Source organism: Daphnia pulex, chromosome 2, assembly GCF_021134715.1.
Source record: "Daphnia pulex isolate KAP4 chromosome 2, ASM2113471v1".
NCBI classification, from domain to species: Eukaryota; Metazoa; Arthropoda; class Branchiopoda; order Diplostraca; family Daphniidae; genus Daphnia; species Daphnia pulex.
This window is the reverse complement of record NC_060018.1, coordinates 1,793,921-2,009,688: the sequence shown is the minus strand read 5'-3', so window position 1 is coordinate 2,009,688 and position 215,768 is coordinate 1,793,921. Positions and strand designations below refer to the sequence as shown.

General features: G+C 42.4%; 15 protein-coding genes and 6 long non-coding RNA genes across 40 annotated transcripts; 11 read left to right on the top strand and 10 right to left on the bottom strand.

Annotated features, from left to right (window-relative positions):
- Nucleotides 1-1,153: 1,153 nt before the first annotated feature.
- On the bottom strand, nt 1,154-4,182 carry LOC124201888 (achaete-scute homolog 1-like). The gene is made up of 2 exons (XM_046598147.1): nt 3,020-4,182; nt 1,154-2,229 (listed from the first exon to the last, which is right to left on the bottom strand). Exon 1 carries the CDS (start codon nt 3,890-3,892, stop codon nt 3,029-3,031), a length of 864 nt encoding a protein of 287 aa, XP_046454103.1. The 5' UTR covers nt 3,893-4,182; the 3' UTR covers nt 1,154-2,229; nt 3,020-3,028.
- Nucleotides 4,183-18,130: 13,948 nt separating this feature from the next.
- Nucleotides 18,131-18,940, top strand: LOC124201881. Its single transcript, XR_006877736.1, has 3 exons — nt 18,131-18,299; nt 18,473-18,581; nt 18,772-18,940. It is a non-coding gene; the product is annotated as an uncharacterized LOC124201881 (long non-coding RNA).
- A 14,525-nt stretch (nt 18,941-33,465) lies between these two features.
- Nucleotides 33,466-36,412, bottom strand: LOC124201877. Its single transcript, XR_006877734.1, has 3 exons — nt 35,754-36,412; nt 33,734-33,909; nt 33,466-33,669 (listed from the first exon to the last, which is right to left on the bottom strand). It is a non-coding gene; the product is annotated as an uncharacterized LOC124201877 (long non-coding RNA).
- Nucleotides 36,413-37,075: 663 nt separating this feature from the next.
- On the top strand, nt 37,076-41,262 carry LOC124201803. Its single transcript, XM_046598046.1, has 4 exons — nt 37,076-37,636; nt 38,550-38,771; nt 38,850-39,394; nt 39,519-41,262. Exons 1-4 carry the CDS (start codon nt 37,214-37,216, stop codon nt 39,883-39,885), a joined length of 1,557 nt encoding a protein of 518 aa, XP_046454002.1. The 5' UTR covers nt 37,076-37,213; the 3' UTR covers nt 39,886-41,262.
- A 93-nt stretch (nt 41,263-41,355) lies between these two features.
- Nucleotides 41,356-45,954, bottom strand: LOC124201793 (proton channel OtopLc-like). Of its 2 annotated transcripts, XR_006877692.1 has the most exons (14): nt 45,614-45,954; nt 45,297-45,381; nt 44,913-45,195; nt 44,720-44,764; nt 44,557-44,620; nt 44,216-44,456; nt 43,958-44,043; nt 43,766-43,858; nt 43,438-43,642; nt 42,996-43,151; nt 42,565-42,824; nt 42,183-42,415; nt 41,878-42,073; nt 41,394-41,796 (listed from the first exon to the last, which is right to left on the bottom strand). XR_006877692.1 is itself a non-coding variant. In XM_046598034.1 (13 exons), the coding sequence occupies exons 1-13, from the start codon at nt 45,731-45,733 to the stop codon at nt 42,070-42,072; spliced, it is 1,875 nt and encodes a 624-aa protein (XP_046453990.1). In that variant the 5' UTR covers nt 45,734-45,954; the 3' UTR covers nt 41,356-42,069. The 2 variants fall into 2 exon arrangements, 1 of the variants encoding a protein (XP_046453990.1); XM_046598034.1 differs by having other exon boundaries at nt 41,356-42,073.
- Nucleotides 45,955-47,919: 1,965 nt separating this feature from the next.
- On the top strand, nt 47,920-50,030 carry LOC124201813 (histone PARylation factor 1-like). 5 transcript variants are annotated; one of them, XM_046598059.1, is made up of 8 exons: nt 47,920-48,183; nt 48,242-48,515; nt 48,579-48,721; nt 48,793-48,941; nt 49,025-49,263; nt 49,335-49,588; nt 49,648-49,713; nt 49,859-50,030. In XM_046598059.1, the coding sequence occupies exons 1-7, from the start codon at nt 47,995-47,997 to the stop codon at nt 49,696-49,698; spliced, it is 1,299 nt and encodes a 432-aa protein (XP_046454015.1). In that variant the 5' UTR covers nt 47,920-47,994; the 3' UTR covers nt 49,699-49,713; nt 49,859-50,030. The 5 variants fall into 5 exon arrangements, with proteins under 5 accessions (XP_046454015.1, XP_046454034.1, XP_046454030.1 ...); XM_046598078.1 differs by having other exon boundaries at nt 47,921-48,183; nt 49,648-49,708; XM_046598074.1 differs by having other exon boundaries at nt 47,921-48,183; nt 49,648-49,708; nt 49,809-50,030.
- On the bottom strand, nt 49,772-50,193 carry LOC124201871. Its single transcript, XR_006877729.1, has 2 exons — nt 50,150-50,193; nt 49,772-49,992 (listed from the first exon to the last, which is right to left on the bottom strand). It is a non-coding gene; the product is annotated as an uncharacterized LOC124201871 (long non-coding RNA).
- A 932-nt stretch (nt 50,194-51,125) lies between these two features.
- On the top strand, nt 51,126-56,829 carry LOC124201785. Its single transcript, XM_046598021.1, has 9 exons — nt 51,126-51,337; nt 51,400-51,560; nt 51,793-51,999; nt 52,123-52,180; nt 52,235-52,341; nt 52,410-52,639; nt 52,699-52,873; nt 52,989-56,082; nt 56,152-56,829. Exons 3-9 carry the CDS (start codon nt 51,842-51,844, stop codon nt 56,578-56,580), a joined length of 4,251 nt encoding a protein of 1,416 aa, XP_046453977.1. The 5' UTR covers nt 51,126-51,337; nt 51,400-51,560; nt 51,793-51,841; the 3' UTR covers nt 56,581-56,829.
- An 18-nt stretch (nt 56,830-56,847) lies between these two features.
- Nucleotides 56,848-59,835, bottom strand: LOC124201841 (tyrosine-protein kinase CSK-like). 2 transcript variants are annotated; one of them, XR_006877725.1, is made up of 9 exons: nt 59,429-59,835; nt 59,129-59,348; nt 58,896-59,030; nt 58,691-58,827; nt 58,461-58,628; nt 58,203-58,398; nt 57,746-57,832; nt 57,395-57,673; nt 56,848-57,331 (listed from the first exon to the last, which is right to left on the bottom strand). XR_006877725.1 is itself a non-coding variant. In XM_046598091.1 (8 exons), exons 1-8 carry the CDS (start codon nt 59,482-59,484, stop codon nt 57,491-57,493), a joined length of 1,182 nt encoding a protein of 393 aa, XP_046454047.1. In that variant the 5' UTR covers nt 59,485-59,835; the 3' UTR covers nt 56,848-57,490. The 2 variants fall into 2 exon arrangements, 1 of the variants encoding a protein (XP_046454047.1); XM_046598091.1 differs by having other exon boundaries at nt 56,848-57,673.
- Nucleotides 59,836-60,074: 239 nt separating this feature from the next.
- Nucleotides 60,075-60,821, bottom strand: LOC124201861 (thioredoxin-like protein 4A). The gene is made up of 3 exons (XM_046598117.1): nt 60,612-60,821; nt 60,418-60,554; nt 60,075-60,353 (listed from the first exon to the last, which is right to left on the bottom strand). The coding sequence occupies exons 1-3, from the start codon at nt 60,687-60,689 to the stop codon at nt 60,140-60,142; spliced, it is 429 nt and encodes a 142-aa protein (XP_046454073.1). The 5' UTR covers nt 60,690-60,821; the 3' UTR covers nt 60,075-60,139.
- Nucleotides 60,822-61,031: 210 nt separating this feature from the next.
- Nucleotides 61,032-62,702, top strand: LOC124201852 (polyprenol reductase-like). The gene is made up of 6 exons (XM_046598106.1): nt 61,032-61,444; nt 61,515-61,663; nt 61,730-61,924; nt 61,997-62,119; nt 62,177-62,343; nt 62,423-62,702. The coding sequence occupies exons 1-6, from the start codon at nt 61,257-61,259 to the stop codon at nt 62,513-62,515; spliced, it is 915 nt and encodes a 304-aa protein (XP_046454062.1). The 5' UTR covers nt 61,032-61,256; the 3' UTR covers nt 62,516-62,702.
- Nucleotides 62,703-63,551: 849 nt separating this feature from the next.
- Nucleotides 63,552-64,934, top strand: LOC124201781. Its single transcript, XR_006877680.1, has 4 exons — nt 63,552-63,606; nt 63,669-63,772; nt 63,837-64,057; nt 64,872-64,934. It is a non-coding gene; the product is annotated as an uncharacterized LOC124201781 (long non-coding RNA).
- Nucleotides 64,935-65,531: 597 nt separating this feature from the next.
- Nucleotides 65,532-73,119, bottom strand: LOC124201759. Of its 8 annotated transcripts, none has more exons than XR_006877659.1 (19): nt 73,034-73,119; nt 72,760-72,908; nt 72,623-72,692; nt 72,371-72,528; nt 72,062-72,139; nt 71,864-71,973; nt 71,669-71,790; nt 71,094-71,358; nt 70,493-71,027; nt 70,341-70,430; nt 69,235-69,385; nt 68,880-69,166; nt 68,621-68,784; nt 68,070-68,519; nt 67,842-67,991; nt 67,390-67,635; nt 67,189-67,325; nt 66,830-67,019; nt 65,532-66,732 (listed from the first exon to the last, which is right to left on the bottom strand). It is a non-coding gene; the product is annotated as an uncharacterized LOC124201759 (long non-coding RNA). The 8 variants fall into 8 exon arrangements; XR_006877658.1 differs by having other exon boundaries at nt 68,880-68,952; nt 69,024-69,166; nt 72,760-73,076; XR_006877675.1 differs by having other exon boundaries at nt 68,880-68,952; nt 69,024-69,166; nt 69,270-69,385; nt 72,760-73,076.
- A 216-nt stretch (nt 73,120-73,335) lies between these two features.
- LOC124201756 (store-operated calcium entry-associated regulatory factor-like) lies at nt 73,336-74,828 on the top strand. Of its 2 annotated transcripts, none has more exons than XM_046597964.1 (5): nt 73,336-73,524; nt 73,599-73,732; nt 73,799-73,935; nt 74,013-74,168; nt 74,229-74,828. In XM_046597964.1, the coding sequence occupies exons 2-5, from the start codon at nt 73,657-73,659 to the stop codon at nt 74,622-74,624; spliced, it is 765 nt and encodes a 254-aa protein (XP_046453920.1). In that variant the 5' UTR covers nt 73,336-73,524; nt 73,599-73,656; the 3' UTR covers nt 74,625-74,828. The 2 variants fall into 2 exon arrangements, with proteins under 2 accessions (XP_046453920.1, XP_046453930.1); XM_046597974.1 differs by having other exon boundaries at nt 73,336-73,531.
- Nucleotides 74,829-75,294: 466 nt separating this feature from the next.
- Nucleotides 75,295-79,221, bottom strand: LOC124201749 (lysosomal alpha-glucosidase-like). Its single transcript, XM_046597950.1, has 10 exons — nt 78,978-79,221; nt 78,808-78,909; nt 78,651-78,732; nt 78,346-78,571; nt 77,992-78,243; nt 77,559-77,921; nt 76,999-77,490; nt 76,780-76,940; nt 76,482-76,700; nt 75,295-76,419 (listed from the first exon to the last, which is right to left on the bottom strand). The coding sequence occupies exons 1-10, from the start codon at nt 79,072-79,074 to the stop codon at nt 75,516-75,518; spliced, it is 2,898 nt and encodes a 965-aa protein (XP_046453906.1). The 5' UTR covers nt 79,075-79,221; the 3' UTR covers nt 75,295-75,515.
- Nucleotides 79,222-79,622: 401 nt separating this feature from the next.
- LOC124201714 (sulfotransferase 1E1-like) lies at nt 79,623-81,853 on the bottom strand. Its single transcript, XM_046597902.1, has 8 exons — nt 81,204-81,853; nt 80,981-81,077; nt 80,667-80,878; nt 80,545-80,553; nt 80,393-80,482; nt 80,231-80,325; nt 79,980-80,163; nt 79,623-79,913 (listed from the first exon to the last, which is right to left on the bottom strand). The coding sequence occupies exons 1-8, from the start codon at nt 81,400-81,402 to the stop codon at nt 79,807-79,809; spliced, it is 993 nt and encodes a 330-aa protein (XP_046453858.1). The 5' UTR covers nt 81,403-81,853; the 3' UTR covers nt 79,623-79,806.
- A 132-nt stretch (nt 81,854-81,985) lies between these two features.
- LOC124201729 (methylosome subunit pICln-like) lies at nt 81,986-83,166 on the bottom strand. 3 transcript variants are annotated; one of them, XM_046597925.1, is made up of 5 exons: nt 82,861-83,166; nt 82,633-82,778; nt 82,367-82,528; nt 82,239-82,304; nt 81,986-82,156 (listed from the first exon to the last, which is right to left on the bottom strand). In XM_046597925.1, exons 1-5 carry the CDS (start codon nt 82,977-82,979, stop codon nt 82,083-82,085), a joined length of 567 nt encoding a protein of 188 aa, XP_046453881.1. In that variant the 5' UTR covers nt 82,980-83,166; the 3' UTR covers nt 81,986-82,082. The 3 variants fall into 3 exon arrangements, with proteins under 3 accessions (XP_046453881.1, XP_046453886.1, XP_046453895.1); XM_046597930.1 differs by having other exon boundaries at nt 82,239-82,301; nt 82,861-83,115; XM_046597939.1 differs by having other exon boundaries at nt 82,367-82,522; nt 82,861-83,115.
- LOC124201724 (renin receptor-like) lies at nt 83,130-84,763 on the top strand. The gene is made up of 7 exons (XM_046597913.1): nt 83,130-83,272; nt 83,331-83,458; nt 83,594-83,902; nt 83,964-84,131; nt 84,194-84,274; nt 84,346-84,460; nt 84,525-84,763. Exons 1-7 carry the CDS (start codon nt 83,227-83,229, stop codon nt 84,602-84,604), a joined length of 927 nt encoding a protein of 308 aa, XP_046453869.1. The 5' UTR covers nt 83,130-83,226; the 3' UTR covers nt 84,605-84,763.
- Nucleotides 84,764-86,964: 2,201 nt separating this feature from the next.
- On the top strand, nt 86,965-91,817 carry LOC124201692 (prolyl 4-hydroxylase subunit alpha-2-like). 2 transcript variants are annotated; one of them, XM_046597869.1, is made up of 15 exons: nt 86,965-87,148; nt 87,230-87,456; nt 88,126-88,210; nt 88,305-88,374; nt 89,280-89,447; nt 89,639-89,841; nt 89,927-90,075; nt 90,164-90,221; nt 90,332-90,505; nt 90,584-90,651; nt 90,710-90,818; nt 90,896-91,027; nt 91,101-91,226; nt 91,295-91,357; nt 91,438-91,817. In XM_046597869.1, exons 2-15 carry the CDS (start codon nt 87,245-87,247, stop codon nt 91,504-91,506), a joined length of 1,686 nt encoding a protein of 561 aa, XP_046453825.1. In that variant the 5' UTR covers nt 86,965-87,148; nt 87,230-87,244; the 3' UTR covers nt 91,507-91,817. The 2 variants fall into 2 exon arrangements, with proteins under 2 accessions (XP_046453825.1, XP_046453814.1); XM_046597858.1 differs by having other exon boundaries at nt 87,055-87,456.
- Nucleotides 91,818-91,917: 100 nt separating this feature from the next.
- On the top strand, nt 91,918-94,471 carry LOC124201700 (nucleoporin NDC1-like). Of its 2 annotated transcripts, XM_046597891.1 has the most exons (10): nt 91,918-92,090; nt 92,201-92,405; nt 92,478-92,646; nt 92,709-93,117; nt 93,182-93,616; nt 93,675-93,789; nt 93,848-93,948; nt 94,029-94,183; nt 94,255-94,323; nt 94,419-94,471. In XM_046597891.1, the coding sequence occupies exons 1-9, from the start codon at nt 92,067-92,069 to the stop codon at nt 94,319-94,321; spliced, it is 1,680 nt and encodes a 559-aa protein (XP_046453847.1). In that variant the 5' UTR covers nt 91,918-92,066; the 3' UTR covers nt 94,322-94,323; nt 94,419-94,471. The 2 variants fall into 2 exon arrangements, with proteins under 2 accessions (XP_046453847.1, XP_046453838.1); XM_046597882.1 differs by having other exon boundaries at nt 94,255-94,471.
- A 9,251-nt stretch (nt 94,472-103,722) lies between these two features.
- On the top strand, nt 103,723-194,626 carry LOC124201684. Of its 2 annotated transcripts, none has more exons than XR_006877635.1 (3): nt 103,723-104,220; nt 107,934-108,313; nt 193,875-194,626. It is a non-coding gene; the product is annotated as an uncharacterized LOC124201684 (long non-coding RNA). The 2 variants fall into 2 exon arrangements; XR_006877634.1 differs by lacking the exon at nt 193,875-194,626 and adding an exon at nt 168,324-185,003.
- The last annotated feature ends 21,142 nt before the right edge of the window (nt 194,627-215,768 follow it).

Below are 215,768 nucleotides of genomic sequence, written 5' to 3'. Positions count from 1 at the left end.
TTCGTAATATATTCCAAAAGAGTCTCACCTGTACCCCCTCTCATTCTTTGCTTCTTCATCTGTGTTTCGATAATGCCTTTGAATTTTCCAAATTAAATCGAAGCCGCCTCGCTGCATTTTCGAACGTGGACGCGGAAATTCAATTTGTCTGGTTTTGTTTGTGGTCTGGTCATCATGACCTTTTCTAACCTTTCCCTGGTAGGCTAAAACCTTGAAAGATTGATGCTTGCTTTTATACTAGTGATTGGGTGATCCTGATTGACTTTCCTAGTTCAGATTTTACTTCCCCTAATACCTTTCTCCAACCGCTTCAAGTAGTAACTCTAAGGCATTTGTCCCCCCCGCATAACTCGGTCAAAAATTTTCCCTAGCGATTTTGATTTATTGGTTTCGTACGTTATCGATACCTGATGATTAAAAAGAAATTTTGAAATGAAAATTGAATCGTCATAAATGGGAAAGGCTTCCATCATTTCTGTGGATTTGAAAATTTGATTTCATCTTTTTACTTTTCTCCTCGATAGGCAAATGAAGCAACTTGTCTGGTTTCTTTTTTCTCGGTCCGTTTTACCTCAGAGCAGCCGAAACGTTTGATTGATTTTCCAAGTTCAGTTTTTAGACTTGGGGTCAACAGTGCATGTGAAATAGGGCAATTCGAAATGACTTTTTTTTCTGTGTGTGTAAAAATTATTTCAGACGTCTTATTTTAATCTTGTCTCATCGAATTATTTCTATTGCTGCGTCTAAAAATAGGACGACTTTATTACCAGCTTTATTACCGGCTTTTGTGTGTCAAGGTGTTTGATCAATCTTGTCGGCCACGTATATAGTCTTATTCACTTTGGTACACAGGAGTCTTTGTTAATTCATTTTTATCAGACCCATGAAGATGGGTTGCCTATCGGTATTTCCCAGGTCTCCGCGTATACCGCCTTTACCACCGATATCACATGATAATGGAATATGCGGGTCACGCGTGTCAGTCTTTTTCAAGTCCTCTTTGTATCTCCGCCTTCTGCCTGCTTCTGCCCATGTGGCGTGCTAGAACTATTGGGTTCACATTTATTTTTTTTCCCTTTCCTTTTTCCTTTTTCCTTTATTTATTTTTTAAATAAAGGCAATAATCAAAAAATTAAAGAAAAACAAATAGCAATTGCACTGCAGTAGAGAATGTATTCATTTTTATAGATTGAAAACACAATAACTTGGCATCGATGCACAATAAATTTGGAAGGCGAATGGTTATTTCTTTTTTGTAACGTTGTGGGCGTCTCCGCATGAGTGAAAAACGGCACAGTTTGGGAGTTTGGGAGCTATTGTATAATATGTACATCACTGATATTTTCTCTCTGGGCAAACAAATACCGCATATAGAAAGAAAACGAAACATTTGTTTAAAAGGTAATAAAGCCATCAAGCAGGATCTCTGTGTCAATCAAACGGGAAACTCGGACTGGCACCAACTTCCGGATCCGTTTCATGGACAAAATGTTGGAAAAAAAATTAAGTTTTTTTTTTGTTTGTTTGTTTGGTTTTCTTTTTTGTTTCTTCTTCCAAATTCACTGAGCATCACGAAAATAGAGTCGAGGATGTACTATACAATATGGTCTATGTATAGCACACTATGAGGGAAACAATTGGCTTCGGCATCAGCACTTAACTTTCAAAAAAAAGGCACAATCAAGAAGTAAAAGTAAAGATTTCAAGAAAGGCCAGGAAGAAGACGTCGATGAAAAGGCACGCTCGTGTGTACAATATACAATTCAAAAAAGAAAGGAAAGTAAAGCAGGGAAGTTCTTGTTTGGAAGGACACAGGCACTTGATGGCTGGCAAGTTTGATATGCAAATCATTCTTAGTGGATTCGAACAAATTTTGGACGGGGCTTCAAAATCCAGTTCGCATTTTTTTTTTTTTTTTTTTTTTGTTTTGTTAACATGATGGAGGGCACTAGGTTTGGTCTCTTTGACAGATGAGAAGAAAAAATGGGGAAATGTCGATTATTGAACCCAATTTTGTGTTTTGTTGGTTTTTTTGTTCGGTCCGTCTTTGGGGCGATCGGCTCGGTCCGTCTGCCATGATGTCGGACAGCACTCCGCGTCGTTGTTTTTACGTATTGCTGCTACATGTACTGGTCTCGGTGCCAACAATTGAAGTACTAATATCACAGTGAATATTTTTGTGTTTTTTTTTTCTTTTTCGAAATTCGCGCGTCTTTTCCGAATGGATTTCTGTTGAAATAAAAAAAGAAAACATTAGATATGAAATCGAGGCAAACATTTTCACAGCTCAAAATTTTCCATTCGTCCCACCCTATTTCTCTCTCTCTCTCTCTCTTATTCTTATAAATCCGTTTGAATGCATTGCTATACATTCGGGCTTTTAGACCTTTATAGTATTTTTAGAAGAAGAAACTTTCGATATATATCTGGCGATGAAAAGAGGACCCGAACCCCAACGTGACAATGGATTCCCCCTGTGCACACAGTAGAGACCGGAGATCGACCCATGGGGTCGAACTGTGCATACACTTCTCACTACTTGTAGACTCACACAAACTCTTAAATCTTTCTACTTGTAGCTCGCAGAAAAGAGGGACATAGAATAGATATATAAGAGAAAAATCCCTTCCCAATATAGGCTCAGCTCCGATCTACCATGGCCACAATTGTTTGGAGGTCGAAAAAAGGGAGAAAAAAGAGGGATGACCCAATAAGTTTTTCAGTGTGACCAAGACTTGGGGATGTAGGGGCAGAAAAATGCGTCACAATTTCTTCTTGCATTGTCCGCGTGTTATATTTATATATCTAGTATATAAATACAAAGTCCGGCAATGTCAATAGGAAATGGTAGGAACACCTCTTCTTCCCTTCTCAAACACTTCTACTTCCTGCATCACTAGGGAAAAGGATCCATCAAAAAGCTCGCTGCTTTTGTGCTCAAACGGAATAAGAGAGAGGAGGAAATCTCAAAAAGAAATGTTCTGTTGCCCCAAAACGGAAATTGAAGTAAGAAATTTACCTGTGCGATCTATTGGCTTTGCTGCCACCAAGAAATGGCATCGAGCAGTTCGTCTTCGTTGGGTGGATCGACGGCTTCCGTGGCAAAGTCGGGGGCATCGTAGACGTCGTAGAGATCGTTGGTAACGCCGACAACCATGTTGTTGTGGTTGTTGTTGTTGCCGCCGCAGCCGCCCCACTGGGACGAGGCGGTGTAGTAAGAGTGCTCGGAGCCGTAGCACGAAGGTGTCGGTGATGAGGCGTCGCTGTAGTTTGAAGGTGATAGTGACGTGCTGACGGAAGGCTGGTGGTGGACACCGAAGGTGAAGCTCTTTGGCTGCAGGTGAGCGGGCGGTGACATGTTTTCGGACGAGGAGCAGGCGCTGGACGAAGTGGATGAGGCAGAGTCGCTGCATCCGTCCGAGTCTAGCATTTCTTGCAGGCTGCGGATGTACTCTACAGCACAGCGCAAAGTGTCGACTTTGCTGACCTTGCGGCTTTTGCTGCTGCCACCTCCGCTGGACGATCGGCCGCTGTCGCTGGCTGTGCTGGCCTCGCAGAATGAAGTTGGGATGTGTTGGCGCAGAACGGCGAAGCCCATGTTGACCTGCTTGACTCTGTTGCGCTCGCGAGCGTTGCGCCGGGCCACGGAGGCCGGTGGGGCCGGTGGTAGGACGTAGCCCAAGCTGTTGAACTGGATGCGCTTCTTGGCCGAGCTGCCGGCCGAAGCACCGGCGACAGCGGGCTGGATGGGCCGCTTGTTTGCACCGCCCGATTTAGTTGGCGTCAAGTTGTTGTTGTTGTTGTTGAACTGCATCATGACGGCAGGAGATGAATTCATTGGCGAATACATCATCGTTGGTGGGGACATCTTCTGTGGGCTGCTCATCATCATTTTTGTTTCTTTTTAGAGAACTCGGTTAACAGTTTGTGTGTTCACTTTCAGAAATTGTTCTGTCGAATGGGAGAACGAAAGAAACACTTGAGGAATAACCGCTGCGAATTTGGGATAAAACTGGATCGAGTTAGGTTGGATGTGAGTGTGTGCAAGTTGTTTGTTTTGGCTGTCAAAGGCACTGGCAAAGAAAACGGTGTGTGTGGAGAGAGAGGACGTAGGAAGGAGGACAATCCGTTCAGCTCGGGAGCTTCGTCCCGAATGACTGTTTTCCAGCCACAACTGCTTCCTCTTGTACCCTCCGCTGTTGCTGCTCACCGGTCTCCCTCACAATAACACACACCGAAACGGGGGGCGGAGCTTAGATTTTGGACTTGTGTTATTTTACTACGCTACCCCTGTACCCCATGCTCTTTCTCCCTGACAATGAACCCTATAGCCTGGGGTAAGATAAGCGTGTATTTTTTCCCCACCACCCTCTTTTTCATTTCCAATCCACCCTCCCCCCTGCCTGACCCCACCCACCATCCGAACCAACTGCAACAGGGTAGCAAGAAGCAGCAGGAGTGCTAAAGGAAGAGAAAGAGAACGGCGCGCGATTCAAGCGCGGCTGCTGCTGGCGTCGCGTGTATGTGGATTCTTCGGCGCGTGTCCACTTTTTCTTATAATTCTTTTCTTTATAACATTTCCTTCTGGAAAACTTGTTTTTTTCTTCTTGAGCCAGGAGAAAAGAAAAAAAACAAAAACAAACACCCTCCCGTGTACTGTACTGAATTCAACTCGATTTATTTCTTTTTCTTTCTCTTTTTTGTTTTGTCTGCGTATTTTTCAGAAACAAAAAAAGAAAAACCTGGGCAACCGGTTTTTCGATTATCAATTTCCCCCGTATCTTGTTTTCATCATAAGTGTGCATTATACACCATAGGCTCCGTGTTGCGATAGTTATTAGTTATTATTACAACCGGTAGTGTGGATTTTTCTCCTTGGACCCGCCCCTATTTTTTCAATGATTGTAAAAAAGTAGAAAACGGTTCGAGAATATAGGGGAAAAAATGATAATCGTATACAATCGCTTCAAATTTCCATTTTTCATTCGCCTTTATCTATATTTTTAGCCTAGCTTTTTTTATTTCTGTGTGTGTGTGTGTGGGTGAAAAAGGCAACATGCCTCCATATTTAAAGCCCATAGAGCGAGCTCAAACAACACAATTGATTGATGGTAATCGCTACCAATTGTTTTGCGATTTTCTCTCTTTCTCTCCTCTCAGCTGGAGTCTGCAGCGAATGGACTGGCTACTGTTCTGTGTACACAGTAAAAATAGAAATAGATTTTTGGTGGTCGTGATGGGTATCGCCGTCTCTTCCTATTCTTCCTTCATCTCCACTTCCTATTGTTTTGGCCCCCCGAAATCTGCACCGGGGGGTGTGAGCTTGTGTCGAGAGACAAGTGAGTCGTCTTGTACACCATCAGCTTTTGCTTGTACCTTTACCAATCACGTACGAGATCTGTGATTAACATCTCCATTTGCAGTGTGGTGTGCTCCATCCCGAACACACCAGCAGGCGCTTCCGATTCTATTTTTAAATACATCTGCACAGTGGTCAGCACTATGCTGTCCTTCATTTAACTTGTTTGTCGTCTCGTTCCCGGGACATAAGCCAGAGAGAAAACGAAGAAGCATAGCGCTGGAATAAATTAAGCGACCAACACAATATCAGCGGGATATTGGTCCCACCAAAAAATGATGGTGCCAATGATTACAATGTCCGGCCCAGCATGAACGACCTTTTTTTGTCCTTCCACTGTAAATAAACCATCGTCGTTTACTTATTTTATTTTCGAAATAGTTAAAATTTTGTTTTGCCCAGAGAAGGACACCGATCGGAAATGCTGGAGAAGTAACAGATGATCCAGGGTGTTTGTTTTGGTTCATAAATCACGCCGTTATTAAACTTTTGGGCAGTTTAATACGTTCGCAGCAGGGCTGTTGAGGGAGTTCTTCATTTTGAATTTTATTCCAATTCTTTTCATTTCTTAAATGAAATTAGTCGATGATTTCTCCTTGCTTCTTTACGACATTATTTTTTTTTTGTTGGATTGTTGCAGTTCGGAACGGCGTAAAACACGTGCAAGTTATGGTTGTTGTTATTGTTAAAATTGTTATTATATCACCAATATATAAAACTTGTCGCCGTTCGTGAGCGGCAATTCGAGCTGTTAGCTGAGGCTATTTGACTGTTAGCCGGAGGTCTACACAACTTCACCACGTGTGGTATATAGCTGCTGCTGCAGCTATACACACGGTGGCACGCGAGGTGCTCGTTAAACGCCAGGCAACCCATCAAACCAACGCCGCTCTCTTCCATAAAATTCGAGTTATTTTTTTCTCCCTTGACCATTTTTTTTTATTTATTTCCATCTCGCTGGTTGATCCCTGTGCGTTTGTATGAATTGCAGTTTCAAGATCAGAGAGAGAGAGATGTATTTATATACTTAGGAAGAGGTCTGAAAACAAAACAAACAAAAAACCGGAAATTATTCCAAATGTTCCAGAGAATACGGCTGTAACTCGATCTTTGTGTTCCAGTGAACTTTTAAGATTATTTTAACGATGCGAGAATTCCAATTTTATTTTCGATTCTTCTGGATTTATACTGTGCGCAATGTATATTACATTCATAGGCTATGCCATGTTAATAGCGCTTGTGTTCCAGGCGTTGCTCCTGCTGGTCCCCCCCAAAAAGGCGATGAACTCCAATTACGTTCTGCATTCGATCCAATCGCATCATTCTCTCCAGACGCTTATGTGGTGTAGCCTATTTCGAAATTCAACCGAAAACAAAAGCCTGTTGAGAGAATCGACTCATAAAAAATCGATCCGTGGGGTTGAAATTATTGCACAGTTTCCTTTTTTTTGGCCAAAACAAGAACGAAATTGTCACCTACCACCGAAAAGAGCGTTTATAGTCTTCAGAGGTGTCTGCATGTCCATTATTAGGTGTTGGCGCAGTGTGGCGGGAAGTACAAAAACAAAAAAGCGGCGAAAGAAGTTAGGGCGGTCTCTCTTTGTCACATGTGCCGACCCCGAGGGTTTGTTTGGCAATTGGAACCATCATCGTCATCATCTGGTTTGCTCAGCTTAAGATAGATAGGTAGAGATAGATCAAGCGCGCGCTAGAACTCCGCACACTCCACGCTCAAGTTAATGGAATTGGAGCAGCCCGACGTTTTATGACTTAACGCGCGGTCGCTGCTATCAGTAAGTGGATGACCCCCGTGCGCACATACACTGTCATATAGGTAATCATATTCCGAAACTAATTGCTCTCTCGTCTTTTTTGTTTTTGTTTTTCACTCCCCTGACTGGATTTGCTTGACTTGACTCTGCCCAATTTCGAGATACGCATCGCTTCTAAACGCTCTTTAATCTCGTGTTTAGATTTATAGAGACTTTCTAACGCGTTTAAAAGGAGGAATTAAGCTTCCCACACTGTTTCGCGGTTTTGCCAGAGCAGCGATGCGTTCACTGGAAGATGTTTTCATGAAATAAAGCTGTACACCGCTGTACACAGAGGGTATACTTTTTTTTAACTCTTAAAAGCCCCGTGTTTTGACGGACTGCTTGCACAACTTTGGACAACAAACAACACCAAAGCTAGACTAGACGGGCCTGTTTATGAAATTGGAATCATTTAGCCAGCTTGAATAGATTGTGTGCTGGATAGGTTTGACAGCTTTGCCAAAGCTTTGCCATTGATATTCGGAAACACGGCCTCTCGAATGTGAATGAAGGATTGGCGCATAATCGCCCATGGGAAACCGCAAAGTCTTGGTTTTGGCATTGATCAAGTTACACAATGTGACACAATGAGGAGGAAAAGTTGCGTATTATGCAGTTTAGCGGCCTATCCTGTTGGTGGGCAATCCTTTTTGCGTCCGAGAGTTGCGACTCAGAGGGCGGTCTTTCTAAACAGACTGGGATCATAGCGAGAGTAGGCTTCTTGTTGCATTCGTACTCTTGTCGGATTTTGTGCAATGGATCGAGCGAAAAAGTAGGTCGCCATATGCTGTAACCAGATCTATGGAGGGCCTTGTCTACCTTTTGCATTCACGTCTCGATGGGCCTCGCAGATAAGATGTATCGCACTCTTTTATTCCTTTTCACTTTCTCTAGGGCTAGCAGAGCCGAGCAGAGCTGTGCATCTGGCACAAAACTTGTACTTTTTTTTTTATACTACTCGATATTCCGGTTGCTATAATTTGATTTTGAATTCGGTGGATATTTTTATACATGCTGGTTGGTGGAAACAAGTTTCCACAGTTATCATTCATGTAAAAACCTTGCATTAGCTACCGGAGTTTGCGAGCAAGTTTTTGTCTTGTAATTTCCATTTGTATCTTGTTGATTCGGTTGCGGTCCACTCTACATTCGAAGGTTGGACATGTGCGTGGGTGTTATCAGCACACTCAAAGACTCACTCCTGGTTTGAATCACTATACAGCAAGTACAAGTTGTATAGTGTAGCGGTGATTATCAATATCCTTAAAATAATATTTTGCAGATTGAAGGAAAAAAACGAGTTGTTGACACGGCGGGGGATCCGGGTGGATTATAAAAATAGAATTGAGAAATAGAAAAAAAAGGAAGACGAAAAAAGAAAGGAGTGTATGGAGGACACAGGAAGAAGAGTAGTAGGAGGAGGGAGTGTGCGGGATATAGAAGAAGAAGAATGTTATTTGAGAATAGAGCCATTGAGCTGTGTGTTTGAATGGAGCAAGAAAACCGCGCGTTTCTCTCCGTGTTCTAGCCTATTGTCGATGAGACTTTTCTCTCCCCTTTTCCCTTTTTTTCTTTCGATTCTGTTGTCTTCGGATAGCTTTCTTTCATCTTTTTTTTCTCTTTTTTCTTTCTTACTATACAATTCGAGGAGAACTATTCCTCCGAGGAGGTTGGTCAGGTGTCCGAGGGCATCTTGGGCGATTGCATTACAGTCTATCGATGAGCTTGTCGGATCAAAATCCGGTGGATATTGGTGCTGAACTTGGTTTTCTTCCCCATCTAATTACGAACTGCATAATAATTGGAACCGGAATTGGAGGGAAAAAATGTCGGTTGATGTATAACCCTGGGCAAATAACAGCTGATGGAAAATCGGTTAGTTATTGGACAAGTTCAAATATCAGCCAACCGACGTATATCTTATACACGTCGAGTGTCTGTATATATAGATTCAAGACCCCGGTCACTTTTCTCTCGCTCTCTCTCTAGCTGGCTCCCCATGATTCCTCTACTTCTTTTGATCCCTTTGAAATTCTCTTTGAAGACGGGACTAAAGGTATAGCAGCACGGGGGGAGAGTTACACACGGTTTTTTCATGAATGGTCAACCTCTTTTCTTTTCTTTCCTTTTTTATTTTATTTTTTCCTTCCTCTTGTTCTCGCTTCCTATACACAGTACCGGAGTCTACCTCTTCTTCGGACTTGAGGGTGCACTATCGCTGGGTTGGAAATCACCTATCAACCTCCCACGCCACCTCCTCTTTGCTGTCTTCTCCCTCATCGGTTGTCCCTTTTCTTCTTGTCCATCCCACCCACCCCCAATTTTATTTTTTCTTCCGCTGGTCGCGCGTATACCTTTCCCCGTTTTTATTTATGGCAAACGATTGAAAAGCGCAGGTTAGAATTCGGTCCGACGGGGTATACACACACGACGAGGTACAAGGGACGAAAATGGATAGGGAGAAGAAACAGCAGGAACGCCGTTGCCATTCAAACCGTCCGGAGTTGTAGTAACAACTTCCTGTAATTTTGCCAGTTCCTTTCCACACTTATTATATTCGGAAACTTTTTTTTCCTCTCTTCCTTTTTTTGTTGAGTCGACGTGTCGTCGGCCCTGCATACTGGAGAAACATGTCTATTGTATGGTCAATATTTTATTGCGGAGAATAAAAATCTATCGACTGGGGCGGTCGCTTCTCTTGTTTGGCTCGTCGTAAGTTGGAAGCTGCTTCTGCTGCTGCTGGTAAAACGGCTATTGCCAAAGACATTTGGCGGTAACGAATGGGCCATTAAAATGCATAGCTTTGCCCACAGGAGCCTGTGATCTAAGGCAGTTGACTATATAGCCAACAACCCATTCAGTCGATTGGAAATTCCCTTTTCAATGAAGAAGTAGAGGGGGGAAACACCAATGCGATGTTGTGTGTTGTTGATCGGTCTCAATCAGCGCGTAACGAAGGTAATGTTCTCATTCAATCGACCAAGTACTTGTTGTCTATTTGCTTGAAGACCGGAGCGCGTTCACTGTAGTTTGCTCTTTCCGTTTCCGACCAATCAACAGTCTATTGACATGAGATTGCTTAACATGCCCTCTCCATCATGGTCATAGTGATGAAGCGGGTCGCAGATTATGATCATCTCAGTTATGCAGGTAGCGTTTCTTTTTGTCGGAGCAGTCAACGATGAAGAAGAAGAAGATGAACCAGTGAACCTACAAGTGAACTGCACATTTGTGTGACCCGTTAGAACGATGAAGTCTTGTGAGCTTGACTACATGCAATTGTCCGGTCCATAATAGGACCTTGCATACCATAGCTGTTAGACAGAGAAACCTTTTTCACTCTTTGTGGCCCCCTCTTTTTTCTCTCTATTGAACTTGTAACGTAGTAAAAGCTTGCCGCCCAGCAACAGCTTCTTTTCAATGAAATGCGGAATGGACCAAATCATACGGACTGATTTTCAACTTTCGGGGCCTCTTTTGACCTGTCAGTGAAACTGTTCATTTATTCCAATAAAAAATTGCGATGCAGGGGCAGCGCATTCCAGAGTAGACTTTGACTTTGATGCGATCAAAATTTATTTCAACCCAAGTTGAGTTGATGTATGCCAGTGGATAATCGTCTACCTACTTTAACCATCCGCTACTTGTTAATTTATTTCGTTTCGTTGGGGAAGAAGAAATGGACGGTTTCCGAAGTGGGTTGAAAATCACGATGCATCCGGTTGTTCCGTACATCCTAGGCTGGACGTCCGTCACACCCGACAGAACTCTCTAACTAGGTTGGAGTTATATTCTTCCTTCTGATAACATGGACACTGTTGGCCAGCGTTTCTTTATTCCGTCTAAAGTCTAAGACAATGAGGCATGGAGCAGCACGGTCGCCACTGAGGAAGCGAATTCCGTCAGACGGGCGAAGGAAGTGTATGTAGACAAGGCATTCGTCTATTGTTATTATTGTTATTATTTTTCTTTAGTCAACACTTATTACCTCTCTCTCTCTCCATCTACATCCCCTCTTTCCGAACCAATGGAAATGGGGGAGAAAATGAAAAAAAAAGGAAAACGTTTAAATAAAAAAGCGAAACTTGGCTGACCAACTAGAACGGCCTTCATTTCGGTCGACATCGATCACGCGTTTCAACTCCGGCATTTTCGAGCTGAATCTGTAGGTGACGACGCGTGACCGCTCCATCTCCCCTTTCATACAAAATCTTCCGCATCGAACCTTTTTCTTTTTCTCTTATACTGTTTAAATAGAAGGGAAAAGAAGACATCACCGAAAAGACAAGGGCTCGTTGGGAATTCGTTTTTTTTTTTTTGTGTATCACGAATAGAGAGAGAAGAAGCGGTCGCCAATTTGTATGGCCAATTCGACTCATGCTGTGACTAAATGCATGCATGATGAATATCCGATCCGGAGAGAAAAAAAAATGTAGATGGACCTGAATGAACGATTCAAACCCAACGCAGTTTTACCCTGGGAAGCATTTCCAATCGAATAGTGTGAATTCCGCGACGATCGGCCCTCATCCATCATCTTGGCTCGGACATTCCAAAGGTGGCCAACGTCTTTATAAATAGGTGTATACAAACTATCCGTACGGCGGTCGGTCCCTTTTTAGCATAGTATAACTCTGTTAATTCCTCTGTGCCATGAACCGGTCGGTTTGGGATCTTGAGCGGTTGACGGAAAGTAGATCAGTGATCTCTTTATTCATTTTTAGAGAGCATTTTTAACAGGAAATAAGGATCCAATTGGATTAGGAATTAAAGCAAAAACACCAAAAGACACTTTTCCGCTGACGGTTGGCGAGCGCTGAGCTATATTTGGAACAGATTGGGAAGAAATGCACACCAAAGATTTTTCGGTATGCATGTATAAATAGTCGAGAAAAATATAACAAATTTATAGGCTTTTTATTGCTTTGAAATGAATCCCGCTTTATTGAATTTTGGGAAGGAAAAAAAAAACTGAGAGATTGATTGAAATTTTCTGGGTTTATGGAATATAGTGGCAGTGTAGATCGCTTGTTTGGCCTTGCGCAAGTCACGCTCTGCACATTTATTTCCATCGCGGCATATAGAACAAACCGCATCGCAATTCAAGCACCAAAACACGTGACTTGGATATTTCTATTTTCATTCCTTGTTGCGAGGGGGGGTTGGGGGAATGTCCCCCTCCCACCTTCATCTTGCACATTGTTCCCATCTCACCGTGTTATAGCATTTAATGTTTGAAGAAGAAGAAAAAAATACTGAAAAATCTGTTTCATTTCACCTTCTCCTCAGCGACTGAATCTGCGGTTCTCTCAGCTTCTGTCTAGTTTTGAGAACAATTTTTTTTATTTCCTTTTTGGGTTGTTCCTTGAACGAAAAATGTTGGCTGGAATTTCGGAGATGACGAGAGGGGAGAGCTGGATGAAGGAGGGTGAATGTATCGAGATATAGAAGAGGACTTTTTGTAGGTTGGGCATATATAAGTTCTTTTATTCGCGACCAAAAGGGACAGAAATATTAAGACGCCAGTGTAGGTTGTGTCATCGTCGTCATTCTTTGGCCCGGCTGTGTATCAAAGAGGCTGTGGAATTTGATAGCTTTCAGTTTTTCTTCGTGGCTAGGTTTCACTCTATATTGGTGGGCCCAACTATGGAGGGAAAAAAATAAAAATACAAATAGTTTATTTTTATTTTTTCTTTCAGGTTATTTGTACGCCGTATATGTAATAAGAGGCATAGGGATCGAGCGGGAAGATCAATGCTTGCAACATGATCCGTTACTGTAACATATGATTTGATTTTCTTGAATTGTAAAGGGGACGATAAGACGATCCTCCTTGTCCTTTACTCAACAGACAAGGAGAAGGTTTGAATGAATGGAGAGGAATAATATTGGAGTCCAGAAAGGATGAGAATTTGTCAATCGTTCCAGCGGAAAAGACGAGACAAATCTTGAGAATGTACAACCGTATGGTTATACAACACATAGCTACAATAACGATGTGCAAGTCTTCTCAGTTGATCATGTTTTTTTTTCTTCTAAAGTTTGAATGGTTACTTTATTACAAAAGAAGGCACACAGTACCGCCCCGGTGAACTAACGTTGCATTACATTCTCTTTGTATAGGTAACGCTGTGTTCTGTGACTGTAGTTGTTTCGTTAAAGCGTTAACGTTTTAGCGGAGCCCATCAGTCACAAGAGTTGTCGGCTCGGAAGAAGAAAAAACGAACCAGATGTGTATGGAAGAAAGATAATAATGTCGGATGTAGTGCTGTAGGGCAATAAATTTGTTAAAATGTATGGAAATCGGCAACCAGCACATAGGGTTAAGAAGTTATGCGGTAAAACGTAATAGATATAGACTTCTTAGCCTACTTTTCTTCAATGCGGGCTTGGGCCTTATCGGCGCTACACCGTGAAATCGAAATATCTTCGCCCTTGGTGGGCCCACGCGACGTTTGCCTGAGAATTCCCCCTTGTCCACCACGGTTCCTTTATACACACTGGTCTAGTACCTGGTCAAGTATATAAATGCGCGTCTGAACATTGAACCGATACCGCAAACTTTTTAATATCGTTCTGGAGCATGCAGCGTACTTTATTGAAGTGGTTCAAATAAAAATGAACATTTATGGTGTCGGTTCTGCGAGTTACCCCACGCTCGCCACACATTCCACGCGCATTTTCGTGTCCATCTAGTATACGTAGTCGAAAATGTCCGACTTGTTTTTTTGCAATGCGAGATCACTCTTTTATATTTGTAACGCAGCGTGGGCCTCCCACCTCCAGTTTTTATTATTTTACTTTAGTGGAAGGCTTGTCTTCTTGGCAGGAGGTTGGCCACTTGAATGGGAGCCATTGTTTCGTTTCCTTGTGAGCCCAAGGTGGGAACAAAAGATGCCGGACATGGGGCAATCGACATTAGTCATATAGAAAACAAACCATCTTTCTTTCTCGCCTTGAATGTTCTAATCAAGCCACAAGATCTATCTCCTTGGCCGTACGTGTGGGGGCCAAACAGCGTACGTCTAGCTCGTGCACCATTTCCCATCACGGGTGTATAGAGAGAGGTGACCAGAAAACACAGCGGGGTTGTCCGGCACCCGCCTTTTTTTTCTGTTCAAACCTTTTCCTTGATGATCCTCGCTCAAGAGGCTGTTTGTTTTCCTCCTTGTTCTAGTTTCTTTTCTTCTTTTTGTCCTCGTCTTTAAACGTCTTTTGACCAACGGACAAGACAATGATGCGACACTTTACTCGTCTTTCACTGCTGGGCAGGAGACAACATCATGTGGAGTGGACCACACCAGAGACCCCCACCAGGAATCGACGATTTTCAAAACTGATATCCATGATGTAGAAAACACATAAAACAGTATCGACGTGTGCTATTTGAGAAAGAGAAAAAATGCGCATTTTTTGGTTTTGTTTTCAAGTTGCGAACGAACTTAAAGTAAAGACGTTATTTGTCTTTAAGAGAAAAGAAGGGCGTAGGAGGACGGATGTCTCTTGTCCGTATAACTTAATAATATTGATTCTTTGACGGGTGCTGCTGTGTAGATTGTTTGCTTTTGTTTCAACCATAGCCCGTGCGCTCCGCCTGTCCGTTGAGTGATCCGCAGCGGAAACAAACCCTTTTTTATTTTTCTCCCTGTCGTTTCTTTGACTTGGCGATTGTTATGATCACCTTTAGGGGTCATTGTCCAGCATCCGCAGCAGTTACCTTTTATTTGAACTGTGTTGAAACGGCAGCATATGTTTGCGCAGTTGCCAATATGTCCACTGGGCGCCATTAGTTAACCGTTCGAACTTTGGTCCAATAGCGAGCGTTATTCTACCTAGACGAACATTGAAAGAAAAGTCGATTTTTCTCCTTTTTTACGAAAATAAATGGACATGTTGAAGTTGCGAAGAGCTGGGGCGTGATGGGTCTAAGTCTATTGGCAAAATATGGGTTCGAAAAACGTGTGAGGTCCCTTGACCCGTGTACGGTAGTTTTTGGGGGGCATCCATTATTGCGGCAGGAAAATAAAAGGAGTGCGACATCAGAGCCCTGACGTAGGCGGTGGTCTGTTGACGCTCGCTTTATCGCCCGTAATGTCTCCCAACTCACTTTTGCAACTCTATACCCTCTCCGCGAGAGACATATTCAAAGGAAACAGAAGCACTTTTCCATGGTGTTAAGAGGTCGTTTGAAACCTACGGTCTTCTGCTTAATGGTTTTTTTTTTGCCCTCCTAAAACCCGCTATTTTACTATCTTGCATTCTCAACTATTCGCTCGAGGTTTCTCATTGAGTTTAAACGCTAAACGCCGCGCGCGTATAATGGGATAAACTGCCAAAACAGCCAGAGACCAAAAAAGAAGAAGCTCGAGTGATAAAAGGAGGAGAAGGGAAACGGGGGTGGGCTTGGCGAATTGAATCTTTCGACGGTTTATGATCAGGTTGTATACGTTTGGTACATTAAAATGGAGAATAGCCGGTCAGCACATCTCTCCCAATCGTCTAGTGGTCTACCGGATATGCGACTTTTCCATACGCGTCTGACTTTTGAAATTCCGACAAAAATTGTTTGAACTTTTCGGCACTTAAGCTTAGAAAGGGAAAACATTCGGAGAAAGTCAGCACACACTACACTGCCATACGTGTTTCTGGCGGTAGAGTCCGAGATCAAACTGTGTCTAAGTAGAGCAGAAGGTCAACGATGATTGCCTTTTCTTTCCCGTCTGCTTCATTTGCTTGAACAGGTTGCCGTTTATAAGTTAACTTATTTTCCCCATTTTTTCTTTCTCTTCTTAAACAGGGAAGGATGTTTTGCATCGTCAGAGCACAAACTCTCTACTTCTCGCTTGTTTTTTTTTTGTGCGGAGGGGTAGTGTGTCGCTTTTCATTTCGTTGCCGATGGTCACAGTCGATTGACCATTGGTAAACTAACCGTCGGCATCAGGAGCCTTTTTTTGTGTGTGTAAAGACCAGACGCCATATGGCTACTACACGGTGGCTACGAGGCTTTGTGTAAGAATTTACACTGCATTTAGTGGCCTATCTCTTTTCTAACCGAGTTTGTTTCACTCAAGTCTCTGCTGGCGCATCTTGCGCTTTGATAATAGAAAAAATAAAAATTCTTCCCTAAAGAGGGGGGCTATGAGCGCTGCTGGTATACGTCTCGGTTACCACGCCAACTATTTGTGTCTATCGCGGAATATTTTTGGTTTAGAAGGATAACAATACTTGGGAAGGTTTAGCATGATCTTTTTCGAATCTTTTCATGGTGTATCCTTTTCGAGCAGTGCATTGTAATTTTTTCACTTTTCCTGGTGCTACTGATGTCTTGAATGCAAGTCTCAATAGTGAGACCACTTCAACCTTGAATAGGTCCAACGGGTAGCAGCAGCAGTCAGATTTGGTGCTTCTTTCTTTCATTCAAACAATCCAGCGATGGTCTTTCGGACCAAAACATTTCATATCTGTGTTCAGTAGAAAAATTTTTAGAGGAAAATAGAGAAACATAAGTACAGTTTGGTAAAGTAATGAAGTTGTGGTTATAAATACAATGCTTGCATTATAACCAGCTAAACTACAGTCTATGCCTACACAGGAGATCCCAATACGAGTTTGGTGGTCCTCCTTTGACTGGGAGTTTCACAGCAGTCTATTTTAGCGTTCGCTCCCCGTGATCCCATAGTTCCATTCTTTGGCGATTGATCGATGCTTTCCCTTTGAATTCATTCACTCTCGACACTTAACAAGTATTTTATAGAGATTCAGCTTCTTTATCTCATTCACGAACGCTTGTATGGAAACATCAGGTCGAATTCCATATACACCAGCAGACTTTTTGAGCTCCTGGTGTGTCACTTTCCAATGGCCCATGTTATTTGTGTTTAAAAAGAAAACACTTTTATTTTCGAAAATATTCTTGTACCTTGACTTGCAGTTGACCAAATATGAAATTTTTCTCGAAATATTTTTTTATTTGACTTGAAAAAAAAATAAAGAACCGTTACGAGTTTAGCTGCGTTTTGAATTCTGATACGTTCATAACGGAAAAAAATTGATGGAGAGAAATTCCCAAGGAAATTCCGTGCCCATTCAAAATAAAGATGATATAAATTTTTCTATAAAGCCTAGTCACAACAGAGCCGTTGAAATTTGAATACTTGGAATTTGACGAAGGCTCTGGCCAGCTTTGTTTCCCGTTTCACCAAGTTTTATTTACTACTTCCCCCGTTCTCCGAGGAAGTTGAATACTTTGAGTATATCTTTGTTTTCGGATCTAGAAATGACCTATCTCTAAGAGAAATCATTACCACACGCGCATCGTTAGTCTTGCTGGGGCTGACAGGTAGTCGTTCTTCGTTCATGTGTCGGCCAATTGATGGAGGACCAGTATAAATTATGAATGACGGTCTCCATTTGCTTTCCTTATATGAACATTCACGCAAACCGGTAGCAGGCAACCACCTTTCATTTCTCATCTCGGAAGACCTAAGCACCTGGTGAAAGGGTAGACAATTAAAGGAGCGTCTTTATTTGTGTCTGTGCCTCTGTGGCCTACGTGACACATCCTTTCTTCTTCCCTACATTGCATCTCTTATCGGCTTTATATTATTTGTCTTGGTCTAATCGTGAATCCTTTGTAGAAAAAAATAATCTTAAATCATTTAAAGTAAAAATTGGTATTTGGGAGGGGCGGGGTCTTACCGGGGGATTATAAACCAAAATGAAATGTTATTATTTTCAACTAAAACTTATTCCCTCAACTTATTCGGTTATCGTTTTGAGCGGTTTGGATTTTGACTTTTTATCATTTTTTATTTCTATCGATATCGCATTAATCGTAAGCATGCTGATTAATCAGAAGAAGATTGCACAAGTGTCGTCTGCAGTCTGCTTTCATTTAGTTTTGAGAGTGAGGCTGGAGTGAGGTCATGAATCATATGCCAACAAAGTTAGTGAATGTAAAGAAAACGGAACGAAAACTCTTTTGAAAACGTGCGTGGCTGCAAGAAATAATAATAATAATAAAAAAAAAGAACAAATCAAATTACGAAAATGTGATCGTCTCGTGTGATGTGTCTGGTCTCTGGTGTCGTAGCTCTCCATGCTCTCCACTCGATGCTTTTTGGCGGGTAAATAAAACTAAGAATAGAAATGCAATGATTTTATGGGAGCTTAAATAGTAAAGTTAAACCTGTTCTAAATTAGTGAAATGTTAGTCCCTGACTCCCTGTCTAGCACATACAAGCCCCCTGTCGATGTATGGCATTTTGTTTCCACCATGTAACCTTTTTCTTTTGTGCAGATTTGAGGCCATCGTAACACCATGATACACAAGTTCTGCTTGTGCTGAGTCTATCACCAGTCTGTCTGTATTACCTGTCATCACCAAATATCTCAGCATCACCGCTTAGGTAATGTTTTTGGTTACTATTATTCCTGCATTACCTGCATCAATGCAGTGTATTACATTTAAACCTTGAATTGACCCATTTATTAACAATTAGAGATTACCCAGTGTCTCATTTTCAACTTTTCCTGACTTTTGTTGTGGCTGTTATTCTGTGAATATTTTTCGTAACCTATTTTTCTTTTTTTATTTAGATACACAGCATTCCATTGCATTGGAAAAACTACCGGTGTCAATCGAGTTACGGATCCCTTTTTTCCCCTTTCTTTAAATGTCCTCGTGTACGCCCATGTGAATGTGGGTGTATTCACGAGGACACCCTTTACCCTATCCCGTCTGGTGTAATTCAACTCTTCAACGGATGGATGGAGCAACTGACGTAGATGCCTGGCTGTATTTCCCAGGCATAAAGGTAGGGCCCAATTTTTTTCCCAATTTTTCCTTTTTGGTAATTTTTGGTGGCGTTGATTATAAATCGTATCGCAGTTATGGAATACGTTTATTCCTGAGCTATAGGCCGTTGACTGCAACTGATTTCTCTCTCTGATTTGTTTTTTTCTCAGCACTAAAAATCTCATTTGTCGAAGGACTGCGCAGATCAGGATTGTTTTGGTACCTTTTTCTGTTGAGTAAATCATCACATTTGAAAATATTTGAACTTGAAACACTTGAAGCAAAGTGCAACAAGACCATTTTTGATCAAGAGGGACCTGCCGCCACACCGGCACCTCCTCGTTAGTTATAGTAGCGTAGGTGATTTATATAGTCTGGAATGGACGGGGAAAGAAACTATTACAACATGCCATTTCAAATCATTACCTTACTATTTCCGGACTGTTAGATTACTTGTTGGGTGAACAGGAGCGCATCAACAAACCTTGCAAGACACTAATGTGCATTAGCTTCACGCCTTGGGTATTTATTTGACTATTATTTTGACAGTTATGACTGTGGATTCCAGCAACAAATTTGAAGTACTGCAGTCATTCAAGGAGAATATTTTCTCCTCCTTCTAGGAACGTAATGCATTATGAATGACCTAGAGGCACGCATATATTATCTGGGCAGATTGCACCAGAGATTGTTTTCACCTATGATCATTTTTCACCCACATGGGGAAAGACAAGCAGTCTGCCAAAAGACAATACATTATGCCCTTGTTTTTCCCTAGTTTTACCTTCATAAAAAAACCTGGTAGCGGGGATGAGATGGCTTACATTGATTAAAGTACCACCCATCACTTAAACTCTTTGTTGTTTACATCACAGTACCGTGTACGAAGTAAAGTCTCAGCTTTTGCTTAGCCTCCAACTAACTCAATACTGTGCATCTTAATCAATATTTGCCTCCCTTCTTTCATGGATAATTAGACTGAAATTATCCGAGTAAAAACTTGTAATAATTCTCTGCTCATAATTGTAGCTGGTAGGCAACACCTGCACCTCTGCGTTCAGAGTGGAGACCCATGTGTGATGCAACTTACACAAGAAGAAAGGGGGGGGGGGGGGCAGGTGCGGGGCAATGCATCTAAGAAAACTGGTTGGTGTGTTGTTGTTGCCTTTTTTTTATAGACGTATTTATTGTTCTGTGGCTGCTGCTGCTGGTGTTGACCTCGCAAGTTTCTTGTAAGCCTTTCGAGCTCAAACCAAAGCAGCTGCTTTTTTTTCTGTTTTATACTTGTCCAGCGTTCGGACTGGGCGTGTTACGACGATTTGTCGTGTCGCCATCGGTACTATGGCGATCTATTTTTAATGTTATGGTTTTTATTGAAGAGTGTTTGAAAATCGTAGGCAAATGAACAAGCTCGCGCCCCACGGATAACATCATTGTGGGTTGTTTGTGAAATGCACACTACTTTTGTCGAATCTTGAAAAACATCGCAAAAATAAGGAGGGTTCTATATGGCCAATAGAAGTTCGATCAGGGAAACCGATCTGTTTGTTGTGTCCGTGCTATATAGTTGGAGAGAGAGAAAGGGAGGCTCGGATTTGTTTGTCAGCTTATTCCCGAGTTGAATAGGCAGATGGTCAGTAACTGGAGATACTTGAAACTCACAAAACTATTGTCCGTGCCTTTTATTTAACGAACAAAAATAGGTCTTTGCCTCATTGTCCACTTAGGAATGAGCTCACAATGAGAGTGAGATGAAGCTGCAAAAAGGCGCTTTTAGTTGCAAGTGTCTCTGCTCCATGTTAGAGCATCCATTCTTGTATTGGCATCGGCTGAATGAGGATCAAGAGCACGTGCAAATCGAGTCTATTGGTCAGCTCAGTGCAAGTAGGAGAAACTACAGGACTGAATAGAAATATGAAGCGCGACCACCAAAAGAGTGGATTCTACTTGCTCCGATGTCTTCTCCCCAGTAGCCACTTCATTATCTGGACAATTAAATGGCCACCTATTGCTCGCTTTTATATGAATCCATATGTACTGTATTTTTGGAACTTTCATTCATTCAATCGCATCCTACAGTTTCTACATATAGCGAGGCTCTGTACAGGTTGGAAAGTCTTGGCTGATTCATGGACGTGGTCTCACACTGATCCAAACAAACAGTTTTGGAAACCATTCATGTTTCGAAGTGCGCTCTTCATGACTCCCTTTCTTGTGCTTATAGACCCGCGTATTGAAATTTTTAAAAAATACTCAAAAAATAGGGACCGCCTATGAAAACGGAGGTTACAGTCACCTGAGGTGAACTGCTTTTCTAAAGAATTGCTTCTGGAATAGAGAGAAAACTTTTGAATTGTGTGGCATGAATGAACAAAAAAAAAACATTTGCCCATTTTTTTTTTTACCCTAAACTTTGATACACATTAAATAGAAGGAAAGCAATCTTCAATTTTCTTGCAGAAGGTGCAGACCACAAACTATAACAGATGCTCCGTTTCTTATGTTACTCTTTGTAAATTCGTACGGCATGTGTCTTGTCACAATTGAATTGTTACTTGATCCAGCACTCATCTTTGGGCATGAAAGCATTATGAAATGTGACCTTGCACGGCAGCGATCCATCTCTTCTTAGATGAACTTGGGATTCTTGCCTATTTTGTTTTGTCTCAAATGATCCGTTTGTTGTGCGTTTTGTTTGGTAGTCGTGCTTCTTTCTGTTGAACAACAACAGTATAGGTCCTACATAGTGGATGGCGTATAGTGGGGGAGGGAGGGGGGGGGGCATTGCAGCTAATCGATGGAGAATATGTATTTAAAAAAAGCGCCGACGAGTTTTAGCCACCAACCACCCAAGAACCATTGACCATCTGTCTTTGCCACCTTGTGGGCCCAAGCCGATGCTGGCTTCTACAGCCTACGCTTATACCGCCGCCGGTCAACCGATGCTTAATTGGCCGTGACTGAGCACTGCTGGGGGTGATGTTCAAATGAAGAAAGAATCAGCGCTCAGTCACGTATGTGGATTTCAAAAGATTTGCCAACTAAATTGCATCTTGCCAACCATTTGTGCCGAACATTCCCATTCAGCATGCTGCAAAACACTAGGGACTTATTTTATACGGTCATCACAGTTCATTGTTCGACGATAACTTGTTGTTCGATTCTGCCAAACTTTGATGTACTAAACTTTATCGATTTTTAAACAGATTGAATTATTTCAGATTTATTTGATCAACAGTAGCTACCATCGTTGCAGATGGTAGCAGACTCGTAATTTTGGGTGCGCGCAATTGTTTACTTTCCGTTTTTGTCATGCGTTGGAAAGTCTTTTTCGGACACGTGACAGATGCAGTTTTTACAAGTGTCACTCCTCTATTTGCCTTCGCTTTCGGTTTTTAACTTTTACCTTTCGCGGCGGTCCGACTCAATAAAGGCCGACACTGAGATCGCAGTTTTAAAAACCATTAGCGAAATAAGGCACGGTAGTGGCTTGTGACCGTGTGCCTACGTTTAAAGAGGGCTTCGACATCCCCAAACTAATACCTTCCCCCCAGAGAGGGAAAGGAAAAAAAAAAATGAGACGTGGATATATACCACCGACTTTGCTAAACCAACTGTACTGTTTTCATTTTCTGTTTCACTTTCTTTGACTTTCGAAGGGGAAAAACCCGGTAGTTTACTAGGTTGACAAGACTAGTCCAAATAATTGCCACAAATGGAATTTTTTGTTTAAAGTACAAAGGGTCCTGTCAACCTGCCGAAAAAAAAATATCGTTGTACCATGAAAAGCCTTTCTTGGTACTGAAGCACACGTATTTCGGTCCACACAAAAATAATAACCGAAATTGCTATTACAAAAAAGTGCAACCATTCTTGTAATGACCCAATGAAAACTAGTGCAATAATGGTTACAAAAATTCACGCTCGGATTCCTCGTACTGCGAACACAGCTTCTGTTTCTAATGAAGCCTCGTATGTGTCTTCTTCTCGAATATCAATTTAAATGACTGTTCTAGAATTGCCTAACGTCAATTTACTCCTGTAATTAGCAGCGAAACACATCCTAAGAATTAGTACTTCTCATGGCAATGAAACTTTACAATTTTTCTATTGTCCAGTCGAGCTGTTTGTTAATGACCCAACAATAGTTTAAGCTATTGCTTGTGTTGTGGTTTGGTTTATTTTTTTTTTTTTTTTTAAACATTTATTACGCATGTTTTGGTGTTGATTTGCTTTTATTGTTTCTCCGTGTTGAAAATGTTCACTGGCATGAAGTGCGTGACTGGTTTCTTATAATGTTTTTTTTTTTTTTTTTTTTTATTTGGGCGATATCTGTGTAACTGTTTATAGTACTGAATTCTGCGTGGTTAAACAAAATGCCATAAACCATCGTGTCTTCAGTGCGGAACAAGCTATAAGGGACTAAATTTAAAAAGCAAACAAAACCTCCCGTGTGCTCGACGGGGTAGAGCAAAGAACACCTTTTGTTATTAAGATACATATCTTATTGAAAAGAACAATGTAAGCGTAACCACTGTTTTGGAATTTTACCATTTTTTTCGCCAATAACCAATAACCCCCACCCACACAGCCTTCTGCTCCGCTCCTCTGGAGACGAGAAGCTGGGAGGTTGGAGACAGAAAAACACGGCACTATAGAAGAGGGGGGGGGGTGTTTTTTTTCTTCTTCTTCTTCACATGACTAATGGCACATATACTCCAATGTCTTCAGCAGACTCCTGTCATTCCAGAATAGGGAAACGAAAAGTTCAGGTGACGACTCCATGCTAGCAAGACAAACCTTCTCAGTGGGATATCGTGTCTCCCAGGTGCATTAGTAGGTCAAACTTAGTTTTCCTCCTATAACCCTGTTCAATATACCCATCGATGGATGGCCAGGTTGAGTTTAAGTCATCTGTCCATTTTTTCCTCTTTTGGAATATCATTAAAAGACACTCAGAATTTACATTCGAAAGACATTAAAGGTGGAATGAAAATCGACGAGTAGTTTGTGATTGCGAATCGTTTCTGTCTGATTAAGAAGATGTTGATCTTGAGAAATTTACTCTTACTCTTTATTTTATTTTTTATTTTATTTCTTCATCTTCTTGAAAAATTACGAAAAAATGTTTTTCATCGCATAACGTTTAACTTGTTATTGAGTTGTGGAGTATGTAAACCCTCCTCAGGTATATTGTAGCCTTCGGCCTCTTTTACTTCTCGAGTTCCCTTGCGTCATCTCACTAAAGGTCTGCAGTGCATGTGTAGTTCAAGATTTGTCATAAACATAGTTACCAGAGATTTGTTAAGAAAGAAACTTAATGGGAGAGAGGTGATATCGAGTTACGGTATCCCAGTCGCCTGTATCTTGTCGTCTATTCAAACTTTGAAGTTCTTCAGAAAACCCGATGGAAAACGAGAGTAGAGTACAAGGAGGAGCTGCGAGGGTCCTCCGCGGCAGCTACTTTGACACTTCCAAGGGAAAGATGACGATGACACAATTTCTCTGGCGCTTTTCATAATGCTGCTGTTTGCCGCAAATAATAGACTAGCGCGCCATAGTCCCTCTTTCCCTCCTAACTCACTTCACAATCACAAAAAGGCCCTTCTTTCCAACAAAATTCTTCTCCGCAATTTTGACCAAAAAATAGCTCTGAAGATACCAAGAGTAGTTCAGTAATAGAAAAGAGAAAATGGGAAAAATGAAATCAAATTCACACACTATGCTGGGCAGGAAAAGATAGCGGAGGGAGACCAAGAAACATCTTAGTCATGTATTTTGATACAAGAACTGCGGTGCGATTTGCTCACTCAGAAATAAATGTGCAATGCATGACTTGCAAGGGAGCAAGTTTATCAAAGACGCATCATTCCAACCAGATCAAAACCATATTAGGCCATCTTTTATACAGGAAGTTCTGTACCGGTATTAAATCAATCATAATTTGAAGTAGTCGGTTTTTTAAGGATAAATGTCCGTGATGCTAATATTTTTTTTACCATCATTTGCCATGCTATATTAGACATCAATTGCTGAAAAAAAATTCCAATATTTAATTTTTGGTTGACCATGTACCGAAAACTCCCAGTCCGCATAATAGGCTAGAATAAGACTTTTTTGGATTTGCTTGAATTGCAACGAGGGGAAAAAAAACCACTGGTGGAATGTCCAAGTGGTATGATGGATGAGTGGAATCGCTACGAGGAATTTCTCTATTTTCTCCTTGAAAGAAATCCGCTTTATATTGTCGCAGATTGAACGCATCAGCCACGCTATAAGAACCAAAATACCACACATACGGGATGTGGCCATTAAAAAAATAAGAAAAATAATCCAATAGATTTAAAATAAGAAATTTCTTTACTTTAAATAAAAGTGTTATGAATTTCTAATTAAACGCTTTCTTTTATATTCTATTTCAGGTGAATTGAACCTCAACCAACTCAGCATCCATTTTCACCGAGGAATCAACGAAAGGTAGGAAACTTTTCGGTTATAGTTGGTTCTCCTCTGCTGCGTTTGGAAGTTATTCGTCATTGCCTACTTCCTGTTCCTTGCGATCAAGATTAGTCGACGTATTGTTAGCTAGATCTGCAAATTCCCAGCAACGTCTGACTATTGCATGATGTCATTTTCGACGGAATTCCTTACTGCTGTGAACTCGCAGTTCATCAGAGCGATTCAGAAAGCGACGGCACGTTGACAGGTCAAAAGCTAAGGAAACGGTCCAATTCCTTTCCTTTTGTACGCAGCTGAATGGCATCTCAGCCCATCTTGTTTGAACAGTGAGAGGCTGCTACATGCAATTCTAGGGGAAAAGCAAATATGTACTACCTCGTCTCTATCCTCCGACTGCAAGAAAAAATGGAGGGAATATTTTGAGAACAATTGCGTCACCGAATTTGAATGAAGGCTTGCACGTCAACTCGACGTCGTTTCAAATATTTTTGCCACCTATACATTGTGCCTAGTCCATTGTTTGTACAAAAGGATCAACCGTTGCAAGCTACTGTCGCCAGAATGATGGGCACAGATTGCTACAATGCCCATATCTCGCGGAAGCGAGTCTTCTTTGACTGCGTATTGTTGCGACTGATGGGAAGCCATTCTGTGCCGTCGAATACACGCACTAGGAAGGAAATCAAGAAACTGTTTTTGTATACGAATGGGAAGCAATAACGATCCTTCTCCAGTTAACGTATACCTGAAAAAATAAATCGAACTTTTCGAATACACAGGGGGTGTTACCTAACTGGCTTCCTGTGGCTATAGTGTCGGCCTGGCAAAGTTACAAATTCGCTTCATATTATTTGTTGAATAACGCTTTTCTATTTCTTGAACGACCTATTGATTTGAGGACATCTATCTTATCCCGTTTGTCCTCTGTGGCCGTCAGTCGTTTCTTGCCGCCGCTGAGTGATAAATCTGCGGTGGCAGTTTGCACTGCAACATGTCAACGAGGTAGAATAGGGCATTGCTCTTCAAGTATCATGTTGCCGATACTTTTTATTCCCCGAAAAAGTTCTTCTTTCCTTTTTTTTTTTTTTTTTTCAAAATTGTCAGCATTGACAGACAGGCCATGTCACAGTCAATACCGGTCAGTCTTGAAAAGGCGTACAATAGAATCGGAAATAATAAGAGGAAGGAACTGAGTCGACTAAACAAAATTGCAGGAAGTTGTTACTGCCGACTGGACGGTCGTCGGTCGGCAAACGCGTTGACCCTCTCCTTCGACTCTCGAACTAGTAACCTGTGCCTTTCAATCGCTTGCCATAAATAAAGAAGTTGCTCAGGTAACATGAGAATGGGCACCAAGAGGAGGATGGACGGACAGCAAAGCTAGGAGGGGCGGCTTGGCGGGACTGGGAGCGATTCTCTGTGCCAGTGTTACTTTTCGCTTGCCTTTGCTCTTCGATTGAAATACAAAATTGGAAATAGGACGGAAGTTAAAAAAGAGAGGGGGATTTTATCACAGAAACTAGTGAAAAGACACATTCACCATTAATTTCGGTGATCTTCTGTATTATTTCGTTACGCTACAAGTTTTATACGGTATTATAAAATTTCATAATTTATTGACAACTGCTCAATTGATTGCTGTTTTTTTTTCTGGTTCTTGTAAAAGAGTACGTACTGCAGCGTATGGTGAGAACTTGGCTCTCTTGAAAAAGGGTACAATGATCAAGAGGAAGTAGGCCTAGTCTACAGTAGGTATCCGTGTCAATCGTAAATGAGGCATTGGGAGAGATACACACGGGCATCTTGGGGCCATTCACGGCTCAACGAGTCTATTCTTGGCCAGCAATCCTTTCACTTTCTCCAGTGCAAGGTTATACTGGATGTCAACAGTACATATGGCCTTCCTGTAATTCTTCATATTTGATTCTTTTTCTTTTCCTTTGATGATCGGCCGATATTCTCTTTTGTGTCGTCTCGAGAACTCCCTCTCCGATGCGACAAATGCTATTTCAAGGATATTAAATCCTCGTTATCCCCGGCTACCGGAAACGTAACTTTTTTTTATGACAATGCTTCATGTCTAATTGTCGATTGAGCAAATAGAATAACCGTGTTCATACGCGCAGAATTGAGTAGAGCAGCCGCTGCTGCCGCTCGTTTTTGTGTCGAGGGGGTCGTGAGAGTTCTCTACGTAGACGCGAACTGCTTAACCCCGTAAATTTCAAGGCGGCATATGGAACCTAGTAACCCATCCTAATAGTTTCATTTTCGATTGTTGACTGGGAATTTCTTTTCTTTTTTTTTTAACAAACGGCTTCGTGTGCGATCCCCAATGAAAAATGAATTTTTTCTTTCTCAAAAATCCACTTATAAATTACATTGAATCTTGAATGCTGTTTTATTCGCTCCGCACTACCTCCCTGCTGTCTGTTTTGAAGGAGCGAATAAGAAGACAAACTGGACTCGGTCGCCATCTGGCATCTATCTTTGCTTTAAATGGTAGGACCAACCTGAAAGAAGGCTGAAAGAAAAGGGTTTGTCAATGTATCATAGCTTCTCGTCTTACTTCTGATCATTTTCTTGCCTACTATCAGATTGCGTACATAATGTCCGTGTGATCTGCTAGTTCATCAAAGAGATTAATTTGATTCCGCGTCAGGCCGGTTTTACTCCTTTGTTGCAAACCGAAAGCAGCGTTCAAATTTGAAAATACCGCCCTTTCTTGTCTTTCTTGCAACAATAAGCGTTGAATATACGAGACTCGTAACACAAAAGCTCGTGATCCCAAGTGGTCCCAAACCGATTGCCGTTTTCTTTTCTTTCGTGCAGATAATTGTGTGAACTAACTAGTGCTTATGATAGCTTGGGATGATGAGAACGGGTTTAGAACAAGTTCAACTCTTTGCCAAGCTACCGAGTTACAGTATCGGTTTCGGCAGTTTTACTAGACTGGATTGCCGGAATTTGATACTAGTCGAATTTGTCAGTATCAAATTACAAGTCCAGAATGGTTATCGTATTTTCATTTCAGATGCCAAATTTAAAAAAACCGAGATGCAAGCTATTTTCAGTGGGCAACAGATGGAAGCACTAGGTTTTTCTTGGGATTATTTGAATTTCTCCTCGGGTGACTCTCGCTTTTTGAATGAGAAAAGCGTTAATAGGAATTCTTATAGCAAGCATCCTCCACAAATTATTATTTTTTTTTTTCGAAATACTTGATTTACTAAAATGGAAATCTCCCTTCGCCCGACGCCCGACCTACATACTCGGATTAATTGCCCTGGGAAACGCCATATGAATAAGGTTTAGGCCTCCATAAGTCCACAGAGTTATCACTACACTTAACGCAACAGTTACGACTGGGTTGTTAAAGGTATAAATAAAAGAATTACTTTTACAACAGCCTTATGACATTGGTCGCCATTTGAGTGAAATTACGGAAAATTTTCGTTGAATTGCGATTAATGTTTTGGAATACGCAGCGTCGGATTTTGTGGTTAGCCGAACATTTCGTTGAAGCGAATTCATTTGAGTTAAAAAGAAAATCACCTCGTCTATTTCTAATTACTTTTGTATCATCAAATTTTCTATTTACTCGGAACAAAAGTTTCAATATTCATTTCCAATTCCCGTGCGCACGCTCCCTTTCCCATTGTGAGACGCCGCTGGAAAAGAAAATGTAATAGATTAATGCCGCAGTCCCTTCATCCGAAATGCCTTGTCTAATGGTTAAATATTGGGCTGTCTGTGCGTGGAAACAATTGGATGCAATCAACAGGATATTGATGAAGATTGGTTAAGGGCCCGATTCTTTTAATTGCGTTCGTGACACTTTATTTGCCTACTTTTAATTAGAATCTTGGGTTCTCCTCGAATGGCTCGTAAATATCTGCCATGTAAAATCATTTTGTTGTGAAACGACACTAGACAGCATTCCCCAAACACCCGTTGTGGGTTCAGAAGCTCTTCAATTATTCTGCTCTTTGTGTAATGAGATGTAAATAGCTGTTAAAGCGGATGCTCTACGCGAGTTGGCCCAGCGAGTCAAAGTTGATGAGCATTCTTTCTTTACTCAGAATTATTAGCTATATAATACCTAGAAAGTTCCCCCTGCGTTAAGTTTAAATGCCGGAGCTGGCCGGGCCGCACTTTCGAAAATTCGACTCCGGTGGTAGTAGCACGACGCCAGACCCTTTTGGCCTTCACGATTTGGCGACGAGTCGTGTTGTGAGAATGGCCTTTAAATATACGTATCTAAACGCCATTTATTGAAGGTTTTGATGGCTGCTTTAATGCTCAATATTTATTTTCAATATAAGGCCTCATCGGTTCTTATCCCTACGCCCTTTGAAAATGATATTCTTTTGTTAGGTAAATAAGAGGCGTATTTCCACGACCATCTCCTCATTAACAAACTTGTCGAATATTCTGGTGAAAACCAATCATTCATTGATTATTCATCACCGTCGACCGTGTCGTCTATTCAAATCGTTGTTCGCCAGTCGTCGTTGAAATAAATAAAAAAACAAATAATCTTTTCTTGGATTTGTCGATTTTCCATCCGAGAAAGGTTACAGTCTATTTGTCAATCAACTGGAGCGCAGTAGATACGTCAATGCCGCTCTTTTATTTTGAATGTTTAAGCCTGTTTCGATATTTTTGGATCGTCTTTGGATAACGTTCAAACCTCAAAAATCTATTCTTGTGCATATCGACCGATATGGTTCTAAGATCGGTTCGGCACTGCAAGATCGTTCAACACGGAACGAAAGACAGCTAAAAAAGTCAGCAGGATTTGCTATAAAAGATTTGGTACGTCTTCGACGAAAAATAAACCATATAAACAGCGGTCATGAATCGCTGTGCCTGAATGAATGTGAAAGTTATTGTTGCGCGTTTCGCCCTCGATCTGGATTTTGGATCAAGTTGCTGAGCCTCTAAGGCATCGCTCTTTTTGATAATAATATTTAGCTGATGGCTCTTGAAGCGTTTTTCCCCGGACCGTAAACGTAACTCTTGTAAGAAAGAAATAGAAGGTCGGAGTGGCGAAGATCCTCGTGTGTCTTTAAAAAAAAAACACAAGCACCGAACCCGCAGAGGCTGCGTCATCGAGGTCAAGAGCGCATTGCATGTGCCTCTCTTTTAACATCTCTGGAGCCCAACGTCTGCGTGTGCCGATGCCGGTTGGATGCTACGGGAGTCTCCTCTAAATCCTCCTCTGCGTGTTATTATTTTCCTTTTAGTTATTTAGCCAACACAAGGACATCGACTAGTCAAACTTTTTTCAGGCAGGGAAGTTCGTTTGTTTGCAATCCAAATCACGATGGTCTAGTACTGTAGTTAGGTCGGATAAAGTAACAACCGGCAACAATCCAACGTCTCGTCTCAGATTATTATTATTTTTTTTACTTGGTGAATGAGCGTCGACTACGTTGCCCTTGGAAGCGCAGCAGATTCCGTTGATCGGCGCATACACAGGTTTTTTTTGTTTTGTTTTAAGGCTAAACAGAAAACAAGGAGACCTCCTACCACTGTATACAATGCGGAGATTTGATTTACTGGATGGTCGGCTAGAGGGTTCAATCTACTGCTGCAACGTGAGCCAGCGGCTTGGTTGCTTTCAAGTTCCTTTGTTTTCTCGTGATTTTTGACTTTGAATTGCTGTTCTATACGCTCTCATGAAGATGAAAGCTATCTTCAATATAATTGGGAAATCTCAAACTCCCCTCGTTCCATCCGGCTCGAGCCCTTGATGCTTTGGTTCTCAAAATGATCACCCATCTCAACAACTACTCCCACACGAATAAATGCAATATCTGTTTTATGCATGCGCACGCGCTTTAGGTTTTTTTTTCTTCTTCTTCTTCTTCTTCTTCTTCTTTCTTTTACGACGAAGGGAGGGAACAGCTTTTTTTTCTTTCGTTTTATTTATTTTCGATGTCTGTGTATTCTCGGTGATGGGCAGGTAAATATTCCTCTCCATATACTCGTCCAATCGAAGACGGACTCGATGGCAAGATGCATTGGGAGCTAGTCGAAGGCCGGTCGTTTGAGAAAGCTGAAATTTCTTATTTGTTTGCGTAGGCTATATTCCTACACAGACTGCAAAAGGTGTGGTGGAAGAAGAGTAACAACTGCAAGAAGATATACACAGAGAAAGTTCCCACGCCATTTTGATCATTATTCCCCCTGCTATTGTTGTTAGTCTTCCTGGCCGATTATGTCAAAGAAGCTTAATTGGCCCATAAGTTTCTTGTTGTCGAAACAGACAACAAAAAAGACCAAAACACAATTCCGGGCAACAGCATTCTTCTTCTTCTTCTATTACAGTAAAGTACAGTGCCGGAGAAAGCCACACAGCTCCTCAGGACCTTTTAATGGAAAACGACAAAAAAAAACACATTCTGAAAATAGTACACATGCAAGTCGTGTGGTTTACGGGTTTTTTCCCCGCTGTCAAATTAACCAGCTGTTAAAGACTTTTATATTTCCCTTTTTTGTTAGACTATATTTTATTATAATCAGGTACCATTTTTTTCGTTGTTCGACTCGAGAGGCTAGTTCCCCCCAAAAAAACAAAAAACATAATAGCCGTAACCAATCTTCAATAATCAGCTGCTAGTCTTTACTTTGTGTGAGTCTATATCTGTAATTGCCGTCTATAGAAAGTATAAGCAAAGGCGCTTCGTTCGGATTCACTTGAGCGAAATGTTGTCTGCGGGAACTGCTGCGCACAGTGTGTGTGTATTTTGTTCCGCCAACGTTCAAAAAGGAAAACGGGGGAAACGAGTGAAACAAGACAGAGGAACAAAATGGAGGGCCAAGTCGTTATCACGAATCCCGTGGGTGCAGCAAGGCGGGAGATATTTAGAAGAGGTTAGATCGCACGATGGTGTGGGGACTTGGGCGATATAAACAACAACACAGTCGCTTTATTAGAAAGGCGATCCGTGATACTATTCTGCTGCTGCTGCTGCTCGTGGTGGTGTGTCACTTTCGTGAGATATTTGCTTCGTGTGAACTCGTTTTTCGCCTTTCACAGTCTCGTACACACCACCAAGTTACAAGAAACTTCCTCGATTCAGATTCGTTTCTTTCTCCCCCAACCGCAAAATTCTCGGAGACCTCCGCGTAATCAATTGTTGTAATTTAAGTCGGAGAAAATGCGCAATTGCGTAGACGCACCGGATGAAAGTGGCACTAGTAGCGATTTTGTAGGCTTTTAGACATTTTTTTAAAAAGAAATATTTTTACGTTTCGTCCTATCGTAAATTCTTAATGCGTGCCTTTGGATGGATGAGAATGTCAAACATTTTTTTTTTTTTTAAGTGGCCCCAGTGATTCAGCGTTATGATCGGCGGGGCTCGTTCCCGCAGTGGGCTGTAACATAAGAAGTTTTCTTCTTTTGGCTTATACTCGAGCGCTAGCTCTACCCTTTCATTGCCTTGTCTCTGGTAACCTTTTGACTTTTTCTTTGGCTTATTCCCTACCGTTATTATTTCGTTCCCCCTGTCGTAGTTCTTTCTCTCTCTTTCTCTGGTTCCCACCCCGCGTGAACAATTCAATCAGACGCTGCCATTGAGACGGTAATGAAAGACGCCAAACGGTAGAAGTACCGCGTACATACCGGTCTCTGTGAAAGCTTCTCTCACCATCAGTGAATCGAAGAATTAAAGAGCCGACAGTAGTTTGGTTGACCAAAGTAAACATCGCCTCTTCATTGATCGCAGTTTGTTTTATACATACAAGTTGTCATCTTTTCATCGGCGAGGTTGAGGGTCTTTTATTTGATGTTTCCTTCGTGACTACCGCATTTTCAGTCACTTTGTTGCTGTTATTTTTGGTACTGCCCGACGGGATGACCGTGCGCGAAATGTTATTTTCTCTTTCAAACTTCGCTCGCCAATGGCGCGAGGTTTGAAAATGTTAATGCGTTCGAGAACCCTCTGTGATTCTATCGAAGCATGACGCGAGGAATCTTCCACTGCTCGACGCATGTAGAAAAACGAAATAAATTTCTATTGGGTCTGGCCAACATGTAACTGGCTAGTCTAGTGTATTATTCAGGCAGACACATATTAAAATGAGACGGTCCGACGGCCGTAATGGAGTTGCGTTGGCAGAAATGACACGAAGACGTCGAAGCAAACAGCAGGTTGTCCCGAAGCTGAGCGATAAATCATTTCTTTTGTCAGTTTCCCAAGACGGGATAAGAAATAAAATGATATAGGTCGTGTCTAAATCCATTCCATATTTTTTATTGTTGCTCTTGTCCACTTCCAACAGTTTATAGGTTCATACTTGCCATTTAAGTCGTATTATAGAACGAAGAATTTTAAATTTTTTCCGCACCCTTGTTTCTCCATTTTTGTTCATTTCTTCAAGAATTTTGTTTTTCCCCTCTTTTTCATTCAAACTTTTGTGGCGTCCGTTATTCGTGGCTAATGGGCCGGGAAAGTCAGACAGCGCTTGAACGCCTCTCAATGAAAAAAGACAAAAAATATAACGACACGTAACCGCAAAGTCTATATGAAACGAAAATAAATGACCAGCTAGACTTGGCCCGTTTCGTATCGGGCGACCCATTATTACAATGACGAAATTCTCCTCTAATGAAGAGCTACGACCCTTTCATTGGAGTCACTTCTCGAGAAAGAATACGAGAATGGGGTAGGGCCGGCCCGGCCCTTGGTTGGTGTTCACATCGACACGTGTCGCCACAAAAAATGCGCTGTCGCCGACAAACAAGAAAGAAAGATCAAAATCCATCGAGAAAAAGAAAAAATTCAATACTCGGATGTCTTCGTGAAAGCGAAAATTTCTATCGAGTGATATTGATCGTTCTGTCGTGGTCGTTTATTTTTGCCTTCACTGTTGACTTGGCGAGACGTAAAATTTCAAAAAATGAACGGCGTAAAAGGAAATGCGCATAAGTATGTACAGTAGACATGGGTATATTATGTATACACTACTCACACAGACCTTAAAAAAAGAAAAAAAAGGCGGCCGAGAAGAAAAGGGGAATATTATTACGAATGCGCAATGTATAGCAAACGGGAGGGAGACGCTCGGGGCGCGCTGCTTTCACTCTGAACGGAACCATAGTGCGTGAGCCCAGCATCATGTGGACAACGACAAGGGAAACGAAAGAAAAGAAATGAAATGAAAAGAAATCAAACAAGAAAGAAACAACTCCCGCTGCGAAGTTTGCTGCCCTGAGAAATGCTAGTTAAGTTACGTCATCAGCTGGCCATATCGGCACTTTACGTTTCTTTTTGTTTAAGCCTCTTAGAACTTGTTCTTTTAAATTATTATTGTTTGATGCTTTTTCGACCCGATCGTTTTCCAAAATCAAAGAAATCATTTCCATGTTCACGAAACCCGCAAAATAACCAAAGAAAACAAAAAATTTAAATACCTTTTTTTTCTATCGTGAGAAAAGGGGCGTCTCGACGTCTTACCAGCCGCCAAAGACGGGAACGAAAAGAGACGGGAGACGAAGCGCGTGGCAGACGGAGAAAAAAAATAATAAAAAAGAACGCGGAGTAGACGGAAAAAAATAAAATGATATCGCGTTAAACGTAAAAAAAAAAAAAAAGAAAAACAAAAAAGTTCGAAATTTTTGGATTGTCGAATCATTCCCGGTTGGCTCACGTCGACAAAGCTAAAATGCACACACAGATTTTATTATTTTATTTTTAGCAGTTTCTACTTTTTAACAGTATTCCCGCGCTCCCCATTTTTACTTCTATACGATCTCGCGACTTTTTGTTTTCTTTCTTTCTTTTCTTTTCTTTTTTTGGGAGCTTCCGTCTCCTGTTCGGTTTTTTACATAGACGACAGGCGGACCGGCGCAGAAAGAAGCACACACAGACACATTTATTTTAATCCGACGGCGGCGTATTGCCGTCACGACACAGGAGAAAACAAGGCCGCCACTGCTGGGCTGCTTCTGCTGTCCGCCGTAATGGACGACCCACTCGGCGTTTTCTTTTATAAAATGCTCGTCTCCTCTGGGTTCCTTTTTGGGGGTAAAAGAAAACAAATTTAAGAAAAAATGGCCGAGCTAGAGAGCTAGAGCTAGAGCTAGAGAAACACATGGCACTGATATATCCCTTATACGGATGGTGATACAGACTGTGTATCATCATCACGGAGCCTCCCGCTGCTCACCTGTCACACAGCTGCATATACGGTTTGTCAAATAAGACACAAAAGAAAAAATAATGCGTCAAGCTCTTTGTTTGCCTGCGTGGGGAGCGGAAGGATTGTATTTGAAACGGGGAAGAAAAAAAAAAGTAAACCGGGAGAAAATACATACCGTAGTCATTACTTCGTGGGATGTGGAAAATGTTGTAACTTTTGCCAAGAAAAACCATTTCTACGCTCCGCTGGGTTCTAATGACTGGGCGAGTAACAGAAAATGTGTAGCTTAAGCTTCTCTTTCTTTTTTTTCTTTCTTCTTTCTTCTTCGAAAAGAAACAAAAAAAAGGTACGACAAAAATAATTGAAGTGGAAGCCATTTTCCCAATTGTAATCCTTTTTTCGGGTTTTTGTTTGGTTTGTTTCTACGAATCCGCGAACACACAAGACACACACGAAGCTATGTCGTATAGTGTGGTAGCTAAAGAGAACTTGCGGGTTTGTTGTCTTCTGTTTGCCCGTCTCTCCACTTGGTCTTCTTAACGCCCAACCTCTTTTCACGCCCCCACTGGAGGTTCTCCAGTTTTGGGGTTGAGTATCCTGTTGCGCGAAAAAGCCGTCGTGGGAAACCGTCGTCATCCAGCGGAACACGTACGGTTGACACCCTGAGTCAAAGCCGTGGATAATATTCGCGGCGCGAATGATTTCTTGCACACCCGCTCGCCCTTTTCTTTTTTCCCAGTCGTGAAGGAAAATCTAGCGGACTCTTTTATTTTGACAATCGCCATCTCTATTTTGTTATCCAAATTTTGTTAAAGCCTTTTATTCGGTCTGTTCTATTTCTGGCAATTCACCCACTCTGTTTCAATTGAATGTCGCATGATAAAAATAAAGAATCTAACGCGGGCTGGTGACCAGACAGTTGCGACGTACTGCGCCACTACCCTCCTAGCTATATAACCGAATGATGAACGACTTTGAGTTGTTGTGTTAGATCGTCCGTCCGTCGTAATTCTCGATTCAGCGCCTTGATTTCTCGATGGTGTCCCGGACCTCCTTTTTTTCCCATGTCTCTTTAAGTCTTTTCTTCTTCTTCTCGAGTTCAACGCAGTGGCACTCTGGACACTGCTGGCCTCTTTTGTGACGTCTCCAATAGAGAAAGAGACTAATGGAACTTGGGGCAACGAACGTTATGGTCCGAGTCTACTCTGTCTTTGTTGCCTTTGAAGACGAAAAGAGACACGGGCGGATTTACACCGTGCAGGAGGAGAAGAGAAAATAAGAAAGAAGAAATGGAGAAAAACAAAATTATGGAAAAAGTTAGAAAAAAGAGGACGAAACAGACAAGAAAGAAAAAGGTAGTCGTTTTTATTTTTGACGAGGCTAAAATAAAGAAAAGAAAAAGAAAAAAAAAAACCTGACGGTATATGTCCGTGCGTGCAACAGTGTTAACCACCGTGAAGCGTATTACGTACATACAAGTACGGAGCCCGGGACTGAACGGAGCTCAGTCTCGAGTGGAGATCGCTCGTGTGCGGACGTGTGTGATATTAAAGCCGGAGCTTTCTTTTTTTTTTCTTCCCCTCTCCTCAGCCACCTGTTTTATGTTCGGCAGTGCGTTCCGGATGTTCTCTTGAAATGGATAGGTCGCCGATGTCGACCGTTAACGAAGAGTCGACGTCGTCTGCTTCGGCCGGAATGGCGGAATCGGCCAAGACCAACGGCAGCAAATCTTACGCGTTCAAACCCGGCCGCAAATTCGGATTGACTGGCCAACGCCAACATCACCACCACCCACAGCAACAGGTTTTTGTGAATAGCTTTACAAGTGGCGGCAGTAGCACCGATGGAAGGCGGATGTCGGTGCGTGAAGAGCAGCGCAACAGCTGGATGTACTCTTTGTCGGAGCAGGAGATGGAGGACAAGTACAACGCCATTTGCTTGGCGATACGCACGGAAAATCTGACCCTCGGTCAGCGATTGGAGCACCAACACGCCGAGCGTGACCTCGTCGAAAACAATTTGAGTCAGGAAGTTCGCGTTCTCCATTCGCTGTTTGTCGTAAGTTTCGTTGTTTTTTGTTTGCGTTGCGCAGGGTCAGTGGTTTAGAAATCGTCCGGCGTCGCCCACCATCAGAATTCTGTGACGGACGTCGGGAGTGAAAAGACCGAGTAAAGCAACACGAATTTGTACAGTAACAATAATCGTAACTGTCGAGCGACTTCCTGCCCGCGATGCCTTTTGCAATTTCGTGTCAGCACGTCCCGACAATTAGGACTTCACCGTACAGGTCGGGGATGCCTAGATACATGGGCCAGCTAGCTATACACAAACAAACCAATTTGGGAAGGGCCAGAAATAGAGCAATCAGCCAGCAGCACCATCAGCAGCCGTCTCGAATGCGCATTAGCCATTATTTAGTACAAAACTTAATTTCGTCATCACCTTTTTCGAAGCTACTGCATCATTAATCTTTTGTTTTCATTCCAATTTCGCTTCGTGCCAGTCTCTTTTGTCTGTAGTAACTCGTTTTGCTTTGAAATTCAGGTCGTAATGACCTTGTCTTTTAAGGAAGTTTTTCTTGAAACTCGATTCAGCAATCACGACACTTAAAACGGGGAATCCAGCGTTGAGTACCATCAAAATTAAATCAAATTTTGTTTAAATTGTTTTGTTTGTCGTATATGTGACGGAGCGAACACAATTTAATCTTAATTCTCGTCGCATGAATTCGGCCGTAACGCCAACAAGTTGGGCATTTTGTTATCTCATTTTGTGACTTGTTTGAAAGAATGGACGTAAAAAAGTTCGAAACGGTCGGTCCTTATATTTATAAGAAAAGATGTTGTTGTAAAAATAAAAGAGTCGTAACAGAAGCAAAATTCTCCGCTTTCGAGTTAAAAGAGATGATGTACACCGTGTGTTTTCGTTTTGTTTTTGCGTTTATGACGACGATCGGTCGGGACGAATACAGTCGGTAAAGCAAGAAGTGGCCCGTAACAGCCAGGCCAGCCCTTACAGCTTGAGCAGCGGCGGCTGGAACGAGATCTTCATCAAAGTGGCCAATCAACTGGACGCGGTGCACAGTTCGGCGACAAGGATCAGCTCGTCGGCTGAATCGCTGGGCGCCGTCGAATACGAGGCCCGATTGAGCGCCGCCGTTCAAGTCCTTATCCTCTACGTCGATCACATCAAAGTAACGTCGAGCAATTACGATTCTTTCTTTGCTTTCACCTCTTCGATTTCTAATGTCCATTTTCGTTTGCAAATGAAGCGCAAGTGGGAAAAGGAACACCACGAGCTTGAAGAGACCAAGCGCATCCTCAAAGAAAGTGGAGTCAACGTGGCCCAATGTTTGGCCAATCTTCCCGATCGAGGAGGTGGAATTGCCAATCAGCAGCCACCGGCTGGTGGACCGGTCAGTAAGCGACGAGCGAGTTTCCCAGCGGCTCCTTTTCGCCGAATTTCTCTGAAACCGCCTCCGTTGGTCATTGCAAATTCCCGAGTGTCTGAATCGTCGGCCGCCAAGGACCTGCCGGTGTCCAACGTAGCGATAGTCGAAGAGCGGGAAGACGCAACGGATTCCGACCACCCGCCACTTTCTGCGTCTTCAATCAAAGCGGGCGACCAGCAGCATCGTGAGCAGCCTGGGACTGTTTCGCCCATCCCGCCTCTTGCGTCGGCTCATTTGCCGGCGACGCAATCGACGCCGCCGCCGCTAACAACATCTCCGGCGGCCGCGGGAATCCCGAGGATTAGCGCTAAAGCAACTGCGTCGACTGCTGGGCCGGGCGTTTCGGTCACGATTCGAAGAAGGGGGTAATTATTTGTTGCTATTATAGTCGCCCGGTTTGATAGATATATGTGGAACAGGCCACTGGCATTCGCAGTGGGGAATGCAGCCGTGATGATGTTTGATTATGGTTTATTGTTGAACGAAAAGGGTTGGCGGCCTGAAAAGCCACAGCTGGAGCAGCGGACATACCACCAGCGGGTTGTTAGACCGTCGGGAGTCGGGCGAATCTTCTGGACGTCTGACGGGAGCGAAATTCAATTGGCTGTCCAGGGCCAGACAATGGACCCATCTGCAATTGATCCAGTGGCGCAAGACGGCCGCTACGTACACGTCGTCCTACACCGAACAGTGGACTACTCTGCGCCAGAAGAAGCTCCAACTGTTGCGTTACAGTGTCTCGGCTTGTTTCCTCTTGGCCGCCTTCGTTTCCATTATCGTCACTTTTGTTCCGTCCTCTGTTGGTTCGTCGTCTTCCAATGCCACAGTCGTACCCGGCCAACGGGCTGCCCGGTGAAATAGTGCGTGTACATTCGAGCTTAATCTCATTTTCCATCGTTTTGTGATTGGAGGGGCCGGCCGGCACAGTCTATTGTGTGTGTGGAGTGCGCCTTTTGAATTTCCTACTCTAGCAGATTTGTTGTGGCCCTCTTCTTCTATATATATATATTATCTTTATGTCTAATGGAGTGGGCGATAAATTGGCCCCGGCCGAGCGTGTGTGTTGTGTTAATGTCTATGATTAAGTTGGAAAGTGGCAAAAGCAAAGAAGAGGAAGAAGAAGAAGTCTACTACAGTTCTTTAATACCAAAAACGTCCAGGCTCGGAAGGCCTGACCTATTTGGAATAATGCTGAAGGAGGAGGCGGTTGTCTGGGAGGGAAATTCTATAGTACAGTTGCTGATAGCCATAGCTTCTGTAATTCTAATAACGGCCACAATGACGACGCTGAAATTTATTCATGGCTCTTGTGGCTTTGTCCACAGTTGATTCACTGTATATAGTGTCGAGAGCCGAGTCGAGTTTCGAGAAGACTTGACGCGATAGCCTTCTTCTTCTTTTTTTCTTTTCTTTTTTGTCTTGAATTCCCTCCTTTTCCTGTTTATCTTCTTTTTATTATTGTCAGCCATGGGAAAAGGTGCGCTCATCCAGCTGTTGTGTGCAATCTCGGAAGCTTCTTATTCAAGCGCTGAGCTGGTCTGTCTGGAATCCAGAGAAGGGAGGGAATGATGTTGTATCTACAAGAAGAGCAGTTCTATAATGTAATCACGCAACGTGAATTGAATAAAAAGAAGTTCGGTAAACAATGATGGACGTAGATGGGTATCACGACACCTTCCGGGATGAATCTATTCATCATCGGAGTTTGTTTCGTTTTTTTTTCTTTTCTTTTCTTAACTTCTCATAACCAGTAGATGAAAGCCAAATGAAATAGCAATGAGCTTATATATTTCTTTTTGTTTTTCGAGCTATCGATCAATTCGACACGCACCACCGAAGCCAACAGCCAACAGGCAGGTGTGTCTGTGGGAAGGGGGATGTTGATGGCACGACCTCGTACGCCTAAGCCCTATAGGCTAAATATCATCCGAGTCACGGTGGCCGGGGGATTTCTTTCGGATTAATTTTCTGCCGATTTTTTTTTCCTCCTGTGTGATGGACATATGGGACGTTTCCAAACTTTTCATTTGCATTCATCACGATCCGCCCTCCGCTAACGAGTTTCTCACACAGCCAAAACTGGATATATATGACGTGCTTAAAAAAGCCATTGTACGCAATAATGATAACGTTATCATTACCTTACTATCACATGAGTGTATTTGTCCATGTGGCTGACATTTGACGAAGAAAGAGTACGAGAACGGAATACAGAATTGCATTTGAAAATTAATCGAAAATGAGGTCGCTCGTTTTTTTTTTAAATTGTTTCTTTTCTTTTATCAATTTCATCATCGTTATTTTTTTCCCCAAACACTGACAACTCAATGTTGAGCCTTTTTTTATTATTATTTCTAGATAATATTTTTATTTGTGTGTGTGTTTTGTACGTTGGAAGCATTTGGAACGAGTACCATGACGCGCCGATATATTTCTGCTGGCTCATATCCATCATTCCTTTTTCCATACATCTCTCCTTTACATTTTTTTTCAAAAAATACAATACTGTATGGAGAACGGTGGGTATTGTGTACACGGGAGGGCCTAGTTGAGGGACCGCCTCATCATCGCTAAAAATCGCGAGCGAAACAGAATTACACTTGAAATTTGTTTCACGTATAGTAGGACCCCAAGTCCTTCTCACTGTTCTGGTGCTTCGTAGGCAGATTTCCAGATGTCGACCAGGCACGAAGCCGAGTGAAAGCGATAAAACAGTGTCAATGGCAGAGTGACGTGACTGAGCAGCGTCCAAAGTAAAGTGGGTGCCCTGATCGCGTGTCGTAAAAATTCATGTCAATATTGAGTCGAGATGAATGCGTCCATTTGGCTCCAATAACCAGCCACTCACCGTAAAAATGGATGCGGTCCATATTGGTCTCGTAGGATTTGATTTCCAGCGTTTCCATAAACCACATGGACAAATTGCAAACGATGAGGAAGGTGATGACTTCTCGTCCCGGTCTAGACGCCTGCATTTCGACACTGCGGCTGCAGCGGCGCAGGCCGTCGATGATTGTGGGCGTTTGCAGGATGACTTGAATCACCTTCGGGAATGACCAGTCGAAATCGAGGTCGAGGAAATTGAGTTGCACAATATTTTTTTGTTTTTCCAGTCAGGGTTTTCTATAAGTTATTTTCTCTTTATTTGTTTACCTAGAGGATGGCGACGAAAAGTGCCATGTAGTGGAATAGGCCATAGCGGGGACGATACTGAAAATGCCATAAAGGAAGAAGGAAGGAATGCAAATGAAGAGGAGCAAGTCGTCGAGCTGGGAGACAGGATTGGCGTTGATGTCCAATACGGCGAGTTGGCGGCACGCCAAGCCAGCGGCGCAAATCATTAGAATAAGCAGCGTTGACTCTGAGACAAGACCGATCCATATGCCCTTTTTATTAGACACCATTTCCAGCCAAATGAAAAAAACGAAAAAACGAAAAAGGACGTGATGCTGATCATTTTACCTTAGTTTACCTTAGTTGAAAAAATGAGAACAAAAGGATATTTAAAAAAATAAAGTAAATAGGAATTTCATACGGTGGGCACGTAACGGCGATCGCTAAAGGCTAGGAAGAAAACGATAATGCTGACGGCGGTGGCGACCATGACCACCAGTCCAGCAAACAAGCCTCGGTTGGCCGAAGAGCAATCAGCGTGAATAACCAGATGATTACGTAGTAGCAGTTGATGGTCGTAATGGTTGTTACGACTCGGAGAGGTCGACCTGCTACCGTCGCCCGATCTGTAAGTATCGTCCACTTTGCCAACATTTTGCCACATTATGAACCAAATTCCAGCTGCGACAGAAAGAGAAAATAAGAGTTTTAGTTGGCAGCTAGATCACTCGGGGCTATGTGGCAATAAGAGATTCAATTCGAGATACTCTAAACGTAATTGCGCTGAAAGTCCAAAAAATGAAAAAGAAAAAGAAACGAGGTAGTAGCACACCCGTCATAGATAATGCGTACCTACTAAAATGCTGTACTCGATGCTAAATGGATAAAGATACGGCGAGAAGGAGAGAATGAGAGCGGAGAAGTCACTGCCTTCGGCGCAGCGCATTGCGCTCAGGACGGTGCCATTCCACAGCATCCCCATCAGGTTTGAGTTGCTGTTGGTGTACTCTGCGTTCGTTAAGGTGAAATTTGTGTCGGTCACTCTATAGCCATGATTATATTTTACATGGAATACACACACACCGGGCACAAATGATAATAATGACACGGATATGAAAGCAAGAGCGTGAATTTATGGCCGTAAATTACAGACTACGAGGGATAGAAGCGTGTACACATATAGATGCAGTTATAGCTTCCAAAATAAGAACACAAGGGGCATTTAACTTTCGCAAAGTGAAATGCAGTGAAATTGAAAACGGCCAAAATCTAATATGTGTTTTTTTTTTCATACCTTCTCCAGTCAGATTCATTAGGTAGGACATCGTCGTAATGGCGGTGTCACTTTCGGGTTTCTGTTGATGATCTTTTAGGAGTCGCCGGTGGTGTAGACTGTCGACCGTTTCGTTGCGAACACTCCAGAACCAAAAGAAGAGACTGGTAGCCATCGAGTGCATGAGGGCGAAACTGGCCAAGTCGTTCCATCGATTAATCATCACCTGTAGTGTACGTTTTAAGTGCCTATTAGAACCTCCGTTCATCTGTTTGATTGCTTTTGAACGATCTTCTTTGGCGGCCAGCAAACTGACACTACACCTTGTACGTGTGTGTGTATACATTACGTTTGAGTATTTGAAGAGAATGAAGAGCTGGTAAAATGAGTAAACGGGCAGCAGCAGATAAAGGATCAGTGCGGTCGTGTCGGCACAGTCGCGCTGTAAGAGAGAAGAAAAAACAAGTCGCGGCAAACGAATTGCAAGCGCTGTTAATCCAAACGACTTTTATGACCGTGCTGTAAAGAGGATTTAATGTACTTGTATCGTGGGATCTTGGCTGGTGAAGTGAAGTATTTGCCGGGCGAGCATCAGGCAGCTGTGTATTAAATGTCCGAAACAAAATCCTGAAGACAAAAAGAGTGAGAGAGATACACTTGTGTTAAATTAGTAATCCTTTTGTATTCCTTTCTTTTTCGAGCGCTTTCATTATCATTTTTTTTTCCTGCTCGTTCTTTTTTTTATTATTATTATTATTTAAAGTCTTATGATGGCATTATGGTCTATTCTTTTGATTGCCTGCAGCTCCTATTTTCAAAAAGAAGCTGCCCGAGTGACGGCCGCGACGAAATGTGTAGCCGTTGACAGCTGAAGTCGTAGAGAATTTTTCGCTATCCAAAGAATGGCAACTCATGTAATCCGGCTCGGTCCACGATGCGGGTTGTTGATGGTCGTTGACAGCGTTCGTGTGTCGCCGCAAATCGATATGGAGAACGACATACCAAACCAGTCCAGGAATGAGCAGATAAATGCTAAAGATCTTTCCCCCATCAACCACAAAAAACAAAAAAAAAAAGAAAAAGTGTCCGCAATTTTCATCACAACTAACGTTGGAAATGTTGAGCAAGTTGTCGACCTACTTCTCCGATGTTTTTGTCGGGCAAAATCAAATCGGCCACACCAATCACCACGCCCACTGTGACCCTGCGCCCGACAGGTTAAAAAAAGGCAGGTTTTTTTAGCGATGATATGAGAGATGAAAGCCAAGAACATTCTCATGCTTTGTCGCAAGTCTATACGTACAAGAAGATGCAGTAGATAGCGCTGAGCACGACCGAAAGGTTCCCTCTGACAATCCAATCACCCCCCACGAAACAAAAATACGGATTGTATAGCATGTGTTAAGTATAAACAACGTGATTTGTATATCCTTGAGCAGCACAACACGATGACTCTCGCTATGCGTGAGCAAATTCGATGATAGTATGTATAGTACCGCAATGGTGTAATGGTTTTCCCGAGAGGGGGCGGGGTGTTTGACCTCACGATGGTTGGCCGCTGTCGGGAGCACGTCGCTGGAACGACGGCAGCAGCAGCAGCCCTGAAAGAATAATCTTGGAAACTCTGCGTTGAGTAACGGCAACTCTCGTCGGTCGCACTGGCTCCAGCCATGGCCTCGAATTGATGGACGTCCAATTCATCCTGCCCGAGAGAGTCAAATGTTGCCGAGAGCTCCTCTTCGTCGCTCGTCTCATAATTCAGCGGTGGCCATCGACGCTCTACCAATCGGGGAGCCGAAGAAAAAGAAGAGGTTAAGAGAATAATGTTACTCATTATTTTCGTCCAGACTCAGCGAACTCAGCAGTTCGACGAGACTCACCATTAAAGTCAACCTGAAAGATGGTCGAGATTGTCGATGATGATTGGGGTACCTTCACCACAGTCTTGCTGCCGTCCTCGCCCACCTGTCAATTCAAATAAATTCCCTGTTCCTGACCCTTCTCCGTTTCTCAACATGGATGGCGAACATTTATAGTATTTGTGGCATCTCGGACGCTACTGTGAGGGACTATCTCGAGCAGATATCGCTCTGACCAGCTGCGACGTCAAAAATGCTACGATACAGGAGAAATGCAATCGGCATTGCAATCCATCGCCAACCAATCGGCAAGGATATGTTGAAAATCTCAAACTTACGATAATGCCCTGAGGTCCAAAATTCAGCAGTCTTTCGCATCCGTAATAGTACGCCCAGCATGGCGAACTGCTTTCCTCGAAGCACTCATCGGCGGTTCTTCGAAGCACTCGATTGAGCATTGCGAATTCCTTTTTGCCATTAAATTACGGCTCACAGCTCTGGAAGCCTTGTGCTACTCTCGTTGAAAATGAAGATTGATGATTGAAATCGGTAAACACAAATACGATCCAGTCGATGTCTTCTACTGATCTGAATCAGTTGAGTGGTTTCAGACCTTTATCACTTTTACCAAGTCGGTTCGTCCTTCCCCATTTTTTTCCCTCGTTTTGCAACAGTAAAGTAGCTGTAGCTGTCCGTGACTGATGACGCGCAAGAATCTCAGATGATGGCTTTTGCTTATAGCGTGACAGAAAATGGACGCCGATCGCAGCGAACCAGTATAGGACCGAGTGAAAGTTCCGTCACTGCATTTCTTTTTGCTATAAAAAAACAAACAAGACAAAGACAAAATAGTTCCCGTTAAAGGACTCAATTCAATTCATGGCTTTTTTCATGCTTGCGTAACATAAAAAGCGTATGAGGGGTCCTTATCGGCGCAGAAAAGATTTAAATGACGTAAAATATTATATTCTAACCATCAAATTTTGATTTTCTACTTGGTAGTCTAGTTCTCACAGAATTGCGTACTTTCTCTCCAGGAATTCGTGTAAAGATAACTAAAAATATTTTTGATTTGTTGCGGGTATAAACTTTTTGGCAAAGATGTAAGTCAGCAGGGAAGAGCTAAGCCGATTTGACAAAGAAATTTATTACAGCCTTTTTTTGGGGGGAGGGGGGATAAAGACACTACGATGACACATTTTCTTTTATAGACCATCAAGTCTGTACAGTGAACTAAATATCTATTATACGATAGCCTACTTTTCTTGAATTGTTTTGCGGAGCGACAAATCATCGCCGATTCTTAAAACCAAAGGAATTGCTTATGGAGACGTTCAAAAGAACTGTCGAAGACTATACTAGAGAATAGTACATTGTTAATATAAAACTGTTCTTTTTTGTGTTGAGTAATTTGGGAGAGAGAATAGCCAGTATTAGGCTCTTTTTTTGTGAAACCCAATATTCGAAGAACACGGAACCATTCCAATCGCACCACTCTTAACCCATTTTAAAATTCACAATTATATTTTTTTTTTGCTCAATACCTGGAAATGGATGAACCACAAGAAACTCGTTAGCGTGTCTTGTTCTCCGAAACGTCATCGGCCAAAAAAGGTAAAGGTGGCCTCTAGTTCCAGTAACTTCACGGGCCAAGTTGACCCAGACCTTCCTCGTTAAATCAACCGCAAACCACAAAATGATTCAGGTAGTCAGGCTGATTCTGATTCGGCCGTCATGATTGGCGTGGAGAACAAGATAAGCTGAAACACCTGAAATTGCGTCCACGGTTTTTCTTTCTTACTTTGGTTACGCAAAGGTGATCAACAATTCTCAAGAAATTGGGGAAAGAGCTGTTTTGTTCTGTACATGCCTAAAGTATACGCCGTACAAATTTTTGTGGTGTTTCTAGAATTTTATTGGCAGCTTTTTAAACAACCTCCATTCGTGTCTGCTCGTAATTTAAATGCCATCAAACTGATTGACTTAATTCAGAGCTTCTACTTCATGGAACCCAAATAGACAGAAGTAATTCATAGCAGCGCATTGACGGTACCGGTAATGTACCGAAAAGGAGGCCGACGGTTGGAATTACAAAGCGGGTGCCATACATCAGCAATTTTATACGTCAAATTCAACATCTGGTCTTGTGAAAGACAAAGAAACAAAGTAATTTGGGATCCTGTAGTGCAGTATCACTTCAAGATACCATATAAGGCAATCTTCAATTATTCGTTGAGGCCAAAAGAGCTAGGAACCATTCCTCTTGCGTTAATTTTGTACAGTAGATACGATACTTGTGATGGTAGTACTATGCCATACTTATTTACAACCAACAAGAACAAAGTTATTCGATTTTGTAACCTGTCGATGATTTAACCCCATAAGATTCGGTTAAAAATTTTGTTTTACAAATGGTGACGTGTACAACCTACAGCGGTACGCATGCTGTCAATAGCTATAGCTATAGTTTAAACTACGATCACTAGATTAACTACTAAATCTGAAATAATTACTAAACATTTTTCTCCCAGAAAGATTACAAAGAGCAAAATTAAAACAAAAATAACTAGGAGAATAAAGCTGAATAAAGTAAAATACAAATACTAAGCTAAGACTAAAATTTGCGCTTTCAAATATCAATAATTATAAATTAAAAACTGGCAACAAAGCATGTTGTTGTTTTTACAAACTGGGGATTCGTTGATCAGCGACAGGAAGAATGGATTCTAAACACGAAGCTCTGAAGAGAAAAAGAATTAAAAGTGATGAAGCGTCATCAGACAGCGACACCGAACCGAAGAAACCTCTCTGTAAATATGGTGAAAAATGCTACCAAAAAAATCTGAATCATATACAGAAATTTCGGCATCCTCACAGAGACAACGTCGTCGTTAAACCTAAATTAGAAGTAACTATTTCAAAGAAAAGAAACTGTATTAGTTAATCAAACATGTTTATAATTATAGGATGAGAAGGGGGAAACAACTGATGAAAGTGTGATTGCTTCAGGCTCAACTGAAATTGTAGAACAAAAACAAACTGGGATTGACGATAGCAATAATCTCTTGGCAAATCAGGAAAGTGAGCCCCAGAAAACTAAATTGGAAGCTGATGATGAATTGCCACCTTCACCTGAAGATGTGAAGGAAAATATAAAGCTTAAGTTCCTTGTTGACATGCCAGATGATTTTTATGAGTTCTGGGCATTTTGCCAATCTATCTGTTCAAAAAATACTTTAGGTAAGCTACATAAATTAAGGTAATATACAATTATTTAAATTCTGAGTTAATGGCCATCTTCAGAAACATTTAAGGATTCTCTTGGACTAGAATTAGTTGGTCCATTTCAACTACTTGAACAAAACTCAAACAGAAGTAAACCAAAGGAAAAATGCGGCAATTCATTGACACAGTGGCGATTTTATTATGATCCACCTGAATTTCAGGTAGAAACTAAACTAAAAAAATGATCCTATTTCCAGATTATAAGATCTTTAACTTTAATATCCTATTTCAGTGTGTAATGATTGATGACCTAAGCAAAGGATTTCATATAGGGTATTTCCGTGACGTCCCAAATGAAATGCCAATGTTTGTTGGTTCCAACACGGAATCAGAAGGCTGTGTTTTAACTCCCATGAGCGATAATCTCTTCTCTGCTCTAAGGTATGCATGTATTGAGAAAAGAAAATTGAAACGCGCAGACACATCACTCTAGGTTATATAATTAATTACATGTTTATATGTAGTCAGATCATATCTGCGAGGATTAAGAAAGCCGACCCGTTTAAAAAAAGCCAACTGGCTACGTTGAAAAAGCAATTAGAAGATTGGGCAAACAAAAATGATATCATAATTGAGCCCCAGAGTGAGATTGTAAAAAAGAGAAAGAAGCTCATGGTTGCTAAGACGTTTTACGAATGTGGCATTGTGGTTCCTGTAGATAAAAAAACACAAGTTGGTTATAGAAAAATACCAGAGACAGATGGTAAGAAGACTTCTTTTCATGTTAATTCATGTGAATTAAATACCGAAACTTATTTTTTTCTCCTTCCTCAGCTAACATAAAAAAAATTTGCAAAAAAATTGTTGAAAGCCCAAATTTGTCTGAACAAAATAAGAACAGTGATGCCCTTCAAGAATTGGTGACTTATGTGCAGTATGCTAACGATGAATCGGACTACGGAATGGGCTTAGAGCTTGGATTAGATTTGTTGGCCTATGGAGGAGATGTTTTCCATCCAACATTACTTCATCTACTGAGCGTTGCTTACGAACTGCTGGAACGCCATGAATTCACCGTTATTCTCCAGGTAATCCGATAACAGTTATTTACCTTGTCTTATTAACAGCTGTATAATTATTTAAAAAGGCACACATGAAAGAAAGACGGCGATTGGCCAAGAACGATGCCGTAAAATAGATGCACTTTTGTACGGTATTTGATTTCAATTTAATGATTATTTCATAAAATGTCTGGAGTGAAGAAATAAATATAATTTTTCTAAAATTTTGTATATTATTTCTTCTCAGACCATCATGATCAGGATACCATTAAAGATTTTGTGTGCCTTCCTTTTTAGGTGCAAACTAAAGCGAAGATCCCCCAGCAAGTTTTGAAACATTTGTTAGTATGGATTGGTTTAAGAAGAATTATTTCAGTCTAGCAAGTAGCAACCCTTGTCTCGTTTGACAAGACTCGCGAGCATTCTCGAAGCTGTTGCAAACAAAAAAATAAATTAAATTAATCTCCGATTTGAATGTGTTAATTTAACTAGATCGAAAAAGAAATCTAGGGAAACGAAATCAAGAATTCAAGATGACTGCAAACTACTGTAAAGTAATCAAAGAAATAGAAAAATTTAATTAATTACCTATTTTTACAAAAAGAAAAAAGAAAGAATTTCGGGTCGCCATAATTCGTCATCGTCATCGTCATCGTCTGCCCATAGGGGGCTAAAATGCGGGATCCGCTGTGGATGCCACCAGGGGGCACCACTGGATTTCAAATAGTCATAGGCTAAAGTTGTGCAAGTTTATCTAGATTTTTATGCTTGTTTTATTTTAAAAATAGGCAATAATGAATTAAATCGAATTTTTATATGCAAAAAAATTAAGAAAATGTTCCTGTATTCTGAAACATTCACGCATAGAAAACATCAAACTAACGTTAAAAATAAAAATAGACGTTAATTCCGAAAAAATAGTCGGCGGATTGTCGTAGATAACTAGACATCCTTTAACAAGTTATAAAACCACGCTTCAATCAGAACCTCTGAGAATCTAATTATAATTAGGATTTTGCAAATAAAATAGGGTCTTATACATGTGTATACGTTTATATAAGAGGGTACACAAGATACGGAAGCACATAGAACGGTCAAGTCCATCAAAGCATGTGATATTAAATATGATTATATGCGGTTATATATTATTGCATATAATTATATATATTTTAATATATAATGTTATATATAAATATATAAAGTCGTATATGCACGTAGAACGGTCACGTCCATGAAAACATGTGATATTAAATATTATTATATGCGGTTATATAATATTGCATATAATTATATATATTTTAATATATAAATGTAACAATATAATGTTATATATAAATATATAGTCGTATATAAATTCAAGGTATTCTCCTATCAAATTAAAGAGATAATTTTCCAGAGGTGACATGAAAATATAATAACTAAGCACCACGTATTTTATCTTGAACGGATCACATCATCGCACTCATAAGTCATAATGTCAATATATAGTTTTAAGTATTTAATGCATTACACCAATTGCATTAGCATTACGCTAGAGCTAGACATTCAAAGATATTTGTACTACCATGTTCGAACCACAAAAAACTGTAGTGGTTGTTCGAAATGCCAAGTAGAAGTCAAGCGGCTCCCTCTGGTGGCCGATTCATGATTTCCACAACACATTCCGCAGTTTAGTCCCTAAAAGACGATGACGATGACGATGACGATGACGAATTATGGCGACCCAAGAATTTCCATGTCAACTTTTCACATATTAATGCTGCTGCTTCATCCTTCGTAATTCGTATTTAAAAAGTTGAAAATATTTTTTATTCCGTTCATTTTTTATTGCATTGTAGAAATTGCGACGTTGCAGTTAACTGTTTCACGGGATAATTGACGTCTTAACCGTCTAATCCATCTCATTTATTTGCTCATTGACTTTGGTAGAATTTGGACCTCACCTCGTACTAATATCTAATACAGCATATATTCACACATTTTCACCAGCGAATTATAGGTGAATTATAATATTAATTATTATACAAAACGCGTGCTGTCCGCATGGTGAATCTGTCCATTCACTGACTGACACAGTGACACGTAATTTATTAATAGACGACGTTCATTGTTGTAGACTTCAGAAACCTGTTGCATGTGTCTAAATTTCTTACTATTTTATTTCTAAAAATTTTATGTGTTTGCTGTTTAAGTTCACCGTAAGCATTATCTTAAATTACAATTATTTGTAGGACAAAATTAACCTGAAAGCGAGGATTGCAGACAAAATCATTTTTCAAAATGAGACGAGTAACTCAGCGAGCTCCAAGAAGGATTGTGGATCGTAGCAATGGAGAATGGGATGAATTTGACCCAAGATTGAATGATTATACTGTCGATAACTTTTATACTTCAGGACCAGGGTTACATTTACCTCCCAATATGCCTTATGCTATGAGGTATGTGTTATATTTAAGTAATTCTTTTTAAATAATTAATTGATAGAGTTCACACAATCATGATTTAAGAAATAGACTGTCTGTGCCAATACTAGTTTAAGATATGTATGTATTGTTAATTAGGAAAACTGCAGTACCCTACAAGCTCTTTGTAAGCGGAATCCATTCTCATACTACGGAGGTAACTTTTTAAGAAAAAAAAATGTCCTGTTTATACCATTTTCTTTACTAATAGGAAGGAATCAGACACATCTTTAGTAATTATGGTCAGCCACTGTCTGTATTCAGGACCAGGAACAAGTTTCAACAACCTATTGCATTTGTGGAGTTTGAAACTCAATGGTAAGTCTTGTATTGCACACAAGATATATTAATCTTCTGTTTTAATATCTTTATTTCTCTAAATTTAGTGAAGCAGACAACGCGATCGTTGAGCTAGATGGAAAACCACCTCTCAACTGGGAGGTGGCCTATGCCATGTCGCGTAAAAGTGAAGAAATACCTTATCAGCAATTTGCTAGTCTCATGCTAGATTCGGATTTCGAAAGACAGACACCAATGTTTCAAACCTCTGGTGTAGGGAAACAAACTTTTCATTCCAAGCAATCTCCTGTTCATAGAAACACAGAATCTTCAATGGGTATGTGATCACGAAAAACATTTTAAGACTATGCTAATCTTCGAAATTTTCATGAATAGAACCTGTTCGCGTGACTAATCACTCTACAAAAATCCCGACTGAACGATTCCCGCCTTGTTTTGTTTGTGGAACTGAAGCGTCCCTTATTTGCACTATTTGTAAGACTCGGTACTGCTCTCGAACATGCCAAGGAAGTGATTGGCCTACTCATCAGCCTATTTGTCGACCTCCACCGTAAGTATTTAAGTAGTGAAATTTCATGTGTTAGATCACTCGAATTTTCTTACTAGTTAGCTGGCTAGCTAATTGCACGTACTAATAGGTTGTTTTGTATTTGTGACGAAATTAGGGCCCTGGAGTCGGCAAATCTGAATTCGGACAAAGGTAATAGAGCGACCCAACTGCATGCATCTTCTGGGAATGGAGTGGTCGCTAGTGCTCGAGAATACCCCAACAATTCTTTTCCTCGGGTAAGCGCTGGAGCTTCAGCTATTATTCAGCAAGACCGTGGCGTTCCCTTGGAAGGAATGAGACGACAGCAGCACACAGTTGCATCTGAATTGACCAGACCTCAGTCGTGCACAGTTAAGGGTATACATCCAATAGCTGGGGCTTCAAATCATCGACCTGTGGATCTGTCAGTGACGATACATCGTAATATCAATTTTGGATCAAAAACAATTTCTCCTGACATGAGAATTGTGCAGGACAACAGTGATGTGCCTGTCCATTACGAGAAATGTCGCCTAGATGGAAAAGGTTTGAACCTGCATGCAACTCCTGAAGTTCAACCATCAAAAGGTTGTTTGAATAATCCCAGCAGAAACAGCAGACTTGCCCATCCACACAGCAATATGAGAAGTGGCGCATCACCCGTGGGCAGTGAGCCAGTGTCACGCGAGCGTCAGTATGATAATTCATTATTGGGAGCAATACCTAAACATCGCAATATTCCTATGGCAACTAATATTCCAAGAACTCCAAATGAATCGCCTCCTCACAGAGCGTCACAACCTCAGACTTCCAGGACGGCGAAAATCTATGCAACAGAGTTTTCTTCTAGAGAACTGACACTGCCATCTGACAAGCCCCAGCAAGTTTCGGTCTGCTTTGTCAAATCACCATCCGAATTCTTCATTCAGTATTATGCATTCCGAGAGGAACTCACCAAATTGATGGAAAGCATCAATAAATCAGCTGCTAATTCTAATCCGCTAATTAACCCTGTGGAAGGAATGCCTTGCGTCGCACTTTTCCCTGATGATGGTTCCTGGTACCGGGCTAAGATTATGAAAGTCTTATCGGATGGCATTGGAATCCGCTACGTCGATTTCGGTAATACGATTAAAATGCCCAACAGTTCTGAAAGTTGTCGAATGATGGAACACTCTCTCAGTGAGGATCCATTTTATGCCATCAAAGTCAAATTGGCTGACGTTGTTCCTGTAAACGGGAGCAGCTGGGACACGGACACCAATAGAAAATTCAAGGACATCGTATTAAACCAAGCCTTCTTGATGGAGTGTGTCCAGTTGGATGCAGATGCTATGAGTGTTAGGCTGAAGAACCGAGATGGATCTGATTTAGTTTCTCTACTATTACATGAAAATCTCGTGAAAAGAGCAATTTTAAAGGCTTCAGATGAGTTGGATCGTATTCCGTCTGCTGATGGAATTCCTTCACTTTCACATCTCCAGCAGTTGGTACAAAAGCCGCAAATCCTTCACTCACAGTTCCGTGGTACTTCCAATTCAAATACTTCCACCACAACATCTTCTTTAGTAAGAAGTCCACAAGCCTCGGTTCAAGCTGCTGCTCCAAAAGAATTGGCTTCAACTACTTTAACGGTACCTTCGCAGACATCATTTCCGGGACATTCCCCAACACGAGCTGCTTTGCGACATGATGCCTGTGTTATACAACCACGAGCTCCAACAATGCCTTCAGTTCCTGTTCGTCCGAATAGCTTACCTATCCACCAAACTGTGCTATCAGTTTCTTCCACTCCATTGACACCAAAGGCCCATTCTGTCATCGAAGTTATTGAAGCTGGCTCAAAAGTTATGTTCCAAGTAACCAAGCCACTAAACGGAGGCGACCATTTCAGTGGAATGCTTGTTCGCGACGAGGAAGATTTGCCCATCTTTGAATTCAGTTCGTTTGCAGACACCATTGAAACTGTTCCCGATTTCAGGCCAACCGTTGGATCAATTGTGGCCGCTGTCTTTTCCGCTGATAGCCAGTGGTACCGTGGCTGTGTAACCAAAGTTCTGAAGTCTTCCTACAATGTTCTCTTTGTCGACTTCGGAAATGAAGACGAAAATGTTGTCTCAGTGAAGCCTATTCCGGCGAGTTTTCAACATGAAATGTTGGCTGTCAGATTGAGTCTTGTTGGAAATCTTGCTTCGCCAACGAAGCAATATGCGGAAGAAAGTATGTTGCCAGATAGCAGCCATTCACTAGAGATTACTAGCAAAATGGCCGATGGCTCAGCTCTGGCCAAATTCGATGGAGAAAATGTTCCAACTTGTATCGTCAAGATAGAACCGTGGACCTCACTCTTGGCTGAACCAGAAGTGTCCCCTGCGCCAGAAGCGTCTCCTGCTCCAAAAGTGTCTCTTGCACCTATTCCTAACATCTCTTCGCCGAATTGGGAAGTTGGATTCTCGTGCAACGTGATTCCGCTTGCTGCTGAAGACCTTGATTGTATTTACGTTCGGGCGGACACAGAAGAAACGAAAGCATTGACTACCAAGATTCAAAAAGAGCTCAAAGGATATTTTCCCTTCAGTGTGAAGTTACCAACTGTTCCAGCTATAGGAAGCTGTGTGGCTGCTATCTTCTCAGATGACGGCGATTTATACAGAGCTCGAATTACCGATATTAATGGAGAAGCCATTAGTATAATTTTTGTCGACGTTGGAAAATCATCTACAGTATCCCTTAGTGGAATCCGAGTGCTTCCTGATTGCTTTTATGATTATCCTGCCTGCTCCAAAAGAGTTTCTCTTGCCCGCGTGGAACGACCTGCTGGTTCTCTTCCCACGACCGTTCAAGAGTTGCTGGTAAACTGCATCAACAAACTTTATAAGATGTTTGTAATGCCGTCGACGTCTGAATGGACAGAATGCACCTTAATGCAAGATGGAGAAGTTCTTAATGAACAGATAGCTGACTGTCTGGAACAACTGACCAATGCCACGAGCCACCCATCAAACCGGATGCCTGAACTTGAAATCGCCTCTCCTGGTGATGTTTATATACCTGGAGAAGTTGCCCCTGTTGACAATACCTTGAGTGATCTGAGCTACGACGATGGTATTTTTATGGATCTGCCAGAAGAAGGATCTTTTGAAGGTGTAGTCACGTGTGTAGACGGCCCTCAGCTGATTATGATGCATGCTGCAGATGAACAGATATCGAAGAAACTTGCAAAATTAGAGGTATAGTATGTGCATCCATTATTTGCAGATCATAAAAATAAGAATTTTTTCTTTTTTTTCCGCGTTCAGGAGGAAATGGAAGATTATGCAAAAGCTATCGCTCGTGGACATGGACCTAAGTTGAACGAAATTTGCCTTGCACTTTACCCTGATGGCAAATGGTCCCGATCAGTATGTTTAGACGTGATTGCTGATCCAGCTGGTAGTCGATACATGTGCATGCAAGTTGACTATGGAGAGACCCACATCATCGACATTGACGACATTCGACGTATTCCGAGGAGATTTATCGACTTTTTGCCTTATCTTGCACAACATGCCATCCTTGAAGGAACAGATGCAATGGAAGAAGTAAAGCAGGACCTGGTTACTCGTTTTAGTGACATCCTGCCAAAAAACAGCAAGGTAATTGTGAGTGTAGTTAGTCGCGTCGAGGTTACGTACATCGTTCGTATTCCCGAGGTTTCTGAAATTCTAGCTTCGGAAGGTTTGCTCTAAATTAAAATTCAAACGAGAAATTCGCCGCGATTATTTTAAACGCAATCACTTCATTTTGTTTCATTATGATTTTCGCTTCAAACTAAAGCAACTTTTTCTTTGTCCATCAGTCTCATTGTAATTTTAGTTTTCATTGAATTAATGAAAGGGCTTTTTTTTAAAAAAAAAAGCTTACTTGTACAAACGACTGGAGGAGTCGTTAAGAAATCTGAAATTGTCTAATTTGTCTAATAAAAACTTAAAAAAACATTTGAAGGAAAAAAAAGGTAAAGGCGTATATAAATGTATTACACGTATTAATTTAATTTTCAAAAAGAACCAAACAGCAGAGGTAAGCACAACCAGATTATGTACAGTTAACACGGTCAAGGCAGGCAATAATCGTAACATTATCGTAAACAAAAAATTAATAGCAGATTGATCGGATATTCAGGACGATTGGAAAAAAAATGTGTTAAAACGAAGCCTAAAGAATGATCAAGGAAGATGGGGCAAAAGGAAGCTCCGATGACGTCGCAACGTCTTGGCTTGATTTGCACTGTGGCTTAATTTTCTTTGGATGGTGATTTCGATGTTGAATTTTTTAAATTATAGATAGGCTTTTTTTTTAGATAACGATGGATTCGAACTGATGATGGTTGGCACGTTTGTCAATTCTTGATCTGAAGCGCAAACCTTAGTTTAATTTTACCTCTTTTCCTGGTGGGTTCTCCAAGTTCAAGAGAGGATCGGCTCGATACCCCATTGACGTCTGGCAAACAACTCCAATTCATGATTACTTTCGCCATGTTTCCCCAATTTCGTAATTGATTACTTGTTTGATTTCATTGGTCACGGAACCCCGTCGACAGACTGGAAAGGAAATGAAAGGTGGGGTATCAAATGAATCAGTGGGTTAAGTGCATTTGGTTCAGACGAAATTAGGAGTGTCTTTGAGTTGGGCCAGCTGTTGCTTGACTTGGTTGAAAGTGGGTCGCCGATCAGCGTTTAGGTCCCAGGCTTGTCTCATCAAGTCATGAATCTCTTGCGGACAACCCTCAGGTTTTTCCATTCGGTAGCCCTTTTCCACGTGCTTCACAACGTCTGCAAGAGGCTAAAACCAGAGACAAAGAACATCGAATAATTGAATCTATTTGCTAAGAAACAAATAAGGATATAAACTTACAATACGCGGGTAAGGGACTCGTCCGAAAGAGTAGATTTCCCACAGGAGAATCCCAAAACTCCACATATCCGACTTGTTGGAAAATTTCTGTGATAAATATGTGGAATGTTAATGACGAAATACGTGGTGAACGAAACCACAAATGTGACGATTAGAAAATGCTGTTACAACATTCCATTCTATTTTGAGATAGAAAGTTGGAAACTAGACAAAAATTTCTTTAACAATTTTGAACGTATCTGTAGTTGTAGCCCTGTGTGTAACTATTTGATGAATCTTCCTAGTTTGTTAAAAACAAAGGTAAAAAAATCTTCCTAGTTTGTTAAAAACTGAAAAAAAACTAAGTACTTCTGCAAAAGGTTTCTTTACAGCATTTAAATCATTGGGCATTAACTGAGAAATATTTGAATTAGATAACCCATCTCAATAAGCAAATTCGAATGGAAACTATACTTACACTATGTCTCAATGCCTCTGGTGCTGTCCATTTGATGGGGAACTTGCCTCCCTCTTGATTGTATATTTCTTCGCGAGCCAATCCAAAATCACAAACTTTAGCATCTCCGGTCTCAGCGACCAAGACGTTTCGGGCCGCCAAGTCTCGATGAACAACTTTTTTCGATTCAAGATATTCCATTCCTGAACAGGTATCACTACGGAGGTATAAATGAATAAATGAGGTTCGTATAACAATACGACAAGAAAGTAATATTACTAGGCAAATTTGATTTGATCTCGTTTGGTGACATGTAACCGGCCTCTTGAGCGAAGGTAATCTACTAAACTTCCTTTACTCATAAATTCTGTGACCAGGTAGAGGTGCTGATGCTGATCGTTGAACACCAAGCCAAGTAGTTGAACTAGATTCGGGTGACGTAAAGATCTATATCCCAGAATTGAAGATGTTATTATTTAAGGAAAATTTGTAAAATGTTTCCTACTTACGTCATTACTGATGCTTCAGCAAGAAATTTTTGTGCTGCTTTGCTTGAATCTTTCAATATTTTAACAGCTACTTTTTCTCCTTTAAAAGAACCTAGCATCACATCACCAAATTCTCCTTTCCCTATTGACTCCTTAAGCTATTTAAAGGGGAAAACTAATTTAGTGAAAACTGGCTAATGTTTGAGGTGTTTTTTTCTTCTTTTACTTGGAGATCTTTTTCTTGAATGATCCAGCCTGCTTCCTCAAAGTCCTTTCGATCAACACAGAAGTCCGTTTTGCCCTGTTTAGCAACACTCCTCTCAAGACGGGTACAAAGTCCATCTGCATCCTTTTCATAATGCTAAATATTGTTCAAAAGAAAAATCAATATTAGCCATTCAGATAGTCATAAACCTAAAACTTCCTAGTTTTAATTAATAAAAGCAGAATAGAGCTTACTTCAACAAGCTCTGCCAAGGTAGAAAAGAACTCCTCTTCATCAATGGTCAGTTTGTTATCTTTGTATATGACTCTGTAATGTTGAACCTCCCCTTGATAACTGACACAGAGAGTGTAGTCTCCAGGATAATTGGTAGACTCACGAACCAAGAAAAGACCATCTTCTCTTGGTTGTAGCAGGTTTTCTGCTTGTTCCCTTGAAATTTTCCCATGGAACCAGCTGAAAAAGAAAAACAAGCATAGTTAATGATCAACAGCATGATATTGAATGATGGTAATGGGAAAGGCTGTGACACTTACGGCATTGCATGAAGTTTTACTTCTAGTTTCTTGTTCATTTCGTTGTTTGAAGGCATTCACTAAGAGTAGTTCAATTTCACACTTATACCTTTAAAGGAAGATAAAACCGTTTCAGACACACCTCAAAGGCAACAAAAATATACAGTGGTGCACACGGAGTTCAATAAGTACAAGTTCGTTGTTGGACGGCCACCGGCTGTAAACACCTGTTATCCTCTTCACTTTATGGTACTTTCATGGGGATCAGCACATTCATAAGTAAAAAGTTTTGATGTCTTCACTTAGGGGTATATGACACATTGTTCTAACCGAGCTATTGAAACGGTTACATTCATTTAATCTGACGGGGCGAAACAAGAAACAGGCAGGAAACAGACTGCCGCCATAGTGTCGAGCACCTAGTGGCTTAAGTTTAAACTAAATGGACATGTCACTCTATCTCGAGTTCTTTTTGGGAAGTATTCGTTACCTGCTAATAACTACGTACGGTATACGTAAAATATAAAATAATTGAAATAAATTTTCATGGTAAGTTAAATCACTGTTCGGAAACCTAACCGTAAGTAATATAATGTAATTGTTGTAACGATTGTTGTACGATGTGTTTACTTGATGGTCAATTTATGAGACAAACAATTTATGAAAATGGGGATTCAAAAGTGTCATCATTTATTAGTTTTTAATCCAGTGTCATTTAATTGAACAACACAGTTAATAGCGATATTTGGTAGAATAATCTTTCGGTGAAACAACCAAACCTCGACCTTTTCTGGCTCCACGATAGACTGTTTCCACAATGTCAATCATTTCTTGTTTATCTTCTATTGCCCAGTTGATTTTATTGTTGTTACCAGTGCCTAAATCTATCATAATGTGTTTGTTACGGAAGAAAAACATGTTTGTGCAAGGATCATACAACTCGTACCTATATAGAAAAACAGTGAAAATCATTATTGGGATTCATTCATACAATGTAAATATGAAATTACATCTTATTGAAGTCAGGAACTTGGGTGATATCCACTAAATAGATGACAGCAAAGTTCTTGACTTTCTCTGCAATTTGATAAAGCACTTCATCCATTTTCATGCAAGTTGGGTCCCAATCATGACCAAAACGAATAACCTGTAGTAAAGCATGTTTAAATTGATAGTAATATTAACTAGAGAAAGTTTGATTTACCACTAAACGGTCCTCTTCTGAAAGAATTGCTTGATCTACTTGCCAACCATTAACAAGATGCTGTAACATGTAAGACATATTGTTTGATTGATAAAGGTCGTGAAAAAAGAAAAAGCTGAACAGTGCTTAGAAATAGATCTCGCTTCACGTTTTCAAACCTTTCCTTTCAGAAACCCGAAAAAGGTAAATAATGCGTCTGTCAACTTCACGAGTAACACGACATCTGTGTGTGAAATTTTCATCCACTTTCTTTACAAATTCATTCCCAACTCCCAAGGAATATAAACATATTTAACAGTATAAAAATGTGTATAGTTAACTATAAAATATTTAAAGTTTTACTAATAAAACATTTTAAAAGTAAAATAAAATTTATTTCTAATAAGGGATTATTCTTAAGATCTGGCAAGTGGCAATACTTTCGAATTCCCCCCCTGGCCCCCTTCCTCTTATCATTTGTTTTCAATTTTTCGTTCAGACTTCATGGCACGGGGTCGCCTTCAGAAACCCGAAAAACCAGTTGTGCTTTTACGTAAAATCAAATCTCTTTTTACATAACCTGTTGAAAACCGACTATGCTTTCAATCTAAACGAATTAATAACTCAGCCATTCCTTCAAGATAGCCAATAGTCTCAACACCGGCCATGATCACAATAAGCATTGTTATTACCATCTTTATTTTGTTGAGCATGAGTTCCATTCTTGGTATTCTTGTGTTTGTTGTTGATACTAAGTGGATACCAAAGATTATAATTGATCTCTACTCTTATGGGAAAAGTTGTGAAGGTAAGGTATTTGGCAGTTCAATCAGAACTATCCTTATTCCGAAGAGGTATTAAAGTTACTACTGCTGATTCCTTTACAATTAAAATTAAAAATTTATTTTAATCTGCTAAATTAAGTTGGTTTACACACTTTTATGTGTTTGGAGTATTCTATACATTCCTGGTTCTCATAACAATGATGTGGAAGATTGTGTTGAAGAATCAATTATCTACGCTTGTAACCTCATACATTAGTTTTGTATCACCATACACTCACAATCCTTTAGGTAACTGAACAATTTTAACAAAATTTTATTCATTCTGTATTGTTAAAATATTGTCTATTTATAAAGCTAGCCCTGAGTTATCACTATTAGCTGCTGTACTTTTTTTCCTGCAAACATCCAGGAGGTTGTATGAATGTTTGTGTGTCACTGTTTTTGCTGATTCAAAAATGAACCTTGGCCATTATTTAGTTGGCTATCTACATTATTGGGGGTGTGCCACTGTCATACTTTCATACTCAGCTGACTATTCCAGTACAAATGGTAGGTGTTACCAACACAATATTTTCCCATTACATGATAATCTTTTCTTTAATTTATTGTTGAACAATCTAGATTTTGTATGGATACCAAATAGCAATGATATCCCTTTACAACCCATTTTTGGCATAATTTTGTTTACTCTTGCCTACTATCATCAATATATTGCACATGTATCCTTAGCAAATTTAAGGAAAGGTAAAGAATTTTTTTGATTCAAACTTATAATTCAGTGAAAGTTTCATTTATTTTTAGATCCAAAAAATAAGCAAAAACATAGTCTTCCTCAAAACGGACTTTTTAACTATGTCTCCTGTCCAAATTTTCTCTGTGAAATCATTATTTATGTCTCTCTATACATTATACTGGGCTTTAATCATTATCCCTGGGCACTGATAACATTTTGGGTTTTAACAAACCAGGTATGTTTGATAAAATTTTCTCAGAAATTGTTGCTTAACCATGTAAATCTGGTTAATTTTTATCTTTTCATACTTGCAGATCATGACTGCTACCATGACCCATAATTGGTATAAATCCAAATTCAAGGAATTTCCTAAAACAAGAAAAGCAATTATTCCTTTCATTTACTGATTACTTTGGAAAACGACGTCAAAAATTACAATTCCTTTAAGGCATAATGCATTTTTTTTCCTATGATTAAAAAAAATGTTAATTAAGTACCGTAGTGATTGTTGTAATAATAAGGCAATTCCAGAGTCAAGGTACAATTGAGCGAATATTGGCTGCTTTTAATTACACGGCATGTCGATTCCGAAAAGATCGCAACCTGGTCTCTGATAGCGCGCCAGTACGTTCCCTACCACACGGTCCATTTGTGATTTTTCATCAGCCCGGTCGAATTTTGTAGCCGGTGACGATAAAGAAAGTCTATAACTCAAATCCCAGACAACTTATCTTTATCATGTTCTTGCTTTCTGATTCTTCTTTCTGCATAAAAAATCTACGTAAAAAGACAGTCTACCGAAACCGGTGCATCAATAAAGGTAAGAAGGTGGCGTGATTTGTTAAACATAGAGATTCTGTAGACTAGTCAGGTCGATCTCACCATCTCGGATCTGGTTATCACAAGTTTGTTTTAATCGCTTTCAAAATTAGTCGTTAAGCTGAACATTTTGTCATAGTTAAAGAAGTTTTGAATCCTTAGTTGGTTTCAATATTATTAAAAATACCCGACAATAGAACTCCAGTGCTCGACAGTAGAACTCCGATAATTTGAGCTGCGACTGTGCAACCAACTTCAAAACTCATTACCAGATGTCGCTAGTGTCGCCTTTGTTTTTGTTACATCGTGAAACGAGGCAAAATGGGCGAAACAATTGGATGCTTATTAATACTTATATTCCTGTGATTTCATATACCAAATTGAACTTCGTATCATATGTAGGTTCATCTTGACCTAATTTTCTTATTTTTATGCTGTACCAACTTATTTCTTCAAATTTTAGCTGCATACTGTCAGTCATTCCAAAAAGTTGACTTAGCGCTCAGTCACTTTCCCTCCAATAGACCCATCATGTTGTCAAAAGCCTAAAACTCATGTGTGAAGCTCACATATCGTGGAATACAAATGTGCGGAGACAAGGTAATTCCCCATTACTGCTACCAACCACACCACGTCAAATGCCACACTAAATTCATCACCATTCACCCATATGATAAAGGTAAGCATCAATATAACCTATCACCACGCTACTGCAATACTTCATAATGACACTTTCTTTAGCATCAGGAAATTTACCTAAACCTGAGGAGTAAGGCTGTTGGTTGCTGTGATTTCCATTTTTACGGTTTTTTATCATGAAACTTTCAGTGAGCTTGTTACTTAAGGTAAAGATTGAAATGCTTTATTAACTGTTATATTTTCATTAATGCAATACATTTTTTTTTACAGAGCACGTAATAGATCCTAGCCAATGCGTACCTTTGTCCATGACGGAAGAGAGACTTCCAGCAAGTTTTGCTCCATCCTCATCTTCCCGACGTACACTCATCTAGCTTCACTGCTTTTGCTGCTACAACTTGTCTTACTTCACCGACGAGTTGGAAAACTTCCGTGGTCGCTACCCTTTGCTGTTACACACCTGCAGTTACTTACCTCGGGATTATGGCCAGGTACCGGACAATTGGCTTATTTTCTTAGGTTATCTACCAATAGTCTAGTTGCGTTAAACTCTGTGTCTGTGTAATAATTCCAAAATCAGGCCCTTTTTGCGCGCAAACAAAGTTTTACTTGGACGTTTGTTATTTCTAACGCTAGATGGCTTTTTGAAAATGTGCAGCTGTCAAAACAGTCAGTTTCATTACTTTGCACATCTTTTTAAACATTTATTGGCAGTTATTTTGTTGAAGAATTTAGTGATAACTAACGATAACTATTCCCCCAACAAAGCTCACTTGTTAGGTTTTCGATATTTGATTTTTTATTTCTACTTCCGGTTTACTCATTTCAGTCTGTAGTTTAGTAAATATTCATCTGACGTACGAAAGAACCACATATTCGTGATCCTCGTAAAATTTGTGGTAAAGTTCATGTTTTGTTTTTTACGTATTCGTACTTCCGGTTTCGAAAATTTTCCTGAACTATAGTTCAGGAAAATTCTCGATTTTGGCCAAATTTTGGATTTCGTTTAAATCCTACCTAATCGACCCCAAATTTCATGGGGATCACGAATATGTGGTTTATTTTGACGACAGCTCAATGGTTGAGGCGCAGTGGTTACTTCCGGTATACTTCCGGATTTTTTTTAAAAGACTAGCAAGTGAGCTTTGTTCTGTTAACAGTTCTCAACATTGCAAGCTTGATTTAAACTTTAAAAAATTGCATATTTAAATCTTTGAGCTAAAAAACCTGATTATTGTTTCTTTCTGTATTATGTAACTTTTATTGGCCTGTCAGTAATTAAGAATTGAATTTCTCTTTATTCAGGTAATGCAGAGGAAATTTCGAGAAGATGGACACCATAACGTCGCCGGTATCTCCAAAGTGTCAGCGCGGATCATCATTTGATGTTGGTAATATGTTTGTGTTTGTGTTAGTTAACCCGTTGTCTGCCACGCCTTTGTCCTCCCCTAGCTCCTTAGCACGGGCTGCGTGCGCTGTTCGGTCTCGTGGTTTTCATGCCGTGGGGTCGGAAAGTCGCACCAGCCCAAAACTTGCCGCAAGGCGCCTGATAAGGCAATGCACTATAGGGACTTTCCCCTTGTCGATACGGTGATGGATTCTCCTGTCACCGTGTCAGCCCGGACTTGTCAGCAATGGCAAGTCCCACTTTGGTCACGGATCCTTCAGACGTGGCGCGTAGAGTAGTAGAGTACAACCTACGGGTTGTATGGCGTGGCAGCCAACGGGTTAACTTAAGTGTATGTATGTATGTGATTGTAAAATGTGGTGGAATTGTGGGTGGAGGTGGGACAATAAAGCAATTCCTTTTAATGTTTTTGTTTGCTGTGTCTTATAAGTTATAATAAAAAAAATTTTTAGTTCAGATTTGTATATTTTTTACAACTTTGAAGTTTTACATAAGTTATAGGCAATAGACTGATCAACTCCAAACCCTTCAAATAAACTTCTGTGATAAACCATACACTATCTGCAACTCATTTGTTACCCCAACTAATGTTAAAAACAGCTGGTAACATCAGAAATTTTTAGTAAACACCACAGTATGTCTCTTTCGTTACTTGCCCTGTAAATGAAGTTTGTCCAAACACTAGAATATGTCGGAATACAGAGCGACTAGAGCAATAAGTCACCTCCAACATGCGAAATAGGAAAGATCCAAAAAATATAAGAAAACGTCGCAATGTCTTAGGGCTTTTAGGTGGCAAGAGAAGTCGTACACAATGATCACCCAGGTTAAAAAAAAATTGATTTCCCTATTAAAGATCAACAATTCCCAGTGACTAGTAACTATTAAGATATGACCGACATATCTGAACATAGTTATAATATTTAGGGACGTCCCTGTAGTAAGTTGGAGAAGCGGAAGGTGTGGTGTAATATTCAGGTGCCTTAGTGGTGTTGCAACTCGGGATAGAGTAATACTTCGGAGCTTCGGTGTAGTTGGTCGGAGCAGCGTAAGTAGTGTTATAATACTCAGGTGCCTTGGTAGTGTAGTACATAAGGGCCTCGGTGTAGTATCTAGGTGTAGCGTAGGTTGTGGTGTAGTAAACTGAAGCCTAGGTGTAGTATTCCAATTCAACGTAGTACGAAGGAGCAACCGCTGTGTAGTAAGTTGGGGCTGCGTAGTACTTGGTCGCCTCAGTTGCAGTTGTGTAGCTTAGGGCAGAGTAATACTTCGGGGCTTCGGTGTAGTGGCTCGGGGTAGCACAAGTTGTGGTGTAATACTCTGGAGCCTTGGTGGTGTAGTAATTGGGTGTCTCGGTGTAGTATTCAACCGCTTTGGTGGTGTAATAAGTTGGAGCCTCGGTGTAGTAGCTAGGAACTAAATAATTCTTGGAAACCTCGGTGTAGTAAGCTGGGGCAACATACGTGTAGTACTCCGGTGACTTGGTGGTGTAGCACTTGGGAGCCTCGGTGTAGTACTCAGGATCTTTGATGATGTAGCTCGGGGAAGCGTTATCTGCGGTGTAATATTCTGGAGCCTTGGTGATGTAGTAATTGTGAGCCTCAGTGTAGTAACCGGTTGGTGCGAATGTTGTCGTTGTGTAGTAAGGCAGCGGTGTGGTGCTTTGGTATCCACCATACCCAGGAGACATTGGTACATCAGTGATCGACCCAGCCTTCAACGATACGACAAACGGCAACAGCACGACACCATCATCAACTATGCGGTAAATAATTTGAACATTAATATTCATTATGGTACATAAACAGATAAAAAACAAATAATTGACACAAACTCCATAAAACAGAATATTTACCCGATTGCGTACTGATAATACGAAGAAGAATGCACTTGGGAAGAGTACACTGCAGTTGTTCATCCATGTTTCCTTGCCAGTATTGTTCTCTCCAGCCAATCACCCTGATACAACAGCAAAGTGATGATATTCCCTACGACGACGACCCAATTTGATATCACAAAAGAAGGCAGCATCTCCGGAGTCCGGCCTAATAAAAAATAAAGTGCAAACCCAGTAATTAAAATCTAATTTAACAAGAACTTACTATCTAACAACAACATCAGAGCAGTCATTGTTGGTCAAGTTTTAAGCACTAAATTTACAATAAGTTTTAAGCAATAAAATTAATATGAAATAAAATGTTCAAGGATTCTTACCAGCCAGACGGCCGATCGTGCTTCGAGCTCGGTATTGACTCGATAACCACCAAAATTGGAATCTATTTCCAAACAAGAAGCGACAGCCAAATCCGTGTTTGCGTTGAAACCGACAACAGCGACGACATAGTTAGAATCTGCTGAAATGAATTCTAGGTTTTAATTGAAATCGCTAAAACATGTACTGAAATAACAGTTTACCTTTTAACCATCGTTTAAGGTCAATGCGACCTCGTCGTCTTCCAAAGTTGCAGCCTCAACATAAGCTTTGGGCAACACATTAACACTTTCCACTTTCCCCTTCTCGGTTGTCGATTGGCTCAAATATTTAGGAGAACGGAGAACTCGACCTATGTTACCGCCATCGATGTTGCGGAACAGCGCTACGTGCTCGTGGGCATCTTTAAGGGCACCGCTCAGGGATTGGAAAAGATTTTCGTTTACCAACTAACAAGAAAATAAAGGCCATTTTTAGAGGAATTCGTAGAACTAATTCTATTCGTAGAACTAATTCACAGAAATAAATTGTTAGCAGTTTAAATAGGCTCTTAAGACACTATCGAGCAGGAAGATTATCAAAGTTATTCAACATTCAAAAGGTGTTATCATTTGAGACTTTTAAAGACAAATTTCGTTTGGCATAAACTGTTTACCTGTGACAATAAAGCACTTGTCGTATGTGATGGTACCGCCATCGTTAAGTTTGGCTTTCCGACCGACAATGTCAAGTTTAACGGCGCGGTGTATACGTACGAATGTGTTATCGTTGCTATTCAATTCGACGCGATTGCAGTCGAATTTGTCTTGTTCGAAAGACAGACAAGGAAGGAAAACAAGTCATTAATACATGTTGCACAAAATTACAATAATAGAGAACTCACCTTCACTCTTTGCCGTTCCACTGTTTGAAACGAAGTTTATTCGAAACTTCGGGGCTGCCGTGTTGGTGATTTCTGTCGTACTTGGGAGATCCAGTGTAGAATTCGACAGCTTTGGTAATGTAATAAGCTGGAGCCTCGGTGTCGTAGGTTGGGGCAGCATACGTAGTTGCGTAGTCTCAGTAGGTGCCTCGGTGTAGTACTCTAGCGCTTTGGTAGTGTAGCTCGAGGAGCAGCACAAGTTGTGGTGTAATAATCTCGATCCTTGGTGATTTAACTGTAAACCCAACAGTGCAACCTCGGTGTAGTAACTGGTCGTTGCGTATGTTGTTGTGTAGTAGGGCGGCAGCGTTGCAGTTTGGTATCCGCCTTATCCAGGAGACATCAGTACACCAGTGGTCGACCCAGCCATCGATGATACAACAACCAATAACAGCACGACGGAATAGTTAACTAGACAATATTAAATATTCAACAATAACGGACAGATTATCAGATAGAAAAAATAGAAATTGATACAAAATTCCACGAAGAAATACAGAATATTTATTTACCCGTAATTGCGACCTGATGATGCGACGAAGAATGCAGTTGTTGCCGGGTCGGAGATGCTCACTCGATTGACTTCTGTTGCCCTTTCTCTTTCCTTCTGTTAGATTTTCTCTCGTGGTCGACATCAACGATACGACACCCAACAGCAACACAACACCATAATTAACTATGCAATAAACAATTGGAAATTATTTTTCGAATGTAACTAGTCGTATGAACAACTAACAACAAAGATAGAATAGATTTCCGACTCAAAATTACCCATGATAACGAACTGATATTACGACGAAGAATGCAGCTGTTGCCGTGTCGGAGATACTCGCTCGACTGATCCCTGTCAAATTTTCTCTCGCCTTTTATACGACTTTTTCTCACCCCTCCTCTTATGCCTTGCGGCTTTTTTACCTTTTTGATAATGATGCAAAACGTCCCTTTCTCACCCAACCTCTACACCACTACATAACACCTTTTATGTAATGATCTCCATGACCTTCAATTGAAATGCAAACTGGCCTTTCCTTCTGCAGGTGACTTTGCCGGGGATGGGTCTACAAAAACCAAAATATCAAAATGAATACAAAAAATAGCAAATAGCTTACCCTTGCGGCTATTCTACCTGCTTGATAATGTTGAAAAACGTGTCATTCTCACCCAACCTCTACGCCACCCCATGCCAGTTTTACGTAATTATCTCCGCGATCTTCGAGTCTGAAGGCCATAGAAACTGGCCTTTTTCTTTCTGCAGGTTGACGTTGCTGGGGATGGGTCTACAAAATCCAATATCAACATAAATATTAAATCATAAATGATAATGGCTTAAACTTTAGTCACTTTATACCAATTGACATTTGAGTCATTTGACTCATTTATTCAGTGAATGAATAAATCTTCAATTTCGAACCGTTTGAACAATTGGCTTTTTTGAAAATATTCTACTGCAACCTTATCTAAGTTTCAAACACATAACCCTTGTACCTGCAACCGGAGGAAAAAATCTCAAAATAGAGATTTAAAAAAAGGTAAATTATTAATTTAAAAAAAGAAATACAAATCGAAGCTACTCATAAAACGGTTGAATAAAATTAATAAAATAGGAAATTTGACGAAATTGCTAAAAATCGATAGACTGTCAGAGTTCGTCCGCTACGTTCACAACGCTAACTCAAAAATGAACTTAAATGATGCTAAATAACCATCCAGGAGAAGCGGGGAAAAAAAATCGTATTTCCACAAATGATTTAGGAGAATCTAAAGCACAGATCGAATGATTGATTGACAATACCTGAACTCTAGGCCTATGGATTTTGTAACCGCAGATTCAACCATGCGATCCTACTAGCAGCTTTTAACATAAATGAATAACATTTACAGGAGTTATCCTTACCCTGTCTTTTACATCGACAGGTCTACCATCTTGAATAGTTGATGACCGCCGGAACCTATCGCGTGTCGTTTGGTGCTGCATGAACAAAAGGGAAAAAATTTACCCTGTTACATGATCAACGCGTTTCTACCGCAATAAAGTATGCGCAAGTAAAACGATGTTTTGACACTCGCTTTGTTTTCGTTGCTAAGCAGTAAAATGTGTTTAAATTCGGGTTTTTCTCTTCACACCGAATAGATGGAAAGGACTCGGCTCGGATATATAAAGGATCGTTGGTTACACACAAATACACATTATTCTCTACGAAAGCAAAAGCTTCATGTCGTATCTAGCATTACCTTTTTTAATATTTTTTTTATTTGGTTTAGCGTTTCGTTCATTGACTCCTTGTCACCAAAACCCCTCAATGGGCAACACCTCCGCGTCATCTGGGTAATACAAACAATTGAATTTGTAGCTTTAGCAATTTGACTAACGTGTAATTACGTACCCTCGTTTAAGCCTGGATGGAATGGCAACCCTAAAGGATTCAGGATGGTCCGGGCCGCTTGGAAGCGTTGTTCTAGATTTAAATCCTTATTTTAACAGACCGTCTGGTTCAAACTGCAGCCAGTCAAGCAAGGGAAGACACTCGACTGACTCGACCAGGGAGATTACCCGGCCATGGTTAAGAGAAACCTGAAAAAGAGCGAAGGGAGCCGAGGAACAGTTTTTAAGAGAGCAATGCATCATAGTAGACTTCCGGCTTAGACTCATGACCCTTCAACAGATTTCATCGAATCATGCGCCTTGCAAGTCCCCGTTCGACCAAACATCTCCCTTCCTCCTGGTTGTCGCAGCGAGTGAGTGACCACTGGCGGGCGTTGGTTAGTGGTTAGTTAGGGAAACGGGGGCACTGAAGTAGGGAGCCCAGATTATGCACTTGTAATTTATCTACATAATTTATTGATCCATCTTGAAATTCAGCTACGCCTTCTTAGTTTCACCGGTGAATCAAGTCGAAGGAACGGCGGCTAACGAATCAACTGAAATGGAAACGGAGATATTAACTTAAAGACAATTATTAAATGAGACTGTACATCAAGCATTACCTCAACGCCGGTACAGGTAGCAAGAGAAGACATATCGACAGAAAACAGCCGATAAAATAAGCCCGACAGCCATCAGGCTATACAACACTGCATATACAGCATGGACACCAACATAGGCAAACGACACAATCAAGTATTATGTTGAACTGCAAATTTACACAAACTCCATTTCAGCGCATCTCTCAACTGGAAAATGACTGCAAAACCACTGTACACCAAACAGCAACACCATAGGCAGCTCAAACATCAAACTGACAATGGAAACCTACAAAGCACAGGAAAATTAATAAACCAATAACATTTCGTAATGTGACAAAAAAGATACCAATAATTATTTACTTGAAATGTACACTAAACTAGAGTAAAAGAAATCAAGATGATCAAAGATCATCACATCATGAAGAATTCATTTCAAGTTTGTAAGAACGAAGGGAATTTATGTTCTGTTTCATCAAACAAAATTTACAACTCTTTACAAGAACTTTCCACAAAAGCTCTATTTAGAAGCATGATATTGTCACTTGTTTCCGACATCAAGAACAAATACTTGATTTATCTTACAATTACATTATTACCATTTTAAGATTTTTTGTTTCCATCACATTTTTGTATTGCAATATAGTAGAGACCCTCTCAACGACGCATCTTCATGGCACGGCAGCAACCACTTGGAGAAAGGCAAGATCTTCGACATATGCTTTTGCAAAATGAATTAAAGTAGATTAGAAAATGGACTTTTCGAAATGCCAAAACTCTTACGATTCACTTACTTGCTCAAGCATTGTTTACTTCGATTCAGCCGTCTCAAAAACAAATGGCGGAATTTCGTCACGCACTCACGAACAGACACTCCGCCAACTGGTGGACACAATTTACACACCTAGTAACAAGCGACAAATTTCTTAGGATAAACGAACGACTGGACGGTCCAATAAGGTTAAGGTTAAATGAACAAACGACACAATCACCACAGTCTGCATGCAACAGGTCACCACACGTCCACACCATTCACCAGCTGGCTGCACCAAGTTCATGTGTACATTGGACTGCAAAAAAAAAGAACTCAATTACTATGAGAAAACAAAGTAATCTTACAGAAAAAAAATGACAGAAGCATAGTTTAAACCAAACAATTGCTAAGAATCACTTTTACAAATATTACAAGGAAATCAAAACAGTTGTCAATCTTTTAAGTCTTAACTGAAAATTCAGATAGCAAAGAGCTATTCATCAACAAGATAAATGTGTAGCCTTTCTGTAAAAAAAAAGTTGATCACTTTAATTATTTTAGTTTGTTCTGAAGTTTTTCTGCATGTGAGCGAAAGCTATAACCGGTACAGGTAACAAGCCTGCAAGAGGAACACCTTGCGCCAGCTGGCTGCAACAAATCCATGCGCACATTGGACTTCATTGAAGAAGCTCAGACTTCTCCAAGCTATTAATAGAAAAAAAAACCTCAATTACTATCAGAAACAAACCATCAAATAACTGAATGTGTAAACTTAGGGTTAAAAAGTTGACATAATTACTGCAGCTGGATGCAACAAATCTATGTGCACATTTAACTGCATTCTGCAATGAAGCTCAGACTTCACCAGGCTGTTAATAAAAAATAATAGCTCAATTACTATGAGGAACAAAGTCATCAAATAACTAAATGTGTTACCTTAGGCGCCTTAGGGTAATAGTTGACCCACATGATTACTTTAACCGTTCTGAAGTATTTCTTTCTCCATGTTACGAAATGTATAGCCACAGACTAAGAGGATATTTTATAGCCGGTACCTGCAGCAAGAGACGATATTTTGGGAAAATCTACAGCAGTTCCAGGATGTCCACATGATCAGATGGAATTGCCAAGTATAAATTGTAGGCGGTATCTGTATGTTATCTGTATAATTCACCACACAAAAATTTACATTAAATATTCAGCCACTCACTTTATTAGGCAGGTGATACTGGTGACATAGTCTTCCTTCACGTAATGAAGGCAGCCATTTTGAAATCACTTCCGCCGATGTCAATTTGTCTTTTCGAAATTTTACTATTATTTGAAACTTGATTACTTGAGTTTTGGGACAGCTCTGTTTGGGAGTTGGGGATGAAAAAAAAGCAAACAAATTATTATAACTTTACAAGGAGTAATTTTTTTTAGAAAAATCTTTCACTAATTTAGAAATATCAAACACATGACGGAGCAGCACGGACTACGTTACACAATCGAGTATCGAGTCGATGAAACGTTTAAACTTGAAAGTCGAAGCAATTGTTGTTTATTTCCTTCCTGAATTTTGTGAGTACGAAGGTCAATACCGATCAAAACATTTACTTGCTGGTGTGATCTAACTCAACAAACTATCGCTATCTAAATAAAAATCCTGAATTCTGTGAGCACGAAGGTCAAGAGCGTTCAAAGCATTTACTCATTGACGTGAGATGTATGTCAACAAACCATCGCTATCAAAACAATCTTAATTTAGAAATACTGAAATTTGATAATTGCAGACTTGTAGTGACTGTGCCTCCGCCAAAGTCTTCTGATTGACTGCAAAATTCAGAGAAAATGTTGGCAAACTTAATATCAGTGATTTTAGTGCTTGTCTGTGTTCACGTCACATTTGGTGCCTTCAATCCAGCAGGTAACCACAGTATTAAATGTTGTTGGGTTGTTGGAATTTAAATGGAATCAACTTTATTAATTTTAGACTACTCAATACAAATGAGTAAAATTAAGGTGCTGACCCTCAACCATGGGAAAATGACCAACAGTAGACGGGTTCCAGCTGTTCCTCAATTGAAATGTGTTGGAGGAACTGCTGGCTGCAGAGCATTTATTCCTCAAGTAGTCTTTTTCACAATCTGTTCTTGTTTTGTCATGCTTTAATTTTGATTTGTTGCCCAATTTCTTTCTTTTATAAGGTGGTGCAGTGTGAGAATCAAGGATCGGATGGAATTACTATTCAATGGGAGTGTAAAACAGACATGGAGAATGCTTACCGCTTTGGAAAAATTATGGTCATATGTGAAGGATATGACTATCCTGGTGATCAGTATGTTTTAGTTGGATCCTGTGGAGTAATATTTATTTTTACAGTTCATTCAAATGCTGTGTTTATTAACAAATTGTAATTGCAGCTTGAATATAACATCGATTTCACTAAAGAAGGAATCGATAATCATCCACCTATTTCAATCATCGATATCGGGCCACCACCAACCAGCCAAGGAACATCAACGGAGCTGTCGTCTTTGACCATCTTTTTTATCTGCTTGGGCGTGTTACTATTTTTAACCGCGATTTTTGGATTAATTGCATGTATTGTTTGCTCTGAAAGATCTAGCTCATACCATGTGCATTCTGATGTGCCTTTCGTCAGACCTGTTCCTTATCCGGTTTTCACACCTAGACCAATTTATAGACCTACTACAGTTTATGTGTCTAATTATCGAACTTCGACAGCCGGAAATAGAGTCGCTTCAAGCAGTGGAACTCGAACTGCCTCGGGATTTGGAGGTACGATGAGTCGTTAAATATTTTCAAGCATGGTCATGTTTTCAAGTCACTAATAACCTGCCCATGTGCCCAACAATTTAATTCCGTTTCTTTTCTGCCACACAAAATTTCCTGCTCGTTTGATATATGTTGACTTGCCTGCTTTTCCGTGGCTGTAATTTCACTCAAAGCCGTTCGGCAATTACAAATTGTTCTACCTAATAAACAGCCAATATAAATTTAAAAAGTTGTAATTCAGCAGTAAAATTTACAAAACTAACTCGTCTTCTTGCTTGGATGACTTATTGTTAGTTTAGAAACCTAGTCTACAAATATACGAATCCTGAAATCTGCATTATCGTGTAAAACTAGAGTAAATTTAATTAATTATAACCTGAACTAAAAAAGGAAGTTGATCGTCCCCAATTTCTGGGTGGATATTGTCGGATTGTCGGGTGGGATAATGATAGCATACCCTGAGAAAATACCCATAATGACCTTGGAGTTGTAGTCATTATGTTAAATATGTTATTTGCAAAAGGTGATCAGTCTGTAATAAGCGACAACCAAATTGCAGACATCTTAAGTTGAATTAAAAAGAAAACATGGCACTTACGTCTCTGCCTCTCTGGAAAGAATGCTGTCATATGTTCGCCGTTATTTAAGACATTACAACAGACGTTAAAATAAAACATTTAGTAGTGAACATGTGATAGAAGTCGTGTATAAGTGATAGTTAGAAATCACGTATACAATTCAAAGTCGCAATATTTAACTTTCTTAATCAAACCCGATTAAACCAAACACTAATTTTTTCGTGCAGTAGCTTCAGTACAGTAGTTGTGCAATCTTCTGAAATTCCGACAAATAAGGCGAACTACATATTGACAAGGTTATCACATTTGAACACGAGAAAATGAAGAAACTTATTATTGATAACTGATCACAAATGGATTCTTGAGATGCAGTTTAAGATCTTTGAGGAACAAAACCTTTTTGATCGTGTTGAAAGTAAAACTGGGATGCGGGATCCCGTTCACAGTTACAACACTCACGGGATCACTTAACCCAAGAATAGTAACGTCGCGAACATTCAAAGAGGAAGATTCGATATTCCAATTCACAATAGAGGATTTAATCATGTTAGAAGAAGCTTCAAATTGAATAAAATTAAATTGGGATAAAAGGTAAGCGTCGTTTGTGTCTCCATCATCACAGTAGAGGTCGCCAGCCGCTTGTTTCGTCTCATTCAACGCCACTAATAAATCAAAAGGCTTTACGCGAGTTAGTGCGGTGGTTACCTCTGGTGCTTGAGTGGGCAGGATATATCCACCTCTCAACAAAATGGGTATGGTATCTAAAGGAGCAGGAAGACCAGTCCATTTTCCACCGGCAGAGATTAACTGGAGATTATAAAAATCATACCAAAGACTGCGTGGTAAATACACTTCGATAATCTCAGTGGACTCTGTTAACACTGGTGCGACCATCAAGCCAGCACCCCAAAGAAATTGCGTATCGATAGTGTAAGTCTGCCGGTCGGAGGGAAATTCGAAAAAAAGGGGACGGGCTACAGTGCGCCCGTGGGCATGAGCGTGCCAGAAGAGTGTGTACAAGTAGGGCAAAAGCATGTAGCGAACCATTAGAGCTTTTCTCGACGCTTCTACGACAGCTGGACCTAAAGCAACTGGATCTTGATCGATCCCATCGTCCGTGTTATGATTACGAGAGAATGGATAAAAGGCTCCCAATTCCATCCATCTTTGGCAAAGAGCGGCCGTAGTATTACCGTTGAATCCACAGATGTCTGCTCCAACCAAAGGAATACCAAACCTAAAAATATTTGAAAAATTAAGCGATGTACTGAAAATGGAATAAAGAATACCTTCACGTACATATTGTAGTTTAAAATACTAGTGATGCTGCGACGCAAGTTGGTCCAATCAGAAACAACATCACCACTCCAATGTCCTCCATAGTGACCTTGGCCAGGAAAAGTCGATCTAGATATGATGAATGGTCGCTTTCCTCTTATCTGCTTCAATGCAAAGTTGGTAGCGATTGTTTCGGTAAGGCCGTATAAATTGTGGAGGTCGTAATGAAGCCCACCATACCTAAAAAGTGAATATAAATTACCAAGAGCATTTGAGAAATATTGATAAAATATTGAAGAAAAGGAGAAAACAATCTTACTGTCCAGCTGACATGCAAAGGGTAAGAAAACATAGTTTATCACCAACGACAGCCGGAGTATAGGGTGGATTATCCCATTTGGTTGCTGAACACCCATCAATAGTGCCAGAGTAAAAATTGGAAGGTTCGTTCATATCAATCCACGCTCCGTCAAATGGAACCTAAAATATGAAATAAAAATTAAATCTGCCTTCCATTAAGTAGTAAAAAAAATGTTACCTCATTGTGAAAAGCTTTAAGTTGATTGGTCCAGTATTCTGTGGCATTCGGGTGAGTGAAATCCGGCCAAACAGTAGAAACTGTGTTCCATACCTTCCCTACAAAAGGAAGTGCATCTGGATCTGCCGAATTTTTCACAAAAACGTTCATCGCTATTCCTTCGTCGTAGGGGGGATATTCTAACTTGGACTCTGTGTTGCTAATGCCCGGATCGATTAATGGGATATAATGCATTCCTACAGAATGAACTTCACGCACAAATTCTGGCAAGCCAGCAAACGTATTTCGGTCATAAGTGAAATCTTTCGCTGTGTCCATGTAGTCTAAATCGTTCCATTGGACATCGAAGGGAATGCCGGCTGCTCGGGTGCGTTCCCAAATTTCTCTAGTACGATTCAGAGAGCCATAATTGTAACGACAGAGATGAAATCCCAAACCCCAATAAGGAGGCATGGCTGGGCGACCTATTACTTCAGTATACTGTTCAATAACCTAAAGATGAAGAAAATACTTTCAGGATTAGGCTACACCTAAACAATTACTTCTTTTTGGAGATTTACCTCTTGAGGAGTCGGTCCTAAGAAAAAATAGAAATCTATGATACCTCCCAGTGCGCGAAAAGTGATAGCTGGTGTAGGTTGTAATATCACTTCCATGGGATCACTATTTTTGAGGAAAACTCCATGACTTAACCCGTCATTTTCCATCACGAGGTAGAACGGGTGAGATCCGTAAAGATTTCTTCCCTTATCCGGAACGGTATCGTGGTTGAATAGGGCAAATCTTTGCCAGTTAGTGCTGTGACGCAGCGAATCTTGATGTTCTCCCAATCCGTAGATATTGCCAGAGGGAAGGAAACTGGATATTTGCAGAAACTGATTGGCATATATAAACCCTCCAACGCCAACTGTTGAAAAAATCACCTAGGCACAGGAAAAAAGTTATTAAATCAGTATCTAGTCTGTAATACCGTAACGAAGAAGTCAAACTTACTTCTTGATTTGATTTTCTCGCAATACTAAATCCTGTTATGTCCGTGTTGACAGAAAATGTATAATCATAATCATGCACAGACAATACATCTTCAGCTTCAAGACTGTCAAGAACATTGACCTCGTATCGTTTATTCATTGCGTCGACTATCTTGACTCGTAAACGATTATTAGTCTCAAAAGTTGCCATTAGTTTTAGTAAGGGAATTTCTTCTGGATAACCAGAATAACCAGTTTGTTTGAGATACCCAACCTGAAAACCAAATTTAATTCATTTAACTTAAGTCAAAATGATTTAATTGCTGAGTTAATTGTCCTACTGTTGTAATGCTAAGACTAAGACTACAACACTTACCACTCCATTGACTTTGCTGTTGTTCAACTGTGTGACATTTATGAAAGAATACAGAGCATAATTAGATGGATAGTAGCAGAATGGCACAGACTGTTTATCAGTGAATGACCAACAGCATCCTCTTTTCAAACACAAGTTTTCATCAGCATTTCCTTGAGGGAAACAATCAAACTTTAATTCATCCTCCACATCATAGGGACAGCTGGAGCCTGTTATGTTTTCAGTCCTAATTGTGAGTTTAAGGTTAGTTAAGCATTGTGCTCACAAAAAAATGATGAATGATGTGTAGAAACCATATTACTTACACTGATATTAAAAACTCTAATTCTTCCAATTGATCAACCATTACAGTTACTGTTTCCTGTCGCTGACTCCATAGAGCATCAACTAATTGTATACAAAATTTTAAATAGTTCTACAGTGATGACAATACTAACAAATTCGATTAAAATGATTTCTCACCATGCAGATCAAGTAGAATCCATAAAAGGATGACAAAAATTCCCAAAACTAGAGAAAGGATCCAAGAAATCCAAACAGGAAAAATCCTTGCTTTGTCAACAACTTCAAAATCATAAACAAAAAACTAAAATTACTATGACACAGAACTAAGAAATTATATATTTAGTTACCTTTGCTAGTTGACTCTACATGAAAGTCAAGAACCTCATTCTCAACCAGACATTCATGATTTTTCACCTTTTCACTTTTCCAGAACCCTAACTTCATTTTGCAATAACTCGTCTAAATATATATGAACGATCACAGTTCACAGATGTGATATGTGATTGCAAGATTGACAGCTTCGAAAACTCAACAGTCGTTTTCGATTGCACGTCCTCCCAAGATGCCAAAACGCCTATTTGTTTTTTATGTTGTTTACAGGTTACAACGACATCTAGTGAGTGACTACATCGTCTTCGTTCGCTTACAAATGCGTCCAATTCCGCATGTCCCAGTTTTCCGTTATTTGTTTTCAGCAGAATCACAATCAAGGTGAAATGTGTTTAAGCCCTTTAAGGTATGCCATTCGCGCCGCATTTCATGGAATGTATGTATGGACCTCGGACAAGACAACGTCGAGTTGAGCATTATTCTTCAGCTCAGAGGAAATGAAGGGAGAAAAGGAGGAAGCAAAGCATTACACTCGCTATTTTATCACTAGTGGGTCGGGACGTACATCAATCTTGTTTAATACACTAGATTCAAACGTCATATCGTCAATTGCCAACATCCTAGAACAATGATGGCTTAAAAGGAGTAAGCTTGGGAATGAGTAAATTGTGAACATAATTTTATTGATGAATAGCTATTGTAGTACAATAAAAGCTGTTTCGGGTCTTTAATGGTATAAGACAAAATCGTAAAAATTTTGCAAACAAACCGTAGAATTCTCGATATTTTTGTAGCATTAATAAACTATCCCGCACGTCGATAGCGGAAATACAAAATTTTATGCTGTCATTTGGGGAACTTTAAATCGGTTGCGCTCGTACATTTCTCGATCCATTCGTCAAATCGAGAATTCAATTTTTCGCCGAAATGGTTCTTCCAGTCGCCAATTTGACCTGGTGATTGATTTAGTTAATAGGCAGGCAGTGAAGGATGCAAAATTTACTTGGTACAATTTTTACCTTTTCTCATGAAATTGCCTTCTTTCTTAAAATATCCCGCTTCTTGGAGTTCTTGAGCATTTACCGATTTATTAATTTTGAAATTATCAAATTTTAAATGTTCTGTCAAAGCAGTGATTTGATCGATTGACAATTCTTCTTTTCCAAGGAACTGACATATTCTGTGAAGTTGGGCTAGAAGGTCCTATATATAAAATCCGTTATCATAAGCATTTCGAAAGCTTAATTTGAAAATAAATTAAATAACTGACCATTTTTAAATCTTCATAAAATAGAAACAGGAAATTTGGGTCATTTCGCTTTTCCCAGGCTTCAATTACATTAGTCCAATATGGTGCATACAATACTAAGAGGAAACAGTTAAATACAAAAATTGGAATCGGCGGTGTTGGTTGAAATTTTGGGCCATTTACCTTCGTCACGCATAAAAAATTCTGCGAATTCTTCTATCGTAAGATTCGTGTTCATTATCGGATCAAGAAGATGATGGAAATACCAAGATACTATTTAACATACGAAAATAATATAACATAATATAAACAATATAATATAAACTATAACATACCTGCGACATCTATAACATACGAAAAAGTATAAATACGAAACGAGTATAAAATCGAGTACGAAAAAAGTATAAAATACGAATCAGTAGTATCTTGACGGTGATTTCACAAAGGAGCTGAATACCTTTAGGATTCCGTGCGACATACACAACTTTACAACGGTTAACCAAAGTAGGAGGCAGGCAGGACAACGGTAGATGAGATTTGATAAAACGAGGGGATGGCAAAGCGTCAATAAAGTTGGGCTCTATTATGATATCCGATGTCGCTCCCGTATTATTTTTAGACATTTCTAAATATTTCTGCAAACTTTCGTCAGTTCCTAACGACCGATCTCTTTCAAAAATGAAAACGAAGGAAAGAAAATTATTTTTAAAGTAATAAAGAGACCCGTTCGTAATAACTAATAAGACATTTGTTCTGCGGTTTGTCACTTACTCTAAAAACGGCACCCGCTCGCGAAGTAACTTTTTTGCTCCTTGAAAATCACAGTCATTCGCGATTAACCAAACCATATCTTGTGTCCATGTTGTACCTATTTGACAATAAATCTATCTGTTATCTTCTTTGCGATTAGAAAGTCGTTTGCGCTCTTCTGTGGTGACTTGGTTTACGCTGTACAGCATTGTTATTTATTTTGAATTGAAAATGTTTTTCTTACCTGATTTTGGAAAAGAAAGAATGAAGACATCATCATCCCGCAGCTGAAAATCGTAATACGTTTTCCAATCTTTTTTGTAAAACAATGGCATCAACAAATTTCCCGGTTGACATCTCACAAAACCATCGCTGTAACCAGGAAACGCTGCAAGAAGTTTCGCTTTTGTTTCGGCATCGGGAAACTCAAAATGCAATGCCATTTTCGCGGGATAAGTCAGGGAATGGGGCGCTGGCGCAGAGTACCGAGAATAATTACCACCGAGGGAGATGTAGCGGAGAAAGTCTGTCGTGCTATGCGTGAGACGCTAAACTCGAGACTGAATCAATATTGAGACTTTCCGAGAGGCTTGAGAACGTTGAACTTTGATACAACCCAAGCTACAGCGCCACCATGACCACAAAAGGCGTTCTTGAGTAGCACTACTGTTATCGATCTTGTCTTTTCTAGTGGAAGGTTCACATAATGTTAACGTCAACCGAAGCTTTACCTCAGAAAAAATGCTAAACATTCTGCACGCTTTGTCGAAACACGTCACATTTTTTTCATTTCAAGTTACCTTAAGAAGTTCTTTTTTTAAAGAAAACCAATGCTTTCTTTACTGTGGCAGCGATATTTTTAAGTTAAAGATTATTAAACTTGTTTTTTTTGTCACACATACAGTTTTTTTTTGCTTCCCGCTTAAAATCTACACATAATATTGGAGCGGGCGCATTCTTTTTTTTTAACTAACCGAGAATACTCGCGTTCATGGCAATCGAACAGTGAGGTGACACCAAAAATTGTTTTACATTAATTATCTCCTATGCTTTGAAGTTTTATTATTTAAAATTTCAAAGAAAGCAATAGTAAGTAAAGCGTGAATAAGGGAAATATGTGCGGTTAATGTTCAGGATCGGCATCTTCAAACTGACCCATGTCTGACTCCATGTTCTCCGCCTCACCATTATCATGATCTTACGAACAATTGAGGTGCACATTGAGAAAAACAATAAATATTTGTCGGATATCAATTAAATGAAATTATATCAGATTTACCATTTTCAGCTGTTTCTGCTCCATCAAGGCAATATTCTCCTTCCTCAGTATCTTCAAAATCTCCTTCTAAATAAAAAAAAAAGTTAATACAATAATCTGCAAAACTTTTGCCTTTTGTCAAATATTACCATCTGAAATTGAATCATTAGGATCAGGATGGAGTGTTTGACATATTGTCATGGCATGGTACATGGCATCAAGAAGTCCCCGATCTTCTGGAATAAACCTTACTTCAGACATATCAGTTTCAGATTCCTCATCCTCAGAATCTTGATTATCTAAAGCTTCATCTTAAAAATATAACTTTAATCAGACAAACCTGGAAACATGAACACATCTCACATAACATTTTCTCAAATGATATTTTAAACATAAATATAGAATTGGGTATTACCGGGTTCATCAAGCCTTGAATCCAACATCAAGTACAAGCATTCCTGTGGAAATGCAGAAGGATCTTTTGAAACAGCATGTAACGATATGTGGGGGTATTCCAGCGAAAATCCCTGGCCAGATGTGGCACTAACCCATGATACACGACTAAATGGTTTGGAATAGGTAAAATTATTTTTCCGTGACTCTTGTAATCGAAAACTTAAATAGAATATAAATATAAATTAACCTTTCTGCAATATATAATGTTCCTTGGCCCAAGTCTCTGGTGTTGATGAAAGCTCCAGTATTAGGCTGAACTAATTTGATTCCTTCGGTAGGCGGAGGAAATGAAGATAATACAACCATTTTTTAAGAAATTTAACGAATTCAGAAAAGAAGAAGAGCAACAATTTGAAAATGAAATATGATTCGAATCACGCTGTCAGCAGCACAACGTTTTAAAAAAAAATTGTAGGCTGCAATGAAAACGTCATCTAGGGACTAAATCATGAACCACGAACACATCACCTGACTTTAGCTGTCACGAGACTCGAGACTGTCAAACTTTTTCTAAAGGCAATTGCAGCTGCTGTTGACCAGACAAGAAGGCAAGATGAAAGTGGCATCAATTGTCGGCGTATTTTGTCTATTAACCTCAGGTAATTATTTTCTAGCGATTGAAAACTACAGCTTTTGAAGTGTTTTGTTGCAATGCAGTCCTGGGAAATGGAGAGTTCAGCATCTTGCACAGCCCTAATGGAGTCAACTTTAGGGGAGATGAACAGCTGAATACAAGTGAATTGCCAAAAATTATTTCCACTGCAATGGGGCACACAACACCTTTTGTAAGTTCTTTCATTCATTTATAACTTTGTAGATTAGGAACTATATGTTTGGTTCCAAACGAAGGAGTGATATTGCAACTTGATGTATCTATGATGAAATCAGTTTGAAGCAATACCATTATTTGCTGTTTTCAGGGTGACTCGTGGAATGGACTTACAGTCTTGAATCCATTTAATTACCCAGAAGTTTCAGTTGCTGTTGTTGTTGAGGGTGTGCAAAGTCTCCAGTTGAGTGAACCCAGATACCCACTAGAGATCACCTCTACTCTTGATCAAGTGAAGGATGATTTCACTTCTATTCTAGGCCAAGTTGTATTTGACGAAAATGACTTATATTCTGGTGAAACCCAGAAGATTTTGGCACTTCAAAAGCTCAACAAAAAGGATGTTGCTGTCTTGCAGTTTCTTAAAGATATTGATGTTTTGATGGATTTAAAACATAAGGTATTTTCATTAGTTAAAAAATAGTGAGAGGTTTTTACACACAATACATTATTTTCAAAAGGTATTGGCAAAATCCGTCTTCAAGACTGTTTGGATCCGCCTTAATGGTTTGGATGATATCATCAGTGTCTATGGTCAAGACTCTGAGCAAGCTTTGGAAGCAGTTACTATTTTGAAATCTGCTCTCGGCGAGCTTCAAGATGCACTAGAAAACACTTATGGCGATCGAGTATGACACAGTTATATTTGAATTCGAAAAATTTGTGTGTAACAATTTTTGTCTTTTTATAGTTTATCCTAACTGCCATAACCATTGAAAGACTTCGCCTTCGAGAAAAGAGGTCTACGACTTCGAATGCCAAAGCAAATAGCGTATGATTTTTTAAAATTTTATTTTCAAATAATAGTCGAGGGTTAAAATAACTTTATCCTCCTTCTTTCAGGAACTGTATTGGAAGTTGAATTTATCTAAACGCTATGGATCGGATTACTCATCCATTTTTAATATCCTTTTATGGACATCCGTTTTCTTGATTGCTGCTCTTATTTCCACCGCTGGTAATTGATTAATCTGAGTTCGATTTTTGCAATCTGCCATAACATTATCCCTTTAATTTTTCAGTGTTTATTTGCACACTCGATCCTGGTCGTGACTCCATCATCTATCGGATGACGACACAGCGCATCAAAAAGGAAAATTAGAGAAGTCACATTCCGATTTATTTGTTGGCTTGAGCCTCACTGATAATAATTTAGCGTGTAAAAAAATGTTACTTTGTTTGGTGTACATTTTCTAGCTTTTCTTTGTTCATGTCGTAGCCATAACTGTTCGTTCTGTGTGTGATTACACATTTAAACGAAGTTTTGTTTTCCCGTCGAGTTGAGTGCTTTTTCGATGATCCGAGTCATCGTCCAAGTAAGGAAATATTAACATTCTCCTCTGCTGTGTAACTGATTGTGTTATGGGCACGCGACATCCGAATCGCTCTCCTCTCACTTTCACCACGGCGTTTTGGAGAAAGGATTCTTACTATCTCTAAACGAGTTTCCATCGAGAGCTTATTTTGGTCTGTAGCGTGTTATTAAAAAAAACAACGTGTTTTGTATTCGTCGGATGCTTTCTGCAATCCCTTGGGCTATGTCCTACTTTTGCGCAGTAGTATCAGACTTTTATCATGAGCATCTACCATGGACAATCGATAGAAACGACTGGTCTTTCTCCACATTGATAATAACTCAAGTACCTTGGGTAAATAACAAAAACATGAACAATCGGCCTCGGGTATCATTAATCACTGTTATCGGTCACAGAAATACAGAGAAACGAAACGCTATCCCCCCCCCCCCCATGGAATCTCTAGTTGGTAAGAATGGAAAATGTTGTTTTAATATTCGGAATATTTAATCACGGAAGACTGGCTCTTTTTTAATTAACCATTATTACGCTCAAGTTGCGAGTTGACTTGATAGTTTTCATGACTTTTCCATGTCTAAGGGCCCGCGTAGACAAAGAAGATACTTTCTATTTAACATCCAGTTTTTTTTTTTCACTTGAACATTTGCCAAGGTTTATAATTCCTATTTTCTGCGCTGTAAATCACGAACCAGTGTTTTTTCTGGGCTAAAAGTCTCACTACGCTCTAAAAGTCAGTGGCCTTTTTTCCTGTTTGGAGAATTATATAAATTTGCACGAATTTAACGAAGAAGAACGCGATTATGTCGACCGATTCAACTTTTTATGGGTTAACTAACGCAAAGTGAGGTGAAGCTGAAAAAGAATCGGACGACAAATTTGGGCTTTCATCGTGAAACTAATACTTTGGGCGAAGGTTATTTTCATAAATAAGAAAAGTAATGAGGGAAAGAGCATGGGAAAGCCAGAGTGTCATGACTGTCATCGGCCCGCGAAACAATATTTTGCGGTTCTTTGGAACCAGAACGACGCCGAGAAAAACATATTCTCGGGAAGTTTATGACATCAACCCTCTGGGACTTCTATAGAAAAGTCACTTGTGGCGCAAATTGCTACAATCACAGTGTGAGAGACTTAAAACGGAGGTAAAACGGGAAGGCTATAGGTGGTTTTTTGTAGCACCTGCGTGTGTGGATTATCCTGAATTAGGAAAATTTAATTCGGAACAATTTGCTATTACCGGGGGAAAACCTTAACGGATCGCCATCAAACCTATAGGCCAAACTAGAGCTTTTCTGGAGGCTTAAGTAATTATTCTTTGAACAAAGCTTTAAACAAATTTCTTAAAAATAAAATAAATGTTTAGGAAAGAACCTTGAAAATTCTAAGTAGAAAAAAAGATAAAAAGGAAACTGAGCGCGCGACGAAGTGTTCTTACTCATCCCCGCTTTGAGGTATGAACTCAAAAAACAAACAATTTACCAATAATTTCCCGAAATGATGTAATATCAATTTGTCAAGCTTTGAATAAAGCTCGAGCGTAGCCCAGACTTTAGTATGGATTTTCCGTATGCGCGTGCTTATTTCTACTTCTTTCGTCCCAGTTTTTGGATTCGGCTGATTGCATCGGGAGTCGGTCATGAATGATATTAGGGGTAAGTCAATCTACTTACCATCATCGTGAAAGATAATAATAATAACACAGTGGAGCTCGGGAAGCTCGTAAGTGATGATCTGTTTAGCCACATCTAGTCCATAAAGAAAAGACTGGGGGCGAAGGTGTTATCCCCATTCGAAATCAAATCGGGATATAAAGAATCGAAAGCTGTCGTATCGGAAAAATGACATACTCTTTCGTCATCGCGCACAAAACTGGTTAACCAGATCCTACATATAACCGGAGAAAGTTCCTTCTTTCACTGGCTTTTTTGTTTCTCTCTCTTTTAGCGGTCGAGGAACTGAACTGTTAAATAAGAAAAGGAGAGCAAGCAACTGAGTTTGGCAGTATTTCTGCTACCGCTGCACCCTAATCCTTCATTTGACATTTGGGGCAAAAACAAAACCTTCGGATCCGATGACGAAGCCGTTCAGCAACTTACTCACGATGAAGAATATATACGAATAAGAGAACTAGGAACCGATGCATTGCTATTGTTGGTGAAAGGTACCGTGCGTACGTGCCTGAATGGTGTCTGTAGCTCCGAGCCCGCAGAATAATAATGTGAGCTTCTCCAACATTCACCGCTCAGTCTTTGTCCCACCTTCCAGCTCGCAAGACGTATATCGTTAGCTGGTCGCTCTCTCTCCCTCAAGCCACTGTTAAAGCTGTTGAGGTAAGCGCTGTTCTTACACGAAAGTGCTCCAATCACGTATATCTAACATAGTTAAAGAACGACTTCAATTGTTCCCTTCAGCGATTGAAAATCAACATGAAGCCACCTGTGATTGCCATTTGGTTGTTTGTGTTTGGGTGTGTCGGGGCAATCCCTGCGTCCAACATAGTCGTAGAGAAACCGGAAATTGACGATATCTTCTCCTCAGTCTCCAAAATGGAAGCTCTAGTCTCTCAAGAAAATGCCATTGTCAACATGCTCGATTCATTTTTGATCGATGCCAAACAGCGTATCTCCATCATTCAAAAGTAAGTCCCGCTAAAAATGTTGCTAACATTTTGTGATACATGTAAACAAAAAGTCATGTAAAACGTGGGTTCCATCTTTCGGGGAGAGATACTTTTGAGGACGCCGAAAAAACATTGCGCTCAATTCGAATAATACTACCTAGATTCTATATATTCCATGTCTGCGATATAGCGGTCGCATGTTACATCTAGCACATATACCGTAATACCCAATGAAAGTGCCCCAGAAAAAAAGGAAGAAGAAAGAAAAACCTTAATGGGAGTGCATCTACCAGCACCTTAATAATACCGGAATGTGGTTCATTTGGGGCGATTCATTTCGTATATAACAATAACAGGTTGTTTTTGTGCAATTCTTTTTATCTTGATTGCTCCTTTGTTGCTCAACTTTATCAGTTCCAGTACGGCAAACAGCAGCCTATTAACCGGTAATGATCGGAACACTCGTTTTTTTTTTTGGGAAAGTAAATTAAAAAGATTTCTCTCAAGGCCAGTATAATTGTCCCGTTGCTTTCCATTGATAAGCGCAGGCCTATACAATTAAAACGAATATTAGGCTTCACCTTGTTAGTTAAGGAGAGAAGAAAAAATAGAAAGTCCTGACGACTTTTTCGCCGCCGTCCTGCAGGCAATGCGACTTACTTTATGATCCTTTTCACTTTCTCATAGTTACGTCACCACATATCGGCAAGTGATGAGTGGAGATCTCAGTTCTTCAAAGCTGGTTGCCAATCCTGTCGACGCTTACCACTTGGTACTGTACTTTATCTATTTAAACAAGTCATTATGTGTGTGTAGTTTTCTCTTTTGTACTTATTCGATTTTGTTTTTTTGTGTGGGGTCTTTAGTTGAAACGCCTCACCATCGACTGGGACGTGGTGGAGCGGGTCCTCGAAGCCGAATCCAACTCCAGCCGCAGTGAGTGTTTTGTTTATCATTTGCCACTACATTTTTTTGGGTTGACAAAGACATAAATCACAAAGGCTTTACGGTGGTTGAACTCGTTCCCTCTTTTGAGGTGTTAAGAAGCCGTTAGATTTTCATAGCGGTACGGGTACGATGTTGCTGCGTATATTTGACTTGACAGAGGAGGGACACGGGCTATTAACTAACGAACTCGACGGCGGAAAATTGTTCCCTACGGCCTCCCTCTATACATTTCACAAGCGGCCAAAAAAAAAAGTGATGTGTTGGTCACGAGTAGGTCAACTTGTTGCGTGAACTAGTTACACGCTGCATCATCTATATGGTGTTGTGTTAGGGGGCCGCTGTTAAACATTTTTATGAATCCTCAAAATTTTGCTGACGAGTAGACCTCGACACTCAAAAAATTGAGGATGGTAATTTGTGATTTGAAATTTGTCCAGCGCAGCACATGTTTACTAAGTTGAATAGATAGCGGGGACTTGACCTTGTTCAACAGCTGGTTCCTCTTGGTACACTGGGACATTCACTTGAGAGAGAGAGATAACAAGTTATATGATTGCGATCGGGGAACAGTACGTGTGTTTGTCTTAAATGAAATCGTACGAGACGAGTCAGCTGTTGGTTTATATACGTAACAGAGTGATTCCAAAGTAACAATTTGCGGTCGTGTTGCCGTGAAGTCCTTAATAATAATGGAGATTATCCCTATTTTTTTTTACGACGCCGCATCACTTTTTAGTGCGCACACAATGAAATCTTATTGTGGGCTCTTTCCTCTCTGTTGGTCTTATTCTTAAGCCAAGTGTCTGCTGGTTTTCCCAAACAGATGAGATTGGTGTTGTTACAAAGTACGTCAATACACACACAAGATTGTAATGTTATTTGGATGTGTGCAGATGCCTTGAATCACGTTCTAGTCTTGCGTGAAACGTCCGTTTTCCCGAATTCTGAGGATCTGCACGGTGCGGCGATTGCTCTCGTTCGCCTTCAGGACACTTACCAGCTAAACGTGACCGATCTGGCCGATGGCCACTACAATGGAGTGGATCATTCTAAAGGACAAGGTTTCCTTTTTCACTTTCTATTTTTTGTTGGTTTTTTTTTTTTTTTTAATAATAATTTTTTGTCGTGATCGTTCAATCTACCGATTTCCCTGATTTCTAAATTGAGAACCTTGCTGTTTGAATTCAAGTTTTTTTTGGCTGAAAAATTTTTCTTATAAAACATGTTGTTTTTCTGGTTACGTATCGTGTAGTCTTTCAAAGCCGGAGAGATTTGAGCGGCCGCGATTGTCTTTTCATGGCGCAACACGCTTTTGCCGATGGATATTACGACACAGCTTTACAATGGGCTGAAGCAGCCTTAGGCCAATTCGCACGGAAGGGAGATAACTACGGTTCAGAGCTAGAAACTTTCCGCAATGAGGTCAAACATTTCGTGGAGTTTGCCAGTCGTGTGGTATGAGCAATGATGCTTCGTTTAGAACGGGGTTTTTCTTTCTGATAACATAACATTTCGTTGGGCGATGTTTAATTTTTGTTAGCACGATGACGTCCTGGAACGACAAGGACCTCGCGGCGTCAATTGGCAAACCAATAGTCATCCAGTAGATAGACAATTTCGCTCGGGCACCAGTGAAAAGTACGACAGTTTGGCTGAACAGCAATTCACTCCCAAGCTGTACCAACATCAGTAAGCTACTAAACTGCTTTCTCCTACTTACATTACTATTTATTAGAGATAATTTCCATAACCTGTTTCAAACTTTTTCTATTTTCAGGTCAGAAGATGAGGAAAACGAACATTACGAAAGACTCTGCCGAGGAGAAAAACTCCGAGTTCGTAAAAAGTTTTTGCAATATCTTTTTTAATCATAAAACGAAATGACTAACGTATAATATTCCACTTTTCTTTTATATCACCCTTTCCATTTCCTGCCGTGCGACAGTCGGCGAATATTGAGGCCGGTTTACGATGCCGTTTGGTGACTAGAGGCCATCCAGCTCTGCTGCTTCAACCAATCAAAGTTGAAGAGCAATCTCTAGACCCGATGATTGTCGTACTTCACGATTTAATAACCGAACGCCAAACGGAGATCCTACGACAACTTGGAGAGCCCAAGGTCTGAGATTTTCTAATTTTATATTATACGACATTTTCGGATTTTTTTAACAAATTTGAGTACCTTCGTTTTATATAGCTGGCCACTTCTTTGCACCGAGGAGGAGAAGGGAAATTCGTTCGCAGCATGATCCGCACCAGCAAAAAGTAATTTATGCGCAATCATAATTTTGGATGAAATGACATCACCATTTTCTCATGACAGTGCTTGGCTTCAAGAACACGAGAATGCTTCACTTCCAGCTATTCGACACCGAATGGAATTAGCCACGGGACTCATCTACGGCCCTGAAACGGCTTCCGAATATTTCCAGGTAATTCTTTTTCTTTTTTTTTAAATTAAAGGTCAGGTCGATCGAAAATCGTGAAGAAAAACGGGACTTTTTCTTAGATTGCTAATTACGGCATTGGTGGCTTGTATAAGACACACACCGACAATGTCATTCACCCGGATGTCAGGCCGGAAGATCAGGACCCTTGGAATTTGTATGTTGGAGACCGAATTGCCACCTTGATGGTCTACGTAAGTTGTGAACTGTATGGGTTGTTACGGCTCTGTAAAACGGAATTGTGAGACTTGTTTTGAAAACCTGCAGCTGTCGGATGTGGAAGCCGGAGGTGCGACTGTGTTTCCCAGAGCTGGCGTCACTTGTTGGCCAAGAAAGGGCTCGGCCGCTTTCTGGTGGAATTTATACAAGAGTGGCGAACCTGACTTGACCACGGTATACAACTAAATGTTTGAATTTTATCCAGCACAAAATCTTATTCCTTTTTTGTATTATTTCCATAGCGTCATGGCGCTTGCCCTGTTTTACATGGCAGTAAGTGGGTGTCAAATAAGTGGATCCGCCAAGTAAGTACACTTTAAAAACAAAATAATTAATTTTTTTATAAATCTTTTCATCAAATTCCTTTCAATATTTTTTGTTACAGTACGATCAAATGTTTGTTGCCAAGTGCGGTCTTCATCCTTTGGAAAAGTATGATTCCCTGCTGATGTAAAGATTTCGATAAATGACACATAGTCATTCATATTTTTTATTGAATTCTTTTGGTGAATGTTTTTGGTAATCTTTTAATTTCGAATTCATAGCTCTCTCTTTTTACGAATTCCTAGCTCTCTATATTTAAGTCAAAAATTGATATCAAGTAAAAAAAAGTTGATCACTGGTTTTTCCTGGCAGAAAGTAAACAGGATTCAGATATTCAGATAATAATATGTTACTACACTGCATGTAAATACAATGTAAAATGTTTTGACGAACCAATGTGTTTAAAAAGGTCTAAAAAATAAAATACAAATAGAAAATTAAGTTTGTCTTTTCGTCATTCAAAACTAAAAATATTTTGCGCCATTTCCGGTATTTTTCCAATGTCCAACACGAGACTTGGCAACCTTCTAACATTTGAAAATTTCGATTCGTCTACTGAATGTTCTCAAAGAACAGAATAAAGAATTAAAGAGTAGATCGACGAGTTTTGTTTACACGTGCACGTGTATATTTGTTAATAATTACCAAAGGTTGAATGAAAAGTATCCTGTAAAGTTTAACAAAATTACCATGAGATCCTGGTTTCACGAACAGGTAAAGCTTTTACTTTTTTTTTATTGGTGTCAAACTATTGTCGTAAATATTTCGTCTCTGTTTAGTGTGAAATTAACAGCATTTCTTAACTTTACACATGTGGTTTTTAGTTATTAGCTAGAGCAATAGCATCAGCAGTATGGACCACTGTTTTACAAGTGCCTCTAGTTCTTGGACTGAAGTTACTGTTTAGTGGATACCAAGGGTTGTCGAACTCTTTTTCGTTGTTCCTGCACTATGGCTCCATTTTCAGTCTCCTTATGATTCCACTTTGTATCTGTGGATTTACTTTCACTCATCTTAAATGCTACAGAGGTATATTCACACACATTTAATACTATTAATTGTTTCTTGATTGTTGATTCGTCTCTTTGTTACATATAACAGCTGAACCTTTGGTCTTTTCCACACGATGGGCTGTTCTGAAACAGTTATCAAGCCCGTCTTTTCTTCTTCTCCTTGCTTGGTACTTCAACATTACTGGAGTTCTCATGAATTCATATTTTGCAATGGCTCTTCCTTTCCTGGGATCATTGAGTACCCAATGTTCTGAAAGGTAAAAAACAAAAAAAAGTGAACTTAAAATAATAAATTTTGACTGACAACTTTAATTCTCAGACAAGAGTGGTGCCTCAATGAACCCCATTTGTTTGGTGTATTCTTTGGGTGCTGGCTTGGCTTATGTGAAGCTGGGGACTACTTCTTTTCTGACAGAAGAATTGTAAAGGTACCCCACGTCCAACTAAACATCAAAGTAGCTGTCAGGTCCAGCATCTCTTCTCTCATCAAGAACTCTTTGAGTGTTTCCTTCAAGAGATACGTTGTGTATATATTTCTTTACTTGCTCTTTGGGGGCTTCGTTCGCTCCTATATTCTCACCGTGACGAGGCTTGCAATGGATGAACCTCTGGATACATTTGTCACATTGATAAACATCTCTTTGGCACTTCGATGCGTACTCATCGGATCGGCTTGTGTTTTTACCATCAGACTTTCTGATTTGTTTTTTCAATTGTATCAGATCAAGGTACGACATATCTATTGTATGAATTTCATTGTGACATCGTTCAACATTTACATCTGATTTTCAGCCGATTTCTTTTCCTCTTCTTCGCCTGGTTGATGAGACGACACCTTTGCTTCAAGAGTCTCTGTCTTCGAATACCGCTCTACTTCGATTATGGGCTTGCAGAGACTGGAGCATCTTGGCCGAGCATAGCCCAGAACAGAGATCTGTGATTTTCTCCGTCAGCCAGCCAGGAAATCATCCCCACAACTGGAATAACATATTTTCAGCGATTCAACCTCAGTGTCTCCATTTCATTTCACTGCTCAAAGGTGAAAGCAAAACTGCCAAGGCAGAGAAAAAAGAAATGCCCGCTCCACAATCTCCAGCACCTTATGACACGTTTAGTAGCCCCGTACGAATGCGCAGCATGGCTCTGACCTCTCCATCTAAGGTGTCGGATTCACCTTCTCCACCCACATCTACTTTGCAATGCAAAATCCAGTCTAAAATGCAGGAGGTTGGTTCAATTAAAAACATGCTACTAAAACTTCATTAATGCCCGTCTGAATTTGTAGGCGCTAGAAAATCTTAAAAAGAAGCCCGTCATTAACTTTTTGTGGGGAGAGCTCCCGGATGCTAAAAGAAGGCAAACGTTTGCTAAAGCTGAGCCGATCATTCTACTTGTTGAAGGTATCTTTCCTGATGCAAATTTCATGGACGAGTTTCTCTTACTGCCATTTTTATTCAGGACTTTCACATTTCGTGGCGGCTTCTTTCGTTGAAGATAAATTTGGAGTAGTTCAAAAAGATCTACCTGAAATTCTTTCTATGCTTCTGGACCTGCAGGCGGTATGATTTTTTATTTTTTACATATTTATTTATTTTTTAAATTGTAAATTCATTTCTTGTATCGAATTCTTCTTTTTTAGGCTGTTGAACAACGCGGACCACCTAGTGGCGCGATAACCAAGCGAACGGAAGCTTTTACCAGTTCTCCAACAGATGTCCAACTGAAATATCGTCTCAAACGGGCAATCAAATCATCTATCTATCGCATTGTCGTTCGATTTCAGCTTCACATTTTGTAAGTATATTGAGGCTCATTATTTGTGGATCATGCAGCGTAATTTACTTACATGACGTATGACAATTCAGGAATGTTCCGCTGCCGCCTACCCAGAAGAGGATGTTGGAACAATACTTGGAATTTCTCGTCGGCTAAAAGTATTGTTTGTATTTTTCTCCCTTCCTGATTAAAATAACCTTTTTAAAACTAATGTGTACCCTTCATCAAAATGTGTGTTTCATGTCCCCAAAAGGTGAATGTACTGGATCAATTACGAAACACATAAACTGAAACGGTGATCCATGAGCTTCCAAAGTAATTTGTCTGTTTGATATAATTTTACCGCTTTTGGGAATGCCGACAGTTGGTTTGGATTATTGCAGGTTTACAGTGGAGAAGATTCTAGACTGGATAGTAGTTCGTAATAAGTGAAGACCTGTGCGCGTGATTAGACTTACTCCTACGCTTACTCGTAGAAAGCAATCAGCATACCAGAGTACATAGAGTTTCGGGAACAAGAATAGCGATTGTGGAGAGGGGAAACCGGCATAATCAACTGGCCTCGGCGTAAGTACGGCTTCAGGTGTATACCTCTCTCTCTCCTCTTCTTCTTCCGCTTCATTAATGTAATATGAGGGGTCCCCCCGCTAAGCTACAGATGCTCGCCCTCGTATCGTGACCGTGGTCGTAGTCTTGGCAACGGCCACTCTTACCTTAATAACATGGATTTGGCTTTCAGTTCCTAGTTGTTGAGCATTGCGCAGTCCTTTTGGTCCCCTTGGCGAATTGATGAGGGAAAAAGAAGAACACAAATTCAACCCACATGTGTTCATTAATGTGGCTGAAGCCCGGTGCCGATTCGGGCACTCCCTTCTATGGAGAGGAAATTGACGTCAGAGTTCGCAGCCAACTAATAATTCGACGTGGTCGACCCTCTCTGCTTTGCACGAAAATCCCACGCGTTATCGAGGAGGAGGAGGAAAAAAGAACAACAAACAAATCGCGTCATTGATGTGCGGATAGAAATGCGTCGGAATTTTTTTAAACATCCCTTTTGCAGTGGGAGGGAGAGAAGAAAACACCCTGATTGGCTCCATTGTACATACCTAGGGCCGATAAGCGAGAGAAAGGCAGGCCGTTTTCATAATGTCCTAGAAGCGGCATTTCAATGGCGGCTATTTCCCAAACTTCTTGATTTTTTTTTCTTAATTCCATTCGTTAACAAAGACGATTGGAGATTTTTTGGGGTAGGCTCCCTACAAAGGCGAAGAAGAAGAGCTAAAAGAGAAAAAGAAACATGAATGATGTGAGCCAGCGTCACAAAATATAACTGCTCAACTGACCAGTCGCAGTGCCACACTCCATCAGCGTCAAAGCGAGTTGTGAGATAAGGATCGGGGTCCGTCCTTTCTCAACAGCCGTGACCGTGTTGGCGATTGTGTTACCTGCGACCTGTAGCACACACACACACACGCCTGAAATGTTTTTGGTTGCTATTGTATTTTCTGGGGGAGAGAAAGAGAGAAGAGCTCTCCTTATTCTTTAGCAGCTCGTGAAGAAGCTCACGGGAGAGTTGACCGTCTCTTTGTTTCATCCGGATGGCCGACGGGGGGTGGCCATGGAAGATGTCGGACCTACCTATAGGTCTCTCGTGTGGATTGATTGTTGTTGGACACTGGGCTAGGGCGCTTGAATGAGTGGAATAATAACAGTAGTCTCGGACGCCTGCCGACCTTTTGCCCAATGGGACAGGGAGAAAACAGATAGACGGTCAGGTATTCTGTTTCACATCGTGACAAGAGTCAAAGACATTTGTTATCCGCCATCGGTCCGGATCTCAGGACATGCAGAGAACTCTGAAGGAAAAAAGAAACGAGACGGGCCTCTGTCGAATTGATATCGCATGGCTGCCAGTAGAGCCTCATCAGGAACTCTTGCGTCAGTGATTGAAAAGACCGTCAATGGTCGTCGTTCGCAGCGAAGGTCGCGGTCATGTTTACATTCGACTCTTGTTGTTATCCTTTTCTTACGCTTTTTTTCTACATATTTTCCTACCATTTTGATTCTTCCCTTCATTTCTTTATTCATTAGATGCCGTTCCAGTCGATATTTTATGCTTGAAAGAGCGACGCTGTTGATCACGTCGAATTGATAACGAAAACAGCAACTACAAAAGAGAATTATTTTTTTTTTGTATTTATTCAAAGAAGAAGAAGAAGATTGTTGGGCTCGACAAGGGAAAACATGGCGCAACACGGCACCGAGTTGTTCGTTTCTTGTATCCATTGTGGGCGCAAGTTGCATGGGGCCTCGTTTTTTTTATTATTATTCTCTCCTTCTCTCTCTCTACTTGTGTCCGTCTCTTTTCTTGGCCGGGCTGGCCTATTCGATTCCGCCCATAAATATTTTATCTAGCCAAAAGAGGGAAAGGACTCGAGGCGGAAGAGCGCTGCAGTGTGTACCCCATAAGGAAGATACAAAATAGGCCCCACAAATGACGATGGAAGTTTTGAAGTGTCTTATAGGCAAGAAAATGGGGGGAGAGAAGAATATGTTGGCACGCTTAATCCGAAACGGTTCGTTAGTCCCCAATAAGTTATTCGTTGTTGAAAGACGGCATTAGTGCGCGGGCTAGCGAGCAAATGGCTCCCAGCGCACACAATAGGATCGAGAAAAGTATAGATGCTGGGAGAAGAGAGGGCGCTATTCTTGTATGCAAATAATTGAGCAGCAGAGAGGCTAAAGAGTCCATGCGTGTAGTACACTATACGGGGAAACGGTGTGCAGAGCTCCAGCAATGAGTACAGCCTTTTTCCCCTATTCCGCCGGCTTCACGGTGTATTCTTTTTCTTCTTCTTCCGAGTTTGTTTCCCAACTCTCAAAAAGGGCCAGCAACAGCCTAGTATTTTTTCTTCTTTTGTGTTTACTGTTGGGCGCTTTAGTCTTTCGTGGGTACATGTTACCTGGCCTCTCTCCTGCTCTATGGAGAGCCCATGCTAGGCCACTAACACAACAAGAATGGATCTCTAAATCTCTCTGCGGGGCTTTAAATATACAACAAAAGTGAGTCTTGTCCACGGTTTTTTTCCGCTTATGAGGAAACCGAACTTTGTATTTTTCGGGTTGAGATGTGGGCGCGCCGATGTTCCTACCGCTCCTGCTGCTCGTCGTGGTAGATGGTTCCTAGTTCCTAGCTTGTGTTGTTGTTGCGGCCGTCTATGCGGACGTTCCGGCAGTCGGGGCCAGTCAGGGGGGGAATATATAAAGGGAAGACGTGAATGGACAGTTTTTTCTTCTTCCTTCGAAGAAATAAAGAAGAAACACTCATGGGAAAGAAATAAGTAAAGAAAGGGGTGGAATACGATTTTTATTTTTTTCGAAGGGAATAATGTTCTTATTGTCAGACACATTTTCTTTTGTGAGCAAATTTCTACTCTAAAGAAAAAAATGGAACGACAATGAAAACTGTTAAAGAGATTCCCGGTTATTGAAATTTGAAAACACAATCTAGCACCAGTTGAATGTGTACCTTGTGCTCGCCTTATTATTTGTCTAGTTTATTCTTTTTCTTTTTTTTTGAAATATGATGGATTCGAGGATAAGAGAGAGTAAATCAGCAGAGCAGCACAGGAGGAGATGTGACCCTATATACCACATGCACATGTTGTTGGTGCATGTCTGCTGTGAGTTCCTTTCTGGTGACCGTTCGTGTGACATGGGCAAAAGCCACGATTACTCTTTTCTATCCCTCCCTGGTTTTCCTCCCTTTACAAGATATGGGCTCCACCGTGGAAATCGACATCCACCTGACAGTCCAGCTAGCCAAGGTGAGGGCGACCCCCTTTATCGGCTATCAATATCAATCTACTCGGATGTTGTCTATAGCTGCCGTATGAGCGTTGAACGTGTGTCTCGCCCTTATTTTTCCTTTGGGGTGGAAAGAGAGGGGGCTTTTTCTTTCTCTCGTTCGTGACGAAACGGGTGAACTTGAATTGTTTACCTTTAGAGAATTTGAAACAAAAGGAGAGCGGCTTCATTCTGTGTATAGTAGGAGGAGGGCTCTATTCTTTTCCAGTCTCTCACCTGAAAGCTATAAGCGCATTCCCCATTCGACCGTAACTCGTTATTGTTCTTCACTGTCGGACGACTCTCCGTAGGAGGCCTATAGGTAGAGACCGGCCCTTATATCGGGGCTTACATCTCTAGCAAACAGCAGCACGGATGAGATGAGGAATATTCTTCCACGTTTCAACAGACGACCCAAAAAGAGAGAGAGGTTAGTTCTTGTATTTAAAAATGTGTTTGGCCGTCCTGCAACCGGCAGAAAAAAAAGAGGGGGGAAAGTTAAAAATGAGTTTTGTCTCTTGAAAGACAAGAAGAGACATTTTGATATTTGAGACTATGAATTATGTTTCGTCTTTCCAAACAACAGAAAAAGAGAAAAAAAAGGGTTTCGTCCCAAAACTCCCACATTTTGGTTCCTTTTTCTCTTCTGGCCTCTAAAAATAGATGCATCCTTTTCGTCCAACTCGTGTGGACTTTGGTGTGTACGATAGTTTTTGATGATGGGTGCCCCTCTCCAAAACGTCACATCTAATGCTGACGCCCGTCCAGCTTTTTTTTCCCTTCAAAATCTTCCTGTTGGCCAAGGCCCGTCACAGCGATTCAACAAGCTGAAGAGAAAGAGAGATTATAAACGTTCCACTATATGATGTGTGCACACAACACACACTCTTTTTTTTCCTTCTCCCCTGTGTTGGTGGTGCGTGTTTCGTGTTACACGACCGCGATAGATCGAGTGGGTTGGAACTAGCGTGTGTAACATGTGTTCTGATGTGTTATTTTTTATTTTTTTTCCTGTGATATTTGTATACAATTTTTTGTTGTTGTTGTTGAAGGGGTGGTGGTGGTGTCTAACCGAAATCGTCCTCTTCTATTTTCCCGCACCGCATATTATTTTTGTTTTTTTATTTTTCCGGGCCCCATTCATTTTGGCTAGTTGCCCTCCATCTATCACTTTGGTAACAACAACAACAACCACAAGGAACTTTTGTATACTAAACTGGGACTTGTTGCTGTTTTGGAGTCGGCGTGATGTGTGAACGATGACTTTGCTGCTGGTCGTCCGGCAGCGACAAATTTCAAATCTGCTGCTATGCGCGCTTTGGACTCTGTTCATCTTGAAAACGGAATCTTCGATGATGAATGATCCTGTTCAATATGTTAAACTCCCTCCCCGTCTCTCTCTCTTTGATATCTGCAAGATGACCCTGGAAATCTGGCGTATCCCTTTCAAGTTACACAGAACCCAGCAGCCCCAGCCCCCGGACTGCCATGGTCATGGCAATGTGTGTGGTTTCTGTAGATGTACTTGATCTAAACTCATTTCCGGGGAAATTGTTTTTAAATCGAAAGTAGAACATTTAATTCTCTTCCTTTCTTTAATGGAAAAATTTCTTTTTTTTTTTAATAATAATAATACAGACTGATGATATTCAATTTGACCTGTATAAAAATAGGGTCTTTTTAAAGGGGGGCGTAGGTTTTTTCTTTGCCTTTCGGTAATGATCCCAATCGACGTCATCCTTCGTGTTACATAAGGGCGGGTTCTTTTTAATTATCAATTTTCAACCTCTCCCCCCTTGTATTCTTGTGGGGAGTTTCTTTTCCCCCCTTCTCTCTCAACCCCTACGACCGGTTTCTTTTGTTATACCTGTGGCATCTGATCCCCAAATCGCATAATATGAACGCAGACACATTTTCTCCGAGTGATTATTTATTTTGTCGGCGAAGAGGGACGCGGACGGTGAGGGCTTATTTCGTGTGTGTGTTATTTTTTCTTCTTCCAAGACGTTATTAATCTGCTTAATGGATACGACATCGCGTGTCGGAGCCCCCACTGCTGTTGCCACAGCTGCTTTTCTTCTTCTTCTTCTTGTTTGTTTCGGAAATCATCTAATTCGACGAAATAACGCTTTTTAGAACGTTAGATTGGTTGACCCACCCCGATTTTCTAACGTCTTTGATCACGAACCCATTTCGTCCGTTAGACATTTTTACGGCGTTGGTTTTGTTTCTTTTCCAAAGCGGTGCCGATCATCCATCCACCACCCTCTTGCTGGCACGAACACAAGTATTGAATTCAATTTCCCCCGCCGCATGACCGATTGTTTGTAAGTTTAGTAGTGAGTAAATAGGATCTAGTCTGAGAAGTATTCGTCGAACAAAAGAGGGGGGAGAAACAAAATATTGAAGAAAAATGTCGCCATGGTTCCCACCGCGAGAGTTGAAGCATTCCATATCCACAAAGCAAATAAAAGAAGAAAAAAGGGAAAAACAAGCCAAGAGGAAAAGAAATAAAAGGGGGACCCGACGAAAATGTAGACCGAGAAAACCATCTGAAAAGATTCAAAGATTTCTCTCATCTCCACATCCTTGAAGGGGAGAAAGAAAGATAGATATGCCGGAGACGGAATCGTCTATCGTGCCCGGTTTGTCACGGTTCGTTTCACGCGGAAAGCGCAACACTTGAGCTAGAGCTCTCCCTTTTCACAAGTTGCCGTCACACAAGTGCGTTGAGTGACACACGGCTGACTCGGTTGTATATACGCAACGGCCAACAGGCGGTGATGGCCGTGTGCAATGTGCACATGCTACAATCAAGCGAGCGAGATTGCAACTCTCTCTCCATGGCTTTTAACAAGGCGGAGGCAATGCAGCATCAAATGTGAGCCAATTATCTGATATGATAAGGCACTTGGATTTAGGCTATACTGTGTGCAACATGTCAGCCGGCTTCTACTGCATTCGATTCGAATTCAGTGTGCATTATACAGTTCAAAGACCTTCACTTGGGAACAAATCGCATTTCCAACTGGTGCCACTTTATGTGTAGGTGTAATATACGCTCTAGTTCTGCCTATATACTATCAGGCATTTATAGGCTCGGGACTTGTTACGTAGATATGGAAGGGACTGGGGGTGGGCGTTGTTTTCTTTCATCATTCCTCAAGTTCTTTCTTAAGCGACTATACTGGGTGAGACAGATGCATCAAAGAAGCGTCATTCATTCCGGCCAGAAGAGCAGCAAACATGGACCCACGCAGTTGTGTGTGTAGCGGAGGCCAAAGTATTCCTTGACTTGTCTTTTATCGGTATCTTAAAAGCACTCGACATCCGGCGAATTCCTTGTCCTATAAAAGTCAAGGAGCAGTCAAGCAGCCGGTCTCGATGGGGTTGGTTTTCTCTCTCCTTTATTTCTTGTCTCGATTTTCTTGACGGCCACCAAAACCCAAAATGTGAAGTTTGATATGAAAAAAAAAGAAGAAGACAGAATAAATCGGCTTTCATTTGACTCAGCCATATCCTGCTTCTGGTGGGGGACAACACACACGATCTTTTCTAGTTGGCCTTTGCCACAGGCAGGCTCCCAATGTTCTCCGTCTCTCTCGAGCTGTCCTATTTTTATTTTTCAGCTGTCATCAGCCCATCATACATATATCTAACTAGCTCTATAAATGCGCCGCATAAACACAACCCACACATGTGCCCATGTGCGCAGTAGCTGGATGCATCCGCGATGGCCCTAGTCGACATTTCAACAACCAGCAGCAGATTGATTGACACGATTTCAATAGCAACCCCCCTCTCTCTCTCTCTCTTTTCTGCAGCTTCTATACACACCATCATCCGCCGAGCCTCTTTTTCTTATTTCGATAAAAGGCAGCAGCAGCTCAGCTATAGATCACGAGTTTTCTCGGCGCTAGAATAACTTGAAAAGATTCGATGAGGTCGAAATAATAATCTAAAAACATGATGGAGATTTCCCTTCTTCTTTTTCTACTTTCATCGATCGATGCTTTTTATTCGCCATAGAGAGATTCGAGAGTGCAGCACTCTCGGAGCTACCGTGACGCCTTCAACATTCTCGGCATTTTCTTCTTCTACTTCTTCCGTATTCATACACGTTTTTCTTTCCCTCCGCACACACACACACACACCCGTATCTATGTATATACTCTGCTCTTTACATTCGATTTGGGGGAAAAGATAGATAGGGAGGGAAGTGACAGGTCAATACAATTCCTTCCTAGGGAACGATTCGTTGCGTGATACGGTGGCTGCCGCGGCTGGATGGCGGAGAAGTAGAATCCCCCCCTCCAGTTTTTTGTTCAGCCAATTTAATCGGAGTGGGATACAAAAAAAGCGTTGCCGAAAGTGCGGAGAAACATATCGAGCGTTTGTGACGTCATATTCGTTAGTTGTGCACTATGCACGTCCTGAATTTATAAGCGAAACTTGTTTTCACCAGCCCAGGAAACAAACACGGTGCCTCCGGATGGATGAAACCGACGCTGCCAACCAGCCAACTGCTTAAGGTAATTTCCTCTACACGTTGTTGTCTGGCTGGTTGGGTGTAACTTCTCCGATCTTTAGGTGCAGCGCATCCGCCAGGCAATGGAAACAACACCAACACACAATAAAGAGAAAAATCTGGAGAGAAATTCAAATGAAAGAAGAAAATCCGAATGCGTTTGCGTGTGAGAGACATTATATTACGAGATGGGGGAAAATATTCGTTAAAAATCTTCTTCGTCTTTGGCTTTCATTTTCCTGTGCTGGTCGTCTAGAGCTCTCATCTCTTTTTTTTTCTTCAACGAGATAAAACTCCACTCGACATGCTACAGCCATCGTGCATCAGTGTATTATATTCTTCCTTTCCCCCGGTTGCCATCGTCTTGTTAGGATGGGTGCTGTTTTTTGTTGTTGTTGTTGCCCTCAGTTCCTGTGCTGTTGGTACATCATTAATCTCCAAACGACTTTTGGAGAGAAACAGCTTTAAGGGAAAGAGATAGAGAGAGAGACTCGAGTTAGATACAGTTGGGGAGCGAGTGATTGCATTCTTCTTCTATTTGGTGGTGGTGTAACTCACTGAGCTGCAAAGATTGCTGGAGATCATTTGTCATGGGGCCACCAGACACCTAATCAGCCAGAGATGTTGCAGTGGCACGCCAGTCACATTTCCCTGCTGCGTATTTATATGTACATCGCTAGTATTAAACGACATCAAGACCAGTCGGAAGTATACATTTATTTCTGACGGATAAGAGCAACTAGTGGAATTATTATATTATACGGTGCATTACTTAATATAGTACTGGTTGTTTTTCTACCCAGTACGCAATTCGTTGTTTTTTCTCTATTTGAACCGACTGCAATTCATCCTATTACAAGATCCTCGTGAACTCCAATTGACCGTTAAAGCTTTAATTCGGCTTAAAACCAGATGTTTTTGTTATATGTTTAGAGTCCTATCTGGGAGTGTAATCGTAGTACTTTTCCTTTTTTTTATATCCCCAATCATCTAACAAAAAATACATAATACTTTTTTTTGTTTGTTTACTCTTAGCCCCATTTTAATAATGCTTGTTAAATGAGGATAAAAATGGCCGATCGGTTCTATACATCCCGCCGAAAAGAAGAAGAGAAGGCCGTGTAGCTTCCGACAGCCACCAGAGGGTCCCCGTGTAGCGCGCGCTTTGCCATACTTTGAAAGGGAAGCCCGCCACTCAGACGAGAGTCGACTGTCGAGCCGAAAGGTTGTGTGTTAACCGTCGTCCTGTCGATTTTTATCTTTCTCTCTCCAGTGCGTTTCCCTCCTCGTTATCAATCCGCAATTTTCTTTGCCATCACTCGCAAGATATTATTTTGCATCCAAGTTTGGCATTACATTTTCAATTGTGTGCTGCCCACACGAAAAGAGCCGGTTATTTTACTCCATTTTTTCGGGTTTTGTCCCAGTGATTTTGTGATTTGAGTGTGTCATTGGTGCTGATCATTTGAAATTGGTGTGTTTGTTTCATGGTCTCTGTCCGCTCTGATTTAATTGGATAACATATCGCAAAGTGTGTCTCAATTGCATCGACGACACGTGCTACAGTGCTAAACTTGAGGAATATTCCATTTCGTTTTGGGGTGAAAAATTGGAACTTTTTTTGGAGCTCTCTGCTGTTCCCAGCAGACCGCCGCCATCATCATCATCACGTCGTTAACTGGTACGTAAAAGATAATTGGCGCGAAAGTATATCTGTCCACGGTTTCCATCTTTTTTTGCGCGCGGCCATTTGTTTCATTTCCATTGGTGACAAGGGTAGGGGTAAGAAAAAACGATTGAAAATTCATCTGGAAAATTTGAATAATATGTAGCTCAGTAGAAAGGGGGGGGACTAGAAAAAAAAGTAGAAGGCTTTTGGTTGTTTAGTTTCTTTTGAGGGTTTTGTGTTTCGTCGTGGAATGGAATCGGATTGATTGCATTGCCGTGTAGCAAATGACCACCAAATGGCTCCAGAAGACAAATGGGTTGCCGGGATCAAGAGGGAAAAAAGGAGAAGACATAGGGTTGGTTGTTGGTATAGTTTGGAATTTTCGGTTTTGTTTTGTGTGTGTGTGTGTGTGGAAAGAGAGAAGAATAAAAAAGGGGGAATTCAATCAAAAAAAGAATAGGAAGAAAGCGCCTTCTTGTTTTTCTTTTGGGTACGGAAGAGCCTTAAGACGGTCCGGCCTCTCTCTCTACACGCACCGACACACCACCATGCACCACACCACCCTGCTTAAGTTTCTTTTTTGTCTTGTTCCTTTTTTGATTTTTCATTCCATGGCCAGCGCCCCTCTCATTTGCATGGTGATGGAAAGAAGAAGAATTCCTTGTTCGGGATCTTCACATTGAGCCTTGTGGTGGTAGAGTGTACCGTAGTAGTGGAGAGACCCAGTCAAAAAAGCCTTGAGAGAAAACGGCGTCTCATTTTCTCTCTCATCTTTATTTAAATATTCACTTCTTTTTTTCCCCCGTTTGCCTCTGAATCGCCGTGTCTTTGATTTTTCATCTTTTCGGGGGATCACAATCAGAAATGGGGACAAGATTTTCAAGTCTAATTAATTTTTATTTCCATCTTTTTTTTCCGACTTGGACGATAATTTAGAGAAGGGTGAGCGCCATCATAAACCGTCGTTGTGATGATGATCTCTCAAAAAAGAAAAACACTAGGAAAATGAAGGTAGAATAGAGCTATGTAGAGGGGAGAGAGAAGAAATCAAAGCATCATCTTTGCTCGGTTCTTGTAGATATAAAGTCGGCGCAATAAAGATGTGCCCTCCCTATATATACGGTCCTCCTCCTTCTTTGTTTTGTTTTTCTCGAAAAATCACTGGAGGGTTTTTCGAACGCGAACCGGGACGACGACAAGACCCACAGAGGAAAAAAGATGTCGAGTTTGAGATAAAAACAAAAGTTTGGTTGGTTGAAGAACGGGACAGAGAAAAACACGGGGGTTGATGGTTTTTTGGTGGTAGAGGGAAATGACAAGCCTGGAGCCAAGTTGTGTCGATCGGACCAGCAGCAGGTGAGATGTGGCTACGCAACATGTATCTCTCTGGGCTCTCCTCCTTCTCTCATCCAACAGGTAAATATTAACAAGAAGAAGAAGAAGGTAGCCCCAGGCTTTTGAAACGGGAGACTTTCAAGTGGGGGGGAATGCGCGCATTAGTCCTCTTCTCTTTCTCTCTATCCAGCCCTTCTTCTCTACATGTTATGCCTTGTGTAACATTCGAAATCAAAAGAGAGCCTCGGAGCATCTTTTGTGAAGAAGCTGCGCAACACTTCGCACATGTCGGCGAGCTTACAACTGCTGCTGGTATACTCTTGTCGCATGTATTAGAACCCCACCGTGGGGGGAATAAAAAAAAAAGAACTTGACAGTGTTTGGTTATTTTGTTGGGTGGGAGCGAAAGGTTTTTTCACCGGTACTTCTTATGATCCTGGTGAGATTTTAAACGGCAGAGAGTTGCCCGTCGATGGGCCGAGTGTGTAACAAAACACAATTGAGCGAGGAATATAAAAGAGACAGACTCAACATAGAGGTGAACGATAGTTGGTGGGGGGGGGGGAAGAGAATGAGGACGAAAGTTAATAAGATTTACCAGGCCTTGGGAAATACCAAAACTTTTTTTTTCTGCTGAAGTGAATTCTCCCCTTTTTCTTTTCTTCTTTTTTTTCGATATTATAGACGTAAGAGTTAGACAAGACAGTGTGCTCTGTGTATCAATAAATAAGTTGAGAGCTCGTGAGATGGAAAAGGAGGATCGCTGGTCCATTCAGAAGCGTAAGATGAGCCCAATGATGAAAACTTGGACGTGTGCGGCAAGGCCCAACAACAAAAGCGAACTGCTTTCTCCTCATTTTCTTGCGTCTTTTCTCGATCTAAAGACCGTCGACTCATGTATACACACCAACTACTAAGCTAAGACTTATTACCGAGTTGTAGTTTAGTCTTCTTTTCTTCTTATTTATCTATTCACTTCATCCCCCGACAAACTCGAAACTCTCAAAGTCCCAAGCTTGCTTTCTCTCTGTGCTGCTGCTATAGCCGGTGCCTAGTTGATTATCTATCGGGGGGAAGAAATACCACAACTTGCGTGCATTACTTTGCGCAATGTCAGCTCGGCTTTTTGGGCGTTGATCCGCGGGAAAGGAGGGAAAAAATGTTGCAACTTTCTGTGTTACCGAACAATGGAATCTGATACTAAAAAGCTGGACGAGCTTCATGTGTCGACTCTCTGCGTGTGTTACGCAACACACACAAACATTTCCTGACAATATCTTCATTACATTTGTTGGGTTATTGCGTCAGAGGGCCAGCCGCTGTTGACAGCAGGAGTTCTCATGTCGTGTAGTTACGTCTAAGAAACCGACGAGAGAGGAAATCATCACCATTCTGTTCACTAAATTGAGAATGACATTGATTGGATGATTTACGAGGAGTCAACCATCAAGGAAGAGCCTTAAAAATTTCACTTGAACTCCATTTTTTTCTTCTTCTTCTTTCAAGATTTTTTTTTCTCCTTCCCTAACTGGTGGAGGGGGTTGTCTGGGAGACTATGAGAAGCCCACACTTAAGAAGGAGAGAGAGGGAAGCGCACAATTGAGGGTTGAATTTGTAATTAGAAGGTACTGCTGTTCTCTCTTGCCGCTAATGTTCCAGCAGAGAGAGAGAGAGAGTCGGGATGAAAGAGAAGGGGGCATTTTTTGTTTTCGCTCGCGGTCGGCGCACGTTGTGTTGCACTCACGCGAGCCCTGTTATTTGGCCATCGGTTAATCGTCTCGCCATGGATTAATATCCAGGCCGCGTGTGGCTGGCGTGAAACAACCGTCCAGGCATATAAGAGACAGGCAGACGGAGGGAACTTTTTCTTGTGTGGTTCATCATCATCATCATCATTTCCCTCTCTCTCTCTCTCTTCTCGTTCTTTCGCTTTCTGCTGTCGTTCAACCTCTGCGCGACGGCTTATTAACTTCGTCACCAAAGGGGGAAATTGGCGTACCACAACAGCAGAGCCGAGAGAATGAAGGACAAAAAATGTTGTGTTCGTTTGACACTCTTTGCATGCGAACGAATTGCGCAAATAACAGATGTTTCATCACACTATGAGAACGTCGTTTCGAATGAATGTAAATCGATCACGCCCTCCCCCCTTTTTTTCTTTGGTTTATAAAATAGACTTTATGCAAATGCTGTGTAACGTTTGATTAACATAGCAAAGTGGACTGGAATGACGACTTTCACTCTCGAAATTGGTGCAAAGATTATGGCCTTTTATCGTAAATGTCGTTTTCTTGCCCACTTATTTAGTCGCTACTGTCCACAGTGGCACTCGAATTGAATGAGTCATCATTAAAACTTTTTTTTCTTTTGTTCTTTTTTTTTCTTTTCAGGTGTCTGTGATTGTGTGCTTCTCTCTCCCTTTAATGGTGCCGATGGATATCTGTGTCGATGAACTGGCAGTGCTTTTATCATCGTAACCTTGGCCAAGGTGTCCGCCCTGTCTCGTCGCGGTAAATTCTCCTCAAGAAAACGTGTGTGTTGCAATTCCAGGAATAGTTCAAAAGAGATAAATCGAGGCACTTTGGAGCGTGAACAAGAACAACCTTTTTTTTCTTCCTAAACTGTGTCAAAGTGAAGCATCTCGAAAAGATCGAAAAATGTCACCCGAAATGGTCATCTACTTCTTGTTGCTGCTCATTGAACTGATCTGCCAGACGGCCGCATCTGCTAACCGGCTCAGCGACATTTACTGGAATTCCACCAACCCAATGTAAGTCTCTTTTTCTCTCCTTCAGTGTGTGTATCTGTACGTATGTGGTGCGTGACTCCGACGTCGAGCCTCTTTTTTTTTTTTTTAAATGTTTGATATCCTTTGAGAATTGAAGAGCAGAGAGAGGAGGAGACTCTCTGCACACGTAGTATTGATCCAGCGACAGATCAAACGGAATGCAACTTATATAGAATGACACAAGAAGAGAGGGAGAAAAATAAGGAGCTGTTATATCTTTTGCTGGAGGGGGCAAAGTGCTGGAGAGAATCAGGGACGACGATGATGAATAAGTTATCACGACTACCAGTTGGGCCTCTCTTTCCCGGCCTCGATGGATGGACGAATATATTATGGGCGCTATGAAATCTTTAAAGAAAAAAAGAGAGGAGCAACTTTTTGAAAATAGGGGAACAAAGGAAGGCAACTGTTGCTGCTGATGCGCACTGTGCGGGAGGCGATGTTACGTTTTCACGAGCAGTTTGCTTGGAGAATGAGTTATTAGATTGGCATTGCGACAAGTGGACAGCTGCAATGTGTGAGGGTTATCGTTGTTGGCTAACGAGTGCCCTCGGTCGATGCAGTCATTCTCGTTACTTTGACCGTCATTCTCGCATATAACCTTTTTGTTTTTTTCCATCTCCAACCCTCTCTCATCTCTCAAGTTATGGCATCACCTGTCCTGTTGAATTATTTACAAGATGGAGTAGGTGGGTGGAGTTATGGGGGGGTTATTTCTGGACCGCGTTCTTCTTTTTTGTTTTTTGTTTTTTTTAAACTCCACCTGACTCCTATATAGCCCTTTCCATGGGGTTTGCATTCTACAGTGGATGCATGTGTGTGTATATCAACCTCTTTTTCGTCTGTTTAGAGCTACTCCGGGAATTTCTCCTTTGTCTGACCACCTTGTGTTTTTTTTCTTCCTTCTTTCCTTTATTTTTATGAGCTCTTTAATAGCGCCAGGAGGTTATAGGAGTTGAGGAGGGAACCCGCGGCGGGAGAGTCTCCTTATTTTTTCTCCCCTATTTTTTTTTCGTTATTTTAATGGCTCCTTATTTTTTGAAAGAAATATTTCCCTCTTTTCTTTTCGTTTTTTGTTATTTCTTTTTCTTGTACGAGTCCGAAGTGGTAATTAGGAAGAGGACTAAAAGACCGAAAGGAAATAACTGTTTAGTACACGTCACCTTTGCTTTTCTTTTTTTGTTTTTTTCGGGCGGAGGTGGTGCGCCCGTCTGGATGTGCAAGTGAAACGGAACGTTGCATTTGCGCAGCGTCGTCTTCACTCGTTCGTTCACCAAAGAAAAATGAAAGAGAAAATGAGAGAAAAGGTGATTATGGTTAAGAGCGCGCGGCTTCCGTTCGCACCATTGCGGCTGTCGGTTGTTTTTATTTCATTGTCTTTTGCTCTGCTCCAAAACGTAATAGTCTCCCTTTTTTTTCGTAACCCTTAATCTTTATAGCGTCTATTGAATTAGATTACTTTTGAACTGGTTTATGTCTCGCCGGTCATTTTTGGGAACAATCGAAAGTTTCATTCTTTCATTTCTTCACTTTTGTAGAAGCAAGTCCAAACAAAACAAAATGAGTTTTGGTGGAAGTTTTGGGGTCTTTCAAAACAAAAAAAGGAAACTGGAAATTGATGTATTCGATAGCGAGGAACTGGTGAGAGCGTGCACACGATTAAGGAGGAAACCGTATGTGTCTATGGTGTTTATACACGCGCCATACATATCGACAAACTATTTTTCAATCTGTTTTTTCGTGGGGGAATTTATCTAAACGAGTGTTTCGTTTTCTCTCTCTCCATCTGGTTTTTTTTTATCTCTCACGATATGTTGATCGAGTTGAAAATACCCCCACCCTATTAACATTATTGATGATGGGGTTTGGGATCTTTTTTCGATTTCTTCTCGGGTTTCGTGCTGTGTTTTTTTTTAACTCTCTCACCCGTCCATCGTCTCGACAAGGAACTAGGACGTCTTCCTTTCTTCTCGTTTTTTTTTCCCGTCTGTGTGTTGGATGTTACACACACACAGCCTGCTGTGTACAGCTCATTAAAATATTCGACTCCGCCTTTAGCGTGTTGCCGACTCGTCCGTCTTCTTCTTCTTTCTGGCGGAGGAGAGAAGAAGGAAAAAAAGAGAAAAACCCTTTTGCCATCACATCATTCTCCCGACCAAAGAGATATCCCACCGCGCGCACAGTTTGTGAATATACTCAAGACCCGATCGCTCACCGAGACTGATAACTAGCAATTACAGCGAGGAAATGAGTAGAAGAAGAAGAAATAAACTATTCTCAAATTTTTATGTTGGGACTGAGGGGAGGAGGATATTTCATCTATATATAAAATACCAATGTCTTTATGGAACGATATTCCATAGAGCGTATAATCACAGTAACGTGACTGGTAGAGTACCGGTACTCTACTGCGCATGTGGCGCCCCCCCAACCCTTTTTCAACCCCCATCTTCTTTTTCTCAATATTGATGAAAAATCGTCTCCCTTTTTTTGACTCCTTGACTCGGGGTTCTTGTTGACTCCGGAGGCTTTATGTTTTCTTATATTTTTTTCTGGCCTATTTTTTCTCCCCCCTCAACTACTTTTCTTGTGTATATGCGTGTGCTGGCGGTTGATGTCATATTAAATCGTTCTAGGCCTCTTTCTCTTATATAGTCCCTTGTCAAATATTGACGCGATGGAAAGAACTGGCGGACGGAACTGGCCATCCCCTCCATTTTTATTTTATTTTCGCTCACTCTGAAATTGCTGTCGAGAAAATAATATTTTGTCGAAAGAAGTTGAAGAAAAAAAGGCCAACTTTTCATTTCATATCCCTTTTTTTCTCCCATCTTCAATATGCATACACTGTATAATATATATATATAGTAGCATGAATGTGTTTTGTGTGTAGTACGCGTGACGTAACGTGACTTGATCGATCGACGTGCCCGAAACGGTTTTTTTTTCTATCAAAGGGCAATCAAGCGGCAAGGTGGCAAGGCACAAATGGCCCTTTTCTCGTCAGGAAATGCGTTTGCTGCGCTGGCCGCTAGCGGCTAGAGGCTCCTTGTTTGTGCTGTGCGGTAAAGATAAAATGTTAATGAAGTCCGGTTCGATCGATGACGTTTCGGTATGGACGTCTCACAGCTGCCGATGATGAAGGTGGGAATGGAAAAGAGGGGGGCCTCTCAAAATGGAAATAACTCTACGGCGAGAGCAATCAAACTTTTAGGCGATAGCGTTTCCGTGACGACGTCGCATTAAAAGAACTAATTACAATCTATGAACACTTGGAAACGGAGGAATTCCGAAATGGAAGGGATGATATCCGGGTTGTAATTCTTTTTGTTCTGGGGCAGGTTGTTGATATTATTCTATTATTATTATAGGAAAATGAGATTCTTAATTATTTTTCTTTTTCGGGGGGTGTTTTTGTGTATCGTCTTGTTGCACACAGAAGGGCGACCCCCCTCTTGTGCCGGTTATATCTTGTGTCTATTAAGAAAATGCCAAGAGAGGGGAAGGAAGGAGAAGAAGAAGTCGATTAGTTCCGGTTGTTTGAGTCGATTTGCCGGCTCTTGGGGGCTGGTATGGCATCACCCCCTGAGCTCTCTCTCTCCTCTTCTTGCTCTTTCTCTTCTCTACATCCTTTAATACTTGAGAGGCTACCACCGATCCTGTTGGTGGGAAAATCACGTCCGAGTTGTTCTCTCGTGTCGTCTCTCATTGCGTATTCCGCCTCGTCCTCCACAGATATATCCGCCGCATTTTTTTGTATTTTTTTGTGGGTTGGTTAGTGTGGGTGGCGGCGGGGGGATATTTGTTTTGTTCTCCGGAAGAAGAAAGGGAAAAGATAAAAGGTAACGGAGCCCACAACAAAAGACAACCAAATCTTTTGATGTTGCCAGATTCTCTCCTTGGTGGGTGGCGTCCGCAGGCTTCAAGTGTCGTGCATTCAATGACTCCCGGTTATTGCTACTGATGCCACTCGTTCGGTCTATTTGACACGGATGCCAAATTTTTTTTCGTACCGGTACTTGTTGTTTTTTCTTTTTTCAAACACTTAATACGACCGTTACTTTTACTGGGCCTCCAGTATTTTTGGTCAAGTGTTTGGGAATGTGTCCTTCTTTTTCTTATAAAAGTGTATTGGCCCTCTGAAGAAGAAGTGTTGCGGCGGAGGACGGTGAACTCCCGTCGCAGCACGGGGCCCCGCGTGTGTGTGTGTGTGCGAGGCGGCGGCGGCATTTGCAACGGCCGGCGTGAGCGCGTACCGGGCGGTCCCTTTCCATTCTCGATTGCGGTGTGTTTCCTTCATCCAGTCATCGTCGGTAATGAAGTCGGCAACACCGACCGGTCGTCCTATTTTTATTTCTTTTTGAACGCGGGTACGGCGGGACACGCGCTCCCGTCACATTTTGATTTTTCGCATCGCGTTCACATTTCGAATCGCTTCATTTATCTACCCGCCGCCGCCGCGGCGGGATTGCCATTGCGGACCTTTTTAGCTTCAGAAATATCGTTACTGGCTAATTCATGCGTCCGCGTTAACTTGAATTTCTTATTTTATTTCTCGCTCGACTCCCGAACGCCAGCGATTCCTTTGCAAAGAGACACAAAAGAAGTTCTTCCGCTGGGGATATTTTTTTCCAGCCACTTTTCTTTCTTTGGTTTTTTTTTTCCCGCTTGCAAATGAAATCGAAAGTCATTTCGTCGTTAAGAGGCCCGACCGACCAGATGGTTATTACGTTGTGTACAACATAACGATGTCTATACGCGGGAGTGAAAAGATGCCGCCGCCGACGAGACTTGAAACGCTATTTTCACTCTCTGTCCCGCGGAATAAAGAGACCAACATTTAATAATGTTTGATCATCGTTTGCCGAGCAGTTGACTTTTTTTTCCCTTCCTTCTTTCGTTTATTTATTTATTTTTTTTTTCGCCGCCAGAATCCGGCAGAGTAGGCCTTTGATCTGGTGCGTGTCGGAGCGTGAGCGTTCCTTTTTTTTCTGGGATAAAAGGGACTATCTGGGGATTGGGCGATGGGTTATTACAGCCAGTGACTCTAGAATATTGAATGTCTGTCTGTGTGTGAGCGTTGGTTAGTGCAGTAGGAGTAGGAGGCCTATAGTGCATTATAATAAGATACGCTCGGACTCTCTTGGCTCTCTCGCAACATAACGGTTTATGTATATAGGGCTGCTCCTCCATGGCCTGCAACGGTTGTTTAGTCAAGCCATAGGGGGTAGGTAGTAGGTAGTTTGGGGGTGGTGGTGGTGGTATAGTTGAAGAGGGTAACAAGAGAGTTGCATCTCTTTGACGACACACAAAAGCTCCAGTTGCTCCGGTTATATAAGGGAACGTTTGCGTCCCTGTGAAGCTCCCTCTTCTTTTTTTGCTTATACTTGCAAAGGGTGGGGTGGACGACATCAAGTCCCTCACTCTCTCCAACTCGACTACCACATTACCCGTGTCCGTGGGGGCTCTTGTTGACGTCGACTTCTTTCTCTTTTTTTTTTGTACCCCACCATCTTTTTTTCTATGCGCTTCTGTAGCGACCGTATCGAGGTTGATCAAGAGTGCCAAAGTCTTTCATTGTCACCATCTTCCAGCAATTCCCCTCTCAACTGTAGCCATAGCTCTTTGTCCTCTTTTTTTTAGTACACACGCCCGCTTATGTACATAGCGACCACACGCAAATATCCGGCCGTCTCTTAGCCACAGCCATTTCTTTTTTTTTTGGGAATAAAAAATTTTCCCCTCTTTTCAATGGCGTCGTATAGAATGAGAGCTATCTAGCTATTATTATGGCATGCTATATCACATAATATATACCTGGTCCTGCGTCATCAATAGAAAAATGGGGAGCTGTGCATGGGTTAAGAACCCGGAGCTGCTGCTGCTGCTGCATTTGAATGTGACGTCGCAGCTGGTGTGAGGCTGTGTGTGTCGCCTTCATTCATTTTCGAATACAAATGCCGCATCAGACAGTTGCCAGCGCACAGCAGGTTCTTGATATCTTCAATAGGCGATCTTCTACCAACACCCTTTTCTCTCGTTCGCTTGTCTTGTGTATCGTGTTATAATGAACTTGAAGGCCTCATCTATTCACCCGTAGATTTTCTCTCTCTCGAAATCTTTAAATAAACATTGCCGGATTCTATCTTTGAATTCCCTCAGCTTTTCTTCCCCTCCATTTTTGCTCCGGGTTTGTTGTTGTTGGTCAAATCCAGCCTTGAGCCGTCCAGTTCAAATTGCCCCCACGCCACACACACACACATCATCCCAAGCGTTAGCTGATTCAATTGAGATAAGACCTTGTGTGGCCGTCTTAGAGACTCATAATAGCCTTCTGTCCCTGCTTGACTCACGCAACATGTTTGACTTGTTTTTCCAGTTTTTCCCTACACACTGCGTCTATTATCCACACACACTTTTCAGTCCAAGCACAAACACACTTTCATGGCGTGCTATAGGTATAATAATCCTCGAAGCCATCAATTCATTTAATTACCACCGCGGGATGTTGCCGGCACACGACGTTTGCTGCAAACGCCACAAACATCCCCCCGTTCTGTTACTTTCCGCTACGTGTTTGCAAGTACACAGCGACCGGGGTAGGCTGGTGTGATGCTGTGGCCAGTCCGGCATGTTGTCGTTTGCTGTTTTGTATCCATCAACTTCACGCGGTCCCCTCTCCAAGCGAGACGCTGCAATGAAGTAGACGAGAGTTTAGCGGAAACGTGTGGAAATCCACAAACAGATGACAATTCGTGTCTTCTCGGCTCGAATTCTCTTGTGTGTGGCTGCTGCTGCTGCTTGTTTTCTTGGCTTGGCAGTTGTTGGCGAGGGGAAGTGCATAAGCAAAGAGGGTATAGCGCGCGATGATGTTCCGGGGTCCCCTGTTTGTTTGTTTTCTCTTACCCACTCGTTGTTGAACACGTTGCACTCGCCCCCCGTGTGTTGTGGCACATTCCTATCGTCGCACACTGCTAGATAATACAGTGCAAAGAGTGCTGGGTTGGGCGACAAGTTTAGGTGGGGCCGCGCCCGATGTTGTTGTCTTAACAGCCGAAGAAAAAGAAGCGATAGACAGCAGTGGGGGGGAACAAACCAATCTTCAGGATAAACACGACTGCAGACTGGACTTTGTCTCCCTTGGCTTTTTCGTCTCTTCTAGGAAAAAAAAAGCCTTTACCTTTTTCCCGAGTATATTTATAGAGGGATATTGTTTGTCTATTCTTTTGGGCCCTTTCTCTCTCCCTCTCTGTTTGCACAGAAGTTGGAAGAGGGGTGCGGTCCGGGAAGCTTTTTCCACGTAAAACTTTTGACTCCCGAAGTCTTCTTGTCCAGCCTTTTTTAATATATCGCCAACCGGATACGGTCGTTGAAAACAATTTTTCGCCATTTCAATTTGCCAGGCTATCATCACTTTTTTTAAAAATTTCTGTAAAGGATTTCAACGCCAAAGATTTTAAAAAAGAAAATGGGAGGGTAAAAGAAACCTGTCGTTGATACGGGATCTATTCAGGAAGGAAAGAAGGGAAGTCTGTAGAGGAATCGGATTATCATTCAATCAGGAGTCCCCGAAAGGAGGAGGAGCTAGAGAAGTGTATCCGCGAAGAGAGGAGAACTCTTCTGAAGAGACTTCTCTCTGGAGATATTGACTTGTACCGCAAGGACGTAATACCTTGTCGCTAATACAAAGCTTTGTCAAGGCAACCTTCAAGTCATTTTTGGACGACGTTGTGTGTGTGTGTGTCTGTATGTGTGTTTTTCCCCCCTCTTTTTTTATTATTATTATTTCGAGGTTATTTTTTCTTTTCATTTTTTCTTGATATGATTGGCTTCTTTCCCCCTCACATGACTCCCTCCTACTCGTCTGATGCTTGATGCTGCAACAATCCTTATTATATAGCTTCTAAGTGATTGAGCCGACTTTTTTTTTCTTCTTCCTTTCATATAGTAATAAGGATTTTAGGTTATGTGGCCTGGAATGTTGGGGGAGACGCTCTTCTTCCCTCTTTTGTGTCTCTTCGATACAGAGACACGGTGGGTTTCTTTCCCGACTTGATTGGATGTGATTGTTGGATCGCTAGAAAAGGAATTCGGGAATTGTTCAAAGTCATAGATCTATTCATCCGTCGTCTGGGAGTTAGTCATCATCTTTTCTCTCTGCTCTTATGCGGCCCTCATCATACATACGTACACACTGTGTCTGTGTATGTGTGTGTGTGTGGTATCAATAGCCTCTCATTTAAAGGCATCGTGGATGGTCACGATGCAACGGTACGTGCAATGCGAAAATCAAGGGACGGATAACAAAGAAACAAAAGACGTTGTGGGTCGGTCGGGTGGGCGGATGAAAGAGACAATAATCTGAGGGAAAGAGGAAAATGATGTTTGAAGAAACAGATCAATGTGTGCTGACTATCGTTATTCCTTTTCCTCCTTTTTTCACGACGAGTCCCTCCCGTTGTTTCAAATTGATTTACGGACGCTGTCTCGACAGATAGAAGGCAGCGAAAGAGTGTATATAGACGACCCTAAAAACACGAAAAAGAAAATCTCATATCTCTCTTTCTCCTTTCCTTGTTCCCAGCGCTCCTCGCTCATTCCCGAAAAGATGAGCCCGACTGATTGTGTGTGTGTCCTGTCCCTCTTGTTTTTTTTTTTGAATTTTATTATTATTTTTCCGAAGAAAAACAAATTCCGTTTTGGCATTTCTGTCTATTCTCGTCGAGCTGATTACATTTCCCATTGGGTGTAGGCAGCACAAAGATGGGTAAAACAACAGCAATCACTATAGCTAGCTACGACTACTAAACTAGGGAGAATGAAAACAATGACGCTGCATCGGGGCTGTTGGATGAATTGGCCAAATCTTTGCTCTGGTTGGTCTTATGCGCTATACCAGCGCTATCTCATTAATAATCAATGCCGATAGCGCGGGAGGAGGGCGGGGGGATGTGTGCCCGTCTAGTTTGTTGCGTACGTGACGTTGAAATGCGGTCAGATCACAAGGGGTAAAAGAACAAGAGCAGACGGAACACACATCGCCTTGATATCTCTCTTTCTCATTTCTTTGTTCTACCGAAATGTAATGACACGTTGCTATATATGTGTATTACTGGGTGCGGTTTCCCACCCGCTTTTCCATTTCGCTTCTTTTCTTTTCTGTTTGATGCGAAACAAAGCGGACGCTGGGACCCGCCGAGACTTTTAAGAGATAAAGAGAGACCGCCCCGCTAATTAAGACTCTTTTCTCTCTCCATCTCCTTTTGTTCTCTGTCAAACTCTTTCCTTCTCATTTGATCATGTGTCGATCAAGAGCCCGACTAGAACAAGGGACTCTTTTTTTTATTATTATTTGGGGAGATTTTGTTGACGACGATCATCATCAAATGAGGAAGAATTTGCAGTCGTCAGTGCAATGAAAAATTCATCTGCTCCCTCGATGCAATCTCGTAATATTCCAGAAATGAATTATTCCGGGGCCACGGGTGGAATTTCTCGTTAAAAAACGGTCCTCCTTCTTTTGTTTTGTTGGTCCTGCGTCGTGTGTTTCTTGGCCATAAAACTGACGAATGTTTCCCATCTTATCTCCCGCGTCTCTTCTAAAAGATAAACACGCAGAAATGATGAAAAACATACAGGAAGGGTTTTCTTCTTTTGACTTGTTGTTTTGGCTGGTGAGAGAGAAAAAAAGGGACAAGTTTCAAAGCTGATTTAAGAAGACTTGTCCTCCTCTTTCTTCTTCTTATTCTCTGCGTGGGTTCCCTTATTCGCCGGCAGACCTGCACACGATGGACAATGCGCAACTTTGTTATTCGTTCCCCCCATCTTCTTTTCGTATAGCCCTAGCCTCTTGACGTAACCAACTTGAAGGAGTTGAGCGAACCGCGTGAATCCTCGACGGGAAGACAAAAGCCAAGCGACGGTGTGCACGCACGCGCACTCCCCACCCATCCGAACCACCCCCGACATGCACTTTACACACACACACACACACACGAAACTTTTGAACGGTTTTTGTGTGTCCTGTGTGTTGCTACGCCTCCCTCCTCTTTGGCTCCTTCTTCTATCGCCGTGAGAAACGCATGAACGTCTATTACCACCCGCCGTCACCACACACACACACACACGAGACTTGTACACATACCTTCCATGAAAAACTATTACGTTAGCTCTCTTTTTTTATATTATTTATAGCGTTGTTGTACACGTATGTCTACCACTTGCACGTTTCGTGAGTTAGCGCTGATGGGCGCTCCAGACTTTTTGACCCAATAAAATCAGCTATCCCAAAAGAAGAAAACGGGTCTGAACGATGTTGTTCAAAAAAGTCGAGAAATGACGGACGAAGAGAAGAAACAAAAAAGAGAATTGAGTAAAAGAGAATAAATAAATAAAAAGTATTGCACGAGGGACCAACTTATTTACGACCGGTTTGTCCTCGTTGATAGTTCGTCTACCTGTCTGAACGTGTAGCGTGCCCGCAGCTTTTTTTTTTTATTTTTCGCAGTTTGAAGGAAAAGAGAGCTAGAAGAAAAACAAAATGTTGGTAGAGAGATATATCTGGGTCCCGCGGTACGACGGTCTCTGTCTCGCCCAGTTGGATCGGCAATACGTTTTCTCTCTCTCTCTCTGATGTGTTTTTCCATTGGCGTATACTGCCGAGCCGCCACTCTGGAATGGAGCGAGTTCTCGTGATAACGACATTATACGACCGTTTTAACGACGCTTATTAAAATAGCGCAAGAAAAAGTAACACAACAAAACAAAAATGGGGAGAGGAAAACAAACAGGACGAGCTGCGCTCTCTCGCAAAGTTTGATGCCGCTAAATTCGCCAAGAGAGTTCGGTGGAGATGTGCCCCGCTCCGAAAGTTGCACTGGGTGAAGGAGGAGAATGGAGTGTGTGTGTGTGTGTGTTTGTGTTGGCCTTCGTCGGCCTGAAGAGCTGCAGAAAATGCAACCAAGCTTCAAGTTGAACGATAGTGCCATAGAATTCGGGGAAAAGAAAAAAAGGAGTTGTGCGACCCAACCCAGGAGTAGGTCCCTGCGACTAGGGCCCTGGGAAATGAGATCGAGAGATAAGAGAGCCGCTACTTGGATGACCGGATCAAATGACGAAGGAGATGAACAAAGACGAGTCAGGAGAGAGGAAATTGCATTTTGTGGAATATCTACACCGACGTCTGTTTCACTTTTCTCCAAATCACAACTGTCTGAAATCTCTCTCTCCCCTTCGTCTGACTTGATTGCCTCTCAGCTGCCGATCGGCCCAAAAAAAGAAAATTGAATTTGTTGCGGAAAACTCCTTTCGCGAATTTTGTTTCTATTATTATTCGTGCGATTACGGTAGTATAAAGGCTTCATGATCTCGACAAACTTTTCCACTCTGAAAGGTAGATAAATAAGGCGCTACTACATCAGGCAACAGTGCTGGCGCGTTGTTTTTCTATTTCTTTTTTTCTTCTGCCGTTTTTTTTTCCCATAAGAGGGAAGACCGGGACGCAACACATAAACCCTCTTAGCCCTTTTCTTTTTTCTTCTTCTTCTTTCCGACGTGTCCGTGACTTTTGTGTTGTGACCGGCGTACGGCGCCGGTACTGTCAAAGCCAGTTGCTCATTAAAAAAAAACAAAAAAACACAAAAGCTAAAAAAATAAGGAAAGAAAAAGAGTAAAAAAATAAAAGAGGAAGCCCAAGAGTTTGTCTTTATATACACACTGCCCGTCTCATCCAATCTGACAGTTGCCGTTGATTTCCATGAAATTTGGCTCCCGACCTCAACAGGAACAAACTTGACTATTAATTTGATTGGCGCACACTTTTCGCTAAGTGCCTTGTGCGTGTATCGCCAATTGCATCATGACAGCATCAGCTGCTGTCCCCCGTCTGTCATCTCGTTGATGACCAGGTTGATTGTCGTCCCAATCTTGTTGATGATCCAATTTTCATGGCCGGCAGGTGAATGTCTGTGGCTTTTCTTTTCTTTATTTTTTCTGTTGGAGAGTGGGACATTAGCGGACAGGCACTGGCGGCTTATCGATTCGAATCAAGCCAGAACTAGCTCGCTTTTACATCTGGACTGGCTGGACTCTTCATCCGGTTTATACTGTACTATTACAAGCTCATGTTGGTGTGTGTGTGTGTACCGTACAGATGATTCATTCACGAGTCAGCTGCTTTACCAACAGACGGGCCGTTCTCCACTGAATTATTTGTCAGAGTACGCCCGCGTTGTGGGACCAACTGCTTTTGATTATTTCATGTCCAGCGAGAAATGGAGAAATGTCGCTTTGAACGGCGAGTAGATGACTCATTTTTTTCATTTTCTCTTTTTGGAGGAGACTTGGTTATGTTCTCCATTACTTTTTCTAGTTTTCTTTTTTTTCCTCTTGGCTTTTTTTCTGGATGATTGATTGACGTGTGGTCTTGTAACCCTGGTTTGCCTCTTATACAGACGCCACCCAAGTCATCCAACTAGGCCGGCCGCCCTGCTGGCTGAACTGTAAGGCTGCTTTGGCCTTCAAGTCTGGGCAGCATTATGCTTGGTTGAAAGGGACTTTTTTTTAGATGGTACTCCCAAAATTGGATCGAATCCCAATGCCTTGTAGGGACATGCGTAGTTTACCGAAGAGACAAATGAGAGTTCTTAGGACCCCTTCCGTATAACGACAAGTGAACCAAACTTGAAAATTCAACGAGGATATTTATTATTCGACCTCTTCCTATTTGGGGGGTTTCCATTTGACTTGAGGAGATTCGTCGGTAAACCCAAATAATAACAAGAAGAAGCACTTTTTTATAAAGAAGCAATCAATGACGCCCTGTTTCTGCTAAGCCAACGGGGTCAAATTTATTCGCATGAGAACCAAGACTTTTTTTTTCTTTCTCATTTGCAAATCCGATTCTTTTTTTTTCTCCCCTGTCACTTGCTATCACACAGCAACTACAAACTACAAGGTCTTTGAGCTGCGACACTAATGACGGTCGCAATCACACGCTGTAAGACTGCGTGGGGTGACAGACAAGTGTAACAGTGAAAGAAAAAAAAATGAAATACGTCATTATGCTGTATGTTTATCCATTCCGGAATTTCAAGCTGCCAGAGTCCGCCAGTTTTAAATTGGTGCCTGTTTGCGTTGGAGGTTGTCCCATTTCTGTTTTCTTTCTTGTCACAACACACATTCAGATCCATTTCTCTTTATTCTTGTTTTTTTTTCTTCTTACTTTTAACTTATTTATAGAACTTTTTTCGGCTAGGCATTTTCAGTATTGTTGTTGCTGTCGTCGCCGTCCTCGTTATGTACCTTATCCCACCGTTTGGTTGTCATCGTTCTGTCCTCTGTTATTTTTTTCTTCCTTGCCTCCCGTGATTCCATTCGCCGTGATCGGCGGTGGAGGTTGACAACAGGAAATTAACTCACGGCCGTGTTATTGTGCTGCTCCCGTCTCTCTCTCATTAGCCGCATCTCGACATGAGACTCCGGGAGCGAGAGAGAGAGAGTGGCATTGACGCCACGGTCTTTGCCACCGCTTTGTGTACGTGGCAAACGCCAATATGCCGCGTGCAAGGAGCTCACGGGATCTCCCTGTCGTCCCCCCCCCTTTGATCCGCCCACATTGAATCACAGCCCAGCAGCAGTTTGCTGCTTTTTTTCGCTCTTTTTTATCTTACCTACTGTTATACAATGGGAGATGACGGGAAAGAGAAAAGGGGGAAGATGAGACAACCCATCCGGAAATGCTGTTAGATCCGGTGACACTGTTCCGCTTGATTGACGCCAGTTCTACCTCGTCTTGAAATCTAGAAAGATGGAAGAAGGGAGGAGGGGAGAGAGAGAAGTTTGCCCGAGTTGTCGAGGAAATGTAGAACGGCGTGTCGTATTTCACGGCGACGTATAAAGTGCTCGTTCGTCGGGAGCTACTTTACTTTTTAAACCTGTTAATGTCTCCTTCTTCTTCTTTTTTATTTTTCAACTTTGTTTCGTGAAAGAGCAGAGGCTGCGAACCTCAAGATTCATTCCCCAAAAGAGTTTCAAATTTAAAATCAATGCCCCTCGAAATTTCCCCTCTCACTCTCTTCTTCTCTTTGCTGATCTCATTATTATTAAAAACGAGGCAGAGAGAAAGAGAGAGAGAGAGGACTAAAAGACGGGCTTATAGACGAGATATATTCTGAATGTAGTGCGCTGTGAGCTCATTAGAAAAGGCTGCTGAAGGCCCTTGATGATTGATACGATACCCCGTGGGAGCCGTGCCATTTCAGCGCCACCGTGTTCTGTAATGTTGCGAGGATATTGAAATCGTTCAGTTTCACATCTTCTTCGAGTCCCCCCTTCTTCTCACTCCTGCACATTTGAAGCATCCGTCAATAATCCATCGTCTAGGACAACCCCCTTCTATACGGTGGAACAAAAAAAGAGAACACATTAGGGGGGCTGCCGAGTTTTGAGAGTCCGGTTTTGATCCCGAGTGACGGAACAGATGCCCTTGCCTGGCAACACGAGCGGAGTAGTTAGGATCGGACGTGTCTGCTCGTAGCGTGTGCTCGTCAACTTCGGAGTCTATTGCAGTGGGCAGCAGCGAGTAGTTGGGGGGTAATGGGCATCTAAGAGGGTTGAAGGGATATAAAAAGTGATTGGTCACGAATGAGCTGGGAGACAGCGGAGAGAGTGGAGAGGCAGCGAGATTTGAAGCTATTTAAGCCCAACTATGTTATGCGTTTGTGTGTGTGTGTGTGTGTGGATATACATTTTTTAGACGTAAAAGGGAAGGAGTGAGTGGGTGGGTATAGATGAGGATCCTGGCCTCTTCCCCGAAAGCCTTATTACCCCCCTCTTGTTCGTCCATTGTTGGGGATTTACATGTCGTGTAAGCTGATTTCATGCTACCGGATATGCCTAATGGCCACTCTGAAGACTGACCAAGAGACCCGACAAATAAAAGAGGAAAGAGACCATCATTCTCCTCTTCCATTTTTAGTACGGGGGGGGGGGGGGCTTGATGGGAGAGTGACAGGGGATACTTTTTGACTTCTGAGAGAGTTCTTTTGGTTAAAAATGGGAAAAAAAATAATAACAAACAAACGATGACATAATCCTCCCTTCCACTGCGTATGAAAAAGTCTCAGATGACCCGATCCAACTCATAAAATAAAAAGGGGAGAAAAATGTTGGGCAGGAGCCCATTTTTTGTTTCCTTCTCTTCCGGAACTCGATGGTATGAAAATGAAACTGATGAGTTGGTCTTGGTTCGCCGTCGTGTATACATTTCTTGAAACGAAAACGTCACGCCGAAAAAAAGTTTGTCCGTTTCTTTGCTAAACAAACGTCGGTCCTCGCCCGAGTTTGATGAGTTTCTTTTCTATATTTTCCGACTCGTCTTCTTCTCCCACTTTTGCTTTGACGCTTTTTCACCTCATTTAAAAAAAGGAGTTTCTGTCGGCGTGGAGAGGGCACGTGTCAATGCGGAGAAGACGGCGAGAGCCACAAAAATAAAGAGGGTCGGAAGAAGAAGAGCGAAAGAAGCGGAAAAATCGATGACTTGGGTCATGTCTGTGAGTGGAACAGTTGCAGGTAGTCCGCCAATGATGCGGGGGTGTGTATAGTAGTAAGCTATATACCCTTCGTATGTATATGTTGCAGGTCTACAAGCAAACTTTGTTGTGTATTCTGGTCGTGTTGGCTCCTCTTTTGACTGGGAGCCTCTGCTCGTGCGCAAGAGTAGAGCGGAAGATGTTTTCCATTCTCAATAAAATCGTCTAGATTCTCTGTATGCAAATGCCTAGCCGAATGTTAGGTGGAGAGGTGGAGTGACTGAATTTGAAAAATCGAGGGTTCGGGGAAGAAAAAAGATGAGCTGGAACGGAAGAAGAAGGAGAAGCTTGAGATTTTGTGGGTCTCTATTGTACAAAAAAAAAGAGAGAGAGAGGCAAACATTGTCATTCCCCATTTTGTATGTGGATGGAACGACGTTACGGATCATTGGCTTCTTCTCGTTTCCTTTTGTTGCCTTTTTCATGTTAGACGTCGTGCCAATAGTAGTCGACGTAGCGAGGACTACCGACCGTCAAAATGTTCATGACCGATCGACGGCGACCGCCCTAGACTTTGGTCTCTCGGATGCAGACGAACGAACGACCCCCCATTGTAATATGCACACATACTCCCGGAAGGAATCAAATGACTGGTGCCGTGGCACCAGCAACAACCGTATCATGGCAACACTATGCCATATACATCAGTCTCCAATATTCCCGACGTTTGTGTTTCATGTCGAATGGCGCGTGTGGGGTTACCAGCAGAAATCGACGACTCAAAGATCAAGCTAGGTGAAATCTTGGGAAATGCATTGATATCAAATAGATAGGAGAAAAAACAGAGGTGAAAGTGTGTGCATTGATATTTTAGAAATTTTTTGAAGAAAGAAAAAGAAACGGGGCTATAGTCGTGTGATAAGGAGCCCGTCAAGTTAGGGTTAGGAGAGTTTTGACGAGCTAGGGGGATGTTGGATATAGCGGGGGATGTGACAGGCCCCATCACTCCTGTCACCCGGCGTTATGAAAGTTTATACATTTTTTTTTACGTCTGATGGCAAAGAGTGAATGATCCAATGGTCTCTTTTCCCTCGAATTCAAGTCAAACCTTAGATATTCCCTCCCCTCTTCTTCTTCACGTCCCCATATGCTGTGCGATGTAGTTGGATAATAATAAAAAAAGCCACCAGCAGTGAAACTAAACGAGTTTGACGTGCGCCAAAACAAGTTCAAATGGACGGTGGCGGGATGAAGTTTTGAAAACAAAACCCACCCTGAAAGAAAAAAAGACATTCCTCTTAACGTTGACTTGTCCTATAGCCTCCCCATAACCAGTATGTATGGAATGGAAAGGCGTATGTGTGTGGATCTGCGGACTAATGCAAGTTAAGGCGAATGCGGGTTGACTCAATTTCCGGCCTTGTCTTCTGGAAGGAAACGCTATTAAAAGATAAAACATTGCTTGCTCCGAGTTGACGTAGCAAAGTGAAAAGACGGATAGAAAAAAAGAAGAAGAAAAAGATAGAAATAAGAGGATGAAGATCCATCCCCCGACTCTCTCCCTTCTTATTCGTATAAATATATATAGAGTATACGGTATCCATGTTGACGAAAGGGACATACATACATAGTGTAGTATATTATGGGAGGAGGCCTTTGCTGGATTGAGAGAGGGGGGAGGGGGAGAACTCGGGGCTTGTGAAGGGGGGATCGCTAGGTCGTCTGCTAGTCTAGCAAACGTCAGAGTTTTTAGTCTCCAATCAATCACCTTTTCTTAGTGTTCTTTTTGCCCTACATTCTCGCCTGTGGTCTCCTTTTGTTGACTGAAAACCCGTGATCTCGGTGTAACAGGGCAATAATTTTTCTGCTGATTGTAAAATTCTGTGTGCTTGATCTTGCTGTCCCAGCCACCAACATGAGTCAGGTCGACGGTGGCGACATCTCTGAGCCTGGCTCGGCAACTTCGGCAACTTCTGCCATAACTTGTGGCTTTTGCCAAAAATCGTTCAAAGGGAAGAAAAGTCGGAAGTTCTGCTCCACGAACTGCTTTCAAGATTTCCAAAAAGCAAACAGCAGCAAGCAGTCAACCAATGTCGCAAGTTTTCTCACCCTAGCCAATAGTGATCAGGATGTTTACTCAACTCCAAATACAGTCTCCAAGCCTAAACGTCTGTTGTCTGCGGATTCCAGCCCAGATGTATCCATGTCAGATCCTAAGAAAATTCGTTACGAAGACTACAGCAGCCTCACCAACGACTCCGAGCTTTCTCACCTTGATGCCCTCAACAGAGAAGATATTTGCAAGAAATTAATGGCGGCTATCGACTTTATTAAGACCCAGCATGAACGTATCTCCAAGCTGGAATCCGACCTGGTGGATGTAAAGCTCGCCTTCGCGGATGCGATGACTCTTCGATTCGTCGACCAGCGTGCTTCCTTGACTTCTCAACCTGCCGTTCCGGTTCACTCGGGCAAACCTCTGTACTCACAAGCCGTCCGAGGCCAGCAAGCTCCCGTCCTCGTAGCAAGTTATTCATCCAGCGCCATGCCTCCTGACCGAATCTCACTGGCTGGATTGGAGAAGCTCCTTGATTCCGGCGCTGGTGGCCCGGTTCCAGCGTCAGTCAGGCAAAAGGACAACAACATTTTCGTCCGGCTTAACGACCCAGCTGACCTTGATCGTGCCAAATCTATTCTGGAATCCAAGGCTGGACCTGACAGTGTAAATATTTTTAATTCTGTATCTCGTCCTACCAAACTGTACCCTGCTGTTGCCTTGTTTGTTGATTTGAGCTACCTGCCAAGTTTGAAGGATGAGTTAATGTTGAGGAACTTTGGGTTGAAGGGTAAAATCGATTCGGTGTCACAACTGTTTGCTAAGCCTAACTCTTCCAAGGGCCATGTCAAAATTCTTTTCAACTGTAAAGAGACTCGTGATCTTGCCATCCTTAACGGTGTGGTTGATTTTTTCAACACCACCGCCCGTATTGTTGAAATTCTTTTAGACCGAGAGGTCCGCCGATGCTTTAAATGTCAAGGATATGGCCATGTTTTGGCGACATGTCGTGATCCTAAGCCCAGCTGTGGTAAATGCGCTGGTCCACATCTTACTAGAGACTGCTCTAGCAAGGTATGGAAATGTGTGAATTGCAAAGGTGATCATCAAGCTGGTGATCGACATTGTCCCTCCCAAATGAAAGCCGTGGCAAGATACAGGATTAGGATGGAGCGTGCTTAATGCCTGACAATACTGTAAATCCTAATCGCCTTTTCAGATGTTTGCAAGTAAATCTTCGTCATTCAAAGGTTGCATCTGCCTCCTTGGCGGAGGTGATTTTAGAAAACAAATTTGATGTAATCCTTATTCAAGAACCTTATGCTAAGAACAGTAATTCTCCCACAGTTTCAAATATTCCTCCTGGCTATATATCGTTTCACTCTCTCTCCAAAGATCATGCATATGGGTCGGCTGTTCTTGTCAGGCTCTCTCTTGCCACTACCTTCCGGGCAGTTTGTCGCAGCCAGTCCAACCACATTGCGGCCGTTGATTTGTACACTCCATTTGGTACCTTCCGTTTTATTTCAGCCTATCTTCGTCCATCTATCAATGACGTAGTGACTCAGTTTATCTCTGGCATCGGTGGCATTCTTAACAAGCTGTCGATCGTCGCAGTCGATTCTAATGCCTTGAACAAAATCTGGAACAGCAAATGTACCAACGCTAGAGGGACTGAATTGGAATCTGTAATTTCAGATAACTGCCTGCAAATCTTAAATCAGCCTTTAGACCAACTTTCATTCGTTCCTGCTGGCACCTCATTTCTCGATCTTACGCTTGCTGGGAGCTCTGTCAAAAGCTCTCGTTGGTTTTTTCCATCTATTCCTTCCATGTCTGATCATCCCTACATTTACTTTGAGATAGATCAACGGTCAACTTCCTCTAACCCTTTCAATTCAGTAAGAACTAAGGTCCGTACTCCTCATATATCCCGTATCAATGTTGAACAATTTCGTGGCAAGGTCTCTGCTGCTATCAAGCTTCTTTTAATGCAATCCTGTGTAACGACTCAAAGCATCGACTTATCGATTGAAGAGTTATGTGTGCTCATTTCCTCTGCTGCTCGTTCCTCCAGAACAAGCAAATCGCTTGAGCCTGGTGCTCGTAATATGCCATGGTGGTCCAAAGAACTGTGTGGTCTTCGTCACAAAACACGTCAGGCTTTTAAGTTGTGGTCAGCCCAACGTACAGAGGTGAATAAAAATTCCTTCAAAGTCCTGAAAGCTTCTTACCAGCGTGAGATTCGTAAGGCTAAACAAGGTGCTTGGAAGCTCCTCTGTAGTTCCAATCCAGGGAGCAGTGACCTGTTCTCTGCCCTGAATGCTGCCTCTGGGAAGTTATCTTGTATTGGTCTCCCTACCGTGATCTGTGTCGATGGCATTGAAATATCTGAACCCCTGGCAATTTTAGAAAAATGTGCCCAACACTTCTTTCCTGAGCCTCCCCCGTCTGAAGACGTTCATCTCCCTGCCGAGAAACTTGCAGAGTCGTATTCCTTTTCATCTCATTCCCCCTCATTCATCTTCCCTCCAATAACATCTGAAGAACTGGCATCGGCAGTCACATCTATGAATGTTAAGTCTTCTCCTGGACTTGATGGTCTCTCCACAGCCTTGATCAACTCCTGTTTTCCATTGATCACCGACCATCTTTTAAATATTATGAATGCTTGTTTTTCCCTCTCCTACTTTCCGACTTGTTGGAAAGCTGCTAAAGTTGTCGTCATTGGCAAACCCAACAAGCCTGCCTACGATTCTCTTAACAGTTTTCGCCCAATAAGTGTTGTAAATACCTTGGCGAAAGTTCTGGAAAAATTGATCTTGAGCCGGGTCAGGTGGGTGGCGTCTACCTGTCAGTGGCTAAGTCCTAGTCAACACGGCTTTATTCAGGGTAAATCTACTGAATCTGCAGCACACTCCCTGATCTCTTTTTGTGAATCTTCTAACAAAGCCAAGTGTACTACAGCCTGTGCCTTTTTAGATATAAAAAGTGCATTTGATGCGGCGTGGCATCCTGCCATTATTTCAGCCCTTGATAGTCGTCATTGTCCACGTTATCTGACCCAATTAATCGTGAGCTTTCTCTCAGACCGCACAGCGCTTTTCTCTCTAAACGACTCTTCTCTGACGGTAAATGTTGGCCTCGGCTGTCCTCAAGGTGGCGTTCTGTCACCCTTCCTTTGGTCTGTTTTAATTGATGATGTGCTGCGTCTCTGCTTTCCCTTCCTTTCTTTTAATGTTGGGTTTGCTGATGACCTTACTGTGGCTACGGCCCACAAAGATCCCACCATAGCTACTCGCAACTTGCAGATCATGTGTGATCAGGTCAACAATTGGTGCTTGAGCAAAAAAATGTCACTTAATGCTAGTAAAACTGTTTTCATGCTGGTAAACAAAAAATTAATAAACTGCTCGCACCTCAGTTTGACAATCAATGGGTTGTCCATATCCCCTTCCACTGAGACCGTCTTTCTTGGCCTCACAGTTGACTGTCGCCTTAAGTGGCTAGTCCACGTTAATCAAAAAATTGCGGCGGCCAAACGTGTTTATTTTTCTCTAAGAGCGGCATTGAAATCAACGTGGGGCTATGACAAATATAGACTGAAATTTTTATACTATTCTGTTGTTGAACCGTTCCTGCTGTATGGCTGTTCCGTTTGGGCTCCTATGCTCTCTTCTAAGAAAAACATAAAGCTACTCCGCTCGTTTCAGCGTTCTGTTACCCTTCCGCTTTCCAGTGCCTTCAAATCTGTCTCGACAGAGAGTTGTCTTGCTCTCTCCAATATCCTTCCGATCGATTTGCGAGTGCTTGAAACCACTTACATGCGTTACTACTCTAACTCCACCGGCTATTTCTCTCTTGCGTCCTCGAAGTGGTTAACAAGCCGTTTGCCTGGCCTTACAACGTCCGCCAAATATGATTTGCCCATGCTGCACTCTCACCCATTACTGCCTCCCTGGGAGCCCTTTTTACAACCTTCACTCCTTGTTGAGGGTTGCGAGTTGCTAGCCCCTAATGACAAATCTGTTTGCATCTTTGTCGCTGCTACAGCAGTGCCACGCGGATCGTATGGTGGTTGTTACGTGGCGACTAGCCATGCTGAAATCATAGATTTAGTAAATGGACCTGTTCCTTCTACCTGCGCTTTTCTTGCTTTACAGCTTACGGTTTTGAGTGCGATCACGATGGCTTCCCGTCTATTAGAAGAGGGTCTCAGTGTCGATATAATTGCAATCGACCCTTCTGCCTTTACGTTCACTCGCTATTTCTCTAAACTTTCTGCAATTCAACGTCTTTGTCTAGACATGCTTGTCCCCTACCGAGATAAGATACGATTGTTTATTTGCCAACTCTCAAAGTCTGTAGGCCTTCAGCTTGCCATCGCTGGCTGTCAACTTCCTGGTGACAGTCTTGACAGTCTTTATAACCTTCCCAGATTACTTCCCTCTAAATCTTCAGCTCGACTCACGATTAAAAAGATAGCCGAGGAATTGTGGGATTCGGAATGGCGGAGCTGCTCAAATGGAAAAATGACTAGGGAATTTTTCCCAACGATTGAGTCCGTCAGACATATTCCAACTCACCAGCTCTGCCGTCAGATCGCCCAAGTCCTTACCGGCCATTCTCTACTTAAAGAACATCAGTTCCGCTTTAAATTTGCCAACTCTCCGGTCTGCACCTGTGGCAGTCCTACGGAGTCAGTGGAGCATTTTATTTTTCACTGTCCGCTCTTTTCCAAGCAACGTCTTCCTTTTGCTGCGACTTGCATCTCTATTGATGGTTCTTGGCCTAGGTCATTGCATTCCATTCCATCGAACCCCATTTTATGGGAAGCCTTTCGGCAGTTTGTACGCTCAACTAATCGCCTGATGTGGAAAGAGGTGTAGGGTGTTACCCGTAATTGCTTGAATATTGGCTCTGGTCTCTATTCTCCTCCATTCTTGTACCTTACCGCTCTCGATGTTCACTCTTGGCCCTAAGATTTACTTAGGTTGCCCAGGAGGTCATCTCGCGGTTCTTATCTTGTGTAAATTGCGGCTCTGCTCCCCTGCTGGTCAGGAGAGTGTGAGCCCTTGCATTTAATTGTACATATTGATCTTATGCCCAATCTCTAACCTCAAGCTAGCCAGAGATTTTCCCGCTGTAACTGTGTTCACCGCTCTCTGCTTGGTGGAGGCTGTACCGGTGGCCGTCGGCTGATGGTCTTGAAGGTGCAACCAAACCGGGTAGACTCCAAAAAGCCAAGCAGAGCTCGCGGATGATCGCCCGCCCAGCGTGGTGTAAATAGGCCCAGTTTCCCTTTTCGTGTTGTCTTATTCGTGTTGTTTTATTCGTGTATTAGTTTTCGCCATGCACAATGTTCCCTGTATATATGTGTTGTATCTATATTGCCATGAAACTGTACAATACATTCGAGCGACACTCCTGCAGGAGGTAACGCTCAGTAAAAAAAAAAAAAAACAAAAAAAAAAAAAAAAGGGGGGATCGCTGGATCCCTCCTCCACTCACAGACACACACCTTATTGATTAAAGATCCTGTGCGCGTCGAACATCGAAAGAACCGTGAGAGAGGAGAACATGAAGTACGTTGAAGAGGGTGGGGAGTGTATATCTTGTGATGATTCCAAGCTGGATATAGCCTCTTCTTCTCTCTATCCATCCATCGCAAGTCCAGTTTCTTTTTCTTCTGTCCGTGTCGTGTGCAAGAAGAGGGAGAAGAAGAAGAAGAAGAAGTCCTTGCGTGTTCTTTGCCTTATACTCGCTCCCTCCTGTTTATGGCCAAGGAGATTGGGGGTTGGGCAGTCGTTTGATTTTCCTGTCGATCGGCCGCTACTTTTGTCCAACCGGCTATATAGAGTGTAGCCAACGGGGGGCAGGGCCCATTTGGCACCAGATTCCCGTGGACCTTTAGACTACTCGCTTTTTCAGAGGGTCAAATTTTCTAGACATTTTTTTCTTAAAGAGTAACGTTTTCTTCTTCCTCTTTTCCGTTCCCGTTTTCAGCCCGTTTTTTGACGTTTTATTGAGACGTTACCCCTGGCAGAGGGAGCTATTATTTCCAACAAGGCTGTGGAGATGATGGTGGAGGAAAACAAAAGGGTAAAAAACCAAGCTCCATCGACTTGATATTATTGCTGGGCCACTAGGTCCGGCCGGAATGTCGGTCTTTAGTTCCGGTTCTTTCTGCTCGATTGGCTCATCCAAGTTGGGAAATTGTGGAAAAAAAAGAGGAGGAAAGAATGAAAGAAAAGAATACATGTCTAAATAAAAGAGAAGAGAGAAAAAAAGAAGAAGAACTTTTGTCTGATGCTGTGGCTAATTGTCGAGTCTTGATGGCAGCCTCTCTTCAGCTCACAGAAAAGAATGGCATGATAGTCGTGCCGTTCATTATCGATAATCGAAACTTGAGAGGACGCAGAAACTTTTTTTCTCCCTATTGATTTCCCTGAACTAGAGATGCACATGTCCAAGTTATTTTTGATTCGATTCTTTTTTTTTTCAATGCCATCGCAACAGTCGACACTTTTAGAACTTTTTGGAACAACAAAACCCGGTGAAATCAGGTCATGTGGGAGTGTGCTGCTAATCCTTTTGAGTTGCTCTTTTGCCCTCCGTTTCTTTTTTTCTTTTGGTCGAGATCCGACACAATGATGATAATGGCCAGCTTACGAGAACGCCCTTTAAACGGCTGGGATCTGTGCGCTCCTCTTCGTGAAAGTAGTGCGGAAAAGATGCGCGCGGTCCCGCGCAAGTTTTTAATCAGTCCAACAGAGGGGAAACAACTAAACGGGGCAACCGGCGTCGTCTAGCGAAGAACAGCTCATCTAAGGGCCTTTTTAGAGTGGGGTCTGCGGCTCAGCTTTAAAAGGAGACGGGCCAAAAGAGAGAAGAAGAAAAATAGAGAAGTTCGAGGGTCACTTTTATACATACACACACAAAACGTCCATCTTTCTTTTTCTTTCTTTTTTATTATTGGTCGACGTTTTTCACTGGATTACGAGCCGGGCGCTTGAGTCTTTCTCTCTGTGTGTGTTATTGATGCTGGCCAGAAAAGGAGATGAGCTGACGAGAGTGTGTCGTAAACCAAAAGAAAAGAGATGGGCCCCGAGGAAATAAATATGATGCACTACTATTTACTTCTCTCCTATACCACCAGGCTATGGGAATACGTCATACAAACGCTTTAGGGAGTGTAGAGAAGACGGGCGAAAGGATAGGGGAGGAAATGAAGAAAAAAATGAGATATAGGAGCCAAGGAGCAACAACAACAACAAGACAGAATACACAAAATAAACATTCCGAAAGACACAGGTGGGTGGGAACGTGCCCAGCAGACGTTGTACCCCATTTTCACGTGTTAAGCAGCAATAGGCTTTGAGGCTCTTAATGAGATTCGCCTTTAGTGTCGCCGATTGGCTGATCCGCGAAAGTTGGCCTAAAACGAGGGCGCCACCGGTTGTTTTCTTTTGGTATTTAACCGGTAAAAAAAATAAACAACAACTGCAACGCTAGCACGACAGCAGAGAGAGAAAGAGAAAAGAAAAAAGGCCAACGCCAAACACATTGTCATCAAGTGAGGGTAATTGACGTCGTCCGATTGATGATAGTATGATGGCGACAACGCCCTGCCCGGGCTATAACGGTATCCACAACTCTCTTGTTATTGTTGTTGGGCCTTTTTGCAGTCCCGTTTTTCTTCCTATTTTTATTTTATTTTTTTGATGGCCTCTTTTTTCTTTTTCTTTCGGTGTGTGTTGGGTGCGTTGACGGTCGATTTGCGTGCTTTCCCGCACTACAACGACTTACTAGCGCCACTAGGCAACTTGTACGGCGCTCTCTCTCTCGCACACACACACAATGTCACCCTTCATATTGCATAGTCGTTACACAAGTCTACATAAAACATAATAGTGCGTCTAGTATATCTACAGACAGACTCACTTTCCACAGTGTCTGATGTATATTCGGCATCGAGGTAGTTGGATAGAATGAGAGCCTTCCAACGATCAATAATATATAGATCCTACCGTGGAATGGGGACGACGCCAGTGAGCGACGTGTGCCCTCTCTCCCATTCTGCGAGAGCGTCAACTGTTACAATAACGCGCGTGGCTTCGGGATGAAATGTGCCTTGTGTGTGTGTCTGTGTGTATACATACATACAGGTTCCTCCTCGGATTCCATCCACCCATCGAGTGTATACACAACAGTTGCCTATATTTCGTTAAATTTTGGATGCGAGCGGGAGACACGATACAAACTCGAGGGGGGGGGAGAGAACATTGTGTGCGTTGCCGGCTATCTTTTCTTATTTCTCCTTCTCTGTGTTACTCTCTCTGGCACAGTTCTGGAGGATGGATGGCTATGGCCTCGAATGGAAGGAGGGAAAAAAAAGCAGATTTATTCTGGAGCACGGAACGCAATAGCTCGGCTCGTATTGCCATTTCGCTTCACGGTCCATTAAACGGGAGAGCCGAGAAGGAGCGCGTGCGTCTGTGCCGGCAAGACTGTTAGCCCAGCACCAGTTTTTGTTGTCTCTTTCGTGCCTTATTGTTTGTTTTTTTATTTTATTCACTGTAACCTTTTTCGGGCCGTTGAAATCGAACACGAATCGAATCAAAAGTTTCGGCCAGAGTAGAGAGCTGTGCACAACGTACAGCTACTCGAAGAAAAAGATGGAAATTTTGTTTGTGGTTTGCCTTTTTTGTGTGTCAAATCCATATTCTATTTGGGATTCTGATACCGTTAGAACTCCCCCACCCATTCCACCTTTGATCGATCTCGTCCAGTCGGTGGGAGAGTGAGAGAGAGCGAGAAACAATCAATGATGGAATAGACCACTGCTGTCCAGCCAGAGGCGAGTCTATTGATTGATATTGTCTCTTATGCGTATCAACGATTTTTGGGGTGTTTTCTCATCATCATCATCTGTTTTGTTGCTGCGCGTCGTGACGGGCTCACGCTCATTTTGTTTTTGGAATGATTCTTTCACGATGCTGGGCTCGAAAGGAAATGAGAAAACTATTGCTGCTGCTGTGTGGCATTCGTCTTGGGTCATTCTTTGCCTTCTACTACCATATGTAAAACACGATTGCCCTTACAAGTTTTGAATTGGTATACAGCCCGAGGATGCAACACAATAACCGGTACAACCAATAAACATATGCTAGATTTTCTTTATTTTTATTTTTCCTTTTCTCGTTTGGAAGAGAAGAGATCCGGATAAATATCTTGGGGGTGTTTTTGCTTCGCTTGACACGAGGAACCCGACAGCTTGAAGTTGATGCTCTAACGGATGATAAGATTTTGGAGAATAATTCAAAAACTTGTCTCGGGTCTTGATAGGCGAGTCGATCCCAGAGCAACTGCCAAGAAACATGCGGTGCTGAGGAATTGTCAGAAGTGAATAAAAACAAATAAATAAAAAGGGAAAAAGAAAAGATTGTGGGGCTCAGTCGCCCATGGCAACCGGCCTGACAAGTATGGACATACGCAGAGTTCGGCGAAGAAGCCTGTACAAAACCATCCTGAACATATAGACACACAATCCAAAGGAGAAGAAAAAAAAAGTAGAGAGCCCTCAGCTTGGTCCTGTTCGCCTCTTCTCTCCTGTCTGTATGTCAGTTTATTTCTTTTGTAACAGCGTCTTTACAATGCTTTTTACAGACATAAGAGAGGACAGACTATGGTGGGGCGGAAGCGATGTGGAGCAACTGTTTCGCCAGTCATCCTTTCTCTCTCTCCCTCGGCCAAGTCCTATTGAGTACATAAATATAAAAAAAAATAGTGTGTATAGAGAAGAGCTCAGAGTCTAGAGGATTTTCAAGTATATGCTTTGGCCACTGTTACCACCACTACTATTATTATATATATATATGTGTGTACCATACGTCGTTTCGGGTCTCTCATCTCCTCGAGTTGCTGCGATGTCAAAGTAAACTGGCTTTTAACCGACATCCTACTCGGAAACGATGAGCAAGGGATATGGCTGTAGGAATTTATTTTCTTCTTCTTCTTTTTTTTTTTTTGGCTCGTTCCATTTGAGTTTGCCCATCTGTTACAGCGTTTGCCCGGTCGTTTGGCACGGTCTTTGTCGCCCTGTCGCCAAAGATATGCGCCGGAGCGACCGAGGGCGCCGCGCTCCCAGCTCAGAATTTAGCGCGTCACCGAAGAATGCGACGCTGCCAACCACGCGCGGCGCCCCAACTGAGCTCACATGGGAGAAGAGCATTTCTTATTTTCTTTTTCTGTTCTCTTTTCACCTTCAACCGCCCACAACTGGTGACCCTGTCCAGGCGAGAAACGATTCCAACAATGCCGCCCGTCTCTCGACAGTTAAAGCGGCCGAATAATCGAATAAGATAAGACCGGTCGTGATTACCGAGCTCGTTAACATATCCTTCCTGTGCGCGATTGAGATTTATCGAAAGAATTGTCGACATTTTTCATCGGTTGATGGATTTGTCTCACCTCTTTTTGTTGTTGTTGTGGCTGCGACAGTTATCTTTTTGATTACTTTTTTTTTCAAATCGAATTGTTTTGGCGCCTTTGGAATTTATTCTTTTGCGCGCCTCGTTGGAATTCCTCCTTTTTCTTTTTGCCCTCCCCTCAGTTCCACGGCAGATGTGGACAGACTTTTTGTTTTATATTTACGAGCGACCGGAACCTTAGCGCTTGGACGGCGATCCGTGAAATGTTTGGGTACACACTGTTCGACGCAAAACAACTCTCCACAAATAGGCGAAAATTCTACGCTTGCCTCTATTCTGATGTGTGTTATGTAGTGTGAGCGTCTTAATGGGCCGGGAGAGCCGGAGCGAAACAACATATTTGCGGAAAGATTTCCCGATGATGATGGGTTCGACAATTGCTTCTCTCACCCACCCCCCTTTCGTGTGCTTGCATGCTGTGTGGTGTGTGAATGTGTATGCAAGCGAAAATTCAGTCCCACCTACACAATCCCCAATAGGGTTTTGGTTGCTTATTCAAAACTGGCTTTTAATGGCCCGGAGAGTTCTCTCTCGGCGCCTTGTAAAGGGGAATAAAAATAGGCAAAAAGGGAATTTTTTTTTTTATACTTCACATTTGTTATTATTATTTTCATTTTTTTTTATGGGTGTTTGCCTATGCGTAACGTGTGTAGCCTACATAATATTCTATACGTTGGCGGTTATTATGCCGACGGAGTAGGAACGCGTGCCAGCCGCCCGGTCTGATGATTTACCACCATATGAAATTATCTTTATACATAGGCTACATTCATTCGTAGAATGCATTTATCTATTTATATGTGTGTGTATATAATATAGATTGTAACTCTCTCCCCCTCTCTCGCTCTCTCCGTCCATTCATGCTGGGATTTATTGATTCAAACTTTTCTCTCCCCCCCTAGTTCTTGCTTCTCTCTTTTGGCTATTCAACGTCCGTCCATCCTCTCTCTCTTTGGTGAGCCCAACGGCCCAAGTGTGTATTTATACATACCGTACATCGAATAAATCTATAGGAAAAGGGCAGAGCGTGTCTAATTTGTGCTCTCAAAAAGTCTGGCGGCGCTATAGCAACGAATGTCTCCAGTTGTTATGTCCCGAACCCTACGTAGACGACTCCGCCCTTATTATTATTATTATTATGTTGCATTCGCGCCACAAGGTGATGGTTGGTCCCTCTTCAGAGATTTTTTTCTTTTTCTCCTTCACAGTCTTTCTTTCTTTCTTTCTTTCGTGCGATGATTGCGATGGATATCGTAAAATATCTCCAGCGCATTTTTGTGTGTCGAATGCCACCCCGTTTAGTTCCAAACTCGACGTTCAGGATCTCGTCGCCGCCGTATAGAATTCAAAAAGCGCTTTATTTATTTATTTTTATTTTTTTGCTCCTGGTTCTGGCGTCGTTTTGAGCTCTCCACCCACCACCCCCTTCTACTTCTTCTTCTTTTTTTCTGTTGTTGTTGAAGTTTACGACTTTGCGTCCTTTTTTTTTTGTTCGGGACTCTGGGGATCGTTAGTTTTGCGACCCCCATCGCGTTTGACAGCGTGAAAGCGTATATATCTTTCGCTTTTTTTCCCTTCTTATTCCCTTTTCTTTTCTGTCGTGAAAGTCCCTTGTACTCTCCTTGCCTTGAACTCCGCCTACTGCTCTCAACGCGCTTCTGGGAGGATATAATATCTCTCCGGGATTGCTTCGAGTGCCTATTGCGCGGCTATATCGGGATGGCGATGGATCCTTCCATTCTTGTTGGTTTTTCTTTTTCTTTCCCCAACTGGAAAAATTTCTATTAATGTTGGAGGGCAGCGCGCAGCAGCTAGTTTTTAAAACATATGAGCGTGAACACGCTGGCGCGCACTTGGTGGAAAACCTGTAGACCCTGATATGCCAAACTTTTGTTTTATTTCCCCGGGATTCACTTTGCGCTCTCCCGAAAGCTTGGTCGAATCTTTCGCTTGGATAATGTACGAGAGAGCAAATACCAAAGTTTAACTTTGGCTTTCTCTTTCCTCGTCTAGTAAAGGTGTATATAACTTATTACTAACTAGCTCCGCTAAAAAAAAAATAAAAAAGTTAACGTTGACTCTTTTCTCGTTGTACCGTACGTACAAGGTTCTTAATAATGAACTGGTTTATTAGTGGGCAAAAAGAAAAAAAAAGGGGGGCCAAGTTAAAGGTTATGTGTGTACGGAGGACTTGTACAGCTATAGGTTTAGCTATATATATACACGGGTAATATCTAAGTCTCTTATATAAGAGTAAAGATTGTTTGGATGAAGATAGAAAAGAGGATCATGATTGGAGGTAGTTGCCCGGTCTCTTTTTCTCTTTGCGCGCTGTTGTCGTCCTCTGGGTCTGTCTAACAAGGACGTTCCAGGAACAAGAAGAAGATCGAAGACATGGCTGCTGGGTGGGGTAGGAAATGGGGGACTGTACACACACACGTAAGGGAGAAAGTGAGTGACAGAATAGAAAAAAGAGTGTACGAGGGAGAGAGAGCCGAGGATGTGCCAGGGGAGGCAAGAGAGAGAGAGAGAATGGATCGTTCATTAGTGAATGCTGTAGGTAGATACAACACAACTGTGTATGGAGTTCCAAATTCAGCAATTACCGGCGTGTACAGTGCACAGACTCGTCGTCGTACGTTAACTGTAACGCGCTGTGTTAATGCGGGGCGGCTGCGATGCTTTTTCTTCCCCCCTCTCTCGTTTGTGCCACTCTTGCTTAGCACTTTTCCGTCTCTTTTGTGATGCCAACGCGACTTTCATCATTTTGTTTGGATGAGAGAAGATGGTCTGACACTTTGGTCCCGATCCTTCCCCGTCAGCAGCGCAGTTTTTTCTTGTATATCGGAGAAATGTCGCAGGAATCTTCCAAAGTCAATTAGATGTGAAAACCTGCCCTGTGTCCGTCCGTCCGTTTTCTGTTTCTACTTTTTTTGGGTTCATTCTTTCCGACTTTGTATCTTCTTTCTTCTCGTTTCCAAATCATTACGTAATGTTGTTGCCGGGGCAGCTCCGCCCGACATGAAACATCAGGTTTCTCCAGCTGATGAACCCAATCAGTTTGCCGCTCCCATCTGTTCCTCCTGTTTTCTCTCTCGTTTTCGACCTTTTTATCTTTTTCTCCTTTTTTTTCTCTCCCCTAAGCATTTCAAAGGGGGGAGAAAAACAGGGAAGAACCGACTGTTTTTCACACAAAATTCGGATCGAAGAACCATAAGTCCATAACGTTCGACACTCTAGCCGGACGTTGGGAATATACGGCAGCGCTGCATCCCGAAGCCTGCTGGAACTGTAATATAATGACACAGTAAATGAGGGGGACGTTGGACCAAAGAGGGTTATTACCTATAGAATTATATATGATACCGTATAGGCAACGGAGTCTCATAGGCCTTTAATCCCCCTCGTCTCTATATCCTCGTGTGGATGTCTAACATGGCGGATTTTCTCATCATTGGCATCCGCGCTATTCTAACAATTTTCTCCCTTTTTTTTTACTTCCACCCTGATTCCACGTTCGATGAAAACCTACTGACGTCCGTGTCGTCATGATGAAGGGATGGCTTCTCTCACTACTGACTCCCACCAGGAGCTCTATAGCTCCTAGTCTGTCGATGAAGTGCTGGGAGAATTGATGATCCGAACCGCATCGTTTGGCATCCTCCCTTTGCAACCCCCTCCTGTAAGCTTTTGCGCCTTCCGAACCTATATTTTTTTTTCTTCTTCTTGTTGTCTATTTTTTTTTTTCCTTTCCTCCCTCCGCCGAGTTCTTTATTGATGATAGCGGGCAGACAACACGCGTGTCCGCGCGCTCCGGTCCTGGCAAAGTCAACGGGCGCCGTCGACGAACGGTTCCAGCCCATATATCTCGTCTCGTCCTTATACACAACGGGCCGGGTGTGTGCCGACTGTCGACTCTCTCTGACTATTTGTATAATTTACATAAGAGGATCGCCCAACAGCCAGCAATAGCCAACGGGATTTGCTTCTGAAAACGATCCACGGTTTTTTAGGTAGGAGTAGAGGGGGCTGAACTTTGCGCTTGAGAGTACGCAGAGAATTGCATCATGACGTTTGAGAAATAGATGGGGGGACAAAAAGAATGAAGAAGGAAACTGTTATATGTGTAAATTTGAAGCACTTATTTTCTTCTTTTTCTTTTTTGTGGAGCGACCATCTTTTTTTGTATGTGCCCCGTGTGGTGTGTGTCCTTGTGTGTGCGCGGAGAAAAGAAGAGCTGATTCATGCATTCATCATCCAGGAGATTTCTCAGCCAAATAGCGCGTTTAGATATCATCATTATGCTCGTTTGATCAACGTGATTACGGCGATTGGGGTAGGGAGAAGAGCCAAAGAGTTTTGCAGCGCCACGCTTGTCTCTCTTTGCTCTGTCGAGTCGTTAATAGAAAATGTAATACAAACTGTGTGTGTGTGTATGTATCTTTGAATGGCTCGGTGATTTTTCATGTTTTTTCCACGTCAAAGTCGCCTCTCGCACTCGTTGAAAGATAGGAGGGAAAAAAAAAGCCTGGGGTTTCTTCTTTCCACTTCTTCTTGTATGTGAAGTACACACACGGGTGGGGTAGTAGCAGCAGTAGCAGTGGTGGTGGTGGTAATTGATGATGCTGCACTTATTTACTAGGCTAAGAACGTCGAGATGAATGGTTGTACCCGGGGCTACTACTTATACTATATAGAAAGAGAGCTCGAATGCAGCTGACAATTTCCGTCCTCTTCTATTTTTTAAAGAAGAAAAAAAAAGAAGAGAGGGGATTTTGTGTTGTAAGGCCAACTATTTTTTCTCCTTTTTTTTCACGTGGAAGCAGACAAACATCTCTCTCTCATTCTATTTGTATTTTCGTCGCTGGCGGGATTGTCGTCGAGCCATTAATCAAGTCGAGGTAATGACAGTCTAGTTTCCAGGCTCAGCAGCTCGACAGATCCCCCCCCCCCTTCTAACCGTTCGTCTCCGGGGTGGTATGTAGTATGTGTATACCACCTTCATTTCGTTGGGCGCAGTTCAGCAGTTATGCCAGAAAAAATAGATCAGAAAGTGAAAGGGAAACTTGCCATACTTGATTGAAAATTGGCTCCATTTATTTTTCGGCTAGATGGGAGGAAAGGGGAGAAAAATAAAGGAAGTCAACAAGAAATAGCCTCCATCTATCTCAGCTCCCGTTATATAGCTGCTACTCCTTTAATAATATAATGTAATGTACATAATAAGGCGGCAGGCTGCCGCCAGAAGTTTTTTTTTTTTTTCTTTCCCCCCGTTTGCCATTGAGAGCAAAGTAGAGAGTTTCTGGGTAGGTTATACATTAGATATAGGTAACGCGGGAGGAATAAAAAATAAAAAAGAAGGAGCTAGGAAGAAAAATATAAATAAGTTGGGGAAAGGAAAGTCCTTTTTTCTTCTAATCACGCTGATCTTTTCAGGACTTTGCGATGAGAAATGAAACGTCAGGGCGTCTGCTGCGTGTGCCTTGATTGTCTGCCTCTTAACTCGATGAGTTTCAGTTCCCCCCCGGTTTTATTTTTCCTTTTCGTGTTTCTCGGCTAAAGGACTTTAATGCGATTGAATCTGACGTCTAATAGTAACCAGCTGCAACTTTGCCAGTCGGACAGACTGAGTCCGGAAGGCTCCGCACGGCTGGCCCCGGTTATCATTTCACCGTGAGAGAGAGAGAGGACGTGATCCATTGGCCACTGGCAAATGAGAAAAACAAAAATTAAAAGTCGAGCTAGTTCTAATAAGAGGGGGGGGGGGGGAGGGGGAGGGGAAACCTTCGTGATGTTTTTGTCTGTTTCATCATCATCGATGCGGATGTAACTCGGAAGATCTACATAGCACCAAAAGAGGAGATGGGGGAGAGGTTTCCTTTTTTGTTTGTTTGTGTGTCCAGCGTGCATGACATGTCGACTTTTGAGTTCGATCCCGTATCACCCTCCACCTACGTGTAATGCACGTACGACATTACTGGAATTGGTGGACGGTACATATACACACATATATCTGTGACATCAGGATACACTTGATGCTCAAAAGATAGAAGACACACGACGCCGCTGGTCGTTCGGTCGGGTGTGCGTCTCCTTTGCTCTTTGGCGAATGTCTGAGCTGTGTGTGTGTATACAAACAGCACGGGGTTGGAGATACGCGGATGTGCGTAATGTACTTTCGTGTACACGCACTTGTACGTACGTGTGTGCACGCCGGTTGGTTTCCTTCGTGAATGTTTACTCTCTGCTGCGCTATTGCTCTCGCTGTCTCTCTCTTAATTGGTTCTACCCCCCTCCCCCTCAATCCCGCTCTTGATCTCTTCTCCCTCAATCGTCAAAGGTACCCCGAGGATCAAAGAGATTGTGTTACTTTAACGAAGCTATATAGACGAGAGGGGAGAAAGAGACGAAATTGAAACAAAACAGCGAATACAATCAAGAAACGACGTCGGCGGCGTCGGGGGGAGTTGGTGGAATGAAAAAAAATAAGATTTCTTTCCCCCCCACTACAATTGCAAATAGTTCCCTCCTCCTCTCAACAGAGTGGCGTAATCCAATGTAGAACCGACATGACACGATAATCGATGAATGGCTCTGATGATCGATTTGTCAAGTTGCTTCTGTCTGCTCCTTTCGTGAGTTTTTTCGTATTCCATCTCTCTCTCTCGTGAGCTGTCGGGAATGTCTTCATCCGACTCTCCTTTACTGGAGGTGAACAATGGTGGAATGTTGACCATCAATATGCCGCCATTTTCACGCCGGCGGCATGGAGTCATATTGAACTACTATTGAGAGGGAGCGGGAGCGAGAGAGAGATCGATCGATCACGACATCACGTGGAGCGTGAAGTTTTTTTTTCTCCCCCCCCCACCCCTTTGGATATCACTTTTTCACTCCTTTTCTTGACCGTTGGAGTGTTGCTGATCATGTCAAACGCTCCAATAGAAGATTGCTACCGAGTGGTCGCGCCGTCGTGAGTGGGTGGGGTGGAGAGTATATAGGAGCGAGCGCGGGGGGGTTCGGGTGTGGTGCTGCTCCCTCGGGCGGCAGTCCGGCAGCATTTGTGCTGCTGGAAACCTAATTGAAAAGTTGCTGAATTGCTCTTGTCGCCGTCTGAAGAGAGAGCGCAGAGAGCAAACACATATACAGCTGCTGCTGCACACGAGCCAAGAGCGTATTGACGACGACCGAAATTGCGACGATGATGGTGGGAGTTGGTGGGCTGAGAGACTCTCGCCTTTATATCGCCCATCCACTTTGGCTAATTATCAAGCAACGACATTAGAATATTCTCTACTAGTCAATCCGACGATTTATTCCCCTCCGAAAGAGATAGAGAGAGAGGACAAACTCGCTTTTATTTCGATTACTTTTCTGCATGGAAATCGGGATCCATCCATTCCTCTCTATACAAACGACAATAGAAAAGAGAGACCATAAAAAAAAAGGGAAGAAGACCCCCTAGCTGCACGCGCTCTAGAATGTAAGGCTTTTGATTCATTTTTGTCGTTTCTTTTTCGCTCTTTTTTTCATTTTTATTTTTTACCCCCGCAGTTTGTCCTCGCGCTTATATTTGTGTGTGAGGGGGTAGAGGCTTTCACGATCCGGATCATTTCATTTCCGCTCTGTTGACCCTGACTTTCTCCTATTCTTTTATATATATTCTCTTTCATTATATTTCTGCACTTAACTTTATTACGTACGATCGGTCCCCCCAACCATGCGCCGCTCTGTGACCTTTTTGGCAACACTTTGACATTGGACGCGTCCATTTTCGGGCGCTATGGCTATACTGTGGCACTGCTAGGATTTAGCCAACACGCTGACCAAGAAGCACATAGGCCTCAAAAGGCGAGCAATGGAAAAGGGTTTTTGACGTCAGCTCGAGAGAGGGAAGGATAGACGGACGGACGGACGCTAGAATGCCCTCAAGTGCTGCATGTTAATACAAGGCTCAAATTGACTGCTCCGGACTGAAGGGGGGACTGTCCATCTGCCACTGCAGTTCTTGTTTTGTTGTTTTTTGTTGTTGTTGTTAGTGGGAGTGAGTATTTTCTGCGCTTGATTGCGATTCAATTTCGCTAGCCGGGACTGTAGTACACATAGATGAACTGTTACCCAACTATATTCTTGGACCGACTGGGGGGCTCTCTCTGCCGTCGCTCCAATGGGTCCAATCATCTCGGGCGCTCACTCGCGGCTGCCGCCTGCAGCGTCCAGGAGCACGGACATGTACACACGATAGTATATCTATATATATATACTGACTATTACTGCCGCTACTACACGAAAATGGCTACGGGGGAATAATATACAGTCTAGCGACGACTGAATTCTCCCATCTCTTTCGATCCTTATAATAAACCCCTCGAACTGGATTATTCACCTATTCTCATCAAGTGTGCGCACGTTAGCGCCAAGTGATTTCCAGATGTGATTATTTAATTGTCAGACTGACTGACTTTTGAATGATTTCATTGCTCGTTGCCAAGAAAAAAGGGGGAATTTTATTTGAACCGTTTCCAACCGGTTTTTTTGCGCGTAATTTCATTCGATTTGTTATTTTGTCGTCCGCCATCAATTCCAGCCCCAGTAGGTAGTCTCTGTCGCGTACGCTAAGCAGCTCAGAGCGGCGGCGGCTATAGTACATAACGGCGTGAAAAAGGAATTTAGAGGAAGGAAGGAAGGAAAGGGGAAAAAAAGGGTGTGGGAGGGTGTAGAGGAGGAGGAAGCTCTTTGACTGCCGTGTGTTACTCGGCCCCGACTTTGAAATCCTTTAGCCATTAACACCTTCTTTTTCACTACTTATTTCATGCATTTCCTATACAGCGCGCTCGCTCGTCCAGTATAGCACCAACTTTTTTTTTCTTTCTAAAATAAGAAACGAAGAGTTCCCCTAGAAGACTACGTAGCGTGTGTGGTGTTCATGAATATTGATTCGGCGGAAATAACAAATATTTATCAGGTGTTTTAATCATCCACTGAAATTGCATTGGAGAGTCGCTCGAAACAAAGTGTCTAGTTCAACTAGGTAACACGGTTCGTTTTTTTCTGGGGGGGTTTGTTTCCGTGTGCGGAGAGCAAAACGGTCGGTGAATCCAGTGACTGAAAAAAAAAGAGTGTACATACAAAGTGCCAAGTTTACTTTGGTACCCAAAGGTTTTCTCTCTCTTCCACCCTTTTGGCTGGTGATCCTTACCGTATTCACGTCGAAGCGGGAGGGGTGGGTGGGGGGGACACGCACGCAACGTGACAGCCGAATAAAAAAAAAAGAGGAAGACGAATAGACAGCGCGAGTTGCAGGTTGTTTTACCGCATACTGCTGCGCACATATGAGCGCTGTCCGGTAGTTATAAGTGCCCAGCTCGCGTCGTAGGTGTGTGATGGTATTTTCCTTTTTCCCTTCGTTCCGCCTTGGCAATCCATAAATCTCGGGCCGCTCTCTCTCTCTCTCTTATAAGAAAGAAACCATGGAGGGCCACTCTCGAGTAGGCACACACACATCTACATACATATAGAGTGTACTTATACTTTACTATTGCAAGGATGAACGAGTCCGTTCCTTGCTGGTCTCTTGATATATTACACGGAGCCAGGAGCGCACCAGCAAATGTAAGAGAGAGAGAGAGAGAAAGAGGAGAAAAAGAATATTATATAGATCTTTCTCTACTCCCTGCTTCTCTCTTCTTTTTTTTCTTTAGCTGGATGTGTATAATACCGTACTGATGCTGGGGCGGGGGGAAAAAGGTTATACAGGAGGCCTCTTTATTCTGTGGATTGCTATTAAATCATATACGCATCAGAGCAGCTGTGAGCGCACGCATGCTGCTGCTGCTGCCCCCCGTATATATAAGAGAGCTGCTGCCGCTCGCTCTCTGCCCGCCATCTAAGAATAAGTCTTTTTCTATCTTTATTTCTTTTTATCCCCCCTTTAGCTGCATAGTAAATATCTGTGTCTAGAATTTTCTTTTTAAGAGCATTTTCACGGGTGATTTGGCGTTGCCATGGACACAAGTCCAAAGTGGACGAACTGGCGCCCACTACTACCCGCTTACTGTCCTACCTACTCTACCATCAATAATAAAGATGGTGCATAAGTAGATCAAAGTTTTTGTCTGAACTGTCGTGAAAATAGCCTTTTTGCAGTTATCTTTATTTCCAAAACATGTCGGCCTTTTTTTCCTTTTTTGTCTGCATTTTGTTTCTCTTCTCTTTTTCTTACATGACAATTGCCGCTGATATATTTATAGTTGTTGGGGGGCACCGTTGTTTTAATATCGTATCCTTCACGGTCGTTGGTCGTCGGGATGTGATGAACTGTATCCCAGACAACGTTATTTACCATCCGAAACACCAAGACACCCAACGCCCACCCACCCAAAATGCTTTTCGTTTCATTCCGATTCCTCCACGCTTCTCCTCACTTTTCATTTTCGGACGTTGTCGCCGTTAGTAACAAGTTTCATCTTCTTCTTCTTCTTCCTCCGCCTCCTCCTTTTGATATGTCTTGTGCAGAGCCGGGGGTTTGGGATTGTGTGTCGTCTCAACTTTTAGTTGTCGTGACATTTCGTGTTTTCCATCATCGTGAAGAGATGAAACGAAAATCTGATGGCTGATGGGTCTCCGGGGGAACTTGTTGTTGTCGAGCATCTCTTCTTCATCTTCTTCTTCTTCTTCTTCTTTATGCAGCGCACTAGACGTATTGTACACATGTACACACAAAAAACGCCCGTGTAGAAAACACACGTCTAATAAACCCAACGCAGCAGAACGGTGGAGTTGTTTTTGTATGTTTCCATATTGTATCATCCTTCATACATATATATATATATTATATGTATGAACGAATATGTTTATTTGTTTTCCCCCTGCGTGCTGGGTTTTTGATGGGTTCGCTTCGCTGTTCTCTGGGATCTTGTTTTACAAGTTGGAGATAAGACATGAAGGATGCTAACATGGATTTCGCTCATGGCGTCGTTATGGCAACTTGTTTGGTTCGGCTAACGCTCAAGCAGTAATAAAAAAAAGAAAAATCGTATTAAGGAAAGATTGATGCCGTCCTGAAAATGGATCAGTGGATGGTTATAGATTTGCGCTACTTTTTTAAAATGAAATGCCTCTATTTCTTTTTTCAATCCTGCATTCTTTGTTATCTTTATATGCTTTTACAAAGTTTCAATTCGCAATCCTGTATTTGATCTCTAAAACTAATGTGATTTATTTTTCTTTATTTTTTCTAGGTAAGTAACCTACACCATTTGCCATTCTGCTATTTGTTCGTGTGTCGGGAGGTGCGTTGAGTTGGCCACTTTAAGGTAAGAGGCGACTGAGCTGCGATTCATTTAGCGACGGATGGATCACGCTAGACGGTCGTGAAACGCCGCCAATAGGGTCGGTCATCTTTGCCCCTCAAATTTGGACGAGGTGGCGTAATGAAGCCACGGGGAGTCAATTGATTAGACGTGGTAGAATGTAATGCTCCTATTACGGGTCGACGTAATTGCTGATTGGATTTTAGCGGTGGCCATCTGCCCAGCTTTCAACGTTGTTCCGCCAAAATACTTCGAGCTGCAGAACTGGTCTTGACGATAGTGTACTATTTGGGAAGCCGAAAACATTTCCCATCGAGTCCTTTTTATCATTCCACACTCTTTTCTCCCCTTTTTTTTCCCTTTGGTCCTCAACTTTATTCTTGGACATTCTGTTGGAACTTTGTCTGTCAGGGAATCTAAGTGAGCGATAATCATCCGAGCACACACACATACACATAGCACGGACACCGCAAAGCGAGAGAGAGCCTGGGAGAGTACTGGATTCTGAGAAGAAGAAGAAGAAGAAAAGTTGAAGAGTGAAGCTCGATGTGGGGGGATTGGCAGCTTCATTGATGTGTTGACAAGGCACGTTTGCGTTGTTCTTCTCTTTTTTCCTCCTCCTCTAGGCAAAGGAGAAGCTGAGGAGGATATTTCTCCCTCTCTCTCTTTTGTCTGTTTGTATATCCACCAGCGAGCGCCCAGGCTTTTGTTCTCTTTAATGGCCGTCTCTTTTCACATCTTTATCGGTACACATACGTACGTATGTACTACTATTTCGTACAGTGGGTTATTCTCTCTCTTTCTCTGTGTGCCCAGTAGTACATATTCGTGCGTATGAAAGCTACGAGAGGGACAGACAGTTTCGTATTACTCGGCAAACCAAAGGTTTTTTATTCTCTCTCTCTCTCTTATCGGGCGCTCTCTTTGCTCCGGCTATCCAGCCCGTATCGGATGACACTTAGTCTTATTCCGGTGTGCGTGTGTGGATACGTATATACCGAACATCTTTTTTCTTATTATTATTCTCTCTTTTATTCTTTAATATTATTTGAATTGGAGCGTATTGTATAACTTCGCCGAGACGCAAGGGCGCGCGCAATCTGCCGCTAGTACTTCTTGTCCAGTGTTTTGGCTGCGATCGTTAGAGCAGTGGACCATGGAGCCGGATAGGAGCATATCATCCAGATCCGTCCGGAGTATAGGGAGAGAGCCCCCGTGTTGTGTGTTTGTGTTTGTTGGGAACCAGAGGGGAGGAGGCCAAGAAGATCTGGCGTCATTAGATATTATACCTGGAAAACCATGTTATACCATCAAGGCGAGCGCCGACTAGTTTTCTCTCTCGCTTCGCGGCCATTGTGTCCCGCTCGACTCGTCTCCTGCCACGAGTTCACATGGAATGGAAGGCGAACGTGACCCGCAACATCTTGTCGCCCTCGTAGTAGTAGTCGCCGAGTGGGAGCAGCGGAAGTATTGCGTCGAATTGTGGAGGGTGGAGAGATTGGGGGGAGGGAGAGATGTTCAATCAGAGCGGGAGAGAATGCTGCCCGTATGCACTTTGCGCGATCAGTCTTGATCAATTCTGCAGCTACATCACGACTGCTGCCTCTACTGCCGACTCAGTTTAATTAGGATCGGACAAGAGAGAGAGAGAGAGGGAGACGTTTTCAGGAAGTAGAAGGCAAATCCGACCGGTCGTTTTTAATCGAATCGGGATACGAATCAAAAGACTCGCAATTGAATTATCAATACATCACATCACCATATTCCGCTTTGAAATCTGCTTGCGTGCTAGCGTGCTGCTCCTTGTATATTGTCCGTTTATTACCGTCGGTTCTCAAACAGATTGAATGCTCGACTTTTTAAAAAATATTTTTTATTTCTTTTCTCCCCCCAATTCAAAGAAGAAATTGATGAAAAAAAGAAAAAGAAATGCTACCATTTTTATTTTTTCTTCTCCCGAGTCGAATCGGAGTACAGTTTAGTGGTGGCGAGATTGGAGAAGTGCACCAGTCTCTTTTCATATGCGCCACAAAAGTACTACGGTCGCGAAGGGAGAAGAAAAAGTAAGGGAAAATCGTTCATATATCGAACGCGACCGGCGTGAATAGTGATAGGCTTTCAAAAGCGCCTGCTACGAGTACACGGCCAATTATCAGCCAAGCAAGGGAGGCCGAGCTTTGAAATTACTCGCGCGAGATTGCGGCCTTTATGTGTTTGGATAGGAGAAATGCCGGGATCCTGCAGGCCAGAACACACACACACACACAAGCGTACACAAGCGCACACATTCATTCTGTCCTGTCCTGTTCCTGTCGTCTCTGCACATATCTCTCTCTCTCTCTGGTTCTTTCCCGCTCTTCGCGATTCATCCTTGATTCCTTCTTTCCCATCGGATGGAATGAAGATGAGGCCAGCAATGTTATATATATAGCCAGACTTGATGGTCTTTGAACGATGGTCTTTGAACGGAATCTTGAAAAAGTTGAAGACGGAGACGAGAGTTATACAAGATAGAAGGGCTAAAGAATGGAGGAGGAGAATCGACTGGGCTGCGCGGATTGGATTCATTCAAATGGAAATTGACGCGGGGTGGGTTGGATAGTAGTAGCAGTGGGGGTGTGCCATCAGATGTGGGGGCCTTGTGCCGGAATCATCGGAACTCATCAAAAACGTCTTTCCCACTTGCGCAAACCAATTAAAAGCCCCAGCCGCGACCTTTGTTTATCAATAGACAAGGAACCTCGTCTATAATCTCGAGGAGAAAGAGATGGGAAAAGCCTGGAAATTCGTTGATCAAATATTCATATTGGCAAGTGGCTCGAAACGCCTCGAAACTCGTAAGGAGGAGGCCTCGGTTATTGTGGGAGAGAGAGGGGGGGAAGGCTCTTCTTGTTAGACTAATATCGAAAGAATAGAGAATAATAATAATAATAAAAAATAGGAACTTTTTTTTGTGTTGGTTTCGGCGCCGCACCATTATAGACTCTCTCTCTCTCTCTCCGCTGATTGGAACCTTTCTTCGTTCTCAACGAGCCTTAGCTAGCCTCTTGTGCTTCTCGTTATTTCTTTATACCTCATTCTCTCTCTCGACGTATGGGGTATATTCCTCTTCGACATGATTTTCATTTTTATTTTTCTCTCTCCCCTTCTGGCTAACGAACGGAAAAGGCTCTCACCTGACCGAGAGAAAGAGAGAGAAAGAGGATCCATTTAGCTATTTTTCTCCTGTAATGATTTGGTTAAACGTTTCGACGCCATCTACCGTGATGCCAACGAAAGAAGGACTTCCAAAATGGTCTTGTATACTACGCTTGTTAATTCCACCATTGCCTGTGTGTAGCAGCCTATAAAGTTAAAACGAAATCTTGGCGGAGGCTCCTAGTTGGTTGTGGGAATAAACATTCAATTGAATGACGCCCAAGTGACTATTTATAGACACCTGATTTCCCTTTTTTTTCTTCTTCTTCCCTCTGCGCACGGCCTGGGTCCCATTTTATTATCTCCCATCTTTTGGTCTTGATTGGTTTTTATCGGGGTGGTTCTTTTTTTTCCTCTGTCCTGTGACTTGTTGGCCGTCGCAGGAATCGTGAATTATCGGTTGATAACATACAAGGGCGTGTCGTCGAATTGGATAACCTCGTAGCCTACATCTATGGGCCGGATCGAAGCCGCTCGCGTCTCAAAAGGGTTTACACTCACCGGACAGGTTTCTCTATAGGCCCCCCTGGTCTATCGCTATCTAATCAACGGCAACGGAAAAAAAAACAAACAAAAATGTCAAAGCTTTATGGTTTTCCTTTTTTTGTTTTTTTATTCAAATGAAAATTCATTTATGAGAGTGTGTGTATAATGCGTATAGGCTGTCTAACATGGGGAGAAACAAAATAGGCTGCAACAGCTGCAGTAATTCCCTTTTTTTGATTCCGCGCTTGTTGTTTCTGGATTTTTATGGATATACAGGGGGGTATAACTAAGTTGACCAGCGAACAGAGCGAGCCGGCAATAAATCGTGAAATAAAGGAAGGCGCCGTGCCGCAGCAGAGCCAGAGAGAATTTAGTACAGCGACTATTTTTCCTTTTTCTTTCTTTAATTTTTTCTTTTCACTGTGGAACGCCTTTGGATTGGAGATCTAATCTGATCTTGGAAGCTATTTGATAATAAGCCTATGGCGATATGTAGGCCTATACATATGCACTCTTGATAGATTGAAGGGAGGGACGAAGACTCCAGGAGAAGGAGATAAGGCGACGACACAAAAGATTCAGGGAAAAAAGTTATGGACGACCCAGACGAGAGAGCACGAAAGAAACGAACGAAAGAAAATAAGGGATTTTCAGTTTTTGCTTTTATTTGATTTTATTTTCTATTTTTGGGGGGGATCCGGCAACGAGGGCGACGACGCATATACATTGAGAGGCTCGTACTGAACTAATATGCAAAGGGAAATCGCTTAGCTCCGCCCTGACAGATGCAGCATACAGATAGAGAGAGAGAGAGAGAGAAGTGGTATATAGCAGCAGCTGAGACACAGAAATTCAGCAGCAGGAAGAGCTCCCGGAAAGCCCAAACGTATTGAAATGATATTTTAATGTGATCCCGTGTATTATGTAGATCGGTGCCTCATCCTTCCCCCTCTCTTGCATGAGAATTGAAAAAAGTTTTTTTTCTTTTTTTTTGGCTGTTCTCTGGTCCTTGTTTCTGTAACCTACGGTTACGTGACAGAAACCGGGCCCCCCTCTGCACACATCACCAGCGTTTGACGGAAAGGGGTGCACGTAACAGAAAGGAAGGAGAGGTTGTGGTGGTGTCAGTTGAGAATATCTGAGAGATGACTGACTAAGCAGCTCAGCTGCCGCTTCGTTAAGTAAAACAGTCAGAAGGGGTGTGGGGGAAGGAAGTCTCATGCATAAGTCTGAAAACGGGATCGCTATAATTGACGATGAATAATATCGGCCATCGTCATCAAGAAAACACTTTGGGCCCGATTAATTCCAAATGATGCAATCCGCATCCAGCAGCGCCCTCCGTCACATATCTACCTCGCTCGGCTATTGTCCAAATCTACCGAATATCGAACGGTCGCTGATGGTTTCCGACATAATGCGGACGTGGGTTGTTGGTCTACGTGGATTCGCTCGATTTTTCCCCATTGTTTTATTGTTAGCTTCTCCAGCAACACTGCGAGCTTCTTTTGTTTTGTTTTGTTTTGTTTTTTCTCTCTCTCCTTCTCCGAGGCGCCTGAACGTTCGGGTCACGAGGATGTTACACACGATGGCAGACCTGATTGGAAGCGACGGAACATGTTCTCTCCACTCTCCCGGTCTCTTTAGCCCGTCTGTGTGAGGGAGTTTGCTATCTGCAACACCCGAAACACCAAAGGGGTGGAACCTCTAACACACACACGTATCTGTACATGTGTGTGTGTGGTGTGTGCCGAGAGATGCCAACTTGAGTGGAAACATTTGAAAATCCACAACGCCAAGTCGACTTAGATCTTTGGTTTCTTGCTGGCTCCGATTTTTCTTATTTCCTATTTTATTTTTTGGTCCCATTTTTTTGCGGGGCAGACCTCTCTCTCTTCTAGTTCTACTTCTACTTCTTAGTCATTCACTCTCTTTTCACTCTCTAGAAACAAAAGAAGAGGAACTAGAGAAAAGATCTCGACTCGCAAGGGCAGCAATGGGGGCCAGCCCTGATCAAAGACTCTCTCTCTCTCCATGTGTGTGTTGTGTGTTGTTCCCCATCTGTGCATGAAGAATTGTCAGCACAGAGGGATGATCCGCAAGGCTTTTCCTTACTAGAAAGGACACGCTTCGTCCTGCTTGCTTCTTTTCTTTTGTGATGTTTCGAACCATCACGATGGTCGGACCAAACAGTCTCTCCCCATCCACCCAGCACCGGCACGCATATACATATACAACACAGTGCACACACAAGACAGACATCAACCCTCTTTTCTCTCTCCTTTTTTTGTCTTTCATAGTCCCTCTCTCTCTCTCAGTCTTGATGACTTGACGACAATCAGCCGGCGTGTTTTAATTACGGGAGCATCCAGCGCTAAAGACATAGGGGTGTATATAACAGGGACGGAGGAAAGAGAGGGGGCCTGCACGAAAGAGATGACTCTTAATGACTCCTCTCTTTTTATTTTTTATTTTTCCGCTTTTTGTTTCTTGCTTTAGCTTAAAAGAAAAGGGGCGAATGAGACCAGAAGGCTAGAAGAGAATTGCAGAATTAGAAAGAGGAGGAAGAAGAAGCTCGATAGATGGAAGAGAAGAAGAAAGGGTTGCTCGAACACTATGGCAGAAGAAGAAGAAGAGCTTTTTTGCCTCGTCTTGTAGATTTTCTGTGTTTCCCCTTTGACGGTGATAATCAGTGCAGGAGCGGACGGTGAAGGATGGAAAAATAAAAAACGAATCGAGCCATCTGCGAAGGGCGGCGGCCACACGGACGTTTTGTGAATCAATATGATGTGTATGCCTTACGTCATAATGATGATGATCAAATGCTCTTCATCATCTTAGGAGCGGCTGCTGCTGGTCTCTCCTCGTCTTACAAAAGATTCCCTGTGTCGAGATTCGTTTCGGGAGTCAATCCTTTGGACTGACATTGCCGGAGAGGCGTGGGGGCAGTACTAGGGAAATGCGCTCGCGATTGTTCTTCTCCGATTAGGCCCAATACTTTACCCTGTGTACTACTTTGACTGTCAAACAGCTAAAAAGAATAGAGACGACACGCGACTCGGCAAACAACAAAAGACCCTGGAAATGATAATAATAATAAAAAAAAGCTAGGGGAGGAAAAAAAAGAATAGGTCGCCATCGACATCGAACGACGACGGAAACGCACGTCCAAATAATATGCATGCATGTATATAACTGGTAAGGCCATCAAAGCGAGAGTCAGCGAGCGAGTTATGTCGAGCTGTCGTTTCTGAGGGGCCAGCAGCAGAGTTCACCGAGGAGGAAATTATTCCAACACGTGTCTGTCTTACTATATCTGCGTGTAGGAAATAATTGGCCTCGTCAACCTCGATAAGGCCGTGTGTGGGGACGTCGAAAATAGACAACAACCAAGGAAGAAAGAAAAAAACCAATACGGCAGACACTGTTGGCCAATTTTTGTTGTATTCAAGCACAGCCCCCACCACCCACCCCATCGTGAGCATCGTCATTGTCGCACAGCTCGTCGACCGTGACGACGCATTTTCCCCCGTTGTTGTTATTGGGGCCTCTGATGTCTGAGTGTTAGGCCTTTCGATTTTTTTTTCTTCTTCTTGCAGCACCCAAATGGTTTCTCTCGCGGGAACGTGCGGCGTTGTTAACGTTGAGGCCGTTTCTCTCCCCCCAACCCAACCCAAAATATAAAAAAGGAAAACTCTTGTTTCTTTCTTTCATCGATTTCGACGGTACGAATGTCGTGGCGTCGCGGGACTAGGGTATATCTACATTTTTACATAAAGGCTTGTGTGTGTGTATAGAGCCAAAGAAATCGCTTCAATTTTCTTATTTTCTCTTTTTTCTTCGATATCGATCGCGGGAAAAGAAAAGTGAACTGTGTGGAAAATAACAACATTTGAAATGATTCGAAACCATTTGAATTCGTGTACAGTACAGTACCGTGGCGTGTAAGCTCGGCACGAGTGGGCCAAACCGAAATACGATCTAGCGTAGCCTGAAAGCCCTAAACGGTCGATATATAGGCTATAGCTTTAAACATCTAAATCAGCGGGTTAAACGCATGCACTCTCTTAATTTTAAGCCTTTTTCGGATGTGCAAGTGGAGGGTGGAGAGGGCCTCTGTTGAGGGGGAGAGGGAAGGAGGGGCTGATGATATGAAATATTCACGACAGATTCGGTCAGCTAGAACAATGTGACATTTGCAGAGAAGGCAAAAGAGGAGAGAGAGAGTGTGCGCCGCCGTCCATTTACTTACGCTCTTCTCTAATGCTAAGTTTTCATCTCCCTCTTCTTTCTCTCTGTCGATGCTGCCACTGGGTCGTCGCTGGCTGGCTGGCTGGCTGGCTGTTGGGAGGGTAATAATATAAAGGATATGGTGCGTCGTCCGGACAACGGTCGATATGTCAATGACTTGATACGATGCAGCGGGCCGTTAGTATCAAATGCAGCATCTCTCAGGCCCCCCGCTTTTTGTGCCCACGGAACGGGAGAGAAAGGCAGCACAGCCACACGCATACTGCTGCAGTTGGCAACGGAAACGGCGGCAGTCGTTTCTGTGTGTTTGATTCAAATTTGATGAGACGTAATATCCAACCAGTCCGTTTAGATTAAAGGAAAGAAAAAAAAAAGGAGTCGAGAGAGAGAGAGGGAACGCGGTTGCCAACTACTTTCCCACGTCTGATAGACACTGTGTTGTATTCACGCTTTATACCTTTGACGTCGCCGTTCTCTCGGTCTACTTAGCGTGTAGGTAGTGGCCGTCGTAGTAGCTACACTGCGTCCCATTCTTGATTGTTAAATAGAGCCTTGTTATAGGTCTATTGTGGAAAGTTCTTATTATTATTGGGGAATCGACTATACATAACGCGTGGGCATGGAACCCTGGGAAGACAGGGGCTCAGCACCAGGGTGTGGTTGGTTGGTGTACATAATAAGACGGGAGAGGCCAAGTCAGTTTAGCCCTGCCCGACTAGCTCGTTCGCTAGCTAGCTATAGCTAGCTAGAGAGTTACCGGTTTCCTTCTCTAATGATCCATCCCCGGAGTCCATTGTTTGCGATTTTCTACCGTCTAGTGGCCCCCGCTCGACTCCCGCGGCTATCTTTAATAATCTAACGCGCTCGCTTCTACATGTGCATCGCTCACGATATATCTAGACCTCCCGCTCGCTGCATAGACACTCTTTCCCAATCTAATATGTGCCCTATGTGCTGTACACACACACATGCATATGTGTGTGTGTGCTGCTGCTGGGAGACCATTGTATGACGAACGATCTCGTACTCTTCTCCACTTCTTCTGACCCAATCTTTTGTGTGGCGTTTTATAGACTTTCGTTACACTCGGTCTCTCTTTCATTCCTTTCCTTTTTATTTTTGTTCTCCTCACTCTTTCGTCCGGGCGATCATTGCTGATACATCCAATGCAGCGTGGGAGAGGGCAAAGAAAACGGAACGAAGCGCTAAACTCTTGTGCGTCTGTGAATGTGGCGGTATAATCAATTGGATCGCAGGGGCGCGACGGGAGCAGAAACGCGCATCTCTACGCAGTTGATGGAACGGTCGTTGAGAACGAAGCAACAACAGAAGAAGAAGAAGGGAAAGAGGGAAAAATAAAATAACGGGCGCAGGAGCATTCGTTTTGGTTTCCCTCTTTTTCTTGTTTGTTTGTTTGCGGAGAGGAAATAAGCTAAGTGACGTTTAGGAAATTTGTGAATTTCTCGCCCTGGATTCTGCCGTTGATTGACTGGCCGAGTGACGACGAAACACCGAACAGGAGCCGTGCCAATGCCAATGACAGACGAAAATAAGAAAATAATAAAAGAAAGGGGGGAAATATAGAACGCAGTCCCGTTTCTTTTTGCCAATATCGATTGCGGCCTGTTGTTTCTGACTGATGAGGACGAGTCAACCCGAGAGGCTTACCAAATGCAAGCCCTTCCTCTCTCACGGGCATCCTCCTCAGCTACAAACAAAAGGCGACGACCATCAAATGTCCTAGTTGCGTAGTTGGGTCTAGGCATAGCGAAGAATACCGTGAATCGCGTGAGCAAAGAAAGGGGTGTTGGGGGGGTTGGAATAAGGCCGGCGACAACGAAGGGAGTCAAGTCAGTCAACTCTTTGAGTCCACTATGAAGAAATTTTGTTTTATCTTTTTACGTTTTTCTCATTCGCTGAAATCGAATTAACATTTTCTTGAAAAATTTATTTTATTTGCGAAAAAAAGTTATCGAGGGTAGAAACTGCTTAGCCCTTTTGGAAATGATAGGACGTCGTCTGCTATTCATTTATTTCAAGTCTGTGCTTCGCTCGTTCAAACGTGGTCGAACGTTTCGTCATTCCTTTTTTGGTGCAAAATTTTCGATTCGTCACTGCAAACATTTGTGGCTATTGACTTTCAACGGATAATGAACTGACTTTGTGACGAATGAAACATTTAAAAGACAGTGGTGTTATTGTCTCTTCTCGAAATCGCCATCATCTCTCCCGACCACGTGTTTCGTGCGAAAAGCAAGGAACTTTTACGGCGAAAAACCTTTAACGAATTAAATGTCAGCCCACGACATCGCCACACCGAGCTCTTTGATTCATTTCCATCCAACAAATGTAAGCTTTCTTTATTTATACTCTCTTTTTCCCCCATGTTTTCAAGTCTTGAAGAAGTTGCAATGGCGATGTTCCAGCTGATTTCAATATTCGCTTTTTGCTAGTCGTTCCCCATTTTCAACGATGGCTTTACTCAGCACAGGCATATTGATCGAAAAACTTGTTGTTTCACACTGTGAAGCATTTCTGCGAATGCAGGATGTCAACGATACGTGCAGAGTTAAAATTCCTTCAAATGTAGGTCTTTCACAGGTAATACAAACCTGGTCGTGAAGAAGATGAAGCTACCGTATGCAATACATGCAAATTAGCAAAGAGTTCCCAACCCAAGAGGCTTCACGGGCATCCTCCTCAGCTAAAAACAAAAGACGACGACCAAATGTCCTAGTTGCGTAGTTGGGTCTAGGCATAGCGAAGAATACCGTGAATCGCGTGAGCAAAGAAGGGGGTGTTGGGGGGTTGGAATAAGGCCGGCGACAACGAAGGGAGTCAACTCTTTGAGTCCACTTTGAAGAAGAAAAACAAACGCCGTGATGGCCGTCGGAAGACGCAATGAAAGACTACAAGTGGAGAGAGTGAGAAACACGACGGGAGTAAGAGGGAGGAGTTGGGGACAGCAGCAGGGACGCGGATATTGATACACCGTCTATGAATATATGGGGCGGCTGGCCGGACGGGCCGGCTGGTGGATGCGAAATTGGATTGGGATCGGATCGGGAGGGTCTCGCCCGGACACGGGAGACAGAGAGAGAGAGAATTTAGACGGGGCTCGTGGGTGGTAGTCAGAAAAAGGGTGAAAGGTTTTAGGTTTTGAATATTGTAAAGGTTTCTTCTCTCGACTTCGTGTAGACGGGGGGGGTTGAAACTAATTGACTTGCGACGCCAAGAAGAGAAAAGAGTCTTATATATTCTTCGCCATACCTATCAAGTGAGACTAGCTGATACTCTTTTGTAACTCTTTGAGTCTTCTGGGAGGGGGGGGGGGGGAATCTGAGGTGTTAATTCCCTTCCTCCAACTCGTCGACCTTTGAAACAGACGTCACTTGAAAAGGGGAAAAACAATAGTGACAGTTGGGGGAAAAATAATCCTTATTCAATTAGTTTTAGCGCTCGAATACATGCAAATGACTCGTGCATTCAATCATTTGAATTATAAAGGCAGATTCTAATTGATCTAGATCCTTTATTTATTTCTTCGTCCTCATTCGAGTGTACATTTTCGATTTAGACCGAATTAAAAATTCCTTCGCCGTCATTGAAACGCAGTTTAAATTTCGACCGCTAGGTGGCGTCTGCGTGGACGTTTTGGTTGAAATCAAAATTTCAAAAGTCGGAAAAAAACACAACAAGTTCTAGCGCGTTTCTGCCTCGAAGCTGTTTTTATTTGATGCAAGATTAACTAAAGGGCTTGTTCTTTTTTTTTTTTCTTTTTGTTTTTCATCTCCCGACAGACTCAGAAGTCGTAAAACCAACGGGATGCGATGAAATATTTCCAAGGAAAAGAGAAAAGAAAAAAAAAGAGACGCTTGCAAATGAAGTCGATGGCCTTTTCATCTTTGCTTTGTTTTTTCTCTCTCTCTCTCTAACCCCTTTGGACGGTCTTTCTAGTCTCTGGTTGTTTCCCTCCCAGATCGTTCATCATCGCGTAATCTTCCTGTTCTTCTTCACCACCACCACCGTGTTCCTTTTTCGCTTAGCATTTCTTGAGAAATGGCTACGCAGTTGAGGTACAAAAAAGAGAAAGAAAAAAGGAGAAGAATTGAGGGAATGCAAAAACAATGGAGTCGACTGTGTGTGTGTGTGTGTGTTGAACATGGCACACACCACGGTCTTCGGCGGAGAAGAACATTAACATTAACGAACGGCCATCTGCAACCAGTGGACTGTGCTAGTTGATGTCCAGAGGGGGAAGAAACGCCAAGATGAAATGTGAAGATTAGTTTTAGCCATTTTGACGCTTGCCACTCAGTTCCTGTCTCTCAGGCCATTGGCCCCCTTTGATTCACGCTTGTTCTAATCCTTCACGCGCCAAGATTGGCGATTACAATCAATTGTGAAACGGTCAGGGTCGTGATTCGCCAAGAGTTTTCCTGACGGGTTGTCTTGATGTGGTGTGTATCGTGTGTCGGTCGTCCCCATGTTAGAAATTTAAAGAAAGACAAAAAAAAAAAACACACACACACACGGATTTTTGCGCACGTCATTAACCAACACCTCCATTTACGGCCACCGTATCGCGCCATTTTTTTCTTTTTTTCATTTGATTTTCCGAGAATTTAAATTACCCCGAAAGAAAACAAAAAGGAACGCGATAATCAGAGCCAATGAATTCTTTTGGGGTGTTACACCGGGAATGTTTCACCGCATTCCTATTAGATGGATCCCTTGTGTAACACTCTGACGAGTCAGAGCTGTTGGCCGGCCAGAAAGGAAATCGAGTAACACCCAAAAAAGAGTTGCATCACTTCACCGCGCCTTGTTCATTTTTGGGCTTTCCTTATTTCTACATCTTTTAACTTCTTTTTCTTCCTTTCCGTATTCCCAGAAACGTATATATATAATAAGTATAGCAGTCAAACGGCCGGGGAATTCCGCGTTTCTTATACCCCCTCATTTCACCCATAAAAGGTCATGAATTACGTCCCCCTTTTCATATGATATGAAGAAGAAAAATTCCCAAGAGGTTTTCTTCCTATTCTTTCCCTTTTTTAAAAATACATTTAATTCCCAAACGAGAAAAAAAAAGTCACATAAACTTCCATTTTATTCCGATGTGAGTGGGAGAATGGAGAAGATAAAGAAGAGAGATGATGATTTAAGAAGTCTAAACACATTGAGAATTGAGCCGCTCCGGCGCATCCCCACGTTAACCCAGTATAAATATTTTTAATAATGCCGACTTGTCTCGGCAACACGGGTGGAAAACGCGCGGTTAAATATCAAGAGGGAAGACGGTTAAGAAGTTGACACGGCGGATGATTGACTTTTTTTTTTCTTTTTTGTTTGAATCTCGAGGAGGTTTTTCTCTTATTCCGCTCCGCCGGAGTGGAATTGGTGGGTCTCCCCCCATAATTATTTTTTCTTAAATAATCTAATAGGCTGTTTTATTTTGTTTTATTTTCGAGGAGATTTATGTTTTTTGTTTTGTCGATTTTTCTCCTGTCTCTTTCTCTTTTGGTTATAATCCGCTCTGTCTAGATTTTAATTAGCAGGTAGTTGGTCCATCGTCTGGATGGTATAGACTTTTCTCTTCTTCTTCTTTTTTATTTTCCATCTGGTTGCGTTGCCGGATCCCAAGACGTCGAGCAAGAGAGAATGAGGAGGAGGAGGAGTGTGTGATGCTGTCAGTGAGAGAAGACGATGCGATTGAACTTGTCACGCTCACGGCTTTAACGGGGCGGGTCCCCCCTCTTTAAAGGAGAAGAAGAAAACTTTTGCCTCTCTCCATCTCCATTGCTGTCTCTCTTCTTTTCTCTTGATTTTTCTCGGTGAACGAATGGGTGGGAAAATGGGAGGAGGGAGGTGTAGATGCAGCCGCAATCGCAAGAGGATTTGGTGGGTGGCCACCTTTTTTTCTTTTTTTTTTCTGGTTTTCATCTCTTGTTTCACCTTTTCTTTTCTCTCATCTCCTGTCTCGCCAACCGCACGCACACAATCATCTGACAAATCGAAACGAGGCAGCGAGCCGCCCGTCAAACAGCCAAGCGGCCGGTCAAATTCCAACTTTGAACACGGGATTCTATGTGTGTACTCCCATAACTTGTTGTTTTTTTAGTACAACAGAAAAGAACGAAAGGGATTTTCAACGAGGTGATAAAATTAACGAAACAATTTCATCCATTGGATTTTTCTTTTCCTTTTTTTAAATAAAAGGAAAAAAGGAAAAGTAAAAGGGACTTGACTCGAGATGATCGGATGACCGAACCGTTTGGGTTTTCCTGGCTCGTTCCATTCCATTGGCGGGTTATTGTTGCAGTGAGGTCCCGTCTATTATTTTTTTTTTCTTTTTTCCTCAATGGCTTCAATTCCTCGCATTTTTTAACGATCAGTTTGACCCCCAAGTGGCGCTCGGTCCGTGAATCTCATTGACCTTTATCTCTCGCCCCCAAGAGTTCACACCTCTGCCGAGATAAAAATCGACGAGACGAGACACGCGGACCAAAGGGCGAAAGAGGATGAAGGCCCCTCCTGGCTCCTTACATCATCATAGACGCCTCCTACTCTCTGTCTCTCTCTCTCGTCGGGTGGCTTGGCTTGAGACTTTTTTGAGAGCTGGACACTAAAAATGTTTGAGACTATTTCTGGAATTTTGAATGGCGTTGGAGCCTGGAACACACACAGACACACGCGCAAATGGACAAGGGGAGGTCGAGCGCGGGCGACAGGAGACATGACACAAAAATGCCATTGACTTTGGGCTGTGTGTAGCGGGAGCACAACTGACGTATTATGCACCTATAAATAAAAATTGTGTTCCGTCGTGAGTTGGTCTTGACTCTTGCGGTTTGTGCGCGTCGTGGCTTGGCCCACGCAAGGGGGGGGGGGGGTTCGTCCCGGTTTGTTTTTATTTTCCATCTTCATCCGTCGATCAAGTGCTGCCATCTCGAGGTCTGTCTCGTCGTCAATAACTCTCAGCCCCGACGGTCGTAAACATTTCATCGCGATTATCCCGAAAATGAGAAACGCTGATCGGTTTTGGAAATCTCACGCGTGACGCCTCCAAAAAACCGAAAATGGGAAAAAGTAAATGTTCAGGTTCTTTTCTTCCGTTTTTGGCATTCTTCTCGTGCCCGTCTAGAGTCTCCGTTCGTCGTCTCTCGGCAACGGGCCGAGGGAATTATGAACGCGGGTTGGCGGGGGGTGGAGCGTCGTGTCCATTGGCGACGCCGTTTGGTCCGTCGTCTTTGTCGTGTGTGTGTTCAATTGCAAATGCACGTAGTTCTTCCCTTTTACGCGCTCGCTCCAACTCTGCGGAGAAAATCTAAAGAAGAGGAGGAGGAGATGTGGATGCATGAAATGCGGAACGGAGCGAGAAAATCGCCATGTAACGAGACACGACCGTGCCCGTACACAAAACACGAATCGAGAAGAAGAGAAGAAAAAAAGGGGTGGGTGGATTCTCTCTTTTTTTTTCCTGCTGGACGGACAAAGAAAGAAAAGAATAGAGACGAAGAAGAAAAGAGAGTTAAGTGAAGGCGGTTAACCCGTCATGACCCGTTTCGTATTCGTATAAGAAAAAGAAGAAAAAGATAGGGAGGGAGTCTCTCGTTCTCTTTCGTGAATCTCGATTATACATTTTAATACAGCCGCAGTGTCTGTGTGTGTGTGTGTGCGCTTGGTGTAGTACAACACACGTAGATTCTTGAAATACGATTCCGCCGCCTCCTCCTTCTATATTTTTTCGTTTTTTTTTTTTTTTTTTCCTGTGATTTTTTCTTTCATTCTCCTTCGTGTTCTGTTCTTTCATCCGCTCTCTAACTCTATCCGGATGCTGTTCACGTGAGATAGCGGGGCCGACACACAGAGGGGCCAGCCAGCCACAGCAGCAGCAGCCGGAGCTTTTGCTGAATGCCATTACCGGGCACATTCTTCATCGACACCTCCTCCCCCCTTTAGTCTGATATCATTTTTGAATTGAACGTTTCATATCTATAGTCTCTCTCTATCTCTCTCTTTTTTCATTTTATTTTACAAGCGCGTATAGAACTATAGGTATATGTACATATTTGGAATCTCAAGGAAAAATCATCAAAGAGGGGGAAAAGAGAAAGAAATTTTGTTTCTTTTTTAATTCGTGATGGCCGACCAAAGGGTTTTTTTCTTCTTCTTCTTCGGATGAGAGACAGTGACTGTGCTGGCTTGCATTATAAAACAGGCCGTGTAGCAGCAGCAGCAGCACACGAACGACATGGGATGATGGCCGACCGATGGGTCGGTTTTTTCCCTTCCATTTTTATGACTCACAGACACTTTTTTTTTCTTCTTCTGTTGTTATCAAAAGAATTTCTTTATCCACCACCACCACCACCACTACCCATTTAATTTAACTTATTTTCCCCACATGTGAGCGCGCGCCTGCTCGTTGGATCCGCTGGGAAAAAAAAAGCTCTCTGCTTGGTAATGGTTATTGAAACGGCGTGTAATAATTCAAATCTTTTTCCTCTTTATTTCTTTTTCCCTCTCTGCCGTTTGGTTCGTGGAAGGGCAAAAAATGGAGGCGCTGACGTGCTCGATGAGAGGCGAAAAAGGGCGCCAGGTCAAACACGAATCAACCGTGAACAAAAAAAAGAAGTTTTCTTTCAAAAAGACAAACGACGAGACAGTTCTCTCTCTGCTTTTGGATGACGTTGGGCCCGTGCCGGCCCGTTTCGGCGCGTCGAGAGATAAACGAGTGCATCGCGTCATATAGTTTTCTCGGCGCTGGCAACAAACAACACCAAAAGTTGTTTGTGCGACCATCCGACAGTCAGTCAGGCATCAGGCAGCAGACAGTGTCTCAAGTTCTTAACTGCACGGCACGATATTGGTCGGTTGCGTCAGTTTGTCAGCGGGTCTTGTCTTTTTTGTTAGCGGTACTTATATAAGAGAGAGAGAGAGAGAAGATTGGATTGGAGCCACTGCTCCATCACGTTAGCAGCTCGCCATACACGCTCTTTTATCCAGGTCGTGATCTCACGCACTCTCGTAGCTCTTTTCTCTCTCCAACTCTCCGTCTTTCTTTAAAAGAGTATACGCACGCTGCTGCTGCTGCTCCTCCCGCTCGCCGAGGCTGGCCTCATTGTATTATGTATGTCCTTTTCATCTTTCCATTAATGATTCTTTCCTTTTTTCTTTTTTCGTTCGACTCTTTCTTGTCTCGAAAAATCCGTTAGAGGCTGGCTCCCCTGATTGTTATTTGATTTTTCTACTCTTTATTATTATTTTTATTATTATTATTATTATTATTATTATTGTGATTATTATTTGACGCTTTCTTTAGTTCCCTCTTTCACGCCCGTTTTCATTTCATCATTTTTTTTTTCTTCTTTCTTTTTTCTCCCCCTTTTTTGTTTGAGCCATGTGTTCAGTCAGTGCTTCTATAGATGGGCTGTAGACCCGCTCGGGTAATAGCAGTTATTGTTGCACAGCACTCCGTGACTGGAGCCCCAGAGCTCCCGGTTGAAATCAGGTAGTACACGGCGTAGTACATACGGTTGTTGCGTAGTTGACGGATATGAGCCGAGACCCCCCAAAGAACCGATACATTCCTCGACATCGGCAGGCAGACTCTGCCAAAGAACATCCATACACGTCCATTGCGTTGTGTGTCGGGAGATAATCAAAGTCTGGCAAAAGAAAAGAAACGACGAGCTAGGCTGATATGTCTTGAGCACATATCCAGCCCTTGACTATGGCCCAGCCACTGCGCAGCATCCATAGCAAGCCGGACGCAACTCGCGCGGTTGCAGGTGAATGGGAAAAAAAAGAAAACGGGCCGGGGTGGAGGACATCAAAGGGGAGAAAGGCGAAGAAGAAGAAGAAGAAGAAGAAGAAGAAGAAGAAGGAAAAGAGAAGAGGTGCCAGTACAGCTATAACTGTCAATGCACCGACAATTTACAATGGTTGCACGGGGTCTCTTCTTCTTCTTCTCCGAGTTATCTCCTCTCTCTCTCTCTCTCTCTCTCTCTTCCAAGCTGAGAATGCGTAGAAGAGTTGGTCACATTCCGTATAATATCAGAGGCGAAAGAAATCAGAATTTAAGCAAAGACGGAGCCCGAGCTAAGGGTTCCGGCTCTCCTTGTTGTGTATATTATTATGATTATGATTATGATTATTATATACATATGTATATGTATACTGTATATATCTATATGTGAGTGGAGCTTCACCTCATTCACTTGCAAACGATGCCAGCAGCATCACCCGCAGTCCGCACGGCACACGGTCTATGCTAATGTCCGTGTACGCGTTCGTGGTATTTTCGTCCATCCAGAGAGACTCTTCTATTCTCTTTCTTCTTCTTCTATTTAACTTATTTTCTTTTCTTTTTTTTTTTTTCGCTTTTGGCTCAGACTTGCTTATACTACGTCGTTTTCGATCAGCCTCACAGATTAAAGGCGGTGTTTTATTTGATGATTAATCTGCCGCACGGCGCGCCGTTGTTCCATTACCCATTCTCGTCCGTTCGTCCCGACTTTGGCCGCTCGTTGTTTTCTTAAAGGTTTTTCTCAGCTTCGTTTTTGTTCGTTGTTGATGTTTACTTTTTCGACCGGTTTCCCCCATATTATATGAGAGGAGAAAAGAAAAGAGAAACACCAAGATTTGATTATCATTTACGATGGAGGACCGACTCCTGGATAATTGCTGCTCCGCATTGGATCCGCATTTCAAGAAAATGTTCTTTAACGAACCAATGGGGATCATAAGACATGGAAGATAAACACAGTAGCTGGACCCACCAGCCCTTTTCTTCTTTCTACTACTACTACCCCAACTGTTGATAATCATTTTTCTAAAAAAAAATAAAGATGGTGATTATTAGGCCGGAAAATAGTTTTCTCTCCAGATGTTTTTCTTTTTCGAGGGGGGAGTCCTAGCAAGTTGATTGTGCAAGGATTTCATACAAGGATCGAATAGGGTTTTAAATTGGATGAAAAATATTTTTGCTTTTCTTGTTCTCTTCATTCTTTTGTTTCTCTATTTCTGGCTTTTCGTCTGAATAATCAAATCCTTTATTGCGTTTGTGCAGGCCCCCCTCCTTTATATTTTTCTTACTTTTTGTTTTAATGGCCGTCCTTTTGGGAACAGGAACTCAACTCTTATGTTGAGATGCCTCGGAGCCGTGTCCGAAACCGTCGTCTTGTGGCCTAGCTGGTGAACTAGGCAGCTAGTCAGCTCTCTTCGCAGTCGTAAAATTCCCCACGCAGTTATATCTTCTTCATTTTATGCGCTCATTCGTCGCCCCTATAAGAAAGAAAAGATCCTTCTTCTTCTCCTCTTCATTTTCTTTTTTTTCTCTTTACCTTTTGCTGGTCTCTCTCTTTCCCGTGTTTGTTGCTTTGTTTGCTCTCAACCATTTCCAGATATGAAAACGTATCATATAAAGAGCAGCAGCAGAGGCAGCGGATGATGTAGACTGGCGGGCAATAAGGAATCATTGGCCCCAATCGGATGGACGAGAAAATCGAACTTCTCTCTCTGCGTAGCTCTCGTATTTGCCTCCTCGACTTGCATATCGTATCGAGGCCGAGAAAACGAATGGTCGATCGAGTTCAATCAAGTTCATTCATGAGTTTGAATTCGCGTGACGGTCTCGGTCTCTCCTTGGCCTCTCGGTCCATTCCGGTGGATCACCAGGTGGTGGCCGTAACAAAAGCGCGTCCCACCATCCTTCCTGCATTTCTTTTCTTTCTCTCTCTGCTTTTTTTGGCATTCTATTCCTGGAAATCTTGTTTAGTTGCCTTATATAAATAGAAGAGGAGGAAATTCAATGAAGAAGAAGAAGAAAAAAAAGTCTGTGAAGGAGTGGCGGCACAGGGAGTCGACAAAAAATATGCGCCCGATTCAAAAGGGAAACTTTTTTTTTCCTACCTTCAACAAAAAATGTGAATAGTAAAGAAGAGATATGGATCGAGTTGACTGTGCGACTCGCTGAGACAGCTGGACGTGCGCTCTCTTTCATTGGACGTGTTCTGTACTGTGAAGCATTGCGGACTGCACACATAGACGTGGTGGACATATACACACAAAAAAGAGTGTGTCGAGGGTCTGCCGGTCGATTTCGTCGCGACTATTATCGATTGACTAGTCGAGTGAGTGCTAGTTCATTCATTGACTCTTGAGCCGAGTCGATAAGCGAGACCATAAAGAGATCAACCGTCACAATAGTTTCTCTCTTTTTCCGCCATTCTGCCTTTATTTCGTTTTTTCTTTTTTTTTCCTTTCCATTTTCTCTTTCAATTTCCCCTCCCCTCCGTCCCTCATCCATAGTGCGATTGACTGTATAGATCTCTCACGAACAAGAAAGGCGGAGCGATGTACTTTATTTGATAACAATTGACCTTTCTGCCGTGAAATTCCAATATACCGCGAATGGGGCCAATCCCCAAAAATAGAAGAAAAGGGAGGGAGGAATGTGGAAAGACACCAGGTGACCACCGGATCTCCGGTCACTGAAGCTGGATGAAATGCGCCTAAATAATGCGCTAGATATCTGACTTTGTAATTCCAGCAATCGTTGATTTTGTAATTTAAATGTGTATTGATCGCTGTTCTTCGTGTTATCAAACTTCATGTTTATTAATGTTGCCTATTTTTTTTTTCTTTTCTATTTTCTAGGTAAGTAAACCTACACCATTTGCCATTCCGTTCCATTCTGCGAATTGTTCGTGTTTCGAGAGTTGAGGTGCGTTGTGTTGGACTGGCCACTCGGAAGGTAAGGGGATACTGGTCGAACGGGATAGCCACGGATGGATCACACAGGATGGTCGTGAAACGGGTTCATTGAGTTCGGTCATCTTGCCCGTCAATTTTTGGACGAGTTGGCGTAATGAAGCCACGGGAGTCAATTGATTATACGTGGTAGAACGTAATGATCTCCTATTATGGGGCGATGTAATTGTTGATTGGATTTAGCGGAGCCCATCTCCTTTTCCGCACTGGGTGCACTGCGTAATTAATGTTATTCATGTTATAGACAGCTCTCTCGTATATTTTTAATCACGTATTCCACGAAGAAAGAAACTCTCCTTCTCTTTCTCTGTGTGGAAGCGCTTAGAGAGTACGGAGCCAAGTCGACAGATGGCTCACGACCACCAACTGGTGGGGTTTTTGTTTCTTTCGAAAGTCGAAAACAAGGGACTAGTTGTATCGCTTGTTTGGACTCGTTCTATCTCCGCCGTGGTCCGCATTTTTGTTCTTTTTTTATTTCATTTTTTAAAATAGCCTCCTGAACCGTTTACACGCATCTGAGTCAAAGAATGCGGCCACGACCGAATCGTCGCGGCGGGCATGTCCGGTAATCGCTCAATCTGAGCTCTAAGTTTTTCTCCAAAGGAAAGAAGGCCAACAGATGTCGCTCTTTTTTTATTTTCTTCTTTAAAGAATTAAAGGTCCTTTAACTATTCCTCTGTGTGGCTTACATACCTCTCTCCTCGTGTAATCTACACAAAAGAGCAATTCACAGCTCGTAATCTGTGCTTGTGTTCTTCTTCTTCCTTTTTTTTTTTTTTTTACTTGAAACACTTCTCGTGTTTCTCATCGCCGAATAGCACCGAGTGAGATTTGTTCTTCTTCTCCTCCTGTTGTTGTTAATATCTCTGCTCATTTTCCCCCCTCAGCGTCAGAAGACAAATCGCCAGGTGCAATTAGACACGAGTTTTGTCTGGGTTGGTTACCGTTGTTGTTGTTGTTGTACTGCGGTTTAACCAAACAAAAAGGAATGTGCGCTCGTACGCGCATACATATACGCCAGACAGGAACACATTGCATGCGGGAGAAAACAACGAAAAATGAGGGAATGGGGTACAAGTTTTTTGTTTTAAGAAAACGCTGGAGAAGAAATGAAATCCTGCTAATTGCCGGTTTCGGAAGAAAAACTCTACTCTGCGTTATCCCTCAAACCGACTAGTAGAGGTCCGTCCCCCCCTCACACATTGACTGATCGTCCCCGTGTACGGACCCACCTTTTTCCTCTTCTTCTTCTCCTTTTTTTTTCATTCTTTGGAAAAATCAGATGCGGATGCATCCATACACACAGAGTCTAACTTTTTTTCTTTTTTTCATTCTATCGGCGTGGTTGCAACGTCCGTAGGAGTTTTTCTTCCCACGATCATCCCGGCCAAAAAAAAAAAAAGAAACGAAATATAATAAGAGGAATAAAATCACAATGTTCAATGCATCGGGAAAAGGTTAGCCTTGTGCATGTTTCATGAAGAAGAAGAAGAAGAAGGAATGAGAGGAGATAGTGTATGCCACTTTGAAATGATAGGCAGCTTCGTCCTCGGTAGCCCCATGAATCGACGAAACCCGTTGATTACATACTGTTGCACTGTGTGTGCGGAAGAATGATATTAAAGGATTAACAAAACCAAAAAGAGAGAGAGAGAAGAGATAGAAAGGGATAAAATATCTGGGGAAAAAAAGAGAGAAAGAGATAAGATAAGGCAAACGGGAAACTGATGATGTATATTCCGGTGTGTGTCTGTGTGATGCTATCGGAGCAAAAACGCATCTGCAATGGAGAAGGTTTCCCCCTTTTTCCTCTTCTAATTGCACTGAAGGGGCCCCATCGTGAAGCGCTGATAGATGAATGTCATACAAACGGACGTGAGACGGAGAAGAAGAAAAAAAGATTTTCGGGCCCGTCTATCGCTGACTCTCTGAGAGACAGAAATGAATGATACTCACCGCACACAGGGACAGGCTGCAATCACATAGGTAACCTCACCTGACAAAGAATGAGAAGGAGATAATATTTCTCTCTCTCTCTCTTATTTTTTAGCCTACGTACAAATTTGATGATACAACATCCGCGTCCTGTTTGATTTCATTTCTCGTTGTTTCGCTTGCTGGCCTGTTTGAATCGTTTAATATCCCCTCCAGTCGCCCACAAGATAAATAACCCACTGATCCAATCCCACGCGCGTCTTTCTATTTTGATTTCATTCCTTTGGGAAAGTGCTGTATAATCATATTCGTTCTTCTTGCCATTTGAATTTTGGCGTTGGGAAACAAAGGAATCGAGGATTTCCAGCAGACGGAGCGATTCCGGGTCGATTGCTCACGTCAAGTTTTGATTTGAACCGGAAGAAAAAAATATCCCCCGTTATAGCTGTGGTGATTCAGATCTTTTGGCTTTGGGTACTTGGGGGTCTTAACTTATTGCCGTTCAGCACTTAGCAGCTTCCGATGAGTCTCGAACTCGGCTAACTGCTGCTGCTGTGGTCCTCGACTTTCAACATGGACTTTGACTATAGACGACGACCTTTTTGTGTTTGTTTTCACTGAGATGACCACGGTGTTCATCTTCTTTTCTCTCTTTCTTTCTTTTTCCGAGTAAATCCTTTGCACCGGAAAATCCATTTCCAAGGAAACACAAAAAGCCTATCGTCGTTTATGGTAGTACCGTATTTCTTGTTGGTAAATTCCGGCGCGGATGGCTGTATAATCCGCTGGCCAGCTTTGTTTTGTTTAGTTTATTTTATTTTGCCTCCCCCCTCAAATTGACGATAAGCTTCAAAAGTTCCCTAGCTCATTTCTCTCGCCACTCATCTCTGGAAATGGCTATCTATCTTGACACATGGATGGTCTCAAAGGGATTAACTTTTTAATGGAAAGGCGACTTGAAGTGGACCTCATCGGCTGGGCTCGGACTTTATTCTGAGCCTATAGGCTCAAATAAAGTATCTATACAACTATACGTAGAAAATGAGGTGTAGGACGGTGTAGGATGGAAGAGACGGGCGGCAAATCCTGGGAGGAATTCAACTCTTTCTGGAATGGCTGGATCCTTCTTTTAATTTTCTTCAAATTTTTTCTCTTGATTTCATTGTATTTTTTTTTCTCTTGAATTTCTAACGATATCAGAGTCTATGATCGCTAAGATGCCATCAATTAAATCCCCCCCACAAAAAAAACGTAAACTAGATAAGGCAAAAGTCTTGGAATATTCTTATACCCTCGACTCTGGGAAAATGTTACGGAAAAAACTCGAAATTCTCCTATAAGAAAAGATTGAAACTGCGTTTTGTTCAGGATGTGTTGCTAGCGGATTGGGTTCTTTGAAGGGCGACTGGGGGGAGGGGGTCAGAAGAACAGAATTGGAATGAAAAGAGAATAGAACGAATGCGCGCAAACCGTAGAATTACCCAATTATATAGGAAACGGTTGTAAATCTCACTCAGGTAAACTCTTTCACCTGTCTCGACTCGTCCGGGCACGTATACACAAAAGAAAGAGTTCAGACAGCGATCGCTCACGAGCCAAAAAGAAAAAATAAACCTCTCCCACCTCCTCGCTTTATTCTGATTCTCTTTTCAACTTGTTGAACAACCAAGAACCTTCTTGTTTTTTTTTTTCCTTATTTCGGGTCGGCGAAGAGATGGAAATCTGCGCTTTCATAGAGTCGTTGATTCTTTTTCCCTCAGTGTCCTATTTTCCCTTCTCCGGTTTTTATAACCCCCACCAATCGTCTTTTCGTTAGACTCTCATGGTGTGTGTCATCCGAACCCCTCCTTGGTTATTCTCTCTCTATGGCTGGCGTGATGATGTCGATATCGCCGACTAATTTGGTATTTCTTTTATTCATCGATTTGGGAATGCTGTGGACGGGACTCATCTGACGCATGGCGACGATATTTTTATTGCCTCTTGCTTTTCTGACTTTGTGACATGGAGAGAAATTAAAGATGACAAAGATGTTGGATGGGTCGTCCAGTCTGTCCGTCTATCCCCCCCTCCCCCCAATAATATGTTGATAGTGTATACAGTAGGTGCCGAGGTTATAGGGAAAAAAAAAAGATAAGAAATGGAGACACGCACACGACAACACACGTCCCGGAGCGTCGGTGTGTTGTGTGTCGTGTAAGCTCATCATCAAGCACCTTATATTTTTATTTTATTTTTCATTTACGAGCCCTGGTTTTTATTCGTTTACGACGCCATTTGCCTCGCAAAATAACGCTCCCGATGATGAAGGCCTCTCCCCCCTCTTTTTTTTTTAACTCTGCTTATAACACAGCCCACGGGAAGAGGAGGAGGAGGAGAAGGAGGGACGATGACGAGCTGGAAGGGTTGCCGTTGTTGCTGGGGCTCGCGTTCCTGTTGTTTGATCCGACACGGCGTGTTTATAATCACGTCGTGTGCGCGCGTTCTCTTGGCTTCTTCTTCTTTTTTTTGTTTTGTGTGTGCACTGGCCATCAAAAGGTGGGCAGCAACACAAGCGAGCCGAGTGTGTGTGTATATGTAAAGATGGACACAAAAGAAACGAAGAGGAAAAAAAAACTTGTTGTTGTTGTTGTTGCACCATCAGCTCAAAGGAAAACTAAAAAAGAGAGAGCGATTCGAGGGAATTTACGACCCCCCCCCCTCCCTTTTGCCTGCATTATCTGACGAGCAAGAAGAAGAAGAAGAGGAATCGAGATTTTGATCTCGATTTTTTCGATCTGTTGACGAGTGTAGAAGAGTTTATTCTTTTAACGGGGGGGTTTCTTTCGGGAATTTTATAGCCCCCCCCTTCGGTCTTATTGAGTCGGCGTTTCTTCTAGCTCTCTCTCTCTCTGATTTTTTATTTTGGTTTTTTTTTCTTGTTGGAGAGGCGACGGGCGCAATCGCTTGAAGGCCAGCGCACACACGCAGACACAGCAGCGGACACCTCGTCGAATTATTGATATGGCAGCCGCGATAGAGAGATACGCGCTCACGTCTTTCAAAGAGCCTTCAACTTCTTCTTCCTTTTTTTTTCTCCTTCTCTCTCTCTAGTCGACGCGCGTCCGCCTCTCTTTCTGCCTTTCTTTCGTTCGTTTATTTCACCATCTCGAACCGTTTGCCTGTCGTTCTTCTTCCCCCAGCAAATCCTTATTGAGGGGAGGCCATTTGAAGTGCTCGTTGAGTCCAAACTTCGCGGGACTAGCCGTGACCGCAAGAAGAAAAAGAAGAAGAAGTTTCTTTCAAACTATCGTTTTCTGCCATCTAAATCGAAACCATTACTCTCTGGTAGTAGACAATGTCCCTCCGTTTTCCATTTAGCCAATCTGCAAAGTCCTTCCACACACACACACACACAAACTGTTAGTATTTATATCTATTTACACAATTTGGAGTTGGCTCCGGCTGGGCATTTGTCCTTGTTGGTTGTTTCTTGCCATTTGTGTAAACGGCAATCGGTTTGGGTCAGCAACAGCAGCAGCAGCGAACTGCTCCGATGGAGAAATATGGCAGGAAACCCACCGCAACAACTTTTAAGAACCCAAATTCCAAATCGATGAACTCACTCCGGTTATGTACTACCGTGATGGTCGGTTGATGAAATTTCTCTCCTTTGGGACTCTATCCATTGGATTTATCGACCTGTCTCCCCCTGTTTTCCGTGTGTCTGCCCTCTCCCTGCCATTGCAACAGTCGTTTGTGTTTCAGGTTTTTTGGGACAACGTTTCGACGTCGTTCCAAAATAACTTGATGTCAAAATCACAAACCGTCAATGTCGAAAAAAATCACGGGGAAAAATATATATATAAATAAACGCGCGTGCGAGGTTTTGTTGACCTGCAGGAAAAACGGAAAAGTAAATAAATTTCCGTCGATTTGTCAGTGCTGGATCGGTAGCGGTAGGGGGGCCCCAAAGGGGGATAGATGGATGGGAATATGTCTAGTCTTTTTTGGCACGGCAATCCCCATATTTTTAATGCAATTTACTTTTCTTCGAGAGTCAATTACTGGCGGTGTATAGTAGGCGTTCAAGCTTAACTCGTTCTACATATCCAGCCGCGTGAGCAATGAGACAGTGACCAGCATGGGAGGGACTCGCCCTTTTTTTTCTTTTCTTTTCTTTTTTTTTTCGGCTGTGATGTTGTTCGGGAATTTTCAATCTCGTCCGGAAAACGGGGAAAAAACATCGGGAGTCGGAAGAAAATGTATTCACGATCACGTTTTTCGCTCTCGTGTGCCACGCAGACGGGGGGGACTTGACATATGTAGCCGCTCGACATTCTATTACTCAAATCTGCGCGTAGATGCGCCCGTCGCTTGGCGTGCGCACCTTGCGGTTTTTCCAATGCGTTTGTGGGTGTTCTCGCCAAAAAGAATTCCAAACTGGTAGCCTTCGCCAGCAACTCGGAACACTGGAACGAAAATCGAGACACTTCTTCTTCTCCTTGCGCTCATGCCCAATCGGGTTGTCGCTCGTTTATCTTTCTCTGCTCACTGGTCACTGGTAGAGAGAGAGAGAGAGATAAGGTAACAGACAAACCAAAGAAAAACAAAAGCGAAGCAGCTGTGTAGTATATCGAAAGCCATGATAACGGCGATACCTTTATGTTTTACAATCTTGTTGCCGTTGTTGTAACAGCGTCTATATACGTGTTGTTATATACATATGCATCTTTTCTTTCGTGGGGGGGGGGGACGATGGAATCGAAAGGTGGAATGGAAGGAGGATGACGTCTTAGGAATGAAGTAGAAAATTATTTGGTATTTTCTTTTCTTTTTTTTCTTTTTCTCCTGCGGGAGGAGAGGTTTTGTTGCCGTTGAGAGAGGGTGTCGGTGGTAGCCAGATCAATTTGTTCGTGTCATCCTGTTTTCCTCCTTGTTAAATTCCCTCCTGAAGAAGAAGAAAATAAAGAAAAAGAGTGGGGGAGAGGAGCCACCTTCTTTACCTTCTGATAACAACAAGGCGCTGCTGCTTCTCTGCGCTGCAACGGAGAGCCCAAAAGTTGTGTGTCGTCTTTCAGAGCCGCCAGCCTATAGGAGAGCAAAAAGAAGACTGTGGAAAAGAAGGAACGCGGCCTCTCGTCTCTTTCTAGATTAGCATGCAAGAGTGGCAACTTGTTGGTTTTCTCAAGAAAGTTTAAGTTTTGTTTCCCCCATTTTCTTTCGCCCAGGATGCGTGCGGCTCGCATTCTTAAACAGTTTCGGCTGTCCTTTTTTTGAAACTACTGCGCAGAGTCGACTGTTGGTAACTCCCGCAGATCTGGAACACATTGTATTATGACGCAAAAAACAAAAGGAAAATGAATAAAGGAGCTGGTTGGATGATGTGCGCTCCCGATTCCTTGCGATGGTGGTCTTTTAGTCGTAAACCCGTAGCGTGCTGGCCTCCCTTTGCTTTTTATTTCTGTATTTCTTTTTCGCTCTTCTCGCTGACTCGTCGCTCTATGAATAAATATCGAGCGGGAATATAAGTGCACGAATAGGATGAAGAAGTTGATGACCGACAGTTAAGGGCGCGCTTTATAGCCGAGCGAGAGATGGGACACGCCTCAGCCGCAGCATGGAAGCTTCCTGGAACACGTCCTTCCATTCGGCTGAGTAGAGAAGGAAAAAGAAGAAAAAAAAAACCAACTTGGGCCAAACGGAAGATCACTCAATGCCTAGTCTTTTTTTTTCTTTTTTCTCTATGCCGAGTTTGTCTAGAAAAAACTGCTGACAAAGTCATCCCAGAAATGCTTTTGCTTCCTACACTATTTTATAAACATAGGTGCATTTTTATATTAACCAGCCAGCAACCACTCCTGAATATAAAAATTTACGTACCTTTTTGTAATAAAAAAGAAAAAACAAGTCGAGTTCAGTTTCTCTCTCGTAAAGGGCGGCCGATATTGATAGAATTTGAAATTTTTTCTTCGCTCTCCCGAACGCAGTCGATAAAAATCGATATTTTTGGCGATTTCAACGCGTCACCGGAGTAGTTAAATCAAAATGCGTCTGCAATATTTTGAACAAGGTTTCCAGGCTTTTTTCTCCAATTTCACGAAATCTTCGGGGGGAGAGGTGGGAAATGAAAATGATTTCTCCGGCGATGTGACTGACACACTCGACACACATGGACATGTTTTGGGATGACGACCGCTATGCACTACTACTAGAATTTTATAGTGTGGTGACTGAAGAGTGCAATGGTCAAATCTCTTGACAGTGTCATTTTTGCTTTTTTTTTAAAATAAGTTGGCAGCTCTTCTTCTTTTTTTTCGAAACTCGACTTGTATTCTACTCCAGACTTTTTCTTGTCGCCCGTCAACAACTTGCGCTGCTGATGCCCTTTGCTTGTTGGCGTTTTCAATGGTCGCCACACTTGACGATCGTGAAGGAGAGAACTCCCAAAGAAAATGTAATATTAAATGGTTTTCCTTTTTGCTATTCACGGGGGTAGAAAGAAGAAGAAAAGAGGCTCACCCTCAATTCTGTTAAGTAAATTCCATCCATTAAAAAAAAGAGACTTTGAAGTGGCGTTGGGCATTTTTCTTTCCCACTTTTTTTTTCGCCTTCCAGTGTGTCTTTTTTTTCTGCCAAAATGTGACGAGTTTAACATGAGAGTTGACTTGCTACCACCTCCAAGAGCTTGTCCTCTCGAGTGTCTCATTTCCTCTGCCGGTTCGCGCCCAGTCAACACATCCAGTCTTTCATTTCTTTGGCCCATCTGTCTGCCTGAGCACTGCCTTTTCATCCTATTCTCATAACATTCATTGTGTGCGCGTCCATCGATGAACCGGAGGCAGACCTCCTCCTTGCTATTGTTATGACCTTTTTTTTTACCTATTCCAATGGACTTTTGAAATGCTCATCTCAACACGGGACAAAAACAGACGGACAGACAACGGACACGGCTGTGTACAACTGTACCCAATTGCATCCGACTTCTTCTTTTTTTCCGCCCTTGCAGACAACTGACTGGAGTGTCAGTTGTTCCACGAACCGAAAACGCGGACGTCAAAAGTCCGAGTCTCGTCTGAGATTTCACATTTAATGCGAGTCGATTGGGCGCGATCTTGTTGCCAATTTGAAACGCAATACCAACAACAACAACAAAACAACAACGAGCAGCCAACAACAAACTTTGGTTCTTTTTCCAGCGCTTCACCGGTGTACGCTTACGGGCACACTGGACGATTTTCTGGGAAAACTATCTCAGCTGGGAGTGCATTTAAGTAGTTGTTTAACTGTGTACGGGGGTGGTGTGTTTTATTTTGTTTTCGTTGGGGGGCCTGCTGGAACCTGTCGAACGCCATCGACGGGGGTTGTTTTTCGAGCTTCACGCTGGGCCCGTTTAACCAGACGCACCACAGAGATGCTGGGCATCAGGGCTGGGCTCTTTCTGCCGGAGTGGGAGGGAGGATGAGCAGTAGTATAGGCCCTGTAGTATTAAGAGAGGGTGAGAAGAATTTTCTCCAGTGGATTTCCCATTCTGTTTTTCCAAATACTTTCCGTTTCGTGTTGACGAATCGGCCCCCTAAAGTCACTGACAGCTGGGAAACATCGACAGGAAAGAGGAGGACACACCCTTTTGATTTTTTGGGGGATTTTTCCCCTTTTCTCCGTTATTGTTGTTTTGTTTACTTTGTGGAAGTTTCTGTTTGACTTTTTTGTTTTTACTCGACTGAATCGTAATGCCATCATCATTATTATTCTCTCTCTCCCTCCGGTTCTTTTTATTTTTCTGGAAGAAAATGGAGATTTGAAATCCAGAAAAAAGTACGACAGCACGCGCGCTGGTGGCTTAAGACGGAAGGAGATATTTCAACAGTTAATGATGAGCATTTTGTAGGGATGGTCAAGTTGACTGTGTACACAGTCGGGGGGTAGGAGAATGGAGAAAAAACATAGGGACAGACAGACAGACAGCCAAAACAGAGTCTTAAGATATGAATGAGTTGGTATTATTCCATCTAGGAAATTCTATAGCGCAAGCTGGAGCTGCTGCGGGCCGGAACTCATCCCAGATGAGCAGGTCTGATAATAATAACACTCTCTGCTGAGACTCTCTTTTTCCTTTGAGATTCCCCCTTATAGCTGGGCGCTGGGCACTCTCGTCCCCTGCTGATCGGACTTGTTAAACTCCCGCCGACATGTCTTAATGGTCTTTGTTGAAAACGCTTCGCCTTCGCACGTATATTTATAAACATATATATATACGTGTGTGCATTATAATAGTGGTCGTGGTGGTTGGTGGTGTGGTACAGTATAATAGTCTGATGTTGCGTCAGTCTCGGCAGTTATATACCCATCTCTCTCTGTGTTTGGCGCGGACGAGAGTGTACCGTTCGGTACGGTATCGTTTTCATCAGGTGGGCCGTGGGCGCTTGGCCAGCGCAGCGCCAGCCCGCACACTGGTCAATTGGATATTATACGAGCGGATGGTTCTCTCTCTCTCTCTCCTCTTCACCTTGAATGATTTGATTTATTTATTTTTTCTTTCTTTTATTTTCTCATTTTTTTTTTTTTAATAATAACTTTTTTCTCCCGATTGGGAAAGGAAGAAAAAAAAAGTAGAATCGTACCCAGCGAGCGCCTATTCGGTTTTCCCACTTTTTCCCCCTGCTGATGTCGTTCAACCGTGGGCCGCAGAGTGTGTAGATGCTGCGGCCATTCGGATTTGCATAACTCTTTGGCAGCGAAGCACTATAATGGTTATGATCGCTCATATCTTACGTGTTTGACAACTCGGACGTGAACGTCTTTCCCAACCAGAAAAGAAAAAAAAAATAGAAAACAAATCAAATAAAAATTTCATTTTTTTTTTTCACACACACACACACAAACAGATATATATACAACATGGATGAAACACGGACAGACAGACACATGTCCGTGGCTGCATTGTTTCTCATTTAAATAGAAATGTGATCCTGTTAGGAGCGTAACAAAGCGCTGCGTTTATGGTTGCGACTCTCGCTCTCTATGGTCTTGTGGGAAAAAGAGAGAAAAAAAGCTAAAGGGTTCTTTTTGTTTTGTTTTATTTTGTTTTATTCATTTGCACCGATGGTTCATCATTTCATTCCATTAGGAATAGGCAACAGGGCGCACGGCGGTGAAGAGTGAAAGCTCCAGAGAGTCCGAAACTGATTTTTTTTTCTTTCTTATTTTCTTAAAATGTCTATTGCCGTTCATAAATCCATTTGGAAAAACAGAAACGAAATCATAAAAAGGCCCCAAAAACAAAAGAGAAAAGGGAGAACAATATTTAGTGTGTCTTTTGGGGATTCGCCGCTTTTGATGGACGCTGACCCGGTCCGCTCGACTTGGGCCCCCCATGAAAAATCAAAGAAAAAAATATATAAAACCCTTGAGATTCACCACACAACCACCGCCGCCTATACCACAGCTCCAATGCATTTACCAACCTCGGCCCAGAGTCTCTCCCCCATCGAAGAGTCCTGCGGTGCGGAGGCGGCGAATGGGACTCTATGCATCCATCCATCCGTCCCGACCGACCCTTCTCTTTTTTCCTCACCCCGATTTCTGTGAGTGTATGATGCACATAGTATACACACTACATATATATATATCTATATATTATTCTATCTCAAGTCAAAAAGATAAATGAAAGAGTACATAGCAAAACGGCGTGGGATCCTTTCGTCCTTTTTTCCCTTTACGGTTCCTCCGGCGGGGGTTGTTTTCTACCTCATGATGGATCCAACGTATAGACATACATCCTACACACACACACACACACACTCCTACGTAGCAATACTCTCTCTCTTTTACCTGCGGTTTCGTTGATAGGCACCAATCATCATCCGCTACAAGAAGAAGGTTTTTCTTCTTTTTCCTTCATCCCTCCGGTGTATTTTATCCATTTTTCTCTCCTTCGTTTTTTCTTTTTCTTTTTTTTTTCGCCAGCCCCAGCATCATAAGACAGGTTCTATCTCATGCCCAGTGACGGCCAAACAGCTCCCCTGGTGATCGCAAAACTCGCACCCTGCAACGCGCGCTCGCGCTCGCTCTGGGTGGATTCTCGCCCGCCCGGACCCCGGGCACGCGGTTCTTATTCTTCCACGCTCCATCATCAAAGTGGAGCTTCTTTTTCATTTGTGATGATGTTAACGTTTTTATTTTATTTATCTTCTATTTTCTTTTTTTTTTCTTTCTTTTTCTTTTGGGTGGTGAGTCGTTTGCTCTCCTCCCACCTTCCCCCTCATGTCCCCCCGCAGCCACGAAAATCATCACAAGTGAAATTCCTCCGGATTGCGGTTGGAATGTGTAACAGAGAAACACAACCTGTCTTTCTACCAGCGCATTTTTATTTATTTTTTCTTTTTCTTCTTCTTCTTCTTCTTGCATTTCATTTTTATCGGCGTGGAATGTTTTTTCGTATCGCTGGGCCGCGTGTCTCTTCGTATTTTTCCGTTTTCCATTCCGATCTCTGAGACTGTGTGACCCTGTCAGAATTTCTTTGGGTTGCTTTCTCGTTATCCGCGGATTCCTAGATTGAAGCGCGCGCGCTTCTCTCTTTTTGTTGTTTTGTTTGTTTTTTTCACGCAAAGCATTCTTCCATCACGCCGACCGGATAGTAAAATATTTCATTTCCCTTTTTAGGGTTCCATCATCACTTTGGGAAAGTAGAACCTATCCCGATAGCCCAAAAAACACGTTGATAGAACCCAAGTAGTTGATTAAATGTCCTCCGACTAAACCCAAGGAATTTTCCGAATAATTCCGTTTTTCTTTCACGTCGTTGACCAACACAGGAGACTGATGCAAATATGAAATGTGTTGCCTTTTGAAGTAGTGCCTCATATGTCCAGTCCTCTTCACCGACCTCTGAAGAGCGAACAACACAGGTAGTGAAAAAAAGGGCCAAAGAATAGTTTCCTTTTTTCAGAGGAAGTTGATGAAAAGGGTTTTTTTTATTTTTCCATTCTCATACGTACTCCTACTCCCCAACTGAGGATGCATTCTTTCAATTCTTTGACGTCAAACGTCAAGGTCCAGTGAGACGAGAGCGCATCCCTTTCAGAATCTAGGCAGGTGGAATCGCGCCGAGAGAGCAACAGAATTTCACCCTCTTCTTCTTCTTCTTTTTTCCAGGAGCCCTAATACAGGAGGCTTTATGTACTGACTTGCATTGGATAAAAGAGTTGGTCACAGGTGTGGTCACGCCGTATATATACAATTTGATATTCTCCTGTCCCTCCCTCCCTCCCCGCTTCTTCTGTTGTAGCTACATACATGTTTCGGTGTTGAGAAGGAGAGTGGATGAATCTTGACGTGTTGTTGACATGTTCAAGTGGATGCGTCTCTTTTGAGGACCAACTCGGCCCCCCTCCTCTATACACATTTCGGTCGTTCCGTTTTCTCGTTGATGGACAATAGATACAACAAATCGTCGAGTGGTTGTTGCTTCATGTTTTCACCAGCGCTCGGTAGCTCGGAAAAGCTTTTTTTTTGTTTCCATTTGCCCGTCTCGCTAGTTCCTCTGTCCCGACTGCGCTACCGGTGACGTTGCGGCTTTTGCTTTTCCTGCTTTCCATTAGATTTCCCTTTTTTTCTTTTTCCTTTTTTTTTTTAAATTTCCTTTTTCTTCATTCGAGCGCACCTGTCGGACGTTTGAATAGATACGCGACAACAATGTCGTTCAACAACTTTGGCGATCTTGTTCAATCACTCTCGCCCTCTTTTTCATATTCCCGTTGTCTTTTACTTTTTTGTTTGTTTATGATGATTGTCGGTCGCGATTAAATTATCCCGCTCATAAATATGTAAAGACATTGGTGGCCATTATGAACGTCTAGTTAAAGATCTGTCAACTTCGATGAGCGAGAACGTTGTGTTGTCCAAGTCGTTAGAGGCAAATAAATGTGGTATGTACAAATCAGTTATGGGAAACTTTCAAAAGTTATTACTGCACTGTACATTATCCTTGGTGTGGTGGTCCCCCCGTTGATTTTCGGTCCTCTTTTCTTTATTTCTTTTCCGTTATTTTTTCTTTCCTTCGAATTCTTCATTTCTAAATATACCACACGGTACACACACCAGCGGGATTCCACACTTTTCTCCAGCCTCCTCTTCTTTGACGCTCGTGAATAAGCCAAAGGCTACTTTTATTGTCGGCTATTGTCATGTAAAAATCGAAGCGTCAGACCCCCACGATCAAACGAGAGAAGGGTCAAAAAGAAAAAGAAAAAAAGACAACAAAGTATCGACCGATAACTTGAAAAAAGAGTTGGGAATTTTTCACCTTGTTTCTTTATTCGTTTCTTTTTGTGTGTGACAAGTCGAGCCTATTCCCCCCGTCGCGGTATTTTGATTCATTCTTTTTTTGGAAGAGAAATTTCTAACGTTCATTTCCCACAACATTTCACCTAACCTGCCTGATGGCTGTACACTTAAACAAACACTTAACGAGCGTGTCGGACACGATCAAAACGCTTGACTCTCGCTAACCATCCGTCGCAGCCCAGAAGCGGCGGATATCATCCATTTGTGTGTGTGATAAGTGGGAAATGACGACAAGGAAAAAAAAGGAAAAAGAAAACTGAACCCGAAAAAAGACACACACTCTTTTAGCTGAGCTTTCCCCATTAACGCCAGAGAAGGAACACAATCGAGAACAGTTGGTCACCGTCACTTAATTTTTTTGTGTCATCGTCTCTCTTTTTTTTTAAACAGCTGACAAGAAGTAGTTCTCGTCGCACTTATCACATGTGTGAACACTCGTCCTTTTCGTATCCGTTTACTTTTCATATCTTTTTTTGTTAAATTCAATTAAGTATTTTTTTTTTATTTTGGTATTTTTTTTTCAAAAATAAAATTTGGAAAACAACCAAGAAAACAATAATTTCCTTTTTTTCTTGTTGATGGTTCGGCTTGTCGACGTCTACCGTTAGTGGGTAGTACCACCACTCTTTTAATCTCTGACTCGGCAACATCTCTCTTTTCCCTCAATGTTGTCTGTGTGTTTCCCTACTTCTTCATCTTCGTTTTTGAATTCTTATTATTTTTTTTCTTTTCCCATCCATTCTTTCTATTCATCGTTTTTTTTCCTCTCTCCTCCTCAGTTCCATAGTGTCTAACATATAAACGTGGATTTTCTTATGTGACGAGTGGGAGGAGTTGCACCTATCAATAGAGAAATGAAAAGAGACTTGCCCTTTTTCCATCGGATCCCGTACAGCTCTTTATGTTATATTCATGTAAACCTTTCTATCGTTTTTGATGTTGTGTAGTAACGAGTTGGGCATGTCCGTTCTCTCTCTCTCTCTCTCTCTATCGGTATTCTTCGGAAGGCATCGATACTTTGAGAGAGAAGATGCCAGACGATTACGTCTTACTTTTCATTCCCATTCTTCTTTTCTTATAGAGCCTTTTATTCTCTTTGCATGCGCCCGTCATCTTTGAGAGACTATTGCCTTTTTTTTCTCTCTCCTTTAACATCTCTCTCTCTAGCTCTTCCCCCCACGATCGGAGAGAACTGAAAAGCTGATTTAATTCCTCCTTCTTTCCTTAACTTTCATCTGATTGGGAACGCTAAACTTGACGGCGCGACAGACAAGAGATTGAAAAATCTCATTTGAGATTCCCGTGTGCGGACGCGGGCGGGCTCGTGCGAACGCAAAAGAGAAACGACAGAGCGGCGCAGGCGCGCGGTGACTTTGCTCGAAAGGAAAAATTAAAACCAGTCGACCAGCAGAGCGAGTGGGCAGCAGCAGCCCAGCCAAGCTGCCGATCGAGTCGGCGAGGTTTTGCCGCGAAATGAGCTAAGAAACCGGTCTTCCCCTTTCGTCCGGGAGAGAAAGAAAAAGGTGAAAAATACATGAATTCCGTCACGTCAGGAATGATTATTGGAAGGGAGATGTTTTATCAGAATAGAAAAGGGGGAGAAAATAAAAATGTCTCGAGGCTTCTTATTTTTTTGCTGATGAACCTCCGACCGACCGAGAGCCGATCGAATAAGAAAAAGGCGTATATTTACAGCAACGATTCCGACGATGACGGAATATGAACAGACGCATTTTTTTTTTTTTTTTTAGATTTGAAAATAAATAAAAAGCCGCGCGGCCTTCCCACCCCTTACTCTTGTGGGGTTTTTTTTTCTTCTTCTTTTTCGGTGTGCGGGATCCGTTTTTTCCCGCGCGGTCCGATCGTTTGGCCTGACGGTACGGCAACAAGGCGGAAGATAAATGGTCGCACAGGGTGATGGGTCAAACTGGCCCTCTATCTCCCGCAACACAAACACAATTCTTACGAAAGGAATATATCTAACCGCGAGGCAGGCACACAATCATCATCATCATCATTGGAAGATGCAAAGAAAAGGCAAAGAATTGATGACTTTTTATATCCATTCCAAGTCCCGTCTGACTTTCTCTTTCCGATTTTTTTCTTTTCTTTTCTTTCGTAAAATTTCCCCTCTGGTTTGCATAATCCCCCGTTCAGAAGAAAAAAAAGTCGCCTTCACGCCGTGTTTGATATCCCGCTGACCCGGGCATCCCGAGGACTCTCTCAGGAGAAAAAAAAAAGGAAAAACAACCAAATCTGCGCCGAATGTCAAGTGGGGGAGGAACAAGAAGAAGAAAAAGGAATGAAAAGGAAAAAAAAAATAGTAATAAATCCCGAAATAGCTCGTTGGCTCCAATAGCCCGTGCGCCATCATTTCATGAAAGAAGAAGAAGAAAAAGATATGAATAAATTAAAGAAATTCCGATAGATGTAATTGCTCTTGTCCGGTTGGGGGTTCTCGCTCTTTTATTTCTTCACACAAACGCACAAGACACCCCTCCGAGTGTAGATAACCTCTGGCCCCCCCAGCTTGAATATGGGAAAAGAGTTTGGCTCTGTTGTATTAAATGCGAGAGTCGAATGGAAGAACAGACCACGGCAGCCAGCCAGCCAGCAGGGCCCCTTTTCTCTCACTTAATGTCCACTTTATGGGCAGATGGCTGCTTTTGGGTGTTGGGTCTGTCGCCGATCGGAAAATAAACCAGAAAAATATTGCAACGTCCAAGTAGTTCTGCCTATTTTTGGCCTAATCTGTCACGATCAACATTTGGACGCGCTGTCTATATAACCCCCCGTTAGTTATAATATTGTGAAAGAGCTACTAGCCTACTACCACCAGCACTGCTAACTATCTGTTTGACGCCAACCAGCGGCGAGATCCTCCTGTCTGATGTGCGCTGGCGGCCGGATGCGTTGGCCAACTCCCCCCCCCCCCCTTTCATATACATATTATTCCTTTCCGTAAAGGAGCGACTCGACTCGCGCTTCTCTACTCCAGACTTTAGTACGGCCCGTTGTTCGCATTAAAAGGATCGAATCTTTGTTGGTCTCTTTGATTTACGACTCTGCTCTCTCCCACCTACTACATGCTGAGGAGGAGGAGAGACCAGGCCCCCTTTGATTTCCAGTCGAACCGATTTGTTCAGAGCTCCTCTCCAAACAGTCAAAACTGTTGCGCGCTGGGCCGGGAAAAGAAAGCAAGAAATGAAAACAAATTCTACAAAAACTATTGTTCCTTTCGGGTCCATCTTGTACATGGGGCATTGGGGCTCTCCTCTTTTTTTTCCCCTCTAAGAAAATGAATAGCTTATCTAATCTGTTTGCACGTTGTGGCCGGCTGCTGGCTCAACTGTCCACTAAAAAAGAAGGGAGAAAGAAAGAGAAGCAGCAAATTCAAGATCCTCGAGCTATTGCATTTTGTGGCTATGTTTAGCGCCCCAGTCGATGGGTCAGCAAACCACAGCGATGGTTGGCGCAGATTGCGGGAGACCGCGCGCTCGCGCCGCCCGCTCTTTTTTTTTCCTCACCGTGTTGGTGGTCATCATTTTCATCTTCCAAGTCTTTTAGCTCTCTCTCTTATAGTCTTTAATATTTATTTCTACTCTTTTTTTTCTCCTCTTCTTCTTCTTCCTTTATGTTCATTTTTTCTCTTGTTTCCACTCTGGTTGTTGTATTGTTACTTTATTTTTTGGTTGTTTGGGTTTGTTGCTGCTCGCATGTGTTTTCTATTCTATTCTTTTTTGTTATAGTCCTTGTGTGTTCATTTTCTATTTTTTTCCTCCGTGCCATCAGTGTGGATGGCTTCTCTCTCTCTCTATTTTCTCGGACACTTGGCAAATGGTTGTTGTTATGAGCGAGTTCGTCTCGCGGGGCGTTGTTGCTTTTTCAACCCCCCGTCTTTCTTGAAACCCGGCCGTGTTTTTCTTGTATTACCTTTTGATTCTTGCTTATACATTTTTCCTTGTTTTGAGATGACTGAAGTTTCGAGCAGAACCAGGGGCTAAGGGAAGGGCTAGCGGGGGGAAGAGAGAAAAAAAAAGTCAGAAGGAGACGGAGAAAATATTCTTCCGAGATGAAAAGTAGTAAGTCAAAGTCGCTTTCGGTATTATATATATAGGGAAACGACCACCCGTCGACCCCGAAAAAGTTCCAGCGACCTCAAAGGCCTGACAAATGCCTTTTCTCTCTTGTTATTTTTTTGGTATCCCCCTCCGTTTCTTCTTTCTGTTTCGTCCCGTCTTTTTTTTCTTTTCTCGTTTTGTCCAAGTCAAATGCTTCAGCGACTGCTTGAGAAAAGACTGAAAAAGTCCAGCACCACCATTCTCCCAAGTCCAAATAAATGAGTCTGTATGCATACAAACACACGGGGTGACCACAACAACATACTGTACATACCACAAAAAGAGAGAACATTTCTTTCCCTTGAAAAAACACAATTAATTCCAATCAAAACTGGTAACAATCCTCCTCGTCAAAATCAACAACAACAACACCGCGCGACGTGTTTTGCCGGTCAATGTAGAACAAGGTTAGAAGTTCCACCTTTTCTCTGCTACCACAGCCAGCAGTCGATTAGTTTTTCTTGTTTCTCTTGAAAGACTCGCGACGTGTCCAGTTTTATGGCATGTAGAGAGAAAAGGGGACTCATTCGCCCGCAAACGTGTGTTATGTGTGTGTGACTACACGATGGCCCTTATCTCGAATGTGTCAATCCAGTTTCCACATGAGCTACTACGAGTCACTCGTAGCACCGAAACTATTGTTAGTCGTCGAGACGTGAAAGGGGCGAATGTTACCTGCCAATCAGTTTGGGGGGCTGCCAATGAAGTGTTCAACGTCCTTCCTCCTCCTCCGCGCAGTCACTTCATTTCTTTTCTTGAGACGGGCGAGAGATTTTGATCAATGAATCAGAATCAAAGAAGGCAATAAGAAGAACGGGGAAAAAAGAAGGCTGTTTGGGAAGTTTGATTGACTACTTGTCCGTCCGGTTGTTGCCTGCTGGCCGATTCCCTGGCTGCAATCGCCTTTTGATAATTGCTCTTTTTTTGTTGTTGTGGGTCCGTTGTGGGTCCGTTGTTTCGACAACATGTCGTTTCAGATGTGACCTTTAATGAATTTTAATGATGTTTTCGCGAGAATTAGTAGACGGGTTTCTGTTTGTTTTTTTTGTTTTTCATTTCTTGATTGCTAATCCGGACTCTTGTTGTTTGATGAAATCAACTTTTAAATTTCTCGTGAGAATATTGATACGACTTGTCGTTTCTCACAAAATGAAAAATGAAAAGAAACGAAAAGAATTTTTTCCCTTTTTTTTTCTTCCTCCGTTACAAGAGGCTTCTGAAACAGCCAAACAAATGTGTCCAGTAGAAGGTTTTTTTTTTTTCCTTTATTTTTAAATAAATGGTGGCATCCGCCATTTGGGAGGATAAACAAAAGGGTTGGCACTGAGTAATACGGAGAGAAATGAACACGAACTCCTTCTCTGGTTTTTCTTTCTTTTTTAGGGGGTTATCTTCCAAAAAGTTCCCGAGTTTTTCGTTAGTTATTCTCGATTTGTTTTAAATATTTCTTTTTTATCTTCTCATATTTTTTCCCTTGTTCTTTTTTTCCCTTCTCCCATCTCTCTCGCGCCCGTTGAATTATGATGATGAATAGTGTAGTAGTAGTAGTAGCTGCCGGTTTTTTTTCTCTCTCCCTTTTCTCTCTCTCTCTGCCTCGACTTCTTTTACCGCGATAAGCTCGCGCGGGATTCTAGACACTCTGTTCACGTCCGAGCCGAAAGGAGTTGCCTCCCTTTGATTGCCATTGGTCGGGGCTTGCCGTTGGTTTGCCTTCTCCGTGTTGGCGGCAGCAAACAGTGCGACAGCCGAGCTACCAGTAGGAGCAGCGCTCACACACAAGAGACTCCCGAGTCTCCTACCCGGTAGCCCCGAAATGCAATTAACAACGAGCCTCCTTGTTGCGTAGCGGAGAAAAACAACAACTATTTCCCTACACGTCGGATCGTATCTCTCCTCTCCCTCTCTCTCTCCCTCTGTGGTGATGGCCGCGGTATACGTATACACGTACCAGCAAAAGACTCCTGAAGACTTTCTTCCGTGAGTCGGCCAAGAAGGCGACGGTCCAGATTTGGTCCTGCGTTATGAATCATCCGAATAAAAAATAATAATAAAAAAAAGGGCCCCAAAAAAATGTGTTTGAAGATAAAAGTTAAAAATAACAAAAGAGATTCGGGAGAGTCGAGAGTGTGTGTATGTTGCCCGCGGATGTTGTCGGCGGGTGTCGATAACAAACACACACACACACACACACACATGCCGCTCGTTGTATAGAGTCAGTAGAAACCTGTTGATTCTCGTTAGGGCTGGGCGGGATAGTGTGGCATCCGGATGTTTGATAAAAAATTACACCCAAACCAAGAAAACATCAGATTGATGATCTGTTTGTTTGGGGCTTTTACAACTTTTGAAAAGTGGACGGGAAAAAATACCGGAGAAATTGCTTTTCTTTGAATGTTAAACTTCCCTCGAGTCGGTTAGCAGTAGTAGGTCAAATGCGGGGGAAAATTCTCATCGTTTTTAAACGCATGTGGCGTGCGTGAGGCCATCAGACGAGTACTCGAACAGACGGCACTTCAAACTGGGAAACGATTATTGGAATTGGGAATGAAAAGCTGGAAAATAGAAGAGACGTACGCACTCAAAAACAAAGCGAATAGGTTAGCTCGCTTCCTATTATTACAGTGCATAATAGTAAAAAAAGAGCTCATCAAGAGAAATTTGTTTTTCTTTCTTTCATCATTACTCTTAGCTGTCGAGATGGCGGAGATCAATTTTTCCTTTTCTTCTTTCCTTGCGCTGACAACAAGTTTTCATTTTTTTTTCTCCCCTCAATTTTTTTGGGGAATTTCTGTTGTTGTTGTTGTTGTTGTTGTTCGTTTTTGGGAGTCGCGGGCACAGATGTGTCGGCGGAATGCAAACGCTTCGACCGCAAGGTCCGGGCCGCGATTTTTTCTGGGTGACGAATGGCGCATAAGCAACAGACTTGCTCGTTTGTTGCTCTGGTCACAGAAAATACCGTATCAAATTGCTGCAGCAATAAGGATATACAACAACAACAGCAACAGCAACAAGGACGACGACGGAGGGATATAAATAGTTCCGCGCCAAAGCTACTCCATGACGGCCGCTTATTTCTCTCCTGTTTGAAATGTCAAAAGCCTCAAACAAAAAAATAGGCTTGACAAGTTTTAAACGCTGGGTTCGTGAAACAACAGCGTCTGGCTCATCGGTATGCTGATATACCTCCGCGTGCATACCTTGAATAATCCAAACCCGTTCCTTTTGGTTTTACTATTTTTTGTTTTGTTGTTTTCGTCCGGTATTTCTCATCTCCTTTTACGCGCTCGGCCGAATTTTCATTTCAAAACTTGATACGAAAATTTATTGAACCTGATAGTCTTTTCATCAAAAGTTTTTTTTGTGTGTGCTGATTGCGTCACGGGAGCGGCGGGTATACGGGCGTCCCAAAAAAAACAAAAAAAAAAACGTTTTCTTTGTTTGTGTAAGGGGGTCCATCCATCTATAAATGATTCTATTCTTAGAAATCGTAAAGAGAATGAAAAGGAGTCTACGATTTGTTGTGGAAGTAGTAGGTCAAAAAAAGAACAAGAGGAATCTCACATGAAAGCTACATGATAGAAATGAGGATGAATATAAAGAAAAGGGGCAAAGAGATTTGTTGTAATAGTTATTGGGTGATTGTCGGTTAGGCCCCGTTTGGTTTATTTTTTGTTATTGCCAGCTAGAAGGAGAGAGAAGAAAAGCTCTTTTCTCTCTCTCTCTCTTCTTCTCCGGCCTTCTTCAAAAGGCTATGTATATATATATATATACGTATATATAAACACACACACACTCACTCACTCTGCGCTATAAAAGCCAGCTACAAGCAATTATCGGCGCGCCCCTTAAAAGGCTATCTCTCTGTCTTTTCTCTCTCTTTCTCTCATACACCGAGAGGCGTTTACGTTTTATACATTTCCCCAGCAGAAGAAGAAAGAAGAAGAAAATGCTTCGGCTTCAGTGGAGCGAGACCTGGGCCGGAGAGAGAGAGAGAGATGGGGAGAGACGTTGATTTTTGTCGAGAGTGCATATCCACAGAGAGAACTGGAGGAAAATTTTCAAACCCAAAAAGAATAAAATAGAAATCAAAAGAGTATTTTTTTTCTTTTTTTTTAAACTTTGGCTAAGTCCGAGCTCTTCTTTTTTCTATTCTGTTTTTTTTTTCCCTTGTTCGATTTGCCCAAGCCGCTGAAGCGCGTCCGAAAGGAACTGGGGGGAATAAACGAAAATGTTAATTGCTGGCACCACCTCCAATCCTCCCTCGTTGCCTTCAAATATTGAGACAAGCGCCATCACTGTCGGCCTCAACCACAACCAGAGGAGCAACTCCTTTCGGCCAGCATCTCTCTTGTCTTATCTGGGAGAGTTGCGAAGCAGTTCAGCAGCGAAAAAAACCAAACAAAAAAGAGCAGCAACGGCTCGAAGTTGGAAGCAACTTTTCCGAGTGTTGCTGCCTCCATCTCCTCCCACCTACATATTTCTCGTCGTTATCTTTTGTTTTGTTTTTTGTTTTCTTTCCTTTCATTTTCTTTCTTGTATTCTATTGTGTTTTCGCCTGTAGCGCAGCAGCTCCCATTGTTTTACATGTGTAGGTACAAGAGCGAAGTTTAAAGAAGAAAAAGAAAAAAGGGTCGAAATTTTCAAACAACCTCAAAAAAACCGCCCAGTTTTTGGGGTTATCTAGCTCGTTTCTTTTGTGTGATGGGAAATAATTACACAGCATGCGGTAGTGGTGGTGGTAGTGCTGGCGCGCGCGTTTGTGCGGGACTGGTCTATACACATCCACATTACTTGTGTGTATATAAAACATTGGACCAATTAACTGGAGCCGAGAGAGAGAGAGAGAGAGAGACGCTCGGGCTGCACACACACTCGACTATAAAGTTAATAAGAGTTGAGATATTATCGGCCATCTAAATGCTAACGGCACGCCGCCGTCCGCTCTTGTCGTCGTCTACACGATGGAGAGAAGACGATACTGTTCCTCATAAGCTCACACACTACAGACCCTGCGTCTAAAAGGCGCACAGTAACAACACCAACAACAACAACACCAACAGCTTATAGACAGCAGAGATGGCCCGGCTCCGATAGGCTGGCGATATTCACGCGTTGAATTGTCATGGAAATGGTCTCGGGTCCCGCCGCTCTCTAGCAGCAACCACCGACCGTGAGAAATATACGGATGGAAAAAAAAGGACCGTGGAAACTTATACACATCCGATATCTCCCCTACATCATGTAATTTAGCAGCCGAGTCTATTACATTACTAGCAGCACCCTTGTGCGGTCGAGGTCCGGAGAAAACGAGCGAGACGGGCCGAAAAATCGGTGGTGGATAATTCATGCATGTTGAAGCCATCAATGTCTGGCCAGTTTTGGGTGAATAGCTGCGCTGGGGCCAGAAAGGTCCCGACACCTTCGGTTATCATCTCTTTTCCCCCCTTTTTTTTCCACCACCACCTCCACCTCTCATAGCCCCCTGTTATATACCCAGCACCTTAAAAAAAAAACCTTCCAGCCAGAAATTTACACACACAATACGTTTTTTTCTTCTTCTTCTTCTTCTTTCTCGCTCTGCTGGCTCATCTGTATATATGTATTCTATATGTATATGTAGATATGTACATATACATAGAGAACCAAACACTTTTGGTTGGCGTAGCTGTGAATTTTACGAGACAAGGCCCCCATGGTTGCCTCCTCGGAGTCCTGGCACTCCGGGGTCACCTGGAGTGGTGGTGGTGGTGGTGGTGGAGGGTCGCCACAAAACTTGCCACAGCCAAACAACAATCGATCCGCCTTGGAATATAGGCAGGCCATACTATATTATATAGTGTTGTCTATAGTAGTTTTTGAATAATGTATTACTTGTATTTATATATTCCCGGACGTTGGTGTTTGGTTGGTTGGGCTTATTCCGTGTCGTTGGACCCTGAAATGCCTTTGCCACGAGTCAGCCAAACGGCCCGTGGATCTCCCCCGACAGAGTCGATAGTTTTCCTTTCGGCTTCAACTGTCGATATAAACTACCCTTTGCGGAACGCCGTTATAATACGACGCGATGGTTGTTTTTGTTTTTGTTTTTTTTTTGTGCATAAGGGGCCCGGGTGTCCGGGTTGGTCCATCGGCGGTACGTGGTGGTTGAGGGTTAGATCCTGTTTTCCGGGGTGCGATATAGAGTCAGCGGGCCCCACACTATCTTCGTCAAGCTGTTTGATGGCCCGGCTCGATACCCGCTGACATACGGGGGTCTTAACTACCGAGTTGATCGCAACAGATGAGATGCCTGGTTGTCACGCTCCTTTTCGTCGCTCTCGGCTCTTTTCTCTCGCTTGCGGCTTATTCGATTTTTTCTCTCTCTCTAGCTCTTCGTCGTCCTTTTTGTTTTGGTTGAAATATATTTTTATGACACCACTAAAACAAAATAAAGGAAGACAAAAAAACAAGTGTTGAACCAGCTATAAAAAAAAGGGCAGACAATAGAAAAAAAAGGGGGGTGGGTGGGGGAACGAAGGAGAAAACATGAGCCGCTGATGTTGTTGTTGTTGTTGCTGCTGCTGCTGCTGGCGTTGAGCCGCACTCCGTCGGTTCGGTCGGCAGAGAAACTGCGTGTACAAGATATTTATTCAAAGACTTTTTTTTTTTTTTTTGCCTTGTGCCGCGCTTCATCTTGGACTTTTTGTTTTTCTTTCTTTTTTTTTTGCTTCGTCGTTCATAATCATCGTTTTGCCGTGTTGTTTTATCTGAATTTTGAATGACTCATTCGACAAGCGATTTGACTGGAGAAACAAATTGGCACCGACCGATTTTTCCTTTTTTTTTAATACTTAAGACAAAGGATGATGTCTGAGCTCTTGTGATTAAAACAGTCGTTAAAATTCAATACTTGTAGGGAGAAAAAAAGAAGATGAATTTTATTTGGCTGATGCCTCTTTCATTCTAATCCAATCGCATAAATTTTGAACTTTCAATCATGATCCGTTACTTGAACTCTACAACTTCATGTTTATTAATGTTGCCTCTTTTTTTCTTTTCATTTTCTTTTTTCTAGGTAAGTAAACCTACACCATTTGCCATTATATGCGAGTTGTTCGTGTGTCGAGAGGTGCGTTGAGTTGGCCACTACAAGGTAAGAGGCCACTGGCCGGACGAGATTCATTTAAGCAACGGACGGATCGCACGGGACGCTCTTGAAACGGGTCCAATGGGGTCGCTCATATCTTGCCCGTCAATTTTCGAACGAGGCGGCGTAATGAAGCCACGGGAGTCAATTGATTAAACGCGGTCGAAAACGTAATGCTCCTATTATGGGGCGGCGTAATTGTTGATTGGATTTTAGCGGCGCCCGTCTCCATTTCTCACGTTAGACCTGTGATATCAAATTTAGCTATTGGGAAGCTTACAAAATCACCTTGATGGTCTACAAGAAAAAAGCTGTATAAATTGAAAAAGAAAAAAGAAACACTTCACGGAATTGTTCCTTTTTTTTCTTCTTCTCCTGCCTTGATCAATGATTCCCTTTTTTTATTATTGGATCAATCAATTGTATATCTCTATACAATGCATGTACTGCGTGCTCTATTGAATGCCGGGTAGAGATGCTGACGCGGCAGTTAGTTGATATGAAAAGGGACAAGGGAATGAATAGGACGACCGGTGGCGACATTGAAACTTCACCGCGTTTCGGCCTGCTCACCGTCGAACCTCATCCAGTCTCTGTGTGTGTGTGGTGATTTGAATGAGCGGCCGCCGTATTTGTGTGGCGGTTATTGAGGGGTCCTATAACTTTGGCTTCGCAGAGGAATCGGGGATAGAGGAAGGTGGGGGGGGGGGGATGGGAGAGAGAAGATGGGAGGGCGGATTCAATCAAAGACACGCAATGCCCATTTTCCCACGTACAGTCCGATTCCATCTGGCCCGATAGCCTAGCTGTAGCTAGAGCTGGCAAGAACTCGCCCATCACGATGATGTTCGTTGCATATGGCGGCGAGGGAACGCCTCTTTATGTTTGCTCACATTCTTAAATGTACTGAACTGCGCGCACACACACACACATCTACAACTGAGAGAGAGAGAAGCCCACTTTTTTGTGTTTGGGGGGTTCTCTCTCCTGTGTGTGTAACTGGAGATGATTGTAGCAAGCCCAGAGAGAGAGAGAGAGAGAGTCCTACGGCCGGAAAATGAGGGACCTTTCATCTATACTTTTTACATTGTACACATTGTGTACGTATACAGTTTGATAGGCCTTTTGATTTGCCTCGCATCAATTCCTCTTCGATTCTTTTCTATATTTTTTCCGATCGTGGACGCCGCCAGCATCCAAGTGCTCCACTTTTGTGATATTGCCGTGGTTGTATAGTTGCTAGTTGCCTTCCGTGTGTGTCAGGGTCGAAACCGTAACACAAAAGAGGAAAAAAAAATAAAGGAGCCGGTTCATGAACTGAACGTTGAAAATCTACGATAGAGCTAACTGTTTTTCTTGGAGCAGCGCACTATATGCGCCTGTGGGAGAGAAAGAGAAGAGAAGAAAAAGATCTTGGGTTACCTTTCGCTTCATTTCCTCCCTTTATTTTCTCGAATCTGGTCGAAATGATGATCTGTCCAATGGGCTCCAGTAGTGTGCATGATATTGGGAACCCACATCGAGACTCATTTCCGCGCGCACGACTTGATGCGAGCCTGTCTGCTGTCTGCACACATGTCAGAAAGAAGGAGGGCATGAGAATTTGCAATCCGACACAACATCAACAACACACAATGCAGGAAAGGGAAGAAGAAAAAGAAAAATTTCCCCTTGGACCCAATTCTTATTATTATTTCTCTCTCTCTGAGTCGTCTATTCGTGTTGCGACCGACGCGATGAACTTGTTGACTGTTTGAAACTCGAGAAGAACCGACCGAACATCATCGCAGGCCTCTCCCCTTTGCTCCGCCGTTTTGGAGCTGGTTGACGCAATCGTCAGTTTTATGCCAGAACACGATAGGAAGAGACGCAGGGAACAACTACAGTCTGTGTTGTATTGCGAGCCGATCTGCTGCTGCTGCTGCTGCCCCATCAGCAGCGGTGCACACGGGGGGAATGATTGGAAACCTGATCGGTCACGAACGTCAGGGGGTTGGCATCACTTAGTACACACACACACACACACAGGCCCCCTCCCAATTAGCTGAGCCAGCGGGACACTCGATCGCCGTCCTCCAAATAAAAGAATGTAAACTTCAGCAAGCGCTCTTGGGAACACAGACGCAGCACATACACATCACACACACGTAGGCTAATATTATGCGCTGCCGCTGCTGCTGCTGCTGCTGCTGCTGCTCCGCGAAATCAATTAAGTTGTGATGGCAAACAACCAACCTCCCCTCCTCCCCACCCAAAAAAAGAAAGAGAGAATATTAAACGGTTTGGAAATCCGGTCCGATCGAGCCGAGGGAACATGAGGAACCCAACACGGACTGAAGAGAAAAAAACTGACGGCCCCGTATAACATATACATACACTCCCAACAATGCAATTATTCGGGTTAGTTAGTAGATCGCAACAAATCAGGTTGATTGCACTAAATCACTAGGCGACGAATCAAGTTGGAAACTGTCAGCGCCTCAATTCCAAAGTCCATTTTTATTTTTATTTTTATTTTTTTCATTTTTTGAATTGGATTTATTATCTGGCTGATTACAATTCTAAAAGTAATGACTTTCACGAGACTATTAAAAATCCCCGAGGAAATCAAAGACTAGGAAGAATGAGAGAGAGAAATAACGAAATTCAAAATCTTTTGGGGTTGTCGCGCCAACAAATGTAGAAACGAATGTGACTATAGCACCGGAAATAAGCCATCGCCGTCCATGGGAGTGAGAGAGAGAGAGAGAGAGACGTTGTGAAGGATTGTGGTCGTGAAGGGGGAGGAAGAGGGAGGAGGATGTATATGTAGGGCGTGTGGTGGTGGGCCCCGGTGTGGCACCACTATTTTATGTTTACAAGACATTAAGTGCAGGTGTTGAATTGCATCGAGCATTCTCACCTGTCTCCATAAATCATAGAGTATTCATGGAAACTCGGGAATGACCCTCAACTTATTTCAGCTCTTGAGCCTTGCCCCCTCTGGGCTTTGGCGTCGCCTTATTTTCACTCCCGAGACCGAACGGGTTAAAATATTTCTCCTTTTCTTCTTTTCAAATATCCATCCGAAAAAATATTACACGAAATGCCAACCGTGACAGAAAGAAATATTTTTTTTTTGTTGTTATTTTGTTTTGTTCTGTTGTTCCAGTTTTGCTCTAGTCCCGACGTCCCTTATTTTCATTTGTGAGAAGAGGGGGGCTGCTGTTGTCCTGTTGATTACAGGTTTTCGTTTCGTGTCTCCACGCCCAAGTCGACGTTTGACAATTGGCTCGCGATCCAATCCTCCCACTTGCTCGCTCCACCCACTTTCATTCATATGTGGTACCTTGGGGTTGCTGGGAGGAGCTGCGTGTTGTTGTCTTGTCTTGTTGTGTCCCCCCATGCGTATACAAACACAACACAAACACACACGTATATACATATGTAGATTGAAAAAAACAAAACGTGAAAAGTTGTTCAACTTTGTCACTTTGATTGACGTGTAAAAAAAAGAAAAACTTGGCAAGGAAATCCACACCTTTTATTTTATTATTTTCCTCTTCTTGTACGCCGTCCCCTCTCTGCCTTGTGCACGTCTGTTGGGTCTCTCGGTTGGGGACCTGACACGTTTGGCGCCTCTCGAAAACGGTTTCCCACGGATTTCCTTCTCTCTGTGTTTCTATATTCCCTTGTTATAATAATATATTCACTCCCAATTTTATTTTGGGGAACTTGATAAATCATGCGGTGCCCGGGCACACTGGAGACACACAAAAACCATCAGCTCCGTTTTTGCATTGATTATTTATTTGAAAAAAAGGTAAAATAAAACAAAATTCGGGAGGATATGGTGGGTGTTATCTACACTTTCTCTGTCTCGCTCATTCCCCCCACTTGGAATAGTAATACGCGGATTGCATTCTGATGTATTGTTATTATCGTAAAGGATCGCCGAGGCGAAGAGATATATAATATTTTGTCGATTCCTTGCAACGCGTCTTTTTTTTTCCTTTTTTATCCTGTTGTGTTTTCGGCTCCAATGAGAAAGAGAGAGAAGGAAAGAATGAGAGGGAGTTTCACAGTATGGTGGCCATCACGCTGCGACCTGGTGGCGCGCCGTCCACACCGCGGGAACACCATGACGAGGCGTTGAAATCCGAAGCGCGCGGGGCCCCGTTTGGTGTGGCGGCGGCGGTGACTCCGGCAGTCGGCGGCGAGATGGTGATGCTGATGGTGTCGGTTCCTATATATAAGACGAGAAGAAGCTTTTTGATAATACCATTTCGATATGCTCGATGGCTCTGCCCAGGTGATTTCAGCGCCCTTTGCCAAAGACACCAACCAAAATATTTTCATGACCATAGGAATTTTAACTTTCTTCATTTCAAGTTTTGAAATTTCCCGCCTCCTACATTTTTAGATATATTTTTTTTTGCCCTCCACTGTTCGGGAGTCACCGTTCAAATTTTTGCGTCGAATTTCCGAGTCGGTTAGATCAGCGTGTGAAATCTGAACGTTTTTCCAGCTTTCTCGACTGGCCGACCTTGTGTATGCATGCATAAATATATTCATTGGGAATTTGTGTGGGATAGAGATATAGCTAACCAGACATTTTGTTTTTTCTCTTCGAGATCGTATCGCAGCGTGATGTTCCAAGTTCCAATATTTTGGGGAGGTGAGAGAATAACGAATGAGGGAGAGATGATTTTGATTTTTTGGTTGTTTTCGGTTGTTTTCTCCGACGGATAGGGAACTCAGCGTGAATTCGGCAAGTGTTGCGTCTCTCATACCAACGAAATAAAACAAAAACCCCCAAAAAGAGAAAATGATTCCATTTTGGTTTTGGGTTTATTTTTCTTTTCTCGATGGGAGCCATAGAAGTCGTGGTAAGTGGGCAGTAGTGGTAGTAGTAGTAACCCACCCTTTGCATCACACACACAAATACCCCAAACGTGATATGGCACCATTGTCTCGCGGGCTTCTTTCGATCATCATCTGACTCATGCGACGACCGACCCACTCTCTCTCTCTCTCTCTCTCGCATAAGAGGCCCTATTGATTGGGCAAGGACTGTAAAGTCACGTTCATTATTATCGAGCGTGAGGGGTGAAATGGCTCCCACTGTCGAACGGTATCGGAATGAGTCGGAGCTTGGAAACGAACAATCAAAAGAGAGTAGAGAGAGAAAGAGAAAGAGGGGAAGAATCTTATTGTTATCATTATGTTTAGATGTGTGTGTGTGTGTGTGGGTATAGTCGAGAGTGTGGAAGTGGAAAATAGAAACAGGACAAAAAGGGGAGAAAATGAAACAACTCCCCCATCCTAGAGTGTATTTCTCTTCTGTTTCATTCCTTTTGGTTTTATTTTTATTTTTATTTTCCTGACTGCTGCCGTTGTTTTTTGGTGGTGGTGAACTGTGTGGTGCCGATGATTTATTCGTTCCACGATGGGGCGGAGCGCTCAGAGAGAGCGAGTCCGTTTATCGTGCATTCTTTCACGTAGAAATTTTCGACGACAGCAGACGAAGAAGGAAGAAGACAATTCGGGTTTTTTGGGTACGGGCGCATATGACAGCTCCTTTTTTGTGTGTTCTTCTTTTTGTTTCTCGGCTTTATGAAATTTAATTTCAACCCCCTTTTATTTTTATTTTTTGGAAAAGTTCGGAACAAGATAAAATTTTTTTTTGATTATCGGGCGTGATAATAATTTCCCCTGTTTTCTTTTGGGTTTTTTTTTTTTTTTCTTGAGCCTCTCCTGCGTTAAGTTTGTTTGATTAACGAGGACTGGGACAATTCTCATTTTTCGAATGATTGAAGAGTCCGTTGACAAGAACGTGCAGGCAGCGCAGCGGTAGGAGCAGTAGTCATAGTAAAAGGCCAGCCAACCAAAGAAAAAAGAAAAAAAGGAGTCTGAGGGATCCTTTTTATATTTTTTGTTTTGTTTTCTGTGTCACGAGACCTTGGTATCTGTTGTGTTGCGGCCGATGTGCGCTGCCAGTTTCCTGCCCATCTAAGGATTGGCTTCTTCTTTCTTTCTTCTCATCTCTGCTGCTGCTGCTGACTGTCTGTCGGTGGGGACAGACTTTTCCAGCAGTTGTCGTCCTATTCCCATCTCACCTCTCTCTCTCTCCGTCGTCTCGTCTCGTCTTTTCCTTCTTTTCGTTTCATTTCCAGTCACGATTTTACGGCGACATCCCTCGGAATTATATGCTTATCTCTTGTGGGCTCTGACCGCGTTGTGTTTTGGCTTGTATAAAGCCCCAGCTCAGTCAGCAATCCAACTGTTTTAGAGGAGCCTCTTTCTTCCTCTTTTCGTCCCCCCTTTGCGTCGCGCGTCTTGGGCCGATAATCTCTCCCAAAGAGCAGGGCCGAGTTGAAGAAACAAAGAAGAGAAATACTTACAGGCGAGATAGAAGAAATTGGAAAAGCAAAAAAACACACACGAGAAAAAAGCAACACCCATTTGCCTGATGGATCTTATCCATAGAAGAAGAAGAAAAAGACAAAGAATAAAGGTAGAAGGAAAAAAACCAAAGCTCATCAAGTGCGGCCATGTATTATAAGAAAACTTTCAAATCACGTGCACTATTGAATTATAATCTCTCTCCACCCCGAAAAGAAAAAAAAGCTCAATGTGTATACGTGATACTGTCTTTTTGGAGAGAGATAGAAAAACCCCCCACAACCCCCCCACGCAAGACCGGTGCAACCTTCCCACCTCATCATCAAGAGCCATCATCTCCCATTATAATATAGCACTCGGCCAATTAGAGGTGGAAGATTACCCTGTCTGCTGGATGGGGTCGGGCAGTGATTATCGGGCGCGCATCATTGCAACAACAACAGGAAAAAAATTAAGGAGCGCCTCAAGATACCTGAATCGAATTCATCAATGATGCGATTTCCTGGCCGCCTCCACACACCGGCCGCCGCCGCCGCCGTTGTTGCTGTTGTTGTTGTATCTACCGACACGGACAAGTTTTTTTTTCTCACGCGCATCATCAACATCATCAGATATTCTCTTCTCTTTTTCTTCACTCTATTCGACTCGCCCCTGTGAACATATCGAACGCCGCTTGATGATCTCCTGGCTCCTATAGAGAGTCGTACCTATAATACCCCATAACCAGCTAATGATAACGTACCGCTGCTACTGGACATATCACGCGGGATGCATCTCGCTCTTTTCTCTCTTTTTCTCGGCGTTGTATTTTCGATAGTTAAACACAATCCCATGCAAATCACGATTCCCATGCTGCTGTATAGACGATGAGAGTCTAGTTCCTCCTTCCCGTCATTTTTTGTGGATTATCTCTACCCCTTTTGGGTTCGTCTGACTGGAGAATTTTTTTTTAAAATAAGGACGGCGATCGAGGCCAGCAGCAGCCAATCGACCGGCTGCTGCTACTGCTGCTGCTGCCCCGTTAAATCTCCCCCCGACCGAAGGGCAATTTATTCACACAGCATTTGCGTTTGCTTACAACAACTGTAGCGAGCTGGCTGGGCTCGAACTGATGTCGATGCGTGACTTTCCCATCTCGCTTTGTTGCGTGTCTTACGCCGACCGCAATCCGGAGCTGTAGCAGTGACTTGACTGGCGGGCATATCGCAACGATATGAGATGTGGCTGCTGTTGCATTCGATAATGTGCGTTCAAACGGGAAGCCCAAAAATCAAATCAAGGAGCCAGCCAAAAGATCGATTTCCTTTCTTCCCACTCGTCTACAGCGGTGACGTATGATGCTCTTTGCTGCTTGGCCGTTTGACCCTATCCCGCCGTTGACTGCGCCGATTTGTTACCAGTGCCGCAGTTAGTTGAGTGCACCGACGCAGAAGAATTAAAAAACCCCGAAAAATAAAATAAAATCCCACAGGGTTTTGGCGTCTTTTGCATTATGCAAAAATACGAGCCAACCGAAATGCCCGATGGGTTTTCTTTTTCTTCGATAGAGAGAGAGAGAGAGAGAGGATTCAAAGATGCGCGAAATCATTCTAGTCGCGTCGTTTAAATATATGCCGGACCCATTGGCTGGCCATAGCAATGGCGGTCATCTGCGTCCATTTCTTTTTTCGGTTCGTTTGGTCTCCCAAACGAGATAACAAGTTGAGACGGTCACTCTTCTACACTTTGTTGCACATCACTTTTTGATTCCTTCTCTCTCCGGAGAGAGAGAAGCGGAAAGAAAAGGACCAAAGGCAATTGATCAGTCTACTAGATATATATGGTGAATATCAAAGAGCATCAGCAAAGCACCAAAGGGACTCTTGAGAAAGTCTCCTATCCTCACGAGTGCTGTATTAGATGATGAGAAAGTAGAGGACCAGCATCTTCTTCTGCTGGGAAATCATCGACACACACACACACATTCCTCGAACGTACATACTCATCTCTTGTATGTGTGTGTGTGTGTGTGTATATACTTCGCCCTCTGTCTCTTTTTTTTCTTCCTACCCGGCCCACCGATGATTACCTGAAGAGTTAGAGAGGCGGGCCGTATGGGTTTCTTTTCTTATATCGTTTTTTCCTTTTTTTTTTTTTTCTTTCGAGATGTTGTTGTTTTGATCGTAAAAATAAAGGAGAGGTACAGCCGACAATTATTATCCGTTACTGGCAACGAAAAGAGAAACATTGGTGGGAAATGTGTTTCGTCTCTCTAGATGCTGCTCGCGTCCTTTCATCATCATCTCTACACACAATCAGCTAGGCTGAGGCATTTCGAAAAAGGAGAGAAAATTGGGGAGAAAAAAAAAGGGAAGAAAAATCATTTTTGGTGTGTGTGAGTGTGTGAAACGGTTTGGGACTTTGTGGCCGGGCCTGGAGCAGATGGCGTAATGATTAAACCAATAGAAAAAAGGGGAGAAAAAAACGCAATGGGCGTCAATGCATTTTTTTAAATAGACTCTGGCCAATAAAATATTGAATAATGCATTTCCAAAAATTCCTTCGAGTGAATTTCAATCTGCCGTCATTTTATGCGAAATAATCGAGAAATTTTCCGCATGATTATGCACCTTTTTTTACGCCTCAAGGAAAAAATTATAGAATAACTATCGGCGTGTCTTCGTATGTTTATACATATATTTTTTGAAGAAGAAATCGTATAGATTTTAAAAACTTTTTCTTTTTAAAAAAAAGGACGTATGGAGATTCCATATTCTTATATCTGGTGTGTTATAGTCGTCCAGCAAGTCGTGTCACCTCTAGGGCTGTGGCCCAGGAAATGATGGATGAAGTTGAGTAATGTACACACCGTCAGATACATTCCAGATGTTTCCCCTTTTTTCTTCTTCTCGTGACCCAATCGGTTCCAGTTTTTGATCCACGAGCTGTGTCTCCTTCCGCGAGATTAACTTGAACGTTTTAACCCTTTTTGACATCTGAAACAAACATTTTTCCACCTTCCCATCTCTTTCTCGCTTGTTACATCATCATAATTTTTTGTTGTAAAAGAAAAAAAAACATAACTCGTTGGTTTTCCGTCACGATTCTAAAGTGCACCTCTTAACACGTTTTTATTTCGCATATTCTTTTGTCTCCGTCGGTAATTCACCACGGCAGCATTACCTTGCAATTTTATGGGGGGGATTTTGTCCCCCGCAGACCGGCAATCACGCGCTTCTTACTTGTCAATTCAGAGAAAAGTTGATGACGGTCTGCGACATTTTGACGACTCCATCGTGAAAAAAAAAAAAAAAAAAACGTGAGAAATATTATTCCGAAAATGTGTTCTGCTAGCCCAAGGATTCTTTTGATGGTTTGATTGATTTCAATTTGTTGTGTACAAGAAGAGAAGACTCTGTCGTTTCTTATTCATCCCACCTTTTTTTTCCCTCTCTCTCTCTCTCGGCAGGGAGGAGTTGCCAAGGCCCATTAAAATAGCTTAGTGTATATTTTCTTATTCATCCTCTTTCCTCCTGAGCCGCTTGTATATATGCGCTGTGTCTCTTCTTCTTTTTTATGGCGGCCGTGGTGGTGGTGAGGGGCTATCATCACTCAACCTCAAATGGCGATTCCAGTAAAGTGCTTTTGCACATTCGACACACCAACAAATAAAACGAGAGAGAAAGAAAAGGGCCTCTATGCGCTGTAGTCCCTGTTGATTGTTTGCGTAATTCCATTATATTTATAGACCATCTGTCGGGCGACACGTATTTTATATTTTTATTTGAAGGGAAAGAAGAAGAAGAAAAAAAAAGGTTAAAGGCGATGAGGGACACAGACACACAAAACACCCATATCCTGAATGGGTGTGAATAATAACCACTAACCACTTGAATGAGTGAAAGAATGAATGAATGTCGATTTGAATTTCAACCAAAATTGTCGTCATCTTTGTTGTAGGTGTCGGATGACCTCAGCTCCCACCACACCGATTGTCCTGTTTGCACAGAATAGGATAGCGGCGGATGGTTAGAAGTATAGATGAAGGAAAGATGGAAGAACTCATCTATACTAGTGTAGAACTATCTCCCCCCACTTGGTGCCGGATAGCGCACGTTATTCAAATATTGAGTCAACCCTTTTACATCCTTGTCTGAGCTCATCAAGTTCTGGTTTCCGGTCGCCCAAACACACAGGACAGGGGACGACATGTATACACAAGAGTTGATCAACTATCTACTCTCTCGTCTGTCGCCCTTTTTTCTAGCCCTCAACTTTTACTCGTCTGTTTGGAATATTTTTCCGAACCCTTTTCCGTCCCATCCGCCAACAAGAGAAGTGTGCCTTTGATGGTATATTTCTATGTTGATTCAATTGGTCGATGGCAAACAAGAAAGCGCACTTTTCGCCGACGGCTGCGGCTGGTTGACCTCTCGGCCGAATTTTTTTTTTCTGTTTGCGGAAACCGAAATCTTCAATTCCGGCAGGTCACTTCCGTCGGACTTCCGCCTGACTTCAACTTTGCTTACGCCTTTTGTTTTTGGTGCTGGCGATATCGATATGCCAGTGGCATGCGACACACACACATACGTACAAGTCATGTGTGTCGTTCACTTCTTCCTCTTTGGTGGGTGCGTCCGTCCGACCAACTTTCAAGGGTATAAGTCTCACAAAGAACAAGTTTCTGACGTAGAAAAAGCAAAAAAACTTGTAATCCGCTGGCTGGTTCTCGGACGGAATCACCTTAGTAGCATTATATAGAGAAAGGGGTCGAAAGTCCGTCATCAAGGGGAACCGAATCCAATTTGGCAAACTACAATCTCCCAATTTTTGTTTCTGTTTTCTTCGTTACCCCCGTATGTTTCTATTACGCTCGCGATAAGAGCAGTGTTAGGAGGTGATGTGTTTTCGGCCAGCGGAAATGAAGCCCCGAGAGTCCGGCAGCAAACCAGCAACCGCCATCAGAAAAAGTTTGTCAGCAAAGAGTATAGACGCCCACTTCTTCTTCTTCCAAAAGGGGAGAAAAAGACTCTCTCTCTCTCTCTTGGATGCTTCAATTAAAGCATCGTCATCTATCACCTTCTTTTGTTTTATCCTTCAAGATAGAGAGTGTATTTCCAATGGAAGAGTAGAACGGACAGGATCACGCTCGTATATCGCAAAGGGAAAGAAGAAGAAAAAACCGTTGGAGAACTTTTTTCCCCCCTCCATTGTCTCATCTTCACTCGAACGGAATTGCGCGCACTCGTTCCAGCTCTCCGACCGCGCTGGTCTTTGAGATATTATTTTTATTTTTTTTCCCGGACAACATTTTTGTAAATTTTTTTTTTCAAAAGAAAAGTCTCTCTCTAGTCTTTGGTGAGAACTTAGCGGGAGCTAGCTTGTGCGAAAGAAGATGAGGGACTGCATGTATAAGAAGTATTCTAATATGTCAGAAAAAGGGGTGAAAAAGATGATGAAGGATATGTGTTAAAACAAAAGGAACGGACCTCCTGCTTGCTGTGTGTCCCCTCGCTAGAAAACGCTCAAGACAAAAGGGAGAAAATAAAAGGAGTTGCGGGATATATGGACGACGGAAACTCGATATCCTCATGTAGGGTCTTGTTCTTCTTCTTACGCGCGTATTTTCTCCCTTGAAAATGAGATGCAATCCAATTAACACTGTAGAGTCGCACTATCCAACCCCCTATGCTAGAACCCTTTTGAATATTAAAGAGAGACTTTAACAGTCTTTATTGTTATTTGATGCGCTTTCTGCTCACTATCGGCGATTTTCCCGCAAGCGACTAGAGAAATTCGTGACGAACCGGGCGAAAAATAAAAATCTAATTCAAATAAAATGTCGGATGGAAAACGAATATGGAAAGTGGAACGATTGGCGATTTACTCGTTTGCATAAGGAGAGAGTTTGTTGAACAAGCGGTCGCAATCGCTCGATCTAACCGCTGGCCTGATTATTCCCCAATGGTTTTGAACGAATGAAATTGAACGCGCCATGGAAAAAAGAAAAAAGAAAAAACCTCTTCACGACTGTCAACCGAATTCTCCCTTTGGAGATTGTAATATATATACCAGCGGTGGTAACTCTAAAGATAAACATCTTAAACAGTACTTGTTGGCTCTGTGAGTGTACAAGCGGCTTGATTATCGTCTCGAACTTTATGGCGGAAGTTATGTGATGGCGAACGCGTGTCCGCTGGTGAGAATTTCGAGCCCTTTATTCCCTTTTATATATTCCTCGGCTCCGACAAACACAAATAAAAATTATTTCGGGGGAAACACACATCTGCTGCAGCTTGAAAGAGGTCACTTGCCGAGGTCAACACATGTCGGCCAAAGTTTCCCAATATTCCGATACTTAACACTCTCTCCTCTTCGCCTATATACCAGTCAGGTCCGAGGGGGTATAGTATAGGAGCGTGTCCTGTTCCATTCGCCATCCGACAGTCAGCAGGGGAGGGTAGTATGTGTGTACTGTACTCACTGCTGTGTGAGCTTGGCTTAATTAAATATAAGAAGAGAAAATGGTCATGTTAATGGAGTACACATTCCTCCACTTCTTCGGGGTCTGAAATGAATTCACAAGTTTCCGAGCCTGCTGGAGAGAGAGGAATATAAGGGGGTTATACTAACGACGACGGGGGGGTTGAAAGCTGTACCCCTCCTTTTTCTTCCGTCTTGATGTGTATACCTTGTTGACTGTATCATCTGTTCCTCCGGTTGTAAGACCCAGTAACCAATGATCTTGACTGTCTATATTCCCTTTTAGGTCCGAGCTCAAGTTTTTTTTCTTTTTTATTTTTCTGTCTGCTCAAGAGGAAACCTCCCGCTGGTTCCGTCGGGTATAGACGGGACTCTTTAATAATCCACATCTCTAAGAGAAAAGGGAGAAAATATCTTTGTGGTCTATAGACAAAAAGAAGAAAAAGAAAAATCCTTGTGATTGACTCTGAGCGGTTCACGTCAATATAAATCAACGTTTTTTTTCCCTTTTCGTTTCAACAGTTTCCCCCCCCTTCCCGACTGTGTACGATCCTCGTTGGCTCGTGGTGGTGGTTTATATGTATTACGCTGCACGTCTATAAGACAATAACGCGCGCTGGGGGAATAGAGAGGGAAATCAAGTGGTGGGGGAGGGCCAAAAGGAATGAAATTATCTTCAATGTCTTCCATAAGTCGGTGCCACTCCATCATCCGTACATGAGAAGAAGATACGCGATGATTGAGAGCTTTTGGAGAAAAAGGCGCATCTTCTTCTTCTTACATTTTCCTTGGCGCCTCGCAATAAATCAAACGGTTTGATATGGTTCCGCGGCCGTTTATTTCATTCCTGCCTTTTTGCCTTTACACGAAATTCCTGGCATTCCCACCATCGCATTTCTGTGTGTGTGTGTGTGTGTACACGGGAGGAACGCCTCCTCCGCCGTGATCAACTACATCTCTTACCCGAACAAAACAAAAAAGCGCGTAGTACTTACTCTTTTCTTAAATACCTGACGAATAGTTTAATGACAACCTGCACAGTTCAGCGCATCCGTTATAATATACTGTTAAAGTTTGGTTTTTTTTTTCCCCTTGTGCCCAGCCTACATGTCTACATATTGTTTGTGTATTATCTTCTTCTTCTTCTTCTTGAGGACTATGGACAAGGTGGTTAAGAGGTGGTTGTTGAAACAGTCAAAAGAATCAAAGAATGGCTGCCAGGGCTGCTCTCTGCTCTGCTGGTCAATAACAGTGATCAACACCCCTGTTGAGTCGAAACGTTTGGTCGACAGACACAAAAGAGATTGAAAGGCTTTTTTTTTTTTTCTTTTTGGCTTTGCTTTGCTTTTCTTTCTTATATTTTTCTACCGACCGGTTCGTTTCGGTTGACCAGACTTTAGGGAAATAACCCCCGCCAATCAATCGATGGTCAAAGGTTTTTTCAAGTCAAAATGGACGGGGGGTCACACATACACACAGAGAGTATACAACAGAGTGAATGGAGTTTGGTGTATAACTTATATTCCCCAATCCTTCTTCAAGGTTCCCTTTTATTTTTTTTCTTATGTGTACCTTTTTTTTTTCCTTTTTGACTCTGAGAGACTCCCTTCATCTTTGGCTGGCTTATACTATATTTTTATTTTTTACTTAATTTTGATCCGGACCGTGTTGTTCCCTTTTTCTTTTCTCCAGGCTGGCCGGCTAATGGCATAGCCAGAGCACCGCCTATGTAGTATCCGTCTATATTCTATTCTATTCTATTCTATTCTACCGTTTGCCCATATAGTGGTGGGGAGCAGAGCTCTATGGAAAATCCGCTTTCTATTTCCAGCTTCTTGAACATGAACCCGGCTGTGCGTGTTTGGCTCCTCCTTCCGCCGGGGTAGTCCCCCTGTGCATTTTGCTTCTATTTCACCATCTTTTTCGGCATCTTCAGGGGGTCAATAATTAACGACTTGAAGAGTGCTCTCCTCATTTCTTTCCCCTCCGTTTGCTCGGTCGTCTCTTCGGCTCATCGCTGGGGCTTATAGAAGTCCTGGAGTCCTGGAAGTCAGCGGGCCGGCATGCGGCTTTTTCTTTCGACCGTCTATATCCCCAAAACAAAAAAGAAACTGGGTTGGGTTTTTGGCGACGGTTGACTGGCTTTTGTTTTTTACTTTCTCTCTGAAATGGAGAGAAAGATATAATACGGCGGTGCAGCAGATACTTGGACAATTATACCGATATATGCTGGAACTTGTGATGTAGTAGTAGTCCCTTCATCTCTTTCACTCTTATCTTCTTTTCTGAACACAAATTACTCGTCGTCATTCGAGTTCTTCTCTGTGTGAGTTTGAGAACCGCTCGTTTGTTCATCGACTTTTTCTTTTTATATTTTCTTCCCTCCGTCGGTTCTTGAGATGATCCGGGTCTTGTGTGAGTGCAGTATCCGACCGCGACTCTCATTACGCTGGTTGCCATCGCGATCCATTGAGGCGTCAATGACATGCCACGTTATACTTACTGACAAACCCGCAAGTTCACAAATTCGAACCCCGGAGTCGATCGAATCGGCGCCCAGTGTGTACTGTTCCAATATTTCAGGATAAAAGAAAAAAAAGAGAAGGACAAAGTTTTTTCCTGACTCTCTTGAGAAATTTCCTGGGTGGGTGGGGGTTCACAGTCGCTGGCCGACGAGGAGAATTCATAAGAGAGAGAGTCGATATGGTTTGTTGTTGCTCATTCTTTTGTTGGGTAACTCGCTTTTGTCTGCTGATTTGTAACGCACTGCAAGGCTCTCCCCTGGAAGAAAAGAAAAAAGTTTGTCAGACTTGGCGGGGGCCGAAAAAGGGTCTCTCCCTACACCAGTACACCCCTGTCAGATTGCGCTGCGCTTCATGAAATCGTATATAAGCACACCAGAATGCGCTTTTATTTTTCCCTCCTTCTATCATTGGATATATCCCCTCCCCCGAAATGTTGTACATGTGTGTGTACATTGAGCCGAAATGATGGATATCTTCGTGTGTTAGCTGCCATGTCGGAGACATGCCGAGCGACATGGCCCTTGCACCTTTTCTTCTCAGATTTTTCCTCCTCTCTCTCTCGACTTTTTCCGGCTAACCCGAAAAGCGAAAAAGAAGAAGAAAAAGTTATTGAACATGTACACCGCATATATATGTATATAGTATATATACGTACCTCTCTATACAATATTGAAAGGAGGGAAAATTGATTTCCATTCAACCGATTATTTATTCCACAACACCGAAGCGGCGTGAGATGATTTTGACACGGCTCATTGGTCCCGCGCCAAATGTTGTGCGAGTCCTTCAACTTGGGGGCCAAACGGATCTCTCTCTCTCTCTCTCTCTCTCTTTTATTCAGCAGAGAAGATAACATGAGCGTCGATAGAGATAAGAATGTGTGTAGCAAGCGTTATATTCCATCTGTCCAGACTAGCACCGAGTGCAAAGACCTGCCCCCCTTTCTTCTTCTTCTTCTTCTACCAGTTTCTTCTTATCTCTTTTCGTCCATCGATGAGTGGAGTAGAGATTCAGCTTTTTTTTAAGTTGGACCGACAAGGAAATAAGAACGAATATATATTTACACACACACACATCTTATATGACGTCAGCCCTAATTTTTTTTTCGGCCGCAACCAAAGACTGGTGGGAGCGGCATTTTCGAAAAATCTTTTCAAATCGCAACAGAAAACCAATTTTCCGCCAGAGACAACGGACAAATATAATAATCATAAAACAAAAGATATATTAATACGTGTGTTGTGATGAAGACACACTCGCCTTTCGGTTGGTAACGGCAAACTTCTTATTAATCTTAATCGAGCGAATCCGAGTTGTGTGTGTTTGCTGGGTTCGGTTTTCGCTGTGCCCAATCGTCCCATCTGCGGTTTCACTTCTCCGTCTCTCTCTCTCTCTCCCAAACAATCTAATGTGCACGTACACTCACTGGTACTATACTACTCTAGTCGAGAGAGAGAGGGAGAAAGAGATTCTTTTTCGAGTGTCGTGTGTCATCATCATCACCCGGAGGGATACACGAGAATCACGATCTGCTTAGCTTAGCTGCTGCTGCTGCTGGCCCCCATATGTGTGCGCGCATTGTTGCGAGGGTTTTGTTTGTCTATCTCTCTAAGCTCAGAGGATATATATCTATCTTTTATATATATTTCTTCTTCTTCTTCTCTCCTTTCTCAAAGTTGGCTGCTGGTGTGTTCTAGTACATCATCATTTCAAGTCTTGTTACTGGTTCATTATCATCAAAGCTTTAACTGTATAGTCGTTTGGGGTCGGTCGCGGCTTCATTGTGTTTCGGTGCACCAGGAAATGAATGGATAGTAGTATACCCCCTCCAATGTCTTTCTCTCTCTCTAGTTCTAATCATCGCCTTGAAGTAGTCGCTCCGTGTCCCAATATAATAATGTCCGCAAAGGGGATATGGCGCATCGAACCCCCCTCTCCTCCTTCCCAGATGTTGATCTGGTAAATGGATACCAGTCTTCTTCTTTCTTGGATGGTATATTTCCAGGTAAAATGAAAAGAGACACTTCTCCATTAACCCTGGCCCTTTATTTTTCTTTAAATTTTTGAATTATTGAAGACCGAAAAGAAGTAGTCACTTTGTTTTCTTCTAGCTTGTAAAGAGTGTCGCTGGAAGAAGAACTCACGTGCCTACACGCTCACGATGTCGTGACCTTATTTATGGCCGTCGGTCTGCCGGTGAAACGAAGTAAAAACAAGGGCCACATCTTTCTTTCTCCTAGCTCCTTAAATTTGTTAGGAGCTCCCCCCTCTATTTTCTTTTCGAATGGAGATTAAAAGAAAAGGGGGGCCTTAATTTTTTGTCGTCGTCGTCGTTGGTTTTCTTTTGTGCTTTGGCCATGTTATGTTTTTCTTTCTCTTTTACGACGGTAAAAATTTACGCGTCCTTAATTACATGGCCATTTCGGATTGTTTCTTCCTGCTGCTCTCCCGTGTGGCTGTGTGTGTGTGGCTGTTCTTATACGACTTGTCTTATAGGGCCAAATGGATATCTGGGTTTCCCTCTCGCAATAGAGCACACGTATAGACACAAACACACAACAAGATCGGCCTAAAGTCATACTTAACCACCGTTAAAAAAAATAACAAAACCCACCCCAAAGCCAGCCTATCATATATAGTTAGCTTCATGATACGATACATATTTATTGTACAGCTGTTTTTTCTTTCCATATACTATACTTTGCAAGGTGTCGCGTCCCAGCATTCTATTTCCGAACCGGCGGGGAAACTTTGCTCCTGTGATAATTTAGTGAAAAAAAGACCGAAGTTTCATGCTAAGTGCTTTTTAGCCAAGAAGAAAAAAAAGGGTGGCTTGGGGGGGGTTGATGAGAGGCAAACAGATGAGCAGCTCGGGCGGCGGCGGCCCCCTATATATAGTGTAGAAAGCGTAGTAGACATTAGGGCACGCACGGGGGGGAAACGCTGCCATCTCCTCAACCGTAATCACCGGTGTTCGCCTACAAAGTCGTAAAGGAATTGAAACAAAACTCAAAAAAGTGGGGAAAAAAAAAAGGAAATGGCGTCATAGTTATTAGAGCGTGTGCAAATTACAAAGTCGTCGTCGTGCCATCCCAGCAACAGCAGCAGCTTGATGAAAAGGTCACACACAATAATACGCCCGGCTTTTTGTTTTCTTCTCTTTCTCGGTGTCGTATATTAGAGGGACTAATCATTTGTGATGAGACTTTCACCTTCGGAGAATGTCTGGAAAAGATGGCGCAATCATTAGACGCAAATTCTCGTGCAACAATCATCATTGATTTCATTTAATTCGGCGTTAAAGCCAAGGTGAACGACGACCGTCATCTCATCCAACAAACAACATTGAAACGAGTTTGCTCCACTTTTTTTTCGGGTTGTTGCTGCTGTCGCCTACCTTAAAAGAAAGTTCTTCTTCTTCTTCTCCCATCGCCATTTTGAGATGGGAAAACGCGGAGAGTGGAAAGTTGTTGTTGTTCTTCCATTCGACGGCCCCCTTGTTCTTTTTCTCATTTCCTTTTGGCGTCGTGTATTTCGACAGACGTGCTCTGCGCTCTTCATTTTGTGTCCGTCACATCTATATGTACAGGCCTCTTTTGTTTTTCTCGCCTTTTTTTCTCATGATCCATCCACATCCATCCATCCTCGGAATCCGCCCACTAGAGAAGAGGTTCAAAGTTCATTGCTGGCAAGGTCGAGACCAGTGCGTGTGTCTAGGGTTACCCTCTAAGAAACTTGTATATAGCAAAAAATAACACACGTTTTTTTGTTTTGTTTTGTTTTGGTTGAAAAATGTAATTTGAATAGCGTTGGTGAATATCGAATCATTTTGGAGTCAGATCGAATCACGCGGGACACGTTTCGTGGAACGATTCACAAAATCAAATGAATGATGTTGTATCAGGTGAAACGAAAGAATATCTATCGCTCCCTTGATTGTATCGGCAGATATAATATCTCAAGGCTCTATTTTCAACCCAAAAAATAAAAGGAGATGAGGAGCGCGATAAAAGCGGCTGGGGTGTCGGAAATGGACTACAACACACACACCTGAGCAGGAAACTGTACAAGCCCCACCATTTTAAATAAACGTTCTGTTGGCGCTGGCGGATGAGGGCCTATACACATATAATACGACCGTTTGAATGATGAATCGAATACCGGCCAGTTGTATTCTGAAACATGTGGAGAAATATTTGTGTGTTAGTTGTCTGCGTTTAAAATAATAATTACCCTTATAACCAACGAAAAAAAATGTTGTTTTCTAATCTCATTTTCTTGTTTGTTTTGTGTCGTTTTATAGGTAAGTAACCTCCTGGCCACACACAATCTGCTTGTTGAGACTTAGATCGCAGCCGGCTCACGGTAACATTTAAAAGAAACAATGTATTATGTATATAATATCGGCTGGAAAAAAGTTAAGACGAGAACATGAATGGAACAAAACAAAAAACGTGCTTTCCGGACTCGGGTCCGGGTCCTATCACAGCAAACGGTAAGAGAGAGTTCATCCGCGGGCCGGATAGAATCATTCAAAAAGGAGAAAAACACCGTTGAGCGACATGACGGTTTCTCACAAATTTCCTTCGTTTCTCTCTGCGGGTTCCATCTGCTTTTTTCTTTTTCTTATTGCCGTGTGTGTATTATTTCATATATGTATATAGGAAGGCGCACGGCAGTTTAACGGCATTATAAGCATTTCAATTCGATCATCGTCTACGTATGAAGAACCGAGCGCAGCGCTGTGGTTCATATCATGACTATATCATTAGCTGATGGCGGTAATTGCTGTCCGTGAGTGATCGTTGCCCGTCTTACCAAATCCTGCCAAGAGTTCACCGGAGACTTTATACACAACTCGAATTCCTCATTGCCTTTTGCTCTCACTCTCTTCACGATGATGATGACCTTCTTCTTCCCCCTTAAACTGGCAGAGAGTCGCTGCTTCTCTCTCGTTTTTTTTCGACTGGTTGCTTGTGTGAGAAAAAACTTTTTTTTTTATTTTATTTTTCTTCTCTCTCCAGCTCGGAGAATGAAAGAAAGTTTGCTTCCCCCCTCTCGACACAACCCAAAAAAAAAAAATCCCTGCAGACATTCACAGTTTCCATCCGAGAGTCAGAGTCGATCCGTCACAAGAGAAAAGGGAAACATCTGACCCGCACGTCTTGTTAATAACACAGGACTCAACAGCCTTAACTTTGGCAATTGATAGATTACAGTGGTTCCACCATCCAGTAAGACTGTGAGCACCGGCTCACAGGTATCCTTCTATATAGCAGCCTTTTTGTTTTTTGGCTGCTATAGCACATATGATGGCTACTAATTGGCTGTTTGCAAGCTGATGGGTCTAACCACAGATGTGTGTAATAATATTCTATAGCTCGGTCCATCATCGCATGATACAAACTCTTAGACAACAAAAGAGTTGAATTTTTAACTTCTTCTTCTTCTTCTTTTGACTTGATGGGCATTTTTTCATTTTTTGGCGACGACGAGAGTAAAAGTTTCTGTGAGGCTACACCAAAATGTGTAGCGTGTGAATGGACACGGTTGTGAATTTCCTGGCGCTATCGTGCCAACTCCTCTAGCAGAGACATAACAAAATCATCGGTCGGAATTGAAAATATTTTCACCCAAAAAATCGTACGGGGGAAAAAACGAATCTAAAGCGCTTAATATCTAAACATAAAAGCTTTAGGGAGGAAAGAAAATTGTTTCTGGGCAAAGCAGGAGGGTAAAAGGCGTCAAGTTACACACAGGCGTCAAGTTGTAAACAGTGAAGAAGAAAAAAAACGGGAGGAGAGAAAGGTGACGAGTGTTATTCTTCTTCTCCGGGAGAGAGAAAATTTTGTTTCGTTTTATACCGAGAAAAAAGGTGCACGCATGCAGTTCCCACGGCAAGCCTTTTTTTTCTCGAGTGGGCCTCATCGTTTCTTTTCTTTTTATATGATACACATGTAATTCCTCCCCTCATATAAATAGATTGCAAGTTATATTATATATCTAGGTTGTGTTTTTCCAAGGGGGCAAGGAAGGAAGGTGATGGGGGGGTACAGGACCATAAAATAAGAAAAAAAAAAGACTTTTGACTTGATTTTTGTTTGTAACTTTTTCTTTTCAAAAAGAGGGGGAGGAGGAGAATGTTCCCTCAACATACCTGTTGAATTGACTCTTGCAATATAGCTAGGTAAAGGGAAAAAAGAGGCAGATGAACTTGAGGAATTCATCTACTAGCTCATAGAGAGTGCTCCAGGCCGTTCTTTTTTGAATGGTCCCCCCTCACAGAAAAAACAAGATCTGTACCTTTTTTTTTCTCTTATAATATTCCTCCAACTACGGTCTCTCTCTACCCTCGAATATTGCCACGTCTATTAAATATATACGCGTATAGAGAGGGGGAAGAAGACCGAAATGGAGAGGTGGTTGGCTGGCCAGGCGAAATGGAAGGTAG

Excerpts from the sequence above, each read along its gene's own strand:
- LOC124201756 (XM_046597964.1), top strand. The coding sequence starts at position 73,657 with ATGTTGGCAAACTTAATATCAGTGATTTTAGTGCTTGTCTGTGTTCAC. Across the intron at positions 73,733-73,798 it reads TGGTGCCTTCAATCCAGCAG|ACTACTCAATACAAATGAGT; the intron begins GTAACCACAGTA and ends TATTAATTTTAG. Across the intron at positions 74,169-74,228 it reads TTTTAGTTGGATCCTGTGGA|CTTGAATATAACATCGATTT; the intron begins GTAATATTTATT and ends TTGTAATTGCAG.
- LOC124201700 (XM_046597891.1), top strand. The coding sequence starts at position 92,067 with ATGAGATCCTGGTTTCACGAACAG. Across the intron at positions 92,647-92,708 it reads AGTACCCAATGTTCTGAAAG|ACAAGAGTGGTGCCTCAATG; the intron begins GTAAAAAACAAA and ends TTTAATTCTCAG. Across the intron at positions 94,184-94,254 it reads CGATTTCAGCTTCACATTTT|GAATGTTCCGCTGCCGCCTA; the intron begins GTAAGTATATTG and ends ATGACAATTCAG.
- LOC124201785 (XM_046598021.1), top strand. The coding sequence starts at position 51,842 with ATGAGACGAGTAACTCAGCGAGCTCCAAGAAGGATTGTGGATCGTAGC. Across the intron at positions 52,181-52,234 it reads TCCATTCTCATACTACGGAG|GAAGGAATCAGACACATCTT; the intron begins GTAACTTTTTAA and ends CTTTACTAATAG. Across the intron at positions 52,342-52,409 it reads GTGGAGTTTGAAACTCAATG|TGAAGCAGACAACGCGATCG; the intron begins GTAAGTCTTGTA and ends CTCTAAATTTAG.
- LOC124201793 (XM_046598034.1), bottom strand. The coding sequence starts at position 45,733 with ATGCTCAATCGAGTGCTTCGAAGAACCGCCGATGAGTGCTTCGAGGAA. Across the intron at positions 45,196-45,296 it reads CTTTCAGGTTGACTTTAATG|AGCGTCGATGGCCACCGCTG; the intron begins GTGAGTCTCGTC and ends CCCGATTGGTAG. Across the intron at positions 44,044-44,215 it reads TTTGAAAATAGGAGCTGCAG|GATTTTGTTTCGGACATTTA; the intron begins GCAATCAAAAGA and ends TTTTGTCTTCAG.
- LOC124201841 (XM_046598091.1), bottom strand. The coding sequence starts at position 59,484 with ATGCCTTCAAACAACGAAATGAACAAGAAACTAGAAGTAAAACTTCAT. Across the intron at positions 58,629-58,690 it reads GCTGAAGCATCAGTAATGAC|ATCTTTACGTCACCCGAATC; the intron begins GTAAGTAGGAAA and ends TCTGGGATATAG. Across the intron at positions 57,674-57,745 it reads GAGTCCCTTACCCGCGTATT|CCTCTTGCAGACGTTGTGAA; the intron begins GTAAGTTTATAT and ends CTCTGGTTTTAG.
- LOC124201888 (XM_046598147.1), bottom strand. The coding sequence starts at position 3,892 with ATGATGATGAGCAGCCCACAGAAGATGTCCCCACCAACGATGATGTAT.
- LOC124201749 (XM_046597950.1), bottom strand. The coding sequence starts at position 79,074 with ATGAAGTTAGGGTTCTGGAAAAGTGAAAAGGTGAAAAATCATGAATGT. Across the intron at positions 78,733-78,807 it reads GATTCTACTTGATCTGCATG|TTGATGCTCTATGGAGTCAG; the intron begins GTGAGAAATCAT and ends GTATACAATTAG. Across the intron at positions 77,491-77,558 it reads TAGGACCGACTCCTCAAGAG|GTTATTGAACAGTATACTGA; the intron begins GTAAATCTCCAA and ends CTTCATCTTTAG.
- LOC124201729 (XM_046597925.1), bottom strand. The coding sequence starts at position 82,979 with ATGGTTGTATTATCTTCATTTCCTCCGCCTACCGAAGGAATCAAATTA. Across the intron at positions 82,779-82,860 it reads ACATTATATATTGCAGAAAG|TCGTGTATCATGGGTTAGTG; the intron begins GTTAATTTATAT and ends CAAACCATTTAG. Across the intron at positions 82,157-82,238 it reads AGCAGAAACAGCTGAAAATG|ATCATGATAATGGTGAGGCG; the intron begins GTAAATCTGATA and ends ATTGTTCGTAAG.
- LOC124201852 (XM_046598106.1), top strand. The coding sequence starts at position 61,257 with ATGATCACAATAAGCATTGTTATTACCATCTTTATTTTGTTGAGCATG. Across the intron at positions 61,664-61,729 it reads ATACACTCACAATCCTTTAG|CTAGCCCTGAGTTATCACTA; the intron begins GTAACTGAACAA and ends CTATTTATAAAG. Across the intron at positions 62,344-62,422 it reads TTTGGGTTTTAACAAACCAG|ATCATGACTGCTACCATGAC; the intron begins GTATGTTTGATA and ends TCATACTTGCAG.
- LOC124201714 (XM_046597902.1), bottom strand. The coding sequence starts at position 81,402 with ATGGCATTGCATTTTGAGTTTCCCGATGCCGAAACAAAAGCGAAACTT. Across the intron at positions 80,879-80,980 it reads GAGCGGGTGCCGTTTTTAGA|AGATCGGTCGTTAGGAACTG; the intron begins GTAAGTGACAAA and ends CATTTTTGAAAG. Across the intron at positions 79,914-79,979 it reads AGGCAATTTCATGAGAAAAG|GTCAAATTGGCGACTGGAAG; the intron begins GTAAAAATTGTA and ends ATCAATCACCAG.
- LOC124201724 (XM_046597913.1), top strand. The coding sequence starts at position 83,227 with ATGAAAGTGGCATCAATTGTCGGCGTATTTTGTCTATTAACCTCAG. Across the intron at positions 83,459-83,593 it reads TGGGGCACACAACACCTTTT|GGTGACTCGTGGAATGGACT; the intron begins GTAAGTTCTTTC and ends TGCTGTTTTCAG. Across the intron at positions 83,903-83,963 it reads TGATGGATTTAAAACATAAG|GTATTGGCAAAATCCGTCTT; the intron begins GTATTTTCATTA and ends TATTTTCAAAAG.
- LOC124201861 (XM_046598117.1), bottom strand. The coding sequence starts at position 60,689 with ATGTCTTACATGTTACAGCATCTTGTTAATGGTTGGCAAGTAGATCAA. Across the intron at positions 60,555-60,611 it reads CAGAAGAGGACCGTTTAGTG|GTTATTCGTTTTGGTCATGA; the intron begins GTAAATCAAACT and ends GCTTTACTACAG. Across the intron at positions 60,354-60,417 it reads GTTCCTGACTTCAATAAGAT|GTACGAGTTGTATGATCCTT; the intron begins GTAATTTCATAT and ends TTTTCTATATAG.
- LOC124201692 (XM_046597869.1), top strand. The coding sequence starts at position 87,245 with ATGAAGCCACCTGTGATTGCCATTTGGTTGTTTGTGTTTGGGTGTGTC. Across the intron at positions 88,211-88,304 it reads CTGTCGACGCTTACCACTTG|TTGAAACGCCTCACCATCGA; the intron begins GTACTGTACTTT and ends TGGGGTCTTTAG. Across the intron at positions 91,227-91,294 it reads GCGAACCTGACTTGACCACG|CGTCATGGCGCTTGCCCTGT; the intron begins GTATACAACTAA and ends TTATTTCCATAG.
- LOC124201813 (XM_046598059.1), top strand. The coding sequence starts at position 47,995 with ATGGATTCTAAACACGAAGCTCTGAAGAGAAAAAGAATTAAAAGTGAT. Across the intron at positions 48,722-48,792 it reads ATGATCCACCTGAATTTCAG|TGTGTAATGATTGATGACCT; the intron begins GTAGAAACTAAA and ends ATCCTATTTCAG. Across the intron at positions 48,942-49,024 it reads AATCTCTTCTCTGCTCTAAG|TCAGATCATATCTGCGAGGA; the intron begins GTATGCATGTAT and ends GTTTATATGTAG.
- LOC124201803 (XM_046598046.1), top strand. The coding sequence starts at position 37,214 with ATGGATAGGTCGCCGATGTCGACCGTTAACGAAGAGTCGACGTCGTCT. Across the intron at positions 38,772-38,849 it reads TCTACGTCGATCACATCAAA|CGCAAGTGGGAAAAGGAACA; the intron begins GTAACGTCGAGC and ends TTGCAAATGAAG. Across the intron at positions 39,395-39,518 it reads GTCACGATTCGAAGAAGGGG|GGTTGGCGGCCTGAAAAGCC; the intron begins GTAATTATTTGT and ends TTGAACGAAAAG.